At 41.7% G+C, this 288,358-nt stretch overlaps 1 protein-coding gene across 1 annotated transcript; it reads left to right on the top strand.

Annotated features, from left to right (window-relative positions):
• Positions 1–65,218: 65,218 nt before the first annotated feature.
• DOK6 (docking protein 6) lies at positions 65,219–281,563 on the top strand. Its single transcript, XM_090285070.1, has 8 exons — positions 65,219–65,414; positions 130,853–130,960; positions 147,914–148,028; positions 189,634–189,753; positions 200,416–200,605; positions 228,823–228,961; positions 239,646–239,763; positions 281,064–281,563. Exons 1-8 carry the CDS (start codon positions 65,349–65,351, stop codon positions 281,201–281,203), a joined length of 996 nt encoding a protein of 331 aa, XP_090141196.1. The 5' UTR covers positions 65,219–65,348; the 3' UTR covers positions 281,204–281,563.
• The last annotated feature ends 6,795 nt before the right edge of the window (positions 281,564–288,358 follow it).

Raw genomic sequence — 288,358 nt, 5'->3', positions numbered from 1 at the left:
GCTGGGCCAAATGGCGCTGCTTGCCGGTGTGGGAGGGCTCCCCTCAAAAGCAGTGCATGTGTAGGTAAAGGAGACCTTGTTACACGTGAACTTGAGGGGCCTGTGGAACAGCCCACTGCTGGACAGCCAGCTAAACGCAGGAATGTGGATGTTCTCAGCAGGCAGTGGTAAGAACCCAAGGCTTGTGCGGGGGTGTAATTATGTGGGAAAAAACAGGGCGCAGGACTTTTATCAGCATCAGCATGCCCCTGTGGTCCTTACAAGGGGAAGGATGTAAGAAGACAGTGAGAGAAGAGGGCAAATGAGAAAAGGCTGATATCAAAGGAGCAGCAGAGAAGACTGTATGTCACACACACACAGAGTCATAACAACAGCAGCAAACAGAAGAGTAAGATCCAGCAAGGAGGCCTGGGAGGGCCCCTCAGCATAAGGGACCGGCAGCTCAGCTTGGAGATGGTGGAGTCTGGAGAGTGACAGGGATGAACCCCAGAGAAAGGACACCTCAGAACACTAGGGGGGGGGGGCACAGTAGAAGCAATCGGAGACCATGCAGTAGGCACCCCCTGTGCTGAGGACAGGGCTCCAGAACTCCCTTCAAGCTCCCTCTCTCGCCACCACTTCTGAAAACCCAGCTTCATCCCAGCACTGGTTCCGCGTCAGCAGGAATTAGAAATCAATCTGCCTCTTCAGACGATGAACTGAGCCACTTCTGACTTACACCTCAGCATCTCCCTCCTTCAGCTTCTGAAATAACCTCTTGAGGCTGCTTCTCTCTATTCGGACCTTCAAACCTGTTTCTCCCTTTCCACGCTGGAAAAAAGACTGTGTTTTGTTTCCATCCGCATGTCAGTGACTTGAATTCCCTGAGTGGTTTGTTTTCCATATGAAAAAGGAAGAAAGATTTGTCTTTGTTTTTTAGGGGTGGGGTCAGAGTCTGATTACTCATAACTCATTGACAAAATTTTCTCCTAATAATTTTTGAAAGCCTTCCCTACCCTGTATAGTCCAGTCTCTTTCCATTAAGCATAGGACTCATGTGACTTTAACTGAAAATGAAGTCTTGAAATTTCTGTTGTACTGATTTTCTTATAGCTGGCGTGATGGAGGGGCTGTGGCAATTTTGAGAATTAAAACTGGGGGGCACTATAAAGTATGACAACAGTACTGGTGTCGGAACTTGGAAAACATTTCAAGAGAATTCTGTCCAGTTTTAAGAAAAGTACAAACCCAGTACTGAGCAGTAAGAAAATTCCAATTCTAAGTTCTTTATCACGCAAAGAATGGGTAATAAGATCTACTCGAAATCATGTTGGCTGCCTGGCCTTCTGGATGCCCCGAGCCCCGGAGAATGGCCTTCCAGGGAAGAAGGCACAGCAAACCCAGGCTGTGTGTGCTCTCCTTCTTTACCCCCAAGGGAACATTAGATACAATAGTAACACAACTTTCCAACAGTCGTGTTAAGAACAGGAAAGGCAATCTCCATAGGCTATAAATGGAAAGGTCTCCTTTGAGGTAACATAAAAACAAAACTACTAAGAAGTGACCTCCTTTACCTACAGGTGAGGCTAGGAAACCTGGTAAACCAGGCGTCAGCCTACCTTTCTCAATAGGGCTTTTAGAGCATTGGTCCCATAAATCAATTTTTGCTGTCTGGTCATACTGGATTAAGGAAGCATCAGTCCCAAATATGGCATTCCCAATAAAGCCTTGGTTACATACACAATTTTGCCAGTTGCATCTTATTAAGAAAACAAGTGTAGATTCTTATTGAACATATGCAAATGATTATATTTTCATTAAATTAAGAATACTACATAAGAGTTTCTAAGTTCTGGAGTGGGCAAGCAGGGAAATTTTGATATTGTTTACAAATGAGTCACTTTCATTTACAGAAGTACAGACTATAAAATATTATGAGTTATAGATATCAGAAAATATTAGGTTGACCAAAAAGTCTATTTAGTTTTTTTTCTCATGAAATAGAAGACATATTTTTTTGTATTTTTACCAAATTTTATTGATCTGGTTATTTTGAGTGTGTTGGCTGTCCTCCCACATGTTATAATGTTGATCGTTCTCAGTTCATGTCTCGATTTGATCGCTACCAACTTTTACTGGTCTACCCGGCCATGGAGCATCTCCCAGCAAGAAATCCCCAGCATGAAATTTCACAAAGACTTTTGACACATTTGATCAGTCACAGCACCTTCCCCATACATGGCACAAATCTTTTTTGTGTTTCAGTTGTTTTTACCTTTCTAGAAATAATAAAGCACAGTGTGTCGAAAACATTGCTTATTTTCTTCCACCTTCAATATTAAAATGGCTACACAAAAAAACTCACCGATTTTGGTACGTTTTTTAAATGCATGCAGATATGACAGCTGTCACAATGCAATCTAACAAAATTGTTTCAAATGAAGTTAAGGACAACTAAGCACCCCTAGAACCATCGAAGTATTGACCCATCGTATAGAAAAAAACCAAACGAACTTTTTGGCCAACCCAATACAACATTAAAACATCAAACAAAAATTATAATCCTCTCACATTATTTCATCTCGTCTTCTGTAATGAATTCTTACTCCCGTTGTGCATGAGTTAGTAGAGTCTCACAAATGCATCTGCTTCTCAATTTGAGTTCTAGAAACCCTGCTTCCGCACATGGGTGTGGTCCCCAAGGGGTTTAAATGATGCCTCCATAACCCTGTGCCTCACTGGGCCTGACAGTCTTTTTCCACAGGGGGCTCTGTGACAGTCCTGTTTGAAGACGAAGTATTCAGGCCAGTGGCCGATTGCAAAGCTTTCAACAAAGCATCAGAATAAAGCAAAAACTATTTTTGGTAATACATGTATTACAATGGCTGTGGTTACATTTTGCTGCAAATTCTCAAAAGTGAAAGATCGGAGGTGAGTTCTGTGAAAGAATACTGCAATAGGCAGGGCTATTTGATCACTTCTGAAGTGTGCAGATAAAATAAAGTCACCCCAAGAAATGCTTGCCCTCCTATTTCCTAAGAAGAATGAATATTACGCTAATTTATAGAATTGAATATAATTTTTATGGAGGGAAACATTTTAGACATGACATATAATATACCAAGATAACATACCAAGCATATAAGTAGAATTTACCATTGATATAGCAACAGAATCAAGTAGAGATTCTGTAAGTCTGCAGTAGGTCTTAAATATTAAATAGGTCTTAAATATATTAATAAAACTCCTTAAGTAAGGATGTATACCCCAATTAAAACCATGGCCTGGAAAATGCTAGATTCAAATTAAAGAAGGAAAGTTGCAATCATGTTGACATTAAAAAATAAATAAAGTAACTCAATTTATAACTGATGGCCCTGTATCATTATTTAATTTCAAACAAAGCAGTGCCAGGATATTGACAAACAGACACATTGTGACAACAAGGACTTTGACAATTCTTCAGATTTTCCATATTGCCTAAATTTCTGAACTCCTTATATTAGTATCATTTTATCTGCACCAATTTAACCCAAAGGAGGCTTGCATCTCTTTTGATATGACATTCCCTGTGCAAGTCACTAACAGTCTCACATCAAATAAACCAAATTATTTCTAACACTTTTTTAAAAATTAATTGAAAGAACAAGCCCCCTGTGATTTTCCAGGGACCGTTCAGGATAGTTTTAGTAGCCAAGGATATCCTCTGGACGATTAGATTGGGGGGGCAGGTAAAATGTCAAAAATATAAGGATATTTGAACCATTGTTTAAGAGAGGGCCATGATCTCCTGAGGAACAAGCAGGCCCCCTTAGCCAGTCGCAGCAATGATAAAATGCTTCCAACGCCAACGAAGACAGCCTCCCAGCGCCTGGCTGTAAGGGTGAGGGGCTGGGAAGCCACCGCCCCATCCCGGCCAGTGAAGAACAGAACAGACTGGAGATTCAGCCACTCCTGTCCAGCAAGGACACAGCAACCGCCGCCCGGAGACGGGCAGCAGCCCTGGGCAAGCGGGGCACACAAGGACTCACCCGGGCGGAGATCCGCAGGCTCAGGGGCAGAAGCCCCTGCAGGAACGGCTCCAGCACAGGAACCCAGAGCTGTAATCCGCGCTGACGGCCGCGGGCTTGGTGGGGACAACTCCGTGGACTGAGAACTCCAGCGGACCCAAGTCCAGAGGGACTCACCACTCTGTGATACTACCTGCAGGAGCCAGACTAGGTTCTCACAGTAAATACGGGAGAAAAGTCCTGTCCGCTGACCGCAGGGAGAGGGGAGCGGAACCACTTTGAAATACCCCAGCGCACTCTGTTCTTCTTAACAAGGCCTGCCCCCAGGGGAGACTAGTTAACCAGAGCCTAACCTGCTGGTTTATTATCAGGGCTTAACTCACCTGGGGGGAGCTGAACACCCAATTCCAGCTGGCTCTAGCCTTCCCTGTTGGGGGAAGGAGATACTCAACTCCAGCCCACTATACCCACCCTCCCTCGCCCAAGGGGGGGAAAGAACAATTAAGACAGATGGTGTATCTTTGTCCCCCAACGGCAAGACCCAAAGATCTTTTAGATCATGACTTCTTCTAACTCCTACTCTGCCTCAAGATCACTTAGAATAACCTCAAGCAGGTTCCCTCCTCCTGGGTAGGGGGAGTTCTTCTACCACATTATCTATCAAAAGAAAGGTTAAGTCTTAATGAAAACCAGCAGGAGAACTGCCAGAGGGAAAAAATGCTTGAATTCTATGAAAATCACCAAACAAAATAAACTCTGTGATCCAAACACCATACCTTCATAAAACAACAACAACCACCTGGAGAATCCTCCTAAAAAGACGCCTATTTTATTTCTTAAAATTCTGAACCTTAGATCTGAGAACTTGGAAATAGCAAAAATGGAGAGATCTTCCTTTAAAAGAAGGACACGTTGATTAAGATGAAAGGGCAAAGGGATTGTTTGTATTTGAAATAATACATCCTAATCAAAAAGCATTGAGTAGAACCCAACTAAAAGATGTATGACTATAAGCAACTGTGTTTTAATATCTGAAGTGCTCTTTTATTTTACATTTTAAGGATTTATTGCCTCCAAAAACAACTCAGAAGTATTGTGATTCATACAAATATAATAAGCTTATTGAATTTGGAAGAATTTATTCAGAGAGCTCAGGATTCAAGAAGGAATCTTTGGAAAGACTCCAGGAGCCGGCAGAGGCCTACCAGACAGCGGAGCTACAATCAGATTAGGAGACCTCGGGGATGCTTTAGTAAAGGTGATATGTGTCAAAAGTTATGATCAACGTATGGGAGAATCACAAGGATCTTGCAGTAACCTTGAGCTCGCAGAACTATCAGAACAAGGAAGAAGAGTGTCCTGGGGGGAAGGTCTGGAGGGGCACTTCTGGTCTGAGGTGACTTAGAAAAGGTTAGGAGAAATAAAGCCTTCTTCTCGCTCTTCCCTCTGGCTATCTGCTGGGTTTCCACTGGCCAACAGGAAGCAAGAGGATCCCCGTTGATTGAGCTCCTCAAGTCAGTGTCCTGAGTCGAGATGAGGAGAAGGGCAGCGTGGATGTGGAGTGCCAAACTAATACACAGCTGCTTCCAAACGCAGCTCTTAAAAAATGGCAAACAAGACATTCTCTTGGTAAAAATATGAAGAGTGGTGTTTACGATCTTTGCTTAAATCTATGTGTTTCCAGCTAAAGAAGATAGAATGTCTGTGACTCATTTTTATATAGCGAAAATGATAGAAATGGAACTTGTGAAAATAAAATGCTCTTGCTTTTTAAAAGCACAGCCTTACACTCGGAAAGAACTTTAACTAATGGGGTGAGAGCAGCGGGCCGCAAGCCAAGAGGGGGTGCAAGGATTAACTGCTTCAAGGCTAAAAGGTCTTTACGTTTTCACCAGTCAGTCCGAAACTTTCCAAGGGCAAAGGCCAGACTTTAGAAGAGGTATCATCGCCTTCTCTGGCCCCTTCCATTGATTCAAGAATTACTCATGAATCCCTTTGTTGTAAAAACAAAAAAACAAAACAAAACAAAACAAAAAAACTTGCTAATTTGGAAGATGAATGTGAAATTTCATTGAAATTTGAAAAAGTGATTTCAAAAAACATAATGAAATGGAAAAGTTTAATGTTTGATCTTAGCTGTGTTTGAAGAATGTTTTGTTTTTCTTCGTGGCAAGGAGCCTAGTTACTAGTGATTAAAAAATAGAAAACTTAAGGCATAGCATACACTACTTTCCCGCAACGATGTGCATCTCCTCGTTAAATCAAAGCACATAAATCCCTATGTAAACATAGTAAGAATTTAGGGTTGTCCTTTGTGTCAGTCTCCCCAGTTTCAAAATACATACTCTCAAAATAAAATTTTAAAAAAAAAAGAAAAAACATTGACTCTATAAAGACATAAGTTCGTAATGATACACAAAAAAGAAAAGGTAATGTATTCTGATGATAAAGGGCATGGTTGTTGAGTCTTTCACTTAAGCGTCTACCCGTGACAGGTCCCTGTGTGCACCAGAAGTTGTTTCTTACCTTAACAGGCGCACTGCCAGCCTGGTAAGAGCATACGTGGTGAAATATGCCAGCGGCAGGACCTTTGACTTCTAATTTTGTGTTGCGCTCATCACACTGATTTGTATTTTATTTGACAGTTTTTGTTTTGTTTTCCTTAATCTGCCTTCCCTTATTTTGGGTAAAGATCAACTACTCTTTCTTTATCTAAATCTTTTCCCCAACTTGGGTCTACCTTTCAGATGAATCTTTCTTATATTTTATTTGTCCCAAGTCTCTAATTTCATTTTTTTTTTCATTGTACATCAAACATATACACTTCATGCCATCATTTGAGGCCCACCATGCCCGGAGGTGCCTCACTCCACTCCTTACTTAATTGTATACAACACCAAATCTCACCTCAAATGGACTTAATCTATCACTAATGGTATTGCATATGTTTTTATTGCAAATACCTGCGAATATTGTAAATATTTCAATGCTTGCATATTTGGGTCATATGGTCCCTTTCCTCCATCACTTTTTTCCAAGTCTAACATTCAAATTCTTTAAGTTTAGGAGAACTCTCCTGTTGCCATTTCTCTAGGTATTCAATAAATACTTTCTTATTATTCCATCGAATGCTAGACCGTTTCTTTCTGTATATCCCTGTTTTGGTGTGCACTAACCATTAAACAGTTAATAACATACTATTTTAGGGTATTTTGGTATGATTATCCTCTCACCTTCTCAGGAAAAAGGTTTCCATAGCATCTAACACATTATTAATCACATGAAAGATACCTAATCAATACTTGCTAGGTTTTTTAAAATTCATCCATTGTCATTGTTTGTATACATACCAATACAAGTTTTGTTTTTGTCATCTGAATTGGTCAACCCCCACCATACTTTGCTTCTAATCTCCTTGATGCATACATGTAGATTTAATTCCATTCTACATTCTGGAACAATCTATCACTATCATCATCATCAGGAGGCATAGACAGAATCCTAGATCAATAGTTTTCTCATTTGATTGAGCATATTTGGCTTGGACATTCATAAGCTAACTTTTACCAACCACCTGCCAGATGTTGGACACCTGGATTGTTTCCCTCTCTTGTCGGAAATGCTGCTGGCCTGACTTGCCCAGCTGTTTAGAGGTAAGCAGTGCCCCCATCTCACGTGATGCTCCATGTTTCACGAGACGCCTTTCTTTGTCCTGAACAAGCAAACTTAACGAGAAGATGGACTGGACTGTCCTTCTCTTAATCATTTCTGTTCTTCTGGTTGCCCAGCAAAGTACTACTAGACAGTTGATAAATGTCTTGTTTTGACTTGCACTCATTATCAACGTCATAACCTGCTTGAACAGACCTGGATTTTGGTTTGATTTCTTTAAGGAATTTATGAATATCAGTAGCTTTCCATTTGTCTTTCCCCCAGTAAACACCTTGCAGTTGGCTGTTTCAGTATCGGGACGCTCAGGTTTATTAACCGCTTAGTTCATCCCATTGCCCATTGCAGACCCCAGCCTCACTTAGAGCGAGCGAGCACAGGTCTAACACAGAGCCAGAGTTAATCTATGCAATCTTCGCACACTTGCTATGTAGCATTATATTCTTAATTGAGTTAACCTTTGAGCAAAATCCAGTTCACAGGCAAATTTCGATGACACTTTATTATAGCGAGAGAACTTACGTCATCTCTTCATAGAAAACCTCATTAGAAAATAACAGGAAATGTTGTTTCTCAGATATATCTCAACCCTACCTTGATCATGAATTAACTCTGAATTTCAGACGGGTGCTCAAATTTTTAATCTCATACATATATTATGGTTTCTATTTAATGATTATATACCTAAGTATAAAACTTTGGGACAATGTCTGTTTCCCTTTTCATCTCTTCCTCTTCATCCAAATATTTAATTCCAAAAAGATCCTCCTGCTTGAGTTTCTTGGTTCACAATGGTAACAATTACATATCCCACAAATGTATTCAAGAGGCAAAGAGTACGTTTGAGCAATGGCATTGTCTCTATGACTTCATGAGTTCGTTAAGCCTAAAACATGCACAACAGTAGATTTTGGATTCTAAAAATGCTCTTATTTGGGGGAAAATGGTAAATCAATTAACATGCATTTTATCCTTCATTTTATCTTCGGCTTCAAAGATATTTATAAAATGGTTGATGTTCTTTAAAAAAATGTATTTCATGCCATTATGACAGGCTTTGCATTAGAGATGATATGGAGCGAAAGAAAGCAGTACGAGCCAAAACAAATAAAAACAAAGGTTATTAAATGCCACGTGGAAGTGAAGAATATGCAATTTCTGCATTTCTTTTTAGAAGACATGTAACTTACTAAAATTGATTCATTCTTCAATGCTTTTAGCTTCCTACTTGGCATAAAAGACAGTTAAATTAATATTTAAATCATTCATTTAACATTAAACACCCACGGACATTTTGGTTGTTAACTGTCCCCCCATCTATATATATATATATGTATGTGACTCCAAAAAACCTCCGCTGCCTTGCGGCATACCTCTTCAGGGGAAAGGCTAAGGGAGTAAACCCCGACAGAAAATCCAGAGCCGGAGTCCCTAAGGCGGTTTGACGTTGTAGTCAACACCGGCAACTCCTGCGGCGCACCTGAAGCCAAGCTGTATTGACTCCGTCTTTCCCTTGGACCCTTCAGCTGCGAAGAGAGGGGGGGGTCTGCTGCATGGGCAACAGCAGACCCTCCATATCACCCTGCCCAGGCTCTGTAGCTTCAGCGTCATCGCAAGATGTCGATTCAACACGGGAGGAGACAGATAGTGTGTCACTCCCGAGTCGGACTGCACAGCCATTCTCGGCGGTGCAGATAGACTCTTAAGAAGCTACACCATCGTCTCTCGAGACGGACGGCTGCCGACGACGACGTATATATATACACACACACACACACATATATATATATATATATATATGCCATATATACATAAGGCATCATAGGTTGTGGAGGAGACAAAAGCTTAGGTGCACATTTTTGGACTAATTTACTCAGGTTGTAGTTTCTTAAAGGGCATGGACAATGCTTTAGATTTTATGGTGAGACAGGATGATGGTCATGACAAATTCAGATTCAAATTGAAAGTATCACTGATCCAATTTCTTATTCTTCCCTAAAAAGCATAATCCTGAGGCCCATGGTTTATGACGGTTTTATAGAGAGCCGTGGCGTGCACAGAGTTCTGCACCCATTGTAATATACCCCTTTGCCCTGCCCATGATGCAGTCCCTCTTAGGTTATAAATTTAGACACCCCCTGATTGCAGATCTTTTTCACGTGACATTTACACGCCCCTTCCGGCTGGTCTAGATATGGCCCCCTGGGAACCTAGCTTCTTATTCTTATACACACATTTATTGCATCCTTCATATAATGTTTCACTACAGAAAATGTACATACGCTAACCTCTCTGGAATTCTTATCTGGTCTCAAAGACTTCAAAATCATCAAGCCTTGGGTTTGAAATATTCTGGATCCCTGGACTTGGTGTTCTTACACAAAGAGTCCATTTAAACTCATTCCTACCATTCAGGAAGATTACTGTATTCTGTGAAGAAACCAGAGAAACGTTAAAGCAATATCATAACTCACAAAACAGACTTTTCACTGAGTGTGTTAACAGCTTGGGTAATGTTGAATCCATTATTAAAAATTAGTTGTTCGCCATTGTAAACACAATAAACTGTTAGTTCTTTACAAAGCTTCCAAACTATGTTTGCAAACCTTTCACCCACTTCTCAATTCTATCAATGCGTTTTATATTTCAAGTCTTACCAATTACATTTTATTCTGAATGCACCATATACTTTTCATTTTCTCTAACTTGGCTTAAATATTCCTTCATTCTTAAACGCCTGGAATACTTTTTACCTTATCTTCAATTATCCAACACCTACAGCATTCAAATCATATTCTACTTTCTATAAATTCCATATTCCATATCGGGACTAGCTATCTCTTTTTTAACTCCTCTAGGACTTTTGGTAACTCTACTGTTTTTATTTTTAAGTTGAATATAGTCTACTTATTATGGTTGCTTACCTACTATTTTTAAAGTGTCTTGCTGCTAATTATATGCCTCCTCTCCAGTACTCTAGCACTGATATCTTAACATATAAGGGGCTGAATTAACGTTGTATGTAAATAAATGAATGAAAATATGCAATAATCAAATGTAACATTATATTCGCCATTGATGTTTGACTAAGGTGAAACATTCAAGACCAAAAAAGAGAAATATTATAAAGCACCATGAAATTAGACCTCTAGGCAGACACTTGAGAAGACTGACTAAATAGCTGTATTTAGAGTGATGATTTTTTATACTTTTCAATATAAAATTTTCGTACATAGTGAAGATAATCTGTGTGTTTGAACCTTTGATAGTTATTGTTCTTTAATTTTCACTAAATATGCACAGCATTTCCTCAGCTTAAATACAAAATAAACTTTGAGTACGTATTTAGTAATTATTTTTCCTTTATTGTAATTTCACCTATTGTTTTCAAATAGCCATGGACTGGGATCAGAAGAAATGAGAAAACAAAAACATTCAATGTCAGAGTGATTTATTGTAGGACATGTTTCAATGGGAAAAACATAAAAGAATAAGGAGTTGGAAAATACACAATTCTCTGGAAATGAAAAGCAATAATACTTATAATTAAAATCACTTTGTGGGAATAAATCAACTTTGCTGGAAGTCAGGTAATTTATCTGTCAGAGTAACATACAGTTTGTATTAAAAAGTTACCTGGTAACCCAAGGTCAAGTAGTTAGACGCCTCCCATAGAATCCTACAGAAAGCCAAATTCTCTTTTCCAAATGATAATCATTTATCCATACAAAGAAAATATGGCTCTGCTCCAAATCCCCAAGTGATCTTTTTTGCCTTTTACCTATTAGTGTTGTCACAAGCTGAAGTTGCGTCCCCTGTGCATGAGACCCTTCAGGCATGACTGGACCTTTAAAGAGTTCCCTTTATTGGAGTAAACAGCTTTTCTGGTTGTATGATAAATGAGTTGAAGAAGGTCACCCATTTGGAGGTTATATGCTCTCAAAATTTTAACAGTTACACTGTTCCTTCTACCGCTTTCCTAGGGTTTCGAAGTTCTAGGTGCATCCTTTTGCTCTCCACATTTCTGAGGTTGTCCCTGTACGCCCCATGTACGTTAGCGATGCAATGGATCTTCATAAGGCTTAGTTTTCTGCCCCTTCCATGCATAAAGGACTTGTCACTTCGGAGTTGATGTTATAAATTTAAACAGACAAGGACGAGGTCCTAAGAGAGACTAAATCCATTAAGTTGTCGATGGACACCTTTGGAGCACAGGATTAGGAACTTTACATGACCTTGAGGCAGAATCCTAGAGGTGCGTTGCTGTTATTTTGGGTAAAAGTGAAACACTCCTGGTCATTCAAGTGAAAAAGAACAGAAAGAAATGGCTTTCCTACATCCATAGCCCTGTACCAAGGACCAGGAAAACTATGTTCCAGCAACAAGATCACATTCAGAGCAGCTGTGAGTGCGGCTGCTCCCGGCTTGGTGCTGTGTCCTCTGCGGACATCTTTCAAAGATCAAGCCAGGGAAGTGAGTGAAGAACTCAGAGAAATTATCATACTTTCATTGTGCGTGTCTCTAATCATGCTGTTTATTGAGGTGAATTTAAGAAGGAGATTAAATGACTACTGGGGCAGAGTTAAGTTCAGGGTCAGAACATTTTTCAGTTAGTTTAAATTTGTCCTCCCTTAAAAAATATGGAGCCAGAGATTTCTGAAAATAAGAACTTTCAAAGATATTTAAAGGAAAAAGAAAATAAGACCACTACCATCAACCAGTTCTCCAAATGGATCTACTAAAATGTCTTCACTATTTTGTTCAGATGAAATTTATGGTGATAGGTTGTAGTAGAATTGAAAACTGTTTACAGAAGTATCTGTAATATTGAGCAAAGAGTTGCTCCATACAAACACTGGAAGATTGCATTTTCTCAAGTTAATACAGCTTAATATATGTAAAATGAAGCTTAGAAACCAATGGGAAAAGAGATTAATCAAAAATGATGCAGGTATAATTGTTTATCCTTCTGGAAAAACATAATTAAATGAATCTAACTTCACTTGATTGAACAAAATGAATTGCAGGTAAACTAAAAATTTGAAGTAATAAGATAAACATTAAAAAAGAAAAACTTTGCCACTTACTGGTACCTTCTAGACTGCTTTGTGGCATTAACATTTTAAAATACAGTGTATTTTTTTCTATTTAGGTCATATAATTCTTGATCTGTACTACAGCATGGATTAATTGTAGACTTCTTCACCCACGTAGATGAAGTTACCTTTATATTAGTTTAATGTAAATAGAAGTAGTTATAACCGATTAATCTGCCCATTTGAGATGTTCTTTTCCTACGTGCACAGAATCAAAACATTATTTTATTTTATTTACATGAGACCTGTGCTCTTAATAAAGTGTGAAGTGCACAGATAACACCATTGGTAACTATAGGCACGGCATTGTGTAGCAGATCTTACTCATCTTGCATGACTACGACTTTATAGCTGTTGAAAACCTCCCCATTTTACCCCCCAGTCTCTGGCAATCACCATTCTATTTTCCGTTTCTGCGGGTTTAACTATTTCAGACATGTCGTGTAAGTGGAATCGTGCAGCATCTATCCTTTCGTGACTGGCTTATTTCACCTGGCATAACGCCCTCCACGCTCATCCATGCTGTTAGGATGCCCTTTGTTTCAAACACATTGGGAAACCACTCTCTAGCTTTCTCACACCTGGTCAATGCTTTTTCAACAAGACTTATGTAGAAATAATACACACAAAAATTCTAGGGCTACTTTTCCCCAGTAAGAATCTTCAAAATGTTTCTTCGAATAAAGAACCCATCAAACCACTTTTGAACTTCTTGTTACCAGGTCATTTTCTACCTATCTCTCACCCATACCTATCCAGGGGCACCTCTCCTTAACAAACTCTCTCATGGAGAACACAGTTAAATTAATTTTAGAAAAAGGCAAATACAAATCCATCTGTTGATTTTCTTTTATTGATCGTGGCAGTGATATCTTCAAAAGCTTGCAACCTGAAGTTTCTGTGACTGGCCCTTATCAAAATGTCTAGTAAGTCATTTCTCACCTTGTTCTTTGCTATTTCACTGTTGACGGGCAGACCCGATCTCTCCATATCATGACAAATGTTGTGCGTACTCCATAATTCTCCTACAATAGCTCTTAGGTCTTCGAAGCAGTTTGACTAGAATTGGAGTCCTCAGTTTTGTATGTATCTCTTTCCCTGTCCTTCTTCCGGGCCTGGCTGCTGGGCTGGATTCTCCAACCACACTCTGCCATGATGACGTCAGAGAAGTACCTGCGTCAGTTTGGTTTGCTACGCCAAAAACACCCTAGGCTTAGTGTCTTACACAACAGACTTTTATTTCTCCCAGTTCTGGAGGTTGGCAGTCTGAGGTCAGGGTGTCAGCATGGTTGGGTCCTTAGGCAGTGCGATCTCCCTGGTGTACAGACAATAATCTCCTTATGGCTTCACGTGGCAGAGGGCAGAGAAAGCGGGGGAAGCAAGTTCTCTCCTGCCTCTTCTAAGGGCACTGAATCCTCTTCTGAGGGTCCACTCTCAAGATCTACGTACATCGTGAGGGCTCCTCCTCCAAATAGTATCGGATGGGAGGCTCCGGCTTCAACATGTAAACCTAAGGGGGGTGGGAACCGAATGCATCCAGCGCAGAACTCAACTGCCATCTGGAAATCAAGGGTGTTACAGAGAAACCCAGTATTCACGATGTAGAAAGAGTTACAAGTTCAAGGGGAAATGCGGACCCATTCACCTGTTGAGTTTCTCTCGGTCGCCTTCTAATGGCGGGAATCCCTGCTGCCGGTCACCTTTAGTTTTAGGCACACAGTTTCAACCATGGCGCTGATTCAGTTTTTCTGTGGCAGGGTAACCAGACAGCTCAACACCTCACTTTGGCCGTTTGCAGCATCCAGAGCAATTTTGCTTGGGTGCCCAACTTAAATGAAAAACCTGTACCGCAGTCTTTTCATAAGGACACAGGCATTGTGCATGAGACAATAGGAGCCCGGGAGGGAAAGAGCATCTAATTTAAAAAGTATATAAATGGAAACAAAGCAGGCTTTGGCAGGAATCTCCAAAAGGAATATAAATACCAACAGTAAACCTAACTCTATTACAAATTTATAACATAAACATGCTAGAAGTGGAGGGAAAGAACAGATCTGATGTAAGTTATTTTGTTACAGTGTGATTTAACTGGCTATCATAAGGCTAAAAACAAGAGCTGTTTCTTTGTGCTTTCTATTTATAGGAATTTCTCACCTAATTATTGTTCGTTTTAGTTTTATTGTTCCTCAGTGATAAAATACAGTCTATGTGTTTTCAATGTTATACATCTTTTCTGTTATTTCATGGAATTAGTAGGCTAAAATGCCCATTCTCTCACTTTAAATTGTGAACAATCTAACTTTATTTCTCATACTCTTACATAACTTGCACCGTAATCCTCTAATTCAAGGCATAAATGTTGATATCCAGTAATTTTAAAGCATTAACAGATTTTAAAGTGTGTGGTAAAATGCATATGAAAACTGAAATGTCTTTTTATATTTTGATGTTTACTGAAATTATTATGACTGCTATTGCTGAAATAATGATTAAAATAATGCTGCCTAGTGTGTATGATGTTGTGATCATTAAAATAGAAGATTCAAAATTATGCTATTCCAGAAAGAGAAAAAAAGTCCTAGAAAGAAAATAAGCAATGCCAATAGAAAAGGTTATTAACATGACTGACTTCCATGGATTACTTGGCTAATGCGCATCTTCTGGGTCTGCTTCCCAGGCAGGAATTGAACATTGGCTTATGATGTTTCTGAAACTCTAGGAAACAAACATCAAACAAACATTATCCCATTGAAGCCCCTTCCTCTGGGCTTGGGTTGGAAAAAGGACACCCAGTCTAGTAACCACTGTTTTGATGAATCTTTTCTTAATCTCCAACTCTTTTCTCACCCTTTCCATCCTCTTTGGCTGACTGATGATAGAAGCAGGAACTATTTTTGTAAGAATTACAGAGAGATATTGAATCCCCTTTAAAAACATACAATCAATCTCTATATCTAGACTTTGGCCTAAAATAAAAACCACAAATAGCTTAATTGAAAAATGCTATTTAGATAACCTTGTATTTGTTTAAGGAACATAGTAAGGAGGTTCTTTTTCTTCTGGCTGTGTGTTTGTTGAATACTTCTGTACCTTAAAACTAAGGGATTTAAAAGAAAAAAACAACAATAAATACTGATTGGAACTTAAATGGTAACTAATCAGGCAAGAATGGACCCTGTCATCAGAACTCAGTAGGAAAATATGGTAGCTCACAAAGTCAAGCATTGCAAAATTTTTTCTCTTTGTCTATGTGTTCTAAAATGATGGAGCATTTGTTCCTTATGATTCACACTAGTCAACTATGATTAGTAAAACAGTTAGACACAAGAAGCTTAGAAACAACTCTGCCTTCTTCTCTCTTTTCAGTCTCAAGACTATAAATAACTAACTTGCCTTTGGAATCAGTTTTAGCAAATTTACTTCAAATAGCCTAAAAATTGTTTTCATGTATTAGAAGATGTAATTAATACTAAATAGGCACAAATTTTAACTTAACAGTTAAATTTAGAAATAAGACAAAATATGGAATTTGTAGTAAGGTCTAGGCAATAATTACCAAGGAAAATCTTAAGTCACATGAAAACTTTGCTTACGATATAATATATTCCAGCATTTTCCTAGGCAGTGAATCATTGCTGCCAAAAAGCAGTATAGAAATTGGAAATTTGAAAAATGACAAAACATTATAGAAGAGAATCATGAGGTTAAGTGAGCTGACAAATCCAGAGTGAAATCACTTCAATGTAAATGACAGACCCAAATTTGAGAGAATGGGAGCATTAATTCTGAACCAGTACTGTTCATCAGGTAGAGGTTTTATGCCCTGCATTGTAAAACTGCTTGAGTTCATGAATTAATTTCCTATCTCTGCATTATTCCATCATAAAGCATTTAGCAACCCCCACATGCACATGCTTCTCCCTTCAAATATAAAAAGGTAGATTTTTTTTAGTGTGTAATGTGATAGAAGATGACAGGTAACAACGAACATGTTTTATGGGTGAACTGTCATCCTTAAAAGATCCCCATATGCTTTAAAATGTATTCATTAAACCTTAAAATAACAGCAATAATGAAGGACTCTAAGAAGGAATTTTATTTTAAACATCATTTCTGAGAGATAGGATGCTTTGGACTTGGCTTATTTTCCCAGGGGAAGGACGTTTCGAGTTCTGACAACGAAATGCTCAGTAACAGAAACAACAGAGCTTGTCCGGACGGCACCGCATATGCTGCTACTGAGGGGATACGGTTTTAGAAAATGAGATCCCTGGTTCCAAAACACGCCTTCCTAACGTGCTCAGTGATGGCTGAAATTCCTTCCAGCACTGCCGACTCTTTTCATCTCAGAGTTCGTTGGACATCTTAAACCTGCAAGTAAGTAACCTGGTAGGCCTAAATGGGTGATATTTTCCTTGGTCCACATTTCAGCGCTGGAGGAAGTCAGCGAGAACAGGAGAATTCTTGACCCCTGAATGGAGATGGAGTTTTCATGACCCAGGAAGGAATTCAGAAGAAGAGACCCTTGGATGTTTTGCGTATTTGCATTGCAACTGTGCCTTTTATTGCCATGCCCTGGTTGGACGAGGCTTGATAGGAACTTGGCTGAAGCAAGACCATTGATAAGCTCTGTGGGCCATTGGACCATAGAACTTATCAATGGGGACCGTGGATATGGATAATTCAAGCACAGATGTACTTTCTTACTTGCAGAACTTGTGCAAGTCATGTAACTCTAGCGTTATATCATTGTCACCATCCAGCACTTACTTATTCTTTAGATAGTACCGCGAAGGATACTGCAGACTCTCAGGACAAAAAAGGAAACACAATCTTAGAAAAATCTCAGAGATGGGAATGAAAGAAGTGGCATTTAGGAGAAAAACGAAACCTCCATTCTCTCCTTAATCTATTACACCTTCTTTGCCCAACCCAGCCTTACTTTATTCAATTAAACTGATTTGAATATGTAACTACTTTTTGAATAAATGAAAAATCTATATGATGCAGCCTGAAGAAGAGATGGGGATGAATGAGGTAAAACTTGGCTTTCCTTCCAAATAGTTTTCCAGATGAGTTGGGAAAAGAGCCACAACAGGCAGACAGCTAACCACCATATGCATAAAGCTAAGTAATTGTAACACTGCATAGTTGTATAATGCTTTCAATTTAGTGTTCAATTATACAGTCATATTCACGTCTATAACCATAAAAACACAATTTTTATTTTTGTAAATGAGGAAACTGAAAACCTGAGAAGCTGAGAGTGCCTTCCATCCAGGGCATTTGATTAATGTGCCGCAAGAACAGTAGTTAGTTGATCAGTAATTATTTACTGAGCACCAAATGTGGTCAAAAGTATGAAATTGGTAATTTATCATTACAATTAAGAATACTTCCTGGCCTGGCAGGATTCACAACCTTTGGGGGGAAATATGAATGAATAAATAAAAGCACTAGTTGTATGAAGGAAAGCTATATTGGATGTAGGCACAACAGAGCATATGTTTGCCGCACTGCATGGGTCTCTGTGACCATCATCACACACCACTACAAACTGAGTGCCTTAGGGACAAATTTATTATTGGTCAGTTCTGTAGTTCCGAAATCCAACATGGGTCACATTGATGTTGTGGGTCTCACGATGTCAGCAGGACACATCTTTTCTGTAGACTCAAAGTGAGAATCCATTTCCTTTTGTTTTTCAACCTCTTGAGGCTTGTCACACTCCCTGGTTGATAACCTCCCCCCAATCTTCAAAACCGCCAATGTGGCAACTCCCTGACCTGGCTTCCTTAGTGACATCTCCCCCTGACTCTCTTCTGCCTCCCTCTTCCACTTCTAAGGACCTTTGAGATTCTGTTGGGCCCAGTCAGATAACAAAGGATGAAATTATTTGCTACTTCCCACCTAATTCCCTTTTCCCATGTAACTTAACATACCACTAGCTTCTGGAGATTAGGACATGCATGACCATCCATGTGGTACCATTGTTCTGCTTACCGCAGAGCAAAGAAGGAAGTGGAGAAGGTACGTACTTTTATATTTGGGGTTATAATCTAATACCACTTTATGTTATGTTCTAATTGCTTAAATAAATTTTTATTAGAATATAATGCTATTAAGAGTGTTTCAATTATCACTAATAATGCAATACAAAGGCTATAACATCTGTTAAAAATCAAATATTATGTAAAATTATTTTAATTCAATAAATAAGACTAAATATTCTGGGTATGTAAATATTTTCTTAACCATGGTGATAGTATTTATGATTACAAATGTACTATTTTAAATCACAGGGAAATGCATTTCCCAAACAATAACATAGATAGAATATTTATACTGTTTAACTAATAACAAGCCTATTTCCTTCTATGCCCTTTATAAGTTGACAGTTGAATTGACTAAATGGATTTAACTAGAGAAGCATTTTTTATATTTGAACTGAAATACAAGATGCTGAGAACAAATAATAACAGAATAATTGCTTTCAGAACCCAAAATTCCCCACAGGCATATTTTGCAACATTCAAATGGTATAAAATAAAATTACTCTCACTGAGGTAATATCCAGGGTCCACATGCTGGTTCAGGAGAACTTTGAATATATTAAATATATAGATTATTGTGAGCAGAAGTGCATCTCTCTCTTCGCTTGGTCTCATTGGTCAAACGTCTAATGTAACAGTCTGTGCAGCTGTGTGAAAGGGGAGTGAATTCTCAGAGCTCAGTTACTTTCGCCAGGTTCCATCTGTTATGTTGATTTCAGGCGTTTTCCCCACCTTCGGACTCCATAGAAACTCTACAAGTAGGCTAATTGCATGACGGATATTTCATGGTGCTGGCAGACTTCTTCATGTTCACCTTCAAATCCATGAAACCAGGACACTGCCTTACGTGACCTCCAAGTATATGAAATGGGTTTGATTTCTGTGCTCCCTATATTTCTTTCACAACTGCAAGGCCAACATTTTAAAAGGATGATGTTAACTGGTTTTTTTTTTCTGATTTATATCCTCATTTTAGTAATGTGAACATTTTAAGACTGGTTTATTAAAAACGCAAGCAAGCTGAGGGCTGACAAAGCCCACCTTGTACACACCCAGCGGTAGTTTAATGACACAGCACCTCTGTCCTTGCTGCCTGTCCCCTCACAAATGATTGACCAACACTACGCCCATGAAGGTCAACGGGAAGCGATTGACGATCCAACAACGTGCATCCATCGGCCTGAATCCTGCCTCTCGTTACAGCCTGCATGGAGGTCAAATCCAATAGTGGGGAAGACTGAGGAAAGGGAGTTATTTATTTCCATGGACTTGAAGGCTGGCTCAGCATTATGCAATTTTCCATTAAATGAGTTAAAGAGTAAATTGGAGAGGACTCTTAGCCCACTCACTTCCTTTCAAATAAGGCTTCCCACTTGATTTTCTCAAAAGAAGTGGAGAAAATTAAAAGGTCCCCTTCAAAAAAGAATGCTCAGGGTTTCTCAGTGACACGAGCCAATTTTTAACAATTCTTAGGCAAGGAAGAATTTTATTGGTTTTGGACAAAACCACTGTACGACTTCCAAACTAAAGAGTATATACAATGTGATCTTTGAAAAAGGTTATGAAGATAAAAACTCAAAGAACGGAGAGAATTAGAACTTAAGCTTGTTTCTTTGTGCTTTGACCTCATAAGAAGAACGTTACCAATATTTTGAATAGAAACCCTTTTTTGTTTTTCAAGCATCCTTGTATCTTTGTTCTCTAAGTCAGTCTAATTAAACTTTGTTTTTCCTCTTTACTCATTGAGAATCATTATTTTTCTCATTTAAAATGATAAAGTTCTTCAAAATTATGAAGAATCTGTGACAATAATAATTTTATATTCTCAATCTATATGGACAAAGGAACTTAATAATTAGAAGAATTGTGTGCCTAAAAAATTTTCAGTAAAAAACTTGTCAAATTTAAATAGCAGAGTGGCCTATTTTCAAGTAATAAAGTTTTCACTTTTTCTCATTAAAATATTTTCAGTAATGTTTAATATATAATGAGTTCTTTTTTTAAAGTATATTTTATTGATTATGCTCTTACAGTTGTCCCAATTTCTTTTCCCTTAGCTCCCCTCTTCCCAGTAAACCCCTCGCTCCAGCAATCCCACCCCCATGGGTTGTACATATAAGTTCTTTGGCTTCACCCTTTCCTGTATTATTCTTAACTTCCCCCTGTCTACTTTGTACCAACCAACTATGCTTCTTAGTCCCTGCACCATTTCCCCATTTCTCCCCCTTCCCCTCCCAGCTGATAACCCTCCAAATGATCCCCACACCTATGATTCTGCTCCTGTTCTGGTTGCTTGCTTAGTTTGTTTTTGTTTTTATTTTTAGGTTCAGTTGTTGATAGCTGTGAAAATATAATGAATTCTTTACTCATATCTCTTTGGAGGACATATGCTAATTCATTTGTTTATAGATATGAATTGATAGATTATGAGCTCTGCAAAGAAGACATAATTATGACACACACATGTATTCATACAGCACAAAATTTGACAAACATGCTCAGTAAATGCATTTCCAATAAGATGAATCATTTAGATAAAATTATCTAGGAATTTACATTAGCATCGAAGCATTTGGGGCTTCCTGTCACTTAAAACATTTTTAAGAAATCCATTAAAAGGAGTAGTCCTCGTTCAGATTTCAAGAAGAGTGAAAAAAAGAAACTTGAATATCTTACATAGGAACATCCTGATTCAAAATGTAGCAGCAGCATTAAAGCAAATGCAAATTATTTGGCCTCGTGAAATCCTCATTATTTTGAAGAGATATGAAATAAAATATTTGCCTTACTTCAAGGGGCTTTTATGTGCATGAGTTTTCATAGTTATCAGAGATTACTTTGAGTAATGAAATTCAGCTCCTAAAACACATCTAGAGAAAATAATTTTAAGTTAATAAAACTCTTGTTTGGAGTCAGATTTGACAACGAAAGAACCTGAGATTATTTTGGTATTCTTCATCCACGCTCTCACTCCAACAGGGCACAGAAGCTTCGGGAATCCCACACCCACCTGAATAGGTTCTCCTTTCAATATTTAAGCACTTGAAATACACCATATACACTTTATGCTTTAGCTGTGGTAGTCATTTTCTATGTCTTAACCTTTGTTTGGGTGTACTATCCCACTCACAGAACATTGATAGTATTATATAAATGCACATGTAGATTTTTCTCCCAATTTTCACCTTTTTAATACCCAAGCACAGAGATAATCATTCAAGTTAAAAATTCTTACTGTACTCCTCTATGCAGGCACCAAGCCTCTGCTAGATGTCATGAAAACCAAATAATATGCAACAGCAGGACTTCATAACCTTGTTTTTTTGGTGAGGTTCAGATATGTCAAAGCTGGTATGAAATATAAAAAGTGTCCTGATAGATAGGAAGAGACAGTAGAGCCTTTAACTCAAAAGGACTTTCTTAAGGAGAAAGTGCTTGAGCTGAGTGAGATCTTGGGAACAAATCTTAGAGAAATTATGTAACCTGAGCAGCTAGACGAGAAGACAGAGGCATCAACTGGGATAAAAGTCAGGCAGAAAGGCATGCAGCATGTCATAAAGCGGTGGCAGGAAGAAGGGGTCTCACCTGCCTCTGCAGAGATACTGAGTGTTAATTGGGGCCCGTTAGGTAGTTAGACCCTTCGATATTCAGGCTACATCATTTGTAAAGTGGAGGTGTGGATTGATAATTTTTGATAATTGATCATTGAAATGAAAACTGGTAAGAAAAATGTAGACAGAGTTAGTGCAGTGTCTAGCAGTAATAGGCTCTCAAAACATATTGTGCTTGTAACAGTGGCCGTGTGTGTCTGGTGTTGGTAGTAGTTCTGAGAGTGGAATTGAAGGTCATTATGTTGGAGTAAAGGGTCCTTGGGAAGGAGGTTTAATTAGCATTTGGAGGAGCTATTCTCTACCAGATTTGTGCTTTAGGATGATCCTGCTAAATGATAGACTGGAAATATCTACTTATAAATGCACATTTTACAAATTAGGTCATTTCTCCATTTCCCCCATTGAATCATTAATTTGGCTCTAATCCTGAGAAATGAATTGACTTTCTTCTCTGCCAACTATTCCTAAAATGAAAAACCTCTGTAATGTTCCTTAGGCTCAAGAAGAGAAAAGTCTCTTATCTTCCTCATTCCCCAAACATGCTTCGCAAGTTAATACAGCTGAGTTTTCATTTAAGATATTTAAACATCTTATAACAGACATATTTTCAAAATAATGAGGTTTATTTCTTGAGAGGAAAGAGAATAAAATAAATTTTAATATCAGTTTTTATGATCAATTATGTTAGCCTTTTCAAATTGGAAATGAAGTCTCTGAGCTAAAACACTAAGGAAATGAACTAAATTAATAAATATTTGTTCCATATTTAATTGAAAGTTTGAAAGCTGCATTAAAGCCAAAATCATTGGGATACAAACATGAATAATACTTTTATAACACAGAAGGTCATGAATATTATGAATATTTATTTCTCCATATATAGACCAAAGAGAAAAATTAGGATTTTATTGCATTTATAAATTCAGAATGGATTCATGTGGGCCACATGCCAAGCAACATTACTGATTTTATGTGTGTTTATTTCTTAGTAAAACTCTGCTTTTATTTCAGTGAAAATGATAAAATCAGAAATGCAGCTCCATCTGTCTACCATATTCTTGTGAATCATACATGACTGCTACTGCTGTAAGAAGGCAGGTAAGAAAATTGGGGGCAAACTTATTCCAGGTAAGTCACTGTATGTTCAATTTCCTGTCAGAGTGCGTACCCAGGTTGCGGGTTCGATACCTGGTCAAGGCTCATCCCGGAAGTTGACCAGTAAGTGTTCCTCACTCACATCAGTGTTTCTCCCTGTCTCTGTCTCCCTCCTCCTTCCTCTCTCTATAGAGAACAATGAAAAAAAAATGACTTTGGTGAGGATAAAAAAACAAAAAATAGACACAAGATCTGAACAAAGCCCTTAACAAAGAAGACATACGGAGGGCAAATAAGTATATGAAAAGTGGCTCGATGTTACATGTCTTTGAGGAAACGCAAATGGAAACCGCAGTGAGAGAGCACTGAACACCATTAGAAGGTCCAAAACCCTAAGCGGTCACATCACCAAATGGTGGCGCGGATGTGCAATGACAGGCGCACTCATTCATCATCGCTGGCGCGGACGGAGCGTGGTGGAGCCACTGCAGGCCAGTGTAGCGGTTTCTAACAAAACTAAACACCATCTCACAATACATTTCAGTAATTACATTCTTTCGTATTTACTGAAATGAAAGTGAAACTTATATTCATAAGAAACCTGAAAATGAGTATTTATAGTGGCTTTGCCCAGGTCCATCCATACCGTCACAAAGGGTAAGCTTTTCTCCTCTTTTAGAGCTGAGTAGTACTCCAGTGTGTCAATGTCCCCTAGTTGTTTTATCCGCTCGTCTACTGATGGGCACTTGGGCTGCTTCCAGATCTTGGTGACTGTAATTAATGCCACAATGAATGAACATAGAGGTTTTTTCAAATTAGAGCTTTGAGGTACTTTGGATATATTTCTAGCAGGGTTGAAAGGCAGATCCATTTTTAATTTTTAAACTCTCTCCATACTGTTTTTCACAGTGATTACATCAGGCTGCGTTCCCACCAACAGTGCACGTGAGTTCCCCTTTCTCCACGTCCTCGCCAGCACGTGTTGTTTGTTGATTTATTGATGATGGCCATTCTGACAGGAGTGAGATGATAGCTCATTGTGGTTTTAATCTGCATTTATCTGATGATTAATGATGTTGAGCATCTTTTCATATGTCTGTGGGCCATCTGTATGCCCTTTTTTGAGAAATGTCTATTCAAGCCCTTTGCCTATTTTTTACTTTGATTAATTGAGGTTTTTTTTGTGTGTTGAATTTTTAAATGCTTCATAAATTTTGGATATTAACCCCTTATCAGATGTATTGGTGAACATGTTCTCCCATTCCGTGGGTTGTGTTTAATTTTGTCCATGTTTTCCTTTGCTCTGCAAAAACCTTTTAGTTTGATGTGGCCCCATTTGTTTATTTTTTCTTTTGCTTTCCTGCCCGGGGAGATATTCCTGATAAAATATTGCTACGAGCAATGTCCCAGAGTTTGTTGCCCATGTATTCACCTATAATTTTTATGGTGTTGGGTCTCACATTTAAGTGTTTAACCATTTTGAAGCCTATTCTCTAACTTCAAGGAATGGCCAGATGTGGGGGGAAAACAATTTATATATTTTAACTGTAGAGTTGGAAAGAAATGACCTAAAAATTGCTCAGATGTTTAGTTGTATAGCTGTTACATGTCTTCAAGCTGAATGGCGTTGTTATTTCAAAATACTTTTAGTTCTTTGAGTTATTCAATTGATCTTCATAAAAAATCCGAATTATGCTTTCTTGATATAGTGCTCTATAAATGTATTAATATTCTTACTGTAAGTTTGAGATATACATAATGTAACACTCTTCCATATTAACAGAATATATCAACATATTAAAAACTGTGAAAGATTTCTGGTAAAAAAATATTTTACTCTTCTAACTCAAGCCTTTTCCAAATTTACTTACACATGAAAACTATTTTCTCATGGAATATTTACTTTTTGCAGTTTGGAGTTTCATGAACCATGGTTTGGGACAGAGCTATTCTAAAATGCCTAAGACAGACAAGCAAATATAGAAAAAAAAACATATAACTATTTTTACGCAGACTACAGTGAGCATGGTGAGGAAATTTCCTATCCTTTTCAGGAGAAGAGCTTATTCCTTTACAATGGAGGACGGTTTTAAGCGTAGGTATTGTAGCAGCTACCTACCCAGAAAAATGACTGAAAGGCACCACTTCAAAGGTTTAACCTAACAGGCACTCCAGGGAAGCTGTCTTAGGTGTGAGCACCACACTGCAATCCTAGACTGCTGTGTTTCTGTGGGTGACCCTCCTATCCGGTGATACTTTCTGCCTCTAATTAATATGTTACAAATAATAAAAAATAGTTTGTCTGCTGCCGAGGGGCAGAGTGGGAAAGGAGAAGAAAGGGAACTAAGCAGTTGGAGATGCCCAACAAATACTGCCTGGGCCTGGTGACCCAGGTTAACATCAGCGGTGATAAGTCACGTTGATAGGGTAAGCCTGCAATATTATGGGATGGGAATAGCACTTTCTACCCCTGTGGTCTTTCTCCCTAAAACATATAGGCCCTGCCTGATCATCAGACAAAACCAAATTGAGGGATACTATACAAGCTATCTGTGAGCACTCCTTAATATTGCCAAGGCCATTAAAAACAATGAAAATCCAAGAAACTGTCACAGACCAGGGGCAGTTTTAGGAGTCAGGATGCCTAACTGAAATATGCTGTCCTGGATGGAATCCTGGAGAGGAAAGAGGACTTTCAGTACAAACTAAGGAAATCTGAATATAGAATGGAGTGTAGTTAATAGTAATGTATTCATGTTGGTTTCTTAGTTTTGAAAAATGTTTCGTAGGAATAGAATGCTTTAACAGTCAGGGACACTGGTTGAGGGGTCTACAGGGACCCTCTGCAATATCTCTGAAACTTTTCTGGAAATCTAAAGTCCTTCTGAAATTAAAAGCATAATTATTTTTAAAATCACATAGCCCTTTAGATAGAGAGGGCTTTCAATAGAGAAGCAAACTTCCCTGCAGAGACAAGCGAGTTAATAAGAAAGGCATTATTCTTTGACTTCTACAGGGGAAATGTTTCTGAAATCCCTCTTTCACTAACATTTTCCAGCTGGTGTGAAGTTGCTTGGACTTCATAATTTTTTAAAAGTGTGCGAGAGTAACCTTAGCTATTATTTCTTCATTTTCCCACTGCTTTTATCAAAAGGTGTATTCTCAGACTCACATCTGCTCCTGTCACAGAGAACACATCACTTGTTGGCTTCCTCTCTGACAAATGGACACCGTGGGCGTTATGGCCTCATGTTGTCCACGCAGCTGTGAGACCAGAGCTGGGTAAGGATATATGTCAAAGCTAGAAGGTGCCACTTCGTAGGGTAACCTGAATAAGTGGAGAGTGCTCAGGGGGAGTGAACAGCAATCCCCTTATCTGTGACACCATAGCAGAGATTATTCTAAGACTCTACCCAGCGATACCTGTGGCTGATTCTAGTGCTATGGGGGTAAACGTAAAAGGTATGACTGGAAACAGTGCAGCACAGAACATAGATGATTTCTGGAAAATGGATGGCCTTCATTTCTTTAACCCCACTAAAATCCTTGCTTACTTCTATAAATGGCATCTTCATTATCTGAATTTTTTCAAATACAGAAAAAAGAAAATAGGCATACATATTCACAAATTACACATGTAGTAATTCAGTACACAGTATTCAGTGGGACTTATAACATTTTTTTTAAAGTACACTTAAATAGTACCAAAAGGGATGCTACTATATAATCGACCAGCAATCAATAAGACCTGCACTTTGGAACTTCCGCTTATTAGATGTTTGCCATATGTCTGTGACTTTGTTCTCCACCGCTTTCTCTTTTCATCTAAAACTAAATAGTAATACTCTGGCCTGAGTGTATTGTGGTGCCTCTATGCAGGTCAAATATTATATGACTTCTTCATGGGGAAAAATAGGTCCTTGAATATTTACGGGGGCGTCATAAGCACCAAAGCTATATTTGAAGCCATGTAATTGGATGAAATGCTTCAGAAAGACAGGTGCCTGTAGACAAAAATTACAAGGCTTGATCCTTGCCTCATTCCGTCCATCTTTTAAAGTTTGGGAAGAAGAGAAGGCACAAAGGAAACAGATGAAGAGGCAGCACTCAGTGAGGTCAGAGCGGCAGAATGGAAAAAGGGTTCAACCGTGCTAAACGCTGTGGAGAAGACAAGAAATACAAGCGCCAAAAGGGCTGTGGTTTTGACTCTGTGGAGGTTTGATGACTCTTACAAGTAGTTTCTGTGCAAAATGGAAGAGGGTAGTCTGAGAATGTGAGCCGCAGGAATAATGTCACATGTATACAAAACTACATTGAGTTTTGTTATAAAGAAAAAGAGAGAGAAGAGGCAGTATTGGTGGTGGAAGGGGGTCGGGCAATGAGATCTACACAGTTTGATTTTGACTTTCTCCTTTTTTAAAATATGAGTTAGAGTGTGATTACGCAGGATGATGCATTAATTGATAGATAGAGTTGATAATTTAAGACAAAATGGAGGACATCTCAAAAGTGAATCCATCAATTAGGCAAGACATACCCAGATACATGTTTAATCTGGACACCCACTAGTCCACTCAAGATGACATGTAGTATCAGCCACCATGGACAAGAAAAGGAAAGGAAGGATCAGAAATTGGGACAATTGAAATAATAAAGTGGAATTCGATTAATTATCATTGAAGATAAAGGCAACGGTATGCCCTTGGGGGCAGTGATAGAACTGGGTGGAGAAAATATGGTCAAAAGTCGGGGAGTAAAGAAGCCAAGAAGCTGGACTTATGTTATCATTACTGTGTGTTTATATTTATGTACATATGTGTGTGCATGCGTTTTGTCTTTCTTTCCATCATTGTGTTTATAATTTCTAGGAAGACAAGAAGTTTTAGCACAAAGTTTGAAGTATTCTCAAAATCGAGTTGTGGTTATTCATCACATTTGGCAAATGGCCTTTAGAATTTGGTCCCCAGTGATTTCCTCAGTTAATCTTAATGGAGGCCTTCTGCAACAAGGACAGTGACAGGAATTATGAAAGGGGAAGCTTCTAGTGAATACACAAATGCAAAAATCATACTAGTTCATTATGTTGATGTGTGGTGATTAGTCAATTTAGTAATTTGCTGAAGACAGAGAAGATTGTGTTATAATTAAATCACATATAAGGAGTTTATTCCAAAATGAGGCACTAAAGTACAAAATTAGCTAATTGGGTTGCTCCTGTCAGCTGATGGCCGTCGTGGGGCACAAGTGAAGATGCTTAACCTTGACTATAAGCTCAACATCTGCCAAAGTGCCTCGGGCCATGCAGAGACCTGTGTAAAATCATGGGGCTCCTGGTGTGGAAAGGACAGCCCGGGGACAACAAGTCCCCACATAAGACATGACTCATTTCTCTAAACCAGGCCCTTTAATGCCGCACTAATTAACCGAGAGGCCATCATCGATCATGACATAACAAGCATCTAGGGACCAGAGCACCATATCACTGAGAGGTGATCTCTCAGTTCATGCAGAAGCATCAGACTCTTCACATTTCTCCTTTATCTCAAACAAAGGCATTATTGCATTCACATAGAATGATATTTTACAGAATGATAAGTTGTACTCTATTTGAGATTAAGTTTTAACCCACAGTGGTAAATGTCCTGATTCTCTAAAATTAATTTATTTTCAAAACCATAATTAACAGGTCACTAAAATCTCCAGCACTATGATAGCAATAGAGCAGCTCTAAAGTTCCAACTACATGCTCATAAAATGTTGATTACTTCCTGTAATCACGCCATCTGGTAGCCTAGTTAGAATCACATCTTAAAACTTATTGAGGACTGGATGATTTTTGAAGTTTTTATGCAGTACTCTGATAATTTGATACCTTAATAAATGTAGTTTTTTCATCCTTAAAAAATTTAACTATAAATTGCTTATTCATATATAAAAGAATAATTTAGCTGGTTTTCTTGATATCAAGGACTATAAATACTGCATTTACATCGATTAAATCCTTACTAAGTTTAAACTTTAAAGGAAATTATACATCTGAGGTGCAAATAAGAGCATTTGGAATAATACAGTATCATCTCACAAATAATGTAAGTGTAAATGAACTTTAAATGTCTTATTTTTAATTTTCTGAAAGCTTAACAATTTTATAAAATCTCACATATTTTAAATAACAATAGTGAGACCTTTAGAAGAATCTGGGCTTCATCCTCGGTGGATCCACCCTTGCTCAGGTCAGGCTCTTGGTGGAGCTAAGAGGACAAAGAGGTCTAGACGAATAAAACTCTCGCCATCTCTGAAAGGGCAGCTGAGGCGGTGGGAGTGGGGGAAGAAACGAAATGAGTAGCAAGGTGATACTGGCCCCCAGAGACCTATAAGAGATGCCTGACCCACCACAGCTCCTAGCAGAAGCCTGACATTCTGACCTTGCCTGTCCTTCCTGGTCTCTGTCTACTGGGTTGGGGGAGTCCCATCCTGCCTCTCAAGTATTTGTGATCAGCAGGGGCCCCCTCGTCTCACTCCACCCTGCTCTCCCAGGAACCACAGCTTACAGGGAAGACCACCCTCCAGCTCCACTTGTTGTCCCAGCAGGTAAACCTCAGCCCTGAGGAGCAAGCAGAGGGAAATAACGTGCTGTGAGCCCGACACAAGAAAATACAAGCTAAGTGCCTAAATCAGGTCCCTGCAAGATGGAGATGAGGCAGAAAGAAGCAGCAACCACAACAAAATCATGTGTCATTTAGAATTTTTAAAAAGCATACAATTTTATAATTCTATTATGTCTTTTGGAGTACAGGAAGGTACCTGAAAAAATCCCAAACATAAGCTTAGAATATTGAGTGAAGAAAAAATGCCTCAAGCCATAGAAAAATATGTAAAGATAAAATAGAAGAAGAAATAAAACAAACAAAATAACTATCTGGAAATAGATAGGCAAGGCCTGATTACCATTATTACTACATATTACCCAGGAGATTTTAACAAAAATAGTAAAATAAAATAAACTAATACTTATAAACATTAAGTAGAAAATAAATTATTTTTCTAATATGATGTTATACTTAAAAATCCACAAGATAATTAGACAAGTATTTTATGAAAATGGCTAGAAATAAAATAGAACTGAGAAAAAAATGCTACCTCTTACTGAAAACATGAATTATTATAAACTCAGAAATACATTCAGAGTCCTCGATTTATATAAAATTTAAAACTACTAGAAAAACAAGATGTGAACAAATGGAAAACTATCCCATGAATGTGAAAACTTAAAATCATATAATGTAAATTATTCCAAAACTCAATAGCTAAACTCAATACCTCTCTATAGCATGGTTCACTTATCACGGTCTCACCATATCGTGGGATTTTAAAAAATATTATGTTTAATTATTTATCATGGATTTTTTGCTATATCGTGGGATTTTGCGGTACTGTATACATATGTTGTTAAAGTTATGTAGGTTTAACAGTGTAGAACATGTTTAAGAACATGCGTAGTGTTTATAAAAGTATGGGAAAGGTTAAGGGAGTGGGAAGGGTAATAAGGGAGTAGGAACAGTTTATAAGTGTGTGGGAAGGGTTTATAAAGCTTTAAAATACATATAAATACTAAAATAAATGTAAGGGTCCTACTTCACAGACTTTCACCTGTCGCAGGGGGGCTAGAAGGTAATACCCGCGATAAGTAAGGGGATACTGTACACTTTCAGTTAGAACCCGCCCGTGTTTTTCTGGAAAGGTCAAGTGTCTGCTTGTCCCACAGTTTTTGTTGAACGTCCACGCCCTGCGGGGCGAGACCTCTGTGCGAAGGATGCGGAGAAAACAAAACGCACAGCCCCTGCCCTCCCGCTTTTTCTCCTCTGTCAGAGGAGACCTTCGCGTTAAAACTACGAGACGTAATGTTGGGTAGGGACAGTGTTATGGGGTAAAAATAAGAAAAGGTGCTGAAATTTTGGAGAGATGCTATTTTCCGCACAGGGGTCTGCAGACATCTCTCTGAGGAAGTGGCATCCACTGGAAGATGGGAGTGAAGCGCGTTCAGTGATTAAGTCGCAAAAATCCGTGGAGGGACAGGACCATGGAGCCCTCAGTGCCAATGCTTGGGGTTAAAAGAAACTGTGTTTTCAGTGCAGCAGAATGAGCAACGGGGAAAAGTCAGAGACTGAAGTCCAACAGACGGCAGGTGCCAGGCCTTTCACGTCCTCGCATGAAGTGGTGCTTGGCTTTCACTGCACATGCGACGGGGAGCAACTGAACCCAGACAGCGTCTCACCTGACGTCCAGCTCCCGAGTCTGGCAGCCGTGTGGGCAAGGGGAGCAGGCGAGAGAGGCGGGAAGCAGAGGAATGAGATGAGGGGCGTCCTCAGCCATTCGAGCGGATTGTTCTAGAGAATTGTGTTGGAATCAGGGAAGGCTAACGGGCCGGAGGCAATACTCCGAGGGCACAGCCAGCAGGTGTGGTTTATGGAATACACACTAGCTTTAAGCGAATAGGGAAGTCAGGATGATTTTGGTTTCCTCTAATCAATCGAGCAACTGATTCATTGTATGCTGTATTTAGAAATATAAAAACCAGAAAACATCTATAAAGGAAATGATTCAAAAATATTGAGGAAACATTTTTACCAAAGTAGATAGCAGAACTTACTGGGAAAAAATAACAATAAAATAGACATTATACAGGCATGCCAACAGACACCTAGACTAATGCATCATAATACAGATCCTATAAATAACACTCAATATCTATGAAAATGCATTGCATGACAAATGTGATATTGCAAGTGTGAGAAGCACAACACACTTAATAAAATGTGTTGGCACAATCAGATATCCATCTGCTTTTGTATTATTTGGAACCTTCTCTCACATATTATTAAAAATAAATTCCAGATAGTTTAAAGGCTTAACTCTAAAAAGAACAGATTATAAAATTGTAAAAAAAAAATCTTGAAAAACATATGAGCACTCTATGAGTGGAGATTCTATTTATCAAAACTGAAAATATAAATTATATAGGAAGAAATAGCTTTATCTTTCTATACAAACCACACACACAATATCACAAGGAAATGTGAAATACTTTCTAATAAATAGAATTAAAATTTAAAAAGGGTATGGGTTTCTAGAGTAAATGTAACTCCAAGTATTTTTAAATTTATATTTTTCCTTTTTTCCTTTCAAGAACATCCAGAGAGAATATTGAATATAATTTTATGTAAGTTGAAAATGCTTTTAAAAATGTCAAATCATTAGGTAAGTCTCAATTAAAATAAATATAGAATGTCTATTGGTTTTAAAAGACATTTTAGACAAAATAGGAAGCACCACAACAATAATTTTAAAGTAAAAATCCCTACGTGTGTATTGAAAATTAATTATCAATTTAAATTTCTTACTGAAATCTCAAGATAAGTAAGATGAACAATTGAATGATTCAATGAATGACAATTCTATTCAAGGCAAGCCATTATGGTTTTTCATAGCCTAAAATGTGTACCTAATTTTAAAATGGTGGTAACATACTTTTTTCCAGAAGTTATACATTTTAAAGGGTTGACTACATTAGTGGGAAAACATGATAAGTCACGGTGATAAAGACTGTCATTATGGAACACCCTGATCCATCACTTTAAATAGATTCTACATTAATCATCTCCTTAAATCTGAATGCTCAGGTTACCATAATTCATTATGATAATTCAGACTAAAACTAAACACATCAATGACGTATTTGCAGGACAGCACAGATGAGGTGCAGAAACTAACTTTCACCTCAAAATGGTAAACGCAGTTTATCAGAGGTGACCACATTCAGTGCAAAGCACATATTTTCAAAAGGTAGGCCATATCGCTCTTCCTTTGCTAAAACAGATTGACCAATGTCGACCAAATAGGAAGGCTCACTCAAATCCCCATGGCAACGTGGAAGAGCCTAGATCCTATCACATGCCCATATGTATTTTGATTTGATATTCCATAATTAAATCTCACAACTTGCAATATTCTTTATAAAGACTATATATACGATGCGTGCTTTACAACCTGGCAAAATAGGCTAGGACGATGTACCCTCTTACAATTTTCCAGCTGTGTCCTCTAGAGTTCTGTTACCGGTCGCCATAAAGGATGTGCTGAGGGTGAACACGGATAGGGCCTCCTTGCCCTGCTCAGTCACTGCGGTTATATTTTTTTTTAATTATTCTTTTATATACAATGATTTCATGTGAGATAGTATTTGACAAATAGAGTTTGGCTGTAAAATAAATTAAGTAACGTAAATATAAAAAGTGTCCCCATTGTAAAATAAATAGATAAATATAAACACATTCGTGTGTGTGTGTGTGTGTGTGTGTGTGTGTATGTGTGTGTCTGCCTCCAGGCAGAACGCCAAGGCAATAATAATAAAACGATCCTATTTAATTTTCCATTTCTTAGTGATTACAATCCTGAACACCTTGTTCTCCAATCTCTGGGACAAAAAAAAATTGCTTAATCGAGTTCACTCGGGACGAGTTGCCTGTGGTAGGGTGTTCGTGTCTCTGATTACATCATGGGCAGAAGTTGAAGTAAATGTAATTTTTGCCAAGAAATACTGTGGCATATTGAGGGGTAATATTATTTCACAAACTTTACAAAACTTCAATCGAATATTGCTAACTTTGAATAGGTTAGTTATAAATGTATTTTCCATTAAAGAAAAATGTAAAGAGCAAATACATATATTTAATTTTGAGTCAGGAAATATGTTCTGTATCTGGCTCTGTGGTTACCATTCAGTGAGACATTTGTAAAAGCCTTTTGTCTGTGTTTTGTAATATCATTAAAATATGAATAATTTATATATTCTCATGGAAAATAATTGCACTATGCAATGGTTTAAAAGATGTAAATAGCCCTGGCTGGTGTGGCTTGGCTGGTTGGGTGTCTTTCTGCAAACAAAAGGTTGCTGGTTCAATTCCTGGTCATGGCATGTGCCTAAGTTGTGGGTCTGGTCCCAAGATGTGCATGTACAGAAGGTAGCCCACTGATGTTTCTCTCTCTATATTTCTCCCTCCCTCCCCCTCTCTCTAAAGTCAAAAATAAAATAAAATTTAAAAAATAAGGGGCAAAATACAATAGCTTGGGGCGGGGGGTATATAAAGATAATCCACAAAGCCCTAACACATTTTTAAAAAATATTTACTGTGTACTAGGGAATATATGTTTAATAACATGTTTGTTGATATACTACTTAATGGAACACTGGATTATATACCTCATTGTTAAGGACAGAAAAATCTCACTCAGGACTGAGTCCATACTTAAATTTCACTAGATATTTGTTCATATTCTTACGTCTCAGAGTTGCATGATAAAATAAATATAAACATATAGAATATAAACATTTCTTCCTATCTCCCAGGTAACGTGCCGTGTGAAGATGTGCTGCTGTGTTTTATAGAAAATCACATGGTTTTTCCCCGTAGCCTCTGAATACCAAATGCCCCTCCCCCCTGGACTGCTAAGGACAACTGATGTGCATCACAAAACAGGAGAGGCACGAAAACCTGCTCTCCTGTTAGCCAGAGAAGGAGATTTCTAAAGTTCAAGTACAGTTTAAAATAGGTACATGTATACCTATTGAAGACTTTGGTGAACTCTAATTCTAATCTGTGAGGTTCGCTATAAATTCAGCCACAAAAGGACAAAACAAAACAAAACAAAACAAAAACCTCTTTATTTACAGGTTGGCAAACGGTGCTGTTCACGAAAAAATGTGACTCCTAAATTTTATGAGCATGACTTAGAAGGAAGAAGAAGTAGTGCTCCGTTTTAAAAGAACCTTTGTGAAATCGGGCCAGTAACAAAACAGGAATAATGGAGACTGAGGATTTCATGCAAGAATGGGCAGATGACCGTCGGCTGCTTACTTCACTTTATGGCACTTGTCACGTGTCTATTTCTTTAAGGTTCAAATGGCTTCTTTTCTTTTCCAAGAAGATCTCTCCTTCACATCGCTGTCTAATTTAGAGCACGGTCGGGCTAGATGGTTCTACACTTGATGAAACGCCGACTCAGCATAAGAAGAAAGACTATGAACTCGGAGCACTCGTCACTCGTGCGGGAATCATCTGGACCCTTTGACTATATAAGACTTACATGAGGTGGGCGTGATGACGGAGGAGGAGTGGGTTTAGGTTTACAAGGGACTTTCCCCTACCAGTGGGTGAGCCAATTTATTTTGTGCCTACTGCAGTTTACTGGCCTGCTGTGTTAATGTTCAGATAAAGCACATTTTAATGGCTGAGTCTAGATATGATAAATATGTGGGACATCCAGGTTCATTTATCATCTTGACAGCAAGAAGAGTCTTGTGGCCAGCTGGAACTGGACAAAAGTATTCCAGGTTACTGGAATGGGCTTGAAATGTGTCTGCTATGTTTGTGGGGTTCATACTCTCCACTAGTTCCTCTCTTACTGCAACATTTTTGAAGAACTGATAGCTACCAGTGTAGAGATCCTCCATGTTCAATGGCCAGGGTGCTATGGGTGAGGGGAGGTCTTGGAACTTCTTTGATCTCTTGCATATGATTTACTATAGCTCTGAATTTCATTAGTTTTCTTTAATCAAATCAGTAATGAAGAAAAAACCGAGCAGTTTAATTATGAACTGCCAACTTGAATTCTAATGGAGTTTGAACTAATTAAGATTTTTAAAAGACCCATTAGGACATGAGTGTAAAGACCATGTAGATGTATGTGACAGACAACCCAGGGCGCAGCTTTCAAACTCTTTCCTACCTGATGGTTCTGACTCCGTTCTCTACACGTGGGCTCTGATCATAGCACTGCCTACCCAGCTCAAAAGGCAACGTCTTGCATGGAGTCCTAGGAAGGCTAAAACATCAAGTCCTCTCATAATCTGGCTCCTACCTAAATATTCAGGGTGTTTTTTTTTTTTTTCTGGATAAGATTTATTTATTTCTTTAATTGTTGACACTATTATAGGTGTCCCCCATTTATCTTGCTTTTGCCCGCCCACCCAGCCCCCATCCCCTCCAGCCTTCACCACATTATTGTCTGCGTCCATGGGCTATGCATACAGTTATATTCTTTACTCTCTTTAACATATTTGGGGGGGGGGCTCAAAGATATCTGTTTTCTGATATCTACCCATACCTTGATTTATTTTATTTTCTGTTTCCCATTTTTGACATTGGTCTAGATTAGGTTTCTGCATCATAGACTGCTTCCTCAACCATTCTAAAGATGTTCAAACATCTTCTCTCTGAAGCCTTCCTTGTTTACTCACCATCAGACTTCATTAATTTTTCCAATTTTCCATAGTCCTTTGCTAATGTCATAAAACATATTCATAAAACATTAGGCCTTGCACCATAAGAAAATCAAAACACTTACTGAGAACAGAACCAATGGAGTATACACCTAGCATTGTAAACAGAATAAGGTAAATAAAGCAATGTTGAAATTTTTGCTATTTTTTTAGTTAGTAATCTCCAAGGTAAGTACACTGGAAATTACTTTTTTCATTTCATACCCTGTGGTTACATACAACATTCCCTACTGTTGTTGTATGATTTGGCTTTTCCTGTGTTTGATTAAATTAAGCCATCTGAAATTTGTTTTTAATTGAGAAATGTTGTTACATATTCAACAAACTGTTAAGAAGTTGGCTTTAAAAGTCCTTGAAGGTAATTTTCTATACTTCCTAGTTGGTGCCTCGTTCTCTCTAAAATCATTTTAAAGGTAAATCTAGACACCAAAAATAATAAGAGGGTATAATTTTTAAATGTAAATTTTATATAAATATCATGAGAAATAATCATTGATTCCCTCTCTAAAAACATAAAAAGCCATACCTTTTAGATTACAAAAATGTGTTTTCTGACTATGGCTTCTAATTTATAAATTGAGTACCTTCTCATTCAAATATGTCCTTATAGCTATGCTATGTAAATACGAATTTCCTTACAAATATTATATAAATTTTTCCTTCAGAAGATTCTGGGAAGGAAGGAATAACCCACTTAATTTTTTTTTCTTTTATGCTTCTAGTACTGAGAAAGCATGCCAACAAACTTTTAGTAATTCTTAATTTTAAGCAAAATTAGCAAAGCAAAATACAACAGTAAAATACAGGAAAAAATGCATCTCACATAGTAGGTAGGCAGAAAAGTGTGTAAATCAAGGACGACTTTGTAATTAAAAGGCAGAGCCCCTGACTAACAAAGATGTATAAAACAGGAGAGGTGAACAACCGATTGATAAGCCACAATTCCAACAAAGGATTTATGGGTGAAGGGTGGTATTTACTAAAACAACAATGAAGGAGAAAAGGTAGCTCATTCTGCTTAGAGGGCCACAGAAAGATCACATTAGTGGAAGAAAGCTTATTTCATGCATGTAAGTTACATCCTAGTCCATGCCCACATCTCATATTGATCTGAGGTATGGAAATGGCTTTCCTCTAAACGACCACAGTCAGGAAATAAATAAGAGGAATTATGCTCTCTTGTCAGTTGCAGAGTAAGACAATGTTGATTAAAATCATGATACTTATTTAAAACCATTGCAGATAACCATGAAACAAACAGAACTCAGCGCTGACACCAGTTTCGGTGAGACGTTTTGATTCTATTTGTCAAACACACGTCCCTTGCTGTGCCAATGAATTCCCTTTCACTAAATTCCTCTGACCACACCGCCAGAGCTTCTTAAATGACAGCACTGCCAACACCCCCACAATCAGCTAGTTCTTCCGTGACTCAGTTTAGGTGCCGTTTGAGTTTCCCTTCCTACATTATCACTTTTCAGTTCTTTGCTGCACTCCTATCTTTGTTAGCCAATTCCTTCTTTTGGTTATCTATTGTTATGGAATAGCAGATAGGCTTCTCACTGGGGACACAAATACACGCTTTTTAAAAATTTCTTGCTGTCTATGAGGTCTGTACGGAAAGTATGCAGTCATATGTTGTGAAAAGAGACATTTATTGAAGAAGATACAAGATACCAGAAACATTGTACATAGGACAGTGACACCTCAGTCCCCTTCAGAGCAGGCACCTTGGGACCTCACACAGTTCTCCTAGCATCTCTTTCACTGTTCAAAACACTCTGCAAAATCCTTTGTTGGAATCACCAGCTGCCCTGTTGTATTTTTGTGAATCTTATCAATGGTATAAAATCTCTTCCCTTTCAAAGGTGATCTTAGTTTTGGGAAGAGCCAGAAGTCACAGGACATCAAATCTGGGCTGTAGGGGGGCTGAGTAACTTGGGTGATTTGATGTTTTGCCAAAAAACTGCCTGAAATCTGATGCATGAGCAGGTATATTGTAATGATGAAGCTGCCAATCACCAGTTGCCCATAGCTGCGGGCTTCTGAATTATCTGAGTAGTTTCCAGAGACAAATGTTCAAGCTCAATGCAAAATTTGATGCAGATTTGTTGCTCTACTCACTCGGTCATTTTGAATGTGACAGCCACACAGCACACATGCTCAGTCAACAGCATCTACTGCCCCCCACTGACTAGTACAGTGAAGTCCTCATTGTTCATGCATGCATATTCCAGTCCACTCTCCTCAGTTTCCAGGTTACATCGATGGTGCATATACTGTTCTTGTTATATTAATAATGGCTGGGCTTTTTCCAGACAGACCTCATATGTATGGGGTTCTGAGAATACAATTTTGCCTGGTATTGCTGTTATAAGCACTAATGATTGTTTTCTTTTCCAGATTTGATGGAGATGGAGAGAGCAAATTGACAACATTCAGTGTTTTCTGAACTCTTTTAAACCCATAAAAGTGGACCATTTGAGAGGTTGGTTGCATCCCTAATCGTTCAGGGCCTAAAGGAACCACACCCATTAGAATAAGATACAACCTAAGCTGTTTTAAGGTTCATAAGAAACATGCTTCCAGGCCATCATCAAGAACATCTCTGAATAAGATGGAATTGAGTACAAAATTGAAGAGGATGATTTTTTCCCCTCACATTTAACATAAAGATTTTGGATTTTAGATTTTAACTTATAAGCATAAAATAATTGATTTTTGACTTTAGTCTTTAGATTTTAACTTTAAAAGGTTTACATATTTGATCTTGAGTGCCTTTCTGGGAATGTTATAACTGCATAGGATTGAAATCAGGAGCATACTTCAGGTGACATTATAATTTTAATTTATAATTAAAATTTATACATTGAGCCTGGGAATGTTTAAGAGCCTGGGACCAGGGATGCTTCAAAAATAAGATAGGTAGCTTGCTTTCTGATAACTCCTACATATAGACTTACCCCAAATCCTGTGTGGCCTCTTCCACTGAGGAAATGTTGCCCTTTAGGGTCCCCTCCAGACTCCAGCCTTGTTGGGTCCACAGAGAAACACAAATTCTCAGAGGTATCCTGAGTGCAAAATATGAGGAAATCCTAAGGAACAAACCAAAACTGTTAAAAGATGTGTCATTTAAGAAAAATAATTAAACTCAGGGGGGTTTAAATGGAGCCCATATATGCACAAAAGTTCACAAAATAATTTGAGAAAAAATTATTTCCCAATTAAAAATTTTGGTTGATGAGTTTAAGTGTGGCTATTTCTTTTTATACAGTAGGTACTTGGTACATAAATGCAAACATTATTTAAAGTACAGAGCAAAAATGTTGATGAGATTCATAAACACACAATTATGAGTATATACACATCTATACATACATACATGTGTATATAAATGTACATATGCATATATGTTCAAAAGAACAAAGAAACACACTGGAAAAAGTAATGTAATCTAGTATGCTTGTTCTGGTCAAAAGTAAAGTGTTTTCTCTCCTCATAATTATTTCCAGCTTTGAGGTGTTTCTTGCCCTAGGTCTCTGAAAGCTGGCCAGCGTCACAGCTGCTGGGGTAGGCAGTTTGCTTGGGAGGTGACCTCAGGAAACGCGGGAGGGAGAGGAGGGCACATGACATGGTGAATAGGGCGGGGGGGAGCCAACACGGGGTGTGCTAATGAGGCAGCTCCTCTCAAGAAGCTTTGTGGGCAATTGGGGATCAGTGCCGGGAACTCTCTGAAGAGCCATGTAGGATATGCCTTGGGATCGTTACTCTCAGGGCCAAGAAAACTGGGGCATGAGGTTGTACCCAAGGGGACAACTCCCCTGAGGTTCAGAGAGTCCCTGTATGTGGGTTGATCGAACAGAAATAAGTTGTGATTGAGGTGGGAACTTGTGAGTTCACCAAAGTTGTCAGCCACACCTGTGGGGTGACATCAACATTATCTGGGGGATATGGATGGTAACATGGGAGGTGCTTCAACTCAGATTTGAGATAAATCTTACTGTCTTTTCCATGGAAGGGAAATAAATCATAGAAAACAGAAGTCTGGGATTTGGGTGTGAGGTGATGATGAAGATGACAATGATGAAGACAGTCACGGTGATGAGACAGTTCTGAGGCACTGCTGTTGCGTCAGGTGCTCTTCTAAGCACTTCACACGTACACTCGTGGGATGCTCCCAACAGCCCCATGGGATAGGACATGTATCATCCCCACTTCACAGGTGAGGGAACTGGGGGACAAAGGAGGGAAAATATATGTAAATTGCACAAGGTCAAAGGGCAAAAAATTGGGTGAATGTGATCAGGGACACGGGGTCTGCTGCCACAGTCCCGGCTGTCACCACATTGCTCGGGTCTCACCAGGACTTGCTTCAGTCTGATCAATCAGAATTGTGACGCTCTCTTTGTGGCTCCAGATGGCTCATTTATCCACAGTCAGCTCTGGCAAAGTTGTTGAAATTAAATATACAGATGTCTTTAAACTCTGAAATTTCACTCTTTGTATCTTGTCCCATGAAAATAATAGCTAAGACAGAAATATAAAGAACTAAAGACGGTTGTGTCAGATTTGTTCATACTGGTTTCTCACAAGAAACCAAGTAAGTGCCCATCACTCATGGAATGTTTGGGAGTCAGGATACATTCAGGAGGATATGAAAGCATGAAAATATTTAAAGCTGATCTAGCCAAGAAGAGAGATCTCTTGAAAATACCAAGAGAGGTGAAATGCAAGAATTTTTAATAGTACCATTCTTTATGAAAAGTAAACAGGTAAACTTATTAGTGAACTGGTGTTAAATACATGCATACATGTGTGTATACATATATGTTAAGGTATGCATATATGTGTACATGTATGAGTATACTATTTTTTCTCCTGTGCCCTGCATCACTTACTTTTTGTCCTCATTGTACTTGAACAGGGTTTTATTCCTCCAAAAAGAGTTCGATATTATATTTTTCCCCAAGGTTCTGTTTTGTACGGCATCCAAGCTAAAACAGGAAGAGGAGATAGAAAGGCCTTACTGAAATAAGAAAGTAAATCTATGTAAAATGGACTTAGATGAAAATGCTTTAGTTGAATAAAGCTTACCTAATAGAAAAATATATGCAAACCATAACTGTTAACCATGAGAATAATTTTCTGAAATAGAAAATGAAAAGGAGCCTTGCTCATACTACCATCATTCAATACTGTGTGAAAAGGGCAGGAAAAACAGAAGGGTTATAACTTCTGGCGAAGGAGAGACAAACTAGCTCAGTGTTCGTTCTTTACAGACTATTGTGGTGCTTCTATTCAAGGCACATGGCTGGCTGGCAGGTCCTTTTCCCTTCGAAGTTCGGCACAGACATGGCCCTTGCTTCGTCTGGTTCCCTGGAAGCTGACCTGAAGACAGGTATGAAGTCTGAGCAGCTTATTTGGAGAGGCCGAGGAGCGGGAAAGCCAGGGGCTGAGAGGGGAAGGAGAAACCGAGGGGCTAATTGCCCAGCATGGTGTCACCACCAGCAACGGGGGCTCATCCCACTGCAGAGCCTGGGGACCCAGCAGAGAGAGCACATGCATCTCAGCGATGCTAACAGACATGGGAGACAATGTGCTTATTTACTGCTAGTTGCTGTCATTTCTAACCCCAGATGACTGATGTCCTTGGAAGAAGGAGAGAGAGGCAGACGGGAGAGAACATACTGAGGTTTTTGAGGTGGAGACCGGAATGAGGCATGTACAGACTCAGGGCCCCCTAGGATTGCCTCCCAGGAAACATCCCAACCTAGAAGAGGCAAAGAAAAGGATTCCCTTCTGCGGGCCTCCGCGAGAGCAGGGCCCTGAAGACACACCTGGGTTTTGGGCTTCTGGTCCCCCTAACTTTGAGAGCAGGTTTGCCCAATGACTGCTGTTAGACAGGCAGTGTGGGTGAGAAAGAAGTCATTGTTCTAACCCCGTGTGACCAACGTGGAACCTGATCAACTTGAAGCATGTACCACTACCTAAAGAATATATCTAAATGATATAGTCTTACTGAAGGGTGGGAGGTGGCGGCAGCTGGTGACATGCAGGTGCGGGAGGTGAGAACACTAACAGTGTGTGACCCAGCAGGTGCCACCCGTAATGCTAAATGCTACAGGGCTCCGTGAATTTTGGGCCTGGATTTAAGTGTGCGTCTGAAAATTTTTAGCTAATCATAAAACTTGATCACCTTCTTTTAACTAAGAACCTATTGATCACATGCATTATGCTTAAAAAGCAAGTCAGTAATATGTGAACACATTTACTTTGTATTCCGCCATTGGCTTAGAAAGATTTGTCTTCCTGATGCAGAGAATCCTCATTTTTGAATGTCATTGTGCTTCCTCTGAGTAACTCATTCACCAAATGTTCAATCCCCTTTATTCAATTAAAGGCCCATAAACATTTTCTGAGCACCCATTATGTGCCAGGGTCATCAAATAATAGGAAATTGTCATAATCCTAATGCCCATTTTGGGGTGTTTAAGAGTCTGTTAGGGGACACTGATGTTAAACAACACAAATAAATGTATAAGAATTATTGCAAATGTGACAGGAGTGTTATTTTCAAAGCATAGTAATTGGCCAATTCAGCCTTAGGTAGCATTGTGTCAGGAGGGGGAAGCATCGGGGTTTCAGCTGGAAATTGTCCAAGCTGTTACAGCTAAGGACATACATGATAGATTATCCCTGTTGGGGTTTTCCTTTTCAAAATTACGCCGTGCTGGAGTCCCCTACGATGTTCAGATGAAATATGAGATGATGGGGATGTTTTTACATAGGAATGGAGGCTGCATTGAGACAAGCTTGTAGCAGGGTTACACATTAACAATGTCGCCAACTGTTCCTCAACATTCAACACGTGTTTCCTGTTCTTATTAGAGAAACAGAGTGTTAGAGGAAAATGGAGGAAAATATCAACATCTGAGAGCAAATGATACAGAATCGAACATTCTGTGACTACCCAAATAGGCATCTAATGGTGAGGGGAAATCACTTATTCATATATGCATAGCCAAGAAATTTACCAGCATGCACTACCTCTGGGAAGAAAGTGACGGGGGTACATTCCATTAACATGCAAGTAAACCCAAGAAGGGAAGCTATGGGACATATTAAAATTTGGAAAACCATATCAGTAACCTAAATGATTGCTGAAAGACAGCTTTTTAACTTAATGCAAATAAAATAAAAGTTTTAAATAAGAAACAAGAAGAGTATCTTACAATGAAACTGAGAATCACAACTCTGCAAATATTTGAGGGGTCAGTGGGAGAACAAAAGGTATCATCAGCTTTGTTTAAAAATACAAAAGAATAAAAATAACAAGTAACTCTATATTGTTTAAGGTGACATAAGACCGCTATCTCTCTATCAATCTGTTCATCACTGTATGGTTAATATGTCTAGGAAAAATTAGTGCTTAATAGAAAAAACATTTTTTCCCCTAATCTCTGTAAAACATTTTAAACAATTGACCACCTATTAGATATGAGAAAAAGCACAAAAACGTCTAAAGGATTGAAATCATACATAACTATTGTCTGACTATAAAATAAAATATTTAAAAAATTTTAATAGTACACTCTACCCTCCAGCTGTTAAATGTGGGAATTAAAATAAAACTTAAATATTTTGAGTTACATGTTAAAAATTCAAATTAAACTTTATTGCGCACAAATCTAAATGAAAGCATTCGATATCACAACTATGGAGCTTAAAACTACAGAGGCTAATTAAACACTGAAATACGTAATCCACCTTACCTGTGGTTTCCCTTCCCACAGTTCTGGTTATCCACAGTCAACCGCAGTCCAAAATGTTAAATAGAAAATTCCAAAAACAAACAACCCGTAAGTTTTAGACAGTGTACCCTTCTGAGCAGCAGGATGAAATCTCTCTGTTCCCCACGGGACGTGGCTCCTCCATTTGCCCAGCGTCTCTGCGCCGTAGAAGCTCCTCCCTTGGGTCATGTAGGAGCCATTTTGTCATCAGGGGTCATCACACTCGTGTCCAATTAGCCCTCGTTCTACCGAATAACGGCCCCAAAGGCAGTGATGCTGGCAACTCGGATACACTAAAAAGAAGCCATAAAGTGCTTCCTTTAAGTGAAGAGGTGAAAGTCCTTGACTTAATAAGGAAAGAAGAAAAATGTACGCTGACGTTGCTGAGGTCTCCAGTAAGTAGGAAATGTCTACCCGTGACATTATGAAGAAGGAACAGAAATCCGTGCTGGTTTTGATCCTCCTTCTGACCCATTCTCAGCAGGTCCATAGTAGCCTAACGCTCAGTCCCAACACCCATGTCCCCCTTCTCCCTCCACCTCGTCACGTCTGCACTGCATGACCCACAGCGTCACAGGAAGGACAAGTATAGCTCCATCATAGAGCAGGAGATTTACCACATTCGCATGACTTCTATCACAGCATATTGTCATAGCCGTTCCATTTTATCAGTTATTTCTGTCCATCTCTTACTGTGCCTAATGCATAAATTAAACTTCACCAAAGATCTGTACGCATAAGTGTTACCAAAGATATGTATGTTGTAGAGGGACCAAATTCATAGCAAAGCCAAAAGAAGGAGGATGTGTGGGGACAATGTTCATGGAGTTACCTGGGCCAGAATGACAAGTAGTCAATTTCTTTTATTCAGAACCTGTGCCCTATAAACTTGCAGTTATTTGGAAGGAATCACTCTGCAAACTATTGTTTTTGTTACTATGCAACTGTTGAATCTGAAGGAAAGCTGCAACAATATTTCCAATTACAAAGAAACCTGTCATCCTTCATCCTGAAATTCTGAAAGACAGCCATGAGCAGAGTGGTGATCTCCTAACAGCACTGAAAACTCACGTGTGGAGTCCATAGGTAGGCCTGCAAGCAGAGACAAGGCTGGCTTTTGAAAAGTCTAGAGAGAGTTGAACTTTACCAGGCTAAGCATCACCAGACGCCTTAGAAAATCGTCAGAGCAAATATTGTCAGAAGCCCCCAGGAGCCTCCAAACAGGGCAGACAGAGAACTCTACCGAAGAAGTCAGTCGGAGTCACAGTTCTAAACACTGACCTGGACCGAACTTTCTAAACACTGTGTGGAACCCACAACAAAGAAGCTCTTTCGTAACCCTGCGCTTTGGAATTGCTATGTAGGCTTCTACCCTCTCATTTTAATCTCACTATACAGTTTGTCATTATATAAATTGTTAAATTTGAGGCTGTATAACCCTCAGCCAGAACCATTGGCTGAACTCCCGAAGGGAACTCAGTCACACATATTCAAAGTTAGGAATAAAGGAGCAAGTTTACTGATAATATAGTTAATATTTGCGCTAACTATCTACCTGTACACAATCTATCCTTTCTCTATTTCATCTAAACTCTAATCCTGGCTTCATTTAGTGATACATGACTTAACACATAAAGAATTTTAAACATATTTTACGTGCTTCTTTGGAGTCCTTTCCATGCCTTTTCTTCTCTTTCGCTTCTCTTTTCCTTCTAGTCTCAAGATCGGAGTAGCAATGGCACTAATTACCCATGATGCAGCTCCTGTGTGCTGAGGCCTGACAGATGCCCCCACCCCCCACTAGCTCACACTCACTGCGATGAGCTGGGAAACTCTGAGGAAATGGTGGAGGAAACTCATGTTTCCAGTGGGTACCGATCAGTCACAGCAACATGACCTCATCTCCAGACCTTTGCCCTGACAAGGTCGCCCTCCTGCGATGCATCCTACAACCAATACCCAATTGATTGGAATCGTTGGCAACAACGCCCTCCGGAAAGCAACTTCCCAGAGTCTTTCACAAACTGGTGAATGTTGAGATTGTTTGCAGAATTTCTTTTGGTTGGTTAGTTGATTTTTACTACAACAAAGAACTCTGGCATTAAACATCCGGGTACATAGTCTTTACTATCGATTCCATTAGTTCTACATTTTTATAAATAAAGGTAGAAATAACCGTAGGTCACGCTGATTTTGTCATTTTAATTTTTGTATATGAAGCAAGCTTACTTCTCCAACACGTTCTCAAAGTGTTGGTTAATCATGTTGTGTCTAGCTGTGGAGGAGAGGACACAGGGCAGTGTGATCGGAGGAAGATGGACACGAATCATACAGGAGATTCTGTAGCCCGAAAGAGGAAATTTGGAATTATACAAAGTTCAAAAATAAAATGTTGAAGGGCTTTAAGCAGAAGAGTCACGTGATTTTTTAAAAATTATTTTAAAAACTCTCTGATTTGATTTGTGAGGAACAGTTTTTGGAAGGCAGGTTAGAAGCAGGGAGAAATATAACATAAGACTTTTCAATTCAGAGTTCCTAATATTACAGAGTTCTTTTAATTTTTTATTAGAAGCAATTACACTACAACTTCTCTTAAACGTGCGTAGAATATATCCTATATGCTTATTTTTAATGAGTGGATTCCAAAATACATGTTTGTAAAATCTAAGAATGTTAAGTTAAGAGAAACAAGTCAGATGCATTCAGCAACACTTCCTTGGAAAAGTTTGCTCTGGTAACACAGTGTTGAATAGAGCCTCCTATTATGCTCTTCCACAATATGCATCCTATTTTTACTTTTTATTATAACACATCTCTGATGTTTTAATTACATATACATGTATGTTTTTATCAGTTTAGAATCCATATTTCTATCAGACCCTGCCTCCACACCCGTCTTTCCCAATGCATCCTCAGGAAGCTTCACAGTGCATGTGCAGGAGAAACAATAGGCAAAGGTAAATATTTGTTAAATTAACAAATCAATATTCATGTCTTAAAGACCAAAGGGAACACCGATTTATTTTTACTTACATAGCTCATACAGGAAGACATTAGTAGATACTTTTAGGATATAAATAAAAGAAATTGCAGAATCTATCATTTTAGGAATATATTTTATGTAAATTAATGTATCATTCTTCTATTTCATACTGTTGAATATCAGCCTTGGGAAATTACTAATGCAGATGTATTTTAAACTGACAACATATTCATGACACATTGTCATTGCTTGTTATTTGAATATAGTTTGTCTATCAAAAACATAATTTATTTTCTAAATGAATTCTCCCTCCTGTCAGCATTCTTCTGAACAGCTTGTCCAAACGGTCATATGAAGATAGGAAAGTATTACTGCATTTGAGAAATAATTAGAAATTAAAATGCATGGGACATGGCACCTAATGATTGAATATGGTGGGGAGGGAAGGGTTCAAGTGAATTTCTAATAAGTGAGTTAAAGAGAAAATTTGGGAATAAAAACTTTGCTTACTAAGTCTGCAGCTAACGGGTTGGATAGTTTAAAAATGGATAAGCCTTGGCCATTTCCTGATGCTCTTTGCAAGATATGAGATACTGAAAAAAAATGAAAGGGAGTAGAATTTTCCTAAAGAAAGCTCTCTCTTCTACGGACTGCCATTTATAATTACACAGAGTCCAGTAATTCACAGCTTTACAGGATTCTAAAAGCCAACTAACTGCGTGTGTGTAAGCTAGGAAACAAAAGATAAAGTTTTCTAAAAGCCAGCCCAATTGTACCAATCTAATTAAGAGTGTCTCCTTTCCCCCCAAGTTTATTCTTTCACATGGCTTCAAGGTAATTGCCATTCGATTGAGGGGGACAGAGATGTGCAAACCCAGCCTCAGTAAATAAAAGAGGAGGTTCATCAGACTTCAGAGCCATGTGTACAATTAACTTCCTGGGGAGTATATTGCAAGCAAATAGACATGAAGCCTGCCAAAGCTTGAGGAAGTATTAGCACAGACATTCCAACCTTTACAATGACTGTAATTGTTTAATCCTTAGAGCTACCCTCTGTCCCATGCCTCTGTCAGGGCTCATGAAGCATCTCTCCATCCTGGACTTCAGATGAGATCACTGAGGATCACAGATAAGGAAGAAGCTCCCAGAGTCTGAGAAACGTGCCGCACAAGCCAAAAGGAGGAGAGGAAGCCAGAGAGAAAGCCAGAGAGACTCACCAAGGGCAGTGCTTGGTAATGCCCACGGGCCATGGATTCTCATTCTTTCATTTCTAACAGCTGATCTCTCACTCTAGGGCCCCTCAAGTCCTAGAGTCATTGGTTCCCATGACTTAGTCCTAATGCCTTGGTCTTTACATCACTACAGATGTCCCCTATGAGAACAGAGTTGTTATAATCCTTCCCTTTCTTTTCATTACTTATTTGTTCAGTGAATTTACAGTTATAGTTTCTTTGCATGTACTTTCCATTCAAAATACATCCAGATTTTCTTCATGTTGGCACATAATTTCCTCCTTTATTCTTTAGAGAACACTCAATATAGCTTATCCTAAAAATACATTATTTGCTTAATAATATATGTCCTTTCTGTTGCTTTCTGCACAAAGGAGTTTTCATGGGCTCACGGGGATATGGAAAAAGTTAATTCATTTTTCTTCTTGTATCTTGATCCCAGGACTTTTAGTCAACATACATGCCCACTGTTTGAAAATGCTCTTGTTATGCATTTATAATATACAAAGATGAGCACAATTAATGCTTATGGGAGTAATGTTTGTCATCCAAGATGGTCAGGCACATAATTTGAAGAAATTTCCTACATCCAAATATTTTCCCATGACCTGTATCTTGGCTTTGCCACACTGCCTTTGCGGAAGTGGGCGCTGATGAAAGAGGCTTTTGATAGATTGGGAAAACACAAATTTGGGGACAATGAACATATGATTTGAAATGGCACATCGTTCGAATACTGTTGTGAGTATAAACACTTACTTGACAATTCTTCCCTAATCTGAGACCATCTGCCTTTCTTTCAGACGTCTTCTGACTCTCATGTTAATAGACCCCACCAGCTGTACGACCCCATCCCCTCACACACGTTCCAAAGTTCGTTGTCTTAAGGCAACTCTTTCGTTTCCTGAGGAGAGAGAATTACATGAGAAAGCATACTGTGGAAACAATGTTTTATAAAAAGCAGGGTGGCATTTAAAATTTATTTTCCACTGTGACTCTAATCAAAGGACAAATCCTAACCATCATAAACCAAAAGAAGAATTGCCCTGCTCCTTTTTATCATAATTTCATTTGGAAGAACAGCAAGGCTAAATCCATTCACAATTTACTGCTCTCTTAAAGAAAGCAGTAATAGGCTTTCAGGAGCAACCTTCAAAGCACACTTAATTATTTAGCGACATTAAAGCACTCTGTTTTTCCCACTACAATTTAATGCCTCGAGCATAAGAATTATCCACATACAAATGTTTAAATGTGGAATGCCTCTATAATAGTCATTGAATAAAGGTTCAATTAAATAAATATGTATGGAATCCTTATTATGTAGAACATTCCAGGTGTTAATTAAAATTCAAAGAATGCATTTATAAATATTAAAATTTTAAAGACAATGAAAAATATAATAGGAGGAAGGTATGTCAACTTCCCTCTAGTGTCACCACCACCAATCTGTTTACTTCTTATTGTCCTAGCTCATTACTATTCTACTTTGACATCTTAGATTCTCCAATTTTTTATCTGAGAATCTGGCGATACCAGGTTTCTAACCTCTGCTCTGATCACACACCCTTGACCCCATGAACTGGTACCTGTGGCCCAATGTCACATGCTCTTCTCTGAGGTTTCCATAAATATGCCAGTGCTCATGCGGTTTCTTTCTTTCTTTCTTTCTTTCTTTCTTTCTTTCTTTCTTTCTTTTATCTGATTTCAAATATCCATGCCATGCACTTCTATTGGTTTTATAATTAAAAATTAAAAGTTTGGAAGCAATTACGTGTTACTGGGAATTATGCAGAGGGCAATAAAGTTCATGATTTATCACAAAACATAAAAGGTTTAGGTGAGCACACAGTGGGCTGTAATATGTCCCCGGCCCCTGCAGAAGTTGTACGGAAGGACAGTCACAGGGCATCAGGGGTCCAGTGAGCTGGCTCTCTCAGTGGCTCCTCCCAGCACTGGCAGAGCGAAAAGATGGCTTTCCTTGTCTCAATTCCTTGAGGAAGTGATGTGAGTCCATCCCTTGCTCTATGGAGATGGACTGAGCCACAGGCAAAACGAAGGAAAAGAAGAGCAGGAATACAAACACTGAGACAGGGAGGATGAACTTGAGCCACAGCAGAGGCTGTGCTTAGACAGCGGGGCCCCCAGCCAAGGGGACAAGCTGAGATACTGAGGAGCAGCAGGCACACCCACAACATCACAGCTCGCCATGGACGGGAAGGGCCCGTGCGCCCTCAGCCGAGAGCTCAGAGTCGGTCCTTCCCTGGGGCTGCGGCAGGACCTGGCCCAGTGTCAGTGATGTGACACCATGACATGAATGAAGACCGAATGTGAGCGCCAGGGCAGGGGGAACAGAGCCCAGACAGGCATGTGTGAGCCATCATGCATATTACTACATACGGGTAATGAATGTTCCTTGCGGTGAGCTTTCTCCAAAAGACCAGAGGCGAGGGCATGGTGGTTCCCCAAACCCCTGCGATTGACAAAACTCGTTTTTAATCTAAACCTGCCTGATGCAGCTTTCAAAGAGACCCAAGGTCTTTAGAAATCATGGAATAACCATGTCTGTGGTATTTTGCTTTTATTCAGGTCAGGTTTTAATTGGGAAAGGATTATAACGTCCTGCTGTTGTTTCTGAAGTAGATGTTGGCCACTTCTTCCTGCTCACCATTCATTTCTCTTTCCTACCGGCAAGCTAAGTTTCTGCGGCTCTTTCGGAAACTCTCTCCTACTGTATACAAATGCAAGTGCTTCCCTTCCTCTCCAGAGAGAGTGGTCGATCTCAGAAAAGGTTTTAAAAGGCAGCGGAAGCAAGTACATTTCGGGATGACGAAGACGGAGTTTGTAGGGACAGGTTCAGGAATAACAGGGAGAAGGAGGAGGGTCAACGAGGGGGGCAGGTGGAGAACAAAGCTCCGGGAAGCAGACGGGACCTTTGCTTAGAGGGACCACGGCCAGGTAAGATGAAAGAAGACATCGAAGGATGGAAGGGATTCAAGAAAGCCATGTGAAATGTCTCTGATTTTAGTCAGGTGTTTCATGAACCCATGGGCTGTAAGCGATTTTAGAAGCATCTCAAACAACCCCCTGGTAAGTGTCTACAGTGTTTCTTTAACATTCTGGAGAGTCAGTCTCGCCACTTGCAGTGGCAGGAAAACCCTGTCTTGGGAGATATTGTAGGCTGTTTCTGAGTGGCTCAAACTGTAAACGGCTGGTACATGGAGAAATAAAAATCTCTCCTTGACCTTTCCCTCTGCCCCTCCCGGTATTATCCTCTAAGGCCAGAAAAACTCCAGGTACTTTCAAACATCCGCTCTAAATACTTACTGAGGATAATTATAATTCTCACTTAAGTAGAGAAATTCATCCAAACGCATCCTTTAAAGCACAGCCTTCCACACCACAATCTGTTCCTGGAAATGCATCCTCTGTTTACACCATTATCTAGTCCTTCTTTCCTGTCTGTCTGTCCGTCTGGCCCCACTCCCTGCCCCCCTCTCCCTCCTTCCCTTTTCTCTTCCCCACCTTCCTTTACCCACCACCTCTCCTTCCCATTCCCATCTCGTTTTCTCTAACTTTCCCTTCCTGTTTCTCTGCCCCTCCTTTCCCCTCTCCTGTCACCCTTTCCCCCTTTCTTCTCTCTCCCTCTGTGTCTACCTCTCACTCTTCCCAATTCCTCATTTCCCTGTTTCCTCACCTCTCTCTCCAGTCACGTGCCCTCTGCTGCGCCTCTGTTTTTACCTGTGCACCTCTGCATAGTCAGACACCTTCCTGTACGTGGCCATCGACAGCCGGCACGTGTTCTGCCAGATGCACTCCCTTTGAACAGAGCACATCTCGCAGGTCCTCGGCGGGGTCTCAGGACCCAGTGAGACCTATGTGACTGCGCTTCTCTACTTAGATTTGAACCTCAAGCTCATGCTATCTCTGACCCACGTATTGTGCCATCCAAAGTCGTGAACATGATTTCTGATTCATTTTACAATAATTTCTCCCAGGATCTGCTGAGACTTCCTTCTATTGATTTTCTTTATCCCTTGACAGACCAGATTTTCTGCATTCCACCAGCATTACAGATACATCAGACACTGTTCTCTCCCTCCTTTTAAGTTTCAATTCCTTGTCATGAAATCAATAAAACCCAAGAAAAGATGTCTTTTTTAAAGTCTTCACAAGAGTCCTCCGGCCCTAGGGCAGAGCCCACATATTCTCCCCTGAACTATTCCATCTCCCTGAGTCCAATTTTTCATCTGTGACATAGTGACAGAACCTACTTCATGGCTCCAGCAAGAACTGTCTAGCACATACTCCAAAGATATTGGAAGACATGTTTTGAATGCTTTGCTTCCTTCTGTTTAGAGTGACATTTAGACACTTCACAATCTACAACATTACACATCTGCTAAAAGTGCAGTCCGTGAAGGCAGAAATTCCTGTCTGTCTGGTTCCCCCATCTTTCCTCAAGTTTCGAGAATAGCCTGTTCTATTATAAGGGCTCCATAAGAATTTGTTGAGTGAATAAATGATGGAATTATCTCAAAAAACTAAAAATGGAACTGCCTTTTGAACCAGCCATTCCACTGCTAGGATTATACCTGAAGAACCCTGAAACCCCAATTCAAAAGAACCTATGCACCCCTATGCTCATAGCAGCGCTATTTACAATAGCTAAGTGCTGGAAGCAGCCTAAGTGCCCATCTGTAGATGAGTGGATCAAAAAACTGTGGTACATTTACACAATGGAGTACTACGCAGCAGAAAGGAAGAAGGAACTCCTGCCATTTGCAACAACATGGATGGAACTAGAGAGAATTATGCTTAGTGAAATAAGTCAGGCAAAGAAAGCAAAATACCATATGATATCACCTAATACAGGAAACTAATGAGCAACACAAACAAATGAGCAAAATTGAACAAGGAACAGGGTAACAGTTATCAGGGGGGAGGGGAGGGAGGAAAGGGGATTAAGTAGGGGAAGGGTCTAGTCAAAGAACGTGTATAAATGACCCAGGGACATGGACAATGGGGGGCCGGGACTGATTGTGGGAGAAGGGATGGGCTGGGTGGGGGAAGCCACGGGACGGGATGAGACAACTGTAATAGAAAAACAATTAAAAGTAACTATTTTATTAGGAAAAATAAATAAATAAATGGGTCACTGAAGGAAAATGAACAGGGGGCATGGGGCCGCCCAGCAGGACGAAAGCAGCACATGGGAAGGTTAGTATGGACACTATGCAGAGTGAGATACAATGAAGTGGTTCATCACATCGGCCAGATGCCTGTCCCATGATAGCTGGGCTGCAATTAAAGTTAAAAGTGCCTTCCCGAAGGGCAACGGTCCCTACAATCAGGAGTCTTCAGCTCTGCCTGATTTAGAATTTTAGGGACTCATAATTTCCTGTTTGTTTTCTGAATTTTATACAGTAAGTATGGCTTACTTTTATTATGAAAAAAAATGATAAAAAGTAAAAACAATTTACAAACATTCTTCTGTGTAAAAAAAAAAAAGAGCCCTCCCATTATTAAGGCTTTTTAGTAAATGTATAGATACTGCATTTTACCAAATAGATTTTTTCATCATCTAATGAAATGTCTATGTACATAATCTTTGACTGATTGGGAAGGATTTCTTAAGAGTCTATTCTTAAATTTCTTAGATTGAAAAAGTGTTTGTTGTCTCATTTTATAATTACATTTTAATTTAATTGATACCATTTTATTTAGGAATATTATATTTGTATTTTATCAGTTGGTATTCTTCCTTGCAAGCAACAAAGAACACCTCAGATCGGCTCAGCTGTGGGGTACTTGCTGGTGGGACCTGGGGTGCACAGCAGGGTCAGGAGGCGGGAATCAGCCTCGTCAGAGAGGAGCTGAGGGAATTCCGGTGGTGAGCTAGCAAGTCACAGCCAAAGGCCGCAAAATGAGCAGTCTCACCCTGGCCAGGGTGCCCTCCTCTTTGGATACTCCCTCCAGATACGAAGTCCCCAGAGAGAATGTTTTATTAACCCAGAATCAGCATGTGGGCATCCCTTGAATCATCTAGGAGACTGGAAAATGGGTCTGGGAACCTTGACATTTCACTGACAGGTCCATCAGAAGTATCCTCTGGGAATATCAATTTTATTAAAACAATTGTCAGTGAGGAATTTCCCCAAAGGGATTCTAGAGCTATAGGGACAGGGTTGGAGACAAGATATTCATTTTCACCATGAGCTTCCCTTTAATTATTTTTCTTACTATTTTTCCCAGATTATCATAAATATTAGGTTAACTATACAAAATTCATTTGAACATTTTTTGTATTTATTTTTTCTAACATATGTGAAAAATCTGTTTACATTGTAAGAACTGACCAACAAACTTACCAATACACGGTCTTAGATATTTGTTGGTTTCATCAACAAGTTACAAGGAAGTATTTCCATGGTAACCTCTCCAATTTCATCTATGGTGGTTGGTTTATTCCTTCATTTTGTATAAAAGACTAAAAAGAAAAGAAAAACATGGCTGGAATTATGTCTGTCTTTTTCTAAATTTTATTTTTCTATTCAATTTATTTAAAAGTTTAAAAACTCATTACAAGAAGTTCTCCCATTCCCCCACCTCCAGAAACTATGAATGTATATTCATATTTTCTACATCTGTGAGCTTGATTTGTTTTGTTTTTAGATTCTACATACGAGAGAGGCCATACAGTATTTTGGTATTTGTCTTTCTCTGACTTATTCCACTTAGGAGGTCCATCATGTCGTTGCAAATGGCAAGACTGCCCCCTTTACCTGGCTGAATAGTATTCCATCGTAGATACATGGACCACATCATTTTTATCCACTTAACCGTCAGGGGACACTTGGGTTGTTTCCACACCTTGGCTGCTGGGAATAATGCTGCAAAGACAGGGAGGTGCACATATCCTTTCGAGTTAGTATTTCTTTTCTTTGAATGAGTGCTCAGAAGCAGTGTTGCTGGCTCACATGCTAGTTCCGTTTTTAATTTTTCAGGCAACTCCATGCTGATTTTCATAGTGACTGCACCAATTTACATTCTCACCCAAGAGTGCACAAGGGTTTCTTTTCGTCCACATCCTCCCCAATGCTTGTTTCTTACCTTTTAGATGGTAGCCATTTTCCCAGGTGTTAGGGGATATCTTGGTGTGGTCATGCTTGTCTTGTTCAGAACCGAAGCAGTGGTTCTCAGATAGCCAGGGTATAATTGCTGTCTTCATTAATAACTCGAATGAATGAGTATTCTTTAAGGGAAAATTTTTATTCATTATTAAATTGTTCAACTTTCTATACGTTCCTATTTTCTTATTTAAAAATTATATGCACTTTGCTCATTTTTAGTCATAATTTTTTAAATTTATCTTATTTTGATGATTAAATAAGCATTTTTAGAAAATAACTCCTGGACTTATCAACTTTACTATTTCCTTATATTTTCTTCCAGGTACTTCAATTTGGTATAATAATCTTTCTATTTTCCTTAACTTAAAATGTATTTTAGTGAAATAATTTATTCTTTTATTTCTATTTTTGAGAAAGAAAATTACAACATTAAAAATTACAAGATCCGAAGCCAGACAGTTACCATGCATGGGCCCTATACCTTCACACTGTAGGTTCTCTGACAGAGTGGTGTTAACACCTTGCAGGACTTCCGTAGGATTAAATGAGTTAATATAAAGTGATTAGAAGAGTTTTAGACACACAAAGAACATTATAAGTTACATGCTGTATTATTTTTATATTTTTAACAGAAATATAACTTACAACCATGGATTTATATCTCATACATCTATATGGTCTGTAATATTTTTATCTAGTGTCCTTTCATTATATATTTTAAAGAATCTGTTGAAATTTAATGACCGTTTTAACAAGAACATCAAATTAGTATAGCTGTCAAAAAATAGATTTATTTAGTATACTTTTGTCACTGGCTATTATGAAATGTTATTTATTTTTGGCTGGCTGTTTGTTGGTTTATTAAAATTTGATAGTTTCATGTTACATAATGTTATTATATATTTTTTAATTAACTGGGACATTACCTAAAATATAATCATGTTTAAATTATGTCTCATGGCATATATTAAGGATTTATAAGATAGAATATGGCATATATTTAGTGAAACAGTTCAAATTTTTACTTGTAAAGCCATCACTTTTGGCATTAATTCTTTTCATCATTTAAAACGATTCCCCTTTTTGCCATTCCTTGTCTTTTATTTTATCTCCTATCTTTTTTGTCCAGGCTATTTTTAACCTACTGGCATTTTCAGAGACCTGATATGATTAAGACCTAAAACTAATTTTAAGGAGATCTAATATTTAAATAGCACTGACATGAACTCATGAAGCAGAAAACTTTGAATTTGTTCTTCCCCTAATTATCTGCCATAGATCTGATATTATGACACAAATGCAGAATATCTTAAAAAGATATTTCCATGGACGTTTTCCAATTATCCTGTTTTCCTTTCTGTTGCCTACATTAAATGGCATATGATGGCCCTGATAGTTATTCGTGTTCCGATAAAAACCCGCTCCAGTCAGTATTTAAAATTCAGGGTCCAGGAGCGAGATCAGCTCTGACACTTGGTCTGATTCTTCCAATTCTGTGAATTAACTATGGTCATGAAGGGACTGAGGAAAGGAGGCGCTGATGACTCATTGGGTTTGGGAAACCTTGGTAAGGACTTGTCTCTCTGAGTCACAGCTGACCCAGAGCCTCGTCTGGTCCCCATGGTCGGGTCTATGAAATCTCCTGCAACTCGTTAAAGCCAGGCAGACTGTCATTCAGACTCCCTGAGTGTTGGGATATACTCAGGGGGGAGACATACATACCCCACCATTTTATTTTTCTATTCACTCTTTGAATGCTCTTTAGTACCCACTTATCACTGATTTGTTTCCTTCTTGATGAGATTGGCTTTTATTCTTTTCTGATGGAGGTTCTAAGCATGCAGCTTTTTCTTACATTATCTCCTTAATTTATGCAGCTCTTTTTATACAATAGATCTCTTTATTTTTAATCAATATTCTCTTTATTTTAAAAACATGTTGTCAGTGTCCTCTACTAGTTGCTTTTACATACTTTAATTTATGATTTTTATTTAGTTAGTTAGCAAGCTATGCCCAGGAACCCACACTGGATATGGTGAATATTTTCCTCAGCAAGAACAAGATGTCTGTGATGTTTGTGTAAGTCTGCTATTAGAGAGTTAAACACAGTCTTAGCTGAAGTAAATGTCCTTTTTTTATTCTCTAAATATTTCTCTATGATTTATAATAATTAAAGTTATAGAAAATGCAATTTACATTTATAATGTCATTTAAGGTTATATTGCTTTCATTCAACTGTCCTTTGATTATCATACCAATTACAGTGTTTGGAACATTTTCTTTGTATTGGACACTCACTTCAGTTTTACCAAATAAACTTGATATCAGAAAGTACAAATGATTGTCCAATCTTTCTCAGTTCACAGAGCTTATAGACTTCAGAAATACGACCTTAAATGATAGCATGTGACATCAAATCCCATAGTCATTATTCACTTTCAAGTTGCTTCTCTATTACACATTGTCATTCCAAGCATGAAGTAGCTGCACAATACAATATCAAATGTTTTATTTATTATATTAATGTTGTTAATACTATGTGTACAGTATTAAAATACTTGAGTACAATATCTGTGAATCAACCTGAAAAACCATTTTGACTGCAATTAGGCATACACTTTGTTTATTAATAGAAATATATCTTGCAATTAGTAATAGACCTTAGACCTTGTCTATTTAATTTTATATAGAGGCACATGTGTGTGTGTGTGTGTGTGTGTGTGTGTGTGAGTGTATAGTCTGCCCAGAAAATATGCAGCCTAACCATATATTATGAAAAATATAGACATTTATTGAAGGAGACACAAGATACAAGAAACATTGTACATAGGACAATGGAGGTCTCAGTCCCCTTCAAAGTAGGCACCTTGGGACCTCACACAGTTCTCCCAGCATCTCTTCCACTATTCTAAACACTCTGCAAAATCCTTTGCTGGAATTGTCATCAGCTGCCCCGTTGTATTTTCCTGAATCTCATCGATGATGTGAAATGTCTTCCCTTTCAAAGGTGATCTTAGTTTTGGGAAGAGCCAGAAGTTGCAGGGCGCCAATTCTGGGCTGTAGGGGCTGAGTCACCTGGGTCACCGGCCTTTGTTGAGGCAGCCTGTACATGTTCAGCATTCTCAGGTGTTCCGCTCCTTGCAGGCCTTGCAGGACGTGGATCACTTTCAGCAGATTCTCAACCATTGTTGAAGCACTTGTGCCACCTTTTTATTTGGGCTGCACTCATTGTTTTCTCCCCAAAAGGCTCCTGAGTCATCTGAATAGTTCCCGCTGCGGAATGTCTAAGCTTAACACAAAATTGGATGCCGATTCGTTGCTCTACTCCCTCGGTTACTTTTAATGCAATGGCCACGTGTACACATGCTCATTGAGCAGCATCTACCACCCCCACTGACTAGTACAGTGAAGTCGCCATTGTTCACACATGCCCATTCCAGTTCACTCTCCTTGGCTGCCAGGTTATATCGATGTTGTGCAAACCATTCCCATTATATTAACAGACCATGTGTGTGTGTAAAATGGTCTGTCCAGAAAAGGATAAACCCAAAACTAATAAAAATGGTTTTCTAAAAAGAGAAGCAGAAAACAGAGAGGAAGGAACAGAAAATGAAGCTATATCTCTCAATGTGCTTTGTTTGGTAGTTTTGACTTTGGAAACTTGTAAATTTTTTACATAATAAAAACCTCAAAAGAAAAGAAGCAACCCTTAAATATCGAATCTGTCAATATTAATTTGGATTGGAAATTTCCAGAGAAACTGATATTTTTTTCTCTTTAAAGTATATTTCAAAAATAAGAGTATTTCATTTCCCTGCAACTGAAAAGCTTTGAACCAGTAACTCAACAAAATAAAACTAAACTAAAAACAAAGATACCCTTCGTAATCAGATCATGAGAACTAAATTTCAATTCCCATTAAAACAAACAAAGGTCCCTAGGAGAAATAATGGATTCCATGTCTGGAGTTAGAAATGTACAAGATGAGCCTGGACTATCTTGTGGTTGATCACAACAAAGCTATTAAGGTCCATGGGTACCTGATAAAAACAACAAATAAAAAATATCAAGTAAGTACCTCCTTCTGGTCAGTGATGAGGCAATTCAAACACCAAAAATTATGACTATGATGTATCAAAATACAAAACTCCATTCTGATGGCATGCCAAAGGGAGCAGGGTCTCCTTTTGTGTTTGCTAGAACCCATTTAATATTTATGAAAAAAAAAAAAACAGTTGATAAAGTTTATGAATCATACAAGTTCCCTACCTTTCTTCTAAAAAATCTATTTCAAGAAAATCATGTGGTTTACAAAATAAAGTTTTGTTTGGGTAAAAAAAAAAAAAAATAGCTTGTAAGTTCAGAAATCAACTCAAATTAGAAAATCACAACTTTGCACTCTTAATGAAATAATGTGTCTAAACAATGACCACTAGTAGCTGCAAAAGCGTTAGGTGCAAGTTTGGTGGAGAATTTTATATTTGAATCCTCTCATCATAGGACAATTAGATATTTTGTCCCTTTTGATGTGATTCCGTTGGATACACACAGCACCTTTTACAAATTACTCTTTAAGTTTTAAAATTTTTTCATTACACTTGACATTTAATATTATTATATTAGTTTCACATGTACAAGATAGTGGTTAAACACTTACGTGACTTACCAAGTGATTTCCCTGATAAGCCTAGTACCCGCCCGAGACCCCACGTGATTGTTACAATATTATTGGCTATATTCCCAAAGCTGCCTTTACAACATTGTCATGACTATTTTGTAGCTGTCAATCTGTATTTCTTACCTCCTTCACCTTTTTCATCCGGCCCCCTCCCCTCTGGCTAGCATGAGTTTGTTCTCTGTATTTATGTCCACTTCTACTTTGTTCATTTATTTTGTTTTTTAGATTCCACATATAAGTGAAATCATATGGGATTTGTCTTTGTCTCACTCATTTCACTTAGCGTAAAATCCTCTAGGTCTATTTATGTAGTTGCAGATGATAAGATTTCCTTCTTTTTTATGGTGAAGTGATCTTCGATTATGTGTACATACATTTATATACCACTTTTTCTTTATCCAGTCAGCTGTTGATGGACACTTAGGTTGCTTCAATATCTCGGCTATTGTAAATGATGCTGCAATGAACATAGGGGTGCAAATATCTTTTTGAATTAATGTTTCAGGTTTCTTCACATATATATACAAAAGTGGGGTTGCTGGGTCATATAGTAGTTCTATCTTTTTATTCTTTGAGGAAACTCTATATTGTTTTCCACAGCGGTGGCACCAAAATGCATGCCCACCAACAGTGCACGAGGGGTCCCTCACCTCCCTCCACATCCCTGCCAGCACTTCCTGATTTATCACTGATGGCCGTTCTGACCAGTGTGACATGATATCTCATTGTGGTTTTAATTTGCATGTCTCTGATGATTACTGACATTGTGCATCTTGTCACATGTCTGTTGGTCATCTGTATGTCCTCTTTGGAGAAATGTGTATTCGGGTTCTCTACCCATTTATAAATCAGATTATTTGTTTTTCTGGTGTTAAATTGCATGGGTTCATTATGTACTTTGGATATCAACCTCTTGTCGGGTGTATCATTGGCAGCTACCATCCCCATTTAGTAGGTTGTCTCTTCGTGTTGTTGGTGGCTTTCTTAGCTGGGCAAAAATGATTTAGTTTGATGTAGTTCCATTTCTTCTTTTCTTTCTTTCTTTTGTTTCCCTTGCCAGAGAAGACACATACTATACATACATTACTAAAAGCAATGTCCAAGTTTACTGCCATGTTTTCTTCAAAGGTTATTGTGGTTTTGGATCTGATATTTAAGTCTATAATTCATTTTGAGTTTATTCTTGTATAAAGTGTAAGAAAGTGGTCTGGTTTCATTTTTTTTTTTTTTTGTATTTATTTTCCCAACACCCTTTATTGAAGAGACTGTTTTTACCCTATTGTATATGCTTGCCTCCTTTGTCAAATATTAATTGGCTGTACAGGCATGAGTTTATTTCTGGGTTCTCTATTGTGTTCCAATGATCTGTGTGTGTTTTTATGCCAATGCCATGTTGTTTTGATTTATGTAGCTTTTTAGTATAGTTTGATATCAGGTAGCATGATATCTCCAACTTTATTCTTCTTTCTCAAGATTGCTTTGGCTGTTTGGATGTTATTTTTTATGTGGTTCCATGTAAATTTTAGGATTGTTTGTTCTATTTTCATGAAAAACGCCATTCGTATTTCCATAGAGAATGTATTGAATGTAAACATTGTTTTGGGTAGTATAGATATTTTAACAATGTTATTACCTCTTGTCCATGAGCATGGTATATGCTTCCATTTATTTGTATTTTCTTCAATTTCAATGCTTTATGACTTTCTGAGTATTGTGCCTCCTTGGTTAAATATATTTCTAGGTATATTGTCTTGATGCAATTGTAAATGGGATTGTTCTCATAATTTTTCTGATAGTGTGTTATTTTGTATAAAAATGCAACCGATTTCTGAATATTATTTTGTATCCTGCTGCTTTGCTGAATTCATTTATCATTTTCAATAGTTGTTGGTGAACTCTTCAGGGTTCTCTATATAGAGCATCATGTCATCTGCAAATAATGACAGTTTTATTTCTTCCTTTCCAACCTGGATACCTTTTATTTCTTTTTCTTGCCTGATTGCTGTTGCTAGGGCTTCCAAATCTATGTTGAATAAAAGTGGCGAAAGTGGACATTCTTGTCTTATTCACGACCTTAAGGAAAGTGCTTTTAGCTTTTCATCATGGAATATGATGTTAGCTGTGGTTTTGTCTTATATGGTCTTTATTCTGTTGAGCTATGTTTCCGTTGCTCCCACTTTTCTGAGAGTTTTTATCATAAATGGGTGCTCGATTTCGTCAAGTGCTTTTTAAAATGAATTAGTCTTGGTAAGTACTTAACTTTCTAAGTCACATTTCTAGTTAGCAAACAGTTGGAGGCTTAGATGACTATGTCAATGGTATAATGAGGATACCATCAACCAAATCCAGACCTGGGTAAATTGACCTGACGAATACCTAGTGTTCTAAAGTGGCAAACAAACAAACAGTGTAAGAGGGAGAGGGTACTTGTTATATAACACACACACACACACACACACACACACACACACACACACACACAAACTGCTCCATCAGAAACGTCAGCATATTATATAACTGTTGGAGAATATATAAATCATATCAGGATGTTAAGAGACCTATGTAAGCACATGTGCGTAGGCATGATCATTATGTATTATTAACAACCAGACTTGCAAACCATCCCTCACCCTTAGTAAGTGCTAAGATTACTGCTGAAACGGCATAAATCTCTCACTTCAAATATGTTACAACTGACCTGTGGATGCATTATTATATAAATAATGGCGCACGTACAACGATTGTAGACTCAAAACCAATCTTGAAATGATGGTTTTGTCATTGAAGGTCTCTGAGCGGTTTCCTCATCTATTAAGTGGCAAGTGCTTTTTGCTTAACACATGGGGTTGCAGAAAGGGACTGAATGGCATCAGGCATGTAAAGTACATATCCGCATGTCTCCAAGTCTTTGTATGAAGAAAAGAAATACTAGCCATGTGGCATCTGTAATAGTAACAAATGAGTGGAAGAGCCAACACACCCGGCTCTTGGAAGAGGGAATCACCTTCAGTGAAATGGAGTTTATGCAACTTTTCTAGGAAGGTCAGAACTTGAGCTCCTGCCGGTGACAAACTGAGGGATCCTGCCACCTGACTAGGTTTCTGCCCCAGCATCCGGTGCTCCGCGTGCTTCATCACCCAAACGACCGTTTGCTACATAGACGAATGATTAGGGATAGTATGCATGGCAGGCAAGGTAGAGTCCCTATTGAGTAATATGCGCTCTAGATGGAGACTCTGGATGGAGGAAAAAAACCTCTGCTCCTTTGTTATTCCAGCTCTCATATTGTTTTCTTTTCCGCCTCAATTAGCCAATGTCCTTTTTCTCTTAATATTATTATCTTCCCCATAGGGCCAAGACATTTTAACTGAAAACATGAAAAAGATGCTGCTCCCTATAATGAGCAGATATAAATACAATCTTTTGAAGTTTTATTAACAGATTCTATAAAGGAGTCAGTCATAACATTTTTTAATCTTTATACATATTTTCTTAATTAAAAACATCCTATGCTATTAAGGATTACCGTTAGTATTTAGTAATAATTGTTATATTTTCACATTCCTGTAGCTAAAAATATATACATTGCCCCCAGCCAGGATTCAATACTTTCTATTTTCCCCTTGAATCTTATAAAAATGATACAATTTTAAGTGACAATTTCTTTATTATAGAGAATAGCTTATTTTAAAATGTCATGCGCTCCTACATTAAGGGGAGAAAGTTCTTCATTGTTCTGTTTTTACAAGTTGATCAGTACAATACATCGTTTGAACCCACAGCTACTGCCCCCATTTCCCCCTAGAAAACGAAAAGCCACGAGGCACTTTCGGTCCCAGTTAACCAACACGCGTGCAGAAATCCGTCCCCTCTGGCCCCGGCTGCCCGGCCCGGGTGCCCCGCGTCTCCAGCGGCGGCGGGATTAGACACATGCGCACCACCGGTCTCTTTGTGTGCACCGGGAAGGGCCTGGCGCGGCGCCACGCTCCCTAACGGGGCAAAGACCTGCAGGCGAGCCTGTGCCCGGGGACAGAAATGCACTGTAAACACGGCCCTTGCCATACACAGTTGTCTCGCTCCCGGTTGCCTCTGTCCTTTGAAGCACCCCCGCTGCCCGCCCTTTCCCGGGGTCCAGTTAGGAGTGGAGATCAAGAGCCCGAGAATGAGGAGCTTGTCCTCAGGAATCTGGCACCCGGCGCGCGGTGGGCCGGGGAGCCGGGTGGGAGCAGCGGGCGCTGGAAGCGGGGGGGCGGTGATGGAGCGCGTCTGGCTAGCGTCTCCCAGCGCAGCCACCCCGCCGGCCCAGGGGGGGGCAGGGGGGAGGGAGCCGAGGCGGCAAATCGGCCCGCCCCCCGCCCCTTCCCTCCCCCCGCGCCAGGGATCCTAGATGGTGCGCTGCGGCCGGCGCTGCGCCGCCGAGTGAGGGGCCAGCCCGAGGGGGCTGCAGGGGCGGCGGGGGCGAAGGCGGGGACCCGCACGCCGCGGGCAGGCGCTGCTTGCGGCGCCAGGCCGTGTCCCTGTCCGCCGCGCCCTGCCGTCCGCATCCCGTCCCCGCCGCCGGCGGGAGCTCGGGGGCGCTAGGCGGAGGCGCGCGGCTGGCTGCGGCTGGCTGGATGCGGGACCGGCGAGGACCCGGCGGCGGACGGCGGCTCTGGACTCTCGGACGCCAAACGCGCTGGCATGGCCTCCAACTTTAACGACATCGTCAAGCAGGGCTACGTGAAGATCCGCAGCAGGAAGCTGGGGGTGAGTGGCTCGCTGGGCTTTCTCCTTCCCTGCGCCCGCCTGGCTCGGGCCGGCCGAGCGGGGGGCTGGGAGAGGCGGCTGGCGCGGGGACGGGGGCAGCGCCCGGCGACAGCCTGCTTGTTGCTGGGCGTCCCGGCCCGCGCCTGCCTCCGGGGCTCGGCACGCTGGGCTGAGGGCGCCGGGGAGCGCCTCGGTCCCCATCTCCCTGTGCGCCAGGCTGCTTTGCTCCCAGACTGAGAAGTCAAGTAGTCGACAGGGACTGTCAGGTCCGAGATGAATGTGCCTGGAGGGCGGTTTACACACAGTGCGACCCACCGTGCTCTGTTCTCAGAGCAGTGCAGGGGGTGGGCAGACCTGCCGGGCTGTGTGTTTAGAATCACCATTTTCTCGTCCCCGCTTCCCAAGCCCATTTCGAAATGTTCTTGATGCCCACGCAGCACCGCGTGTCTCTGCCGCTGACGGCCAGCGACTTCAAGGCGCCCTGAGCGGGTTACCCGCCGGCTGGCTCCTTGGCCAAGTGTGCGCCCGGACAGGTGTACCAGCGCCCGGGTGCAGGCAGGTATGTGCTCGCGGCCGCTGGCACGGGAGCGTTCGCGACAGCAAAGTTCGCGGAGATCCTTCCATAGTTTTTTTTCTTGAAAGATGCTCTCTGCCTGACATGGGACAGAAGCAGTGTAGACCCCGGGGGTTCAGAACTTCTGCAGTGACCAGACGAGGATGTAAGAAGGACTCGTGGACGGTCGTGGAGGACCTGGGGGTATGGACAGGAGCGGGCAGGAGAGGAGGGGCAGCAACTGAGCCGAGAGCTGCGCACACGTGGGGGACGTGGGAAAAGGTGGGAGCGACCGGCACGAGGTCCCGGGGCAGCGCAGCGTGGGGGTGGGCGCCGGAGCCAGCCTTGCGCAGGCTGGGCTGGGGCGGGAAGGTAAACGCCAGCTGGGGGCGGTAAGGCCCCCCCCCCTCCCCTTTTTCTGGATTCCTGGGATATCTGTCCACATCACTGTTCTCAAACTTCCTGCTCCGAAAGCTCCGGAATCCTGGGGCAAAGTAGCCTTGGACGAGAACATTCCGGACGTTGTTCCCATCTGAACAGAGGAATACTACCATCCATCCGGAAAGGGGGAAAGGAGGGAGAACCTCGTTAATGTTATCAGTAAGGACAAAAGAAGAGATAAATGTGTTTTCAGAAATTTGAACTAAGGTAGGGTGAAGTCCCTTCGAGAGGAAGGATCGCCAGGCGCCCAGAAGGAGTCGCTTTGCGGGGAGTTGGACGCGCGTGTTGGAGGCAGGGGAGAAGCCGACTTGCCTCTTTATGCGGCCTCTTCTGGGTTTCACGTTCGTGATGCAGACTGTCCCTCAAGGACACAAGGAAGCCATTCTGGAACTTGAGCAGGTCTGGGCGAGAGGGGAGTGCGCAGCCCCTGCCCCCAGCCTGGCGCTGGACGATGGGGTGCAAACCCCAGCGGGGTTTCGGTAGCTGCTCTTGGGGAGAAGCGTGCGCCTCGTTCTTTTCCCGGGAGAGAAGCGAGAAGCCACGTGAGAAGCCGCGGTTGTCCGGGAAGGAGGCTAACGGATGGCTCCTCGGTGCCCGGGAAGCTGCGCTCAGACCTGTCCCCGCTGGGCCGTCAGCCCAGGAAGGACGTGCAGCGCTCGACCTGGAGGCGAGGACCATTTCAGGAACTCGGCCTCTGAAGCTCTTTCTTCTCCCGCGCGGTGCTTGTTCATAGTGCTTGCTCGTCCTTCTGCTGGGACTCTCGGGTGTGTCTGACACCTCAAATGCTGTGAGCCCCTGGGTGATGGAGATGTGCGTGTGCTCACGAGCGCGGAGCCGCGGTCCACCTGAAAATGCCACCGAGGACTGCCACCGCACAGAGCACTCGCCACCCTGCGCGCTTGGCTCTGGCGTCCCCTGGATTCCTCCCCCACGCGAGCTTTCCAGGATTGCATACACTAAAAGCGAATGGAATGGGCAACCTCATTGAAAGATAGGATCCACGGGAAGAACAGTGAACGCTTCTTGGGTAACCATGGCATTATCAGCCTTTGCAATGCCCGGTTAGAATTCCAGAATTCCATCTCCCCTAAAGATGTGCGTGCGGACGTGTGGTGTCTCCATTTTCAAAGGTGCCCTTTCCCGGACACGCTGCTGAGAGTTATGTCTGCGTAAGACACAGCCTTACTGGAAAACAGTGAAAGCATTTTTATCCACCGAGGAACTATTTTGTGTCCCATTTGTACTAGAGAAATGTGAACTTCGCAGAGGTCGGTGTTGAAACAGTTTTTGTTGTTTTAACCTTCAAATATTAAACTATATTAACGTTGACACTTTTGGAGAATATTATTTGTTTAAAAAGTCTTTAGAGATGCTTCTATTCAGAATATTCTAGTATTCACAAGGGTGAATTCAAATGACAAAACTTCACACATGGTTCTGTGAAGCTTGATAAGTGATTCCCATGAGATCATGCAACTCTAAGCAAATAGTTGCCTTAAAAATGAACATGTATAGCCATACCCAAAATCATAGGAGTAGGAATTATGTAAACATTTCATTTTCGTGGTTAATAATACATATTACTAATCTTATGGACTCAGAACAGTGGACTTGTCCAAATAAACTATTTTTAACTCAAAAGATATATGATGATTTTTCTATGGTTCATGTCCAAAACTAAATTTCAAAATTAAAATAATTCTCATTAAATATGCACAGATATTTGATTTTTTTTTTTATGGCCATAACATGCTTTCAAAGACCTAATTTCATAATATTCTAATGGGGTTGAAAAAGGCCCAACTGCGAGGCCAGTTGTATCAGATTGTCATGACGTGAAAGAAAACATGTATTGAAATGAGGTGTTCTGATGTGCGGTCCAGGCCCCTCCAGGCTGAAGGGATAGAAGCAGCCATGTGTCTTCTTAGATGCTCTAGTGTTAACGGCTGAGGACAGTGCCTTACCTGACTACCTGGGTGAAGTAGTAAGTGTGGAAACGTTTTCTGAATGTTTGGCTTTGAACTCTGTCTTAACTAGTTATTCAACTTTTCTTCATTAAAAAAAAAAAAATGTTGAGGAAAAAAATAGAATCATGTTCCTGAATTTTAGTCTTGTCCTTTAAAAATATTTATTAAAGCATTAAGTTTTAAAGGTATAAAATCATTAGAAGTATTGTATAATGATATAACTCTTATAATCATTTTTTTCAATTCTGTGTTAATTTTTCCGTAGAGTGTATCAGTCTTTCCAAGAATACAGGGTAGGTCAAAAGTAGGTTTACAGTTGCAAGTATACAAAACACAGAGTTTCGTCTTGCATAATTGTTTATTAATTATTGTGTTAATTTTCACATGAAAAACTGTAAACCTACTTTTACCCCCACCCCACCCCCATGCAACAAGCCGGGTTCGTGATAGACCCCACCCCTTTACCTACTGACACTGGGTTTCTAAACAACAGACACTGACTTGACTTGCCACAATGAAGGAACATCATTATTTCGGAGTATTTTGTATTTAATGTCCCTTCTTTGGGATGGCACTTCTCTTTGCTTTGGCAAACTGCTTTGTCCGGTTTTATATCTGATACAGTCGCAGGAGGAAGGTGCAGTCAGATTTTAACCTGGAGTTTTAGTTATTAGACTGGCAAAATGGCTTGTCTGGGTGGATGGGCGTGAAGCCACAAGAACCAGAGAGGAGGTTGCAAGGGTGTCATGCAATGGAGCACCTGCATGGAGGTGCCGGGCCACCATATTTCCTCTCCGGGCCTGTGGGGCCTCCTTGTCTGTGTCACACTAGCTCTTCTCTGTCAGTGTTTTACATGTCACTTTAATTTGTGTCAGATACCAGCAGCATAGGTAATAGGACCTAGAAAACCCTGCACTTCTGGACCTTCCATTGGATGTATCTTGCCAATTTCCAGCCTTAAATAAACTTCATGTGCTTCTGCTACTGCTGGCCCATGTGCTCAGGGGCAAGGACCCCTACACTGTGTCTCCCCTTCTCACCAAGTCATTCACTGACTCCCGTCCTCCTCCCGCTGCCCCAGTCCCCACCATTACCACAGTCCTCCCAATGCGATGTTTCTTAACATCCTGTCCTCTGTCCCTTCCAATCCGTATTTAGACCGAGCCCAACAGTTCTGTTCCCACGTGCAAAAAGACTTCTCTAAAGTAGCTATTTTAAATGTTCTTCTCACTTCCAGTCTCCAGATCTGCGTGTCCAATTTCTAAGAAACATTTCCTGCTTGGTACCTGTTGGGCACCCCAACCAATGAACGAGTCCAAATAGAAATACTCTTCTTCTTCCCAAACTAGCCGCCTGTCACATAAAAACATGTAAGGAGATGCTGCTATCAGCATTGCTACTCATTTAAAAATGATTCAGTATCAGCTCTCAGAGACAATATGGGATCTTCCCTTTCTCTGAGTCACTACACACACCCAAATGGCACATCTTATTGGTGCCACCTGGGAGTGTCATCTGTGCTCTCTTTCCAATTGACATTCTTTTTCTGTAACTTTAAGTCCAGACGTTGATGGGACTTCCCAATGGTTGTTTTTACTGCCTGCCTGCTGGATTACCTTTGTAGTCCTGCCAGAGTAATTTTCCTAAATTTCAGTTTGAAACATATAATTCCCCCTCTTAAGTTTTCCCATGGTTTCTCATTACCTAGAGTAATAATTAAACTTAAACTTGTAATTCAGAGCTATCCACAATACCTACCATTGTTTCATTTAAGGATTTTAAAATTATGTAATATTCCAAGCATGCTGGAAATTACAGACTCATATTACAAACTACCCATATTTTACCCATATGATCACAGTATCTTTTTTTGCCTTAAGTTTTTGAGATAGAAAAATGCTGAGTCGAAGGCCCATTTGAATCTCTTGCCATTCAACACACTCCCCGGTTGTAGTCAGTGTTTCTCTGCTCCCACGTAGATCCCGTTTGTTCACGTCCACGGTTTTATTGCCTTCTGCTGCATGAATAAGCTACGCTCCCTCTCTTGGGGGACATTTATAAGGCTTTTCTGTTTGTGCTTCAGCAGATATGCGTACATAATTCTCTTCAATCCCATGCATTCAAGGTCCTCCAGGGTACGTGATGTTGGTAAAGCAGAGTTGTTGGTTTTTAAAGCATGTACCTTTTTACTTTACTAGAAGTTTTCAGATTGCTCACAAGTAATTGTAATAATTTATAAGCCCAGAAGCAATGAAACGAGAGAACTTCTTTAATCATATACTCAACAGTAATTGATACTTCCATATTTCTTTAAATTATGAAATATTTCAGATATACAGAGAACATAAACCTTTTATAAACATAATGTTTTGCTACATTTTCTTCAGACTTAAAAAAGAAATGTTATAAAATGGATACACTTGAGGTCCTTACATGTCCCAACACAGTAACTTCAGAAGTAAACTTAAAAAAAAAAAAAAAAAGTAAACTTATGTTTGTAACTCTGTGCACGTAGTTTTTCTATACTTTGTACATTTTTATATCTCTTTAATATATGCTGTTGCTTCATATAGTTTCAACTTGATATAATCAGAATCATACAGTATGACTTCCTGAAACATACTTGATTATGTTTTTGAGATCTAATCATTGTGATATATAGTTCATTCGTTTGATTTCTGTATGCCTTTTCTTTGTAGAAGTATTTCCGAATGCCAGTGGGCAAGGGTTTCTTCAGGTTATACGCATAGAGATGGATTTGCTCGGCATAGGTTGGTACATACCCACTCCTGTGCTTCCCAGAGTTGTCCCCAGATGCTCCCTCACTGGGTCCCCTTCACTCTGCTTCCTCGCCAGCACCTGGTGGGGTGAGGCGGTTCCCTCCCTTGGGTGAATGAGGGTTTTAAAGTTGTACTTCCCTGCAGTTTGAACATGTTCTCATGGGTTCATTGATGCATCAGTTTTCCTGGTTTGTGGGTTATCTCTTCCATTTCACTGCCCGTCTTTCTGCCTGATGTCAAGATACACGCTCGCGCTCTCTATTTGGAGCACTGTTCTTTTGTAGTTATAAACTATACAACCTACACCTGTGTTAGGGCTGGTCTTTATAATTTTCTCATGGTCTCCTGTGTCTTACTGATATTTTAAATTTTAGTGAAATCACTTTATGTATTTTCTTTGTGGCCTATACTTTTTGTGTCTTAATTAAAAAGTCATTCCTCACTGTAACATAAAATTGCTATTTTCTATGTTATCCTGTCGTTTTCATGGAAATCTGTGTGCATTTAGAGTTTTAATCAACCTGGAATTAATCCTTATTTTTAGATTTAAGTTTGGAATCTCTTCATCTCCATATGGACAGGCAGTTTCCCACCTCCATTTATTCAACATGCGTATCCATGGGCCTGTTAGGCAAGTCCTACTTTTTATGTTTTCAAAGTTGTACTTTCAATATTATGTTTATTTATTCTTATGTACTTAACGTTTTTGTTGTTGTTTGAATTGTTTTTTTTGTCTTTGTTTTAAATATTATCTAATTGGTTGCTGCTGGTTTACACAAAAGCTTTTGCTTATTGCATATCTGGTATCTAACAGTGACTCATTAATTAGGTGTTGAATATATTGAGGTCTCGTGCCTTTTGCCAGGGGAGGCAGAGAGGCAAATGGAAGGGAACGCCACAGTTGGAAACCAAGAAGACTTCGGAACCATGGAGGCATTCGAGTTAGTGCTGATGAAGTGGCGGAGCTCATTGGGCAGGTATGGGAGAGGTATTGGCCAAGGGGACAGAGTAACCTGGGCAGGGCGAAGGGGTCATGGGTTACATGGATTAAAAATAACAACTGCATTTAAGCACTGTTTCTTTAAAGCGACAGCCATTAGATTATAGGACTCTATTAATATAAGTATAAATTATAATAACCAAAGAAAAAGAAACAAAAAAGGGAACTTGTGGCTATAGTATAATTAAACACTGAAATATTCTATAATAAAGTTTAAATTTAGTGAAATGTGTCTCAAAAAGTTATTAAACTAAACCAGCTCATCGCTGACATTTTAAAGTGGTTAAAAGACCCCAAACCTATTGATAAACTGAGTGAAGAGTGAAAATTACTTTAAGCTGATTGTTTAATAGGTGTGCATATTTCTGTATTTCAACAAGGGTTCAATATGTAAAATTAATCTTACAGTTCAGGTAATTAAATAGTGACTACAGGCAGCAGTAATAATACATTTGTTGGTGTTGATACATAGAAATTAGAGTTCAGAGTTTATATCTTTAAACTCCCCCTCAAAAAGAAGAAAAAAAAATTACTAATGGAAGAAAATAAAATTTTATTTAAAGCATATATTAATACAATTTTTAAATGTTCATTAGAAAACGCTTATTTGTGCAGCGCTTGAAATACATAAAATGAATTAAGTTAAAGAGTAGCTCCCTAATTAAAGATCAAGTGAGCATGCATTGTCCTTTCTGGCCAAATAAGTGTTATTAAGTCAAGGCTTTAAGGCGGGGGACATGTCTGCTTGACCTCAGAACTCAGTTATTTGCTTGCTTTAATGGTTTTGATTATTGCAAAGTCATGAAAGTGGCAGCTTGTGGAAACAGTGGTGGGGGTAAAATTATAGACACTGTCTTCTACTCACTCAGTTTTCTATAAAGAGCTTGATTGTATGTGTTCTAGTGGGTGTGAATCTCCTTTGTCTATGTTAATAGAATCTGCACTTATCTTAAAAATGGAGTAGAACACACTCAAGTTTTCTAGGGGGTCTGGTAACTCTGTGTTTATTAATGCTCACTGAACACTGCTTCTGGTAGTCATACACTCTTAAAAAGCAGGCTTCAGTTTTACTCCCTGAATTCTTTTGAGATTCAGTGAATTTTTTTTTCAATTATGATTTAATTGAATGGCAAAAAATAATAGTTTTGACATCTGAGAAGTTTTCAGATACTTTGCAAGAACCCCCAGCATGCTGCAATAGAACTGACGGGAGAGCTGGAGGTGACCTTTAAGTGAACAATGTTTTATTTGTCTATTGCATCCAATTTTATAAGTTAATTAGAAGGTAATAAAAATATTTTAAAACCCAAACAGCAGCCAAATATTGTCCCGGATAAAGCTAAAGCGCACATCCCTCCAGGTCTCACGCTGCACTTGAGGATGTAGGTCTGTCGCATTTGCTGGCAAAGGGCGCCGCCCTGCTGGTCTCCGGTAAGCAGGACCCAGAAAGGCTCAGTGCGCACGGGGGCGCGCAGCCTTTGCGCTGGGTCTCAGCAGAAAAGACACAGGGACATCTTTCCTGTTTAAAGACCCGAGTGTAACCAGCTTGGAAGGACAGGTGGAGTGTTCCGTCTCAGGAATTATTTAAATATAGTCACTTCTGTGACTCGGAAGGAACCAGCGATAGCACAGACATGGAATGAGCTGCAGGAATTGCCCATTGGGGGATTGTGCCACATGTTTTCCTGTGTATTGTTTGACCTCAGATGTTCTGTCCTGTGAAGTGTTGCCGGAGCATGGCGAATGGCGAAAGAGCGCTGGTGCACTAACTGTGTCGCCGCAAATATAAGAAGATTTTTTATTTGCACGTGGTAGTGCCACTGGGGTGAATCCATTTCCCATTTCTTTGTGCCTTTTAACTGTTTCTTACTGACTTTTGTACTTCTTTTCGGAGCTTGAGCATCTGAGGGTACCTCCGATTCGATGGGGGAGTTTTGGAGGATCTTGGACTTCTGATGGAAAAGTAGGCACAAGGTTCATAGCTGGGGAGAGCTCGTTTGGGACATGTTTCCAGTTTTTCATTCGTTCCACAGAGATCCTCTTGCAGGGACTTTTTCTGCGGAGAATTTTGGGTTGTCAGTTGTTTCACTTTTCAACACAAATCGCTTTTTCTTCTTGGACTTCCCTTCTTAGTAAACAATGTGTTTTGTTTCCCTTGACTTTGGAAGACATGGAACATGAAACAAGGAAAGATGGGCTTTATTTGCAGCTGCTTTCTTGGAAGAGAAAAACAAGTCTGCGTTGTCCAAACGAAGCTTCAGTACGCGTTCCAAGTGGTGCGGGAGTTCAGTAGCTCTTGAAGTACTTCAGACCCCACTGCTAGGTGCCCAGCAGGCTAGTTTAAAAACCGGTGAGTGCTTTAAGTGTTTCAAATTACAATAGAGGAAAGAAACACACTAAAATTAAACTTTTCAAAATCATTCTATATACCTTCTTTTTCCTGGTAACTTTTGTGTGTTTTTCAAATTCATATTAAATCACTCCTAATAGTCAACAAAGAAAAATCACCCTTCTATCAATACCCAGTGATATTAAAGTAACATTTCATGGCAGATACTATTATAATACTGTGTTACTGTCAAAAATATCCAAAAGCATGGCAAACATTCTGCTATACCAGGGCTTACTTTTTGAAATTCTATAATTACCATATTTTTCGCACTATAAGACACACCTGACCATAAGACACACCCAGGTTTAGAGGAGGAAAACAAGAAAAAAAAATATTCTGAACCCAATGGTGCACTAAAATATTTAAGAAAATAGAACAGAATACTATTTCAACCATGGAAAGTGAACAGCAGTCAACAGCGGTATTAAGAACCATCATCACTGTCGTTAACAAACGAGGAGAGACTTTAAGGTTCAAGGACTCTTCTAGTTTTCTGGGAACCCCAAGAACTCATCATCGCTAGTGTCAGAGTTTATGGGGGCCTTTAATAACAGGCATTGAGGGAGTTAAGCGGTATCACTAGTTGTAACAGTCACTGAGAGGATCACTATCCTCGTTACAGGTGCTGGCGGACGACCCCCAGTGCCTGTTACGGCTAGTGATCTCCCTTAGTCCCCTCAGGGCCTGTGTTACTACTAAAACAGTGACCCCACCATAACCCCCTTTATACACTACAAATGTCAGCATTCATGGCTGCTCACCCAGTTACCGACGGCCTCCTCACACAGAAGTTTGGGGTGCACTGGGAACAGTATGGAGGTAGGCGAGACAGCTGTAGCATCTAACGGAGCCAGGAGCCAGCCGAGAACATGTTACTTCAGCTCCACCCATCTGCCTCTCATGATTGGCAGAGCTTAAGACGCAGTGATTGGTGATTGGAGGCGGTTCTACTGACACAGGCCCCACCCAGCGTCAAAGGCAATGGGCAATTGGCACTGAGCCTCATGCCCGTTATTAGCCTCAGCTGGTTCAACAGGTCAGCGGTTGTAGCTGGGAGCGTCAGGTGACTCTCTGCACTCTCCCAGGTCCTGGGTGATGGGCAGAGGCAGACGGCAGCTGACCAGATGCCCTGAGATTCAGCAGGAAAGTGGGACATTTAAGTGTCCCCAGGGGTTTCGCGTGGGCCCACCGCTTCCTCTTCTAACAGCTGTCGCCACCGCTGACAGGTCAGTACTACACATCACGGTCTGAGATGCAATATTGGCTCCATAAGACGCACAGACATTTCCCACACACGCACTTTTGGGGTGGGGGAATGTGCGTCTTTTGGAGCAAAAGAATATGGTACGTTGTTCCTTTTCAGTCCATTGTATCACGTTGTGATAGGTATTTGGAAACATTGGTAGATAAGAGAAAATGCATTTAATACCTCACCTCTGTATATAACATCTATTGATGTAAAATTTAATCTGAACGGTTTTGAACTATATTTCTTACAAAGAAAGAATGTCCAAACCATACCAAACTTACCCTCAATGACTCATTCAGGCATGGGCGGCCTAGATAACTTAAATGTACAAGTTATTTCTGAATCAGAGAATTCTATTATTTGGCCCACCAGAAAATGCATGTAGCAGTAAACGGGGATACAAATCTGTTATTCCTTCTTATAATGGAACTATCAATGGCCAGGGGATACAGACGGGCATTGTTCATCGAACAGCTGGTGCAGGTGAAAAGCACTCCAGGTGTTCCGTGATATGAAGAGACGGCCCAGGTAGGAGTGAGATGCCGGAATGCATAATGCAGCCCCAAGGGTTTTGAGAGCCTTAAGAAAGACACAAAAAAGTATTTTCGACCCTGAGAGAAGAGGACAAATTGTTCTAGCTGGAAGGAGGGCAGAGTTCAGAAAAATACTTCGGAAAGGAGATAACGTTTAAGCTGGGGATTAAAATATGGTTACCCTGGGATTTGCACAGATGAGGTAGGAAAACAGAATAAAGGTGGCGGAGGATTTGGATAATCCTAAATTGTGTACAAACTCTGCATAATTAATCAGACTTTCTTTTACCTTGTATCTTATTATTATATTTTTAATTTCACCATTAATGTTATTTTGGACTTGTTTTATTCTCTTTCCTTAAAATAGAGTAAATTTTCTCTTCTTACGAATGTTTACAAGTTACCTGTTATGTGCTGCTTTTAATTTTTAGCTATCTTTGAGGATTCTTAATATGCTTGGCGGGTTATTTCTCAGCAATAGAAATTTAATTTCTGCTTGATACTTTACATGTTGATTATTGTCTTGAAAATACTTCTATTTTCTCCTCATAGCAAATATCTTAGTCTTCAATTATATATAAAGGATATATGTTTTCTTAGTGTTTCTCTCTCCCACTAAGCTCCCTGAGGTTATAGGCCACCTCCGTGGTCCTCACCGCATCCTGATAACACAAGGTGACCTGTGGGAGGTGCTCCATCAATATTTGTTGAATTAATACACGCATCAGTGGAGTGTAAAAGTTACTTCACACTGATTTTATCTAAAAATAATGATGATGACTCAAATTTTGTCACTTGGTATAAAGCAGACACATATAGAGTAGTCTACCTCACAATAAATGTATTAGTAGATTCAGGGTCTGAATTTAGAAATTAGAAGCTGTAGAGTTCTGAAAATGATTTTTGCATATTGATTTTTTTTTGCATATTGATAGTCTAAAATTTATTTATAGAAATATTTTAGTGTCTGAACATGAACATGGATTACCTGTGAATGTATAGCTCCTCTCTCAGCGAGCAAGCGCAGGCAGAGCCTTTAGGCGACGTAATGAGGATCCCATGGCTTCCTGGTTAAGGGCGGGGATTCCACAGCAAGACAGTCTTGGGTTAACACCTGGCTTCGCTCCGGCGCTTACCGGCAATGGTGGAAATTGATCTTCTCTTTGTTCTCCGCTTTTCTCCTTTGCAAAACGGTGTTGGGGTGAAGACTAAATGCGTGAAATCATTGAGAAGAATGATGCAAGTAAAGTACTATAAAAGAAGGTGTAATTATGATATTACTATTGGTACCAGCGGTCCCCACTCTTGGCCACAGCTGCTTAAGACAGAAGTTACCCCTTCTAAGCTGGAGAGAGCTGAATCCATATCCACTTTTGGGATCTCTCTGCCTAAAAAAGGTCATAGTTGGAGTACGATGTGTGTTACATTCATTTCCAAATTCTGTTCGCTGACTTGATGGCGCTGTAGATCAAGTCTAAACTCAATGTGACTTCAAGACCATTCAGGATCTGGCCCTGCCTGTCCCACATTTTCCTGTGCCCTATACGTACTCTCTAGACACGCAGAATTGCCTGCTGCTGACCCTGTCCTGTGTCGGGGAGTGGCTTGTGTCGCGCCCTACACAGAGACCTGCAGTATTCTTCCACTACATTTGCCAATTCAAATTCTCAGACATCACCTCCCCTGGAGATGGTGACCCAAGTCCTGGGTAGAGCTTTATAGTAAATTTTAAAATTGGGAACTGAATACCCCATTTTAGCTATTTAGGGCTATTTACAGTTCTATATTGAATTTTGACTTATATAAATGTCTGCAGAATGCCAATGGGATTTTGATAGGAATTGCATTGACGACATAAATCACTTGCTGGGATCGATGAACATGGGATGTCTTTCCATTTATTTAGGTCTTAAATTAATTTTGGAATATTTTGTAGTTTTACTTTACAAGTCTTCCACTTTGATTAAATGTATTACTAAGTATTATGTTTTTGATATTATAAATGGTATTGTTTTCTTAATTTCATTTCATAAAATTAATTGCCAGTATATAGAAATCCATCTGATTTTTTTATGTTGATCTTATATACTGTCACTTTGCTGAATTTGTTTATTAGCCCTAACAGGTATTGTATGTGTGAGTGTGTGTATCTTTTCAAATTTTTAGATCAAGCCTTCTGCAAATATACATACTTTTGCTTTGCTTACTTTAATTTGGATGCCTTTGATTTTTTTGTTGTCAAGGAGTTCTGACTAGACCTAGTTCAATGTGGACCACCAGTAGCCAAAGTGTTCATCCTTGTCCTGTTTCTGATCTTAGAGTAAAAGTTGTTAGACTTTCACCGTTGAGTGTAATGTTAGCTCTGGATTTCTCACAGATGCCCTTCATTAGGTTGAGAAATGTCCTTCCATTTCTAGTTCATGGAGTGTTTTTATTAGGACAAGGTTTTGGATTTTGTCCAATGTTCTTCTGCATCAATTGAGATGATCATGTGATATTCTGGTGTATTACTTTGATTGCTTTTCCGAATTTGAACCACACTTGCATCCCTGAGATAAATCCCACTTAGTCATGGTATATAATTTTTTAATATGCTATTGGATTCAGTTTGCTAACATTTTGTTGAAGGCTTTTGCATCTACTTTCATAAGGAGCATTGGTCCGTCGCTTCCTTATGATTTCTTTTGTTGGCACTGGTATCAAGGTAATTCCTTCCTGGTCAAATGAGGAAGGTGTGCTTCTTCCTCCTTTGCTATTGTTTGGAAGAGTTGGAAAGGGATTGGTGTTAATTCTTGTTTGAAAATATTGTGAAGTTCACCAGTGAAGCTGATTCTGGGCTTTTTTAAAGGGGTGGAGGTTGATTACTGATTCGATCTCTTAAACAATTGTAAATTTATTTGTATTTTCTATTCCTTCTTTCATTAGTTTTGGTAGTTTGTGTTTCTAGGAGTTGGTCTATTTCATGTAGGTCTTCTAAGTTTTTTAGCATAGCATTTTTCATCATCTCTCTTTTAATCCTTCTTATTTCTATAAATTCTATAGTAACAGCGTCCCATTCCCATTTCTGATTTTAATAATCTGAGTCTTCTCCCTTTTTGCCTTGGATAATATAGCTGAAGGTTGTCAGTTTTTTCATCTTGCTTTCAAAGGACCTACTTTAGGTTTTGTTGATTCTCTTGTTGTTTTTCTATTGTCTGTTTCATTTATCTCTGCTCTAGTCTCTATAATTTTCTTATTTTTCCTGCATGCTTCAGTACTTAGCCAGCCCATTCGCAGCTCCACCTTAGCCTCTGCTTCCCAGCCAGAAGGTGTAAGAGAAGTGAGTGCTTAGCTGACCCTCAGCTTTTGGAAGGGCAGGTTTACAGCCCTGAGCGTGTATCTGGTCTTCTCGATTGCTCTTATTTTTCCACATATCTCTTCTCTTGACCTCTTCTTCCCTGGACTTTTGGTCTATTGCTTGTCCTGTTATCCCTCACCCAGGCTTTGGTGGCCAGTTCTTTTGCCTTCGAGTGCTTTTGGAATATGCTACCCTAGCCCTGAGATTGCCCCGATTCAGATGAATTCTCCCTACGCTGGTCACTCGGGGAGCTTCAGACAGGTCAACAACACAACCACTCTCTCTCAGGATAATGCCCACGTTTCCCCTCCGGCCCAGCAGCCTGCACCGGGAGTCTGGTCTGCTCTTGTCCTGGCCATCGCGGGTCTGGGGAGTGGGAGACTGCCCCCGCTTCTCCCAGGGCGATGCAGCAGCATCCTTCTTCAGAAAGCTTTCCTTGGTGGCTCAAAGGTTTGGGCTCCACTCGCTCTGCAGAAGTTAACTCTGATCGTTTTCCCAGCGTTTTAGCTGCTTTTGCGCCAATATGGAGCCCGGAGTCCCCCACAATACCATTTTGGTAATGTCACTCCATATTGGTCCCCAGTAGTTGATGACACGGTCCTTGATTCTTAATCTGAGCTTATTTAATGTATTTTCGAGTACTGGATAATGAGGACATGTGTTATCTCTTTTTTTTTAAAGAATAGCTTTTCTTTCTTTTTTTTTTTTCTTGTTTATTTTATTCTTAGAGAGAAAGAAAAGGAGAAAGAAAGGAAGAGAAACATCACTGTGTGGTTGCCTCTCACTTGCGCCCCCAACTGGGGATCTGACATGCAACCTAGTCATGTGCCCTGACTGGAAGATCGAACCAGCGACACTTGGCTCGCAGGCCAACGCTCAATCCACTGAGCCACAGCAGCCAGGGCTGACATGTGTTATCTTTTAAATCAAGTATTAGAGACAATGTAAAGTGACCCAATATTCTCAGCAAATATTTATTCAGGGGCTATTATATTGATAACCACATTTTTAAAAAGTAAAATATTGCATAATACAAACTATATATTAAGCTGATGAAATAATTTATTATCCAGTCCTGGACCCCTTGAAAGAAAAAAGAGCTAAGCAGTTAAGAATTCAAGATTATGGTATATCTGGACTGTATTAACTACCCAGCATGTATGATCATTCGAATTCAATCTTACTTTCCCGTGACTAATGAACTTGACTTGTGGGCTAGTCCCTTGTGGTTTGCAGTTGTTAGTTTTTGATATCCTCTTGTAGGTGTGTAAAGGGATTGGTGTTGAAGAGTCGGGTACAAGATAAGTCTGCTTTTGATGTAATACATTTATGAATGGTATGTTCCATTCATTTAGGAATAATTAAATTACGGACATATGACATTAAGAATCTTTGCATCACTGCTGTAAAGATGTAAGTTAATGCACAATATGAGGAATTAAGTGCTTTTTACTTTTAGTCTTGAATCCATTTTTATTTAATTTTTTGTGTATGGTGTAAGATAAGCGTTCCTTCTTTTACACATGACTATCCAGACATCCTGTGTCATGGAGTGTTTAAATGCCCACGCCACCCCAAGCAATCAAGAGATTCAGTGTAATCTTTATTGAAATCCCCACAACAGTTTTTATAGAAATGAAAAACAAAAACCAATTCTGCAATTCATATAGAATCACAAAAGACCACAGGTACACATCATACACATCAGCGGAAGAAGAACAAAGCTGGATCCATAACACTTCCTGATTTCAAAACATAGTTTAAAGCTACAGTAAGCAAGACAGTCTTGTACTGGTAAAAGCCATCATGTTAACCAGTGGGACAGAATAGGCCAGCCAGAAACATATCCACATGGATGAGGTCAATTCATCTTCAACGAGGGTATCAGGAACACACAATAACCAAAAAATAGCCTTTTCCACAAATGATGCTGTGGAAACTAGCAGGTAAGCTTCCCTCAATAATCACAGGAGTCCAGCAATTCTAGAAGTCCATTCTTGCTGAGTAAAAAGTCACCTGGCCTACTTGGCTCTTTAGGAGAGCAGGAAAGCTCTGCCGTACTGAGGGTCTTTAAATTAATTTCATGTGTGTATTTGTTTCAATATATAAAGTGAGCAGGGCTTGAACTATTTTAGTAGAAATATGCCTCCATATGTTATATATTGCTATAGTTCGTATATTCATATAGCATTTGCATGTGTAAGAATAATTCATACTATAAAATATCTCAGTGAGTTTTTTTTCCATGTGCTTTCTCCTGTTTGGTATACGGGGCATGTTTGTTACAGCCGTGTAGAGTCACAATGCTATGTTGGGAGCCATTCGATAAATATGGAAGTTATTTTTTACATAGAGATATGACGTTAGATCCACAGAGACTCAGGACTTTAACTGACAACATATGAGGAGCATAGAATATTTTAGGGGTAGATGCCACAGAATAAAATGTAAAATATTGGCAGTCCCTCTCTTTCAGCAAAATTACCTGCAGCTGTATTGGCAAAGAACTTGTCATTTATATTCAAAAACCTAAATTATGGGCAATTTAAACTCATTTATCTTTTTTAAATTCAATGCAAATAATGACAACATTAATCTTTTCTTCCTCCAAGAGAATGAACAATTGTTTGAAATGGCAATTTTCTTAGATATTTCCACGACTATAATGTATCCAGATTAAAAACCAGAATTTCACAGAGAGATTAAGGACTCTAAATTTGTTTTAAGTAGCGGAAACACAGGTTTCAAATAATTTTCTCCGTGCAAAAATAATTATCATTCTAGCATTATAGTCAAGAGCCATATCTACCGCATTGGAATGTGTATATTTAAATTATGCAGAAACTTTTTTTTTCAGGAATACATTTCAAAATGAAATTCTTTTAGAATATTTTATTTTATTATAATCCAAACTCAGTAAAGTGAACTTCAGTAACAACTAAATTTCGCTTTTGATAGATCCTAGGGCTCATCAGGTTTTCTGAAAACTGGTGTTTTTTCTCCGTTTAACCCTGCTGCCTGCGTGTCCTCTTGTCCTCCTTGTTGGGCCTCGTATTTTATCATCCGATGACGCCGAACACCAGTAATAATTAAGAGTTGACCTTTACGGATGCCGTCACGGGGTCAATGTTCTCAGCATTTTACTTTTTAATAATTTTAACACCTACCTCTTGGAATATTTGAAGAAAGTCAGGCACCTAGCGAGGGACTAGCAAAGTCTGAAACAAGATTAAAGGCCAGTCAGCCTTGTCTCCAGAGGCGGAACATCCTACTTACGGCTTTCGGTGGAGACCTTCTGCATCTAGATTTAATGCTCCATGACTAAGCTCTGCCACTCGAGTTAGAAGCCTCCTGCCGTGGAACTCAAGGACCACTGTTTCATGATTCGCATCCAGGAAAAAATCTCCTCAGGAACTGCGAGAGCAACTTCGTCATTACATCTGGTGCTTGACTTCAATATATGTAACTGATACTTTTTTATTAGAGACTCTTATACCATTTTGATGTATCTATGGATAAAAGTTATTAAATAAAGAAGGTACTTTCCTATTCAGATGTTATTTGTGTTTAAAAATGACGTTTTCTTATTTCTTTAATATAATGTATGCATCCTTTAAAAAAATTAATTGATAATAATTAACTTCTCTCATTATTTATTTTGATATTTAATCATCCCCCAGGTGGCCGGTGAAGTCCCGGCTGGTTCTGTGTGTCCTCTACACACATGTATCAACTTTTAAGCGCATCCTTACTTTCTGGCACAATACACAGGGTTGTTGGGGAGAGGAGAAAACTCTTCTTTACCAAAGAATGAGCAATAAAAATGCAAAAGGAGCAATAGAAATAGAAAAAAATATTCTCTTACAACACTAAAGTAATCACTGGATCACTCTGACATCAACAGTCATTGAGTAGAAACAGCAAGGAGAAGATTCACAATTAAATGATAAAACTTATGACCAAGAATGGGCCTGATGAGACTGCGGGACCTTGATATGGTGCAAAACAAGGAAATGTACATGTGAATATTAATATAACATATCAACAATATAATATTTAGTAATATATACTATGTTGATATAGTAGTATATTACATATAAACAATAATTAGATACCAATAATAATTTTGATGCAAGTAAAACTATGAATTTATGCTTTATATAAAGCTACTGGATGGGCTTGACCAATGTATTTGTACTTAAATATATTAATGTTCTATATATACATTATGTCTCGTGAAACAGTAGTTGAATATGAAGTCATTCATACCCTTTCATGGGCAGGAAAAAAATTGTATCAAACTCACAGACAGTGAAGACACTGTGTACCAGGCTCCTTGGTCTGAGGAGTTTATGTTAACTGACACTTTCGTGAATTCATCACATTCCAATTAAGCTACTGAATCTACTGTCTTTTAACTTGTACAGAGCTGGTAAAAGAGTGGCATCTATCCCAAACAACGTGTTTTTCTTCTCTCCGTGTTTCATAACCATCGTTTTCAAAGTCCACTTCTGTCTTTCTGGAAGTTTCCTCCTAAGTTGGACCATGTTCACTTTGGGTCTCCCAAAGCAGCGGCATATCCTGCTTCTTCTTAGTTCTTTCCACTTGTTTTGTTTGTGTTTAGAACTATGCATTTATTTGTTGGTACTCCCCACTAGCCATAAGGTTTATGAAAGCAAGCGTCCTCTGTGGTTTTCACTGTATGTTCTCAAGATCTAGCACAGGTCTCGGCAGATAGAGATGATTCACTAGCCATTTATAAAAATAAAATGTTATTCTTACGTAGAGGTGTGTGTGTGCATGTGTGTCCCCTCAAACCTCCCCTTGGGCTGCAATGGTTAAGAGTATTTACAAAATGTATCCGCCAACATCAGCTTCCCCTGAATATTTTGATTACATTATTGCTTCTTTCCATTTCTGTATTAAAAATTCTAAATGTCATGGGTATTTAAAGGTATATTTATTTGGCACATTATTATAAATGAGAGAAAGACCCTGTCCGATTTGTGCTAGGATTTTGGTCTTTATTTTTATTAAAAGCTTTGGTGAATTGTTCTGGCTTAAAAAATGTTTTTGTAGAGCGTTCGTGTTGGGTATTAACTGATTAATCCTTCTGCTAGAAGATTACAAAACCCTCAACTCTGTACAGAAATCCAGATTAATAGCATTTTAAACATTGGAGGGGGGCTTCTCTTGAGCAATTATTTTAATTCTATGACCAACTAACTGGAGCCATTAAGGATGTTCTGCCTTAGCCATTCTCTGATCCAGGAGGCATGGCCGGCGGGTCCACCTGTTTTTCATCCCTTTGACCCATGACATCTTTTCATCCTGTTACAGGGACATTAGTCTGTGGCTGAGCATCGGCCATTCATGTCGCCGCACACACCCACTCAGCTTTCCTTCTGAGATTTCTCTAGAACTGAGCATCGGGACATGACAGCAGCATTTAGGGGACTTCTGCTTATCGTCTGGCCTCTCCCCGTAGGAACACATTCAGTTACTGAAACACTAAACTTCTGACATCAAACTAACAAACATCCCACTAGCCTCCTCCTCAGTGAGACATTGGATGACGGAGTCCACCGAGCACTTCCTAGTCCCATGCGCGGCGCGGGATAAGCTTTCTCCTGCCTTGCGTGTGTGCGTTCATCTTGGTCATGCTCTTTCTCCTACGTAGGTAGCATTTATGCTGCTGTGTCTGCGCTATCAGTACGGTGCTTAGCGTCCTACTGACATCAGATAAAGCTTCAGCTGTCAGTCATTGTAATCACTGCTGCTTTTGTTGGAAAATAACCTTTCCTACTGTCTTCTGTCAGTATTCTGTTCCTTAAATCCCTCCCTCCTGTGCTCATGGCATTCTGAACTCTGGACCGAAAAGCCTAAAGATCTGAGCCATCTAAAGGGTTGGCAATTTTTAAAGTGCACAGTGAGTCCTGCGCTTCAAGTGGAATTGTAAATTACAGCACGTGATTCCTGAACCCATGGTTGCTGTTTTTGCAAACATGTTGGCTTAATGATAGGCTTATATCTGAGGAGAAATCATCTAATCGATGTGAATTCCAGTAATTTGTCACAGGTTCTGATGTGGGAGTGACATTTTCCAAAAAACCGTATTTGTTGAAAGCTTGTCTCAGGAGATTGTCCATAAGACGTGCCTTGCAGTGGAGGGAGTATGTTTATTTTTGCTGCTTAAATTTATCACCATCCACTTTCATATTCTTTAAGGAGAAGCCTATTCCTTGAATTGTCTACATCTTTACCTTCAGATATGCTGACAGTTTGATAACATTTGATTTTTTTTAATGTGACTTTATATTAGATTCTAAGAATCGGAAACTAATTTGTATTGAGATTTTTATTTTATCATCTCCGGTACAAGACACAGGTTTTTGGTGAAGAATTTTGCTATGAAAAATTAATGAAACAGAATGACCTAAAAGATAATGCACGTACATAATCTATAAAATTCTGCAGCTGGAACACTGTAGATATATTTGTCAACAGCATTTTTGCCATTTGGGTTTATCGTGAGCAGAGGTAGTCTGAATTAATTAACAATGTAAACTATGAAATGCCTTTAAAAGTGTGTAATATCATTACATAAAGTTAATCAGGGCCTGAAGAATCTGCTTTGAAGAACAACAAAAACAAAAACTAACTCTATTTTTAAATTTTAGTTCACACTTTTTAAAGTAAATGCTCTTCAAATGTACTTCAAATTAACTTCTACTTCAAATAATTTAATTTTCTATAGCATCGTTATATAACTTAATTGGCTACTAAATGCTTTTGTTCACAAGAGAAGGTAAAGTTTACTTTGTTCAATATGGTTCCATGTTAGAGAAGGTAAAGTTTACTTTGTTCAATATGGTTCCATGTTATTGAAGTTTATAATTTGTTGAACCTGAATATGGGGGGAAAGATTGTAAACACATGCACACACACACAGAAGAAACTAATTCACTGATTTTATTGTATGGGTTCTTTGCTTTCTATTCTGCATTGGAGGACCTTTAAATTTATAATAGTAGTTTTAGTTGAAAGCAGATGTTGATGAATTATGTTTCTTCATTTAAGACAGAAAAACATTGAATTTACTTCTATATTTTTGTGATGCAATGGTAAAAGAATGAGCGAACTTTCTAATAAGATTGCTCTAGTGTTTCTTAAATTGAAATGTGGATTTCTGTCCCCTTCCTTTCCTTCCCTTCCCTTCCCTTTCTCTCCCTTCCCTTCCTTTTCTCCCCTGAAATAGGAAGGAGAAAAGACCAGGAAGGCACTCACTGCCTCGGATAGGTAATGACATCAGAGAGACCATGACTAGTTGTGACCTTACTATTTGGAGTGGGGATGGAGGGTCAGGAAAGGACTCACCCATCCTGTCTGCAAGATACAGGCCAAATTTTAGCCCATTCTCTTACTGAATAATGTCATAAAGTGGGGGACAGCGCTAGTCAATGTTTGAAAGACTGACGACCATATGCCATCCTCTGTTACAGCTGCCGGAAGAGCACCGTGACAGTCAGCATGATTCCAGGTGACTGATAATTCACACATGAGATCAAACGACCATTTTTAAATGACAAGTATGAATGGTTTTTTTTTAAAAACCAATATTTAACACAAATAAAAATTTGGCAATGAACCAAGTAATACTTTGTTCTGAATCAGGCAGTGATGTGATCCTGTTCTATACATTAAAACAAGTGTTTTCAAACACCATTTCATAGTTTTTCAAGGAAATGTACTTTTCTCTCTTAGTCTATAAGCAGTATTCCATGCAGTGGGCAATGATTTAATCTCCAAGTTATGCTATTACTTTTTCAAATGAAATGATAAGTCCTCATACTTTTTACTGTGTGTCTCATTATTATTCATAATCTATTCTCCTTAGGTGATGATCATGACTCATGTGTCATTCCTTGGCTTGTATTGTAGACACAGTTGCCATTATATGTCAGCGGTAATTTGATATATTTCATTATAACAGAATTACTTTCCCTGTACACAGTAAAGGAGGGTCTGCATTTCAGGAAGCAAATTATGAATACTTAACAAATAGAAACATGGCATTGAGTAGATTCTTTCATTAAATTCTGGTCTACTCGGAACTTCAGACTCAGTTCAACTCAAGACATGAACACCATACCCAGTAAATGTCATTGCCTGGTTTTCCCCAGGACCCCTGAGAAGCCATGGTCTAGACCCCTGAAGGGTGTATGGCCGACTGCATGGGGTTTCTGCTGCACTGTGTGTGTTTACAGTGGCTGTACATTATGTATAATATTCCGCATATGCTATATATGTATATATTATCTTGTATATGTAATGTGTGTGTGTGTGTGTGGTGTGTGTGTGTGTTTCCTGTACACTATGTTGTTCTGACATCTGACATACCTTCCTGGCTGGGAGAGACCAGCCAGTCCTACACAGTCCACAGTGCCCAGCCTTGGAGTCTCTGGCCCGCTGCTCCCCCAACTCCTGTCTCTTGACCACCCTGGGTCTCCCCCGAGTGGCTCTGTGGGCACCAGTCTCCTGCCTCCAGGACCTGTAGGTACAACACACTTTGTTCTCCTGAGTTTCTCCTCTGTGGCCGCTGCCTGATGGACCATGTGATATAAGAACACAAAACGTCTGTGCGTTTCTATCCATTTCTCTGTCCTCCCTTTTCTGAGATCTGAGAAGCAGAGATGAGGCTGGGAAGAGGAGCCGAAGACATCAAATGTCTCATGTTCAGTTTTACTGAGGTCTGGGGCCAGGTAGGTTTCAGACGCAGATGACAGCATGATATCGGTCAGACGTTTGCGTGGTTTTATTGCTGCATACAAGACGGATGAGGGAACTTTCTAGAGTCACTCATTTATGAATGACGAGCTAGAGAGAAAGTGGAGTACGGAAACAAGCTTGACTACAATGAGAGAAACTCAACTCTGGATAAGCCTGGAGAGCGGTTTTTTGAAACAAAAGCAAAGGAAAAACCATGATGTACTCCAGAGTGAGCTACGGCAGGATTTTATAACTGCTCGGATACCTGGAACCAAGGTGTGGGAAGAGCTGCGTTTGAAAGTGGTATCTTTTACAGCCGCTGAGTCCGAGGGCGGACTCAGGAAGCATGGCTTTGGGTAGAAAGTCAGTGAGTTTGCTGTTGTTCACACTGATGGAACTGAGACGGAGAAGCAGGTGGGAACAGCAGCGGTTCTGCCGACGGAGCCCGTGAGTCAGGACAAGAAATGCAGATTTCTGAACCTCCAGTGTCTGCTGAGAACCAGCCACTGCCTTAAGCAAGAAGATTTTACTTTATTTGATTTCTTACTAATTTACTTATCCATCTTCAATTTTGTACAAGTTTAAGAAAGCACGGTATCATTATTCTTAATTTAAATAATAACACAGTACTTTAAATTCAGATAATTTAAATGTGTGTAACTGCTTTGTAGAATGGGCAAGATAATTAAGGAATTGAGAGAGATGGCAATCTAATCTAATTTTTAAAAATACGTATAATTTGGGAACCATTCCAGAAAGTTAACATGGGAAAGATGTCAGTAAAGGAGTAGGAAAGAAAGTATAAGAAACTTTTCACTCATTTAATTAATAGTTGTTCATTTCGACTTAGGTGCAGAGGCTAGACCATGGGAATTCTGTTCTCATGGAAATTTGCTTTTAAAAGATGGACGCAGCGAATTAATACTGAAAAAATAAACAAAGAAATAAATGAGGGTAAGAGCTCTCAAAGGAGCTTTTAGAAGTGTGGTAACCTAAGGGACATGGGAAGGGCATTCCGGACTTAGGGTGCAGACTTGGCATGTCTGCGAAGCAATTTGCAGACACTGGCGGGACACGCACCATGTGAGGCAGGGAGTGCTGTTTGGATTTTTATCTCTGAAAGCCAGGGCGCACGTTGCAGCAGACATTTGTCCTTATCTGATTCCTATTTTTTAAGGCTCACGCTGGCTGCCGTGTTAAAAGTGGATGGGGGATGGCGCAGACAGCAGAGAAAGGTATCTGGGAGCCCATTAAAGATGCTGTGGCGATATTGGTTTATCTGGAATAAGATGCTAATCAGTAAATTCCGAATGGACGAGCACACGGTCTTCTGTTTCTGGTATCTCGGAGATTAGTTCTTGGTGGTGCAGGAAATGTAGAGGAACTGTCTGAGCGCCTGATGGGATGGGCCTGGGCTCTGGCTGATGAATTCTGTCTTTCCCCGTTTCTTCCTGGCAAGATTCATGCCACCTGGTCTCTTATCCCCATGTGTCCTCCGTTCTGTCCCAATACCGACCTTACGGTGTTGAGTATGGAATCATACGGACAGAGAAACTGTTATTATTGTTGTTATTATCATGCCAGTTCTATTTACTTATTGAGCAAGGGAGTGAGATCAGTGTCTCTGCACATAGTATCTCATATACATTTATCCGGACGACTCTGTGAATTAGGTCCCGTAAACACCCCCATTTCACCCATGTGGACACTGAGGCCCAGGACTGGCATTGCTTTATTGTTGGTTCTCTCTCTCCTGCCCAGGTTTCTGGGAGTGCTCAGCCCAGAACTCCCCTGGGAGGAGAAGACTCTTCAGTTACTTCCGGAACCTTTTAGTCCTCATCTGCATTTCCATTTCCGCATCAAGAGAAAAAAATGGGAGAAAAAACACGCATGTCTGATCCCATTAGTTCTTCAGAGAGACTTTTTTTTTTTTCTTTTCCATTTGTCCTGCATCAAATAGCCTGGCCTAGAGGCAGACAAATTATGCAATTAAAATTATCCGGTTCCAGAACTCCTTTGTAAGAAACAAAGAATGTCAATCATAGGTTATTCAAATCATGTTGTGGCTGCCCGGCTCCTACCCGTGTCAAAGAAGCTCATACTATGAAACCTCTTCAAAGTCAGCGGCTCCCGCTGGCCCCATTCACAGCAGTGATACTTGGAATCAGAGGGAAAAGCACATTTTATGTTTACTTTATACAGTAAAACTTAGCAGGTGCAGACTTAGGTGGGAAAAAATTATTATCCTTTTTTTTTACTTTACTTGTTTGTTTTGGGGGGGAGGGGACATCCACTCTGTAACAATTCCCCCCTCTCAGACTTAAGACCCCTTATAATCTTATAAAGGACAAGGGGCAAAGGTCTCGAGCTCCTCTAGCTGCTTCAAGGCTGGACATGGTCATCGTCTGACCTACCCTTGGGTCCAGACATCCCTAATAAGAGGGGAGGGTGGCCTTCCCACATAGGGCAGGATCTTGCAGACTCCAGGTCGGTTGGCTGTTGCTGGGCAACGGCACACCTGGTGTAACAGGCTGGCATCCTTGTTGCATTCTGGGAGCAACAGATTTGGTAACAGGGTTAAAAGGCATCATCCAATATTCTTTATTTTAAATAACTAATATAATCTTACTTCCCAAGTTTGAGAGAAAGTTCAAATGCTCGCTTAATTACAACTAGGCTTGTCAGGTAGAACACAGCACATGCAGTTAAAATCGAATTTCAGATAAACAATGAAGGTTTTTAGCATAAGTTTCATGTAATATTTGTATTTTTATTGGCTAAATCTGGCAACCCTAATTATCACCTTATCATAAAAGTAGTCTTAGTTAAAAGGCCAAATAACAAAAAGGTATTAAAATGCCTCAAATTAGTTTACGTAATCCCAATAATGAAGTGACGTTCCCTGATATGTCCCAAGTTGGTAGAATGAGTCCTGTCATAGTCACGGCCTGGGGGTCTCTATTGACACAGACGTACCTAAGTTCTTATCACCATGGAAGACCCCCCGACATCTCCTTTGTACCTGACCTCTGTGTTGCTACCGTGAGTCTCCCCTCTGGGGTCAGTGGGAACCCTCCCCACAGTGACAGGTCCTCCCATGTCCGTACTAGGCCTCCTGCGGGCTTTGGGGTCCCTTCCGTGCCACAAGCTTGCTGAGGGAGACCCAGGATGAACGACGTGTTGGAACTCTCAGAGTTCCTTTGGCCTCCCAGCTTGCTGTGGGCTCCTCCGGAGCAGCAGTGATTTCGAGAAATAAAGATGCAAACAGGATAGGCACCCATCTTTCCTGCTTTTAGCTTCCCAGTCACTCTTGCTGGGGGGCGGGGGATTAGGGGAGAAGGCCTAGTCTGGAAGGGTGGCCTGGTTTTTCTCTCTGCCTCTGAGTCCCCCTCCCCACGCGGAGGTGGTGGTCACCTTCGAGTTCAGCCTCCCTGTCCTCCAACGTGGCTTCATGCTTTGCTCTTGCGTGTAAAACGGGCTTGTAAACATTAGGAAGGTTTTTTCTTTCTCCATATATTCAGGCTTTGAAGACTCAGGAAAGCTTTGGGAAAGCTGGCTTTCAAACTCAGTGACCCCTTCATTTCAGGCAGTGTTACCCCTCCTGTGAAAGGGGTGCAAACCATGGGGAAGAGCTTCATCACAGTAGGGTTTTCAGGAATTGAACGAAGACTGCAAAATAATTTTTGAATCTCTCATGATGCAGCTTTCATCATGTGGGGTGGGGCAGATGTCCCCCCTTCTCTCTCTCTCATTTCCACTCTCTGTCTTTCTGTTTTCAAAACCACGGAACTGTATGTACATGATTATAAAACCAGCATGACCCCCCCCTAAATACTGGAGAATGGGAAGTCATTTGGAAGGCTGAACCACTGTGACGCTGAGTTTGCGGTATCATGCAAACTCTAGGTTGCTTTATTCTAATATAAATATGAAACATTCATTTTATTCAAACTCATTCAGCAAATAAGTGCTCATATCTTTAAAATAAAGATATAAACACAAGTAATTTGAAGTTCACTCTTGGTGTGGTTTCTGTAAGGCTTAATATATTCCCAGCTATTCATTAGAAAGTTCATCAGAACTGAAACAGAGGGTTAGCGAGCTGCCTGCCCTTTCTTTGGCAAGAAAGTCTTTGGTCATAGCTCGGCTAAAATAGTTTCAAAGGTTTCCTGATGCAGGGTTTGACACTATTGTATTCAGAGCTAGGGTAATTTTTATCAAAAACAAAATAAGTGCAGTCTCATAATTCTTGTCAGTAGCAGCACTAAAATTATTTCATAAATACTATAACCAATGATATTAATCATCTATAAGTAAAATCTTGAACCAAATTGAAAGGTGTGGCACAATGTAATGTTTTCTTAAACAATTAAACAACAATGCATCTGTTCCCGATATTTTTCTAAAAATGTTTATCTTGGGTAAAATTTAAATATATAAGTACCCAAAGGAAACCAGAAATAGAGGGATGTTTCACTTTTGAATTTCAGGTAGGCATATTTGTATTGGCTTTAGCACAGTAAGGAAAAGTCTAATAAATCATTACTGAAGAAATAATGTAATTTAATAAATAGCAATTTTATGCCTCAGTGTTTTAATCTACTTTAGCACAACAGGACAATAGTATGACATATTAAACCATTTTAGGAACTATGGTTACGTAGAAGATAATAATGAAATCTTATTTCCCCTGGCAAGTTGGGAAAACAGAAGTGTTGCTCTTACCTAGAGTTAGTAGGTTACAAGGGGTAAAGGGACACTCGTCATGAACACCAGAGCCTGTGTAGGGGCACCGTATTGATTACAAATACCTACCTGACATGTTGTAAGAAATAAAATACTTAAATACAAGACAGAGATTAGAACAGGGGAGACTGATCCCAGAATTGGCAAGTCTGTTTTAATAAGAGAAAATTGATAGAAGACTGAATGCTTCATTATTTCTTTTTATTTATTTCTTTTTAAGATGTAAATTATAATCTTTAAAAAAAATTTTAAATTGTTGTTCTGTTACCATTGTCCCATTTTTCCCCTGTTGAATATTGCCTTTGCTTTTCTACGGGAGCCCTCGTGAACATGTCTGAGGCTCAGCTTGACCTGGAATTGTGTTACAGAAGGAAGGAAGGAAGGAAGGAAGGAAGGAAGGAAGGAAGGAAGCTTGATTCTTATTGGCAGCATACTGAGCTATATATCTGCTTGAAAACTGTCTTCCTTTAGACATATCAGCGATTCTAGCAAATATGTAGCAGGTTTGGAAGGGTTCTGGGATTATACTAAACAGTACAATCTCTCCCTCCACTTACATTTTGCTGGAGATATATTTTATATAATATGATCACCATCATAAATTTTTAGAGATTTCTCTGTGAGGTTTTTGGAGTGAAAACAGTCCATGAATACAAGTTAATGCATGTAAGTTAAAGCATTCTCTTCTGGGTAATTTATTCATTCAGCACATTTTTATAAAAAAGGAAATATTCTCTGTCACTTATGGTTACAGTGAGAAGGGAATTATCTTTTATTTCCATGAAGAGAGAGAGGTATTTAACACTATTAAGTAGAGCTATGAAAATAATTTCAGGAAATCCTTCTAATTCATAAACTATTTTGAGTGAAGGATGGCGCTAACATGATTAGACACTTCTTTTGCATCTGTTCAGTCTCTTGTGAGTATGTGGTAGTGACCTGATTTTAATTGAATTATCAAAACCACTAATAAATTTGGACATAAATCAGGAGGGAGCAGGTCAATTCCAAGAGTTATTAATAAATTGGCACACTCAAAACTATTTAATTCTTCAGCATCTAAACTAATGAGATGTTACAGGCTATTTGTTGGCATATTAATATAGCTGGATACAGTGCTATTAATCAAATATGGAACAGTTGAAATAGTAAAATAGATATATTTTATAGTAGTGATAACTTACCTCAAAGTAGTTTTAACTAATTTAAAAACAAATTATAAAGTTCAATTTTAAGTAATAGCTTATGAACTTTATTATCATTTTAGATATGCTTATTGATGTGCTGCTTATAAAATTAAAGGTAATAAATAATACACATGGGAAACTTTTTTCTCCAGATCTGATCTAGCTTTTGAGCTGGTGAAATGAGTGTCAAAATTATGAATATTAATAGACTACCACACCAACAAAGCCTAACACATTTTTCATGTGTTAGTTATACGTCCTTGACTAAATTATGGAAATGAAGTAGCTCATCTAAAATATTCCTGTAGCCTCTTCTACAATTGATACAATTCTCTGAGTTTATATCATCAAACTAATGCTAGTAATATATCTAATCTGTTTGAGTTAATCGAGATATATGAATCAGTTTTATTTGCAAACGTATGACCTGAGTCCACACATCAGGGTGAATATGATCTTTAACTTAAAAACTTTGAAGTCTGGGCTGTGAACATCAAGCTAAGGGAAGATCTCAATGAACGACTTCATAGGGAAACACGGGCTGGTCTTATGGTTTTTAACATCTCCCTAAACAGGGCAGTGTAGTTTGGCTTGGACAGCACCCTTGTGTGGCGGTGTGCCGTTTGAACGCATGTGGTTGTGAGAAGAAGTGTCTTACATGTGAAGCCCAGGTGGGGAAGGAGATATGACATTGATGAGGCTGAGGTCATGGTCCAGTGTGGGGATTTTTGGATGGCACCGGATCGCAGACTAAGGGACCATAGTAATCCAGGTCCGCGGTGTAGATGAGGAAGGGTTCCTCATTTTCAGGCTGTGGGGTTGGGTAGAGGCTGCCCCTCCCCAGGGAACTGCATATGGGAAGGACCCATAGGACCCTCTGAAGAGCTCACACATGGGCCAGAGATAGTTGGGTGGCCAGTCAAGCTCAGCCAGAGAAGTAACATTTCTTTACCTCCACAGTGGAGGGAGGGGAAGAGATACTCAGCCTTCTTCCCAGCACCCCGCCTCCTGTTCAGCCCAGGAGGGCGAGGCTCTGCTAGGCAGCTGTGGGAGGATGGAGCCGACCCCAGAGCTCACAACCACCCGCAGGTGGAGGGAGACCCATTCTGTTTCTAAAGTGGAATCTCAGAAGACCACCGTCTTGGAAGGATCGCAGGCTGCTTGGGTGGAACGGGCCTCTGTCCTTCCCTAGAGGTTTTACAGACTGTCGAGCTGGCCCTTTCCTGCTGGTCTCTCCTTCTGACCTTTGCCTCTGTTGACTTCTCTTGTCCTCTGAACCTTTGAACATGCAAGGCCTTGCAGCTCCTTTGTCCTGAGTATTCCATCCTCAAAAACGCTCCCTGCCAGGCTGTGATAACAAGTACTTCGGAGAAGAGTTGCCTAATGGATACGGGGCCTCAGCTGGACTGTGGGCTTAAACCATACATGACCTCACAAACTTAGCAAAGAAAGACCTTAGGCAGACGCGCATCTTCATGTTCCTTTCGTACTTGTTGCGGAACCTCTACTTAAGAAGTTACTTGGCCCCGGCTGGTGTGGCTCAGTGGATTGATCACTGGCCTGCAAACCAAAGGGTCCTGGTTCGATTCCCAGTCAGGGCACAGGCCTGGGTTGTGGCCAGGTTCCCAGTTGGGGGCACGCGTGAGGCAACCACACAGTGACGTTTCTCTCCCTCTCTTCCTCCCTCCCCCTCTCTCTAAAAATAAATAAATAAAATCTTTTTTTAAAAAGTTAGTTGCTTTCTTCTAATGATTGAAATAATTTTTTTTGTTCAACAACCTGCCTGCCAAATTGGGTTCATTCATTTGATTATTTAAATATTTTTAATTTTTCAAATAAGTACGTTTAACTTCCTGAGAATTAATCCTGAAGTTTTCTCTATCTGCAACGTCAGAAACCAGGACATTGATGGCTTTCTGACCTTCCCTGACATCCCATGACCTTCATGTATATTGAATCATCTTTTGCTTAATTTATAAACCCTGAGGCCTGAGCCCTGAAGGTAAATTAAAGGTCAAATCCAAGAATGGCTGAAATATTATTCTTTCTTCAGATGAAATAGTTTTATTTATTTTTATTGTTGACACTGTTACAGATGTTCCCATTTCCCCCCTCTCGTTTGCCCACCTCCACTCAGCCCCCACCCCCTTTCTCTGGCCATCACCCCTCTGTTGTGTATGTTTGTGAGTCATGCATGTGTGTTCTTTAGCTCATCCCTTCCCCTTGTTTCATCAGCCCCCAGCCCCACCCCTCTGACAGCTGTCAGTCTGTCCTCTGGATCCAGGCCTCTACTTCTATTTTCTTCATCAGTTTATTCTGTTCATTAGATTCCACCTGTAAGCGAGATCATATGGTGTTTGTCTTTTTTGACTGAATTATTTTACTCAGTATAATAGTTTCCAGTTTCATCCATGCTATTGGAAAGGGTGAGACTCCTTCTCTTTTACAGCGTGAAGTATTATTTGCATAAAACACTTTGATGAACTGATTCTATGTAATATGTGTATTTTTTTAAAAAATCAATCTCTATAATGTAAGCAATTGAAATATTTTTTAGAAGGATTCCAAGTGAGTATGTCAGCTCCATAAGTATGCATGGAGATACTCAGTTGATTTATTTTTAGTGATGGGAACAAAGCCTAAATTTAGAAGCTATCTATCTTTTACAGTACAGACCTAAAATACTTCTAGACATTTTCTGGTTTTGTACTCTGCATTTGCTTAATGAATAAAACAATTAACGTAGAAAAATCAAGATGGATTTTAAGCGTTGTACGTCATCAGATAATAAATTTTTAAATAGTTTTGTTTCTTACTGACCCATGAAAAACTTAAACATATAAGAAGTGTCTTTTTTAAATACATTTTAAACAGTTTCTAGAATTACTTGAGGAAAATGGACTCTACCGTAGTCATATGAGGACAGAGTCATGTGTACAGTTAATTCTCATTATTCGTGATGGCTGTATTCTGTCTAGTCATCAAGGAGATGGAATCAGCTACCATGAAGCCGTATCTCCTAGGAGAAACACAGCTGGTCTGGTCCTCCTCTTCACAACATTTTCTCTAACTGATCAATCCATCGACTTGTTTTAAGGATGATTCTGTCTAAAAACACATAATTTAATACATATTTTTGACTGGTTAACATGGAACTCACGGAAACAGACCTCTAACTCGTGCCTGTGTGGCGCTTACCTGGATCATGTATTTTCTCCCTAATGCACATCACAGCCTTCCTGTGCTTGGAAACACGGGCCAGTAACCTCAGCCTGAGGCTTGGGGCCCTTTTTTAAAAAAACAGTGAAACCACCAACAAAAAGCACACACATGTAAACAATATGCCTAATAGTATACCTGAAAGAAGACACTGTTTGCAGTAAGAGAGCTAAGACAGAAAGGCGAGCATCACCCAGCTGGGCCTCAGCGGGGACCATGTGTGACCCGCGGGGACATTTCAGACTCCCAGCCCAGAGACGCCAGGGCTCGAAGTGAGACCACGGGCCTGAAGGCCTGGCTGCAGTTTCATTTTAGATCTGTGGACTCTAATGCTATTTGTAAATGGGGTTCTATGTTAGATGTGTTTATTTTTTAAGAAACTTATTTTTAATGTACTTTCTAAAATAGTTTCTTGATGGGTAGGAGGTTTAAAAACAAGGAAAGAAGAGATCCTCTTCCCTAGACGGTTGGAGGGGATTGGCTTCGGGGTGGTCATTTAACTGTCCCTCGGGGCCAGAACGCAGAGCCAAGGGCACGGCAGGTGCCCTGTATGAGGGTCCTCATCGTCCAGCCTCAGCGATCCCCCCTCCTAGGCTGCGCTGAGAAGGGAGGACTGAGGCGTGTGGGCTTCAGTCTGTGCTCAGAGCCTTTAGGGGGGCGGAGGGGGGCAGGGCAGGGCCGGCTGACGGCTCAGTGCCCGCTTCCTCCTTGTGAGGAAGACAGAACTGGCAGTGTCTTGAAAATGAAGACCTTTGTCTGGTCTGGTTTCAGCCCAGACAAAATATTCTCTCATTCTACTAAAACTTCTAAACCCAAACATTCTGCGTACCTTGGATGATATCCATTATATTTTTCCCTTCCTCTACCTCTTCTATCACATAAGAAAAATAATTCCAATAATATAACTTTTTAAAATATTCCCAAGAATGGTCTCAGATTTGCTTCTCTACCTGTAGAGTGAAATAATTACAAAAATTACTATATACATACATTTATAATAATAATACATCTATTAAAAAGATTATTATAAATGCATGTATATATGTACATGTAATGTGTCTCTAGTTACATGTATAGTCATATATTTATTACATATGCATGTATTTATAGTAAATAATCTATAATATACTGACAATATATAATTTATGTATAATTAATTTCATATTTATCCACAAGCCCAAGTTTATCTCATAAGCACTATTACCTGTTTCCTTACAAGAAGCATTTAATGACCACATTCTGTGTTTGGGAATTGTTCAATACTTATTTGTTGAATGACCTTGTTCATCAATGTTTCTTCAAAGCTGCTTTTCAAATTGAAGAAATCAGTTCCTATCAAGGGCCGTGGTCAGGAGAAATCTAATAAGTATTGGGAAATAAAGAATCTGTGCAGCACTTGGGGGAGGAGAGAAAAATGACTCAATGAATGATTAGACCAAACGCATCTGAGAAATTCTACTAGATAGATAACTGATTATCAGTTTGTATATCTCATTGTCAGAAATTAGTTAAAGATTAGGAGAGAACATCACTCCTCTCTCTGGAGAGGGGAAGCAAACGTGTAACAAAAGCGTCTTGGTCAGGGGCCCTGCTTCATGTGTTCACCTGGGAGTCACCATCGGACTCAGGTTGCCTCCTCGGTGGCCACAGAGATCAGGGGACTGCAAGGTGAGTCCTTTCACTAACTGAGCTGAAGGAGACGTGAATTGTTGTCACTGATTAGTCAGGATGCGGCCGCTCCCAGTGCCAAGGGCTAGGAAATATGAAGAGCGGCTGGAACACTAATGAGCTGTCTGTCTGGTGTCAAAAGAGTGGTGATGGGGACGAGGCGCTGTTCGCAACCTGAAAACGTTTCGTGACCAGGACTTAGGTCAGTGAGTGCTGTGTACCGTACTTGCAGGCGGTGGGCAAGGGTGGGTGACGTTTTGTTTAAAGCCATTATTCACTCCATAAATTACATTGATTCTCCTCTGGTGATGCTACCCAGCCTGGGACAGTGGTTTTCTAACAGTGTGCTTGGAGCCTGCACATCCCCAGAGGGTTTCCGGAGAGATCTCTGCAGGAAGGGAAGAGATCGGAAAGCCGATCGCTGAAAGCGTAAATTATGATGGTTTATTAATTTCATGGTAATATATTAACACAGCGCATACAGAAGATATAAAATTATATATAATTCTAAAGTGCGTATATGCACATTTATGTATATAGTTATGTCCATAATTATATGTAACTTTAAAAATGTAGAAATGCCTTACAGTAACACAGATCAAAAGAGCTGAGGAATGAAATGTTATTAAAACATCTATAATAGATTTTGAACAAGCCCTTAAAGAGAATTACCCTTTGGGAAAATGCCACCTCACTCATACTAAATGCATACTTTTTACTTTCACTTAAACGATGTTATGTAAATATTTGACAGTGAAGTCTAAATCATTGGTGGAAATTACTGTTGTGTCGTTTGCCTCTTTGACATTTATTTCCCCCGTGAAACACATTTGTTCCCATTGTTTAATATTTAATATCCACTGCAGATTAAAAGTCTAAAGATAGATGACCGTCGATTGATACAAATTAAAACTGCCTGTGGCCTTTTAGGAAAATGCTTTTATATTGAAGATCTATTAGAATTTTGTTATTTTTTTCCCCTGTGCATTTAATATGTTGAATCACAAAATGTTTAGAAATAAACTCCACCAAGAAGCTAGAATTAATAATTTTGGCCATCAGAAAAAGAATCCGATTTTTTAAAACATTTTTCTTGGTTTTTTTCTTCTGCACATTGACTAATAAGCAATTGCCAATAACTTTTCTTACCCTAATGAACTCCTTTAAGCCTAGGACAGTGTTTTTGGCAAGTATAAAACAGGCTTCTAGCCGCCAGGCCATGTGCCTTAGAAAATTTACCCACGTGGAACTGATAATAAGTTCCATGCATGGACACATCACGCCTCTAAATATTGAGACAGCTTCAACTTGCATAAAACATTAGAAATAAAACAGAAATATTCTTGTTTGTTTTGCTCGTCAGGACAAGTTAGTGTCCTGAAACAATGACATTATTTTATTCAAATTTTTCCAAGATTGGAAAGGGCTTGCTGGTGGGGGAGGGGGCTCGTCCCTGATCTGTGTGGTATCAGCAGGAGGGACTGAGGCTGGAACTTCTCTGCTCATGATGTTAGTGTCTTAACGCATGGGTCTGGGTCCTCGTGAGCCCCGCGTCCCCCTCTCCTCACGTGGGCTCAGCCTCCGGGGCCTCTCCCTGCAGCCCAGGCTCCTCCCCACGTGGCTGTCCTGGGACAGTCACACCTTCATATGCCAGTTGGCTTTCCAGACGGCAGCCTAAGTTCTCAGTCCAGTTAAGTGCTGTGACAGGGACTGGGGCAGCTTCATTCCACCACATACTCTTGGTCAGAGCAGTGCCCCGTCTGTAGGGACATCAGCCCCTCCCCTTAATGCGGGAAAAGGAAGGTTACATGACAGAAGGACACATGGGATGGGAGATGTTATTGTGCCAGGCTTTGTAATAAAAAACTGCCACAATTCTTTATTTATTTATTTATTTGTTTGTTTATTTTATTTTTAGAGAGCGGGGAAAGGAGAAAGAGAGGGAGAGAAACGTCACTGTGTGGTTGCCTCTCACTCGCGCCCCCAACTGGGGACCTGACATGCAACCTAGTCATGTGCCCTGACTGGGAATCGAACCAGCGACACTTGGCTCGCAGGCCGACGCTCAATCCTCTGAGCCACAGCAGCCAGGGCAAAACTGCCACAATTCTAAACCTCAAAAACTAAATACTTGAGAAACTGAAATTCTCCAGAATGACATGTTGACTAATACTCTACTGAGAAGCAAAGATGTGATTAACTGTGAATACCGTTTAATGAAGCTTGAATAAATACCATATACATTTTATGGTGTAACATGCCCCTGAAGAAATGTGCACTTGCTATTAGAAATACAGAAATTCCAGAAATAGGTTTTAAATTATGATTAGCAAACACAGGGTAGAACATTCAAACATACATCTCAGTCTAAAAAGAGGTGATACTCATGTCTGATGGACCCTAGAATGAAATTACACATTGCTGGGAAATTGTGAGCTATTTGGATGTATCTGAAGCCAGGGAATTTAGGTTTTGGCTTGGAGGCATGTAAACACAAACAATGAAAATTAATGGAGCTGGAAAATGGAGTCGGCACATTTCATGTTAATCCTTTAGTTTATCATTAGCGGGCTGTTCTTTGTTGTTGGGGTTACAGCATCTTCGGCCACACCCTCCACATGCACTCACAGTAGAACAGTAAAATACAATATGTTTCCATGTCAAAAAATAGGCTGATTACCATCCTAAGTGATAGGCACCAGTCTGTAGGGGGTAAGTTTCAGATAGAGGACTGTCATTTCATCTAAGTAGCTAGATGAGTAGGCCCACCCCAAAAAAGTCTCTCTTTTTTTAATATATGAGGTCAACATCTATTAAGTTGGAATCTCTAAGTATTAATTGGAACTATCCACACTTCCCCATTCTATCTGACAAACCATGAGCCTGGTAGTGATAGCAAATCGTCTAAAACAAATAACACCAACTCTTTCCTCATGAACATAATTTTTCATGGAATTAACATAAAGAGGGGATAGAAAGTATATAAGTAGTTTTATATTGGAATGTGTGACTCGTATTTATCTGACTCTGGTCTCTGGCTACTGCGTATTTTAATGTTTGCTATTTGATTTCTATACCTTAAGCAGTAGACTTAATTAGACACACTAGTAAGCATTTTGTATACAATGAATATGGAAACTAGAAAGAATATAATGAATAATATTCAAATTTTAAAGTATTTATATAGTTGAAAGTGCATATTCTTTAAGAGTTCATTCAAGAAAAAATATATATTTTATTTCTTAAATAAAAATGAAATCATTTTTACATGTTTAATATATGAAATATCACTTTGTGATGGGTTAGAGCAATCATAAGCCATCGAGACACAAGGATCATCAGGAGAAATTTTCAAGATTATTTATAAGTCTTGTGATCTAGGACCTTTGTGATTCCACGAAAGAGCTATTTAAGTGTTTTCTTCCAGTTTTCCACCAGTTTTATTACAATAATAAGTTGGAGGCTTTGGCCCTGGCTGCTGTGGCTCAGTGGATTGAGCGTCGGCCTGCGAACCAAATGTTGCTGGTTCGATTCCCAGTCAGGGCACATGACTCGGTTGCACGTCAGGTCCCCAGTTGGGGGCGCGAGTGAGAGGCAACCACACAGTGATAAAAAAAAAAAAAAAAAAAAAAAAAAAGAAAAGTTGGAGACTTTGCGCACAGGACATTACGTAGTAGAGACCACAATCAAATGGTTTCGTATTTTCACACAGAAATGCTTGGTTAAGGCGTATTTTAATTGTCCTTCCCTCCAGCAGCACAGTCCAGATTGTTTCCTTCATCACGTAAACTCGTATTTAAATAAAATATGAGTGCTTGTACTTAAATAAGACAGTCCCCACGGAATTTTATTCTGGGCGAGTCAAACAAATCGCAGCTATGCCAGGGCTGAGGTTCTCGGGGCGCGCTGTGTGTCTCTGCGGTGGCAGATGGGTGGGAAGGGCTCCCATTATCTCCTGTCTTCAGAATGGAAATCGCCCAGCACCCCAGCGGCGGCGGCGGCAGCAGATTTTTTGCTGGTAATGCTCGACTTGATCGAACTGCTCTGTCTGGATGGTAATTTTATTAAATCAGTGTTGCAGCTACAAGTCTAATGGAAGAATCATGATTCAGTGTGAATTTTATCCCGCGATTCCCCTCCGCGGAGATTAATACTCTAATTTGTGTTTCATGAGCTTATTATTATTTTAGACTCATTTTGGCTAAAATTTGATAATTCCTTGAAACAAATGAATCCCAGAATTCTTATTAAGCACAGAAAGCAATAAAATGTGAATTTATTCCAGTGAATCGGAGCTGCTGGGTATTGTCTGTTTAATTCTTTATTACTTGTATATTTCTTTTTGGCACTATTAGAATCATACAATGTTGCTTTTAGGTAATAGCAATCATTAAATAATGAAAACATCTTCAATCACTTGACAAGATACCTTACCTCTCACTGTTCGTACCATCAGTTCTGCTTGTGTGAATACAGACTACTGTTTTTATGCTAACTTCTTTGCTAATAGCTTTTAAAATGTTCGTGCCAAGTATTTTTTAATGAAGGAAATGAGTTGGAGTTTTGCGGTTTGGTTCATTACATTTGAATACCAAACACTGAGCCAATTATTTTTAAAAATTTCTAGGGTTTTCTAAATGGAAATTGCCAAGGTGAATGTCACTCATTTGTATTCTGTCTAAAGCAATCTACATAACTGTAAATTGGCCACAATACAGTGCATTAGCATGTTTGAAATTATGTTTAATTCAACATATAACAAGTGTTATGATTCTAAATTGGTATAAAAGAGACAGGAAATCAGATTCAATTAAATCAATTTGGTCAGTCATTTGAGGAAATCATATTTAAAAACTAATTCTAACTCGAGGATTTTTTAGTAATTAAAAAATTATTTTAATTTTTTTTTTTTTGCTTTTTCCTTTCCTTTTCCTCCTCTTCTCTTTATTTTGTGTCTGAACAAAATTACCAATGTTACTAAATCATAGGTGAAGTTAAGTGGGAGAGATCAGGAAGAATACAAGTAATTCTGGTGACATTATCTTATTTACAAAAAAAAGTAAAAGTAAAACAAAACTTGTTAGCAGAGGAAATGGATTTTGAAGAGAGATGATTTGAGCAAACAGATGGCTCCATAGTGTTACTGTTTTTATATTGAAAATTACTTCCTTTGTATCATCCACATCTGTTATTAAAGCATTATCTGTTTACAGTTATATAACTTCGTGACCTTGACCCGTCTTTCTCCCGTATCATCTGCTGCTTGTATCTTGGCATATTGCTCTCACACATGATGATAGAGTTTTTTAATTGAAATGCATTGTATTAAGTCAGGATCAAGGTACAGATCTATAATATTGTAATCCTGTGACTGTTTCTTCGCAATTCTCTTTCTCTCAATCTTAATTTCACTTAAGAGTTAAGCTCTAAGAAACTACTTGCCTGGGAATTAAGGGTAAATCTTGAAGGACTCAGGTACTACAAGGAGCAAGAGATCTTCGAAGTCCAGAAAACCTTGCTTCCACTTTCTGCGTCCCATGCAGACCCTCACTAAGGGATATGGGGCCTTACACACAGCGACACATTGTCGTTTTCTTAACTTACTGTTATGTCACAGCACAGTACTCAAAAGCAGTTGGTCGGTAAGGCACTTGGTAATATTGACATATCAAAGGATTTTCATTTATTGATCCATTAATGGTTACCACACTTAATATTACAATTAGCAACATATCCTACAAAATATTAAACAGCCTGCCTTGCTAATTGTACAGTGTAAGTATCTTGATACACCATTGAATCTACAGCTATTTCACTAAAGCTCTTCCAGAATGAAGTTCATTTAACTTTCACTTCAAGGAAGCATCCGGTAGACTAAAATTTCTGTACCTGTAATAACACACGCCAGAATTTTGGATAAAACTGGGCAGCTATGGCTTCTATGTAGAATGGGATATCAGTTAGGTTATGATTGGACAGGTGTTTGAGTTCATCCTGATCATCACAGTAATGGTCCCGATAGTGGATAGTAGTCGGTTTTCCTGTCCTCACACTTCTGCCCCCCAGCCTACCTCATTCACTCCCCGTCAGACACACACGCGCACACACACACACACACAAATACACACAGAGTCTCTCTATTTAAAACACATGTTCTCTGTTATGTCCAGTAATCACAACGCCAGGATCCGTTCTAGCTCTGCTAAGAAGCTGGGCAAAGAACAAGAAATGTGTTGTAACTCAGTCCATCATCCTTCTCATAATAAAAAAAGCATCCAAAACTTCAAAAGAAAAAAAGCACTTCCTCTTTATGGAACTCACATTCTGTATTTACCGACAGGTCTGCATCGTCTCAGTACTCAACCAGCCTTACCCCCATAGCCAGAGAATGAACATGACCCTCAAGCCTTGCCACGCAGGGAATTCTTGTTCTTGCGTAGTGTTTTATTCTTGTTCTTGCGTAGCGTTTTATTCTTGTTCTTGTGTAGCGTTTTATTCTTGTTCTTGCGTAGCGCTTTATTCAAGTGTGGGCATTTAGTCCTCCCAAGCCTGTCAGAGTCTCCCCCTCTGGCGTCGCTCCTTAAACCATCAAGTAAGACTTCATTTGGATAGCTGGGAGCAAGAGAATACTATAAGATAATGAGGATGAAGCTATGACTTTCCTGTAGTATTGACAAGGACTATCATCTTCGATAAGTTACCAAGCTCTCTGTCGCTTAGCCTCCATCTAGGAAACTGAGAATTTGGTCTAAGTCAATGGTTCCTGTGACTGGTGTCCCTTAAAAATGGCTATGTCTTTCAACAAAACAAACCTGGTATATGCATCCCAACCATCCACATTCCTTTAGCTCTATGCCATATTTAAGGCGTCTTTTATCCTATATATTATATTCTCATGTGAATATGTATCACTCGAGGTAAATGTTAGGTAAAGTTCAACCTTATTTTCATTACACATCACAAATAACTGACCTTATTAAATATATAAGGTAAGGTATATTACGGTTGAATTTAACTCTGAAATCTATTTTTTCATTTATATAATTATAATTAAAATACAACAATAAAAGCTGCTCCCTAAATTTTATGCCTATTTTAGTCTAAATAGTTTATATTTGTACAATACATAAACTCATTTCTGTTCATTTATTTATACTGAAAACATGGCAGAAAATATCTATGGTCTTGTCTAAAAAAAGAGGAATAGCTCTTAAGATTTTATGATCTTAAATTTATCCCACATCTTTCCTCTCAAACAATTAAGCTAGATTTTTGTTGTTGCTGCTGTTATTGGTGCGGGAGGTTGTTGTTGTTGTTGTTTTTTTTGAATCTGTTTTTATTTCAAAATCAGGTCACAGCCCTTACTGGCAGGAAAGAAGACAAAGTCCCCAGGTGATTAGGCAGTGTGCTGCCTGGCCCCCACCATCTGTGAACTAGAGTTCCCATTTTCTTGGAAGACGCAGGGCATCAGTGTGAGTGTTTGGGGTCAGTAGGCAATGCCATTCAACCCAGCACTGGGCTTTGTCTTCTGTCTATAACCTCAGATGAACTAGGAGCTCTGCTCAGCTCACAGGACGATGTGCTAGGAAATTGTTAAAGCGATCAATGGTGACTCTTGAATGACTTCCGATGGGCTTTTCGTAGGTGAGATGCTCTTGTTCAGCTTGGGGTGATGTGACTGCCCCCACTTTTTCCCGAGTGCTGACCCATTTACACCGTAATATTAACACACGTGAGATGAGGCAAGTATTAGGATTGTTACATCAACAGTAATCTTATCCGGCATGGTTAATTGTGTACAATTTCATATGTTCATCATTTCCCAGGTTTCCTTTTCTTTAGACCAGAAATGCAAGGGGGGGGGGGTGTAAATATGTGTAACTAAAGAGAAATTGTCACGTTTGTGGTCAGATGACCTTTCTAATGCATATGAAAGGAATGAGAAACTTTTTGCTTTCTGAATTTAAGGTGAACTTGATAATAAATTCAGTAGCCTGTCCCTGTCCGCTTCAATGTGTTCTGATCGTCACTAGATAACCTCCTTTCTTGTCACCGCTCGGTCAATTATTTGTCTTGTTTCTCTTTGTTTTTAAGCCACCTAAGGATGTCATTACCACAAAGCCAGTGACATGCTGAATAAATGAGGGATCCAGGCATGAGCTACAAAAGATGAAAGCTATTTTTAATATTTTCTATTTCTGCTACAGCTCAGATGAAACAAAAATAGAATAGACTTGACAAAACATAAACATGTGTCTAAAAAGAGACAAAGGGAGAAAAATCAGAGAAGTCAGTGGAGAAATGACTTGGACATAAGAAATATGTGGACACAAATCTTTCCACTCCCGCTTAGGCTGATTTTCTGTCAACATTTTTCAGGGGAGAAACACTTTCGTGAGAGACTCCTTCTATAGAATAAGAGTCTCCCTCATCAGCCCCGCCTTCCCTTCCATCTGTCTCTTTCTCAAACTCTGGTCAAGTATTTGGGAAAGTCTTACAACTGAAGGAATATTTCATTATTGTAGAACTTGTCAGAATTCTCAAGGATATTAACACGAATTATAAAGTTCTCAAACAGATGTATGCTCTTCTAAACTCTAGACCACAGATTAATTTTCACCGGAACTCACTCTAGCATGTACTGTTTTGGTTTCATTATATAGAAAAAGCTGATCGATTAGTTGTTACTTTTCGGTAGCTTTGTCATTTCCAACATGATTTCAGGTTCCATCCCGGAGTGCACAAGAGACTTGCCAATGCCCAGATGGAGAGCAGGGACTATGCCTTGTACATCTCTGTGTGCCCGTAGGTTCTACAAAGTGCACACCATCGAAGAAAGTTGGGTGTTCCAGACATTGCACAAGCTCTGTGGACTCAGATGTTACCTTTTCTGACTTGGAGCTAAGGCCTGGTCTAGTGACAATGGTGGAAACACAAACAAGGAACTATTATACAAAGAATTATTGATATAATACATACACATAAAACCCTAAGTAATAATACACTGAAAGTTCTGGGTCCTGCGTGGAAGACATGGGGTGAATGATAGAAGCAGTACACAGAGTGCCACCATAGTGGTCTAGAGTTATTTTATGAAATATGGATAAGGAATGAAATAAATTGAAACATTTGATTGGAATTTTATATCAACATATTACCATGGAACACATGTTCCATGAGTGGTTGCCAAACAATTATTTTTTTAGAAAATAAAACAACAAGCAGATAATACACACTTCACTTGAAAAATAATGTATCATTTTATTTATTATTCAAGGAAACAAATCTAAGCTTAAACTCTAAAATTGGTTTCGTGTAATACATGTCATAGAAATGATCTATTGGCTTATTCAAGTTTTCTCTTTTGATTTCAAAGCAAATGCTTTATTGAAACCTATATAACTTTTTTAAACAATGTCACCCTCAATAAATTCAATAACAAATAAATTTTAAAATGCTTTATTTGATGGTTAAAAATATGTTCACTTTAATGGTTTTTTTCAGACACTATAAATATTGATCTGCCACCATTGAAATTGTTTTGCCACCGTGTAATTTTTTCCCACCTCACTGGTTTTGTATGTCTTGTTTATGTGTTTTTGCAATGGAGTCGGCACCAGTAATGTTTGTGCTGCTGGAGACCCCAAGAAACTCTGTTTCTTACAGTAATGGTTAGTCATCTGACCTACAGAAAATGGGTGAACATAATTTGCAAATGCATTAGGTGAACATGATCTAAGAGCTAAATATTGACTTGAGATTTTGATCTAAAGTTATTCCCGATTCATAAATTTACAGTCCTAAATGTGTCTATGAGTTCCACCTCGGGTTTTTAGTCATTGGGACAGGGAAGAGATGATGTCCCAAAATGCCCAGGTGCAGAAGTCTTATTCAATTACAAGAGATTTTATCCACACCTGTCAACCTTAAGAGGTGGTTTTCATATCGTGGAATATATGAGATGCTTTGTGTTTCCTTTGTGTTTAAGAAACACTTTAATTTTGTGATTTTGTTACTAGTTTAGTCAAACTGGACAGTTCTGCATAAGAATCAAAATTTGTAAATTATTGAAAATGAACACTTGAAGAGTTTATTAGATTACACAATTTAAACATAAAAAATTATATGAGCAATACTCTTAATGTTTTTGGTGTCATTACTGCTTAGCAGAAAGTGCATTTTACTAAACATTGCCCTGATTTCATGGGACATTTTCTGTAATTTAAGGCTTTGTTAATAGCACCTGTACTGAGCCTGTCGTGAGACTAGGGTGTCCGTCTCCCTGTGCCCACATTCCTTTAGTGCCGTGGAAATTACAGTGACTTCCACTGGAGCGTGGACACGACGTGAAGTATCTCCTAGTTATTTAAATAGATCCTAAGTATTGCTTAGTGTGGACAATTATAACCACAAATGTACTAACAAAATCTTCTAGGTCAGGGCTATTCAGACTATTCAGAGACCATAGTGGGAGTGAGGAGAGATCAATGAGCAATTATGCTATTGTTCGATTTCAGCTGAGTTCCATATCTCCTTTTCATCTTCCCTGCATTTGCTTTAGTTCAGACACACAACTACACTCGGCTCTATATTTCCCTGCTCTGGGCTACTTGCCATGATGGGGAAATTCAGCAATTCTTTTCTCCTGCAAAAGGCCCAACAGTAAATATCTTAGGTTTTATGGGCCATACGGTCTCTGTCACAACTACTCAGCCCTGCCACCGCAGTACAAAAGCCAGTAGAGAATGAAAAGGCATGGGTGGGTTCCGGCGAAACCTTACTTACGGACACAAATTTGAAGTTCATATAATTTTCACTTGGTTATTTTTTCAACTAGTTAAAAACGAAAAAGGCATTTTTGGATTTTGAGCCATGCATTAATATGACCCACGTCCTTGTTGTCTTATATGAGCCATAGGTACATACACAATAAAATCTGAGAGGCACTGGTCAACAGAATTTAAAATTTATCTGTTATGTCATATTTATGGAAATTAATCATTTTATGATGAAGTTACACATACTCCTCCTTCCTTACTAAATTTTTATGTCAGATTTCTTGAGATGTAATTCACATACCACACAATTCACCCATTTAATGCATACAAGTCAATGGTTTTTAGTATGTTCACAGAATTGTACATGCATCACCTCCATCCATTTGAGAACATTTTCATCACCATAAAAAGAATCTCATAATTATTAATAGCCACCCACCATTTTCTTCCAGTCCCTCCACCCAAACCTAGACAACTGCTGATTCATGATTTATATTGAGTTGGGTGTTCTGAACATTTCACATACATAGAATCATATAATATGTAGCTTTTTGTGATTGATTTCTTTCACTTAGCATAATGTTATCAAGGTTTTATCAATATTGTACAATATATCTGTACTTCATTCCTTTATGTGCTGAATACGTTGTTGAATTATTCATTCATCAGGTGTTGGGCATTTGGGTTATTTCTATTTTTTTGTCTATAGTGAATAATGCTACTATCAACATTGATGTATAAGTTTTTATGTGGATACATTTTTTATTTCTTGGATAAATCCCTAAGGTAAGATCGCTGAGTCATATACTCATTTGCCAAATTTATTTGCATAGTGATTTCTAAGTTCGTTCCGTTGCAGCCATAGGACGTACTTTGTCTGATGTCAATGTACTTGTTGAGCTTTGTTTCATGACTCAGCAGAGGATCTGTCCTGGAAAATGTTCCATATGCACTTGAGAGCAAGAAAGTATATGTTTGTGTACCGATTCATGTCTATACCCGTGTAAATAAAGATTTCTGTATGTAAACACGTCTTCATAGTTCATCCGCTGCCCCATGGATCTTTCACGCCCCCTTGTCCCTCTGGAACCTTACACGTCCCCAGGGAGAAACCCGGCCCCCCCTGCCACCAGCTGTTGTGCCCTTGTTAATCCCAGTGCCCGAGGGCAGTGGTGGCAGAATCGTTGACTGCACTCCGGCCGGAGACAGCTTGAGCGGTTAGAGTCAGTGCCTACGCGCAGATGCTTCTGCCGTGAGTCTTACATTCTCCACTCATTCCCCCAGTGACCTAATCCAGCACCTGCTCCTCACCCACCTCCGTGAGGTGGCCTCATGAATGTGACTCGGCCCTCTGACCTAGTCAGCTTTCTGCGTGCCATCCTGGAGATCCAAACCTTCCACGGACAGTCTGCCGAGTTGTTTGAAAAGGGGGCCTGCTTGGAAAAGGCAGATAAGTGCTGAGCTCTTATTAATGTGACTTCGTACTTCTTAAAACCAGCGATTCTGTTTACCTGCCGAAAGAACAGTCACCGTGAATGAACTTGAAACTTGGCTTTAAGCATCATCATAAGAAGCCATCTTCCAGTACGTGTGCGTCGTCATACAAATGCATCAACTAAGACTGAGACACAGGCAGCCCATTATTACTGTCACACAAACTAAGGACAGAGTCGGTGACAGAGTGTTCTCTTCACCCTTCTTCTCTGTGCTCTCTCCGATACAATTATTATCATAAGCATAACTCTAATGTTTACTAATCATATAACTCCCAGAATTTTAAATTTTCTAGGCTACCTAGAAACAATACCAGATAGAAAATAACTTTGAAGTAAACAAATACATCACTCCTCCATAGTCTTTAATAGCATATTAGCCTCCTGAGTCAAGGGAATTAGAGCAGGAAGACCTTTGGTTTCTGCGTTGGGCATTTAGCCAGGAGATTCCCTGAAGTATAGCCCAACTCTCACTGCTGGTAAGAGTCCTTCCCCAAGGAAAGCTCTAACTTTGCCAGCCCTGCAATGGGAAGGAACTCTAAATAGACCTCCGTGCCATCATCTATTTGTTTAGACTTCCTACGTAAAAGTCCAGTTTAATAAAACTGGGTGCCCACCTTCTGAGTGTTCGCACTTTTCTAGAGTTCGCCCTGGGCCTCACTAATGAACCTTTGGCAGGACCATGACGTCTGTAACATTGCTCAGCATCTCTCTTGGTGGGAACCTACTCAAACAGCATCTCAGGAGAGCCACTGGCAGTGCTGACATTACCTTATTCTTGTCATTCTCTAACCAGAAAAGGAGAAAACGCAAGCGACCCTTCGTTGCCCTGAAAGGTCCAGCGAACATCTGCATGTTTGGGCTGTTGACTCCTGCGGTCAAATCTTACAGCGCGTACGGCGTGTTTGGTCTAGTGCCCTCATCGTCCCTCTCTGCCTCTGCATGCACACGTGTGTGTGCACCCTCGCCGTCTGCAATAAAAGGGAACCACACCATAAATTCGATTATTTACTGCATCACAGTGAACGCACCAGGCATTACTGAATGCGCCATCAATTCCATTCTCGTCTTGGTTTGGTAACTGGAATTCCTCTTAGACTTCTTTCTCCTTCACCTCCCTATGCAAATAACCAATCATTCTTTCCTGGCATTATGGCTTTTTCTATTGGGCACTCCTTTTAAATCCCTCCACTCAGCAGCATTGTTTTATACCCTCATCTCAGACGCTGGAGCCCTTTCTGGATGGACTGCAAACTCTGTTCTCCAGAGAAGGCTCCCCTGTCTGCAGTCCCTGCGGTCTTCACTGACTTCTGTAACTAACATTTGTTTAAGGCATTGGCATGCCCACTTGGGGAGGCATAACTATTTGCTGAGTCTCGGCCCCTGACACGGAAAGCAATCATTGCAAGATACCCTAATGAGTGCTCCCCAACAGAATAAGTACACCCTCTGCCCCAAACGCCCCTGGTATTTTCTTTCTTTAAATCTTTGCTTGTCATTCTTACTAAACAGGAAAGATCTTTTTTCCTACTTGTTTTATCAGAATTCAGCATACCAATCCTTTCAGGTTTAGTATGAATGTTCCTCTATTCCATGCAATCTTTAGTTCTAATCCGAACAGGAATGCAACTCTTATTCTTAAACTTCAGGATTACTTAGTTTGGATGTTCCTCTGTTTCACAATTCCACACATCTCTAAAATGTTGTTAAAGTAATACACGAGGCCCTTAAGATGCCTTATCTCATTTCCAGTCCAGTACTGCAGCTGTGGCATTAGGAGCCTTACTCCATGTCTCTGGTACTTCCTAGTTGAATAGTTCTGGGCTAGCCCATTACCCATTACTCTAAATCCATCAAATTAGAATTGTTATGGGCTCATAATGTCGTTTTGAAGATAAAATGAGATTATGCATAGGATCATATAACGGACACTCGAAATTTTTATTGTTATTAATGTGATTACCATTTTATGGACCACTGAACTGACGCACCGATGGGCAGGAAACAGAACGAGATCACACTGCTCATAAACAGCAGAGCTCGGCTCTCTGGTCTCGGAGCCCTCCGCCTCTGACACCACGAGATGTTGTCTAGGGCACGTTTCTCTTCTCCTCATGACTGAAGCTCACCTTGTGTACTGCCAAGTACTGGAGGGACAGTAGCTGTAGCTTAAGGACAGAAACAGTTGCGTGCTCCGCATGCTTCGTGTGTGTAAGCTTGCACCTCGAACCCTGGCACCTCGTAGTCTACCTGAATCTGTAGCTGAGCTTAGACTTTAAGTGTCTCACCCAAGGTTAGAAAACCAAGAAGGATGAGAAGCATCAAAGGAAAACCGGACAGAGTCAGATAGCCAAGGAGCGCTCCATTCAAGGTCATTGCAATGAGGAACAGAGATTGAACCGAACTCCTCTGCAAGACAGGAGGGTCTCTCAGCACTGGGGCAGCTGGAAGGAAGATGCTAAGGCATTAGAGAAGGGATTTGTCCAGGTGACCAAGCTGTCTGCGTTAAGAAGTTTAGTCTCTCACCTCCCATAGAGCCTGGGAGATGGGAGACGCTCTCCTTGTCCAGGATCACATTTCAAGGAGATTGCTCCCAGGTCCTTCCTTTAGAAAGACTTTCCTGTTTGTAAAACTGTCAAGAGGCTGGGAGAGAAAAACTAAAGCAGAGAAAGAATTTGCAATAGAAAGTTTTCTAAAGTCAAGGGCTGTTAGGGGCCCAGAATCAGGAAGAAAACTGTCTGGAGTTGAATCGAGCTGGGAACAATGTCATGGCCACGTTCACAGCAAGTCACCCTCTTCCAGAGCGTCAGAATCACCCTGAGAACTTGGTAAACGGTATACACCTGGGACCACCCCTCAGGGATTCGGATTCACAATTTACTCCCAAGTGATGCTGAAACCTCTGGGCTGGGCACCACCCACCCTCTGAGAATAACTGTCCTCGAAGGGGCGTGTCATGATGTGATGGCAGGCCCACTAGTCACTGTCATTGGGAGGGATCTCAGAGAGCGTTTATCAGACACGCTGGCAGAGCTCTGAGCATCACATGTAGTCTGCACAGAAATACTGTGATGATTCTGCATGAGATGATGTATCTTAACCAATGTTAGGGCATTTTCTCATTTTATAAAAAGGTGACAATCGAAGTCTTCCCTGCCAATTCTGGTCAAAATGTGTTTCACCATTGCTCTGATGGAATAGGTTAGGTAAGAGTTTTCTTAACAAATTAGGTAATATTTTTCTTTAAATGCATATTCACTCTCAATAGTTTAAAGATATTTATGGAAATAAAATGCCAGTAACAATCAAATGTCAGTGGTGGTTAAATATACATAAATGGGTGTGTTATTTTCTCAGCCAACAGCCTTATGAAAACAATCAATTTCCAAGTCTGTTCTTTTAGGACCAAACAAATACACAGTCATTTTGAAAGGTGGTGACTTTTGTGATACTCTAAAAGAAATAAGGAGAAATAACAGTACAAATATGTTCTTTAAAAGAAGATATCACATGTTTATGTTAACTCATGTTTATTTTATCCTCCTTCAGAAAAAAGTGATTATTTACTGAAACAAAACACTCAATCCTCTACATCATGTGGAAAATGATTCAAATTTATTTTAAGTTGTATACTGTATTTTTAAATGAACGTAGATATACTATTGCTCATTGCTAACATCATCCCAACGTTAACTCACAATTAGTTCTGAAAGATTTCCTCTTTTCAAACATTTCAATTGTGTTCTCATTATCCTCCTGAAAATTATTTTTACTGTGGCTTGTCATGTCTTCTATAATGCAGAATAAGGCATGTCTAACATTATGCCAACAGATTTCTCTGTTTAGTTAAACTGAATAAAAATAAGGTTATAGGCATTTTAACACACAAAAAAAGTGTAAAAATGGAATCAATTCATATTATGCAAATATAATCACTAACCCAACAACTGTAGGAAAAAGAAACTTTAGTAATTGTTTTATTTAAATAGCTAATATGAGAAACACCTTATTAGAATCATTATGTAATTGTTTCGCTTCTTTAACAGAAGTATTGAATAATGGGGGAAATACCAGATCAGGATTATCAGAAGTGAACTCCAGTCTGAAATACTTAATTAAGACGTGCCAATGATTTTAGGGAAATTATGTAGTCTCCACTTTCTAATCTATGAAATTAAAACGAGGATCATTTAAATGAAGATGATCTCATTAGATATATGATGTTTACAGACAAATATCTGATATATTCTTTCATCCTAATAAATAAGAACCAGACTAAATTGTTTTTAATTTTGATGTCAGTAATCTACAAGTCTATTCAAAATGAATTCGCGTATATATTTCCCAAAGCCTGAGAATATGAGTGGGCAAATGGGATATTCCCTGGTCAGTCCACAACGTGGGAAGATCACGCCCTAAATTATCATCTGCCTCAATTAATTGCTGCGGGTACCAGCTAGTTACTTGGGATATAAAATTGCCCGTACTCAAATAAAAGATGCAATCCCCACAAGGGATTAAGAGCCATTTATGGTTCTGTCTCTGTAACATCTGTTAGCTTTGACCCCTGCTCTTCTCAGTGTTGCCTACCTAACTTCATTCTTCTCTCTTGTTTTCCTAACTGCAGTCTTTATTGTTTGTATATGCTTCAGCCCAGGCTCAAGTTCAAGCTCACAGGGCTTTGTGGCCGTGCCATGGCTTTGTGCTCTCAATTTTGAATCGAACGCCTGGAATATTAGCTCAACCGATCAACTAAACACCGGTGCGTTAAAGCTCTCCCACTAGAACAGTAAATTCTCACAGGGCCATGGCACGTTCTGATTCTTGTTACAGAAGGAGGAAACTTCATATACTTATAAGTAACATTATTTTGTTTTCTCAAACTCGGGAGACAGCAAGAATTAGAACAATGAAATGTACTAATGTGAAACTATGAATTTTAATTCTCTCCCTTAAAATCTTTATTTATTATGTGGTATTTTAACAGTGCAAACATGTAAAGGATAATAAAATCAATACTTATATTTTCCCCAACAATCCTAAGAAAGAATTAACTACACAGTTAAATGGCCTTTGTGTATCCCTTTACATGTGTTGATTTATGACTGTTTTTCACTAAAAAATAACAAGGATTTCTAAATAATATACATATCATTCTCTCTTACGTTTTTCAGATATCATCTGCAGGAATGATATATTTTGATAAATAACATTTTGCACTTCTGTGTGTTTACTATTTATCAATCTCTACTTTTATGTCCTGTGTACTTTATGTAGTCAAAGAAATCCTTCTCCAGCCTAATGGAATAAAGTTATTATCCTACCTTTACTTCATAATTTTTGTGCTTCTTGTTACATTTACAATATTTATCTTCAGGGACTGATTGTACATATGGTGAGAAGTTGAAATAATACTTTTTCTTTGTTTTGTTTTTTTTCTTATGTCAGTAACCAGTGTTTCCCAATGCCTTTTATTGAGTAGTCCATGACTCTAAATTCCAACTGTAATATGTCATTATTCCATATATCTGTAGACTAGTTTATGAGTTCCATAATATTAACACATGTCCCTTTCTCTATCCCTGCCTCAACAACACACAGTATGAATCTTATATCTCCATTAGAAGTCTTCATTTCAGGAAGGGAAAAAACATTACCTCGTTATTCTGAAGCATCTGCATGGTCTTAGATTTGCAAAGTTGGACAAAGGAGCATGTATGGGCTTTGCTTGAAATTCCATTTATAGATTAATGTAAGGAGAATCGTGGTAAATTCATCTCTTCAAGACTTTAATATCTTTCAACGGAGTTAGATATTTTCTCCATAATAGTCTTAATGACTTTTCTTAGATTTCTTCCTGTTTTATATCCTCAGGGCCATTGTAACACTAATCTTTTCATCTTACATTTTCTACATCTTGTTGCTGATGAACTAGAAAGTTGTTGATTACTGTGCATTGACTTTATCATTGGCTGACTTGATGAAATCTCTATAATGATTCATCATTTATTAATATAGTCAATATAACTTTTATGAATAGTCGTTTTCGTTTCTTTTACATCTGTCTAAGTTTTACACAGTTTTTATTTTTTCTTGACTAGTGAACTTGCTAAGAATTTTCGATAACATATATATGATAGAGGGCTTTTGCATTATGTTCCTGATTTTAAGGGTATTCCTTCTCTTTTATTATTAAATGAAGTGTTTCTACTTAAGCTATATTAAAAAATAAAAAGCTAGAGTTCCTCACATTTCCAAGCAAAAAGGTGAATAACAAAATAGGGTCATACTGATAAGGCTCAAATCTCCTTATGAAACTTTTTATTTCAGAAACTAATATATCAATACCTACAAAGTTCTCAGCAATAGGAAACCTTGTCTAAAAAAATCTCCGACTTGGCCAAATTATGATTCCAATCAATGTAACAGGCACATGTTACAAAACATGAAAGATCTTAAAAAATGTAACACCTAGAAAGAATTCTTGAAAAATGATAATAAAGTAGAAAACCCTGCCAAAAAAAAAATTGAGACGACAGAGGGAAAGGAGCAGTGCCAGGCTCAGTACCTACATAATTAGCACAAGCTCTCACAGAGTGGAGCGTTTACGAATACATTTGACCCAGCGAAGAGTCAGTGAGTGTAAAGAAGACATGTGGCCACATTCAAGGATGGAAGGACTCAAGGATTACCATGACAAACCTTTCTTAGAACAAATAACTTGGCAATAAAATCAGGGCCATTGAAACGTGTGGGCTTAATTACCTCTGAAACAGAGACTCTATGGTCAAAGGGTTCGGTAATTGTTGAATTCATTGATTTTTAGATAATTTAGCCAGTCATGAGTGAAAGGCAAAGCAAATATTTTAGAATTTGATATGTAAAGTTATGACTAATAAAATACAAACTGCTCAATATATACATAGTTAAAATGAAAAAGTAAATTGAATGCTTTTATTTTATCAAATACGTTTTTATTAATTATATCTCTTTTATAAATTAACTCTTCACTATCCATCCATTTATCTATGTATATAAACAAAGAATTTATATAAAATATAAAATATTAGCTATTTTAACTATTACAGTTATTTCTATTTAGTGAAAGCCTTTCTGTCTTCTCTATAATTTTATGGTGTTTAAAATTTTTATAATTAATATAGATGTCATCATTTTATTTTAAAAAATCACATCTTAATTTTTATTTATTCTTAAATTTGAACAATAAAAAGGTACAGCCTGTGAATCGTGTGTAGTAATAATATATTCGCAATGTATCACATATTTGTTGTTTTAAAAGTATTCTCAATAGTGATTTAGTTCAATGCATTGATTTTATAGGAGAGAATAAGAAAGTCCCCGTGGTTCAGAGAGCTGTCCAGTGTCACTCAGCAGGTTAGTGACTGGATGAACAAGGGATAAATGTAATAAATCTTAAATTAATGAATCAAAGTTATCATGCATACTAAAGCATATACACGTTGACATACAAGAAAGAAACATTTAAATCCTATCCAAGTAATGATCAATAAAATGGTTTATAAGGATGCTTCCCTTTGATCTTATAAAAGACTCCTGGATGCGGGACTTCTGCTTTCTGCCGGTGATACCGCCTGGCTAACTAAAGCTCAGTTTAATCTCGTTTACTTTATTCTGCCTTTTTCCTCCCCAGGCTGGGCTAAGGGTCCCACTTTGCCTCGGTCCCCCCGAAATGATTGCTGTCGTGGCGTTTTCTTTAATGATTTGAAATTATCTTTGCATGCTGGTCTGCCCCCACTAAACTAGATGTGCCTTCGAGTCAGGACTCATTAATTACCATGTTCCCCGGTACCTAGCACAGTGCCAAATATTATCGTCCTCTGTGCCTATTCGTTGACCTGATGGAATTACATTGAGAAATCTATGCACTCAACTAATTCCTGAGCACTGACTATGACTAAGGCATATTGATAAGAGCTGGATCATTCCTTTCTGTCCAGAAAAGTTTGAATTTTACACAGCTATGCAAAATTCTACTTCTGTTCTGATTTTATGTGTTTGAACAAAGAATAATTCATGACCTTTATCTGACAGACACATTTGAAAGATGTCATCAATATCACCTGGCCAAGATCCTGGCAAAATGTCTTTGCAGAGTTAACGCTCTCTGCTTCTATATGACTTTTGTCACCATGTGTCTTAAAAGTATATCAAGAGTAGAGCCCAGCATGTCCCAGATGTACCAGAGATATAGCTTCTAGTAAAAATAAGCTCCTTAGAAAGCTTTTTGTCTTGTTATTTTTTCTGGAAGAATGATTGAAGGGTTTTAAAAAAGGACTTGGATTTAACCAGAGATTTTAAAATAAAACTGTCATGTTCAATTTGATGTCTCACAGTTGTGACATCTGAAAAATACTGTAAACTTACAGGGTTATCATTATTTTATTGAAATACTAGGTAAGTAGGCTCTTTTCCCATGTATCATCTTGGTCCAAAAAATGTGTTTTTCAAATAGAAATGTTATTTTGATATATGAGAGCCTACCTGGAAGATAAATAGCAGAAGCGTGAGGAGAAAGCTAAGTCTTACAGCAAGTCCTACAGCTTTTTGATTACAAGAGGGACCACCGTGGACCTAGAGTGTCATCTTTATTATTATTGCTCTCAAGCAAACTACACATGGCCTGTTTTTACCTTCCAATATGAACAGTTAAAGTAAGTGCCTTAGGTGATTCATTTATCTTTTATTATGCCATTCTTTATATGACTACCTACTCGCTTAATCACTGGGATACTTCACTGTCTGGTTACTCCTGTTACCTTTCTGATTGTCCTCCTCAGAACCCCTTCTCTTCATGCTCCTTTAAATGTCAACCTCCCCCATGCAAATGCTGTCTTGGTCCTCTAGGCCAGGAGACTTTCTCTGAGCTCGGTTGCTTCATCTATGAAATGGATCTGATAGGAGTAGCTACCCCACAGCATTGGTGTGAGGATCGAAGAGCGGGCGTTTGCCATATCAAACTTGTGACATGAGTGTCAGCTGTTTTTAGGAGTAAAGCTAAGGAAGGGATGTCCCTGCATCCGGCTTTTCTTCATCCAACCACGTACTCTGTACTCCACGGTCAATGTTAGTCGTTCTAAAAGCCAATGTGTCCATGGAGTGTTCGGATGGCTGTTCATACCCATTGTCTTTTAAAAGCAAAAATGTCTTTGTGAAACATTAAACACTGCTTGATCATATTTTAATATTCCTTACCAGACAGGGACAGGTAAAGAATGTTACTAACCTGTTACTTAGAAATTGCGAGACTTCTCTCCCAGCCTCATCTTAATAGACCCTGCCCCTGAATCCTACAGTGGAAACCAATTTTAAAGTTCTTCTTTACAGTTCTAGTGTCTCTTTATGGAGATATAAGAAGATAATGGCTGTACGGTTTTAGTTTTTTCTTTCTTATACAGAAGGGCATGTGTAAGTTTTTTTTCACACATAACCATATCCTGGAGCTATTTTGACATCAGAATGTAAAAAGCTTTCTTATTTCATTGTGTAGGTGTGTCATACTTTATTTAATGAGTTTCTTATCAACAGGCATTAGTGTTATTTTCAGTATTTTGCTATCATCAACAATCCTGCAGTATGTAACTCAGGCACATAACATTTTTATGAATGCAGATGTATATATGGTGTAAGTTTTTAAATGTGAGAATGATGGGTTGAAGTCATATGTATGCAAATTTGATACATTTTAAAAAAATGTTCATTATCCTTCCTGCATTGATTTGTTGAGATGCCGCCTTTATCATCATATACCCTCTGCAGAATTTCTGTTCTGTTCTATTGGTCTGATGATCTGCTCATTCAGGTGCCATTACCACATTGTTTTAACTATTAGAGCATTATAATATATTTTAATACCTGTTAGGTGTCCCCTGCCTTTGCTCTATTTCCCCAAATTTTTGGATCTTGAAGATAAGTTTGAATTGTATTCTTTCCTATTATAAACGTGACATTTTTCATGTTGTCAGTATTCATTTATGGTGTGATTTAAATGATAACTGAAGCCTCTCAAATCGAAGCTTACTATAATTTTCTCTCGTGCTCTTCAATAATTCCTAAGTAGACATATTTCTTGCATGTGATAGAGGAATTGATGCCCTTCATATTGACTACATATGTGACCTGGAGGTGACAGTGTGTGAGACCTGTGCATAACGTACATTATCCATGAAGATTGAAACCGTTGTTGCATTTTTGTGCGTGTTTGTGGCCTATACGCCATAAGGAAGTGGAGGAGACCAGAGGCATTATCATGAGCAGGCAAATTTCATCTGCCCCAAGCCTTTCTCCTTGCAACTAACTACTACATTGACAGCAAAGTATTAGTCCAGTTGACCAGATGGCTGGACTTCCTGGAAGCACGAAGTTAAGTGTTGGATGTGCAGCGTGGTGACTATAGTTACTGATACTGTATTGTATACTTGACATTTTCTAAGAGGTAGATGTTTGTGGTCTCACAACGACAAAGAACAATATTATGACTCCATGGAGTGGCAGATATATTAATTAGCTGGATTGTGGTGATCATTTTACAGTTTCACATACACTATTAGCCCCTATTCGCCCTGTGGCTTTCTGTGTTTTCAGTTAGCTGTGGTCGGTCAATCAAGGTCTAAAATATTAAGTGGAAAATTCCAGATATAAACGATTCATAGATTATAAGTAGTGTGCCGTTTTCAGTAGGATGATGAAATCTCACGCTGTCCCCGTTGGGACGTGGCTCCTCCATTTGCCCAGCGTCTCTGCGCCGTAGAAGCTCCTCCCTTGGGTCATGTAGGCACCATTTTGTCATCAGGGGTCATCACACTCGTGTCCAATTAGCCCTCGTTCTACCGAATAACGGCCCCAAAGGCAGTGATGCTGGTGACTCAGAAACACCAAAGAGAACATAAAGTGCTTCCTTTAAGTGAAGAGGTGAAAGTTCTTGACTTAATAAGGAAAGAAGAAAATTGTACACTGAGGTTGCTGAGGTCTCCAGTAAGTAGGAAATGTCTACCTGTGACATTGTGAAGAAGGAACAGAAATTCGTGCTGGTTTTGATCCTCTTTTCACCGTAGTCTCAGCAGGTCCATAGTATTCTGACACTAGGTCCCAAAGCCCATGTCCCCCTCCTCCCCCCACCTCATCACATCTGCACTGCATGACCCACAGCGTCCCAGAAATGGTGAGTGCAGGACCATTAGTGAGCAGAATACAGACCACATTCACGTGACTTCTATCACAGCATATTGTCATAAGCGCTCTTTTTTTATCAGTTATTTCTGTTCATCTCTCACGGTGCCTAACGCATAAATCAAATTTCATCAAAAGTCTATGCGTATAGACATGAACATAGTATATATAGGGTTCAGTGCTATCTGTGTTTTCAGGCATCCTGAACATATTCCCCAAGAGTAAGGGGTGGACCATTGTATGTCAAAACATCCAATTGTACCCCTTAAATGTACATAATTTTTATTTGTCAGTTATGCCTCGATAAAGCTATTATTTAAAAATTAAACTGTTGGCAAGGAGATATGGGTCCCACGTGGGCTTAGTTTTAACAAAAGGAAGCGGGAGACAGGTGGAAAGGCCAGGTTAGGGCTGGATGTGGAAGGCTTCGTATCCTAGGCTTAGGCCTCTTAAGCAGGCACAACCGGCAAAAGGCGCCGTGGTATTAAGAAAATGTTAGGATGAGTATTTTAATCACAGGGTACGGAATTGTGTAGAGTACAGAGAAAGCAGAGATAAGAAGCCAAATTAGCAAACTGTAACGATAATGTACCGTGGTGCTAAACTTTAAGCTACTTAGCTTCTCTGCCTCCCTGTCCCATTCTGAGAGTGGCGATAATGACGCTGCCTACCTCACCGAGTCTGGGTGTGGTTTCAACTATGCTAATCTTGGTGTACATTCCTTAGACCACTGGGGAACATCCTAAGAACAAAAGATGCTCGTGACGGTTGAAAGTCAAGATTGCTGCTGGGGTCTGAGGGAAGCGCTGCCCCAAATGTCAACCCAGAGAAAAAATCAGGTTACACTCTAAAGTTAAAATACTATGAAACAAATATGGAGCACCCCTTTCTCTATTGCTCTAAAAAGGAAGTCAGTAATTTCTAAGAGATAACCAAATTAAATTAGAGAAGATAGCAATAAAAATGTCAAGTAGGTTCAAAAAACCACTGTGTACTTTTTGCAAAGAAATTAACTTTCTCTCTGAGCAAAAACTCCTGCTCGAGATGCTTTGTTACAAGGGAGCTTCATACGTGTGAAACAGTGAAGCTGTTTTTTGGCCCCAGGATTTTTGAAGTCCTGAGCCTCTGGGTCCTCTTCATGCTGCGAGGAGGGAACTTCCGGTCGGTGAGTGAGCGTGGATTAGCACCTCGTGGGTTAGTGCCCGAGGCATAAAGGTGCCTGTGCTCGCCGATGCCGGTTAGTATCAATCTTGACATTTCCTTTTAGTCTTGATCTTTTAAAGAAATCACTTATGACTGTGCAAGTTTTGCGTCCTTGAAAAAGTGCAAAGCTTGTATAAAGGGGCGTGTTTAAAATTGTTTGTCTGGAGGCAAGAATGTATTTATAACTAAAGAGTTCTTCGTCGGGTTAATTACCAATGACCCCAGCGTTGGCCTTAGGTTCCCAGGTTTTAGAAAAAGGAAAGTAAGTTTCAAAGCCTTTCTCTTTCCACTCCTTTCGGCCATCTACTTGGTCTCTCCCGTCACTTGGGTTTTCAGGCGTGATATGTGCCAATTGTACTGAAAATCTCAGTGTATCAGAATGAATGGGTAATTCTCCTTCACTGGTTGGTTCCAATTCTGGAGAACAAGGACCATCTTATAGGTCTTTAGGACACATTTCCTTGTGATGTAGGGGAACCGAGAACATACGGGAAGGGTCAGGTTGGAGGGAAGGAAGAGGACTTGAGGGGAGAGGGGCAAATGATGACTTTCACAGACTTCGGGGTTAGTTCACAGACATTCTCCAGGGCAAGCTTCCGGACTTGAAATTCCTTTTATAAGCAATGGGCGATGGGGAGGCATTGGAGGGTTATTGGTGTCCTTTGTTCATTTGTGGTTCAGTAGAATGAGATGCCTGACCGGATCTGAGCCTTGGGATGTTAAATGCAGCAGTGATTCCATTGGAGTAAAACAAACATGGAGGCCAGAGATCTGCTGGGAGGTGCTGAAGCAGCGTATCTTAAAATGAGGTTCCGTCATATCCTCGTAGTGGAAAGGAAAGGGGAGAGACGTGATGCGTGGGTAATTAAATATTTTTGCCACCTAAATGGGTATTGTTTTTGGAGTGGGATGAAAAGGTTTCAAAGACTGTTGAGTGAAAAAAAGGGACACAATCTAAGAAATTCTATTAATCCATCACAGATTAGGAAAAAAAGAGTAAAATAAGTACATTAAAAAAGAGAATAAAACAGAAGTGAGATGGTGAAAAGTTCAAGTATATTGGTAACCACATAAATGCAAATACATTAAGCATTTCCTTTGATAAACAAGTCATAATTATACAGCCAAAAAGGATATAATTGACAAATTTGACTACACTAAAATTAAATCTTCTGCATGAAAAATTAAGTTATAAAGAAGTGAAAAGTTAAGCCCTGACCAGTGTGGCTCAGTTGGCTGGGTGTTGTCCCATGAAGTGAAAAGGTCGCTGGTTCAATTCCCAGTCAATGCACAGGCCTGGGTTGCAGGTGTGGTTCACAGGGGACATGCAAGTGGCAACCAATCGATGTTTCTCTCTTACGTCAGTGTTTCTCTTCCTCTCTTTCTCCTTCTCATCCTCTCTCTTTAAAAATAAAGAAATAAAATATTTTAAAATAAAAAGTGAAAATCAAGCTACAATATAGGGGAAGGCATTTCCAACACATCTACCTGATAATGGATTTAAAATTAAAATTTAAAATTCCTAAAAATCAACAAGCAAAAAGCACTTAAAAAATACTGTGACATATATCAACATGGATAAGTCTCAATCATATAATTGGACGTGAAAACTAGGTTTTATAATGTTTTATATGTGACATTTTATACTATTAACGCAAAATTTAACTATAAACACTGTAATAAATATAGTGGACATATTATAAAATCCTTGGTTTAAAAGGATGCACACATTAACATCAATATGCGTTATGCAGCACCTATACAGAAGGAAGTTTATTTATTAGTAACTACTGACCCTACAAGCTCTGGAATTTCCTTCAGATCACTACGAAACTTCACTTACAAGCAGCATTTTAGTAATTCTTTAGCAACTTTTTATGGCCAATTGAAATAAAACCAGTAACTTCAATTATAAACAAGTTTACTCACAGAAAATCCACATCATTTCCAACCACACTATAAGTCCCCCAGAAAACCAGCATTGGAGTGTGGATTGTTAGAGCATTGAATAGTTCTATTTTGGGTTTAAAGACTCAATTCAATACAATTCAAAAGGTATGCAGAAATAGGAAGGGAAACATGTTTGCTGATCTGATAATTTAAACATATTGAAGCTTTTACAGTTTTAAAGAGGCAGCAAAAAGCACCAAGTGTTGAGTAACGGAAAAGTCAACATTGGATGAGTATGCAAATTTACATCAAGAAACTAAAGTGAGATAATGTTTCACAAGAAGTATATATTTAAATTAAGAATTTAAATTATTCTAAAAGGTAGACTGGTAAACACCCATTTTACAGGAAGGCTGCAAATTAAAATATTCTCAAGATCAGCTTTGGTAATGCAAGTGTTTAAATGTCATATCAAACTCAATATACCTTAAATTAAACTCATTTCTTAGGCTCTGTGATCATGGTAGTGACATCATCCTCTTAGCTATGTAGATGTAAAAACTGAGCTATACCTTTAAGTCATCTCTCATCTTCATTCCTATTGAGTTGATTGTGAAGTGCTAACTTTTTCTTATAATTCTTTTCATCATGGGTTCATCTTCTGACTGTCCACTGTCTTCAACACTGTTTGAGTTGTAATCTTCTCTGGCATGAATGTACTGATTACCTAATGATAGTTCATATTTTCATGGTCATTGTTGACACCACTGCTGGTCTAATATTCTTTAAATATTATTTCCATAATATCACACCCTTAATAAAACGAATCATGGATTCCCGTTTTCTGCCACATCAACTGAAAAGTGTCTGCTTTTCAAAGTTCTCTACTATTTTTATTATTATTCGGCATGTCTTTCCTAGAGGTGCCTTTCCCCTCGAGTGGAGCCCTTCTCACTCTGTTACAGTGGCATTTCCTTTGGGGCTACAGATTTGGGGAGTTGAGGTACAAGAAGCAAAAGTCAATGGCGACAGCAGGGTTTGAAGCTGTGCGCCCAAACATGTGGTTACCAAACGAAGGGACTGAATCCAGGGAGAGAAGTAAACTGAAGAGGAAATATTCTGAGCTTTGATTTAGATATTGGACTCACTTACTGGGCAGAATGTCAGTTGGAGGGTTGCCGTCCTGAAATTTCAGGGAACGGGTCTTGGCATGACGGAACCCTGTACAAACCGGGTCCATAAAATAAAAACAAACCAGTTGTATGTGGAAATACGCTTTGCACTGATTATCGGGTTCCACCTCCACGGCTACCTGGTGAAAATAAAGCACCGTGAACTGCAAACAACGTATGTTGGTGCAGAGCCGAAGAACGTTCGGATTTGAGAGAAGGTAACACCCAGAAGGCAAGGCTCTTTTCTGGACGTCTGCAGAAGAGAGGAAGGACGCTCTGTTTCCTCTCAGGCCACGGAGGGGCTCCCTGAGAGCAGGAGGTGATGCAGCCACACTTGTAAGTACCCTCCCAGGGCTGTGATCATTTCTAAAAGTTGCCAGCTCTGGGGGGTCCTGCTCAGGGGGTCTCCCCGGCAGCTCGTTTTCATTCCCTTGACAATAACGGCAATTTCCCATGCTCACGGAAATCCTGCCACTGCTGTGAAGCCTTGCGTTTCTGGCTGTGACTCCAAGCCCGACGCGTGTCCTCTCCTTGTGTGCACGGTCGACAGGTGCCACAGAGAGAACCGAGCAGGCTCAGATGGAAAACGAAAACCGCTCGGCCTCCTCCGAAGTCGCCACAGGTGCCAATTTTGGAATCGTCGTTTCTCCTTTATGCATTTCAAAGCTGTTTTTCTGGATAAAGAGGAAGCAAGATAATAGAATCAGCGAACACTAACACAGTCATCTTGGTCTTTCCAACTACGCAAAATGAGCAAAGTTGAGATAGACGTATTGCTCTGGAAGCATTTTTCGGTGTTAATGGGGAACAGTGTTCATATTTGGCATCACTCAGCGCTGAATGAGGCGAACCTCTTGAGTGACACAGTCGGCGAGAACTTTCTCATGAACGTGAACTTCGAATTACACTCCAAGGAGAAAGGACAGAAGCTGTTTTTTAAATGTTTTGCTCCTTTCACTTATATTTCAATAGGGGGGGGTGTTCATATAGCAATAGAGGCATGTATATTAAAGACTTGGTTTTTTTTTTTAGTGTGTCTTTCAATAAATAGTACACAAGCAATTTGTGAGGGGACAAGGACCCAGGACTTTTGCAACTGAAACTACTCAGAGAATAAGCCTGCAATAACTATGCCTGGATGGGGGTTGCTTATTTTGTTCATTTATGTGCTGTCTTCAGATGCCGGTATATGTCAGTAACTGAATTCTATACCCCGAGGTACCATTTATGTAGGATCTTGTGTTCAGAAGAGAACACATATATAAACCACCCCCAGGTACTCTGCTTTCTTCTAAGTTCTTTGAAATCTCTAGAGATGAAGGTATTGTGACTCTTTTTAGAGCAGGGGACCCCTATCATCAGAAGTTCTGCCGAGTCCTTAACTAAAATCCTATTTGAAGTGCGGGGTTTCTTAGGTCAATTTCTTGTGATAGAATAGGCCTATTAAATCTGACGTTTGGTTAGGTTAAAGCTTGTGAACAGGTCCTAGCTAAATAACGTAATTATGGCCATGAACTCAAGCCAAGAAATCTGCCCTTCACTTCACAGTGAGTCTCAAATGGATAAAGGATGTCCTCTGTGTAAAATCACCTTGAAAGGAGAGAGCATGAAGGGAAAGGGATCGCTCTGAAGGAAAACGGAAGGGAAATCTCTAAGAGGGTCCTTACTTACGGCAAGCTGGCTGGCTGGCTAATGCAGTGGGAAACCCAGGCTTGGGCAGCTGGGGTTCCTGGGGATTTCTGGAGTCGTGGCAACAACATGGAATTTTCTAGAAGGAAAATCTGAAGGGTACCCAGGAGCCTATTTGGTGCGACCACTGGCATGTTTGGGAGGTAACTCTGAATGCGAAGGTGAAATCGGTGATTTCCCCAGGAAGGAGGGACACAGCATCGCGACAGTGATGGGGCAGGAGGGAGTGTCATCTGCCTGCGGAAGGGAGTCTGAGCAATAATTCTCCTGCTAACCAGCAAGTGGCCCCACACCCTTAGATGCCCTTGAAGAGCGGTATCTGCAGAGCGCACCCTCTCCTCCCACTGCTGCTAACGAAGGACATGTCTTCACTTTGTCTCACGGGGGGGAATAAAAATGAGGTACCAAATTTTATTTATGTGGTTCTCTTTCATGTTCTCCAGGAATTGGTGTATTTCGTTTGTAAGCAGAACAAAGCCTATTCCTTCACTGTGTTTCCCTCCGAGGACTGGTTTCCTGGTCTCCAGCAGGCGTGTGTGCTGCCCCTCTCTGAGATTTGTCCAGCCCACTCGGATGAGGCATCAGGGGCAGGGCCGCACGCCAGCGGGGTCCCCCCTGTTTGCAGAAGAGCGAGAGCGGGGACCGCCTTTGCTTTTGCTGCCTGTCGGCTCCTGGCAGGAAGGTCGCGCCCAGAGCGCTGACTCGCGCGGAATCTGACTTCTCACTGCCACACTATGACGCTGCCACCTTTTCAGCACCAGGGCCTTTTCACAAGATTATTTCACTCCTATCACAGAGCACAACGTTTTTTAAACCAGTTCCAAAACAAAATCATCTGTATACATCCAGCTCGGCGATGGTCGTTTTATGTACCGGCCTTCGGTCTCAGATGTCTCTGCTGACTCCTGTAACTGTGTTCCACGTGCATGATATCCTCACACTGCCATGGCTCCCGCTACCTTCACCACCGGCCCTGCCAGTAAAAGGAAGCCTGCAATGTGGCTTGGCTTGGATTGCCATAACCGGGGGCTTGAACGACAGCTGTTTGTTTTCTCAGTTTTGGAAGTTAGAAGTCCAAGATGAAGGGCCAGCAGGGCTCAGTTCTGAGCGAGTCCCCTGGCTTGCAGGCAGCTGCCTTCTCGGGGGGGCCCTCACGTGCCCTCTTGGTGTGAGAGCGCAGAGAGAGAGCAAGCAGGCTCTCTGGTCGTCTCTTCTTATAAGGTCACCGACCCTGTCCTGAGCATCCTGCACTCACGACCTCACCTCCCATGGCCGCATGAGCTCTCCCCCAGGCCCATCTCCAAATACCGTCACCGTGGGGGGATGAAATTCCACGTAGGGTTTTGGGGGGCACATAACAGTGTTCGAACCCCGAGAGTTTCAGACAAGAGTGTGCAGACGACACATCAAACGCGCGCTGGCTGGTGTCTGCAGGCTGTCATTAAATCCTCGGCAGCCACTCTGGGGGCTGCACGGGCCTTAATTTGTAGGTGAGCAGATAAAATAGCTTCTGCAAGGCAAGGCTTTAATCGATAACAAAACCTGCACTGTAAGTAAAATGGTTCTGATTTTAAAAACTATATTCCTAGGCCCTTAACACCCTAAGTCCTAATATAACCATGTGTGATTTATGTTAAAGACTGAGTGAAATCATTTTTTTCTATGCAAAAATTGCCATACATTATATTGTGGGGAGACAGTAATTTGCGCAAGAGAGAAAATGTGAAGCATTTTTTTTAAATGTTGTCAGCTGTGTATTAAGATGTATAAATAGTTATTTTGATCAACAATGTCCAAACCATTGTAAAATTAGCAGGAATTCATTTGGATTCAATGGCCTATTTCAACAGTTGAGTCTATTGGTATTATTATATACCTCATATAACATAATTCTCGAAATTATCAGAATTACTTGAAACTTCTGAAGTATATTGCTACACAGAGTGGTTTTTATAATATATGCAAATATCCGTAATGGTCATGGATGTGCTGAGCAAAGGCTGTTGCTAAGAGCACCTTACCTGTTTTGTATCATGCTGCCCTGTTGGTTTTTTAAGTGCATTAAAAAAAAATTATTCCCAGTGGCTTAATTCAGTAAATAAATTCCAATGCTACTAAAGTCATGTGAAATGATAGTTACTAGGATTCTTTTATTTCCTTTCAGATTTTCAGACGATGCTGGTTGGTTTTCAAGAAGGCTTCCAGCAAAGGACCCAGAAGGCTAGAAAAGTTTCCCGATGAAAAGGCAGCGTATTTCAGAAACTTCCATAAGGTAGGTCTCAGACTTCGGAATCCCTGGGGAGTAACTGGACTCTTGGCAACAGCTTGTGGCGACATTTCTTCTGATAAATGAAATCTGCAAGGGAAAGATACATGGCCGGGTTACAATGTCTCTGTTCCAATAAAATGCAAAAGTTATTTTTCTCCTTTATTTTAATGATCTGCTGTAAATGCCAGCGGTACCTCTGCAAAATGAAAGGCTCATTTTTTTATGGCTGCTTTGCAGAGTGAGGTGACGCAGAACTCAACCCGATCATTTTCCAAGGTGCTGAGGAAGCATTTTCTCTCTGTTCAGATTAATTGTGCATTTGTTACTTTGATTTAAACTGTCGACTATATTTAGGAGACGCACCTTTTAAGGCTGGAGTCGGTAGTGCTGATCACCCTATTAATGGACGTGCATTTGCTGTTTCCAGCCTTAACAAGACAGTGGTCGTTAAAGATGCTGATGGCAGAAATTCTAGGCATGAAATACAAATTTCTTAAGAATTAAAAGTCTGTAAGAAAGAACCCTGAAATGATGCTTAATATGCTGCTCAGAGTCATCTTTGGCAATAGCACGAAAACACAGTTAAGTATTGGATAGTACTGTGAAGGAGTCATGATCAGAACTCAGAATTTGAAACAGATTTGTCTTACCCCTCCCTCATTCCCTCTCTATCTGACCACTTCCTAAGTCTTTTTAATGCTCCTTCACTAGACCTGAAAAAATACACCCAAATCTATCTCCTCTCCACTGTCTTTACCTTTATCCCTTTAGGACTCTTGTCTACTTTTTCTCCTCTGACAGATTAAGACTGCAATGCTGCCTACCAAAAAGAGTTATTATAAGAAATAAAGGTACTGCAGACATACTGAGATTAAATATAATTAGATATCATTAACAAATGAAAAGTTGTAGCTAGGCATATAACTCTTTACTTGGCATATGGTGAGGGGTAGTGAAGACATGAGGGTCACTTGAATGAAGTTTTGAGTGTTGAAACTGGAGGTCAAAGGACAAGTTTTGGAGATGGTTTGTAGAAACTGACAGGTCGTACTTGGGGATTCGATGTTGGCTGTGAGTTTCAGAGAGGACTCACAGGTGACCCCCGAGTGTGCGCTTTGGTGACGGAGATGCTGATGGTGTGATTTATGAAGGCAGGGAAGGCTTGGAGAGAAGACATTGAGTGCAAATACCAAGCTTTCACCTCGTATATGTTAAATTTGAAATATCTATCACACATTCCAACTAAAATGTCAAGTAGTTAATTAGACAAACAAATGTGGGCTGGAATGGAGGAAATGTCGCTGACCGTCATTCATTTCACTGTCATTGGCGTCTTGATAATACTTGTTTTATTCTGGATAAAACATCCTTGAGAGAGAATGAAGAAAAGGGAGGTAATTAACACTCCCGAAATTTAGAGGATTAGCCGAGGGGGAGGAACCAGAATAGAAATCTGAGAAAAGCAGGCAATAAGATGAGAAAGATTACATCAGCGTCAGTTCCCAGAAAGCAAGAGAGAGAGCTGTGTTTAAAGAATCGGAGCGAGGGGTCATCAGTGCCCAGCGTGAGAGCCTGAGGCTTGACAGAGAAGGGGCCATTGGCTGTACAGCACGGAATCCTTTACATTTCACTTGAAGGGACTTTCACACGAATGAGAAGTGAGGAAGGGACAGCTGCTCAAACCATTTATTTCAAGACGTTTTCCTGTAAAATTGAGCCAAGGTAGGCAGCAGACATGAATTTAAACCCTGACACACACTGTAACACACCTGCAGGCCAAGGGGATGATCTAGGAGACCGAACATGTGGTGATTCGAAGGCTCCTGTGTGTAATTATAGGGGCTGGCCTTTCACGGAACTGGAGATCATCCTAACGAAAAGGAAGGAGCAGAATGAGTGCCGAGCTAAGTCGGCTGAATACATGTCAGCATGATGACTCACACCCAGGCACGCACGGGGCGCACGAGTGAGCTCTCTCTCCAGCCTGTGAAAGTTACGCAGCAGAAGATCAAGGGGAGGCAGTGAGAATAGGAATCATTAATCTTTTAATAAATAGCGAAACAGATGCCATCGACTGTAACCTGAAGCTCCCTAAAGCGCTTGAATAACTAGATACTGTATGCACGACAGTTAAAATTTACTTTTCTCATGTGATAATTAAAGGTTTTTATTATTACAACGTAGCCTTCATAGCATTTAGGAGGCTAATCCCATTTCCTCGTCATTTGAATTTTCTCTCAGGAATTTATTTTTTTTCTTCAATGATTGTGAACCAGAATGAGGGAGTCACACAGTGATGATCCACCTTGAGGGTTGTTTCCAAGAAAAGCATGTGCGTGGTCACCTCTCTTATTTTGATTTTATTTTAGCAAGTTTTGCCCAGTCCTTCTAACTGGCCGTCTTACTCGCTTGGGTAAACAACGAGAAGCTTTCACCCTGTGTATCTTCAGCTTTAAATGTCTGTTAGGCACTCAAACCAGACTATTTGTGTCAACGCCCCCCCTTTCCTTCTCCTACCCTCTTAACTGGCTCCGTGACACTGACTTCTGCTTCTTTCTGTCTTAGAACGTACAGCCAGTGTTACTCAAACGACCTCTTACCCTCTTCTATTATTCTACCATGCCACGCTATCACTCAGTTGTGATTGGCCTAGTCATCAAAGTTATATGACCAATAAGCACCCCTGACTTTGCTCAAATGAAGTAAACACTTGCAGCATAAATACTCGCTTTCATTGGGCGAGGCAAATAACATACACCTGCATCCTGCTTCTGTTCACTGGGGAACTACTACAAAACCCAATTCAATATAATAAATGAAACACCGTTGTAATAAAATATATTTTGGTGAGGCTCCTCTGTCCAGTGACAAGACAGAAGGTGAAGGGGACTTGGGCTCTTCTCATTTGTACAAGAGGGACAAGAATGGCCCTGCTCCCCAGGTGTGTCCTAAGTATAAATAAGATACTACAGTCAATAAATGCTGAGAGTCATTATTCCTGTTTTAAGATTTTACAATGAAATGCAATTAGGTTTGCAAATAGCTCTCCATAACGAAACAGGATGACATGCAATGTGCAGCCATAAAAGCACAGGGGAACAGTTAATTCTGCCTCCACAAATTAGGGACTTTCCAAGGGAGGTGAGGGTTACCAGGCTTTGCCAAAACAAACTAATGAGAGGAATGCATTATTAAAAGAGGGAGAAAGAGTGGGATCGCACACACTGAAAGGCTCCGTGGCGTGGCGAGTTGGGGAGAATTTGAGTATAGTATTGGCAGGCGCTGACTGTAGGGGCGTTGGCAGGCAGGCAGTGGGGAGATGAGCCCCAAAGAAGTGGGAGGGGCGGAGGGAGAAAGAATGCCTTACTCCTGTGTCAGTTAAGCAACAGAGAAGTCGCAAGGAGTTTTAAATGGTTTTTCCTATCTTCAAATACACATTTAAGAATAATTTGTATGACATCAGATCAAATGAATAGGGTCACGGAGAAACTGTACACAGAGAAATGCGTTAATTAATATTATAGTATTTCCACTTCCCCAAAATAAACAACAGAGTCCTGAAGGGATAAAGGTAAAGCCAGCGGAGAGGAGACAGAGTTGGGGGTATTTTTCCAGGCACGATGAAGTAGCATTAAAAAGACTTAGGAACTGTTTGGATACAGAGGGACCGAGGGAGGGGTAAGACATAGCTTTTCAAGACTGATGTCACATGAACGGTCATGCTGTTCATGGAGACAGAGACCATGGGAGGAGGAGCACTGTGCTGTGGTGAAAGAAAGGAGTCGTCCTATTGTTTGTAAATTATGAGGTATGAGTAATGTGTTCGGGTAGATATTCCATTAAACAGTTAAAAGTACAGCTATATTGTAGTGAAACTGTCCAGGAGAGCTATTGAACAGAATTAATGTGAAGGCGAGGTCTTATCAACACCTCCCTGTGAAAGCCTTAATGGTGTAAAATAAAACCGTGTTCTGTAAAAGACAGGCACTATAGTACCGGCCTTACGTTGGTGTCCAGAATACTCCACAAGTATTTCAATTCTAGATTTATTTGTAAATCAAAAAATTGGCTATTAAATGAAAAGAAAAGCAGCTAATTCAAGAAATAAAAAAATCACAGAAAGTGCGATTTAAATGAAGAGCTGTTAGAATAAATGTTAAAATACTGAAGAGAAATTTATAAAAATTATAGTAGTCATGAAAAATATTTAAAGATACTCCTAAATAAAAATGAAATGATCCTAAAGAGATCATTGTTCCTTTTACCAAAAAGTAAATTATAAAAAGTATTGACATTTCCAGAGGGTTTGAAGAAAAGAGCTCTGGAGGTTGTGTGTCTTGCTTTTCCCTGGATGTGTCCCCCCCCCCATGGGAGGTGGATGGAGTGAGTGACACAGGAAATGTCACCCCAGAGATCAGATGGCATGAAATTTATTCAAGACCTGGACAACCAGCCACCAAGTCAAAACAAGAGCAATTGAAAATGTTCTTGATATACTTCTCCTCAAAAACTCAAAAGCTGAACCATTATTTCTCATGGCTTCTTCCATTCAGAGAATTATGAACTCTCTTTTTCAAAAGTGAACAGTGGTGAAGCTGTAAATTGCTCCTCATTCCCTCTGAAAGTCAGGTAAATAAAGGGAGATCTCTTTGTGGAGAAGGCTGGCATAGTTTAAATCTTTGTTTTCTCTTGGGCAATTAATGGTCAGTCCAAATATTGGAGCTCCAGTATTGGGGGAGGGGGCATAAGTCCTTCAAGAAGGCTTGAAGAAATAGACAAGTATGAAGTTCCCAACCTGTTCTATTTGTTAATGTTGAAATACTTAAAAATTATGATTAGTCAGTTATTTTAATATGCCCTAAGAAATGCTATAATGCCCAATAGCAATAAACGAAAATAATCCATCAAATGAGGGAAGTGTTTTCAGCCTAAATGAAGGACTTCTGAACAAGAAGCTAATGGCACAATTATTTCTTTGCCGACTTTAACTGTGTGCTATGTTCTGTCTGGAACATACGTATTGTAAAACTTAGGAGTATTAATGGTCTCATTTAGACATTTGATATGTTTACTGTGAAACAGAGCTTGCTGCATAAATCAATTCTTATATAAAACTGTTGTAAAATGGTACACACTTTTTTTTTACTTCTTGATAGAAAGAAATTTGAAATTCAAATCACTAGCTGCTGAAGGAAGTTATTAAAAATGTATTAAGTTGGAAAGTTTAGCTGTATATAGTTGTCATAACAGATATCCAAAACGAATTTACCCATAATGAAAACTGAGCTACAGCAATTTACATAGAATCAGCCAATAACTTTTTCTTAATTTTCTGAGCAGGTGAAAAATAGATAGTTTATGGAAATTTTAATAAAATATATGAGCGCTATATATAAGGAGACAAAGAGAAATAAAGTCCCTGAGAAAAATGAATGAAGGCAAAACGGGGGCATCCCAGTGCTGAGAATTATGTGAGGCTGGAAGAACGATGCCTACATTGGGACGAATCTTATTTCTAAGTTCCCTGTAACCTGACACCAAAAATATCATTTTATTCCATCTTCTTTTCCCCTATTTGGGGTTGTCAGTATTTATCTTAATGTAAAGCAAATGTCTGAGAAATTTGGGGAAAAGATTAAAACATGCTTATGAAAAAGAGCCACCTACAAATGTAGCATATCTTCCACAACAGAAGCGAAATCATCCTAAGGACGGACTGACATGTGTGTACACTGTGTCATGTTGAAGATTTTCATTTTTATTCCAATGGCTGTGTGCTTAGCCACTTGGAGTGATGTGAAGGGCATTCCAAGGCTTGGTGTCTCTTCAAATACCTGCCGGGTGTTCCCGGAGTGATAATCATTTATTCGGTGAAGGGATCTTATTCATTCATTCATTCATTCATCCATCCATCAATCCATCCATCCGTCCAACCATCTGTGATTTCTTGTCTTGAAGAGGTCTCAGTTTCTTGAATGAAGCTTCTATTAACACACGCATTGTTTCCTGGGACAATCACGCGTCAATCCACTATTGATTGTGTTACTCACGTTATCTGATCACATGCTAGTCACCCAGGGAAGACCAAAGGAAATGGAATGTGAGAAGTTGGTCTTCTGTGGGATGAAAAGGAGGAGGGAAATGCCCGAGTCATGTACACGTCTGTGTAGGGTCTCTGGTGGAGGTGAGCGTGCTGTGAATGGGAGACTCCAAAGCCAGAGATTAACAGGAGCTAAAACTCTCATGGGGAGGGGATCGCAAAGCTCTGATATCAAAATCAGAGGAAACTCCCAGACTTAAATTTGATCTTTGTAATATTTGAATCAAGGTCAGTTAAAATGTTACAACATCTAAGATACCTCAGTACTAATAATTCTGCACTGCTTAAGGTTGCTACAGAAAATAGATTACGCAGCAAGCAGGATTTTGTTTATAACCTGTTGTTCCACAACAGATATCTATTCACTGAGAAATAAGGAATCAGACTCAGAAAATATCTGTAAGGTTGGTCTGGGATTGACTTGGAGGATACAAAAGTATGACTTATGTTGGCAAAATTATTGCTTATTCTATTTTTTAAAACTCCCCATTTGTGTGTGTGTGTGTCAATCATCCATAATGGTGCCACATCAGAGTAAACATGATGTGACTTAAACAACACCCTTCTCTCGTTTTCCTGTCTGTAAATTGCAAATAATATCTTAGCTCACAGAGTAAGATGGTAATCTGATGTTAGATAATATGTAAAATGTAAAACAACCATGGCTGCAAGTCATTTCTGCTGCCTCTTTCGCATCTTTGAGACGAGGAAAATAATTCATACAGACTTGAGAAAACTATTGAGAGCAATTTGCATAATAAAATAACTTGGAATGTCAAACAAGTCATTTTACATGGCAAATCAGATAGTAATTTGGGAAAGAATATTTAACTGCACAATTCTGTTATGACATTATTTTCATTATTTCTGAAGCATTTTTACATTTATTTAACAGATTGATACCCAATGCTCTTAATTATTATTGCAGAATATCACAACGCATTTTTGGTTTTTAAAAATCTCTTTTTTTACCCATTAACAAAGTCTGGCTGATTGTATAATCTCTAACAGATGGGATAAGAGAAACATTTATTGTATAATTGTTTTTCTGACATTAATGGAAAGTTACATATTTCAAGTATGGAATGCTTATTTATTTGCAACATACAACTTGATAATTATTTCAGTGAGAATTCATTCATGAATTAATACTTTGTGCTTCACTTTAAATATCTATTTAGCAATTTTTTTAAATAGCAATGTTTTATTTAGTTCAAATTTATGTAATTTAAAATTTGAATGCTTTTTTATATCTAACACTTCTTTAAAAAACAAAGTTGAAGTTTTAATTAATTGTTAGCAGGCCTAGGGACAAATCAATAGGAGCCACTTAAACTGAATAGATTGTTAATTTAAGGAACCATCCATTTTGAGATTCAATGAAATTACTTCTTTTGATGATAACTTGCATTGTTCTACTAAGAATTATTTCACCCCTGATTTGACTTTCTGAAACAATGGTTGACACCTGCTATACAATATTAAGGGAAGTAAGGTGGATATTTTTTTCTTTCTTTCATTCATTTAGAAACAAAAAGAGAAGGATGAAAGAGATTTAAAGTGTTTGCTTAAAAATGCAACAATTTTTGTCAAGTTCTCTTTTTTCTATATCTTTGAATCAAGTTAATCCTACTTACATATCCAGTGTCCTATAAAATTAAATTTTAACCTGATTTTCAGTCGCCTAGATTTCCCGTTAATCCTTTTATGCTTTCCTAACATATTTGTCTTGGTACGGAGAAAATTGTCTTCCCAAGTTTGGGGCTGCCTTATTCTCCTGGTCTTAGAAGTGAGCCAAAAGTCAACTTTCCTCCCTTTTATTCCACTTCCATCTTGTGAGTAAACTAATGTGGTCAGACCCATCATTGTCCCCAAAGCTTGGATCTTTTATGCAGTTTGGTCACTAGCCATAGTTGGAGTACTGTTACCATTTTCTGTTGTTGCATAACAAAGAACCACAAACTCAGAGGCTCAAAAAAAAAAAGAAAACACACACACACACAAAAAAAACCCTCATTTTTGAGGCTGCAGTTCTGTAAGTCAGATGATCCGGCCAGTCTGTTCTCTGCTGAGGGTTTCCCAAGCGCAGGGTCAAGGCGTCCGTCGTACTGAGTTCCTGTCTGGGGCTCTGGAGAAAACAGTGCTCCAAGCTCCATCTGTGGCTGGCTCATTCTGTCCCCTGGTGTCCCTGCTGGCTGTCAACAAAGGCCGCTGTCCGTCCTTGGCACATTTGGTTCTGTCCCTCTCTGGGACAGCGATAGCACACCAAATCCTTCTCAAGTTCGTGTCTCCGACTTTGCCTTCTGTAACCCGCTGGAGAAAACGCTCCGCTTTTAACAAGCTCCTGTGACCAGGGCAGGTGCCCCTAGAGATTGTCTGTGTTGTGATCTAACTCCAGTGGTGTGCTATTTATGGGTTTTCTATCTCTCACTTGGGGGGGAAATTTTAGGCTGGCAGAAATGAGAGAGCCTCTTTTCCATCATTATAGTAATCAAAGCAGTATGAACTTGGCATAGAAACAGACACATCTACCAGTGGAACAGAGGCGAGAGCCAGAAATAGACCCAAGTGAACATGGTCAACTGGTCTTCATCTAGAGTTTTAGAAACACGATGGGGAAAAGATAGTCTCTAAATAAACGTCGTTAGAAAAACTGGATGTGCACATGCAAAAACAAAAAAACAAAAAAACATGAAATTGAACCATTCTTTTACAACACATGCAGAAAACAACACCAAGTGAATTAAAGATGTACCCATAAGCCAGAAACCATAAAACTCCTGGAGAAAAAAATAAAACAGAAAAAGCTCACTGGTCTAGGCAATGATCACTTTGGGTAGGACGCCGGAAGTTCAGGCAACAAGAACAGAACTGAGTGGGACTGAAGTCATTGTATTCTTCATCATTATGCATGTGCCCAAATAAGTATTTACAAGGAAATAAATCCATATACTAATTGTATTACATTCTGCTTCAGAATGACATTGACAAATCAATGAAAAATATTAATCTTATTAAATCTAAATCCTTATATACACCTTTTTAATATGCTACTTGAAAAACGTGGGAAGAACACATAAACCCCTTCTGCCACGTCCTGATAGGCATTGGTAGCTCCCAGGGGAACCCCTGTGTGAGGGGTGAAGTCACAAGCAAAATAGCTGATCTTTTTTCCAAAGAACACCTGTTTTAATAAGAGGGTGTTTGACAACCTACGGTCGTTCAGACTTAAGGATCTGTCAGACATTGTCTCAAAAAATGAGCTAAATGAAGAAAAACTGACAGTGTTTATTAACAATGTTAAACCTAAGTTTTCAAGAGAAAATTAAAATATGGGAACCTTGTGTCTGCATTCTTGAGCTTGACAACTTCTCAAAGCTTACAGATTTTTCTGTGGAAATCAAGGGTGATATTAATGTATATTTTATACAGATAATGAAGTGTGTCAACACTTGTAAGCGAATCATAACTCAGTGAACCAGTATTATCCCAACAAGTAGTCAAAGTTGAAAATAGACCTGTGGGTTTTAATGCAACAGAGTGTAAAAAGTGTATCGAGTGACGTCAGACTCCCATGGCGACGGCCTTTAGGAAAACATTTGTCAATTCTGGAGATAGAATCAAAGAATACCCACAGTTAACTGGAAATGCGCTTAAATTATTCTTACCCTTTACAACTGCATGTCTGTATGGGGTTTATTTTCTGTGCAAAACTCTGTATTATAACATTGAATTCAGAAGAAGATAGTATGGAGCTGTCTTCTATTAAGTAAGATGTAAGAATTTTGTAAAACATGTAAGAATATTTGCCACTCTTCACCTATTGGGGGAGTTTTTATTTTAAAATGTTTTTCGTGTTATCATAAAATGACTTGATTAAATTTTAAACACATAACTAAATATTGAATAATTTATGCTCTAATATTGCTTATGACCATAAAGATCTATGACCCACATCGACAAAGTGGAGCAGGAGAATAAGACTTGGGAGTTGTCTGTATGCACATTTCTTACTTATGCTTTCGAGCCCAGGGCCACGTCTGCAAACCGGTTCCAGAGCCACAGGCGTACGTCATTTTGCTTCACTCTGTTTGCTGTGCACATCATGTGTTTTTTACAAACTGATGGTTTGCGGCAACAAACCGCATTCAGTAAGTCATGGGCACCATTTTTTCAACAACATTTGTTCACTTCATGTCTCTATGTCACATTTTTCTAATTCTCAAGATATTGTAAAGTTTTTCATTATCATCCTATTTGTTATGGTGATCTGTGATCCGTGACCTTCTATTGTAATTATTTGGTGGTGCCACAAACCATGTCCACGTACGTGGTGACTTCATCCATAAATATTTTGTGTGTCCTGACTGCTCCAGTGACTGGCCAGTCCCCCGTCTCTCTCCCTCTTCTCGGGCTTCCCTACTCCCTGAGACACAAGAATATTGAAATTAAGCCAATTAATAACTCTGCAATGGCTTTTAAGTGTTCAAGTGCACAGAAGAGTCACATGTCTCTAATTTAATCAAAAGCTAAAAATGATTATGCTTGGCGAGAAAGGCACGTTGAAGGCCAAGACAGTCCTCTCAGCCTCTTGAGCTAAACCTCTTGAGTCAAATAGTTAGTCAACTCATGGATGCAAAGGAAACGTTCTTGAAGGAAATTAGAAGTGCTACTCTAGTGAACACATGAATTATAAGAGTGCAAAACAGCTTTATAACTGATATGGAGAAAATATCAGTGGTCTGGCTATAAGCTCAAAGCAGCTGTAACATTCCTTGAAGCCAAAAGCTTATTCATAGCAAGTCCCTAACTCCCTTCAATTCTAAAAAGGCAGAGAGAGAGAGAGAAGGGAGAGGGTAGAGAGAAAGAGAGGGAGACAGAAAGAGAGAGAGAGAGAGAGAGAGGAGGAGGAAGCTGCAGAAGAAAACCTTGAATCTAGTACAGGTTGGTTCACAAAGTTTAAGGAGAGAAGCTGTCTCCATAGCATAGCCTTGTAAGGTGAAGCAGAAAGTCCTGAGCAAAGAGTGGCGGCAAGTCATCCAGAAGATCTAGCTATGATAGATAATTAATGGAAAAGGCCACACTAGACAACAGATTTTCGATGTGGACAAAGAAACCTTACAATGGAAGAAGATGCCATCTAGGACTTTCATGACTAGAGATGAGAAGTCAAGGCCTGGCAGCTTCAGAGGACAGGCTGACTCTCTTGTTAGGGGCTAATGCAGCTGCTGAGTTTAAGCTGAAGCCAATGCTCATTTACCATCCTGAAAATCCTAGGGCCATTAAGAATTATGCTAACTCTACTCTGTGCTCTATAAATTGAATAACTAAGTCTGGATAACAACACATCTATTAACAACATGGTTTACTGAATCATTTAAGTCTGCTGTTGAGACCTACTACTCAGGTGAAAAAAGGGTTCCTTTCAAAATATCGCTGCTCGTTGACAATGCACCTGGTCACCTAAGAGCTCTGAAGGAGACGTACAGGGAGATTGATGTTTTTATGCCTGCTGACCCAACAGCCATTCTGCAACCCATGGATCAAGGAGTCATTTTGACTTTCAAGTTTTATTACATAAGAACTACATGTTGTTAAGCCTTAACTACCATAGATAATGATTTCTCTGATGGATCTGGGTGAAGTAAATTGAAAACCTTCTGGAAAGGATTCACCATTCTAGATGCCATGAAGAGACATTCGTGAAAGAGGTCAAACTATCAACATTAACAGGGTTTGGAAGACGTAGATCCCCACCCTCGTGGATGACGATGAGGGGATTCAAGACTTGGATGGAGGAAGTAATAGCAGATGTGATGGGAAGAGCAAGAGAATGCGCATTGGAAATGGAGAATAAAGGTGTGACTGAATTGCTGCAATTTCATGATAAAACTGATTGATGAGGAATTGCTTCTAATGAAGAAAGAACATGGTCTCTTGAGATGGCATCTACTCCTGGTGAAGATGCTGTGAAGACTGAAACGACCACAAAGGATTTAGACTGTTACCTAAGTTTAGCTAATAAAGCAGAAGGAGGTTTTGAGAAGATTAACTCTGATTTTGAAAGAAGTTCAATTGTGGGTAAATAAAAAGTCGATCAAAGCAGCAAACACCCTTTTCCTTATTTTAAGAAACTGCCACAGCATCCTCAGTCTTTAGCAACTCTGACCCTGAGCACAGAAGCCATCAACATCAAGGCAAAAAGATCCTGACTCATGGAAGGCTCAGGTGATAGCAATTGTTGACCATCAAGTATTTTGATTGAAGTATGTGTATTGTTTTCTAAGACAATATATTGCACACCCTAGACTACAGCATAAACATAAATTCTATGTGCACTGGGAAACCAGAAAATTTGTGTGACTCGCTTTATGGAGATAGTCACTTTATGGTGGGGATCTGGTGTGGAACCCACACTGTCTTCGAGGTGTGCTTGGACGGGTCTCCTCCTCTGTGCTTTTCTAGCTCCGATTGTAAGTCCGTTACAGGGTTCATCACTGTTGTTGGTATATCACAGAAGCCTACGGAAAAAAGGTTATATGTTCCATCTTTGAACGATTTGACTTTAACACCATGAATTCCTTAGGGACTGCTCCTTGAAAAAATTTAAATTGCACCACTTAGCAAAGTCATCATCTAGGGATGTTTATATATTGGTTTTAATTGTATCATTCGTTAGACCCCCAGTATTTTAAATTGTCAACTATTGTATTTCTTGACTTAGAACTAAACAACCTGAATCATTTTAAAGTAACTTTTTCTTCACTTACATTTTATTAATTTTATGCTTATTTAAAATAATTATTTTAATGCTTTTATTAAATTTTAATTAATACTTACAATTCAAGGTAACCATGTGAAAAATTAATATTTCAGGAGTATGTCTTGAATTATTAACACAATAATTGATTGATCTATTATTGAAATGCTATAAGATTTAACAATCTTCATAAATATTGATAATGATTTTTATGTCACATTGACTGAACTTAGACCTTAACATTTTTATTTTAAAACAGATAAAAATATCGCTTTAAAAGTTGCCTTTACCTATGAAAATGCAGTTTCCTCCTAGATGGTAAATCCATGTAGTGCTGAGGGTTAAACGTGAGGATAGCAGATTGAAATATGTTAGAGCTTGACCTCCATTGTTATGATTCAAAATGTTTTTGAAAACATATATTGAATTGGAGGAGAACAGTTCCAGAGATAGACAGACTCCTTAGAAAGTTCCTGGTCTGATTTTAACACATTTTATAATCTGTCGGAACACTTGAATCTCCTGACCAGGACTAGTGAGTGAGAGGAGGAATTTTATACCCTCCCGAGTAGTTTGCCTTCCTGACATCTCTTGAATGGCTCAGGCCCCCCGAGGGGCATGGCATCACACTAATGAGCCACACAAAAGAGCCTTGTGCCGGGCTGGAAACCAGAGCATCGGAGTCTGCTCGGAGAGCTTGTCTGCGTTGCTAACTGTGCACTGGACACAAGAGCAGACCCGTGCGTGGACCACATCATCCGGCAGCGCGCCCGAGGCCGGGGGTCAGGAAGGGCCTCGCGCTGCCTGCGTCTGCCTAGGCTGGCTGCTCGTTCGCTTCCTGATTCTGCCATGAGAAGACAAAGGGATGGAATCGTAATATCTGTTCTAATAGTTTTTAATATTTGTCAGTAACGATACTTGAAAAGGCCCCTGAGCAGCATAAATGTTTTTATCTTCTTTCGTACAACTAGATTACATATAATGTATCTTTTGGGCAGCTTATTGCTTTTATGCTCACCTGACGTAAGTTACATGAACTCTAAGCAACACGAGATCTTCATTGTTTTTAGACTAATATGGTAAGATCTTCTGTTTAGTTAAAATTAATAACTCTTGAAAATAATGTCTTTTTCAAATATAATTTCAATTTACTGTGTTAGAATAAAATTTGGCTTAAATTTTACTTGAGTCAATTATTAAATCATCTAAAAATTCAAGAGTTTCATTTCATTTGAGAACATCTTTAATGTACTTTAAATATAATGTGTGAATCATTGTTTCAAAAAGCTTTCTTATCTTTCTCTCCAAGGTACTAACCCTTAGATATTAGGGTCTAAATTTTCTTTCCTGGAAGAGAAAGTATTTTCAAATAAATAGATGACAGGTAGATAGAAAATATATGTAGTATATACCTGTGACTACATGTGATATTCGCATAAATATCCATGTGTATTCATTTGCATATATATACATTTATATAAAATCACTTGTCTTGCCCATCTGAATTTTCAACACTAATCTAATGAGATAATTTCAAGTAGAGAGAAAAACAAATATGAGCAAAGGAAATATTAAAGTTAACTTTCCAGCAGTGTGAGGGAACTAAATTCATTGTGAGAGAAAATAAAAGGGCTCCTCCAGAAAGCCTGCACCCCAGGCCTGAGTAATGGGCTTACCACTTTATGAAGCTAGAAATCTAGATCACTACAGATTTTAGAAGGAAACGTGACAAACAATATCGAGCTCTTTAAAAATTAACCACATAGTGATATTTCACAGATATTATTATATAGGATAAAGGGTACTGTTTTTAGTCATATATTGATTACTTTAATTCTCTCTGTGCTACCATGTTCTAATCAACATTGAAAGTATGATCTTCAATTTGGGAGACCAAATTTTTTACAAGATTTTATTTATTTATTTTTAGAGAGAGTGGAAGGGAGGGAGAAAGAGAGGAAGAGAAAAGAAACATTGATGTGAGAGAGAAACATGGATTGGTTGCCTCTCGTACGCCTCCCACCAGGGACAGAATCCACAACTCAGGCATGTGCCCTGACTGGGAATCGAATAGGTGACCTTTAGCTTTGTGGGATGACTCCCAACCAGCTGAGCCATACCAGTCAGAGCTGGAGAACCAAAATTTTTTAAAAATATGAAATATGTCTGTCATTTTGTGTCCGTTTTGAACACTAGTTAGTGATCGGTGGTGCTTCCAGAGTGGCATTGTGAGTCATGAATGGAATTAAGTTGTTTTGCTTCAACAAAATCCTCCGTTGGCAGTTAAAACATGTGTGATAAACTGAAATCACTGAACAGCGACCAAGCGGGTCAAACTGGTACCCTTGTCAGAGACAAAGGATATACTCTGCCCACTCTAGCTACTCTCTCCCACCTAAGGTTGGGGATGACTAAGGAATCTTGTTAGCTCACAGTCCAGAGGCTCAGGCTCACTGAACACTGACACTTAATCATAAGAGTATAGAATCTCCCCCCACACATGTCCACCTCACCACCACATTACAAAAGGCCTATTTACAGCATTTTTACCCACTACATCATATCTGGCAATCAATAAAAAAATTACAAGACATACCAAAAGATTAAAAAAATGTAATTTGGAGAGATAGAACAAGCCTCAGAACAAGACGTGGCAGGGATGTTGGAATTATCAGGCCAGGAACTTAAAGCAACTATGATTAATTAGCTAAGGCCTCTAACACATAAAGTAGACAGCGTATAAGAGCAGATGGGTATTGTAAGAAAAGAGGTGGAAATTTCAAGAAAGAACCAAATAGAAGAAAAAAAAAAAAAAAAGATCAAAAACACTCTATCAAAGATGAGGAATGACTTTAGTGGATTTTTAAGTACCCTGGATGTGGTTGAAGAAAGAATCTTTGAGCTTCAGGAGATCCAACAGAAATCACTGAAACTCAAAAGCAGAGAGAACAGAGATAGAAACAAACAATGTATCCAAGGATGATGAGACAACGCTAAGCAGTGAGATGCGTGCGTAATGGGAGTACCAGAAAGAAAAGAGAAAAAGCAACGGAAGAAATAGTTGAAACAATAATGACTTATGGTTTCTTCCAAATTAATGTCAGACATAAAATTACAGATTCAGGAAGCCCGGTGAACACTAAGCAGAATAAATGACAAAATATATATATATGCCTAGGCATATCATTTTATAACTATAGAAAAGCAAAGATAAAGAAATAATCTTGAAAGAAGCCAGGGAGGGGAATACCTTACCTATAAAGGAACAAGAGGTAGAGTTACACCCATTGCCCCTCAGAAATCACGCCAACAAGAAGACAGTTGAGGGAACTATTTAATGTGATGAGAGAAAAGAACCTCCAACCTAGGATTCTGTACCCTGCAAAATTATCCTCCAACAGCAAAGCAAGTCTAAGACTTTATCAGATAAGTAAAATTGAGATGATTTCTTGCCAGTAGACCTGACTAGCAAGAAGTGTTACTTTTAACGTGTTTAGATAGAAGTAAAGTAATATAGGTTCAGTGGTCAGAACTATAGAAGCAAAGGAAGAGCATCAGAAAAGGAGCAGGCGAAGGTAACGTGGGGCACCACGTGCATTTTTCCCAGAATCACATCCATTGCTTATATTTAATGACACGGAAATTTTAGAGTCATCTTGTCTGCCCATCAACAGGTGTCAGCTGCATCATGACCCTCGTCCTACCAGCAGCTTGCGTGATGGGTGGGAGAGAGGTGAGGCATTAAATCTGATCAATATTCAGCATACATTTACTGAGAATCTTCTGTGCGCACAAGTGCTGTTGTTTGCAGGAGAAACCATGTTAGTAAAAGGACAAAGTCCTTGCTTTTATGGAGCTAACCCTCTACATGATTGTAGGCTATTTCAAAATTCGGCTGACAATGACCAAAATGAAGGGTCCAATGGAGTGCATTTTGCTTTCTTCTGTATTGGTTTTGGCTGCCGTTCATTAGAAGGGGTACAAACACCCACTGGAAAGTAGGTTAAGAGAGTAATAACGGATCATTTTTGTTCCAGGACAGTGGTAGATGGCATACACTGTGCACTGAGTGAAAAATTATTTTTTTTCTTCCAAGGTAACTGAACTGCACAACATCAAGAATATAACCAGATTGCCTCGAGAAACAAAGAAGCATGCAGTGGCCATCATCTTTCATGATGAAACATCCAAGACATTTGCCTGTGAGTCAGGTAAGCAGTTACAGCCCCACCTACGGCTGGAGGAAACTGAGCTGCGTCGGAGACAGTGGCCCACGTGCATTAAGATACTCTCCTGCACAGGATGGCTTATTGGGATGAGAAAGCGCCATCAAACACTTTAGTAAGAAGCTCAACGTAGTGATTTTTACAGACGTTTTTGCTGCTTGTTTATGATCTGTCGGTGTCTGGATTTTGCTCCCAGGTGGTCGGAGGACTATTAAGGTTTCCATTCAGGCTTGGAGAATTAAGTCAACAGGGCTTGGGAGGTGTCGTTGGGGCCAGGTTATGACTGGCTTTCTGGTTGTCGCTGGGTGCAGATACTGGGCATTTGGTACAGGAATAATGACGCTGTCTGGATGAAGGGTGGCATGCCACAGGCTGTCCAGCCCCTTCGGAACTGAGATTTCAGCAGTCAGGGAATTTCATGGGTTCTCATGCTGCAAGCAAATATATGATTGCATTTGAGTTCCCCAGTTCATAAAGTATTGAGACACAAGGCAGTTTGTCGTTGGACCTTCTTGCAGTTCCTGTGCTATATAATGTATTACTTGACTTATTACAGCTTTTTAAAGATTTTACTTAATGAAATGGCACATTTATTTCATAATGGATGGAAGCAAAAAGCGCTAAGGGTTTGAAAGATGGGAATTTAAAAATAATAGCTAAGTGTTTAGGAGAAGATTTATTGAGTACTTTTTTAAAAAAATATAAACCCTCTGGATTTATAGTTGAAGTGTATAGAAATCAATACTACCAGGTTATATTATTCCAAAACCAATCATGTCACCCGGACTAAATCAGAGTGGTCGCACCTCCTCACCTACGCTTATCTCAGTTATACTAAACAATTAGAATTTATCAAAGTGTTTCTCTCCCCTTGAATGCCTCCTTCCTTTCTCGATTCCTTTCTTCCCCTGTCGTCTGGCTTCATTTCATCATTTAAAATTGACTTGTTGGAGTTGCACAGAAGTCTGTTAGCTGGAAATATAAATCCCTATTCTATGACAGAGCTTGTCTCCATCTTGCCAGGACCGTATTTTAATATATACAAGTAGCTGTGCTTCTGATTCACTCTCTTAAAACTGTCTATAACCACTTCCCTTATTTCTGAGCTCTGAAATAATGGCTCGTAGTAAAACCAGTAACATTCAGAAAATTGGTTTTCACAGAAAAATATAGGATAGTTTTCACTAGTGGTGATACATTTCAAGTTTCAATGTTCACAACTGTTTTACATTTTTGAAATTGTCCTGAGCCATATCGTGGGTACATTGGCAACACTGGACTCTATTGTTTGAGATAAGAAGGATATTGAATTATGTCCCAACATAATTCAGAAATAGAGTCCAGCGTTGTAACCCACAGTGTGAGGTTGAAACTTTTCTACATTTATTTTTATTTTATTTATGTATGTATTATTTATTTATTTGTGCAGCCACGATGCTTTCGTCGTTCATGTAAGATTTTCGAGAAGGGAAGGGCTCTTTGTTAAAAGAGAATGAGCTTAATTTCCAAGACAAAAATTTCTGCAGAATGAGGCCAAAACTAGATCCAAATATAAAGATAGAAGGATGTTTGTTTCAATTATGACTTATGTGAAAGCATTATTCGTTTTTTTTTTTAAACCACATTTTATGTGAAGATATAACATTGTGCTTGAAGCTAGTAATAAATTATGTTTAAGAAACAATGGCATGATTGTTTAAAATTGTCTTCATGACATATGCCAGTGGATAAAAGAAGGGACTTCCAAAGAATTTGAGTCCTTGTGCTTGCAAATTAGAAGACTATAAAGTGGTCAGGGATGTGAAAGTCAAAACAGCAATAAGACTCAAGCCAAGACCAAACAGAGCTCTGACATTTATTTCTAGTGCAAATGCAGATAAAAGTGTAGTCTGGTAGTGGCTAGTGGGAATGTGAATTATTTCAGTTACCTTTTCAAGAACTCTGGCAACTGTTATGAAATACATACGCATCCCCTTGACTCAGGGAACCTCTTCGGAACATACCCTGTAGGGACGTAGGCGCCAGCGCGTGAGAATGTAGGTGCGAGCACGTTCTGTATAAGGACAGCGGAGTTAGAAACCAGTGAACGCCTATAAAGAGTATCATTGAACAAAGTATGGTATATTGCCGTCACTAGGAAGAACTCTAATTAAACCAATTAACTTCACAGAAGACATTTCTATGAAGTTGAGTTCTTCAGGCAGAACAACCAGCAGAGAAGTATATACCGAATAATCACATTTTGTAAAATAAATAATGAGACAGAGGGCGTGTGTTTTAACAAGCATTACCGGGGGAGGGGAAGGTGATAATGAGGTGGGCGGGAAAGGAAAATAGGGGAAAAAGACAGGCAAAACCAGAGAAGTCAGAAAATGAAAGAAGATAATACCCAGTATATCAACTATTCCTTTTACATGACATTACGCATACGTGGATGTGCACATGAGTGGATCCAATTTTTTTTAAGTTAGTCATCAGGAAGATGCTAATTAAAACTACAATGAGATATTAGTATTCACCTCTCAGAATGGCTAAAATTTAAAAAAAAAATAGTAACACCATCAAATACTTGTGGGATTCTGGAGAAGCTGGATCATTCTTACATTGCTGGTGGGAATGTAAAATGGTACAGCCACTCTGGAAAATGGTTGGCAGCTTCTTATAAAATTAAACCTGTAATTATCACAGAATCCAACAATTGCACTTTTGGACATTTATCTCAGAAAAAAAACCAACTGAAAGCATGTTCACACACACACTCACACCTGTACAAAAATGTCCACTATAGCTTTTTCCATAATAGTGCCAAACTGGAAAGAACCCAGATGTCCTGCAACAAACTGGGGTGCACTCATATCGTGCAGAACCCCTCAGCCATAAAAAGAATAAACTATTGACCTACATGGCAACCTGAATGAATCTCAAGTGAATTACACCAAGTGAAACAAAAAAAGCCAACCCCAAAAGATTACATGCCTTGTAGCTCCATCTATGTAACATCTGTGCAGTGGCTAATTTTAGAAATGGAGCAGTTATTCGTTGCTTAGATTAGGAATGGGATTTGGGGCATGGGGTCAGGGACTGTATGGTCATAAAAGTGTCACAAGAACTTCTGTGGACACTGAGCAGTTATCTTGATTGTAATGGTGCATACACAGGTGATAAATTATATAGAACTCACACACACACACACACACAGATAAGTACAAGTAAACAAAACTGGGTACATCTGAATAATATCAATATCCTGCTTGTGATATTATAGGATAACTTTACAAGATATTACCACTGGGGGCAAGTGGGCAAAATGTACACAGATCTCTCTATAATATTTCTTATAACTACATGTGACTCTGCAGTTGTTTCAATAAATAAAAATGAGACCTATTGTCTGTAAGGTCATCTATGTTGTATTTTTAAATTAAAAAACAGGGTAAGGAGACTTGCAGCAAAAAAGGGTACTTGGTGTACTATAATATGGTAAAAAGAAATGAACAACAACAAAAATAGCCCTAAACATGCACCTGTGTAGCTCGTGTATGTTTTCTGAGCACAGAGAAACATGCTTACGTACCCATGTCTGGGTCCCGCTCCTTCTGACGTGGAGACCTCCTAGGAGCTGCTCCCAGCCTCTGTGCTCCCAGCACACACCTCACCCAACCATGTCCTCTCCTCCCTGCCCCTCATCTCACTCAGTGCTTCTGCTCTGTGCTCCCACAGCTGAACTTGAGCTTCCCATAACCTGATCAACATCTCTCTACTCTGTCAGAAGTAAGCTCAATGCAGAAATGACCATATAGTCTTTCTCCGCCTGGAATTCCCAGCACCAGGTGCTAATAAGAATTTGTTGGCTTAATGAATTCATGCATGAGTAAAATGTATACCTAAGTTTTGCTATAGTGATATATGAATCATCCTCTTTTTACAAAGGGATAGTTTCTTTTTCAAAACAAATTTTAGGGACTAATTGGGCAGCGCCATGGGTTAAATTATTTCAATTGCTGAATAACAGATTGCTCTGTGTTTGTGATGTAGGGTGAGGGCAAATGAACAAAGCTGTGTGTGTGCATATGTGAGTATGTTTGTGTATGTGTGTGCACGAATACCCATAATCCACCAGATCTGCTGCAATGCCTCTGATAAAACATAGTTGAATACAGTTGAGAAATTCTGCATTTCACCTGTTCCTTGCAAAGAGAGCCCTGGCTTTGGGGGCAGGTGGATTGAGTATGTTCAATCTCAAGTCAGTGTTTAGTAAATGAAAGAGCATAGGGCTTAGATGCTGGCAACCCAGAGACTGGATAATAGATCCGTCTTACCTTTATTAAGAAAAGGGGAAAGAGGGAAAACAGAGCTCAGGTGTGTCTGGCTTTGTCGGTATATGAAACCCCAAAGCTTATCTCCAAATAATTTAGGGTAAGAAAGTAATCAAAATCTGACCAACCCAATTCATTTTCTAAAAAATTATTTGAGGCATTGAATTTATTCTCTAATATAATGATGTTATCTTTATACTTTCTTCCACTCAAAATTTGTAATGACAAATTTATCAAATTAATAACTCCCCCCCACATAAAAAATGAAGTACATTAGGCTAAAACCCAAATCCTAATATATCCATACATTCATAATTATTTTTTTAAGTTTTGTATAAGTATTGCTTTGTATTTAAGATACCTGGATATAAGTATATAACATTTCAGTTGATTTTCATTATATTTCACATTATATATTTTTATTTCTGAGAGACATTGTTTTCTAATATAACCTTACTTTCCCATAAATATATGTTAGTCAGTAAGATGTATTTTTATTTTATGATATTATTACTGAATGTTATAAGAAAGCATTTTTTCATAGAGGATTCTCTAAGGTTTTCTGCCTCTCGGGCTACACATAATTTTTCCCACCACAAATAAGTCCAAAAAAGATTTAGCCAAAAATCCTTCTTAAATTCAAAATGACAGGTAATAGGCATGCACTTAAGCCTTTTTTTATTAACATTTTTATTATATATGCAATTGCAAACCTTGTGTTTGTTCCCACCTGTGACATAGAACCTGTAGACATTAGAAATAAACTTATTATCCATCTTTATTAAGGATTTAGCCACTGGACAAAAACCCATTCTTGGACATGAGTGACTGGAAGTTGCTGTGATGTCTAATTGTTAGTCACGAATATTATAATAAAGAATCTATATACGTATATATAATATTAGGAAATACTTTGAACCATGTGGATTATTTAATTTTAGAAGGACTCAATTTAGGCTTAAAAACAAAAAAAGGGTCCCTTGTATAAAGGTTCTATACATCAGGTACCCACCCAAGATTATAGAACTTTTGTTGTTTGTGGTAATACAGCTAATTTAATAGGAGTAAGCGAGTAAAACAACTGAGAGGTTGTAATGAGTGTTTATTTGTATAATCAAACATAACTTCAAACTCTTAAAACATAGTTTATGTAACCCAAATAGCAGCTGGTTCACATACCGCACAAAGGAGGAAATCAATTTTGTTGCATTTAAGAAGTCAAATTGTTACCATCAGGATTTAGCTGGAAAAGGGGAGCAAAGGGAACTAGGCGTTGAGTCTAATAACCTGGGAAGCCCGTGTCTGCCTGCTCAGAAGGAAGCGCAGCTTCACACCCAGGGATTACAGCGTTTTCCTGCCAAGAGGATTAGCCCGGCTCCCTTCCCCACGCGGGACCAGGTTGCCAGGTGGGAGCAGGAGAAGGCAGGCAGGTGTGCAATAGAAGCCGAAATGGCACGGGGGGAGGTGCTGGGCCCAAGAGGCCTGTCAATCTAGCCTGGGGAAAGAAGGGATTGGTTAAGAGGTGTGCCCATCTGAAGCCCATGGAAGCTTGGGGAGTTCTCTGGTCATTTTGCAAAGGTGCCTGGTCCATTCCACACGCGCGCTGATACAATCCAAGGCTAACAGAGGAGATCGTTCTTGCTCATGACCTGCGCTTACATGGTGCACTCGCCTGTTCTCTCCGTGTGGCCCTAGCAGCTGCATGGGCCATGGGCATGCAACTCCACACGCAGGAGGAGGGGCCTGCAATGGGCTGGATGGATGCCGGGCTGGACTGGACTTTAACGTGGAGCAGAAACCCTGGGCAGTGGCCTTCATTTGGGCCCTACTGATGACGAGATTGAGCTTTTCCCATGGTGTGACAGATGGAGATGGGACACAGGGAAGTCAGGAGGGGAACCCCCTTCAATGTACAGCCCCAATAACCCACACCTCAGAGCCATAAGAACCCCACTTCCACCGGTAACATAATTAGGTGTGACACAGGAAACTACTCCCTGCTGCTTCTCAGAGATACACGGTCTGCAGATAAACATCATACTTCAGTGTCAAGCAATGTCAGCCAGCGCTTTCATGAGCAGGCCATTTACTTTGGGGATAATGGGGGACATTTCTGTTTACTGACTCTTCAGTACAAAAGAAACACAAGTTGGAACAACTTGTATTTCTAGCTGACTCAGTCACCGTGGAATAGAGTTGCTGGTTTATAGCCATCTGGTTCTTAGCTCTCCTGCTAAGATTTGGAAGACATCATTAAAAAAATACAAAAGAAATGAATCTCGTGGCCTTGTGTGATCTGAAATGTATTGGAATTTTGAAGTTATCCTTTAGAGAGAGTAAATGCTGTATATCAGTAACAGATAATGAGACTTTGAATTTTTGTTTTTTAATTTATTTTTAAACAAGGTTACTTTATTTTTATTTTTTAATTCATTTTATTTTATTTATCTGTTTTTAGAGAGAGGGAAAAGGAGAAAGAGAGGGAGAGAAACATAACTGTGTGGTTGCCTCTCACTCGAGCCCCCAACTGGGGACCTGATGTGCAACCTAGTCATGTGCCCTGACTGGGAATCGAACCAGCGACACTTGGTTCTCAGACTGCCACTCAATCCACTGAGCCACAGCAGCCGGGGAGACTTTGAATTTTTAATACTCTTTGCAGATTTACATTGAATAAAAATACCAAAATTTTAGGTGCAACCTGTCATGAACACATTAAATATTTGGCAAAATTCGGACAAAATTATCAGGTTGACATGATCAACGGATCACAGACAGAACTGATCTGAGAAAAAGCTGAGACTTGATTACCTTGTGGTGTCTGGGTGCTTACATGTCCTGCAGGTAAATGAGGTGGCCTGGGGCGCAGTTCCTGCTCAGGCACCCAGATCATGGCCGAGGCAGGCTGACTCCATTTAGATTAAATGTAGCGAGTGCACCGCCGCTAAGCAAGGTTCTTTCACTTGGAACATTGGAAATGGAAAGGAATTAGTTCACTGGTAGAGGAAAACATATAACCTGATTAACAATTAATCAAAAGTATAGAAGGAGGGACCCCCAAAATACCTAGAATTTACTTATAAAAGATTGTGTATTTATTCTTATATGTTTAAACTACAGTCACCTTCAAAATGCTCTCCATTGAATGCAATACATCCATGGGGGCATTTCTTCTACTGCTCAAAACAGTCTTTGAGCTAGTTGATTTTGCTGCCTTTTTAGTGCTTCTGAAACTTTTTGTTTCACCTCCTCCACATCAGCAAAATGTTTCCCTTTGAGGACTTTTTCATTTGGGGAAACAAAAAAAAGTCTCTTGGGGCAAGATCAGGTGAACAGGGCTGGTGCGGCATGGGGGTCATGCCGGTTTTGGCCAAAAAACTGCTAAACAGCACAGGGTGGTCAGGGGCGCTCATAAATCACCCATCATGAAATGGGCAAACGTGTTGAAAGAGTCTTCAGAAAAATTCACGGAAGCCAAACGCAGCCTCTCACAACAACGCCAGCTGGTACAGATACAGATGGGTTCCTAGAACGCTCACCTAGTGAGGGAGGCCTTTCCTACAAGGGGCCTGCTCTCCAGAAGATAATCCCATTTGGGGGGCATTCCCCTCATATACAGTTAAGTGCAACACATATAATACTGACGTGTCCTGGTTAAACCACTCATCAAAGACTAATGAACTCTAGAAAGTGATGACTTGGCAATACAATCGAGGACACAGGCAGAGGCAACACCCCATCTCCCCGCCAGCGTGCCCCCCTCCTGGCCAGGCTGCCTCTGTGCGGTCCTCTGCCCATCGCATCATGGCGTAAAACATTAGTGAACTCCTGCCTCCTTCCTGTAAGACAACTAAGTAGACTCCCCCCAAGTCAATGAAGCTCCAGAAGAAAGTGCTTTGAGAACTAATTCCTATTTGTGCAAAAGTTTACAAAGGATTTTTCAAGTTTTATGAACAATGAACACACATGAGCATCAGCTGGAAAATGGTTTGATAGGGAGGCGCCGTTCCTTATTCCCGAATATTAAGAAAATGCACTTTTGCTTTGCTTTCAGAATTTACATAAAGAAATTACCTTTGATGTGTCGCTCTAAAATTATACCATCTGCTATTCTGTTATACAGAACTGTTCTAAGAAATCAAACTATGTATAATTGGGTGCCAGACTTTTGAAATCTTTGATGCAGAAATAGGATTTGAATATTTCTATAAGGGAAAAAACTTTTATTTGAAGTGTTGAATGAAGACTTAAAAATTGAGTACTTTTCTTCAACAACTCATCTCAGTAAACTCACAAAAATGCGTTCTTTTATTTACACTTTCTAAAAATGGCTTACACAGTTACTACTCAATAGCACGCCAGGCTTCAAGACTGAATTTATATTTTGCCAACTCGTCCCTTATGTATCTGTGTATTTGTAAAAGATTCACTATGAATAGGATAAGAAGAGGTCATAATGCAAAATCCCCTGGTAGCATGAGACAGTTTTACAATAAAAATAGTTTGTAATGGTTTGAATGGTGCTCCCTGCAAAAGGATATAAGTCCCAACCCTTGTGACTTTATTTGGAATGAAAGTGTTTGAAGATGATATCAAGCCAGGCTGAGGTCATAGCTGATTAGGGTCACTCTCAGCACATCCAGTGACGTGTATCTTTATAAGAGATGGGAGAGGGGGAATCCAGCACAGAGACACAGAGGAGACAGAGAGGAGAGAGCCATGTGAAGACGTAGGCAGAGACTGGAGAGATGCAGCCAAGGTCACCGACACCCAGCAGACCCACTGAAACATAGGCTTCTATCTCCCAGCCTCCAGGACTGGGAGAGGATAAATCCCTCTCGTTGGAAACCACTCCGTTTGTGACTGGGTATTGTGACAGTCCCACTACTAATACAGGGCTCGAACAAGTTAGGTTTTAAAAACATGTGTCGTTTTTGAAAAACTCTGAATGGGTTTCGACAGGAAGGTGATGAGAAAAACAAATCCCATGTGTCAATGCAAACCAGAAATGATGACATTCCTCGTGTTTTTGAAGTAGTTCAGGGATCAGGGGCAGCAGAATGAAAATAGCCGAGACAGGAACTCCAGAGTTCGGACTTTGTTTTGAACACACATGGGGTGAGTTAAAGTTCTTTCGTTTGAAACTACCAATTACTTGTTCTTTCTGACTATCAAAGTGGTGTAGGCTTTCTGGCTCCAGACGTAAGGCTCACTTTATGTCCTGAAAGTACTTAGAAATGAGCACTAAGTAAAGTATAACATTTAAATGCATAGTTCAACCTACAAGAAAGCAAACACATTTTCGAGAGAAGTGAACTGGAGCCCCAGGGAACAGAGCTGAAGGGAAGGAGCTGGAGCCGGAACCTGGCTCATCTCCGTAAAGAGCATGGAACATGGGTGCGTCCTCACGGCGGTGACTGCCCGGCAGGGGACAGTGGCACAGCTTCCACGAGCTGGGGAAAGAGGCCTGGGAGCTGGCAGTAAGAAATGATGAAGGGAGAATCTTCAAATGCCAGCAAAGACAAGCGACTAGGACAGGTGCGCCTCTCGGGGAGGCTTCGGGATACTTCGATGCCAGAGCTGCCTTGCTGGCATCTCCCTGCCATTCCGACACTTTCAGGACCCTGCCCTTTGCCAGCCCAGGGATACACCTGAAAGGACACAGAAAGGGTAGTTCTCCTTCCACCACGCGTGCCTCTCGGGGTTCCCACGTCCAACCTCTGAAATAAGCATTTCCTCGCGATGGTGACCGACATCATAAGCAAACACACACCATGGGGAAAAGTTAGAAAATGGACACATGTGTGTACAAGGACGAGTGCAGCCGTGCTTTTTATAAAATAGAAAAATTAATGAACGAGGTAACTTACAGTAGTTAAAACCAGTGATGTAACTTTGTATTTATTGATGTGAAAAGATGCACAATAAGTCAAAAAATGCTGTCCTCAAAATAGACCATAAAGTGAGCCCAATGTTTTAAACACACAAGGACACACACACACTCACACACACACACACACACAAATATATCGGTGTCACAGAACAGAACTACTGAAAACGCACCTCAATGACATTGCCTTTGTCGGGGAATATCGGTGATGCGGTCTATTTCTTCATACCCCAGAAGTTGTTTAATTAGCGTGCATTGTTTTTTTATTTTATATATCATTAAAACAGCACACATAGATAACAGTCTAAATAATAGTATTACAAACACCCTGGGAACCTACCAACCACTTTGATAAATAAATAAACCAGATGCAGTGAAGTGTGCGCTTTTGTTACAATTTTGTCAGCCCCTAGAATTGTATTATAATGCTTTGCACGTTTTATTTAGTAAACACTTGTGATTTCTATTTATTTCTAGAAGCCATAGGGTTTTTAAACATTTTTGAAATTTATAAAAAATATATTCCATACTCTGTTTCTGACAAGTTAGCATTTTTCCTATTGTCCTATTCGTGAACTTCTTCCACTTTGATAAACATGGTGCTAGTTCATTTTATATCATAACAGGGCTGTACCATGTTGTATTTCTCATAATTAAGTTAGATTCTTAAAATATGTCATTCACTCAAAGGGGGCATCCATTAGTATGTTTTAACTTATTTCCTGCAAAGTTATGACCAAGGACATGCTGTGAGCCAGACTCTGAGTTCAAGTCCTCCCTGCCCTGACCCCTCCTCTGTAAACGGGGCCTATACTAATTTCACCTCATGGGTGAAATTATAAACATGTAATATCAAAAAGACAAAGCCTAGTGCACATTACACATTTGATGACCAATAGTTAATAGACGGTGAGACAAAAGTAGGTTTACACTTGTGAGTATGGAAAACACAGTTTACTCTTATATTATTATTAATTAGTCTTTGTGTTATTTTCCATATGAACAACTGTAAACCCACTTTTCCCCTACCCTGTATTATCACCGTTTTTATGTCAAGAGTCAACTCCAGTTGGACACAGTGAAGCCTTATCCTGAATAGACGTTCAAATCCATTTTTCTGTCACACGTAGGGTTTTCACAACTACACTCACAGATGAGACAGGTCTGTGAATTCTTTGTGCTTTCCTAGACAGCCTTTGGCCTCGGGGTACTGTCATTGTTCATAACAAGAAAAAAATGTGCAGGTGTTTCTGGTTTTAAGCTCTAGAGCAGCTCAATAAAACAAATGAAGTGCTAGTTTCAGGTTGCTTCTAGAACGATTATCTCCTGGCACACTTTTGAGGGGTTCCTTGTTTGCAAATGGTGGCTTTCTAACTCTTCCTACACATTCTGGTCCTTTGTTTTTTCCTGGGGCCTCGTCCATTTCATCCTGAGTTTCAGAGTCCTCTGTGTCTGACCAGGAGAGACCACAGCCTCTGGCATCGACTGCTGGGGTTCAGATGCTGGCTCCTCACTTTTTCATGATATGTTTGGGAGAAAGCGACTTTCCCTCTGTAAACCTTGGCCTTGCCATCTTTAAAAAGGCAATTAGAGAAAGTACAGCAATCCCTCTCTATGTCACGGTTCACTTATCGCGGCCTCACTGTATCGTGGGATTTTTTAAAATATTATATTTAATTATTTATCGCGGATTTTTCACTATATCGCAGGATTTTGCGGTACTGTATACATATGTTGTTAAAGTTATGTAGGTTTAAGAGTGTAGAATATGTTTAAGAACATAAGTAGTGTTTATAAAAGTGTGGGAAAGGTTAATAAGGGAATGGGATAGGTAATAAGGACTGGGAACAGTTTATAAGTGTGTGGGAAGGGTTTATAAAGCCTTAAAATATAAATAAATACTAAAATAAAAGTAAGGTTCCTACTTCGTGGGTTTTCACCTGTCCTTGGGGGGAGTCTAGAACGTAATACCCACAATCAGTGAGAGAATGTACTAAAACTATTCATCACTTGGCAGGGTGATGGGAGCTTATTCCTTTCATCTGTCTACACTTTCTCGTTACTAATATTATGTATTTGTCTGTCTGCTTTCTTTTTTTTGAGTATTTAGAGTGTGTAGAAATGTACGTGTTTTTCTGCCTTGTCTTAGGAAGATGTTGACACATGACTATGAGGAAGTAACGGAGCGAGTCCAGGATGGCATGGCGTGCCTGAGAGTGACCAGAACGGTGGACAGTAGTTTAAACTGGACGAGAACAGGAGTGGGGACATCAAGGGCTGATTGAGTCTGACCCTGGGGAGGAATCAGCAGTGGGTCGGTGGTCTTGGCAGGGTTCAAAGAGTGTTGGCTACTCAGTGGAGTAACTGGAAAGATCAGAGGTGGTGCCGGTCTGAGATTAGAAAGTGTCAAAGTAGTTTTAACGAGAGATGTGAGCTTCGGTTATTTGGAAGGCTTTTGGAAGAGAAATAGTTAGTTCCTCTACAACAAAAGATGATGCCTTGCACTGTGGATTCCTACAGATCATGTGTGTGGAAAGAGAGAAAATGGCCTTAAGTATATTAAAATAATATACCTGAAGGTTCATCCTAATATAGTTCTTGTGCTGGCTTAGGGGAAGAGGCCATATTACAAAGAAATACAGTAGCCTGTCTGTACTTAAGTTCAGTAGCAGATTAGGCACCCCTTGCCCTTTTCAGGTGTTTATTTTCAGCGGATTTAGAGGCCAGAAACACGGAGCACTGACTGCGCCCGACACCATCCTGAGAAAGACCAGCCACATCGACAGCTCTGTTTCATTTTCAGAAGCAGTCCTTCCGTTTGGGTTTTCCAGGCATGCCCCTTCTTATTAGCTTATGAACCCCCTTGCCTTATTCTCTATGGCTTGCTTCAGCCCTTGAAGGAGAGAACAGGGACGAGAGAATTATATTGAAGTCCACAGTTTGATAAACTCTGTCTCCTGTGAATTCGAGCTTTGCGTGATAGAAGCCCATCACAGTGACATCGGCAGGATGGAATTGTTTTGATCACCGTAATTTCCTAGGCAGAACATGTCACAAAGCTGCCTCTCCATGTCTGCAGACAAAGGCATGTCCGTTAGCCATGAAATGCGCAGGAGGGTTTTGCGTTTAGGTGCCCCAGTGCCATTTGCTTTAAGCTGCATTTTCCTGTCTCTAAATGTACTACTTCTAACAACATGGCTGCGGTTCACTAAATTGAACTGAATTTGTTTTTAAATAGTGAGGCAGTTGTCAGCAACAAATTAGATTTAATGCCAGTCACCACGGCCTCCTTAGATAAAGAGCTTGCAGGCATTGAATGGGAATTGCAGAACGACAAAGAAAATTGAGATTTAGAGATGGGAGACACTGGGAGGCACACAAAAATATTATTATGGGCTAAGGGATACAAATGTCAAAACTTAAAAAATATTATGGACCTTGAGATTGGGCCCACTTGGGAATTTGAGGACTATGAGACTTTATAGGAGTGTGCCAGGCTGAGAGGAGAAACGGTAAGTATTCCTGTCAGTCCCTACCTCTCCTGAATCACATTAAAGCAAAATCAACACATTTGAGTTGGAATTGCCATTTCCCTGTTTCCATGATACTTTGTTTAAACATTATAATAATTATTGTGAATACACCGTGTGTCATATTCAGGGAGGTTTTCTAGCATACGGAAAAGGTGATAAAATCTACCTGACACGTAACTAGGAAAGTAAAATCCAGCGTAGGTGTAAATAATCTATTGAACATCTGTGTTGTCTAGATCATACTGGCTCATAATGAACAAATTTGCAAGAAAAGGTATTTGTCTTATAAGAAAGTAAAGGTATATCAGGCAGTGGAAATATGGATAAGTACAGTTCAGCCATTGTCAGCTCTGGGACCCTAGGCAAAGTCACGAAATCCCTCTAAGGATGGTTACTGCTATTTACCAAATACTACTGTGTCTCCTTTCCCTGGCTGGTTTGGCTCAGTGGATTGAGCGTCGGCCTGCGAGCTAAGTGTCGCTGGTTCGATCTTCCACTCAGGGCACATCAGAGAAGGAAAACTCTGACTCCAAAAAACCTCCGCTGCCTTGCGGCATACCTCTTCAGGGGAAAGGCTAAGGGAGTAAACCCCAACAGAAAATCCGGAGCCGGAGTCCCTAAGGCGGTTTGACGTTGTAGTCAACACCGGCAACTCCTGCGGCGCACCTGAAGCCAAGCTGTATTGACTCGTCTTTCCCTTGGACCCTTCAGCTGTGAAGAGAGGGGGGGTCTGCTGCATGGGCAACAGCAGACCCTCCATATCACCCTGCCCAGGCTCTGTAGCTTCAGCTTCACTGGAGAGGACACTCCAGCGTCATCGCAAGATGTCGATTCAACACGGGAGGAGACAGATACCGTGTCACTCCCGAGTCGGACTGCACAGCCATTCTCGGCGGTGCAGATAGACTCTTAAGAAGCTACACCATCGTCTCTCGAGACGGACGGCTGCCGACTGTGTCTCCTGCATGGTGCTCTGTATCCTGAACTCATTTAAATCTCCTAATAATTCTCACACAGCTTTTAGAAGGTGATTGTTCCCATTTTAGAGGTGAGGAAATTAAGACAAAAGCACAGAGAGGTTGTAACACCCGTCATTCATAAGGACTAGAGCCTGGATGTGGATTCAGAACCTCTACCAGTGGCTGCTTTACATGTGCACATACATGAGCCTTTGTGTTTTCATCTGCAGAAGGGGATGATTCCTAGTGCTGCTAACAGCTGTCCATGACAGATACAAAGCTCCAGGCATGCAGCAAACCCGCAGTGAGTGGGAACTACCACCCCCTTTTGGCTCGCATCAATTCTGTCTTTCATCAGTTCTGGATGCAGAATAAGGGTTTCTACCATGGCAATACTTTGGGAGTTCTAATGTTTAATAAATCTGAAAACAGCTCACACATGAATTTGTTTTATTTACTGGCCCCTGAAACCCTTTGACCCTTTCCTGAACCTCTGCTCAGTTAAAGAGTTTGAAGGGATTCCATTATCACCATCACCGTCATCACCGTCATCCCATCCCCAACCATTTTCCCTCCTGGTGCCAAAACGTTCAGTAAGTCATTGTCATTTTTACTTCTATCTCCGATCTGTGGAGAAAGGCAACTGCTCAATATATTTTTAAGTTATAGCAGACTTTTGCAGCCACTTCTATGACAAATGCCAGCAGCAGAGAAATAAGACCTTTCAAAATGTATTCGTTCGTAATGTGGAATCAGACGGAAATGCAGGTCTTTTTCTGGAATCAGAGGGAATGTCCGAGGAATCATAGCCCCTCTGCAAAAAGTTGTTAGGCGTCACTTGTCACCAGTCTGAGATTTCTCCCTTTCATCAGTGGGCCGTCCATGAGATCCCTAAGCCACATGCAATTATCCCAACAAAAGCTTAGCCAGGGATGAATTTCCTGAGAGATTTACTTTTTGATTCTTTTTTATTTATCTTGTTTTTCAGTTACAGCTGACATTCAATGTTACTGTGTATTAGTTTCAGGTGTACAGCATCCTGGTTAGACAGTCATATACCTGACAAAGCGTTTCCCCTGATATTTCCAGTGCTCAGCTGGCACCACACATAGTTATTACCATGTTATCGACTGTATTTCCTATGCTGTAGCTTATATCCCCATGACTCTCTTGTAACTAGCAATCTGTACGTATTCATCCCTCCCCCTTTTCACCCACCCCCAACTCTGGAAACCCTCAGCCTGTTCTCTCTGTATCTAAGAGTCTGTTTCCATTTTGTTTGACCCTTTATTCTTTTCATTAGATTCCACATACAAGTGACATCATATGGCATTTGTCTTTCTCTGACTGACTTATGTCACAGGGCATAATATCCTCTAGGCCCATATGATTCTTTTTAAGGACCGTATTTTCAATTTAATTAACCGATTCCTACGTTTGTTTTTTCCCCTTAACAATGCCATTTTTATTTGCCATTAACTTGGGAATGGATCTTGGCTTCTGAATCACTTTATCATGCAGACTAGAAGCAGTCCCTTCCCAGCTGGCATGTATAAAATAGTGTTTTCGTGCATCCTTTTCCTTTCTGCCAACCTTGTTAAATGTGGTCTTTCCTCTCCCCATCTGTTTTTCTGAACATTTCTGAAGATCAGTTTTATTTTAAAGCTCCTATACATCCCACTTGACTGGTCTCTGGATACGTTTTGTTTTTTAAGTGCTGCTTTCAAAGTAATTATTAAGATACACTGAAAGCTGATATACATTCTAGAACAACTTGACAACTCTAGGAAAGATCCATTTCTTCTAGAATTTTCCATTTCCTTATCACATAGGTAAATGCCCAAAATGGCATTTAAAAGCGTATAAAACGACACAGTAGGCGACCTAAGAACGCAATAAACTCTTTATTACTGTGAAGACCAAATCAGAATTCACTCTAAGGTCACACGTTGGAGTTCTTTTATGACATTTTCATGAGTCAAAATCCTAAGAGGCACATGTTTTATGGCCAGCGGGTAAGTTTGTTTTATAATTTGTCAGTGAAATAAAACCTATGGCTTGATCAAGTTCCCAGCTGGTGTATCTCGGAAAGGTGATTCACCTTAAGTTGTCTTGATTGATATTTCTGCTTTTAAGAATAAAGTTTATTGTAGCTCCTACAGTTAATGAGGGCTCATCTTTACCCAGGCAGCCTTGCAGTCAGGCTCATTATGTCTGTTACTGGTCATAAATATTTGTCTTTGATCCATTGGTATAAGGTCAAATGGGCAGGCTCACCTGTGTAAGTTCAAATCCGGAAGCTGGGAAGCAGTGTTCCCGGCTTCGGAAGTACTTGCTAAAGCAGGAATCTCAACTGCTTCTGCAGAGACGCAAATCACTTAACCATTTCCTCTGGCGGCAGCAGTGGGATTGCCATTGATGGTATGTGTTTTCGGACCAAGCCCCGGACTCAGGATTCACATAAAATATTGAAACTCTATTAAAAGCGTTCATAGACTCAGGCTCAGTGATTTTGAAATCTGTTCAATTTTTGTTTCAAAACTTTAGTTTATAAATACGATCTCTCTGAAAGTAAAGTCACTAAGGGGCAGTTGGCAAGTCCGTGTTTTCATGGGTGGACCTAAGTGACCTCTGAGACATGGGGTGGGGAGATGCAGCTTCATTTCCACACTCCCGGACAAAGTGAAGGTCACCCTTATATTGAAATTCACTTCCAAGATGTGTCTAACGTCAGATAATTCCTGATTCTACTGCTCACTCCTAAGCAGGAAGATATATTAATGTCTCCCCTATCATTTTAAGCACCCCCATCATCCACCCATTTACTTTTGTTGATGATTACCAGAAAAAGAGAGTATGTTCACCATCCCGCATTTCATTTTTTAATTAATTAATTCTAAAACATGTATTAAGTGTCAGCCATGGAAAGGCTGGGTTTGCGGCATTAAGGACACGGCTGTGAACAAGCAGAGAAAGAGCCCGTACTCGAGGAAGGAGGCTGAAAATGCGCACAGCATGTGTGTAACACGTTTCCCCACCCAGTGAGAGGCACCGCCCACAAAGCGGCAGGAGCGAGAGAAGTGGCTCTCACCCCCCGCAAAGGCAGACGCACTCTTAGCATCATAACTGGGCAAGGCGCCAGGGGCGTTGGGCCGTCCCCTTCCCCGGAGCCCAGGAGACAGGGCACTGTCTTCCCTCAGGAGGGTGCTTCAGTAGGACAGTTCCCAGGACTCACATCTCAGCGGGGCAGAGTAAATGCCCTAATGGGGGCACTGAATGAAGAAGGGGAAGGGATTGGCCAAAGAACACACGCGTGACCCACAGACACAGCCAACAGTGAGGGGCTGGCCAGAGGGAAGGGGGCGTGGGGGTGGGTGGGTGGAGGTGAGCCAAGGGGGTGGGAAATGGGGACACCTGTAATAGTGTCAACAGGAAAATGAAGAAAAATGATAAAGTAAAACAATGAAGAAGCCAGGAAAGAGAGAGGAGGGGCCTCTCTAGCTGGGCCAGCTGGACTCTTGTGATGCGGTGGAGAGTGGAGGTCAGAGGCCCAGAGTCGGGCAGAGGGACACGGCGAGACTCTTGTTCGCCTTGTAGACCCGGGCAAAGGTGGAGGCTGGGGGCGTGCAGCCCTGCGGCATCGTGGTCCGATTCACTTCTCTACAGTTGAGAAAAGCAGGGCCCAGGAGCAAAAAGGGAAAGAAGAAGGGGCAGGACACGCTGAAGTAAAACGGGGGAGGGATGGGGGCGGCGATGGCAGGTAAGGGGGGCACCTCAGATGACAACATGCCCAGGCCACAAGGTGTGCAGTCCTTGCTGGAGCCCCAGAGGAGCACACAAACGCACTGAGAACTCTCTGTGGACCCACTGAACCAAGTACTCAGGGCACATACGCATAGTCCGTTGGAGGGAGTTTGTCGCGTTTTGCACCTAATTAAGCTTCCTGGACTTCTCAGTGGTCTGCAAGGACGGATTCATGGGTGTCCAGTCAGCCAAGTAGGAGGAAGAAGAGATTTAACCAAAGTCACAACCCTGGTGACAATGGAGTTTACACTTGGGACGGCACCCTTCCGTATAATTAGCCACAACATTCACGTGTGTGTAAAATACAGAGCGGTCACTTCCTAAAACTCCATAAAATAGAAGAATCCAGGATGTGAATTGTGCCCTTTCAATGAACTTGTACATAATGTCTCCCCAAAATGGGTTCCCTAACATGGTTCCTACAGAAGCAGCTTTAACTTTGACCGTCAAGGAGTAACATGGTGATTGACTGCATCTAACTTGAAGAAACTTGTTTTACGTTGGTGTTTCCCCAAATTGTCTTCTGTAGGCCATTAATTTTTTGTAAGCTTAATAGAACTTAAATGAGAAGAGGATGGTAAGTGATCAGATGTTTGAGGAATTCTGAATTTAGCAGAGATGGACCATTTTATTTATTACACAAATACTCAACACAATTAATATGTTATGGTAAGTCATGCCTCTCTAAGAGGGGTATTTCCCAAACATATATTTGACTATGGACTTCCCCCATTTTTTTAAACTCTGACGATATATCTGGAGTTCTGTAGAGACATAGAAACAATTATTATGTTTATTGGTTGGAGAATGGTTAGACATTGGTCTAAGTATGAGAGTAATTCACACCTACCTGGAGAACAGTTTCTTGGATGGCTTGGAGCAGGACTTAAGGGCACCGAAGAGCTAACTGAGGTCAGCTGGGGCAGCCATGGGCCATACGCAAGCACAGACATCGAGGTTAAGCAAGGGCTCATCCACAGACCAGAGGGCACCTCGCCCCTGCCTGGAGGGACGATCCCGTAGTGGTAAAAACCCCTCTGGTTTCTTCACAAAGACTGAAATATTTTCAATCAGAGAGAATGTTGGGGCACTGCCAGTGTGAGCGTCACGGCTCCTGCCAAATTAACCCGACAGCTGCTCTGAGAACACCCAGGCAGCTCCATGTCTTTGCAGTCGCTTCATTTTTATGGTCGTTACAGCCCGGCTCCCTGGAGCGGTGCAAGCGACCGTGTGGTCGTCCGGGGCACAACGAGGGGCAGTATGTCGGTAACGAGCTCAGCGTACAAGAGCTCAGAGGGAAGTTTGCTGAACTTTAGAGTAAGATATTAAATATGGTTGTTGCATATGTTTTTGATCATCCCGATGCCCGTGTGTTAAACTTGCTGCTGACATTTTTCACATCCCACGGACGGTACTTAATTAATAAAAGGGCAGAGTGGCAGGCCATTTTCCTACATCCTTCTCACTTCCTGCATCTGTTGCTCTTGTTGAGAGGGGAATTTGCGGTATAAATTTGTTTTAATGAGAATTTCCTTAGAAGTGGAATAAAAAATCTTCTTCAGGACTTGATATTAGGGAAGGAGTCAATATTCTTCTTTTACGTTGCCAGCCACAAGAGCCCCCTTGTCCTATGTGAGCTCCCACTTGGGATGGCCCGGTGGTGACAGCATTATTTGCATCACGTGGGGGACAGGATTACACATTGCTGTGACACTAGACACAGCGTAACAACACGGCAGTGAGAAGAGAACGCGGTGCATTGAAAAGGAGGCCGTGGGTGTCCTGTCCCTGTGGAGTTAGGGGTTGGCACCCGTCACTGCCATCTTGAAGGCGTAATCCAGGGCGCTGGGCCTCCAGTCTCTGAATCTCCACTCACAGCCTCCTCAGCCCCAGTATTCAGTCTACCTTCAGCTCTTTGGCAACATCCAGGGGAACCGTAACATACAGTTGGTACTGCATTTGATAGTTACATTGAACGACTTCTTAATTCCTAATGAAAAAACCGTTAGGAGCTGCCCGTGTGCTTGGCACACCATGCGCCCAGCCAATGTTCAGGAAAGACCAAACCCTGGTCGTTCTGAAGGAGATGCTTTGGAAACCAACGGGAAACGGGACCCCGGGGTCCTTCACTGCATTGCTCTCTTGACTATGCCATGAGTCTGGAATGGGGGGGGAAGATGGCCCACCTTGTCAAACTGTAATTCCTTTGGCCTTTTAAGAATCATTTAGTACCATTTATGTTTAAATGTATTTGACTTTAAAACTTTCTACACGAGGGAAGAAAAGCTGTATATTTCTTCACATTCTGTTATTTATTATTCATGAAATCAGAACCCAAATAGGCTGTCAGAATCTAGCCAGAGGGCGGAATTTAGACTAAGAGGCTTGCTGTTACCATAAAGGGCTATAAAAAAATGAAATCATAATAATGGGGGGTAGATCTATAGTTCTTCCCAGGGAAACGTCCCCCCGTTTCACAAAGCGTGAATCATTGTATTCATTTCTGTTTTCCAAGATGCAGGCACTGTTCTGGATTTCTTTGTTCTCTGTTGAGTGGTGAAATTACATCCTGACTGCGTGGATTGCATTGTACATTACAAATCTTTACTGAGTTCCAGTGAAATGCTTCTGTGAAATGCTTTAGGTGTTATTCGGAAAACTATAAATGTATTGGCCTTTTCTTACAATCGTTCCTTAAGGCTGTAAAAAGTAAACACCTCCAAGTAATAGTCGATGTTTAGAAATATAAGTAAGTGAGGGGCAGCACCCCAACCTGGAAGAGGTAGCTCGAGTAGTTTCCTACAGGACAATCGGGGGAGTGCGGTCACTGTTGTTCTAATAAAGTATCTCCGGCCCAGTCTGCTTCAGGAAAAAACAAAACAAAAATGGGGCTCTCGTCTTTTCATTTAAGCGCATTTCAAGCATCGCTCCTGAATCAAGCACCCACTAAGGAAATACACACAAAACAAAGGCTATCTGAGAAGACACGCTCGCTGATTGTCTCTTTGGATGAGGAAGTTCGATCCGCAGGGGTTTGGGGAGGATGTAATTGTTCACGGATAAACCTAGCGTCTTGTGGGGGAGGCTGCTGGGTTCCCTAGGGAGAAAGGCCAGCCGACAAAACCCTGACACTAATTTGTAAGTAGAATTTGAACCTTGACAGATAACGTATGACTGGCTGAGCCCAGGAGACCTCCCATGAGTGACAGGGTAATCGACTGCCCCCAGCTCGAAATGCCAGCTCTCATCGCCTTCAGTCACTGCTCTGTGTCAGTGTGGCCGCCTGGGTCATGGGAGCCCTGCATTGTCCTGCGCACAGGCTGATGCGCTGGTCACGCTGCCTATCAAGCGCCACCCAGAGCCACCAGGCTCCCTAAGCATTGCCGAGGGAAGGGCTCACCCCCAGTTCACTTACCAGAATGCATTCCTGATTATTCAGAGGCAGATGTTTGATCCTCAGGGGGGAAGGAAATGGCTTCTCCTTACAGCCGTCTGAATCCTACGTGTATTATCACTAAAACAGATCGGGTTTATTTGTCTTAGGAGAGGGTATTGTCCCTGCTAATAGATTGTAGAGCCTTGGACACTGGGAGACTGAGTATCATCTGTCATGTAATCAACACTTGAGCGTCTTGGTGTGTGGGGGCGGGAAACACTTGTGTATTCTCTAGTCTTTTCCTATACAGTGTAGAGAGGGACTGCTGTGTGTACCTCCGTCCTTGCGCCCTGACTTCCCATGTGAGACCTAGAAAAGTGATTAAAATTTCTAACTGCCCTCCATTCACATTTTTTTTATTTAAAACATTACCTAAATAATCTTCTCCTTCTAGGATTAGGATATTCCACTGGTTTTGTTGAAATACTTTGTATCAGATGCTGTATATGGGAGGATGCCTGGGGCCCTGGCCTCTCATAGGTGTGACTGTCAAATATCAAAGGCACCTGGTGGCCTCTGACAATTGAAGTGATTTACCAGCAGCTGCCATCCTCCTACCTGGTAGCCTGGTATTCGAACGTTAGATCTCCCTGGACCTGTTTCTCGATATTTAAACATCTGCAATTTCAGTATTTTATTTAAAAACAACTTTTGTTGGTAAATTTATAACTATATAGAGAGTCTCCAAATTCCTACACAATAAATATAAAAAGAAGCACCATTCGGTGCAAAACGAAATAGATGTTAGAATCCAGCTGATTCAAAAAGCAGCAGCTATCTAACCGTGTGCGTCTTCTAGCGCTACTTCTAAGACGTGGCTGGAGAAACCGTTCTGGTCGGGCACCAATCTCTGTGGCCACCACCAAGTCCCCGGCTGGGAGGCTCTGAGAACATCACAGCTGGCAATGGCCTTGGCCCTGTCTGTCCTCCATTCAACAACGGTTGGTAAGCCTGTAGCTCCGCGGCAGCGATCTCCATATGGGGTCCGTGTATGGACTTCCGAGAACCCACGAATCCCCTGACCCTGCTCCAGGTTCATATTTCTGTGGCTGTAGGCAGCTCCTGCTGACCTCACCCAGGGGCAGATGCACAGGGCACACGGTGTGGCTGTCACTCTGCCCCATGCATTTCCTGTTGACACCAACGCTTCAGGGACTGTGGGATCCTGATTGGCCCTCAGATGGGCAACTAGGAAGATAGGGGGGCTACAGTACCCTGATGTAAACCTTTCCCCTGTGGGAGGGGGAGCCAGGGATTAAACCTGGTGTCTTCTTTGAATCCCCTGGTGACTTGGCTAGAGACACAGATTGGGTGGCATTTCAGAAGACAGCTCTGCCACACTGAGGACTGACTTGCACGTACATGTGGCCAGCTTCACGGAGCCTCTTTATATTGGGTACCCTGTTTCCCTTCATCCCTCACTCTGCCTTCAGTAACGGTGCTTTCCAATGACGTAGGACGACACACGCCCTGCCTCTGCGAACGACTCATGCTGCCCCGGAAGCAGGACTGGCTGAGACAGCGGGCCCCCAGGACAGGTCTGCGAGTTGGGCGACTCCCCTTCTGACAGCCGTGGGAACCAGATTCCTGGTTACAGACCCTGAGCGGTTACGCTTCCTACACAGCAGCATCGTGGTTGCCAAAGCTTCCACCTGCCGTTAACCGGGACGAGGTGCAAGGGGAGGGGGAGGCATTGGGCTCACCGTGGCACCATGCCTGGACTTCCTACCTGACAGAGGACATGTCACATTGAGCACCACCAGCCACTAAAAAAGATGCTCTGTGGGGTGGGGGGTGCTTCTTTGGATTTGGGAAACAACGTATATCAGGTTCCAGAATATTTTTCCAAGCCATTGCTTGGCTTCCTTGGAAGCTTGCCAGTTTTCAGTGGCATCCAGAACAAGGAGGGACTCTTCAGTGTGTCCCTATACCCGTGTGATCAACGGATCAGTGGATCTGATGGCATTGCTGGGGTCGTGGCCACAGTGCTGACCGGGGTCTTGGCGAGCCCGGCTGGGAATTCTGCAGTTCAGAGACCTAGTGGCCTGGACCAAGTCCGTGCCCTTGATGGAGAGCCGCTCTCCAGCTTAAAATTGTCCCTAGCATGATCCTGGGAACAGTACTGGCCCCCAGAGCACTGAGTACCTGCGGGACAGGAGGCCCCTTTTGGGAACTGGGCATTTGTAAACCTGCCAGATCTTAAGGTCAGGTGGACACAGGAGCAACGACCTTCACAATGAAAGGATTCAGGGTCAAACCCTAACGAGTACAGACAACACAGATCTCAAGAGCAGGTGGCACAGACCCCACGTCACATACCTCTCTTGTCTCGGCGTCTTTCTCTTGTCCCCCACCTGTGGCCTCACAGAAAATTCCTTACGATAGCCAGTCACGGCCCTGCTGGCCACAGGCAGACTTTGGCCACGGAGCGACTTCACTCACTGCGCTCCTGAAGAACAAGGTGCAGAAAAATCTCCCAAGGGGCCAGAGATGTTTGCCTCAGGCTCTGCTTTCTGGGGTGACAACAGGCTAAGACACTTCCTCGCCACCTGCAAACATTTGCATCCTGTCGCTCTGCCTTCGACCGACTGCCACGTCTTAAAGTGACTTACCCGCTCTTCCCAACTGTCGGTATTTTTCTGAACCTGGGATGGGGCTGCCAGAGGTACAACAGCTTAGAAATCACCTTTTGTGTTCCAGTGCAGCAGAACGCAGGCATGTATGCAAATGAAGCCCGCTTCCACTGGAAAGTAAAAACACCGTCTGGGAAGTGAGGGTTTAAGTGGGTGAAGTGACTTAACTTTGGTGCAGTAGTTATGGTCCCCGGATGGTTGTGTGTGTGTGTGCATGCGAGCACACATACCTTAAAAACTACATTTAGGTCTGAATGGCAGGGCTCCCCCTCTTCACCCCTAAACCCCGCACCCACTGTCTGGCACCTGGAGTCATTACCTTGAACCTTCAGGAGAGAGCACCCCAGATATGGCCCCCACTGGGTCTGCTCTGATTTGTCTGATCGCAAACCGCTCTTGCCATTCACTTTTATTCTGCTGGGAATCCCCCTGACAGCTCACTGCTCAACAGTATTTAAAGAGTGTGTTCTGCAGGAAGGAGGTCACAGGAGATGTTCAGGGAAATGAATTTTCATGCTTATATGAATTTGGGAAATACAATGTAATATGTCTCCCCTTTTGAAAACTTATCAGGTTCATTTACATACAAGGCTTTAAAAGGGGAGTAAAAAAGCAATAAAACGACACTTTTATCGTTATTCATTTCAACAGTTACCAAACTTATGGGCCCCCATAACTCCATTTTACCTCTGTTTTAACGGCTCCCCCCCATTTGTTTCACTGCCTTCTCCTCAGTCAGCGAGAAGAAACACAGAAGCAGGTGATCAGAATAACTTTGAAGTATCCGCGTCGTAAGTGTGTGTTCACGGAGCTTTAGAGTACAAGGGGACCTGGGAGACTATCTAATACCTAGTCTAGTGGCTCATAAACATCTCACCTGAAAAACCACTCTACCTGGCTTCTCCCTCTGGACACACGTCTTGTAAGAAGCCGTCCAGCTGTCCCTTCATAAACAATAGTGATTCCTCCATACTCACCTGCCAGAGCCTTGATTAATGTGAGTTACATATTTACTTTGGTGGATTAATAATACTATCAGTAAACTATCAAAGGACCTTGGTGTTTTAGTTGACAGAACGTTAAGCTTTTAGGGGAAGTGATATCTCCATGATGTCCTAAGGATGGATGATCTATATCTTGCCTGTGCTCAGTCATTTACAGGTAACTTGCCTCGGTTTCAGGAAGGTTAACTCACTGCCTCAGCCGACGCCCTTGCTGTTTGGTAGAACAGAGACCATCCGTCAGAGCTCCTAATGCCCGGATTGGTTCTCTTCCTATTGCTTGTGGTGTTCCTCTAGAGCCAGGGTTGGCAAGCTTTCTATAAAAATCCAGACAGTAAATATTGTAGCCTTCGCAGGTCACGCAGTTTCTGTTGAAACTACTCATCTTTGTTCTTGTGGTGTAAAGGCAGTCGGACCATACATACGTGAATGAGTATGGCAGTGCTTCAATAAAACTTTATTTACAAAAGCAGACGGCAAGCTGGATTTGGCCGGTGAGCTGTGGTTTGTCGACTCTTACTATGGAACACTTTATTAGACCCTTGCCCGGTTATAGGAGTCACCTGACTTTTGCGGTTGACTATAGTTTCCACTGTGTCTTTTCTAATTCTGTGTTCTTTTTAAACAGATCAAGTGTTTACTTTTTCCCCAAGGGACAAGTTTGGCAAACATGGATCTAGGGGACAGTTAGTCTCTGCATTGTAATATAAGAAAACCACAAATGTTTATTTCCAATTTGAACTGATTAGTAATAACTCTTCCAACTTGTATTAGGTCAAAGGTGAGTCAAAAGAACCTTAATATTTGGCTTCAGTTTTTTAGCACATTGACTTGATTCAGATCATCGATTTGAGGTTTAGTTTTTGTTCTTTGTCCATATATGGACTCTTGTGGTATTTATTACTGGTTTTTATGTGGCTCGTCAGAGTAGCTCAAAGAAGAATCTAGAAGTATCCTTTAAAGGGCCTGAGGCTCATTAAAGAAATATAAAATACGTACACACAGGTATACATAATATATCATTTATATATTATGATATGTAGGTATGATACATATCATAATATATAAAGAAAGATGATGGCTAGTTAGAAATGGGGTTTTAAAAGCAACTGAAAGGGAATCAGCATCCATGTGATACTGAGCAACTGACAAGGTACATTAGTCCCATTTGATGTTTACAGTCACGGGAGGGAGGGCTTTCCTCCTCGTTTTGTAGCTGAGGAAACTGAGGTCCAGGTGACACTGCGGCTCAATGGAACTGGGGCATCAAAGCGAGACTTTAAATTCCAGATTCTGTGCCCTTTCTCCTGCCGCGGAGGCGGTGGGAGTAAAACGGGGAAAACAGAAGCTATGAGAAAACACGAACCAAGAAAACTCTTCAGTCCCGGTATCCTTGCCTCCAATACCCCGGGACGGGACCCCTTAAGGGCCGCTGTGCCCCTATCCTGGGAAATCAGGAAACACATTTTCGCCAAAATGTCTCTAAATGCCTTCCAAGGCTATGGTTTCCTTGGAGCACACTCTCTGCAGCAGGGAGAAGCCTTCCTGCAGCTTGAGAAACCAAGGTCAAGAGCTCACGCTTGGTGGAGTTGGGGGAGGGGTTTGGGAGGGAGGACGAGTGGCCTGTCAGGAAGGAGGGGATTCCTGTGAACTCAGCAGAACTGGCTCCTCACCTGCCTCCTCTGGGAAGTTCCTCCCAGCTGTCCTCTCCCTGGCTTCCGGACAGCCTGACCTGCTCTCCTGTGAGTCGTAGGACTCACTCGTCCTTGTCACACCTCTCCTGTTCCGCCTTCTTCTCAGATGCCGTGGGATGCTAATGAGACGCCTTACTGATTGTTTTATTCCCTACCAGTTGGGGAATAACCAAAGCACAGAATCTAATGTACCAACGTGACTGAATTAATGCAAGAAAAAAAAAAAAAAGGAAAAAGGAGATGGGATGGGAGGAGAAGAGACGGGAAAGAAAAAATGGTGAATGCCAGCCAACAGGGACACAAGAGACCTATTAGCATTATTAATTGGCCAAGGAATAATTGAGTATCTTGCCCATTATATTCCTATTTCCTTCCCGTTCGTAAGCTACATCGGAGTAGAATTATCTTCCCCAAAGTCTCCTGTTCTCTTCTGATGTTTTCAAGTGGATGACGGCCCTGTTAATTGATGATGAGAGCCTGTGGCCCGTTTCCCAGGCAACCATAAACACCTTGAGCAAAAGGTCTTTTTCTTAGTGACCATTTTCACTGGTTTCTCAGATCCCGGCCCATCTGCTCCACGGGTTGCGTCTGTCAATGCCAGAGTCACCTGCCGCGCAGGCCTGATAGACGAAGGCCCCCGATGGCTCCCGATGGCTCCAGCGCGCCCGATAAAACCCGACCGCTCTGGCAGCTCTCGGGCCCTGCGCGCGGCGGGCTGGACCCGCCCGGTGCCACCCTCCGATCGCCAGCCGACCGACAAATTGCTGTTCCCCAGCAGGCCCCAGATACGACCCCAGTCTGGGGGTCTGCTCCTTCCCTCGTCAAGGCTCTGTTTTTCAAAGTGGGTTCCCACACGCTGTCTCGAAGAGCATCTCCCTGTCCTTAGGGCCCCGCACCGGTTCGCGTTTTCCTTTCAAGCAGTTTTCATCTCTTTCTTATCTCACGAGAGGCATCGTTTTAGGGGAAGAGCATTGCGAAGACGGAAAGCTGCGGGCTCTTCCCCACCGTCAGCTCGATGCCGTTGGACCAGGGGCCCCGCCACGCAGGTTCTGTTTCCAAATCCACGCGTTTCGGAGAGCGCGTCTCGGTCCATCTTGGCGCGGCCAGCAGCAACGGCACAGCTGCCCCGCCTGTAGCAGGGGCTGAAACACCTGCTCACTGAGGGACAGAGGGGCTGACATCAAACTGTAGGAGCAGAGAGGCAGGGACCACGGGCGTGAGCGGAGGAAGGGGCCGCGGGGTCGTGGGAGAGCTGCTGGCTTTGCAGAGTCATGTCATTTGACCTTGATTACACAAAATGGCAGAGTCTCTTCCTTTGACATTATGGCTGACAGACACTGAAGTATTTTTTCATTCCAAAAAAACTATAAAGAAATATAACCCCCTTGGCAATCAGACATCTCTTTCAGAATGCTTTTCATTATTCTTCCTTGAACAGTGGACTTACCTATTTCTAACAACGCCAGCATCCCAGTAACAAATTATTATAATTGTTATGTGCTCTACATCCTTTAAAACAGGAATGTTTTTCTACTTATTTTCATAAAAATATGAACTCAGCCTCAATGACAATAAATAGGTAATGCTAATGCTTTTCCACAACCCGTTTCTAATTAATCGTTGACCAGACTGATTACAAATATTTAATGGAAAAATGGAAAATTTTAACTGCATTTATTTTTATATTTGAACAATAGCAATAATACCTTAATGCAAGCTGTCTAACAATCTGAGCTGATTAATGTTACTGAGTTTGGAGAAATCCCCAGACTTTTTCATTTAAAATTAGGTCTGGAACAAGGCCAAAGCATTTACATTTTCAAAGAACCAGATGCTGAAACTGTGACAATAACATGAGCTGTTATTATTATTGTTACTTGTTTTGTTTTCCATACCTAACATAATCGTTGACTTCGGAGCTAGAATCCAGTTGCCCTTGGTGCTTATCATGGCTTGGGAAATGCTCCAGTGAGAACGCTGCCCCAAAATGACTATTTTAAAATGCAGTCTCTTCACTTGAATTTTCAACCTGCTCCTCAAAGGTAACATTATGTGTCTGAATCCTCAAATAAGCAGCAGAGAAGAAAACAGGAGAAGAATTCTGCAGAATCATTATCCGAGGAGTGAAGCTACCTTCTGTTCTCCTGCCTCCCCCACCCTCACTAAGACTGTTGAGAGCAAAGATGTCAGCATATTTTTTATTTCTTTAGGGACCTTGAATGACCCCTAACTTTTTTATGTTGAAAAGTTACAAACTTCAGAAAAGTTGAAGGAATAGAAATATGAAGACGCACTTACACTTGAACTCAACAATTAATATTTTGGGATGTTTCTTTCTTTTTCCCTGTCTCTCTTTAACTCTGTAATTTTTAATTAATTTTTTGAAAATGTGTTGCACACATCATATCTACCCTATATATTTCCACATCTGTCTCCTAATTAAAGAACACTCTTTTCCATAAATATAATGCATTACCGCCTCTAAGATACTTAATGCTGATAAAATAATAGTCAATATTCCATTTTTCCGTCCCCGAAACTAACTTATGTTTTCTATTTTTTTGCTCCAGTTTTCATCTCAAGAAATTCATTGCTTTGCTGTCACATTTAATCTCCTTTAATTTAGTTTTTTGTTTGTTTCTTGTTGTTTTTTTTGTTTGTTTGTTTCTTTGTTTCTATTTTTTGGTCTTCCAAGATCCTGCTGTTTTGGAAGAGTGTAGGAACTTGCCTTTTACAATACCTCCCACCGTGGATTTGTCATATTTTTTCCTCAGATTAAACACTGTCAAGAAGGTGTTACATGTTCCTCACAGCCTGACATCAGAAGGCACACAATGTCAGTATGTCCCTTGAAGGGTGTTGTTGAATTTAGTCACGTGCATAGGGTAGATTTTGCTAGATTTCCCTATTGTAAAAGTAACTGTTCTTATGTATAATTAACAATATTTTTCTCACAAACATTAACTCAGCAGATTAAGAATCTATTGATGATCATTGCCTGAAACAAATATCACACTGATAACTGCAAAAGAGGGAATCTAATACGACTTCGCTTTTTGGTGACCTTAGTGTAGGAAATAGAAGAGCCTTCCTCATCATTGTGCATTTTTCTTTGATTATTTTCTGATTTAAGTATCAGTCTGTACTCCTGCATTCTTCTTATACACATTGTGTTATAAACCATTACTCTTATTATTTTGTATTTGAAGATTTTATTGAAATAATTATACATTCAACAGTGCTTTAAAGTTTTCATTTAGAAATCACTACAGCCTTAGGGCACGTTGCAGATACGCCGCAGGGAGCCCGTGCGTCTCCCTCCCCCAGTGCCCCCCAAGGATCACAGTTTCTGTAAGCACGTCAGCTGGCCCAGGAACTGCATACGGGCCCTGTGCGCATGCGTGTGTGTGTGTGTGTGTGTGTGTGTGTGTGTGTGTGTGTGCATGCACGCGGACTTCGATGTCACTTTATCACTCGTATAGGCCTGTGCAGTCTGCACCGGGATGTCTCACTCACCAGCACGCCTGACCGCTGGTGTGACAAGGAATCGATCCTTTTCCAAGTTTCCCCGGGACACAATAGACCCTGTTGGTATGTAGGTTATGGTTTTCTCAATTCCGAGCAAGTTTTAGTTTTCCGAGATACGGATTAGTCCCATTCCGTTGTTTTTTCTTCTTCAAGTCTCCACTCCTGCATGTTTTAATTACTTTCCCCTATTTGTAGAACTATATATCTTTTTCCGCCTCTATTTCGGGATGTGACAGTCTATATTAGATGTTCACTTTCATCCCATCTGCCATCGCCTTTTTCAGCTGCTTAATGCAGATACAGGTATTGTGTTAGCGTTCCCTTCTGTTTTCTGGTTATTTTCTAAGAAAATAACTTCCACCAGCTAATACGTTTGTCTCCTTTTTGCAACGTCTTCCTTTCCAAAGACCCGCAGGTGAAGCCGGGGTGAGGGGGGCGTGGCTCACCACGATTCTTCTTGGGGGGGAGCGCTGACGGCCGGGGGTCTGCTCACTCCAACCCCTGCGCTTCCTGAGGAGCCTTGTTGAGCATTGTTTGCTTACTTCTTTTTCTGCACCCCGAAACCTCTAAGGGATGCTCCCCTCTGCCTGGGGACAGGTTCTCACGGGACTGGCCCCTGAAGCCCTTCTCTTTTGATTCCCTAAGACAGGATTCTGCACCTCAAGTTGCAACCCCTCTGGTTACCTGAATCTCCCTCGAAGTGGGGCCCCCGCTCTCCGTGGCTGTCCTGGCTGAGGGAGTGATGGCGCAGGCTGGGTGGGGACCAGGCAGCCATCCTCACCCGCAGGGAGGGAGCAGAGGTCCCCACGCCGCCGGGTCAGGCAGCACATCTCCTCCTGCAGGTGACGCCTCATCACAGGCAAATACAAAGAGGCAGAGCCTGAGGTGAGCACGCAGGTGAGGGTCCCCAGGCTGCGCAAGATGCCTCAGACTCTAGCGAGATGCTGTGTGGGACCGGGGCCCTTGCTTCCTCAGCATGCTGCTCCCCACTCTGCCCAGCCGCCCCGCGCTCCCTGCACGCCCGTGAGCTGTGGGCGGAATGCGTGGCAACACGGGGCGACAGCATCCGAGTCCTCACTGACACAGAGGTTTGTGCCTCCCACTGGTTTTAAGACTGTCCTCAAAACTGTGGTCCCAGAGAGCAACTCCGTGCCACCAGGGGAGAGCAGGCGGCCGTAGGAAGGGGGACACGGGAAGCTGGCTGAGGGGGACAGAGAAAGCCCCTTCTGTGAAGCAGGGGGGACATGTCAGATAGGACCCTGCCAGCGAAGGCTGCCATGTGAACCTCCCAGCGGGGATCGGAATTTATGTTTATTTATTTGTTCATATTCTGCTTTATTTTAGAATCGGTTTACAGGGACCAGGAGGCTCCCAAAAACCCGCTTAGGGGTGGAGTCATTAGGAAGCTTGGCGCCTCTTTTTTCTCCTTTTCTGTTGTTAAAAGGCACTTGCAAAATTTACCTTTAACCTTCATGCCACACACCCAGAAAGGGCAAGTCCCGTCCTAGCCACGTTTCATTAGCCTCCCAGTTCCCTAGAGCTGTTCATTGTCATAGTTAAGAGGACTGTTAAAAAGAAATAAATTCAAATGGTATTGTGCTGAATTCAGAATAGTTGTAAGTTAGGTGCAAACCAAGACCACAACGTATTTGTTTCTGACCAAACAGAGCACAAAAAAACAAACAAAAAAGGTCTATTTATTTTTTCTTTTCCATTGAAGCGTGGAAAGGATGTATTCACTATCCATGATTGAGAGTTATGTAAACGACCTTTTACCAGGGAATTTAAGATTTAAAAAATTTTTTATTAATATCTCTAGAATAAGGACTGGAGTTAGAAGCTGGGAGGGAATGGCATTGTGCGCCCTGAGCAGCCCCCGTTGACTGCTGGGTAGAACCCCCATGCCTGCGCGTCAGCGGTTCAGGGCCCTCGCACCGTCTTTGGCTGAAAGCCAGGGCACGGTCTGCTCGTGCCCAGATAGAGCTTATAGAAAATAATCACAATGGCCCCCTGTTGCCGTCGTCAGTAAAATAACTCTTCATGCGGTTACAAAGGGTAGGAAAATATTTTTTATTGACTGATTCCGATGCAGAATGTCAAATCCCTGCCAATTACTGATGTGTATTATCAAAAGAAATCTATAAATGAAGAGCGAGAACATGAGCTGACTCTCACACACAAAAGGAGAGAGAGAAATGTGGTGTGTCCTCCAAGCACATAACCCCACTGGGTATGAAATTATCAGAGCATGACATTCAGATGGCATGTCCTTGAGCCCCAGTCACTTCCTGGACAGAAGGTCCCCTGAACTTCTCTTTACCGTTACACAGCTTCTCATTTGAGGAGTCCGCGGCCATGTCCCTCTCCAAGGAAAGACACATGCAAACACAAGGCTCGTCTAATTATAGAAAAGAAAGATTGTAAATATATTCATTTAAGAAGTAGTTACGGCAGGCTTCTCTCAGAGCTTTGCGTTCTGCAATGCAAAATTTCTTTCTAAGAGAAATACTTCAGGACTACATTACCTTCCTTGTCAGAGGTCTCAAAAAGGATACCTTTTATTGTATGGACCAAATGTTTACAAATCCATGGTAATAATGAGAAAAGGGGTCTGTTAGTTTGGGACACGACCTTCCATTGCCAGAGGCTCCCCACTTCCTATCAGCCACAGCAGATATTCTCAGAGATTCCTTTATGCTCCTGTGAGAACAAGTTTCGGCATAACTGCTTTTTTAAAATAGTTGAGTCATGACAAATTCTATGATTATATAATTAGAAAAATGCAAAAAAAAATCAATTGAAAATGTATTTGAATTAATGAGTTCAGTAAAGTGGCTTGATAAAAGATCAATATACAGAAATTAATGACTTACAAAAACGCAATAGATATCTAGATAATGGACACAAATGACTTTATTTCCATGACAAAGATTCCCACAGAATTCCCAGGAGTGGACAGGTTGAGAAATGAGCAAGACCTACATGAACACATAAATCATTACAGCGTACACAAGATGTCAGATCTTGCTATATTCATCTGTTTATGGAACGGAATCCCAATAATTAGACTTTTTTTTTTTTTTAAAGTAAACTTGGCCCCTAATTCTACAATAGATCTGTCATGGAATGTTCCTTAGGAGAGTTCCCAGCATGAGACCTGGACACCAGGTTACCAGTTTATAAGTAGCACAGATCCCCACGGCTGAGACCCAGGTAGAAAGAAGAGGGCGTGACCAGATCGCTGAGGAGAGCTTCAGGCAGTCTTGTGGGACTGGGAAGAAAAAAGTCGAGTTTAGAGAGCCACCAAGGCAACCAGGACATGAGGAAACAAGACCCTGGAGAGAAGAAAGCACAGAGAACTGAGCCTGCCATCTGATTCTGCGTTGGTTCACGAGGTACTTACTGTTGTGTAGTGACCCCTGAAGAGCCGAGAAGCCGAGCTGGAAGTGGTAGCTAAAGACACTCCATACCCTCACGATACTGGGAGCCCAGTTTGAATTTCAGTGTTCACCAAGAAAAATGAACCCTGTGAAACATCCCGGATTCTGGTGGGATCCAGAAGTGCTATACCCCAGAGATAAGGAAAAACTAAATATAACCCAGAACTGTCAAAGACAGAAACCCAGGTATGAAACATCTGAGCCCCAGACTGGATAATGTTGCTAAGTCTCTAGCTACCAGCAAAAAGCTGAACTGAATGCTTCCTAGAAAAAGCTAGTATCACTGAGATCCTCATGTCCCCATAGTTCTGTCTTGAGACTCGGTTAATCAGGAGGTACATTTCTCTCGGACGCTTCTATAGCTCTTGCTCCTAATACAGTTTACTGCTTCCCTCACTTCGGTTCTTAAAAAGAGGGCTCTTTCCTTGAAAATGTGGTTCCCCTGCTCTAACTATGTTCTCCAAATTCTTGGTTCTTTACTTTTTGCTTATTTAGCTCTTTTATCTTAATGTTCTTTGTTGTGGGATGGAGATCAACTTTGAACAGTAGAAAATACTGGAATACAGTTTCACATTGATTCATTTGAGCCAAATTAAATATTACATGAGCATTCAGCATTATATCGTCTCTGGGACTTTTCATAGTCAGTTTGGAAGTCTGTACTTTAGGAAAAAAATCGACTGGGATCCATAAATAAGCAAAATGGTAATGCTTTGAAGATGAATGTCCCGTGCCACACCAATGCAACACTGTCCTCTAGCCAACTCTGGGACGATCTAACAGTCATACTGAACTTTATTTGCTGCAAAACTGATCTTCAGGCCAAATTAAAATAGTCACTTTCATAGAAGCATTTACTTATTAGGGACAAATGAATTTAAGCAATAGGATGGATTTAGTTTTCAAGGTGACATTTTTCATCTTAGTTCCAAACCCTATGACGAAAAGCAAAGGGAGCTTTTTGGAATCATTTCTAAGCCATTCAGAAATGATTTCATGCTATCTCCTTGGAACAGTGTTGATGCTCAGGTGTCTTAAAAAATACTCCAGTTATTAATAAAATGAGGAGGTGAAGAACACCTTCTACCTGCAGATTTACTAGACAATGTGTTACCTTTAGGGACATAATTAACAGCTGGAATGGATCCAGCCAAATTCCTGGTTCCGGGGAAATCCCTAGACCATAATGTAGTCTAAAACAATTTTGCAGTTATCTCATCCTGTGAGTTGTATTTTAAGATTCTCCAAGAGAAATTAGAATCACACATCACTTAAGCACAGGACGTCCCTGCGACCTGAATTCCACCTAGAATATGAAAACCAATCCCAAGGTGAGATAGAAACCATCGGCCTTTGTGTAATCTTCAGGTGGATTTTGAAAGCACACACACATTGTGGAGCACTGCCGATCTGGGGAAAAATCTAAGAAATTCTGGAGATGTATAGTTCTCAGAAGAACTGGGGAATTTTGCTCTCCTTTTTATTCCCAGGGACAGTGATGTATTTTATAGCAACGACAAAACATACCTTATGACTGGACGGTACTTCCCTAACAATCGTGTCTTGTAAACTCCTTTTATTCTCATATATAATCTCTTGAAATCTCTTAGTCATTTTTTAAACTTTTTTATCCTCACCCAAGGACATTTTTTCACTGCTTTTAGAGAGAGAGGAAAAGACAGAAGAAGGGAGAGAGAGAGAGGAAAACGTTGATGTGGGAGAGAACATCAGTCGGTTGCCTCCCATAGGTGCCACACTGGGGATTGAACCCACGATGTAGGTAAATGCCCTGACAAGGAATCGAACCCACAACCTTTCCGTTACAGAACAACACTCCAACCAAGTCAGGGCCCTCTTAGTAATTTTAAAAAGTTATTGTATCATATTTGCATGCTTTGTGTTAGGGAAACTTTTTAAAGCAAGAATAGTTTGGTTTTTGATCAGAAGGGTGTGAAGGGGTACAGAACTGAAGAGTAAAGGGTCTGTCTTTGGGGGGCTTGGGCTTCTCTCTCCAGTTGCTGCCTTACCGACTCCTGGTCAAATAGCTCCTTCTCACTCCTTAGCCAAGCTGAGGTCGCCCGTTTGCTTTCTGGCCTTAAAATCCAAGCCCATCAAACATACGCTTGGATCGCAGATCCAACACAGAGTTCTCTCCCTCCCCCACCCCCACCCTTACCCCCACCGCTCCCCCACCCCCACCCCAGGGCAGGCTTCCACACAAATGGGGCATAATCTTTGATCTCTGTGCCCCGCCCGCACGTGCTGGCTTCTCTGCTGTGCTGAGTCCTGAGAGAACAGATAAAGGACACACCCTCTGGGTAGCAGGCATTGCTGTCCTCTCTCGGGTACTCATGGTCGCCGTGGGGCCGGTTCTTCTGGGTGAGACACCCCCTCACTGCACAGACCCTGGTGGGAGTCGGGTGGACTTCAGATGCGTGTCTCACGCTCCGCTCTGCTGACCCCTGCCAGCGCTCCTCACTACGGTCTGTCCGGAACTGTCTTCCTTTGAATACATTTTACTGATGCTGCTATTACAGTTGTCCCAATTTTACCCGCTTTCCCCCTCCACCCAGTACCCCCCTCCCCTCCAGCACTCCTCCCCCTTGGTTCGTGTCCATGGGTCGTGCATATAAGTTTCTTGGCTTCTCTATTTCCTATACTATTCTTAACATCCGCTGTCTATTCTGTACCTACCGATTATGCTTCTTAGTCCCTGCACCTTTTCCCCCATTTCTCCCCTTTCGCCCTCGCAATTGATAACCCTCCAAATGATCTCCATATCGATGACTTGACTTCATCAGAAAAGGTTCGCTGTTTCCTGCTAAACAGAGACACGGTCTTTCTTTCTTTGTGAAGCAAGTGTTTAGGCTAGAACTGGTTTCTTTTCTCCCTGCAAAAAAAAAAAAAAAAAAAAAGTGAGAATAAGAAAAACTCATAAAATATCAACAAAGGCCAGTGAAGTAACAAGTAACTGCCAGCTTTCAAGAATGAAAAGCATCCTCAAAATGGTGCTTTATATTTTCATAACTATAGATTTCAAATAAAAATAAGTGACACCTCTGTATTCTTTAAGGAACAGCACACATGGGGAGATATTTTCTTCACTTTCCAGCAAAACGTGCCTTTAATAAGACTTCAATAAATATAAAACAACACTTATCTCCCAGTAATAGCAAATTTGCACAGAAGAATTTGATGTACTTAAGAGTAGCCGGGTTGCTGGTGTCAAAAGATGATTTTACCTACATCTTCCCAAGATTATTAACAAAAGCGAAACGCAGTGAGCACTAAATACCATTACTGCCGGCGCACAGAACTAGCCTTGCTTGTACCTTACAACAAATTAACACAGGACTGGTTCGGTGCAGTTTTTAACTCTGCTGGATGATTCCGACCGAGAGCTTATTTTCTGTGTATGTGAGGAAGACTCGTTCACTGTTTTTCATATACCTCTTTGGGGTCATTGCACTTTCATTTTATTATCATAAGACCTACATTTAATGAAAGTCATCACATTTGAATTTAGTCCTTAGCCAATGGGCATTTCTTTTGGGTCTGCTCTGTAACAACCACTTCTGATTCAAAGGGCTGCAGCTGTCCTCTGCCCAGAACTGGGGGAAGATGGGGAGGAGCTGTTCACTCCTGAGTCTGTTTAGTTTTGCTCTATTTCTGATCGTTATTTTCCCTGCAATCGATAAAACCATCTGTCTCCTAATTCACTGATTTCATTTACTCTTCTGCATTAGTCTTGTTATTTCCAGGTGTCTTCCCATTTTTCCGTTGGAGGTTATTGAATTTCTTCATTCAGCTAATCCTACACACGATGAAAACATTATCTGGGTGTCTGTCCTAGAGAAAAAGCCATTTAGCTAAATTAAGAATTTGATCAGAGCTGCAAGCTATTCAGAAAAAAATCTGAACGAAAAGAAGTGTTTCCATCCTGAAGAGAAACACGTAGCAAATGTTGTTGCACAATGTATGTCTTTATTTCTCCATAAAGCAGTGTGATTTTTATACACAATGTGTAGACTAAGAGAGAAGTTTGAAAGACAAAGCAAAACACAAAAGGCACCTGGTCTGTGGAAACATCAGTAGTTAAAATGCAAAGGGGTCAGCTTATTGCGTTTGTACTTAACCTCAGTTTTGTAAGAAAATAGCGTGGAGCCGCGAGAGCTAGGAGGTAATTCAGAGGAAATCACTAGTTAAACAATGATGGGACCAAATTAATTAACGGGCAATAAAAAATTAAAGGGCTTTGCTCCACAGAGTTTGCCTGTGAGAGAGCCAATAAAAGGCACAGCTCTAATGAGTTGAAGCGAGAATCAGAAACAGATTAAAAACCAAAATCCTTTCTAATATTCAACCAAAGTCAGCCTTTCCGCAGCCAACTGTTAGATCCAGCATGCAGATTACAAAGGTTAATGGCTTTGAGATGAAGGCTTCGGGCTGATCGAATTGAACTGAATATGACAAATGACGCACCAGGAAGGACAGAGGGCTGACTGCATCTCGGGTTTCACTAGGGACCGCGGGCCATCCGCAGCTCTTCACGGGATGTCGCTCCTACTGCCCTGCCCAGGCTTCCCATCTCGGCCCCTGGACGCCCTCCTCAGACCAACCTGATCCCTCCAACACGCTCACACACATATGCACACACTCACAAACACCCCCACAATACACACACTCATCCTCACAAACACTGTCACATGCTCTCACAAATGCCATCACACTCACATCCACTGATACCCACTGATACACCACACACACACTGATACACCGCACACACACACTAATCACACACACACACTAATCACACACACACACTGTTACAACGCGCACACACAATAATCACACACACACACTAATCACACACACACACTGATACACCGCACACACACTAATCATACACACACTGTTACACCACACACACACACACTGTTACACCACACACACACACTAATCACACACACACACTGATACACCACACACACACACTAATCACACACACACACTAATCACACACACACTGATACACACACACGAACACCCTCACCCCCTTCCTGCTTGCCCCGCAGGTCCCTGACCAGATCCGTTCTGTGCTGCTGACCCTCGGCCATCAGCCCCCACTTCCTACCTGGCAGAGTACCCCCTAGCACCACATCCCAAGCCTACCAGCCCACTCACCTAGACACAGAGATTATGAGAACAGAAACTGTTCTCCCACATACCTCCACCCAGCACATCGCAAGGCTTAGAGACAAGCCGATGAGATAAATGTTAATTGAATGTTCTTTTACTGATGATTTTAAATTGAATGAAAACTCAATGGGGAATCCTGAGAAACAGTCAAAGCATTAAAATGTGAAAAGAAAAAATAGAGTCATGTCCCTTCGCAGACACGTCAAGGCTTCTACAGATACAGCAAACTGGCTTACGATTCCGATTTGTTGTTAGAAAAGCTGTTAAAACTTTCCAAAGTTGCCTAAATCAAACTCATAGCTCATGAAAATTGTTTTCACTCTGTGCTATGGTCTCTCCTGTAATGTTTTCTGACATTCCTTGTGATCCTCAACAAGTGCCCACTGACTGAATCAGGACCCTTGTGGGGGGCAGGGATTGCTTTCTGGGTTTCTGAGAACATGGCCAAGCAGCCCTACCCAGCCTCTGACCCCCGCCCCACGGCCGAGCGAGGGACCAAGCTCACACAAGAATCTCCTTGTCCTTGCCGTAGGTGGATGGTGTGCCGCCCGCCACTGAGAGGCTGGCCCCTGAAGTACGCAAACCCGACCTTTAATAAAGCAAATGCCCTCCACGATCAGAACAGGGGAACTCCTGTCCTCATTAGCCCTCCGGTGGGAGGCTGCGTGCTCTTTTCCTTGGTTTTCTGACAGTATCTGAGGGTCTTGATGAAACTAAGAATGACAAATTTGCCTTGACATCTCATTGGTCAAACTTATTTTTGATGCTAAGGCAGCGTGACGAGCCCGGGAAGAAGAAAACATTCCCCAAGCTCGATGTGTGACCATGCCGCAGAGCGGTTGGTATTTACATCCACGGAGTCAAGAAGACCTGTCACCGATGACTTTTTATGGCGAGGGTAAAATACCAAGGCAAAGGTTGGCATGTCATGCACGGAGAGCAAGAACAGATCTGAAGGAAATCATATTAAACTGTGCTGGTGTAGATTTCTGCTTCGTGGAAAAGTCAGAAATTCCTCTGGGCAGGTGTCAGTGGAGAGGCCTTAACTAGTTTCGTGAAGGGGTTTTGGGGAGCTTGGCTCAAAATTTTTAACCTCATACTCTTTTCCAGATCTCTGCCTTTTCCAAATAGCTAGAAAACCTGGGTTCCAGTTTGGTCTTGGCACTGACCGGTGATGATAATGTCCTGTGGGGCCCAGGCAGGAGCCCAGCTGTCGGCCACCTCCGCTACACGAGGCTTGTGTTACAATCAGACTTATTTATGTTTGCGGAGGTGTTAGAGAATGCAAGACCCTCTAGACATCAGACATTCTGATATCTCAAGCAAAGAAAAATCTTGAATATATAGAAAAGTTTAGAAGTGGCCCTGCTGGGTAGCTTCGTTAGTTGGAGCATTGTCCTGGTACACCAAGGTTGTGGGTTCAATCCTCCAGCAGGACACATGTGAGAAGCAGCCAGTGAATGCATAAATCAGTGGAAAAACAAAACAATGTTTCTCTCCCACCCCCCCTCTCAAGATAAACAAATAATTTAAAAGTACTTAAAACATACAGAAGTTGAAAAGTCATGAGTAAATACAGCGATTATCTAATCAGTCTTAGATAATTGGCATTTACCGAAGAGGAATAATACTTTTAATAACCTTTTAAAGTGAGGAGCCCCCACTTCTGATGTTTGCAGAAAGGAAGAGAAACCCAAACTGTCAGATCCTTCTGTTGATCTGTGACCCACTGACATTCATACCGACTTCCAGCCAGACCTGCAGCCACATTTGGAAACCATTCACTTGATTAATCTAGTCTGACATTTTCAACTATTTATTATTTATTTTCATCTTATACTTAATAAATTTTTCAAAGGAATTTCCCTTCAAAAATCAAGTCAATCTAAAATATACCAGATAATGACCAATATTCTATTTGTTATTATTTGTACATCAGTTGAAGTCATTTTAAATCACCTTAAAATATAATGTCAGGTAATGGGAGAAATCATTGTGGGATCTTTTTTTATTTTTTGCTTCTTGAATATAGCCTTGTGGTTTTCTTGGGGTAGACGTTTACCTGCTCCTCCTGACCTGGGGAAATGGTCCAGGGAGCCCCCTCCCCCGCCCTCCCCGTGCAGCGCTGCCCGAGGCTGATGTTGTGTTCCTTTGCAGAGCTGGAGGCTGAGGAGTGGTGCAAGCATCTCTGCATGGAGTGTCTGGGGACCAGGCTGAATGACATCAGCCTTGGGGAACCTGACCTTCTGGCGGCAGGCGTGCAGCGAGAGCAGAATGGTAAGTGGCAGCTGCCTTCCGTCACTGTAAAGTCCATGCAGTCGTAGAACTGGGCGCCTGAAAAGGAGCCCCAAAATGTTTCAGACCAGTCATTTTTCAAGGAAAGGAAACTGATCAATCTGTGCTGTTTAAGAGACTTGCTCAAGATTGCAGAGCAAATAGTCTCCTGACTTCTTCCCTTGTGACATTGCTGTTTATCTAAATAAATAATCAGTTAACTCACCATATACAAGGTTTTAAATGTACAACATTCTTACATCTTCTTTGAGAGTGATTGTGTGTTCAAGTCCATATTAATAAATCTGGCTTATCATGTCATTTATCAGTTGATTTTAGGGATTTTGGCTAATACAACCTGTTAGCTTAGAACGCCATAACAAAATATCATAGACTGGGTAGCTTGAACAACAAAAATTAACTTCTCACAGTTATGGAGGTTCAAGTCCAGGATTCAGGTGTCCGCAGGGTTGGTGTCTAGTAAGGACCCTTTCTTGGCTTATGATAACCACCTTCTTGCTGTGATCCAATGAGAGAGAGAGACAGACAGACAGACAGACAGAGAGCGCTCTCATGTTTTTTCTTATAAGAGCATTAATTCCATTATGAGGGCCCCACCTTTATGACCCCATCTAAATTTATTTCCAAAGACTCCATCTTCAAGTACTATCACCTTGGAAGGTTAGAGCATCAATATATGACTTCAGGTTGGGGCAGAGTGGCGGGACACAATTCAGCCCATAGCAAGTATAATTAGGAAAATACAGTGGATGAAATCTCAATGTGTAACAAAACTGGGGTTCATGTGACACCCAGAATTTACTTCCTGAGTTTCCTTCCTACACTGTTCTGTAATTTACTGTGCATTTCTGACATATCTTAAGAATTTATGCTGCAGGTTCTTGACTAGCTGTTGTAAATAATGAAATCAGAGCAATGTAATGAGCTCCTTTCTCTCCATTAAAAAAAAAAAAATTGCCATCCCCAACAGATGATCTATTGGCATGAAGATAGAAAGGTTTTAATGTTGCTTATTTTGGGTGGCCATTGTTTGAAAAGGTTGACAGATATTGGCAGAGCTTGACCCTGATTATTAAAAAGGTGTTTCTGGAAGGAAGGGCAGTTTATACGATAGAGCAGGTAGACAGATGTGCCCTGTGGTAGCACTGACTTATAACGTTCTCATGGCCATCACTGTCTCGTAGTCCATTAAAGAGCGTTGCTTTCTGTCTGTTGCTAAGCTGAAAGGCGGGTTTTCCCCACGCACGGATCATTAACATAGACAGGCACTAAACTTGGCCGAGTTGATCGTCTTCAGAAGGTCCCAGAGGCGGTTCTGCGGCTCTTTTCCTGGTTTCCCTTCCCTATCGCCATTCCTCTTCCTCTCGCTCTTGGATCTCAGCCCTCTGTGCAGACAGTCCGTAAACATGCTGTTCCATAGGCTGCTTCCTTTAAGAAAAAGAGCAAAGAACCGTCACTGGTAATAGCTGTCAAGCACAAGGGAAAAGAAATGCGAAGGAAGCCCCTCCCTCAGGTCTCTGGGAGAAAGCATTGTCGTGTGGCCCTTCAGGGTGAATGGGATGCTTGTATTTTGATGTGGGGGTTGTATATGGTTTCCATGCAGATGGCTATTGAGATCCTTTGAGGTATTATCATTTTTTCTTCATTTATTTTATTCTGTTCTTCAATTACAGTTGTCCCAGTTGGTAATAATGTCAAAGTCATGTGCCTACTGTAACAAAGGGACACGTTTGATACAGGTTTTGTGGTGTAGCACAAACACAGGGCCACACGCCACAGCTACAGCAAAGGCTCAAGCCCAGGAAGCCTGCGGCCGAGTCACCTTCAGGCCGCGACAGGGATGCAGGCTACTCCCCAGAGACAAGCCACTCTCTTCTAGGTTCTGCTTCCTAATTTCAGTGTGAAAATGAGCCAGTACTTACTCACGGGGCTACTGCGATGGTGACGTGCGATCATATAAAGTAAAGACTAAAACCCTGGCTGCTGTGGCTCACGGGACTGAGCTCCAGCCTGCGAACCAAAGGGTCGCCGGTTTGATTCCCAGTCAGGGCACACGCCTGGGTTGCAGGCCAGGTCCCCAGTTGGGAGTACGTGAGAGGCACCCACACATGGATGTTTCTCTCCCTCTCCTTCTCCCTTCCCCTCTCTCTAAAAATAAATAAATAAATATGTCTCTAACAAAAGAAAAAGGAAAAAAATAAAGACTAATTCTCATGCTTAGTGCAATTTAAAAAATCGCAAGTGTTTTCCAACATGAGTGAAAACAAAGAAATCAAAACAATAGTTTGTGTATACTTGAGAGAAGACCTGAAATTATAAAGCTGTCCTTTTATGGCTGCCAGTCACCATTCCAGAATCTTCAAGCGTAAGACCTCTTAAAATTCTTAACTACTTAATAGATGCTTGAAAGCACTAATATGTACACACTGGAACAAATCCTTTATGAAATATTTATCATTACAGTTTTTTAAAGGCATTTTAGTATTAAAATATCTAATTCACTCCTCATCAGAAATATTATTTTGCTATTTTATTAATGATGCGCTTGGGTTTCATTTAAAATTTCCGCGAATCAATGAGGCCCACGTGTACGCAGAACTGATGTGACGGGCTGCACGAGGAGGCCCTCGGTGATCCAGTGTATCCTGTCACCAAGGACGGTCTCCCTGCTCAGCCGTGACCACTGCATTTTTTGACATTGGAATTGTTATTTTTCCTCTACTATGTTTCTGACTCTTCAGATAGCTTGACCTTATTTACTCTGAGACTAGAAAAGAATGAACATCCGTGCAAATACTTTTTAAAGGTGTAATGTGTGTTGCTGAGATACAACTAGTCATTGATTAAATTATTTGCTGTAATCTTTTTTTTTCCAATGCCAGTTACTTTTATATTGACGCAGACTCTCACATCGTACAGGGAAAAGCCGGCACACACACGCACACACACACACACAGAGACGTCTTCTCAGTCTTCAGATAACACTGCTACAAGAAAGTGTATATTAAGTACGCATTTTAAGCTTGAAATTCTTATACCCTCCAGAATCTTCAAACCTTTTAGTAGTATTTCAGATAGCCTACAATGACCTTAGAAAATATTAATGTATGGTGTTACAATCATAATTATTTATAAAGGGTTCACAAGACATAGTAACAATTCTCAAAAACAATTATTACATATGAAATATTAATAGGGAAAGTAGTGTCATAACCAGGAAGTAACTCACTTGTAGGAAATTCTTGCAGTCATAGTTAGAAGTGGACTCAGAGCCTATGTCCAGTTTGCAACCGATGTAAGAGACCACCATCTGGCAGAAATGGAAAAGGAACCTCAGACTGCCATCCGGTTAGTGCAGAGTCAGATCTGAGGGTTTGGTTCTGCCGAGGCCGTAGTTTTCCTGCTTGTAACTGGACTACAGTTGGCAGGAAGTCTTGCTTTTAGCCTAAGAATGGTGATAGCCTTTCTTCAGAACCACAGCAGTGCTCCACCGCTGTTTCTCAGAGATGTACCTGGGTCACCATAGCAACCATGCTCCTTGCAGTGTACTCAGACAGCCGTGCGTTTATTCAGCCATTCACTCGGCTAGCAAACACTTCCCAGGCTGTGTTATGCAATAACTAGGTTGAGGAAATGTAGAACTCTACAGAATATAGTCATTACTTTCAAGAAGCTCAGAAGAGTGAGGGAGACAAATCTGTAAACGAAATATATCACTGTTCTTTCAAATGATGTCAGCAGCGCAGACCTGGGAGCGTGTCTTTGTACTCTCTGCGTGGGCCGGGGTTCCGCCGATTTAGGCGTGAGCTGCCGAGCTTGGCTTCAGGCTACAGATGGCGTTCGTGCGTGCCATGCGTGTCATCCTCCTTACACGGATAACTACCCAGAGCATATTTTTTAAAAGCAGGACAGCGAGAGGGTAAGCCCAGACTCGCAGCACAGTTTTAAGTATCTGCGTGCGTCATGTCCACGGACATTTCATTGGGCCAGGCCAATCCTGGGGCCAAGCCTAACGTCAAGGGCACGGAGGTGCACGCCGCCCGTGAGGCCACGCCACGGGGTCGCACCTGCGATCTGCTGTGGGGAGGAAGAGAAGACTAGAGAACAGGAACCCAGTCTACGTTTGAGGTCTAATACAATGCAGACTGAGACCAAAACCAAAGCACTCCGGTATCCCTATGATCCATTCTAATTAGAGCGACCTACCTTTTTTTTTTTAATTATTTTTTATTCCCCCCAAGTAAACTTTTTCAGTCAGGCAGGTCAGAAATTCTGAATGCTCATCAATAGCTAAGTCAAATATCAGCAAGACCTGATGCAACCGAAAAGTGTCCAGTTGATCATAAAACAGTGACAACAGCAGCAGTCAACAGACCTCTCTCTGTTTTAAGGATCTTTTCCCTAGTTTTTTCAAAATGATTGGGGTAAACCAGAGTCACTCTTATATATGTGCTTTATAAACAGTAACAAAAGGATTTTCCAGGTTTTTTCTTTTTTTTTTTTTTTTTTTTGCATTATCATTTATAGGCTAACAGTGAGCAAAACCAACTTTTTCTTGGGAAAAGGACCAATGCATAGCTCTGTTTGGGCTTCCAGCACGTCCCAAGGAAGTTCCAAGAAAGGCTAGTCCAAGTCAAGTGTGCTCTCTGAAGCAAAGGAATCAGTGGGGGAACTGAATTCTCTATAACACTGCTGGGAGTTAAATTGTGTTCCCTCAAAAAGATATAGCAAAGTCCTAGCCTGCAGTACCTCAGAACGTGACCTGGTTGGGAACAGGGTCTTTAGAGAAATAACCAAGTTTCGCTGAAGTCATTAGAATGAGCCCTAATCCAAAAGGATCATTTTTTAAGGAAGTGAAATGATCTTTACAAAGAGGGGACACTTGGACACAAAAGATGATTTGAAGACACACGGAGAGCGCACGGCCACATGACCAGAGGGAGGTGTCTCTAAGACAGGCGCCTGGGGACCACAGTCGCTGGAAAGACCTGAAAGTTTCTCCCTCTGGGGCCTTCCAGAGAGCCCGGCCCCACCCGCATCTCAGTTTCAGACTTCTGGTGTCTTGAACCATGTCGTCGGCAGCCGTCCGTCTCGAGAGACGATGGTGTAGCTTCTTAAGAGTCTATCTGCACCGCCGAGAATGGCTGTGTAGTCCGACTCGGGAGTGACATGGTATCTGTCTCCTCCCGTGTTGAATCGACATCTTGTGATGATGCTGAAGCTACAGAGCCTGGGCAGGGTAATATGGAGGGTCTGCTGTTGCCCATGCAGCAGACCCCCCCTCTCTTCGCAGCTGAAGGGTCCAAGGGAAAGACGGAGTCGATACAGCTTGGGTTCAGGTGCGCCGCAGGAGTTGCCGGTGTTGACTACAACGTCAAACCGCCTTAGGGACTCCGGCTCCGGATTTTCTGTCGGGGTTTACTCCCTTAGCCTTTCCCCTGAAGAGGTATGCCGCAAGGCAGCGGAGGTTTTTTGGAGTCAGAGTTTTCCTTCTCTGATGTACCCTGACTGGAAGATCGAACCAGCGACACTTAGCTCGCAGGCCGACGCTCAATCCACTGAGCTAAACCAGCCAGGGCATCTTGAACCATGAGATACTAAATATCTGTTGTTTGAAGCCACCCAGTTTTTAAAAGACAACATGCATTTATGAAAACAGCTCTCAAAACCCGAGGAATAGAAGAGGACTTTCTCAAGACTGGTGAAGAACAACAATGAAAAATATTATCCCAAAAATACTCCCGAAGGTGAGATTCTGATGCTGCCCACATAAGATCAGAAATAAGCAAAGACACCCTCTCTCGCTGCTTCTATTCAATATCCTTCTGTTCTACGTAAGGTCCTAATCTGTGTAATTTGATAAGAAAAATATTATAAAAACCAGTAAAAAGTAATAAGCGACAATTGTGTACCTGGAAATGCCTAAGGAATTTATAAGAAAGCAACTACAATGAGGTAAATTCAGGGATGTTACAGAATAAGAAGTTAATATGCAAAAATTTGTGGCTATGTGCGTTATATATTATCATCTATATATTTACACACATTAGCAATAAACACGTACACTTGCAACAGGACATATAAAAACATCGTGTATAACATCATAAAAAAATCATAAACATCGTGTATAACATCATCCAAAACTCATATACTCAGAGATAAAACTGGCCAAGTATATAACCAGAGCTCTATCCTGAAAGCTACATATCACTGAAAGAAATTAAAAGAGGTCTAAAAATAAATGAAGCCATAAACCAGACTCCTGATTGCAATATTCAATATTGGTAAGAAACAGCTACTCCAGTATCAAGCAGCTGTCTGAAGAGCTTATCGTCCTTCTGTCTTATGTCTATTTCCACGCGCTGGTTGGTGGTTTGGCTTTGTCTCAGAAACCCCGCCTCGGACCCTCTGCTCCCTGCTGCAGCAATGTGCCCCCCTTCCCTCCCCTGCCACGCCCAGCCTCCTCGTTGTACTTCCTCCGTTTAAAATCTCAGGAGCTGAGAAAAGAAGGTTTGGGTCCTTATCGGGACCCCTGACCCAGTCAGTCCCCCCAACAGTCCCGTGGCCTAGGGTTTCACTGTTCCTTTTCCCTGATCATTTCTCCTGAGTCCACCAGCCTTCTCGCCAGACCCTGTCCAATGCATTTGACTGAGCCTTGTTTACGCGTCCTCTTTAGACCGTCCTCGTGGTTGTGACTCTAAGCCTGTGTCCCAGCCTTTGGAAACAGTCTGTTCCTCTGGGTCTCTTAATGCAGCCCTGGTGTAAAAATGTTCTTGTAAATGGAACTGCAGATGCGGTCGTAGGAAGCATCTTTGTGGGACATGAGTTTAATAAATATGCTACCTGGTTATTGTTCGGGCCATTTAAAATAAAATTATCTTTTCTCATATATCAGCCATTATATGAACCTAAGTTTTACCAAAAGACCATTTTTGTGGACAATATGTTTGGATTTTTTTTTTACTCTATAATTCTATAGTTTATATGGGGGAATGGGTTTTAATCTCATGTATTTTTTACATAACCCTTCAAAAATTTATTTATTCACACATTCAATAGTCTTCGCAACACTTTACATTAGTAGAATTGTTGTTCATGTTTCCAAATATTATCTTTATTTAGGGGGCTATTTCCTTTCTAATTTGTTGTAGACACGTGGCTGTGTGTTGTTTCATGCACCTTAATAGTGTTTTTGTTGTGGCGGTTATCTTAAAAGAAAGGAGTTGGAATGTGCATCCTTCAGTGAGCAGTAAACTCTCACACACCTCCCTCCTTTGTATTCCTCTTTCTCTGCTCTCGTCCCGTTGGCATATCTTGCCAAGCGGTCATGAGTCAACTGAGATGAGATTAATTTGAGAAGAAATAAGAGAACAGTTTTGCATGAGAGGTGCTGGTTTGTTCTGCCAGCACAGAGCATCGCTTTCCAGAGTGCCCCTCCCGGGCTCTCTCATTCTGCTACTGCTTGGCAATATCCTAAGATGAGTTTCACAAGCCGACAGTTCTCCCAGTGTGGTCCCCGTTGCAGCAGCATCTACATCCCCTGGGACTGAGGGGAAAGGTAAATTACTCGACCCCCGCCTAGACCTCACCTATCAAAGGCAGGGGTGGCGAGGGTGCCCAGCCCTCTGTGTTCCAACAAGTCCTCTCAGTAATTCTGATGCCCGGCGAAACCTGAAAAGCGGTTCTCTGGGTAGGAAAAACCAAACGTAGGTTCATAAATAAGAAAGTGACATGATTAGAGAGATGTCTAAAACAGCTGCCTGATAAAATTATTTCACACAAATAAATGAAAGGCATCTTATGTCTTTAAAATAGAAGTCATTTTAGTGGACCCAGTTTTGACTGTGCCATATGGAAATGGTCTTTCCAATGGGAGCCATAGCGAATTTGAGAAAAACAGCGTGACTTACGTGACTACGGGCCTAAATCAGTTACTCAGAGCGAGTGTGGAAACCTTCCTTCCATTATAATACTATACGGGGAGGTATAATTTACCAGATAATTGATGCGCTGTTCTTGTCTTTATGTTCCCACTTTTCTGCGGGATGGCATTAGCCTAGTTTTTAATTGAATCTCAAATCCTTGGAAATTAGCCATTAGGGGAAGATGGATTGAATATTTAAAAATGGAATATAAAATTTTCTAGGATAATTTTTTCATAAGATGCAAGAAGTAGCCTTAAAAGGAAGATTGGAGCAGTCTAAACCATACCAGGAAAGGGTTAACTTGAGTTGCTAGGTAACACAGTGTGGGAAGACTTTGAAGGCAGACCAGGGGAAGGGCTGCCACAGGTACGTTTCACCTGCCTCCTGTTGCCTGAAGCTGGCTTTGGAAGAACTCCTTTGGGGCAACTTAGTCAATCACTTTGCATTTGCTTGTAAATATCCAGAGCCCTATATTATGCATGTCTCGTTATGTTCACTTATGTATTATTTCCCAGCTTCTTCCTGTGTCCACCTTGATGCTTATACTCTTTCCTCTTCATTATTGCTAGGTTTTATCTGCTTACCTTAGAGCGGACAGATATTTCCGTGAACATGTGTTTCTTCTGCAGGCCTCTGAGGGTTACACGTCATGTTTCTAGCGTCATCCACCCCAAGGACGTTCAGTGTCCAGATTATATTTTTACATCTGCTTTCCTTTCGATGATCAACCTGTGGTTATGAATATCAAGGACCCATGTGGTCTTAAGCAATAGTAAACTTAGTGAACAATGTTCGTTTATTTCAATATTTTGGAAGAAGTGTTTTATTTCTTGGCATTTTGACAATGATTCTTTGGTTGCTATCTTCAGACTCTGGAATTGATGGACAGGAAAGGATTTAGAGGAATGTTTTATTTTCTACATTTATAACAATATTTTCTTTATACACAACAGATGGCACTGACATTTCATTAGTTCCAAATGTAAAAGCTGAACTTCACCCGAAGGGTCTTGACCAAAGAAAAGAAGACTTCTCTTCAGGCATTATCTATATTTCTGAGTCACTCTGTTTGGTCCAAGTTTCATTTATATTCTCATATGAGCTCATGCCCCTTGGACTGACTCCTGGTAACCCCATTGGTGTGGGAATTGTGGTGGCAATGTGAGTGATGTATGTGGTTAATGCTAAATGTTGATGCCTTGCTTGGACATAAGAATTTTAGAATTTATGGACTGTATAATATATGTATGCCTTTTCTCACAGATAATTAATAGGACAAGGTTCTTTCTTCATGTTTCAGCTATAGAATTGATCTCATTTCGTCTTTTCTTTAGGAAATGAAATAGGAAATTATATACATATTAGTTGAACAGATCAATAATCTAAGTAAAAAAATTGAATCATTAGATTATTTTAGTCAAAAATATCAAGACACTTGATTATAAAGATTGTTCATATGGTTCCTAAATTTCAAGCTGTCATGGCTAACATAAATTTATCCCATTTGGAATCTGACTTATTTTTTTTTTTGCATCACCAGATCTCTATTCCACAAAATACCTGCCCCAGAAAAGATACTTTCTGCTACCCAGACAGTGCCAGCTCAATACAAGCAAAGAGTCAGCATTTACAATCGGGACATTCTGGGGGGCGACCCATGTTCCTAGCACGACAGTCCTTTCCCACCCACAGCCACACACCATGCCTTTCAGCACAAGTCATTCCGCACTGTTGCCTTTAGTGCCCTGCTCACAATTAAAGCCAGACCCTCAGAGATTTATCTGCCAGGAGTTCTTAAAACTGTTTTACTCATGTTTATAACCCATAACTCTTGCAACCCATATTTAGTATGGTGATATTTATTTCATTCATACGGTTAACCAATATTTATCGGTCACTTACTTTGGACCAAGACTATGGTGCTAGGAATCAGGGATATCCCATAGGGCACTTTGTAGGTCACTCCAAGGTCTTTACTTCCTGGAACTTACAAATGAAGCTCCTTTTTTGAAATAAAGTGCATCTAATGCATTTAAACGGGGGTCAGAGGCGGCAGAGTCTTGTGGTGGCCTTTAAGCTGCACAAAAAGTTACGAAGCTCGGTTTGGAAGGATTGCCTGGAAATCAGATTTCCAACTGGAATGGATTCAGGAATGAAAGCGGTTATAGGTTTTTATGTTTGCTTACTGAAACAACACGTGAAGTTCTACAGAAGGCAGGAGCGGACACCTGCCACTGTCATGTGTCGAGAGTCATGGGGATGCAGCCGCTTTGAGAGTTAGTCTGAGTGTGCATCGGACGCTTCACGCCACAGAGGTGAGAAGGAGTCAATTCTTGCTTCAGTGAGAGACTGCTCCAGGAAAGGTGTCTGTGGTACCCACGTCAGACACATCAAGAAGCAGACGGTATCCGCCGTTGGGGCTAAAACCCACTTAGCCTTCTTCTGGACTCCCGCGTACAAGTAACCGTTTAGTCCCCACCATAGAGAATGCAGGCGACAGAGATTTGTCGAATGAGTGAGTGAGTTAATTCATGACTTAAGAGTATTTAAATTAACTCCTTCTCTCGCCCACCGTAGGAAAAGAAAGCAGTGTTTCTCAGCGCGTTGCACTGACATCCCCAGGGCGGTGGAGCCGCTCTCCGAAGGCTGTAGGTAGGCAGACCAGGTACTCCAGTGCCACCGTCCTCACGCCTCCTCTCCATTCTTGGCTTCTTTGCAGAGCGGTTCAACGTGTATCTGATGCCCACACCGAACCTGGATATTTATGGCGAATGCACAATGCAGATCACTCACGAGAATATCTATCTCTGGGATATCCACAATGCCAAGGTCAAGCTGGTGATGTGGCCTCTCAGCTCACTGAGGAGATACGGGCGGGACTCAACATGGTTCACCTTTGAGTCAGGAAGGTGAGTTCTGAGTGCTGCAGCCCAGGGTGGGAGGTGTGTGGCAGGCAGACTCCGGAAGGAAACGTTCCTTCCACCAGTGCCCACGATGCTGTTGTTTTTAGAAAGGGTACAATTCCTCCACTACATAAAGATTCTTGTTTATAATCAAAAGATACTGTGTTATTTCTGTGGTTAGGTTAATGACCCCATTCAAAATAATTTCAGGCTCTCAGGCTGTCAGCAAACTAGTTTCACAATTATTTGAATCATGCAATATAGTCTGCAATACTACTGCAATATTATATTTTCAGTACACGAAGGTTCCCATAAAATTCACTATGATGTTCTTGCTGATATTATTTTGTGCGTGCTTTATAAGCAAACAACTTTGAAAGAGGTTTTATATAAAATGCTTTAAACGTTACTTTTTAGGTTTGAAATAACTTAATGAACATTCATTTATACAGGTGTTTATGTTAATGCCATCAGTTAAGTATAAATATTAATTCAGAGTAACTGAACACATGTCAGTGAATCCATAATTTATGGAATGGGTAACTCAGATTTTAACTTCGGTATGTCAAGGCAAATACGTTGGTTTCTTGGTCATGGCATGTGGTTGGAACCCATAAATGTCTGAAATGAAATGCTTGCTCCACAGCAATTGTTCACAGACACAGTTTAGACATGGGCTTCAACCAACGAACTCAATGTCTTCCTGTCATGGCCCCTGTGTAAGGTCATTAGCATGCAGCCAGGGCAAGACCTAGGTTTGGGGATCCGGTAGGAGGGATGTGTAATGTGTCAGTATTCCCACGAGAGACACGATTTATCACATTCTGATAATGAATGTGTGGTATTACAAGGCAATCACAGTGAGCTTTTATTGCGGTTGATACAGCAATTTTAATTTCATAAGGTTCTTCTTGCAAAGCTCTTAAGTACTTATTCAAAGTCAGATTCTAATAATATCCACCTAGGGTAGGCCAGATGTCTTTTAACATCTTTAGGGAAAATCAGAAAAAAACGTGAGCAGGAGCAGTTATGAGTCTGGAGCCTTCTTGCACTAAGGTCGTATTAAAGTCTCCACCACGTGGATCTCTCAGAACCCTCCAGTCCCGGGTTTGTTCAGTGGCCGTGCGCTCACCCTCCTGTCTCTCTCTGTCTGCCTACAGGTTGACAGTGGAATAGTAACTGCCTTCTAGAGAAGGACTAGAAAATAAAAATTCTCATAAGAAAGTGAATATTTTTAGAAATGCACACTATTTTAAAAATTATCTAGCTCTGAAAATTATATAGTTTCGAACGTAAAGGTTCACTGACACTGAAAATTTATGATACATTGTTTTTGCTGACCTTAAAAGTTCGTGTATGTCTATATAAAAGGACAGAGTTTATTTTTCATCATTTAGCAGTACCGCCTCCCGGGTCCCCTTGCCTGGATCTTTCTCCCGGGTCCCCCTATTTTCCTCTTTAACTACCTTGTCTGTTTCCTTATTTCAGGAGCTATCTCAGGATTTTAAACAACAAGGAGTTATTTTTCTAGAGTGGTTATGCAGAACTTTCGCTCCATTTATATTCATTTACATTAGTTTTTACCTTGTTCCTTAAAAATTTTTTTTCGGAGGAAAGCTGGCTCTCCACAGGTTTTAAAATTGACATTCTCACCCAAAATACCATGTACTTGATGTGCAATTCTGCTTATCTGACATCCACTATTGCTTTATTTTTTTCCTGATCTTGACAATTTTTAATACTTTTAAGATACATGAAAAAATATAAGTATATCCGTAGGGATAAGATCCATACTCCTCAAGGTTATTCTGCTTGGTTTTTATTTTTGCTTGGGTTTCGTACTGTTGTTATTGCTTGTTTGTTTAGAAGGTAATTTTTTGTTTGTTTGCCAGAAAACACTTCTTAAAGATCACATACCTTAATGTCTAGAAATTATGTTGACACCCACACACCTATGTGCCCTGGGAATCGAGAAACACTGGATTTAGATCACAGCTCTGTCACTTACTAATAATTTAGCTTGAGCCATTGAACCCCACTGGCCTTCAGTTCCCTTCTTTGCATCAGGAGAATCCTAACCTCTGCTTCCTCAATGTGTGTGGAGAGGGCGAGTGAGACAGTGGATATGAAGAAGCATATACCCTGGACCGCCACATCGTGGGCACTGAAGACTCACAATTGCCTACTCTGCACCAGAATTTATATAATTTGTCTTTTTCTCGTTTGAGTGAAGCTTCTGCTTAGAGAGGAAGAACTCCCTTCATAAAGAACTCTGCTGAGATTCTAGCCTTAGCCAAAAACACGAGAAATGTGACGAGAGAAGAACGAAGCAAAAAGCTTGGGGGAAGCTTGCGATCCGTTGCTGGATCTGTCATTATAAATGCAACATCTGGAACCAGAAGTTGGTGTCTCCTGTCCTGAGGCAGGAGGTTGAGGACAGGAGAGGATGGAGCACTAACAGGGAAAAACTGAGGAACTGTCTTCATCCTAACGGGCACTTGGAGCAAGATTTATGAATTATTAGGTGTCTATTTCATTGAAGAATCAGCAGATGTGCAAGAACGCTCTAATTCAGCATGTGTAATTCTTTGGAATGAGTTTACACTCTAATATTATTGCCGGTGGAGAAATCAGAGTGTATAACAAGGAAAATCAAACTGCTTTACCATTCAGCTACTAAGGGGAAAATCTGGCGTAATCTCAACAAAAAGCTTCTAAAACTTAAAAGTGAATTTAGCACAATTTCAACATATCAGATCAATATACAAAATCAATTTTTTCCTACATATAATCTATGAGTAATTGGAAGGGAACATTTTTAAATACCTCTTATAATGGCATCAAAATATGAAATATGGATAGGTTGATTTAACAAAAAATGTGATAGAGCTGTACATTGAAAACTATAGAATATGACCAATATAAATGGAGATTTGTGCCGTCTTCATGAACTTGAAGACTCTGTATTGTTAAAACGAAAACCCTCTGCAATTCAATTTATAGACTCAATGTATTCACAATAAAAATCCCAACTGACTGTTCTGAAGTGAAGGAGAAGTTGAATCTAAAATATGTATAAAATTGCAAAAGCCCTAGAATAGCTAAAGCAATTTGGGAAAGAACCTATCTGCTGGCTTCCCACTACCTGATTTTAAGATATGCTATAAAGCTGAAATCATCCAGACAGTACGGTATTGACATAAGGGCAGACCTAACAATCAATGAGAAAGAATGAAGAGCTCAGAAATAGACCCCTGCACACAGAGCCAATTTAATTTTAAAACTATGCTGAGGATATTCAGTATGGAGAAGGGCCAGCAGTGCTGAAATGGCTGGATACCCACAAGGGAGGAAAATGAACTTCAGCTCTTATCTCCCTGCCCCCCAAATTCATGTGTTCAAGCTCTAACCCCTAAGGTGATGGTATTTCGTGTTAGGGCCTTTGGAGGATAATTCAGTTTAAATGAGGTCATAAGTGGAGGATCATCATGATGGGATTAATGACCTTGTAAGAAAAGACACCAGAAAGCTCTTCTCTTTCTCCCCTGCCACGTGAGGACACAGGGAGAAGGTGGCCATCTATTAGACAAGCCAGGAAGAGAGTCTGCACCAAAAATTGACTAACCTGTCAAAAAAGACGTGGCACTGTTTACTAAATATTGGTACTATTGTGCAAATTATACCCTGATGCTTTGAAAGTAAAAAAAAAAAAAAAAAAAAAAAATTGTGGGTAAAGAAAGAAGGCGAGGCTTTTCTAGTCCTATATTATATTCTTTCATACTATTGGGATGTTTGGCAAGGATCATTTGTTACTTTCCTAATAAGACGCTTCCTCGGGGAGAAGAGAGCGGCGTGCGTGTGCTGTGGACTGGGGCTCTTGAAGCCGTGGGATACAGCCAGGCCTCTATCCCTATAGGTACAGTAAGTCAGAAATCTGTTTTTATAACCTGGGCAGGTTTTGAGCTTTACATTTTTTTCTTTGTAAATCTCCATTTTTGGTAGTATTGAGATGTTTTTAATACCTTATGTTGTCTGATTAAAAACTTAATACAAACTTCTGAGAGAGAAGTGGTAAAGAAAAGCTTAAAATCACTCAGCATCTCCATCTTGGCATAACTCCTTTTAATATTTTGGTGTAATCTTTCCAATATATTTTAAAATCAATATAACTAAAGATATCCTATCATTTGACTGAATATTATCATGAGAAGTAATCTCTGAGTCCTTTAAAACCAAGTTTCTAATAGCCGTGTGGTATCTGAACAGATGGCTGCATCATCATTAATTGAACATTAAGATGTTTCCCGATTTAACTATTAATAAAAAAAAAAAAAAGCCACACCAACCATCTGTGAAGAGATGTGCAACTCTCTGATCATTTCCTCAGGACAGCCTTTTGGATGAAGAATTCCCGGGTCGAAGGGTGGGGACGTTTTCAAGGTTCTTCAAAACATAGTAAATTGCTTTCAAGGAAACGGATACTAAGTCACACAGCCCCCCGCGTGCAAAGGGTGCCCTTCTTGACCCCATACCCACGACCGTTAAAATGATGATTTGAGATGTTTCCATCTTGATAGAGGACTTTGATATTTTCTTAATTTTTCCTCTTGTTTGTTTCTTTCTCTTCACGATTGGAGGCTTGTTCATGTGTAGACTGCTCACTTGTATTTTTTCCTTCACTGAATTTTGGGTGTTCTTTGCCCATTAATAATTGGGACAGTGACCTTTTTTTTTTTTTTTTTTGCATCCATTTTATGAGTTCCAGACTCCCTTATTCTGGTTAAAGGGAGCCAAGGGCAGAGGGCTTCATCCATGCCTGCTCCGTAGACATAAAAGCTCTGCGCACCAGTGTACCAATTGGTAGCAATTTTTAGCCACTTATTTATATGTATTGCATGCACTAGAAAGTAATAGAATTGGATATATCAAAAGAGTTTAGTTCACCGATGGGCTTTATTCAATTGTACTGTTAAATTCTGCTGCTACACTAAACTACAAAAATGAACGGTAGATCTAGGTGTAGATCGTACTTTCCGGAGAAACACAGCCCACACATCCTCATAGCTGCAGTTACACCCCATAAGCCTCAGCGAGTCCAAGCCGAGCGTGAGGACCAAGGAGAATAAGGACCAGGAGCCTCGCAGTGGGGGTCTCCCTCCAAGGTGCGTGTCGCTGGGGGAACGAATTCACAGCCCCACCCCAGCTTAGAGCAGGCGTTCTTTTACTAGAATGGGGGCACATTTGCCTCTTAAGAATATAAAACAATCAATTTGCCATGCAAGCTTATTTTCTAAGAGAATCAAAACAGATACACATACCTGCAGAGGAAGTCATAAGGTTCGTGATTATGTGCCATTTTATCCTGTGAGAAACAAAATGGCTTTTTAACTGCTGATGGGGCATTTTCAGTTCATGTCATCTTTTAAATATCGTAAGCAAAAATCGAGATGTGCTCAAATGCCTGCGTAAAAGAATTCAAGTGCACCCAAAATCCTTTCCATAAAATGGCTGTTCAACACATAACTTCCCTATTCAGCATGAAGCTTAATATAACAAAATCGGTGCTTAAAATACATGTCTTACGAACTTTGGTGACATTGTCTCTTCTTAGGAGGCTGGACAAAAATCCGGTTACAGATTTTGCACAGGTGGAAATGTCAAACCGTGCTGAACCATTGCGATACAGTTTCTGCAGGATGACGGTTAATGGAAGGAGCCCTTTGTGCTATAATTAAGGACTCTGTGATGTCATAGGTCAGCTTATCTTATCCCTGAGCCTTTTGTTCACAAATGCAGAGAGAACGTCTTTCTCCCCTGATGCATGACCGTTGCGTGAAAATGCAATGTAACGGAGAAAGTTCTTACATGGGATATCAAAGCATAATCCAAAAAATAAAAAATGGTCAGCTGGACCGGATAAAAATTTAAAAGTTGTCGCTGCCAAAGACATTTTTAAGGGAATGAAGAGACAAGACACATCTAGAGAAATTATTTGGAAGTCACATATTTGACTAAGCACTTGTATCCCAAATATATAAAGAAGTTCAAAACTCAACAATTAAAAAAAAAAATACAACCCAGTTTTAAAAATAGGTCAAAGATTTGAGCAGACACTATCAAAAAAAGATATATGATTGACAAATAATCACACTAAAAGATGTCAACCTCATTAGTCATTAGGGAAATGTAAATTAAAGCCACAATGTGATACAACGATATACCTGTTATAATGGCTAAAATTAAAAAAAAAAAAAATTCTGACAATACCAAGTCCTGACAAGGACATACAGCAAATGAAGCTCTCATATAATTTTGGTGGGATAGCCATTTTGGAATGCAATTTTAGCATTTTTTAAAATAAACTTAAACATGCACTTAACCTATAACCCAGCAATCCTGCTCCTAGGTATTTTGTCAATAAAAATAAAAATCTATGTTCATAATAAAAAACTGTACATGAATGTTTATAGGAATTCTGTCATCATAAACAAAAACTAGACAGACCAAATGTCCTTCACTGGGCGGAGAAGCAGGCCATAAGTAGAGTTGAGATGCGGGAGGGAGACGCAGAATCCAGCAGCCTGGGCTTCTGAACCCAGCTGCCTGGCTTCCATGAGAAATAAACCTTGGTTATGTTAAGCCATTGAGAGTTGGAATTCGTGTTATTATTACTTTTTACATTATAGACATAACCTATTAATACATATGGCCCTCTGTGACATCAATGCCCACGCACTCAATTCGGGTTTTCCTATTATTGTACCGTCCCTCCACTATATTTAATCCTCGGTTGACCTGTAGCTCCCCATCCCCTCTGGGCTCGCGAAGGATGGGGATAAGGCGTTAGCTGCCTCTCTTTCTCTAGTTCTTCTCAGAGAGCTGGCAAATGACTGAAAGCGTCCTGGAGAATAAATGAAGTTTTTGATGTCACAAAAATTCAACTCATAATGTGCAGCTGAGTTTGCGCTGCATGTAATAGTGAATAAGAAAGGCCTCCTCCTTTAACGGTTTGCATTGGGGATATTGGGGGTGCTTAAAAATAATACATCTCCATAAATATTTTCTATAATTCCAAAGAAATAATGCTAAGACAAAGCCTTTTAGGAACTTAGTACCTTTATTTTTTCTGTGTCTAATTTGGTAAATGTCTTGCTACTATAATACTGGGACTAATATTTTTCCCCTAGGATAAAACATTAATTAAACGACTTAGGGAACTGTTCATATCAAGAAATGCAGGCTCTGATCTTAGTTTTTGCTCCATTAACTTTAAAGTTCAATACATTTTTATTGAACCCACACATACTTTACTGTGAATTGCTTTTCATTAATTGGTCTATAGGGATCCCAGTGACAGTTTGGCCTTCCTTTTAGGTTTTTTAGATTCTCCTTCAGAAAGTTTCTAAACTTCAGTAATAGTCATTAGATCAAGGACTGATGGCAGAATCAGAGATGACCAGCAGTGGAGAGAGATGTGAAGTTCTGGCTTCTTTGCTGTTGTTGTTGTCATAAACATAATTTAGATAACCCATTCCTTAGGGAAAAGCACTAAAATAAAAAACCTTTGTAGTTGAGCAAATTTGGCACGATGACATTATACATGTCTCACATTAAGGTCATGTGATGAAATGGTTTTAGGCCAGAATATGAAATCGCAGGCACACCATTCGGGTTAATATTCCCTGTGAGAGAGATTTTACGCCTCTGAGCATCAGTTTCCTCTTCTGGAAACTGGAGATCAATTTTGCTTGGCCCACGGGGTTGTTTTAGACCCAAACGAGAGGATACACATGTAAGGAAATGACCACAGGGTCTGGCACGCAGGGAGCACGCAGCATACGAGTGACCGCGACCTCGCCTCAGACCCGCTGTGGTCCTTTGTTGTCATTGAAGGCAGTGGCTGAACTTAAAAGGACACCAGAGTGCAATGACCCGTCAGGCCACCCACGTGGTAATAAACAAGGTAGCGTAGACAGGCTGACAGCTTCTCACGCTGAGGGTACCCGTGCCCCCGCCTCTCACACCCTCCTCTGCGTGGCTGGACCGTCGATCAAGGGCGCAGTTAACCACAGCTTGAGGAAGGGGAACCCCAGTGGCGACATTTGCCTTTGCGGATGCCGTGGGCTCTTCCAGCCCCGCGGTCTGTGAGGTCCAGGGCTCTCTGGGGCTCCATTTGGAAGACTCACGCTCCGTTGCTCTGTAAAGGGATTGTGTTGGGAAACAAGTCAGTCAGGGTTTGCATTGGTCGTGTAGGCATCGGACGCGCCCCCACGGTCTTCCATGGGCTTCCTATGGCCGCTCTGGGCCCGCGCGCCTCGGGCGCAGCGCCTCTGAGGCTCCCGTGTTTGCCTTCATTGCATTGCTGCGGAGGCCGCTGCCAGGGACTGGCTCATTCAGCGGAGAGCTAGACCGCAACCCCATTCTGCTGGGTTTAACTAATTTATCTGAAATACAAAATCGAATCCAAAGGAAAAGCAATGCTTCGCAATATCATTTCAGCCGCCGATTGCCAGCTCAAAGCTAATGCCTCCCTCCTGGGGCGGCCAGCGTGTAACACAGACCCCCGGTGAAGGTGGGCTTCCAGGAGGAAGCGTCCTCGCCTACCTGCCATCCTGTGACGCCCGCTTCATCCATACTGCTCTGTAACGCTCCCCCTTAAGGAGTCAGTTGGGAAAATGTAGCCGATAATGGCACCAGACGAGGAGAGCGAGGGGGCCCTTGGATGTGCAGCTCACTTCCGTGGTGATTCTAGGGGACAGGCTGGACCTGTATCGCAGCGAGGCTCTGATGCAGTGTTTCTCTTTCCACTACGGAAACGGCGAGCACTTCTACCCGAAACAGCGGGGCTTCTCGTCTGTTTTGTGTCTTTATTTGTGCAGGTTCTGCGGCGCCTCCACGCTGGGCACTCTGGTTGGTTGGTGGCTTGGCTGGTTTTCAGTATAGTCGACCTTAGAATGTCCCGATGCTGTTTCATTTAAACAACATTCTCGGATTATGCCTCCAGTAACAGACTCTGTGCAACATGGACAAAAATGTCTTCCTCCAGTCACTTACGACCCCCGCCCTTGGATGGTGTCTTAAATTCTGCTTCTTTTACTTAAAATAACCCGTGAATTATTTCTGATTTCCATATGGATACCAAGTGAGCGACACTAACCACTCACCCCCGGCTCCTCGGGGACATTGATGTGATTTTCTATCCCTTATAATTTTGGCTTTTTCCAGGATGTCATTTAAATGCATGTCTGGCTACTTTCACTTAGCATAATGCATTATAGTCTCCCATGATGTCTCATACAGAGGAGTTTGTTTCTTTTTATTGTGCTATGAATACACTACAAATTCTTTGCCCACTCACCCGTTGAGAACTGTAAGCATATTTTAATTTCTTGCTTCACATAAACTCATGAGTTCTGGTTTTAAGGGAAGTTCTCTATCACTTTTTCAGAACCCTGGAGAGATGGACTCAGTTTATCCCCTAAGTTTCTGGATCCAATGTAGATTTATTTCTGAGTATTAATTCCTACACAATGTAATATCTCATCACCAAAAGCTTTTGTAATACAAAGAGTAATATATAAAAGTATTCATTAACTCATTGTCTCCTTTAAAAATATATTTCTCTGTGAGTAAAAACATAAGCTTTGAGAAATAAAAAAATACTTTATGAAAGCAATAGAAAAGATGGGAAATATGTTTCATATTACACCTAGTAAGTATTGATAAATTTTTTAACAAGTTACTTAGAGTACCTAAGTAAGTTTTAATAGGTTTGATTTATTATTCAGGTTTGGGGAGGTCAACAGATCAAGATATTATGGCCATTGCAAAGAGAGTTTGCTAAGCACAGCTCCCAAGGGAAGGCGGCTGCCATGGCTGGGGGTGGGGGTGGGGGAAGTACCAGGTTGGCCAGGGGAGACAGGGAACTGGGCGCAAGGGTCTTCACTGTGGAACTGGGAGGCAGGGTAAGCAGGTTTAGGACTGGCCGGTTTGAATAATTTCAGCAGGCATGGGGGCACAGAGGCTGCCCCAGTGGTTGGTTACCTGTCCCTGGAGTGGCCAGGGAAGGTGGATAGGGACCCAGCGAAGCAGGGAATCACAGGTGGGGCCTCTGGATTGGTCAGTTTGTCCTTGAATAGCAGACGTGCAGGTGAGTTAGCATCTTGGGGTGGGAAGGGTAGGCAGCACCTCTAGATTTAGCAACGTCCTAGATGGCAAAGCATCAGAACACAGAAAGTAAAAGACATAATTGGTACAGGAACGTTTTCTAAGTATAGTCTTCTACAAAAACGTAACACTTTCAATGCTCTTTAAAATCAGCAGGAAGTCGCCTGGTCTAGCCTCTGTGGCAGAAGGCCACGTCACTACGTCACCGCAGCTGGCCAGCTGGCGGGAGTCAGGCAGAGGGACCTGGGTGTCCACGTTGCATCCTGGCATCACTGAGGAGTGGACTTGCCTCTCTGCGCTTTTGAAGTGGTTGGGTGGATGGAAGGAAGGAGTGGGGGGAAGTGCACACACAGCAGCTGCCTGAGAGCGGAGGGGAAGCGGCCATTCCCTCGCAGCAGGACGTGCGGAGCTGTTCCATCCCCTACGGGGAAAGCAGAAGCTCCTGGTGGGTGACAACAGAACACAGTCTATCAGGACAGGAGCTATGAGGCAGGCTTTGGCAGGAGCAAGGCCGTCAAACTGTTAGAGAAAATGTTTCTGCTGGGATGAGGTCTTCACTATTGAGTTTTCAAAAGGAAGAACTGCTCAGTGCCACGCTCACCAGAAAGCAAGTGTTCACCTCCAGTTGTGCCAATAATTGTACGTCGTCCACGGAAGAGAACGTGCTGGGTGTTTCCACAGGAGTCGTGCCTTCTGCCACTGAGACGCCCCCGCAAACATTTACTGTGAGCGCTTCCACCTCCAGCCTGCGGGTCCTCCGTTGCTGCCCATGTTGTGAGGTGACCATGGGACCAAAAACAGCAATGACGCGGGGAGCCCTGCACAGGGGAGCGAGGATGACCATCCATGTGAACATACTGGACTCTGACAAGGAAAACTGGAGTCTACTCAAGAGCTGAACAGCTAAGACCTCAGGAATTCCACACGGCGATTCCAAATATTCTGGACTCTCATTGTTCTATAGTCTTAGAAGAGGAAAGCCTATAATTAAATTGTTGAACGCACCATGTGATTGACACCTGAAGTCCCACACCCCACGTGGCTGACAAGTAGTTTATGTTCGCATGAAGTCTCACCAACAGAATATGCCTTAAAGATGAAGCACGGGCCATGATGAAGGAAACACAACATTTGTGCGGATGGCGTTTTTATATGTTTTATAACCTGATCCACATAATTAAGCAGAATAGTAGCTCCTGGCTTCCTAGGATATTACAGTGTATGAAGGATCTTTTGAATGATCTTCCTGTCTCTCTGCCTCTCTGTCCCTCACTCCATATATGTGTGTATATGTACGTATAAAATTATTTGCTGTTACATGCTGTTGCGTCTGCTCTGACTCCCGGCGACTCTCTGCGTGAGTGATGTCCCCCAGAGGCCTGTCCTGTAGAGTCAGTCCATCTCATACGTGGTCTCCCTCTTTGTTTTACTGCTTTTGATTTTTCCCAGCTGTGTTGTCTTTTCCAAAGACTCCTGTTTGCTCATGATGTGCAGGAAGGAAGACAGCTTCAGTCTGTCGTTTTCGCCTCCAGCGATGCTTTAGGCTTAATTTGCCCCGAGACCCCCGCATTCATCCTTCTGGGGGCCAAGGGTCTCCACAGAGCCCACCTCCAGCCCGCATTCCAGTGAACTGCTCTTTCTGCCAGCAGCCTTCCTCGCTGTCCAGCTTTCACATCCATGCGTAGCAACTGCCCATAGGAGGATGTGGACGACCTTAGCCTTGGTCTCTCATGACACACCCGTGCTCGTGGTGATCTTTCATATGTATGCTCTTTATTTGTTTTTCCTTGACCCACACCCTTTTGCAGGTAACTCCTTCAATGTCAACCCAGTATCATGGCCAAGGCCCTCCCCAGCAGTCCCCAGCACTTTTTTAATGAATCATACTACCTCTATTACAATACTTAGCATCTTAGCTTATCCTTACAGTTATTTACTTAATTGTTGTTCTCCTACTGACTAAGCCTGGAATGTGGCTACTATAACTTACTGGTCTCTGCGTCTTCAGTGTTTGTATCTATAAATTAATTCCAGAATAAATGGACTTTCAAAGTTCTATGATTTTTTTAGTTACAAACAAATAAATCTTAACTTACACAACATTTATTTCTGAAAAGGTATGTGACTATTTTTATTTTAGGCTAAAGATAAAGGTTTGATGCTAGAATTCACTAAGATGTCTTTGAATACCATAGAGACAAAAACTTTTACTAAACTTACGATAGATAAATTTTCAAAACTATACTCACAAATAAACAAGTTATTTTCAGACATTACAATGTAACTTGGAGCTAATAACTCAACAGAAGTTATGAAAGCCAGAAAAAAATGGAGCAAAGCCTGTAAAATGCTAAAAGAAAATAACTGTCCGCTTAAAATTCTAATCTTAGTGGAAATATTTTTCCAGAATAAATACAAAATAAAAATATTTTATACAAACCAAATTGCACAGCAAGCCTTCCCCGGAGGAAGTTCAGATAACTTTATGCAAAAGGAAACTGTCCCCAGTTAGAATCAGAAACACAGTACAGAAAAAAGGTGAAATGAAAGAAGTTGTAAAACTTAAGCAGCTGATTATCACGGTTACATGGAAGTGAAGATAGAAAAGCCCGTGTAGTTTAGCCAATTCGTCCTCAACACGCGGAGAAAACCCGCTCCACCAGGGTAGTGTCAGCACAAGAATAGATCTGGGTCATTAGAAGAAGCGTACAAACTCTTCCACGGATATTTGTTTTGCAGCAAAGTGTGTACTGGAGAACCTTGGGAAGGAATCAGTGCTTTTAGTGAACAGTGTGTTACAGAAAACTGGACAACCCAAGGGAATAAAACATAACGTGGCCCAACCCCCAAGTTTGTTATTTTTACACATTAAAATTGGCTCAATCTTATTTCAGAATACTGAAAGGCAGAGCACATTGAGATGCATGATAATTCTAGTGTGTATCTGTTAAAACATTTTGCTATTTTGCTATTAGGTTAACTTTCAACTTATTTTCTTCCCCTCCCGATTTCTTAGCTGAAAGAAAACTTACTGGGTAATAAGAGTCTGACAAGTGGTTAAGTCGGGAACAGTTCAATGTTTATACTTCCCTTCTGACCTTATGTCAATGCAAATGTTGAATGTCTTTGCTTAGACAATGAAGAAAGGAAATAGAAAATAGGCAATCTGAAAGCAAAGTTCTGCTCCTTTAACCCTAAGTACCAAGGCTGGTTTCCTGAACACAGACGAGCCTCCAGCAGGTGACAGTCTCCCGTCTGTCACCAGTTACGTGGACGTAATACTTAGCTCATTCATTCGTTCCTTCATATAGTCATAAAATGTCACAGTTGTTGGGTTCTGGCTTTTGAATTACAGTTAGCAAGGCAATTTTAATATCATGTTTCCTTCCAAGACTATTTCTTAAAATCAAAACCAAAGCCTCAAAAGATTTCTTGTAAGGAATTTTATTACGAGTGACGATTTTAATCAAATGAACAAACTTTACAATTTTAAGAGGTGGAAAAAGTAAATTCCTGTACGAAGAACTAAACACAGCCAGGAAGGAAGGCTTTTCCTTTCATTCTTAAAAATGTCCTTACATCCTGCCTCATAAATGTACTTGTAGATTCAACCTTGACTTTCTTATAATTTCTGTCCTTAATGTTGCCTGTGTTCACTAGCATAAAGATTGCACATAAATTCCAAGGCTTGCCTTCATCAGGTCATAAATAAGAACAGCCTATTCTCACATACTTAGGATATGATACAAATGTCTAGATTAAAATATTCCCTCCTGTGTTCTTGTCAGAGGATTGCTTCGGTAAGTGACAGAGAATATTACCTAAGTCCTTCTCAGAGAGGTCTTTTCTGCAGCAAGCAGGTCCGTTTCTGGCACGGGCAGGCACACAAAAAATACTTGCTTAATTATGTCAGGGTGTTTGCAGCCTGAGTCAGATAGTTACTTGGAGAGTGAGATTTTTATTTTTCTGGCTATGTCCTCTTCTAACGGAAGGGCCTTGATGAAGGGCTCACCAGAGGTTCCCAGGTAGCTAGCTCGAGATCAGGCCAGATTTAAAATAAACATTAACACGAAATTTTCAATAAGAATATGTGCAGGACTCTATAAATTATAAAACTAGGAAAATAACGCGTGGGTTATCTAAAAGAACAGAGTGGGTGTAACCTCCTTTCCCCATCACTCTGGGCGGCCGGATGCAGCGCACGCGCACTTGTATCTTCGACTGCAACAAGCGTTTTCATCTCTCCGTCTTGACACTAGTCATCCATCAAAAAATGCTAATTACGTTAGTTCTTCCCGAAGCTGGTTCCCTTGGAAGAAATTTTCAAAATGCAGTGGAAGCATTATTATGAATTTACTTAAAGTATGCATTTCATACATTTATTGATGAGAACAAGAGAGAAAATAAATAACCACCGAATAATTATTTTCTTGCCGCTACAAAAGACAACCTAAAGATAAATAAGTAATATAAACACCTATGTTTTTAACTAGAATGAAGTTAAAGAATCATTATAAGTTTTTTCTCTTCGTTGACGACTGTGGATATACTGAATAAAACCTGATTAGCCTGTCTTTAAACAAAGAGGCTCAAATTAGAAGGGAATTTTTAGACTGCAAAGGATTGGTTCAAGAATCCATATGGATTTGGAATATTATGGTAAATAAGGGGACATCAGGAGCTCTCTCTCAAAAAAGAGAAAAAGATATGGTGTTGTTTCATACCTCCTTTTAATGGAGACCTTAACTTAATTCTGCATTATACAATGAATTATATGTTGGGGTCTATGTGTCATAGATCCTCAGTATGTTCTTCAGTGAAGAAAATGATGCCTTTCACTATTCCCATTTACACCTTAGAACTTTTCATTCACATTTATAAAAGAGGGTCGTATCCAAGTAGGTTATTTATTATGTTTATCTTCTAATGAGTGCCTCCACACTGCCTAGCAGCTCCTCCCTGGCATAGAGGACTGCGGCGATGGGCTACCCTGATGTCCAAGCCTGGACTCGTTTTACCTGTGACCAAGCTTGAGAGACAGCTGCCATGTTTCCACCCCAAATGTCCATCCCCTGGACCCTCCCTCTCAGAGATTTAATATGGACTGGACCAGCATGATGTTTCACATACACCAAACATCCAGCTCCAGAATTTTTTAGCCTAGTCATTACCACAATTTTCTGGAGAATCCCTTATGGAGGACACACTGTGAGCTCATTCTCCCTGAGCTGTCAGGGCTCAGGAGAGAAGAAATGGCGGAGGAACATTTGTTGTCATATTCTGGGTTTTTTTTTTTTTTTAGCCAAATACAAGATTATATGGCAGCAGCTTCCCTCTAGATATATTCTTTGACTGAGTTTGAAAAGCCTTCTAAGTCAAGGCCCTGATGTGTTTGAATTCTGTGCTATCTCCCTAAAGACTATAATCCACAAAACTTACTTCTTTTCTGCCTTCTAATTCCTCTTCTTTTGTTCTTATTATGTAATGTTTTTAATTTCTAATTGTAACTAATATACAGCACCCATATCCATGTATTGACATGCATGGCCAACATACCTATGGAAACACACATGTTAAAATTTTCCCTCACTTCACCTCTAATGCTCAAGCATTGTGCACCAGGCAGAATTGCTCTGTCTGCTCCGGACACTCCAGAAAGCACGTCTTTCCGAGACCTTCAGGGAGCCCCTTTATTCTGCTATCAGAGTACACTGACACTAACAATGTGTGAAACAGATAATTTATATAACGTAATATTTAAAATAATTATGTTCTTTGCATCTGCAAAGCATGGTTCCGTCAGCTGTCTGTTGCTGTTGAAACAAGTCGCCCAAAATTTAAGGACTTAGACAACAGCCATTTAACGTTCATCTCAGGTGGCCAGGTCTGCTCAGCCGGGCCAGGCTCCCCTGATGTCGGCCGGAGACTGACGTGTGACCAGGCGTCTGCGCCCAGTGCAGTGGCTGGCCCAGTCACTGGCTGAACATGAGTGGGACATGGGTCTTGTCAGCCCACGGACTGCCTGGGTTTGTTCATGCCGTGGCAGGGAACCCGAGCACACAAGCACTTTGCAAATTGTTGCTAGAGTCTCATTTCTTATTTCCCACTGGCCAAAGCAACCTCAAGGCGGGCCCAGAGTCAAAGGGTGGAGAAGGATGCCCCCTTGGCTGGGAGGAGCCGCAAAGGCGCGTTGCAAAGGCATGAGTGCCGGGCGGGACGTCGCTGGCGGCCGTTTCTGCCTTCCATCGTCCCACCGCGGGACTGTGAATAGAGGGCGAGCTGTGAAGTGGGTGCATGGCAGGTTCCAGGTGTTACTGTCATTGTTATGTTACTAGCATGTTCATGCGCATGACAGCCCCCTCCCAGGACCTGCCAGCCAGATCGTTTTCCTTCTTTACCAACGAGGAAACCGAGATGCCGAGAGATCAGATACCTTGTAACCACTTAAGTTTAGCCCAGCAGTGACGAAATGACCTACTCAAGAGCAGAATTCAGTGTAGGAACTATTTGAAGATGCGCTGGCATGATTAGGTCAGGAACGTGGGCTAATGAAGCACCCCAAGACCAGCAAGGGAGGAACAAGGAAACCAGAGCTTAGAGGGAACTTGGATCTTTGGAAGGAGAGGGGCTGCCGATACCAGAGTGCTGAGAAGGAAGGACAGGGTGGGACAGATGCCTGCACCGCTCCCTCCCACTGCCCGGTCGGCTGTCCACGCCCACGCCCTCTGTCCAGACCGGAAGGCAAGCACGCCCGGACCTGCAGAAGTCAGCCTCCCAGGCCCAGAGCCAGGCCAGCGGACAGAGGAGGACAGAGAGTCACCAGGTACAAACAGAGAGCAGCCGATGCATTCAAGGTCACATCAGTCGTCATTAGCACATCTGGCAAAGAAACCCCTCTCTGTAGAGCCTGAATCCAGAATTCCTTTTTCCAGCTTGAAGATTTAAATGGTAAATTATTAGGTTATTTTCTTAGCATGTGTTTACATTAGCAGCAAAACACATCGTAGCTCTAAAGTTAAATTCATTTGTATTTATGTTAATTTAAAATATAATAACCAACATTCAGCACCAAAGTCTAAAATGAAGACACAGTATTCTGAAGAAATATATGTCATTGCTCTATTTACTGGCAAAACTGGTTCCGCATGAACCCCACAATCACATGGAAACCCTAAAGATAGAAGAAATTTTCTGACTCTCTGTGCCAAGGTAAATTACTATGTTTTAAATGGAACCCCAGAGAAAAATATAGAATGTCACTCAAATCAAAATCAGAAACTAAGCCTTTCCTTGTATTCTAATCCCGATCCTCTATAAATATTCTTGCATATAGCGTTTCTGTTCAAGGCAGGCAGAGAGCTGACAATAGCGATCATAATGGGTTATTTCTCCTGCAATTCTAACTACATTACCTCCATGCTCCACTGCACTAAATATAATGAAGGTCGGGACAGGGGAACATAGCCCAGCCCACGCATAGAAATGAACTTCAAGTAAGGCAACAGGACTGGAGGCAGACAGTCCAGACCTCCCGCGGCAGGAGGAACAGGTTGGAAACCACCTTTACAAGAGCTGGTGAAATCGTAACAAATGTCATCTTGGCTGGTGGGAGCAGAAGCAGCTGCCCCCCGCCCGCCCCCCACGGAATGCTGACACGTGACCCGGGGGCGCTGTGTTTCACAGGCAGGTTCTCAGACGGAGACAGTCGTTCGTGGGACAGAGCACATGCCAGGGGATGACTGCGCCCACCACCGGAGGCCTTGCGGGTCACCGTTGGACAACAGGAACGGCCACCTCCCACCATAAACAACACCCTGTCACCGGAGGCTGTCAGAGAGGCCAGTGATTCAAAAGCACGGCCAGGAGACGTTGCTAAGGAGGGCGTTCTAGCTCGCCAGGCACAGCAGTCGTGTTCTGGGGAAACCGTCTCTCGTCATCGCACTCCTGATACCGTCTCATGGTGTTGGTAGTTCTCAAAACGCTTTTGCATTGAGCCTGGTGGCTGTCCTATCGGGTGTGTACAGCAAGGAGGTGTGTAGGTGAGCCACTGAGACTCGGAGGTCAGGTGACTTTTCCAAGGCATCCCAGCTGGGCCCGAGCACTTGGGTGCCCCTCGGCGCGTCTTCCAAGGATGCTGCGCATCTCCCCAGGACGCCGCGTGCCTTTCCTGGGCATCGTCCTGTCCTCCTGCCTCTCCAGCCACAGCATGCGCACTGCAGGACCGCGTCGTCTGCGAACCCCATCTCAAGACTTCGCCGCTTCCGTTGACGTGGATCGTTATTGAGGAGAGATTTGCTCTGCGATCCTCTCTCGCTTTCCATCTCGCTAATCCCTCCTCCCCCTCAATCTCTAGGAAACCCTAACAGAAATAGCAAGAGAAATGACCGCTGGGGATTGAAATGAGGATTCATTCCCTGGATGGAAAAGTAGGATGAATTATATAAACATAAGGTAATGTTACAGCTCAAGCATTTAGAACCTTATACCGCAGAGCAATTCGAGACCTTACACAATTGAGATTCTCTGGCAGCCTTCTGTGCAATGAGAAGAATGGCATCATGTAGATATGATCAAGCAGCACATGATTGCTTATTCCTGGGAAAATAACATTTAAAATGAGCGCCTCATGCAGCCTGAACAAGGAGCGTGCTGAACAGAGTATTTCTCACGGCCATGGCTTGGATCCGTGAGAGGTGTTTACAATTTGCAGCCAAGGGCTTTGCCCATTAAGAAAAATAAAATAAAATGTATACTGCTTGAATCCCCATTCGATCTCAAGGGCAAACGAGTAAATTTCTCTCAACTGCTTTCCTTTGGCATTTTTATTTCATTCTTTAGAACAGTGGTGCTGGGCTGAGAACAGTGGCGAAGACGCCAGTCAAGTCCCGCCTTGATGCTCCCAGGGTGGCGTTTCATCCTGAGACAGGACTGCGGTGGGAGGGGTGGGGGGCCGCCGGCTCGCCCGCCCCTCCCCACCCCCACCTGGCAACTCCAGGGGCGAGTCTGGGAGCCCAGATGGGTCCAGTAGTTAACGTCGTGCGGGGGTGCCTTAATCACCTTTCCGCCTCTCTCCTGCACACCTGGCACCTATCACGATGTTCCTACCCCGGTGCCTCGTAGCTGATGTCACTGAGGAGACAGAGCTCAGGACTGTCACCCACCTGCAGCCCACGCTGTCATGGAAATGCCGTGCGTGCACTCAGCCCAGGGCTGTGGGCAGGGGGAGCAGGAGGGATAACAGCTAGAATATTCTCTGATGATGAAACGCTGAGAATAATTTTTTCATTTTACTTTTATTTTAAAAACCATTTTATTTTATTTATTTTATTGTATTGTATTTTCCTCCATTACCATCTATCCCCTCTTCTACCTCCACCCCCCCCCGAAATTACCACTTGCTTGTTCTGATCTTTATTCCCTCCTTTTTGGCTCCCGGAACCTTTTCTGTCCTCAGGATGTAGCCAGTTTGTTCACGGAAAGATGCTCTTGGCGGAATCATCATGTTCTCATCATGCTCTCAACTCCATCCGTGTTGATTTTTATGACCATTTGACTCGCTGATCATTCCCACACATCTTTTTGTTTCTTTTAACTTTCTCTTTAGTTTGCTGCTGCCCCCTCTCACCATCATGTTCCTCCGGTCTCGTGCCCAGCGTTGGTCTCACCCAGGCAATCGGTCTCAATTTACTGACTCATATTCTCCTAACTCCAGCTGTGAACAGCCACAGCCCGAAAAATCCTGTGCTCAGAGGTGCCCATCCCAGTGACACTTTCTTCAGTGGGACTCTTACGAAGTGGTGAAATCCGGGCCATTGAGGTTGTCCTAGTGCCTGTCATCCTCCATGGGCAATGTCTAAGATTGCATCTTCGGTTTGGGCTCTCTCTGTGGTTTTTGACAGTGGCAAGAAGCTCTTTAGTAATCGTCGTCGTCGGCAGCCGTCCGTCTCGAGAGACGATGGTGTAGCTTCTTAAGAGTCTATCTGCACCGCCGAGAATGGTTGTGCAGTCCGACTCGGGAGTGACACGGTATCTGTCTCCTCCCGTGTTGAATCGACATCTTGCGATGACGCTGGAGTGTCCTCTCCAGTGAAGCTGAAGCTACAGAGCCTGGGCAGGGTGATATGGAGGGTCTGCTGTTGCCCATGCAGCAGACCCCCCCTCTCTTCGCAGCTGAAGGGTCCAAGGGAAAGACGGAGTCGATACAGCTTGGCTTCAGGTGCGCCGCAGGAGTTGCCGGTGTTGACTACAACGTCAAACCGCCTTAGGGACTCCGGCTCCGGATTTTCTGTCGGGGTTTACTCCCTTAGCCTTTCCCCTGAAGAGGTATGCCGCAAGGCAGCGGAGGTTTTTTGGAGTCAGAGTTTTCCTTCTCTGATGTGCCCTGACTGGAAGATTGAACCAGCGACACTTAGCTCCCTGGCTGGTTTGGCTCAGTGGATTGAAGGTCACATTATAAGTATAATTTCATAAGAAACTGTGATGGGCTTTGTTAAGAAAGGGAAAAAAAAACAGAGATTTGGTAAAATAGAGGGTTGTAATTGATGGTGCTTTCAATGCAGAACCGCATGGATTCTCAGCCTCCTTGTAAACTTCCTTCTCAAAGCCGCATGGTGTTTCCCTCTCAAAACAGCATGGAGAACCTTCTCAAAACCACATGGAGAACTCAGCTTCTTTAATCCGCATGAAGAACCTAGCTTCTTTAATCCGCATGAAGAACCTAGCTTCTCTAATCCACATGGAGAACCTAGCCTCTGAGAACCGTATGGAGAGAGCCCCCTTCACCAAGCTGCATGAATAAAAATAAAGTACATTCCGTCCACTCCATACCCTCAAGTGACTGCGGAGGCCAGGAATGATAGGATAGACGAACTGGAAAGAGAGTTGGGCAGAAAGAGTTTTGTTGGTTGGTTGGTTGGTTAATATAATTTATAGTTGTCTTCTGTGACAGAGAAATTCTGGAAGAAACTGACTCAGCTGTACTGAAAGTAGAACTCCCGAAAGAAATATAGATTCAATTCTAAAATGCCTCGAAAACCATCATGTCATTAAAGGCGGTATTTTAAGGGGGAGTTGGAAAGGGGGGGTTAGCAGTACAAGCCTTAGCAAGCAGAGTATCTCAGTGCCCCACCCTCCCCAATGTCTATGCCCTTTCACCTCTCAACATTCTCCCGTCCCCAGCTCTGCTGTGACTGCCACAGGTTCTCGGGTGGAACTCCCCCTTCTCTCTGAAATAGCGGCATCCCCCTTGGTGAACTGAGCAGTGTAATCTCTCAACGTCCATCCTAATTTCTCTATTCATCCCGGCCTACCTCTGCTTTCGGGCGGTAAGAGCCTAACTGGGAAGAAGTTGCGTCAACAGAAGGGTGAGCAGGTACTAGGAGCGCTGTAACACAGGTTTGTGCCAGATCAGGCGGGGGAACGGGGCTGACTGGTTAATTTTAGACTAGCACACGTCAGTATGAACCTTGGTGAGCACTAAAATTTTATACCGAAGAAGGTCAGAGACGTCGCAGGGTAGTATAAAATGACGGATACTTTTATTTATGATGGGGAAATATTGATTCCATTTCTTAGCTTCTACTTTAGGATGGTCCAAATGACATGTCCGTCGTGTTATTACTTTATATTGTTTTAAGAACTACAAATTAAAGTGTTACATAAAGTTTTAAAATTAAGGTTTAAAATGCTCTCCCCTGAGATGATGGCCTTTGATATTATAAAAAATCTAGGTAACTGAATTCGAAATCCTTTAATTTCTAAAATATAAGTAGATTTATTTTTTTCATCATGATACTGTTTCAAAACAAATGAAAAAGCTGCAGCTTAAACATATGCCCACATCTTCTGGGATACAAATCAGTAGTTGCCCTCAGTGTCCTAGGCTGATTGGTGTTGTACCGTTTTGGGGGGTGGTCTGATTTGATAATGGCAATAAAAGTCTGAAAGTTATCCTCTGAGTCATCGGTCAGCTAAGGACATCTGGAGGAAATTTTTACACAGTAAGGATAACAGTCCAATAGATCTTAATCTCCACAATGTATTGTGTTCCTACATATTTCATAGAACCATCTACTTATTTAATTAATTTTGAAGATTTTATTTTTATTTGTCTTTAGAGAGAGGAAAAGGGACGGAGAAAGAGAGGGAGAGAAACATTGATTGGTTGCCGCTCACACACCCCAAGCTGGGGACCTGGCCTGCAACCCAGACATGCGCCCTGACTGGGAATTGAACTGGTGACTTTTCAGTTTGCAGGCCTACGCTCTATCCACTGATCCACACCAGCCAGGGAACATTTAATTAATTTTAAATGAAAAGATATAAAATAAGAGCATGTGCAATTCATAAATTGATGTTCATTTACATATTTTTTTTTAGTGTTTTTTTTAAATATCGCTCAGAAACCAGTACAGTGCCTGACATGTGGTAGGCTTCCAAAGGTTAGTGAGTGACTGTATATAACTTAAGAAAAGGCAAGCCTTAAGTAAGGTAAAATCGAGTAGTCTTAGGTTTCTTTTCTATTGTGACTATAATTTAAACACTTTCTTCTACAGTTACTGAGACACTGAGAGTACATTTTAAATAATAAAAGTACCTTAATTAACTATATCTAATGCAAAAAGAGAATGAAAATGTAATTTTTAAGCCCTGATTACATGCTCTTTCGCTCTGAGGGAATATAATAATCTTATTTTTAGGTTTCCCTCAAAATGGTGAAGAGAAGCAGAACTCTTCTAATTCAGTGACTAAATATTAATAACTTGCATGTTAACTGTAAAAATTATCCAACCGTCACTTGGCAGTCAAATTCACTTTAAAAGAGACATATAATTTCTAAGCGATAGAATGTAAGCCTTCACTTGACTTGCTTGTCCTTAGCTTTGCCCAGGAAAAGAGATTTGAGAAGACACTGGCGGCCCATCCCCAGCTCTCAGACCGTTGGCGCTAGGGGAGCGGGTGGTTGACCATTGCGTCTGGTCCTGATGTCAGCCACGGCCGCGCTGGCTTCTGGGTGTGGAGCTGAAACACAGCTGTGGCCTGGGCGCTGCCTCTAGTTTGACCAAAACTCTCTCTGGGGTCAGCAGACCCAAGGCTTTGTTCCTAAGATCATCTGATGCTGATCAGAACCTCACTGTCCTGAGGGTTTCATGATTCAGGGCGTGGACATGAAGGGAGGGGGGGGGGAGCCAGGGTGCTGGGGGCGGCGGGTTTGAATCAAGAGGAAAGAAAGGAGAAAAGCTCATATTAACGAAAAGAGGTTTCAGGGCAGCTCCACGCTCTGCTGGCAGTTGGGACCGTGGACCAACGTCTGACTCACCAGAGCTCTTAGGGCAAAACTGCAGCCTTTCGTAGCTGCTTTAAAAATAGTAAACTGCCAGCGTGGTTAAGTGACGATAAAGATTAAGCTGTTAACAGAATAAAAGTGTTAATTGGTTTTAACCGCTCTGCAGAAAATCTGGGCTTTTAAGAATTTCATTACTTTCTATAATTAAACATTAAATTTTAAATACGGAAGAGAAATACCAGTGGGGTTCAGGAAAGTGCCCCTGTTCCACTCCATCGCTGAGAGTTTAAAATGCCCGTGTGTGTGGAGGATGAATATTTAGTCGTTAAATATACACACAAAATCGCGAAAACGGTCGGCGAGAACGAAGTCACCCCGCCGCGAAGATGGACGAACCCGCCGAAGGCCTGCCCGGCCCTCTGCAGCGAGAGTTTAGCTGAAGACTCGCAGGGGATGATTTTAAAGGATCCGCTTGTACTTTTTAAAAGTAAAGTGATTCTTTAACTTTTGCCTTGGTAACCGTCCCGTGTTTGTCACGGGGAAGACAGACCCGGGAGCCGGCCCTTCCCCACGGGCCGCGCTGGAGACGCACAGCCCGGAGCGGGGCAGTGGCTGGCGGGCGCGGCGCGCAGGAGGCCGGGGCCGGTCCACGCACGGAGCAGTGGCCCCAGAGCGCCCTGCCGGGCGGGGCTGCCCTTGAACACGCACCCACCGTCGGCACGGCGAGCACCCGGCTTGCAGCTCGTTTCCCGGGACCAGACGGCACGTTCACGGGACGGCCCGTGTCCCTTCTCCATGGGAACAGAGCGCACGCAGACAGGGCTCCCGTTCCAGGTGACGCCGGGACTGAGTGGCAGAACGGAATGAAGGAAGAGAAGACATCCTTTTAGATCCCGAGAGCAGTGGGATTTGAAAAAGGAGAGCCATTGGGGGGAAAAATTAGGATGTTTTAGGTTCTTGTATCAAAACTGTGCTGACAACCGACCCCACGCTGGCTGGCGCACGCGGAGGGCCCCCCAAGACCACCCTTAGGCTCAGTGGTTCTCAAGAAGGACTCAGAAAACGGGGTTCTCCACGCAGTTGTGGTTCTTACCGCGAAAGGGACGGGTTTAAACAGCGCAAGGAGGCGGCACAGGGATGCCCGCCAGGGAAGCCCGGGTCCAGCTTCTGTGCACCCTCCGCGCCCCCACCGGCGCCGGTGCAGTCCCGCGGGGACACACAGCTCTCCCAGCGGTGACGCGTGACCACGCACGGTCCACCAAGCCTGGTGTCCGAGGTTCTGCTGAAGGTCAGTCCTCCAGCCACGCGGCGTCCTCGCCATGGGTGTCAGCCTCCCACAGCGGAAAGCAGGCCTTCGCTGCGCCGGTCGCATGGGGGTTCACGGCCTCAGGCCCCTGAAAACACTCTCATCCGCTGCGTGTTCCAGAGGCTCAGAGGTGCCACCGCAGAAGCCAGCCAAGGAGCCGTCCTTTGAGCCTCACTGACCTTCCCCGCTACTCGGAGGCAATGAACCTGGTATGTTTCTCCTCCTTTTCTTCCCTGCACTCAAGACCAGGCCTGGCTTACAGTCCATGATACACGCGTGCTCAGGGGGTGGGATAGGACGTGGCGTGATGGTGGGGACCTGTGCCCTCGATCTTTTGAACCCTTTGCCGTATGATGTCCTTTATATCACGATGTCAAAAAAAAAAAGAAGAAGAAACGCCAGAAGTAAGCTTATCGGTCCCCCCTACTTCTTAGACTTTTTGAGGAGACCCTCGTCCTTGAAGCTGAGAGGGACTTCAGAGCTGATCTTCTTTAACGCTTGGTTTTAGAGAGGAAAACGTATTCCTTTTGTACAAGCGCCTTGTGAGCTATAAAGGCAGATAATGTTTCTGTCACTGTCTATAAATTTCAATAGAGTTCCAGCTCGGATCAGAACAAACATCATCCGTATATTTACCAATTCCTCTACATAAACGTAACGGAGGAGGGGACATGTCCGTGATGTGCACCCTGTGCAGATATTCGGATGTAACTAGCACCCCCGTATTGGCTGTTCCCAAGGTAAGGAAAGGATTCTTTTAGGTCTTTTATTCTTTTTGTCATAATTAACTTTTTTCTAATCATCGGGTTCATGTCATGGCCTTAAGCTGCAGTGTCTTTTTTTTTTTTTTTTTTTTTACAGAGAGGAGAAGAGAGGGAGAGAAACATCAGTGTGTGGTTGCCTCTTGCGTGCCCCCAATCGGGGAGACCTGGCCCCCAACCCGGGCCTGTGCGCTGACTGGGAATCAAACCAGCGACCCTTTGGTCCACAGGCTGGCGCTGAATCCACGGAGCCACACCAGCCAGGGCAAACTGCAGTGTCTAATTTGTCCTCATCTGGGTCCTAAGCGTCATCGTTCAGACCCCTTTCATGAAGTAGTGACCGGTGGCAAGGGCTGTCGAGGTCGGTGCTTCTCAGACTTGAATGTGCCCAGCAGTCACCTGGGGATGTTGTCAGATGCAGGATCTGTTTCAGTCTCTGGACAGGTGGACAGGTTTGCAGGGCGGACTGGTGTGTAGGCTGGATGTTGAATCCCAAGGAGGTAGCCATCAAAATTACATAATCTGACCCTTTATGATCTTCTCTAGTACTTTCCGGCTACCACTAAGCTATTCAGACATAAAAGAAAGAATATATCTGTTTCTTACCAAAGAACATGTTTCAGACAGTAAACAGGAAACCTAAACTGTTTATGCCAACACTGCAGACGGAAGTCATAAAGAGGAGCCAGGTTTACCAACGAGTTTTTAATTTTTTCAATTACAGTTTACATTTCGTATTATTTTGTCTTCGTTTCTGAAGAGTGTTGCCTTCAGTCTGGCTTTGGGTACCTACCCTGAAGGAAGAGCATGCCACCTAAAACGTCTTTGCTCTGTAATGCCAGCATGTCTTACTTCCTTGTTCTTGGTCAGAGGATGAAGTTGACAGTCGTTTTTATTTCAGAGGCTGAAAAAAACCCTTCTGTGAGCTCTCAGGCGCCCTCCCTGGGCAGAGCTGAGTCCCTGGAAGTGGGCCTTAGACCTCTGCACCTCAGTGCCTGAGTCTCAGACGACAGCGTGGTTCTTCATCCTCTCATTTCCGAAGGCTCAGAGGCAGCATTTCTCAGATGACAGGGAGCAAAACCTAACCCCAAACCAAATGTGCTCGCTGCTGCTCACTGGTGCTCCTGCTCCTGCTGTCGGGTCACTTTGCAGTTCCGCACCTCAATGAAGAAAGCTCATTGGTTTCACTTTGTGGAGACTTCATTTCCCCCCACGCTTTCCATTTCACGCTGGGCGGGTTTTATTAAGATCTCTTCTGCCTGCTAAGTGCTGGCTCTGTGAGGCCCCGAAGGATGACAGTCAAAGTCTCTGGAATGTCTGGAGCCTCTTGAGACATTTCTTTTCTACCGAAAACTCCTTGTAGAATCGTAGGCAAGAAGCCGAAATCGTTTTGGCGCTGGAAGACACAGTTTGGCCGCAGGAACATTTTGTGCAAGCCTTTGGACGTTATAACCGAAAAACCAGCAAAACAGCAATTCAGTTAATGTCCAGCATCTGAGCGGTAACATCTTATTGGTAACGAGTTTTTCTAAAGGCCTCCAATTATTTTTCAAATCTGGCCTAAAATAGTAATTTAAAATATTTTTCATTGTAGAATTCTTTGTTAATAAAACTTACCCATAGTCCCATTGCCTAACATATTGTCACTGGTTTTACTCTAATAAAAATAATCGAAGTAATTTGTGTTCTGATTTTCCTCTTAAATTTATGTAATAAGAATTTTTAATGTATTATATGCTCTTAGAAATAACACAGAAATTGTGGCATAATAGTCATCGGATAAAAATATAATTAACAGAGGGAGCAAAGGGGGAAAAATTGCGATACTGTAACAACATAATCAATAAAATATACTTTAAAAATATTATAATTAAGCCAACCGTTCCTCTATAATGGATACTGAGATTAGCTCCATCCTTTATCCATGATGAAAATAGTAATAGCTAACATTTCTGAACATTTAATATGTGCTAAGCAACACTATAAATATTTTGTATGCCAAGTCTTTTAACTGTCATATAGATCTTAAGAGATGAGGACTATTGTTTTTCTTAAGAAAAGGGTGTGAAAAGGAGGAGGTACAGGTAAGTTATTCAACTTGCCCAAGGTCACACTGCTGGTAAGTGGCAGAGTCAAAATTCAAATCAAATAAAAGAGAATCTCTTTCATGCTATGTTGCCCCCTAGGCTATACCAAGATTTACATAAAGATTACTCAGTTTAAGTAAAAGCTTCAGCCTATGTATGCAAATCCATAAACTATAGTTTTATAGTCTCCTTATTGGTTGCTGCTGCACTGAGTGTATAATTGCATATTTTTCTTAAGTTCTTCCAATTTCAAGAGCTATCAAGTCGTAGGAGGTAGTGCTGTGATATCATAAATGTGAGAATCCTGTAAAAGGAACTGTTTTTATTCTTTGTGCATTGCAATAACCCTCGGACACTTTAACCTGCTCTTTCACACTGTTGTGGACGCTTCATCTAAAACTCCAAATATGCGTGGATTCTCGCCCTTAGATCTGCTTTCATGTGCCATTTAAAGATGCGTTGGTTGGTTGGTTGGTTGGTTTGGGTCCAGGAGGAATCTGCTTTACTAGCTCCTATAAGTCAGGAGGGGGCCATGGGGCTAGGGCGTCTTTCATGTGGAGCACTGTTACCCAGTTGAACCCATGAAGACCCAACTCTTCCCATCTCTGTTCTCGCAGAATGTGTGACACAGGAGAAGGACTGTTCACTTTTCAAACAAGGGAAGGAGAGATGATCTATCAGAAGGTCCACTCGGCGACACTGGCCATCGCTGAGCAACACGAGAGATTAATGCTAGAAATGGAGCAGAAGGCCCGGGTAAGGCTCCTCCTTGGTAACCGAACAGCTTGGGAATGAATGTCCCTGCGGTCTGACGCACATCGTGTATATGTGGGTCCGTCCATGTCTCCACCCCAGTGTCCACCCCACCCCGGCCCCAGGAGCTCGCCCCAGTTACTGAACCTCTTCTTCCTAACTCCCTATTCAGCTGCTGAGAAAAGCAGCTGTTTGTGGTTACGAACAGGGAGCCCTGCCCTGTGTGTATCTACCTATGTATGACCTGTTGCCATGGTTACCCCAAAGGGGTGGCGTGCACAGAGGATGAAATAAGCAATGTCCTGTGCACAGCTCCCCATGCTGCTAGACTCTCAGAGATTCCAGTGTAGGCCCAGGAAAACGAAGTGACTGCCAGAAAGGATGCCCCTTTCCTTTTTGTCTGCATCTCTGCCCTGGCGTTTCTGAAACTCCTGTGTCTTTCCGTGTGTGTTTCAGAGCCAGTAACGAAATGTTTGCAGAAGGAGCTTCTGTTATTTACTGAGAGAATGATTTGTCCGCCTATTTTCCAGTCCTGGAACCGTACCACCTACGATTTTGGGGTTCCGCTAAGAAATGATTTCGTAAAAGATCTGAAATAATAAATTATACCTTTGGCTGGAAAGAAATTCTAAGCTTTATTACTGACTTGGAAAAGCCAACAATGGGATGATTATTAGCTACAACCTGAAGAGGTGACTGTGGTTTATCTCTTCGGGACCTGTGGAGACGCATGAGATTTTACCTGTAAGAGGACAGGTGGAGCTTTAGAAAACAGGACGCTCCTCATCAGAAAAACAATGATTCTATTCCAGTGTAAGACTGTAGACTTCTATATCCAGTATTATAGGAGTTTGGATTTTTAAATTTCTCTATCATGTAACTTTTTAGATATAAAAAACAAAGAAGTAGTTTAACAAATGAGCTCATGTTATTCTTAACGCGTTTTTAATTTTCTCAATACTGCATACATAATTTTATCTCCCTCGGATATGGTTTGAAGAGCTGCCCTAACCCCTTAGGGTGACAAGTGCAGTCCGGGCTTCTACAGGACATTTGGCCTTCCACAGGGGATAATGAGTAGCCTGAACATTAGTAGGACTAGGAATATGACTCTGAGATTAATTAAAGATGTATTAATAGGAGGTTGGGATGGCCCAGTCTCCTAGATTTGAGTTAAATTTAAACCATTGTAACCATGATCTAATAAATATGACTTTTTCCTAGTGGCTTAAATAAAGTTAAAAATACATCTGCCAAATTTTAAATTATTCCAGAATCTTGCACTTTCCTTATCAACCCACATGTGCAATTTACAACCAAATTATTGACGACCCAAATTAAGAATTTTGATGTCACTTTCTATGAGTTAACAGTTGTAGTTCTTCTTTATGTATATTTGTTTCAAACAGGCAGAGTGCTCGTGAGACATTTAAATTATACTTTCATGCAGGAAATTCCAAGCGCTTTTTCATACCACTGTAATCATCCACCGTAGAGGAGAGCTTCAGTTTCTGTCCCAGGTCCCCAATTCCACCACTTGCTCCTGTGTGATTTTAATATGTATATGATTTGCAGTGTTTGTGAAGAGACTACATTGTTATTCCTAAAGATAGCTAAATAACATCTTTCAACCCCTTTCACATACATCTAGCAATCTTGTGCCAAAAAATTTGGAAAACAGAACTCAGGCAGCATGTGCTGTTGATGCTAATGTGTATTTTCACGTCCTCTGCCGCTGAGGGCACGTCCAGGGAGTGGAGCCACGCAGGGACCCATGTGCTATTGAGGGGTCAGAGATGGTCGGTTGGGCCACTGTCTAAGGTCTCAGGCCATCTAATGCTGGAGGGGACACGGGAATATGGGTGCTCGGAGATGGCCAGGGATGTGAGGCAGGTATTAACACGGCAGCCTCGGTACAGCTCAGCAAAAATCCAGCTCTTTCTAGAAATCGCAGATTCAGAGACTACACCAACTTGGACCTACGTGTAAATGGAAAATTTTGGATTAATTTTAAAAATGGCTGCACAGCTATGCTTTTCTCTGAAGGTTAATGCTAATAACGTTACTCCACATCTGGTCCATCCTTCAGAGAAAGTTCAGTTAATGATGCTTCTCAGAGGGCAAGTTATACAACCCAAAACCTGCCCCAATCCCTCAAGTTCTAGGGCCATAAGCAAGGATTTCCAGGTCTCCAAGACACAGGTTTTTCTTTTTCTTTTAAGAAAATGCCTTTACATGCACAAATCCCTTCTCAAAAAGAAGTTACAACAAGAACGAAATAGTATTTAAATACCCTTTTCATATTCATGAGGCAATAACTCTTCATTTGCTTATTTAAATAAAATAAAGTTCTGTGCTATAAACTAGCCAAAAGTGTGTCGTGGGAGTTGGAAAAGTACCACAGAAACCTACCTCGGATATAAAAGTGCGGCATTTCATGTATTAGGTATCCCATACAAAATAAGATGACACTGTTCATTGGCCTTGGGAGAGTAATATTGATCAGATAGAAAATGGTATGTATTTTAATGTGATTAAAAAGGTCTTAGAATATTAAATTCCCAGTGAGCTATATAAGCAATGAGTGCCCCAAATACGTGTTCAGGCAACTGAGTGAAACATTTGCTCACATCCTTTTAAAGGTAATTTAAGAGTGTTCCTGGCTTTATAGATACACGAGAAATAATGTCTCAACAATCATTTATTAATTATAAGAGAAATAATATAATCTTTTCATATCATATGTCTGTAAAACCTTGTTTTTCCCTTGTTCATTACCTTCCTTCTGGGGGAACGCGAATAAACATATTTTGATTCGTCACCATAATCTAAGTTAGGCAGTATTTCTTTTCTTGCTTGAAGGATGTAATATCTAGAAAAGCAGTATATTTGCCCAGCAGAATAGCAGATAAAAAGAATCACTGAGTTGATAGATTTTTTAAGGTGTATAGTTTGGTGTCCTTCACTAAAAAAGATACTGAACGAGTTCATTAGTATTAACTGATCAATTAGGAAGTTTCTAATAGAGGTTAGCTATTTATTTAGCATTCACAGGTTGCCTAGTGCCTACTCCGTGCTCAGGACTCTGCACGGCACTGCAGGGAATACGACGGAAGAGCAAGAAAGTGCCTTCCTTCTCAGGTGGCCCAGAATTTCATGGGATCAAACAGTGAATGCTGTCCAGGGTAAGATGATCTCCTGTCCTTTTACTCTGCAAAACATGAAAAGTGTTTCAGACCTAACTGAATCAGAAGGGTAAGATGTCACCATCGCAAGATTTTGATCATTGACACTAAAAACACCAGCTGGGCTTGTTCCTATGGTCATGACTGGCTTCTCGGATAATCACCTTATTGGAGGGCCTCAGTCTGACCTTCAACAGAGAAAGATTTCTGCAATCCGAAAAGATAGCCTTCCCCTCTTGCTTCTCACATCTATGTCCAGTGGGTGAATGGGAAAAAGGGATAGTGATTGTAAGTAGTCTCAACTTTATTTACTTACTAATCCCAAACCAGTCCCATTTTTTTATGTAGACATTTTTTATTAAATCATTTGTATTGTTATTCTATCAGTTGCCCCGATTTTTCCTCCTTTGCCCTCCGCCGCCCATCCCACCCACGGCTCCCACAGTCAGTCCCCACCCTGTTGCCAGTGTCCGTGGGTCATTCCCACACGTTCTTTGTCGAGTCCCTTCCCCTTCTTTCCACCGTTATCCCCCTCCCCCGCCCCTCTGGTCACTGTCAGTCTGTTCCATGTTTCCATGGCTGTGGTTCTATTTTGTCTGTTAGTTTACTTTGTTCACTAGATTCCTCTTATAGGGGAGATCATATGGTGTTTGTCTTTCACCAGCTGTGGTGCATTTACACAGTGGAGTGCTACGCAGCAGGAAGGAAGAAGGAACTCCTGCCTTTTGCAACAGCATGGACGGAACTAAGAGTATTGTGCCCAGTGAAATAAGCCGAACCAGTCTCATTCTAAAGAAAGTTTTGTTTTGGGGGGAGTGCATTGCAGAATTAAGTCATGGTGATAAATTTTTTTTTTTTTTGTAGTCACAACGATCCCAGTTTTTTTTTTTAATTTGTATTATTTTACTGTTACAGTTGTTCCCATCTTCTCCCCTTCTCCTCCCTCATCCAATTTCACCCTTTCCTCCCCTCCCCCAGTCAATCCCCACCTAGTCCTTGTCCATAAATTGCACATAAATGTTCTTTGGTTAATCCCATCACCATTTTCCATGCAGCCCCCTCCCCCGATTTCTGGCAGCTGTCAGTCTGTTCGGTTCCATGTGTGTAGGCAACTTTACTATATTGTTTGTTAGTTTATCCTTTTCATCAGATCCCACCTATGAGTGAGATCATGTGGAATGTGTCTTTCACCGACTGGCTTAATTCACTTAGCGTAACGTTCTCCAGGTCCGTCCGTGCTATTGCAAAATGCATTAGAGAATTAAGTCACGGCGATCAATTTTGAACTCTATCTGAGAGCGTACAAAGATTCAAATATTTGAGGATATTAGTGAAGCTAGGTATCGAAACAAACAGCACCTCTAAAGTCTGGTTCCATTTCACAGAGATCATTCCTGTTCTTTTGAATAACAATCACTTGAAAACAAATCACCTTATTTCCATTTGTAATGCAAAATGAAAAGAAATGTATGACAAAGAGGCAGCATTGTCTTCCTCTGCCACCCACTGCATTGACAAGGAGACGGGTCTGATGCCATGGTCACCTCAGTGAAGGCCACGTGGGAGGCCACCGCAGAGAGGAAGCAGAGCTATCTGCGTGTAAAACGCGCTAGACCCACAACTCAAGGTTGAGTAACTTTGCTCTTCCAGATTTAGACTTGGTCATACAGCTTACCCAGTATCAGCTACTACCAGCCCATGACATAATTTTTGTCTAAATAGTTCCATGAACGGGGAAATGCCATTCTATTGTATGAATTCCATAACACACAATTTTTTTTCACGTTTGAACACCTCTCAAGTGTAATGTGAGCTAGAGTCTAACTAGCAGCACTATTCTTTCATGGCGCTGCATAAAATAACGTTGTCGTCCCATGGATGGCATCTTAGAGTGTAGAGTACATAATACTTGCTACAAGACGTGTTCTGAAGAGGCTAACATGTTGTTCCCAACTGGAGCTCAATAATACTTTTCAGTTCCTTTCAAGGATGAACATGAACACCGTGTGCTCATTTGTAATTTTTGAAGGAATGAGAAGGCCTTCCAGAATGGCCTCGATCCTTGGCACTTTGACTTCCTTTCAGCGAAAGCATTCTTCATACCCCCATTTTCCAGGAACCCCTATCAGTTATGAGAAAAATAACGAGTTTTTTTCCACACTGAAAATGTGCAGAATCTGGGAGCACAACAGTCTGGTGAGAGTGCACAGAAAAATCTTACCACGTTTTGCAATCACTTCTCTATCGTCTATAGACATTTAGGAAATTCTAGGAGAAGTTTAAATATGTGCTTTGTGATTGCAAGTGGCTGTGTAACATCTAAAATGGAGAAATCTCTACTAATTAATTCATTCTTTGAAGTTCTACTTATTGCTTGATATTATCAATTATTAATCATAAGACAAGAGTTTTCATCATTATTGACAATGACCAGTTTCCTGCTGGGAAATGCCATTCACATAACTGTGAAATGTCACTCTACTGATTGCTAGTCACTGATTGCAATAAATCAACACAAGCTCAATTAGAACAAATTATTAGAGTTGATAATTAAAGCGGGCCCGTGGTCCTAATGAATCAGTTCACTTACTATTGCTCCAGTTTCAGAACACCAAGGAAAATGCCTCTAAACACAAAGAAAAACACACATTTCTGCATAAACGCACAAGTGTGAGGGGAATGGCGAGAAGGCTGCATGTAAGGTCTCTAATAGGCAGGGCTGTGACGCAGTACAACAGGAAGGACTTTATTTATATCGTGTTCTGTTCCCTTAAAATTTGGTCCATGTGTGGTTTAAAGGATACAATAATAACATTCATTTTTTTCCAGCCTAATGAAAATAATACCCCTTCTAACAGCTTCCGTTAAATGGCTGTATGAGCTACATTTTATTTGTTAGGCCGGTGCAATCTAAGCAAGACGTCTTCTAATTTCTTTATATTTATCTTGAATAAAATGAAAGATTAAATGTGAGATGTCCCCTATTGGAAATTAAGTCTGTGAGAAACCGATGGCCTATAAACCTTCCGACTTCAGAGGACGGTCTGCAAGAATCCAGACGGCGCTGAGCTCGGCCGGCATAAGACCTCCAGGGGATTCACTTCACCGTTTTCAAGTGCCGTGAGCTCTTTTCCCAGAATGAAGAAAACTCAATGTCCTCCACTCGCCGGCAGCATTTCCATGCTAAGCAGCAGCACAGTTTTTCCTGCCCTGACATCCGTGAGCTTGTTTCCTAAGCAAGTGTACAACATTCTGGTGGTGTTTCTAATGGGCAGCGTGTCCGTTCCTGCCCGGTCCTTGTGGTCTCAGACCTCAGGGAGCAGGTTGACACGTCCGCCCAGTATGGCATTTCTTAACTCCATCACACAAAGGGGGCTGGGACTGTTCTTTCCCAGCTTGTATTATGCATGTGCGCATATATGTGGGGGCGCACACGAACACACACACACACACACACACACACCCTGCTCCCAGCACTGCTCGCTTGTCTCCCATCTGTGGCCCACCTGCCCATACTCCCCGTATTCGTATTTCTTGGGTTTTGTACTCCTGCAAAGGTGATAGACTCAGGTCCAGGTGCATGCCTCTGCCTTCATTGCCATTTCCTGGGTGACCCGTCGAGGACAGATTTCCGTGTCTGGACCACACGCGTACGTAGACACCTGCGGTCTCAGCCACCTCCCCGGGCAGTGGCAGCAATGATAACACGGCCATGGTTCCTGAGCACCCGGATACGATCGACGTTGGACTTTTCACTCCAACAGCATCATCTTATAAAAGATGTAGAATGCTTCAGGTGTATTATGCTAATTCCAGTTGAGAGATAAGGGAAAACGAAGTCTGAGCACAGGTGTAATGGCCCTGCCCGAGGCCAGCGGGCCGGGCAGCTGCGGAGCCGGCGATCGGCAGCAGGTGTGCGCCCAGCCCAGCTCCGGGGCTAACGCGTCTCTGACTCCGCGTGCGGGGGACCTGCCGCTCTGAGCGGGGGCAAGGGGCGCTCTCCTTCCTGCCTTGGTCCGGGGCAGGAGACCCAACAGGTGTAATTCTCGTCTCACCTGCTTCCCTTACAGGGGGCTGTGGTAAAGAGGGGGTGCCACCGTGGTCTTCGAAGCCTCAGAGGCCTCCTCCCCCACAGGCTGTGTCACCATGGGCGAAACAGGTGTCTCCCTGAGCCTCGCGGTCCTTGTCTTCGTTGACAGTTTATGTGGGTGTGAGGCGACGTGACGTGTGAGACCAGTTTGCACACTGCCAGACACAGAGGGTGACTCATACGTGCTAATTTATAAATGTTCACTTTTTTCCTCTCCCGATTGTACAGATTTGCGTCTCCAGTGCTCACTGGAGTTTCAATTTTCAAGGCAATAATTAGGAAGACACAGAGAAAAAGAAGAATTAATTTGTTAACATTTTTATGCAGACGAATTTTATGTGGGTAAACACAAATTAGCGTTAATGTTTATCACAGGGGGAGGCGGAATCTCAAAACAACACAGGGAAATTGCAAAAGGCAATAAGGTCGCCTGGATAATTTTTTTTCAGTAAAAGCAGAAAGAGGCGCTGATAGGCAGTCCCTTCACAAAAATCACACAGTCGTTAGGCCCTCCCTGCTTCTTCTGGGAAGCGGAGGCCCTCTCAAAGGACAAGACTGTATTGTCACGTATTATAATATGCTGGGAGGAAAGGGGGAAAAAGAAAAGACCAAGGCTATAACTTAAGAAAAACAGAAGGTGGAAATTAATTAGGATAAAAGCAAAATATAATGTATAAGAAAAACTGCGCCCTGATTGGTGTGGCTCAGTTGGGTGATGTTCTGCAAAGGAAAATGTCACCAGTTTGAATCTCATTTAGAGCCGTTGCCTGGGTTGTAGGTTCAGTCCCCAGTCAGGGCGCGGCAGGAGCCAACTGATTGATGTTTCTCTCTCACCTGAATGTTTCTCTCCATCTCTTTCTCCCTCCCTGTGTCTGTCTCTAAAGATAAAAAATAAAAATAAAGTACATGTGGTTTAAAAGAAAAGAAAAACTGAAAAAATGTAAATTATTTAAATAAATGTAAAATCCCAAATCTTGGAGGTCAGGGGATAGGTATAAAAAGAGAAAGGGACCCTGGCTGCTGTGGCTCAGTGGACTGAGTGGCAGCCTGAGAACCAAGTGTTACTGGTTCGATTCCCAGTCAGGGCACGTGACTCGGTTGCACATCAGGTCCCCAGTTGGGGGCACGAGTGAGAGGCAACCACACAGCGATGTTTCTCTCCCTCTCTTTCTCCTTTCCCCTCTCTCTACAAATAAATAAATAAACAAATAAATTTTTTAAAGATACAATGGAGATTCTTTCTTTAAAAAAAAAAAAGAAAAGTGAAAGGGACTCTAAGCCATACAATAGTGTGATAGCTTTGCCTGGTGACAGAGAGTGACTAGACTTCGTAACCGTCCTGTTTCCCAGAATGAAAAAAAAGAAGAAGAAGCACTTTTATCAAACTTGGGGAAGATTAATCTACCACTGATGATCTACTGTATGCTAAGTAGTAAACAAATTACAATAAAGTAGAAAAAATATTTAAGAGTAGACAGAGCGTGATTAATATGAGTCATTTTAAGGATTAATTGGTGTTATTAATGGGCACTGCTGACACTAATTAAGGTTTAGGACCTCCCATGAGGAATAGGCTTTAGAGGAGAAAGCCCCTTTGTCTCAGTGACGATTTCTTAGAAGGGGCCCTTGGCTCCATCCCTTTTGGAAGGAGGGTGATGGCATGCACTTGAAGATCATTTGGGTGTTAACGTGCACAGCTGGCCTGGGGTCAGACTGGAAATGTGCGGGGTGACAAGCATTGCAGAGATTCTTCTCAGCACCATCCTGGGATGACCCAGAAAGCAAGCTTCTCCCTCACACGCTCTCCCTACCAACCACAGCAGGTGGGCACAGTGAGTACACCTATTTTCACGATAAGGAGGAAAGCTTTGACATATAGCAAGTTCTGGAACTACAAAAGTTGATTGCAATGTTTCACTCCAGAGCCATCTTTTATAAAATACCTTCAACAGGCCCAGACTTTTAAACACATTGAGTAGGGTGCTTCTGTGGCAAGACATAGCAGTCCTGGAGATGCCTCACTGCTAAAAAAAAAAAAAAAGCAAAATCAAGGGCCTGGTCAGGTAGCTCAGTTGGTTAGAGCATCATCCCGAGAGGCCAAGGTTGCCGGATCAATCCCCCGTGAGGCCACATACAGGAAACAACCAATGACTGCATAAATAAGTGGAACAATAAATCAGTGTCTTTATTTCTCTCTCTTTCTCCCTCCCTTCCTTCCCCTTTTCTCTCTCTCTCTCAAATCAAAAAGAAGTAAAATTAAAATCAAATAGGTACTTTCAAGTCCTGTGCCTTCAGATTCTATTACAATGGAAATGCCTCTTAGTGTGACGAGCTATTCAAGGTCCTATTCTATCCTCTCGGGTCCTTGGCTCACAGCATCGTCTGTGAAGTGGGGAGGTCCTGACGCAGAAATAGGGAGGAATTGGGGCGGAAGTCTCCGATGGGAAAGTGCATGCACAGCCAGCAAACGGGCCCCTCAGGCTCTATGCACTTGACCGAGCTGAGCTTCACGTCTCCCAGTCTTGCCAAAAGTCAGGTATTAAATAAGGGGAAATCTGAGCCTTTATTTAATTACAGGATTGCCCATTGTCTGTGAGAAAGTGAACATTTGCTCAGATTGCATCAGAAAAATGTGTACGAAGACCAAAGAGAGCCACGTTTAGGTGTTTGTTTTTCACCTGGTGTGAATCAATAAAAATAAACTTTCTTCTTGAAAATGCATTGTGAAATATTGTGCTCTTTGCACTAATCATATAACTGAGTAGCCAGTGTGAGGTGTAGATTTCTTCAGCTCACCTTAATTTTATGTTTCTAATAAGAAAAGATGCCACAGTTTTATCACAGAGCTGCTCAGGGAAAACACGTTTTTAATGCACAAGATCGCAGCACAAGGCCAAAGTCAGTGATCCAGTCAAAGAAGAGCCATCGAGAGAGGGTGGGAGTTGTCGGGCAAAGGTGAAAGATGGGGGAAAGGGGAAAAAGAAATGAGATCCTGGGTTGGCAGCCATTGGGGTATCTGCTTCACCTCCATTTTTTTGAGCTATTTTAAAATTCAATTAATCATAGAAATGCAAATAAGTTCTCCTGGTGGAATACAATTGCTGATTTCTGCGCCAGTTTACCAGCATTCCCGATGGGCGGTATGTCCTTTGACACCAACTTGGAATCAGCCACACCGTCCTTTTGTTCACATCTTAATGAACAGGTGGGAATACATTGCTTACAGGTGTTCACTTCCTGTTTTTTTCAGTCATGATTTTACCTTTTTTAAAAAAGTTATCCTTCCACAGCGGACCACGCAGGGATTCCAGAGGGTGATATGTCACCCACATTTCCCCCCCAACTTGGAAAAGAGCAGACTTCGGTTTCACATCTGAAAGAGAGCCTCAGACCTGGTTTCTGTTCCTTTCAGCTTCAGACCAGCCTGACGGAGCCGATGACGTTGTCCAAGTCCATCTCCCTGCCCCGCAGTGCCTACTGGCACCACATCACCCGCCAGAGCAGCGTGGGCGAGATCTACAGTCTGCAAGGCAAGTAGCTGAGTGGCGGCGCTGCCGTCTTCGCCGGGCCTGCTTGTCCTCCATTCCCAGTCATCGGCTGGGCTGTCGCTGGCCGCCCCGGGAGCGCTGAGATTGACCCTGGCTTTTCGAATGCCGTCGTTTCAGACGCATGATAAAAGTTAGCTCTGAGAGCACCCAGGGCTGAGGACCAGGTAGGGCGCGGGAGCGTGACGGAAGCATGAGGCCACGCGTATTATCAGAAGCTAAAGGTAGCTCTGGCAGGGTCTGTTTCATGCTGTTTCACAAAGGATGTCTTTCTTAGCATCTTCTTCCCGAGAACAGGGTGGAGTATAAGTTCGGGAGGCAGACTCCGGGCTCTGTAATAAAATGCTACATACACCTCCTCACGGCGGTTTTAAGGTTTAGCCAAAGTGTTAATGGAGAAACCATTTGGTTGGGGGTTGGGGGATGGGGAGCGTGAGACCGAAAGAGACAATACAGCACTTGGCTTCTGTGGTTTTCCTAATGATAAATGGTTAACTAGCATGGGGACGGCTCTCCAGGTTAATCAAGTTGGTAAGTAACACATTTCATCAACAAGAGCAGAAACCCCAGCATTGGCCATTCTTTCCCCACTCCTTCCCTTTCTCCTAAAATGAATCCTCTTATCCAAAGGTGGATTAAGGTGGGTTGAGGCCCTGGGCACAGAAGAAAATATTGGGCCCCTTAAAAAAGAGAGAGAGACAGGGAAAATAAAAATACACGTTAACCATATTTTACACAGCATAGTAATAAAACCAGACTTGGTGTCATTAGAAAAAAGTGTGAAGTTGGGGTTTTGTGGGGCCCTTCAGAAGTCGGGGCCCAGGGCACGGGCCCGGGGTGCCCGCGGTTAAATCCTCCTCTGCCCTTCTCCTTCAGAGAAATCCTCAGTTGCGGGCAGCGGACGAACAGCTGACCAAGACTCAGGGGAGCAGGAGCAAAGGAAAATAGGTTAATGCAACGCAGCCGACCGACACTTGCTGAGCACAGGGGGCTCGAACATAGTAGGGCCCAGGAAACACCTGGTGAAAGAATGACTATTATGGCCCTCAACGTACAATAGTTAGGCATTCAGGGTATTTGTTCCTCTTATACTTTAGCTTTTGCTCATATTAACGATACAAAGAGTTTTGACCCAAAAAATTCTAGTACAAGCAACCTGAAATAGTGTATTTTCACAGCAAAATTTTCTTGCTGTGGTTCCAAACCTAGACTAAATGAATTTAACCTATGAGAATGAATGATTAAAGATACATTCTGGGGAGTGACATTAGCATCATGGTAGAGCGATAAGATCCCTTTGAATCTCCCCTTAAAGTTACAAGTTGGACATCTATAATTCCAACAAGGGGTCCTCTGCTCAGCATACAAACTCACCTGAGCGGTCCCCGCATCTGAAGGTGGGCATCCCGGACAGTGTAGGGGGGCGGGATGGGGAAGGACAGAGAGTGGACAGCGTTCTCACACACGGTTGGGTGCCCGCTGGTCCCCAGCTAATGTGGTGGTGGTGGAGGAGTTGGGGTGCACCCCCCCACACCGTGGCTCAGCAGAAGGTAAGAAGGGCAGAAGCAGCATCAGCACACCCCCACCCCCGCCCCTACCCCCACCATGGGGATGGTGCCCTGAGACAGGTGACTTGGATACAGTGAGGACCCACCACCCCGGTCATCCAGTCACCATTTCCGCTGTCCCAATGATGCCCCCACCGTGACCCAGCAGGCGCATGTAGCAAAGGTCAGAGAAAACAGAAACTTGCACTGTATCACCACGTACTGGAAACCAAAATGACCAATCTGCAGAATTGTTAAGGTCAGCATGGCATCTAAACAACAAAACAGTTTGCTCCCTCAAATGTGCAGGCAGAGGGACAGTCCATCAAGTACCATGAATAACCAACACAGAAAGAAAATGACAAGTCTCCAGAAACCAACCTCCAAGTCATGGAAGGCTGACTTAAATGGCGGAGAATTCAAGGCCACAGTCATGAAGAAACTCAGTGAGGTACAAGAACACTCAGAAAGGCAGTTCAATGAGCTCGGGTGTAAAATTCGGCACTTTGCCGAAGAGACTGAAACTTTAAGGAGAACTCAACACACGGGATGAGGAATCATCAGAAAGCATGAGAAGTAGAGCAGACCAGATGGAAGAGAACACTAGCAAGCTCGAAGACAGAAATCTTGAAATGATTCAGTGAAAGAAGAGCACTAAACGTTTCTTTTTAATGAAAAACTCTACGAGAACTACCTGACTCCATTAAAGATACATTCTGCAAGAAAAAGCAGAACAGTTTTAGTCACTTGTTAAAGGTAATTGTATTCAATATTTAAGTGAATGCTCTTATGCCAGTTTGACTACCTGTTTCACAGGTAGTTTTTATCTTTTTGTATTATTTACTTGTATAAGAAAATTTTTAATAGCGTTTAAGATTCAGAGGAGTAAATTGGAAGAGATAGTTGGCTTTATTCAATGATTCATGATTCAGGCAGCATCTCCTCTAGCAAACAGAGGGGACCTCTAAAGAGTTTCAGGAAAGAAAGAGTTGTTAAAGGCCAGTGAGGATGGGATGAGGAAGCCATAAACAAAGGGAAAGGTCATTTCAGGCAAGGGCAACTTCCTTTGGGGAACAACTTGCTATGGGGACTAACCTCACTTAGTGCTGACCAGGAAACTCCAGACTAACAGGTTAAGAAATCACATTCCTGGGAGAGGTGGAACTACAGGTAGACTAGGTAGGAAATCTTGTTTTTATGTGGGGAGCTTAGTTCCAGTGACTCCATTTAAGGCCTGTTGGATTTTCCCAGCAAGAAAAGGAAGGAAGATTGTTTTGACAATTTCATGAATCAGGAAGAGGATACCTGTCTCTCAGGCTTTTGCCTCCCTCCACAAGTGCCAAAGCCACACCCTAAGGGTCCTGAGTCATGATTTGTATAATTGATGAATCTTGCTTGTTTAGGAATAATCAGAAAGCATGCTTTTAAAGTAAGGTTGCTTTTATTTAAATATAAACATATATAGTTAATATTGACGTTCAGTAGAAAACACTAAAACTATGGAATATTTGAATGAGAAAATAAACAAGTTTCTAAGCAAAAAAAGTGAGATAACACTAAAGTTGGAAACAGGTTGGAACCAATGTAACGATAACTTTGGTTGTTGACAAGAGTTTGGTCTATAATCCCAGAAATACAAGACTGTTGTGTTCATGGCAGTACATGGGGAACTTTCCTCTAAAAGGAGAGCTCAGATTTAGGCCAACACCCACCTTCAGAAATGCCATATGCAACCAGCAAGAAGCACCAGAATGCACTGGAATGTCCTAAAACACTGCCAGAGATTCCTTGGAGGACAAGTTGACTTACACAACAGAAGACAGTCATTAACTAACTAGAAAACTCTATGATTTATCTCACTATTATTAATTTCAAGCAATGTTAAGGGCTTGAAATATCTTATCAGTTATGATGAAATATTTACTTACATGGTCTTAATATCATATTTTTTAATGTTTGTTGTTTTATGTAACAAAAATACATTAATTACTGTAGGTCAGATAAACATAGAATATATTCCATGTAAATTACATTTCACTATACTTTATGTCTATTTTTATATTGTATACTTATTAGAACAATACATTTTATAGTTTTATATACCCCTCACTTTGTGGTTATATCATATAAGTAGAGAGAGATACATAAATATTCAGGTAGGTAGATAGATGGATAGATAATATATAGATAGATAGATACAGATGTAAACTTGTTAGTGATACTTTGAGAGTGGAGATTCAGTTTATTCTCTTATTCTATTGAGGCAATTAATTTAAGCAGAAGACAAGAGCCTTTGACCATTTAAAAAAAATTTTTTTATTGATTTGAGAGAGAGAGGAAGGGAGGGAGAGAGAGATCTGTCATTCCACTTATTTATGCATCACTGGTTACTTCTTGTAGGTGCCCTGACTGAAGATTCAGCCCGCAACCTTGGCGTATCGGGACGATGCTCTTACCAACTGAGCTACCCGGCCAGGGCCCAACCATAGTTTTTTACCAGGTTGTAATTTATTCTGACTATGCCCTGATGGAATCAGGACAGAATACAACTACTGAAGCAAAAAAGAAATAAAAATAGAAACATGGAACCTCAGCACCACCTTCATGCACACCTACATTTTTTTCACCAAGCTACATTTCATAGTGGGGTGATTTCGTGTCTCATTTCCTCAGTGTGCCCCTTACAGTGGCTTCCCCGCCCCTTTACAAAGAGGGGAACATGGCAGGGCAGCTGCCATCACTGATCTTCCAAAGTCAAAGAAGAAGTTTCCTGAAGGTGGGGGTCACATTACCAAGCAAGCGGCAGGGAGCATTGCGGAACAAAATCGTATCTTTAGAATTTTTTCGTCATATTTTTTTCCATTCTAACGGTGAAGAGGAGATCAATATGAGTTAAGTTCACCAAGCCTTCATGCAGTAGATAAAGGGGGAAACATTTTATGTATTTAAGGGTTAGGGGATGGAGGTTCATTATTAAGCAACACATGCACGAGAATCGGGAAAAAATTCATGGCGTGTCAACGGATCCATTCTGCATCGGCTCTCTCTCATTCTGATTGCCTGTCACTCCCCAAACTGCACTTTTCTCACTTTTATTGTCTCAATTTCTGTCATCTGTCGTGGAACTACTGAGGGGAGGGGCTGAGTTCTCCACCCCGCTCCCAGGGCAGTGCGCTGAAGGTGCACATAGTGACGGTTTCCCTCATTTCCTCTAGCTCTCTGCGGTCACAGGGCAGGGACAAAGAATAATTAGCTTTTACAAGCTCATGTCAGCTGAGTACCAGGCAGCGGCCATTGAAAGTCCCTTCCCCTAAATGGCTTCTGATGGGTATGTCCCCTCTTCGTGCACAAGGGGTCAGTAAGGACTTGTCCTTCTCTCGATTTTTGTCAGATAATAAAACATGATCTATCAGGGAAGGTAACTTCCCATTGATATTTCTCCAACGTCTGCATTTATGAAAAATGTTTGTGGCATAACACATTCTAGAGACGTGATAAGCTCTAGATTGAGGGGAAGCCACACTCTTACAGGGAAGGAAACATGATTTTCAACTCCTGACTCAAAAGTGAATGCTTAAGACACACATTTGTTTTAATGTTGATGAAATGGTGATTTTAGTTCTCAGGCCTTCGGCAGAAAACGTGTTGAAAGCATAAGGAACCCTCAAAAAAGCTAGAAGAGAGGAAGGCAGGGAGGGAAGGAGGGAGGGAGGAAACGGAAAAAGAAAAACATGTAAGGAGATCAGAATTTTTCTTACTTTAAGGCTCCCGCCTGGACCTGTAATCACCATTTTGCATATTTACCCACAGACTCTACAGCAGAGTCTTTAAATCGGGATTTGCGAAGATGAAAGTACCCTTAAGGTACCAGGCTCACACTGGTACTCACGAGGCTTGGTTGGATTCAGAAATGAAGTCGAAATGCATTATAGAGGATCCATTGGGGGTGTTGCAGACTTCGCAACCAGTGCTGCAGAAGGAATCCCGTCCGGTCCCCCGCTGCTCCGTGCCCACACCCCGGCCTCTGCGGCTCTGCAGACACTTGCTGCAGCCGGGCTCTGGTTGGGAAGCACGTGAGTCGCCGTGAGAGACTGAACATCTGTCGCTCTCACCTGGCAGCTGGGCTTCTGTCTCTCCACCTGCTGCTGCTTCCCTGGGGGGAGATCTTCTGCCAGGTCCCGTGATGCAGGGAGCCAAGAATGGGGGCTGAAAGGGTCCCCCGCGAGCCTGGGGCTGTGTACTCTCCTTACCAAACATCCCCTGGTACCTGTAATGAATAATTTTTACACAAAATTGCATGCAGTATATGATGACCTGTTTTCATTTAAATTTCTTTTTTTTAAATTTTCTAAGTGAAATTTATTGGGGTGACATTGGTTAATGACATTTCTGTGATACATGATCCCAAGGTCAAAGCTTCCATCCCCACACATTTGACCCCTTTGCCCCTATGACCTCCTACGCCCTTCCCTCTGGTAACCACAACACTGCCTGCGTCTGTGAGTTTTCATTTGCTTTTATTCTTTGTTTATTTGTTGCTTTTAGGTTTAAATCCCACATATGAGTGAAGTCATATGGTTCTTAACTTTTTCGGTCTGACTTATTTTGCTTAGCACGATATTCTCAAGATCCATTCCAAATGGATCAAAGACTTAAAAATAAAACCTGTACCAGGAAATTACATAGAAGAAAACATGGGCACTAAACTTAGACACCTGGGTCTTAGAGGAGATGTCATGCATGTGACCCTGAAGACAAGGGAAGGAAAGGCAGATATAAGTGAATGGGAGTGTGTCCAGCTGTGGCGATGCATTTGTGGGCAACCTGAACAGAGGACTTCACCCCGTGAGCCCAGGATGACTACATCACCCTTTGTAAAGGTGGTGACTGCAGAGCTCTGCTTTCATTAACACTGATTGATATTCAGATGCCAGCATGTCCCGCCCCTTGCCTCTAAGATCTGTAATTAAGCTTCAGACCAGTGTCAGCGCAGCGGCAGGACCTGATTACACAGAAGGTGTTTTATGTTCACCGAAAGGCATCCACGGCTCCACGTTCTCAGAGAGCTGGGAAGCGAACAGGCAATTAGCATCAGAGATAACCTTCAGAACACAGTAAGTGGGGTTCTGACACAGATCCGGGAGGGAAATCAAAGGATTTGCTCCGATTTGCCCAGCGAGGGCTCTCCGCCTGTCTTTACTGCCCAGTCAGGTTCAAGACGCACAGAGCTTCCATTGAGATCCGCTGCTTACATTTTTATTCTCTGTTTTCCAAGGTGCATAGTTAATAGAAGCTCCTGCAGCAAATAAAAAAAGAGTGGCGGCCGCAGTAAAAGGTACCTGTGTCCGTCCGAGCTGCCATCGTCCCTCCATTCAGTCTGTCCATTTGTCAGGCCAGGTCAGCCGTGACCTCTGACGGCGGCCGCGTCCCCCACACATCTCCAATGAGGCCCCGCCTGCTGGGGGCAGTGTGGCAACTGGCCTTGACACCATGCACCGTTCTCTAGAATCAACACTTTCTGTTAGAACTTCTTGCAGATCTTTGCCTTGAGAAGGGTAAGTCCAAGGCAGAAAAGGGCTCCCCGGGTGTTCGCTTTTAAAGATAAATGAATTCATCGCTTCCCCAAACAGACACCATAAAAATGCTTGCAATATTCTGTGTGGAATGGTTCTCGTGCTCTGCGGTCATGTTCAGCAACCTCTTCTGTGCTCCCAGGTGTTTCTGTATAACTTTAATGTGTCGGTGTCTTTGTTTATAAATGTGCTTCTTCCAGTAGGTTAGGAGGTAGCAGCTTGGAATGACTCTTATCCCCCCGCTCAGAGCCACCATTGTGAAGGGGCACTATCCACGGAGGTTAACTCCTTGAGTCTCGGAGCCAAACCAACCCGAGTTCGCACGTGAATTTTACCATCCCCGACTTGTATCACTTCACACAATTTACTTAACCTTTCTAAGCCTCAGTTTTCCATCTCTAAGATGAAGGTAATAAATAGTACCTAGCAGGGTGCTTCCAGGAGATCAGCCACACAAGGTATAAACATTCAATACTTATGAACCACTGTCGATATATTAAAGCCAACATCGCCTGCACTCATCAGCTTCTTTCTCTGATAAAGGGAAGGATGATACCCTACTCCACTCTATTCTAGTATGTCCTTTAAACTATTCTCGTAGAGGTTCTGTCACACATGAGGAATTTGGCTTTGTTCCAAGGGCTTAATACAAATCTAGCGTTAAGCAATGGTTTCTAGCTTCAAAGTTCTAGAAAGCTTATAGCTAACTCTCAACCTAACCCTGAGTTTTCAATGCAAGAAAAAAAGGTCAGGTAAAGTGTCAGGCTTAAGTCTTCAGTTATTTTTTTCCTCCCACCAGTGAGTATAAACATAAACCCATAAACCCGTTCCTCTGAGCCTTACACCTTCTACAGCTCAGCCCGGGGACCCTGAGCAAGGGGGAACGAGACCCCGTTTCTTAGGCCACAAGTTGGAAAACTCTTGAAAGGACTTGATTCGGCTCAGTGCAGAGAAGGTGCCCCCGCCCACCTGAGATCGTGTCCGGCCGATTAGCTCACTTAGCCCGGCAGCTGAGAAGCCTTTCGGAGACCGTTCTTTCTCCGCTGGGCAGCAGCCCCTCTCCTGATGGAGACCAGCCTCGCTTCAGCAAGCTTTACTAAATTCCTTCTCTACGGGATACGTTCTGCAGGCCGGGCCAGAGTGAGAGGCGGGATGTAGATTGTTAACTTCTCTGGACTGAACACAACAAAAAATCCAAAGACGAGGCACAGTCAAAGCGTGAAAATAACAGTCATTCAGTCGGGTTCACCGGACACATGACAGAAGTTACTAAAAGATCAAAGACTCAGAGTGTCCTGGTGTTAGAATCTCCCAATAGTCTTATTAAAATAAACTGCTCCACACAGTTCTTTATACTTGATTTTTTTCATTCAAGTTTCCCCCACCTATCTTTTATAAAGAGGTAGCATATTAAGTTTAATAGAAATCAAACTTTTATGGACTCGCCTTCACATTTGAAGAAAACAAAAAGTATATATGATATATAATTATTTCAGAATTACATATATTCTGATTAATATTTTGTTTAGTAATATAAATTTAAACGCTTTGATGGACACAGTCTCACTTGACATACAACATAGAAGCTTCAACATCTTCTGCTACATGTGAAAGTATTTATTATACAGTTGAATCCATGGTTGGGCAAATTATAAAATAGAGCTGAGATTTTAAGTGAAAACCATGGGGTTGTATTTCAGATTTCTGACAGTGTCCAGGATGGGAAAAATTTTATTTTTCAGTGGACCCGAAGGGATGGAAATGTATGAGCTACCTGCTGGAGAGCACGTGGGGTGGCCCTGGCCTTCTTAGCTGAGCCCCGAGAGGTTTCCATCAGCTTCCTTGTTCACTGAGTGACTGTGGTCATTGGTTGGCGATACTTTGACGCACACAATACCTGCAAACACTCCCAGCTACTAAGAGAAGATACTTGGAAAGTAGGCTTCAACTTCCAGCTGATCATCTGCTCATCCTCTTCAGAACATTCAGAAAAGGATGTCAGAAGTTTGTTTTCCTTGACTTAAATAATTTGTACTCTTAAATGAGAGAATTTGTCTTCAGTGCTATAAAAGTAGGAGTTTTTTTCTTAAAGGAATAATGAAGCACATAGAGCTTTTAGTTGGGAAGCTTGACAGTTCGATGTTTCCCCCTGTGACGGTTCCTAGATTCCGTGAAGAAAACGTACCCTGGGTATGTAAGCCATCGCGCACCACCTGTTCATAGGGTGCTTTTAGGTGCAAAATTTCAAATGGCTTGAAACAACCCAGCTCTGGTTTTTATCTTCAGTGTTAATCACAGATGTGTATTGTGTGGTCAGAAATAGATGTTAGCGATGTTGTGATTTATCACCGACACATGAGCATGCAGGCAGGGTAAAAATAAAGTAGGCAAAATTTATGAAAAAACTTCATTACCACTGTAACTAAGTACCGTATTTTTCACACTATAAGACGCACCTGACCATAAGACACACCTAGGTTTAAAGGAGGAAAACAAGAACAAAAATATTCTGAACCCAATGGTGTACTAAAATATTTAAGAAAATAGAACAGAATACTATTTCAACCATGGAAAGCGAACAGCAGTCAACAGCGGTATTAAGAACCATCATCACTGTCGTTAACAAATGAGGAGAGAATTTAAGGTTCAAGGACTCTTCTAGTTTTCTGGGAACCCCGAGAACTCATCATCGCTAGTGTCAGAATTTATGGGGGCCTTTAATAACAGGCATTGAGGGAGTTAAGAGGTATCACTAGTTGTAACAGTCACTGAGAGGATCACTATCCTAGTTACAGGTGCTGGCGGACGACCCCCAGTGCCTGTTACGGCTAGTGATCTCCCTTAATCCCCTCAGGGCCTGTGTTACTACTAGAATAGTGACCCCACCATAACCCCCTTTATACACTACGAACTTCAGCATTCATGGCTGCTCACCCAGTCACTGCTGGCCTCCTCACACAGAAGTTTGGGGTGCACTGGAAACAGCGTGGAGGTAGGCGAGACAGCTGTAGCATCTAACGGAGCCAGGAGCCAGCTGAGAACATGTTACTTCAGCTCCACCCATCTGCCTCTCATGATTGGCAGGGCTTAAGACGCAGTGATTGGTGATTGGAGGCGGTTCTGACACAGGCCCCACCCAGCGTCAAAGGCAATGGGCAATTGGCACTGAGCCTCATGCCCGTTATTAGCCTCAGCTGGTTCAACAGGTCAGCGGTTGTAGCTGGGAGCGTCAGGTGACTCTGCACTCTCCCAGGTCCCGGGTGATGGGCAGAGGCAGACGGCAGCTGACCAGATGCCCTGAGATTCAGCAGGAAAGTGGGACATTTAAGTGTCCCCAGGGGTTTCGCGTGGGCCCACCGCTTCCTCTTATAATGACTGTCACCACCGCTGACAGGTCAGTACTACACATCATGGTCTGGGATGCAATATTTGCTCCATAAGACGCACAGACATTTCCCCCACCTCTTGGGAGAAAAAAAGTGCATCTTATGGAGCAAAAAATACGGTAGATATTTTTATGTTATACAAATAAATGTCTCAGGTGCAGATGGAGAAGATAGGCTAAAAAGTACATTTCACACAGTATCACATGGGATTACATAATTAATGGTCATTTTAATTAAATTTTGCAGATCAGTGGGTTTGAAATCATTATGTCACTTAATATATACAAATAAAATAGGTTGAAGGTGTATTTATAAAATTGTGAAGTTTCCTCTATCAAAAGGAAACCTTGTCAAAGTAAAAGACCTTCTCATCTAGATCATAACCTTCACATGGTATTTACCTTTGAAAGAAAACTGTTGTATTATCAACAACTAAAATTACCTATTTTATAACAAAAGAGAGAGATTTCATTTTTTTTTAAAAGTTATTTCTGGATTTGGGCAGTCCATTATTCACGTTTGTAATATGGAATTAGCTTAGGCCCAGTAAGAAGTCAGAAAGAATAATATAGCAGTTCTTTTCTGGCCACAGTCGATAAAGCATTTAATTACTATGAAAAAAGTGGAAATATTAATTATAGAGAGACTAGAGAAAGAGGACATTTTGAAGAAGTGAGCTCCTCTTTTTCTGGCATGGCTAGAGACTTTTAAACATCTAGAGACACGTGGAAATCTCATGTGTTCTAAGGTCCCCTGACACGTCACGCACCTCCCCAAAGAAGCCGTCTTAGGAGTGAGCTGTACAAGGATGAGAGTGAGCTGTACTTCATTAAATCCTTCCTAGTTGTAAAGACATAACAAAATAGATGGGAAGTGATTTCAAATACAAGCTTGCTATTTATTTCCACTGTTTTTCCCTGAGGCTGACCCATCCTATGTCCCTGTCCTGTGGGTTCCCAGGTTCCGGTCACACTGGCCACCCATGTGCCATGCAGCCCATGAACATTGGAAGAAATGGACAGGACCCCCAATTCCGTCCACATGGGTGGGCTTCGCTAATTGGTGTATCTTATTTGCATGACTTCTCATTGATTTAAGTCACAAATTACCTGAAATACTTTGTGGAATGACGCTGGGCAGATAGTGGTTCATACAAATGTTAGTAAAAATTATTAGAACACTCCTCTTGCTTTCTTAGTTAGAAGGGCAATGTTTGCTCAGAGTTAAACTCTCCAAGTAAGTCATACACGCAACAAGTCTAATCAAATTAAAACATCTCCAAGATGCCAACAAGATTGGAATTGTTAGTAGTCTTCCAAGATCCATGATTTCCCTTACAAATGGGAATAGAAAATAATAGTAAAGGGAATTTTCTCTGAGTACTTTAACTTGTTAAAATGTTTTTATATGTGTCATGATTGTTAAAATCATCCCGGAATGCAGAAGTTTAAGTGCAGGTATGACATATTTTAGTCAACTCATATTTCAAGTGTTTTCACTAAAAACTAAAGTGGCTTTAACTTTATGAATTCTTTCTTCTTTAAACGTGGAGAATGAAACCCTCTGAGAGTGAACCACAGTTTATGGCCATTAGAGACCATATAATCTGACATGAATGCAGAGGAATAATTGGCAAAACTACATTACTTGTATTTTCCTTCTTAAAATTAATTTGCATTATGATGTAATTGACATACAGAAAAGCTGGATACAACTTGATGAAAAAGAAAAGTATACACCTGTGCAGCCATCATGCCTTCGATTTAATCATCACTTCTGGAAGTGTTCTTCCTCCCCCTTCTTTATGATAAGAATATTTACATAAGATTTCCCACTTAACAAGTTTAAAATATGCAATTCAATATGAGCGATATGCATCATGCTGCACAGTAGATCTGCAGGACTCACTCATCTTGAGTCGGTGAAACTCTACCCTTCATCAACACCCCCTTAGTTCTCCCTCCCCCGGCCCTTAGTTACCGTTCTACTCCGCGTCACTATGGGTGACTATTTTGAATTCCTTGCATTCATTTGATCCTGTAGTCTTTGTTCTTTTGTGCATGGCTTATTTTACTTTTAACATAACATCTTCCAAGATTGTCGTATGTATATAGGACATATTCCTTACCTATGAACATTTAAGTGTTTCCATGTCTTTGTTATGATAAATAATTCTGCAGTGAACGTCGGAGTGCAGGTATATCTTCAAGATACTGATTTCAATTCTTTTGAACAGCTACCTAGAATTGGAATTGCTGGATCACATGGTAGTTCTGTTTTTAATTTTTTGAGGACAAACTCTCTTCCATGGTGGTTGTACTGATTTACATTCCGACGAACGGCACGGGGGGTTCCTTTTCTCTACACTCTCGCCAACACTTGTCATCTTTCGTTTTTCTGATGATAATCCTAACAGGTGAGATGATATTTGTGTTTTGATTTGTATTTCTCTGATGATTATGATACTGAGCATCTTTTCAAATACCTTTGTCTATCTGAATATCTTCTTCAGTCTTTTTCTCATTTTTTGAGTCAGGTTATTTGGATTCTTTGCTATAGAGTTGTGATAGTTCCTTATATTTTTTTTAATATTAATCTCTTATCAGAGACATGTGATTTGCATATATTTTCTCCCGCTGTGGAGTTTGCCTTTGCACTTCGTTGTTTATTTGCTGTGCTGTGCGAGAACATTCTAGTTTGCTGGAGTCCCGTGTGTCTGTTTTTGTTTTTGGTGCCTGCATCTTGGGTGTCATATCCATGACCACTGGGAAATAGTTTTTTTCCTGTTTTCCTCTAGGAGTTTTATGAGTTCAGGTCTTACCTTTAAGTTTTTAATTCATGTCAAGTTGATTTTTGTATGTGATGTAAGAGGAGGGTCCAATTTCCCCCCCCTTTTTTTTTTTGCATGAGGATGTCTTCATAATTAATAATTAATCCCTTTCTTCTCTGCGCTCTATCGTGTGCATTCGAGACTAAATACATTCAAGCTCAATGCTAAACTTCCTTCTGAGGGTATCCATGCCCTTGTCCTGGTTTATTAATTAACGAATGCTCAGCACCCATAAGAGTATTTCTGAGGAAAGGGCTCCGTCACCGGCCACCTCTAAGATGTTTTGAAATCCTCCAATGACTCAACCCTCCTAAAGCCACTAAAGGAACACGACTGCACCTTGGAGCCCTCAAGTCTCAAAAAAAATCCATATTTTGTCTGGAACTTTTCCTTTTCCACTTCAAAGTGCTAACGAGCTTTAAGAATAAGTGGGATCATCTCGTCTCTTCTGGATTGAGCCGGGGGCCTTGACGGCCTCTTCACAAAGCAGGCGAAGCACCCAGCCCAGGAGCAGAACCACTCACTACCAGCGTGGGTGCCAGTATCAGCAGGAGTCTAGAAATCTGAGCCTTTCCTCACTCACCCAAATCACTGAAGAGTTCAGAAAAACAGAGCACTGACTCATGTCCTACAGAGCGGAGTCGTCATTTATAGGCATACGTGGGTTCCTTGTAATGCAGAGACTTCAGCGGGCTCAGATTCACGCCCGTGGGGTCTTTGTGTGGAGGACGAGAGGGACACGTGGCAGCTTCCACTGTGACGGAACAAACAAAACTCAAGGAGCGGGTGGAGATTCCATCATTAAAGCAACATCCAGCACATGATCCGTCTACACTTGGCACCTCAGCAGCGAGTGAAACTATCTGAAGGGTCCTAACTGATCGTTTGGAACATGAGCAAAAGCATTTGGCATCAAATAATAGGCAGCAGCGCGATCAGGATGTATCCATTGTGGCGACGAGACCTCTACACACACGCGTGTCACTGACAGAATCACTGCCAGGTGAGGAAGGCGGACCACCTGGCAGGAGGGCTAACTCATTTACCCTCTAATATGTCCCAGTTGGTAAATTAGGGGGCAAAACACTGGTCCCACTTCCCTGTTTCTGATTCTAGCAAGGCTGTCTCATGAAATCACGGAAATGTTTGCCTACGGATAACTGGCCTGGAGGAACCATGTGGCTCATTGTCATGCAAGGGCATCACTTCAACTCATTTTAACAAGGGTAACGTTCCCAGTCAGCATTTTCTTACAACGGGGAAGGAGTGATCGTTATCGCAGTTCCAGTTCTTGAAAGCTAAATAATGTTTTGTTATTTTTTTAGAAAGGAACTGTCAAATAAGAACCAAGACCATATATTTGGTTTATAAATATCATAGAAGTCAAAGTGTATAGGAATTGTGGAAACAAAAGTACTACAATTTTCACTCCTCTGATTCTGAATTCTTCCTTTCAGTGGAGTGATGGGTACTTATCCACAGACTTAATGTAAATCATTAACTATTTGTCAAATACACAGCAATTAATTGTGGTCTTTTCAGAGGTATCCAGCCATGTAATATGGAAAAATAGAGACATTTATTGAAGAAGATACAAGATACAAGAAACACTGTACACAGGACAAGGATGCCTCAGTCCCTTTCACAGCAGTCACCTTGGGACCTCACACAGTTCTCCCAATTGTCATCAGCTGCCCCATTGTATGTTCCTGAATCTCATCAATGGTCGGAAATCTCTCCCCTTTCAAAGGTGACTTTAGTTTTGGGAAAAGCCAGAAGTTGCAGGATGTCAAATCTGGGCTGTAGGGGGGTTGAGTCACCTGGGTGATTTGATGTTTCACCAAAAACTCTGCACAAGACAAAATGCATGAGTGGGAGCATTATGATGAAGCTGCCAATCACCAGTTGCCCATAACTGTGACCTTCTGAGTCATCAGAACAGTTTCTGTGGTGGGATGTTCAAGCTTAATGCGAAATTTGATGCATATCTGTTGCTCTACTCACTTGTTTTGAATGCTACGGCCACACAGCACACATGCTCACTCAGGCATCTACCGCCCCCACTGACTAGTACAGTGAAGTCGCCATTGTTCACACATGCGCATTTCAGTCCACTCTCCTTGCTGCCAGGTTACATCAGTGCCTTGCAAACCAGTCTCATTATGTTAACAATGGCTGGACTTTTTCCAGACAGACCTTTGTATGCTTCTGCACACAAATTTATATGTGCAATCTAGTTTTACAAGTAAACTATGTATTTTATAGAACCTATCTTTTAATCTTTTGTTGTTGTTCCACTTTGCTCTTTCCATCCTAAAAATGCTTACATTACATTGGTACTACTCTGTAAATAGAATCAAAAACAAAGAAAAAAATCAATTATCTCTATTTCTCATAATAATCTGACACAAAATGGAAGATTTCCAATTTTAATTTATACGTGTTTTCATATTTATTTTATTTTTTAAAATTTTTATTGAGATTTAGCATTGTGTAAGTCTGAAGTGTGCATGTGGATTTGATACACTTGTGTACAGAGAAATGTTTGCCACATAGCATTAGCTAACCTCTCTCACTTCACATGATTATCCTTTTTTGTGCGTATGTGACAAGAACATTTAAGATCTACTCTCCTAGAAACTTCCAAGTATATAATACAGTATCCTTAGCTGTATTCACCATGTTGTACCATGGGGATCGAATGACCCCTGAAATCTATTTTTTGTAACTGAACATTTACCTGTACACCTGTTTTGTACTGTGGCAGTGGGGTTGGTAAGCAACTGAACACACAGTTTCTCAGAGTTGCCAAAAATAACAGTGTAAGACAACTTTTTGCAAACACACTTTGCTATAATTCTTTTGACAAAATTCTTATCAATTTAGTACTCACATTCAACCACATTAAACACATTAAGCCCAGTGTTTCCAAATCTAACTATGGCTAACCACTAAGATTTCAACTGGGACTCTTTGAATCTCATGTGCAGAATTAATTCTGAAATACTTTTTCTTCTCAACTTGAATAACCCGGCAGGTATGCTGCCGTGACAGTCCACACACAGCTGCAGTATGAATCTGAGATACTCACCGTTTCTCAGATACAGAAACGCTTCTGATCTCTGACTTTATCTGCATAGTATTAAAGAGACACCACTGCCGTCCTTTGTTACTAAGGTGGAGTAACAAGACCAGGGTCCTCAGAGGTGAACAGAACACGAGTTAAACCCCAAGCCCTCTATAACCTGTGATTAAAGATGTTCTCAGAGGCAACGGTGTTTCCTAATCTCACTAAAGAAGCACCAGGCATTTCTGCAAATTGCAAATGCACTGTGTCTTTGAGAACCACACTCTAAAATCTAAAGAGTATTCATAATTCATTGTACTGCAAAACCAAAGCACACTCCATGTCAGGATGTTTTTGATTCCTTTAAAAAACAAGGTGGAAGAGATCCGAGTCTTGGCTGTCTGTGGTTAGCAACATGGCCATAATGCAGTATTGTGTCGTTTTTCTGAGGCACGGCCTGGTAGGCAGAAGCATCTCACCCACCAAGAATAACAGCAGTCAGTCCTTGAGCCTTCTAATTACAGCACGTTCCACATTCAACCAGGGTTTGTTGTCCTTGGTCATTTTGGTAAATAATCCCTCAGGAAATAATTTAAAAATCATGCAGAGTTTAGAAAAACAAAGAAGAATAGTCCTCGTTGAAAATGAGTATGGTCCATTAAAACAAACACGAGACGTATTTGTCTCCTGGTCAGCTGGACCCTGCCCAAGTTTTCCTATCAGAGGCGTCCCGTCTTCACATTTAGAACTATTGTAAATAGTTCTGTCAAATAGCCAACTACACTTCAGCCTGGTTTCTGCAAAAAGTATCTTCTCCTCGTGCTCTGAGTTAAGCGGTGTCTCTCTAGCTTAGGTACATGTTAGCGTCATGAGGCAAAGGGGGAGGGAATCATGTGGAAAATGAACGCCGGTTTTCAAATCCACCAAAAGGTGGTCTTTCTCGTCATTACGATATTTCCAACGAGCCAATGTCATGTCTTCAAATGAAGTGGTATTTTGGCTTCGGATTATTGGCAGTGACAGGAGAGCCAACACATCGTAACTTACAGACTGAGACTGACGCGCTGGGATTTCAGAACAGATACGCCAAACCACGTGAGCCCCATTTCACTCCTCACCCCCCCATTCATCCCACCTGTTCACAGACAGAACGTAAAGTGCGCTGTCGTGGATGTCGGGAACCCTGGGGTGCCATCTCGGGGCTGCCATTAACCTCCTGCTCACCCTGGGACAAGTTCATTGCCTGCTCTGGACTGTCGATGTCTCCTGTGAAGTTCATAGCAGAGGACCGCCAAGGTCATTTAAGCTTAAAAACGCTTGACCCTTCCATTTACCTCCTTCAGCACGTTTCATAATGGTCGTGGAACGTCTTCAGTCTCTTAAAGAAGGTGACAATGCAGGATGTTTCTATAGAGCTGCGTATCTATTTCTCTGGAACTACGAAGCAGTGTGCAAACATTTTGAGACGTTTAAGAGCGATACGTTGAAAGAGCAGAACACGGTCATTAGGGAAAACAGACAGAAAGATGAAAACCTTCGAACAACGTTGCCTGCTGTGAGAATGGGGGTCCCATTCTCTGATGCTTGCGTCGACTTAACAGATGTTACCAAGCGCCGACTGTGTGCCAGGCAAAGGGCCAGGCCCCTGCATCAGGAAGCCCAGGCAGTGCCCAAACCGACTCACCTGCCCGCAGCACATTCAGGAATGTAACTGCCTGGCAGACGGGATAAATAGACTGTCTCATGACACTCAATATCAAGGGCTTTCATGTGACGCTCCAGCTGCTCTTTACCACCTCGTAAAAAGTGGGAAAGGAGAAGCAAGTCTGTGGAGCTGCCCGGGCTTATTGTTCCTCTGAGTAATCAAGCTGCAGACCGCGTGGGGACAGTGCTTGCCACCGAAGTGTGGAGCGCCGTCATCCCGTGACCGAGGGCCTGGGGTGCTTTCCAGAAGAATGAGCTTTCTGCCTGAGCGTTTCTTTCAGAGAGAAGAGATGAAATGAAATGTCACAGCAATTATCTGCGCAGTGGAGGGTGTGGGGAAGGCTGGCTGTGGCCAGGGTCCCAATTACTGGATTAGGCAGAGGTGGACTCTGGCGCCTCCCTGTCACTTAGAGGTGAGGCTGGTCACCCTGTGGCGAGACCAGGATTTGAATTCCAGAGAAACGTCCTGGAAACACACACAGGTGAGCGTGGCTTGCTTTGTAGGTGTGTTCGGCGCCCACATTCACGGTTCCTTTCGTCCAAATTCTGCCGTTCACAATGTGAAAAATGGGTGCTGGGAATTTGCCTGTGATGGTATTTGCAGGGCGCCTTCCTTGCCCTCTGTTCCAGTTTATTTCTTTTAATATTTGTGTAAATGTAACCACGTGAGTCTTGCAGAAATGACAGCAATTTCTGGCTCTTGGCTTTCACTTGAATGCAACCTCCGGAGGACGTAAGACTGAGCTCTCTCACTGAGGGAACTTGATCAGTGCAGGGGGGTCTGGCAGATGGGAGCACACAGGTCTTTAAAAGTAGAGTGTGCTGTGCACCACACATGGCTCAAATCCATTTCAAAAGAGGCCAGTCTTGCTCCTAAAATGACATTTATAGAGAGATCAAAGTCACGGCGACTTGTTGAAATTCCCTAATGAATGAATTTAGAAAGTGTCTGTGGCAATTTAGTCACTAAACACTATTCCAGAGAAAGAAGTCACGGTCAGAATTGCGTCCTGTCAATCAAGCCTGTTTGGCCACCCTACTGGCAATTTCTTGTCCTCCTAGCCGGGAACAGGGGAGCTCTCTGGGGTTGCATGACTCCTTCTCAGGTGGTGTCCCGAGCAGAGAGGGCAGCTGGAATTAAAAGCACCGTGAATCTGTGTGAATTTTTTTTTTTTTTTTGAAAAAGATTCTTGAAAACACTCTTGTCTAATGAGCCAACTCAGCTGGGCTCTAGTGATTCCTCTTTCTGGACATTGCACCTGTTGATTCAGTCATTTTATAGAAACACAATGATTATTTGCCATTCTTAGCTTACCTCCTGCTAGCCACCATTGCCCGTATCAACGTCCTGAGTAGTCAGGCTGCCTCGGTCACTTGAGGAGGTCACGGCGTAATAAATTGGAGGTGAGGTTCTGCCCTGAGAGTCAATCACTTCTCAGGCCCCTTCATGACCACACCTTCTATCACAGGGACTCACGCTGCGGGGCTTCCCACCACCCGATGCCGATGCCGACGGCTGGGAAACCCTCAGACCTGATTCTCCGAGCCATTGGGCCTTAATATAAAAGCAAACGAAAGCAATTACAGGAGCTGTCTTTCAAGGGGTGGGCGTCGCTTCCCAGCACACACAATGTTAAGGCCCCAAATTGAAATCCACGGGGAAGAAACGTTGGCACTTCGGCTTATTTTTATGGAGTTGTGTTTACTATGTTATCTTTTCTTTATTTCTGTATGTGCTATAAAAACACAAAAACCGGAGCCATTCAATTTGGCTCCCTTTTTTATTACGTTGAAACAGTAAATGAGATCTGAGGCCACTAACCTATAAATTTTTCTAATTTCAAAGTATTTTAACATTTTTCTGTAGGCACCCTACTTACCAAATGGCTTCTCATTAAATGGGGTTTTAAAATGTACCCTGTATTACAATTAGTTTCTGCTCTTCCCCATTATATTTTCAAATTACTTATAACAGAGAAGCTAGATCATTTCTGCATTTATTTCGCCTCTGTGTAGTTCCTCTTTGCAGAAATCACTTATGTTTCAGAAATGACCCGTTATGTTTCTGGGAAAGATGTTACGTGCTCTTATTAAACATGACTCATCCAAGGTATTTTGTCTGTATACACCCCCACTAGGCTTGCTTTAACTCAGAAAGCTTTGTGGCTTTATTTTGTTAGAATTGATCCTTTGTGGGGGGAAAGGTTTCATATGAGTATTTTCTCTTCTGCAGACTTCTTCTATTTTGGTTCCAGAGCAGTTTCAGAATGCTAAACTTTCATAAACTTCCTTTCTGGAAATGACCTCCATAAAACCCGTGGCCTCTTTTTTTACAGTGGCCCACTGTCACATGTCCAGTACTGACCTGGCCCCGCAAACGCAGGTCTGACAGGTTTGGTCCCTCTGGCCAGTTTAGAAATGTCATTACTCAAGTCTTGATGAAGTCTGTTCTTCCAGAAATGTGTGATTTTTATTTCCTATACTACACTTTTCTCCAAAGACCATGGTAAATTATTTTTGAAACGTGTGTTTGAGTGATGTTGCTGATACAACAAGTTTACCTTTGGGACGTTTCTCCTTGAGCTAAATGTATTTGCATCTTTGGATTGGAAAGCCCCCAGACGTTAGCACTGGAAATACAGATTCTGTTATGCTCTCTCATCACCCCGACACTGCTGTCCCGAAAGGTCACTGAGGCCAGGCGCGTAGAGGTGAAGAGTAGGGTCTACACTTAGGGCCAGGTAACGGCCACTGAACAAGCATTGCAATCCCACATTCTCCTTCTCTGGACTTTGTTATCTTCATCTGTCAGAAGGAGCACAATTACAGTACTTACCACATAAAAATACAAGTGCCAAGTGAGTTAATATTTTTGCTTCTATTTTTTTCTTTTATTGTCCACACTTTTTCAGATGTTCCCGTTTCCCCCTGCCCCACTTTGCCTGCCTCCCCCCAGCCCCACCCCCCCTTCCTTCTGGCCACCTCCACACCGTCGTCCGTGTCCGTGGGTCATGCGTCCATGTTCTTTGGCTAAGCCCGTCCCCTGTCTTTGAGGAGTTCAAGTAGCGCCTGGCCCACAATATGGGCTGCATGACTGTCAGTGCTATTTTTATTTCATGGTGGAAGGTTCTCATGGTGCGCTGACTGATTCATGGGACACTAAATAATAGCTCCATGATGATGACCATCTCATACCCTAATCCCGGGAACTGGAGGCTGGGTTACCTTACGTGGCAAAGGGACTTTGCAGGTGGGTTTATCCAGGTGGGCCCTAAATCTAATCCCTCGGGTACTTAGAGGAGGCATCAGAAGTGGACCAGGCTACAAAAGAGGAGGAAGTGATGTGACTGTGGAAGCAGACAGAGGGGAGGTGACATGACATGGGGTCATGAGCAAAAACGAGGATGGTGTCTGGAGCCGGGCCACCAAGTCTTCCCTAGAGACTGCAGAGGCAGTGCAGCTGGCAGACACTTCTGTCCAGGGACAGTGATTCATACGCTGGCCTCCAGAATTGCAAGAGAATAATCTGTGATTTTTAAGTCACTAAGTTTGTGGTTGTTTGTTCCAGCAGCCCCAGAGAACCAACACGGCCATCCAACTAGGAGTTGCAGGTACCAGAAGTATCACCTCATCTGTGACTTCCTGGCCATTGAATTTTTCCTTACAGGTGGGCTAATCCACAGAGAACACTAAACATTTGGGGCCCCCTCTGTGGTTCTGTAAGTACCTCCTAGTGGGGCATTACTTTAAATTGTCAATAAACTATCAGAGACAAATATTTACTCATCGTTTAAGAAAGGCCACTTATTAGCCATGTCTGTCATTTATCTAAGCAGACATCGGCGGGGTCCCTTTCAGTAGAAAGTTCAGGCCTGGGGGGAGCAGCACACCCACCCACAGAGAGACTGGGGGCCGGGCAGAGGGCCTTCCGTGGGCAGCACCCCGTGGACCGCCACGCAGCCCACTCGGCCTCCTATGCTGCGGCTGTGACGCTCCAGCTTCAACTGGCCCTGGTGCCAGAGGACACCTGGAAGCCACCTCCTGTCCCCCAGGCCTTGGCAAAATTAGGCTGCCTCACGTTTGCTTGATCGATGGGGAAACATTTTAGGAACCGTGATTGGGAACTAGAACCCGTGCCAGGCTGCATCGTAACAAATGCATTGCGTAAAATAGTCTCTCTGCTCAAACACAGTTTCAAAAATGGGTTAGAAGCGGGGCTCGTGGTATGTTTTCAATGACTGGGACAATTCCACTGTCTGTTGTTGTTCAGGGACTTCACTCAGTCGTTAGGGATGTTTTGGGCTGCACGTAAATGAAAAGCCAGCTGACGGAGGCCACACCAACAGGACTGTGTGTCTCTGTTACGTAGAAAGGCTGCGTCGCTGGGCGGCGGCCGCCGGTTTCCCTGCTCAGTGATGTCCCTGGGGCCCAGGGTCGGCCACGGCGTGTTTCCGTCCCACCTCCACGCCCGCACGGCAGGCTCACAAGCTGACCTCTGTAGCCCCAGGCACCGCGCTCACGGGGACACCAGGACGCGGCGAGTGCCGCTTGCCTTCTCAATGCTGCCTTCTCCAACTGCCTTCCCCTGAGCGATAGGCCGCAGTCCTTGGTACCCTGAGCAACGCCATTTCTAACGGCTGCATAACACGCCAGGTCGCGGGCCTGCCGCGTCGTTTCCGGAACCAGTTCCCACGGTCCCACATCACAGTGTTTCCTGCAGTGGTTTGTTTGTCTGTTTTGCTATTAAACACCAATTGTTTCCTCTAACGATGAGAATTTTTCAGCTCTAGTCTCTTAGCAACTTCCTGATGTTTAATACAGCGTTTTTCAACATCACATCCCTGAGACTTATCTATCTTATAACTGGAAACCAAACTTCTTCAGCTTCTTCAGGGAATCGTAAGCCAAGACTTTTTCATGTTCACAAATATGCTGATTGTAGAATCTCAAATGTTAACACAAACTCCCGGCCGGTATTGATGTGAGTCATAAATTCTCTCTAACTTGGACTTCAGTGAGGGGTATCTGTCAAAGGGTGCCTGCAGGCTTGCACAAGAATGAAGGATTGGGGGTCACAGGACAGCCACAGAGATGGGAAGTACAGCCCGGGGAGCAGAGGTAATAATAGTGTAATAACTATGTATGGGGTCTGGGGGCGCCGCAAATATTGGGGGGACCACGCTGTAAAATAGGTGATTGTCTAACCCCGGTGCTGTCCACCTGGAACTAATGCAGCATCATTGGAATGGAAATTGTCATGGAAAATTTTAATTGAATAGATGCAGAAGTTGAGCTGCAGGGAGAACAGAGGGGTGAGATCAATGAGTGAGTGTCTGCGGAGGCGCGGAGGGGAGGCCCTGCGCAGCCGGAGATCCTCGGAATGTCCTTCTGCTGTGACCGCGGAGGCTTTGCTGGGGGGTGGAAACCCGCCCATTCAACAATGACGATGATGATGATGGAGTGCTCCCCAGAAGTCAGCCTACGCAGCAGGGAGACAGGGCCTGCCCTTGTGGTTCATAACCTCACGGAGGCGCACGCGCTGCAGAGACATTGATCTCATCACTGAGGGCACGGCCATCCTAGGCGACGAAGCCCACGCACCCTGCGGGGGTGGTTTTACGGCCCCTGCTCTGTCCTTTTCGGAAGGATGGAGATGGGAGGACCCGGCTATGAAGCACTCTTCGAGGCCAGCGAGAGGTCTGCGTCAGGGAAGTGAGTAAGGAGAGGTAACGATGAAGAAGCAGAGCTGAGGATATGGACGGAATATCGCGTGAAAAATGGAATCGATGGTGTCCTTTCTTAAACGCACATGGCCACGTGCAGAGTCGGCGGGGCCATGACATTGGCCGAGCCTGGAACAGCCTTCAATCAATACTCCATAAACTAGGACACGGTTCAGGGGCCTCTGACACACACGCGGGGAAAGCAGAGCCAAAGAGGCCACGGGATCCCCAAATCAATCCTGATCTCTGTAAAGCAGGTCCGTGATCATGTCTGCGCATTGTCGGGGAACAAGAGCGCACGCTTCCTTGGAGCGGTGGCTGAAGGGCCTGAAGGCTTAATGGAAACTCCCGAGGGGACGAATAGGTGAGTAAATATTAAGCAAAGTCATCTGAACTGCATCTGTCCTTTCTAACAAGTTTTTTTTTTTAAATTATTAAGACAAGGAGTATCATAATAATGTCCCTTCCTTATTAATTCATTGTCCTTTGAAACTAAATTCTGGGTGTGTGTGTCTGTGTATGTATATTAAAAAGAAAAAGATAGCTTGTATGCCTTATTGTTCATTTTTCCTTCGAGAGTTCTTGTGCGCGTTTCAAAGTTTTAACTGAGGTTCGCCGTCTACTCATTTAAAGGTCTTTCGTATCGAGGCCCTTTTTAGTCTTCTAACAGAGTAGAGCCCCAGCCAAAAATAATTACTTGTTCTATTATAATTAGTATAATAAGCGGCATGTTTAATGGTAGCCTTACAATTTAGAAAATTAATTTTTTTATGTTTTTTAGATAGTTTTGCAGCCTATCCACTCTTAACGGAAAGCAGCTGAATAAAAGATTAAAATTACAGGAGCATGGGTATTCCATTTTGGACTTGTTTTGTAGGTTGTTTTAGCCTATTTCAACTTTGAATGCTGTAAAAGGTCAAATTCTTGATGCAATGTACTTTTTAATGTCTGCACTAAATGCCACATTAATCTCAGTGTGATTAATGAGCTCATCCTGTATTTACTAAGCAGGAAATAGGATTATTTCCCTCAGAATCCATGAACCTAACAGAGTAACAGATAAGAGACATAAATTTTGCCTCTGCTGCCTTGACTAGAAATAAGCTATCTAGCTCAAATAAATTCCTTTTTGGCTTACTTTTCTGAGACCCAGAATTACAGTATAAATCCTGTTTATCAATCACAGTAGTCTCATTATCATCAACCTTAAGAATCAATATTTTACAAGGCAGGCTAGGTCGTTGGAGATTCACATGACTGGGCAGGCCATCATATGACATTATTTGTTAAATGACAAGCCTGTTTGGGAATCGGGTTGCATGCAAATCAGCTTTTATGTCTCTACAAATGCCTGTAATGTAAACAACAGCATTCAAGTTCATGATACATTCAAATGGAAAATAAAACCAATACTGAATTCCCATCAAGCTTTACGCAGCCCGAATCAGGAGACGCAGTGGGAATATCATGAGCATACTCCATTTCAGCTGCTCATTATCAAAAGTGCCAAGCTACTTGGTTTTCTGGACAGGGACCACTATGTTTACGCCCAATCACGAATGGTTAAAACTTAAGGGAATTTGAAATTATGTAGCCCAGCAGTTCTTCAATTAGCAGCCTCCTTACCACCAGCAAATGCGTTAGAAATGCAAGTTCTCAGGCCTCCCCAGCCCTACTGAATCAGAAATGTGAGGGGTGGAGCCCAGGAGTCTGTGTTCAGAAAACCCTTTGGGTGATTCTGATGGATGCTGAAATTCCAAGCAATGTCACCTCATTTTTTCCAATTTTGTGAGAGATGAGAAAACACCATTATTGGACAGTGAAATCAAAAGGATCTTCAGATCTCCTGACTTCCCTAAGAGTATCATCAAGATAAATATTTACCCAACATCTTCATTGTGATATACAACGCCTCTGTTATATACAAAGTGTCTGTCTTTATGGCACACTCTTTCTAGAAGAGGAGGCAGAAAAAAAGTATACATGTATTATAGATTATGCGAGGTCTGTCCGGAAAGTATCCAGCCATGTCATGTGAAAAAGAGACGTTTATTGAGGAAGATACAGAATACAAGAAACATTGTACACAGGACAATGATGCCTCAATCCCCTTTGAATAGGCACCTTGGGACTTCACACACGTCTCCCAGTCGCCATCAGCTGCCCTGCTGTATGGTTGTATTTTCCTGAATCTCATTGACAGTCTGAAATCTCTTTCCTTTCAAAGGTGATTTTAGTTTTTGGAAAAGCCAGAAGTTGCAGGGTGTCAAATCTGGGCTGTAGGGGGGCTGAGCTGCCTGAGTGATTTGCTGTTTCACCAAAAATCTCTGCACAAGACGTGATGCATGAGCAGGTGCCTTGTTTTAATGAAGCTGCCAGGCACCGTTGCCCACAGCTGTGGCCTTCTGAATCATCCGAATAGTTTCTGCAGAGGAATGTTCAAGCTGAATGCAATATCTGATGGAGATTCATTGCTCTACTTACTCAGTCATTTTGAATGCGACAGCCACATAGCACACATGTTCACTCTGTGGCATCTACCGCCCCCACTGATGAGTACAGTGAAGTCATCATTGTTCACACAGGCACATTCCAGTCCACTCTCCTTGGCTGCCAGGTTACATCAATGTCACACAACCCATTCTTGTTATATTAACAATGGCTGGAGTTTTTCCAGACAGACGTCATAGAATTCAAAGAGTGACACACTAACAATAAAAATCAAGCAGAGTAAAGAGAAAGTTAGAGAGCGCAGTTTTGGGGTGGTCTGTGGAGGTGAATACGCCCCAGGCCCAGAGAACACAACACAGAAGGGATGGCCAAGGGCAGCTGGTGCTGGGCTAGTGCTGCGGGAGGTAGAGGAGCACTAGGGTGGGACCCCCAGGGAGAAAGGAAGGGGCAGATGATGTGTTAGAGCTTGGTGAGCTTAAGAAAATCAGTTAAAATGTTGGTATTCGAACTGTCCCTGACCACTGACCCGTAGGGTCATAGGCCCTGGGGGGGAAGGGGAACAAAGCCCACCTGTGAGAAGGCCAGCGTGGTAACCCACCTACCCTCCCAGCGAAGGCGACCAGCAGGACTTGGGCCGAGGAGAGCCCTAACCCTGGCGTCTGGCATAACCGCTGGGCATCACTCAGGCCTCCAGTTGTTACCAGGGAAACTGGAGAGAGAATCCTCCTCCGGTCTTCCCTTACAAGGCTGCTGGAAGGGCCCAGTGCAACAGCGTGCATGAAACTACCCCGAAAACAAAATTTGACGTTCGCAGTGTAAGAGAGTCTTCCATTTTACCGTCCTTGGTGTTTGTAGCAGAGTGTCTGGTGCTTCAGACGCAGGGAGTATTCTCGCCAGCGCCTGGGCAGTGAGCAGTGCTGCTTCCCCGGGAGCAAGCTCTTGGATCTCAGCTCCTCTGGCCGAGTTCCACGTGTTTCTTGATTTTAATGTGTCCATCGAGCCCTGGCTGCTGTGGCTCAGTGGATTGAGCATCGGCTTGCGAGCCAAGTGTCGCTGATTCGATTCCCAGTCAGGGCACAGGCCTGGGTTGCACATCAGGTCTCCAGTTGGGGGCACGAGTGAGAGGCAACCACACAATGATGTTTCTCTCCCTCTCTTTCTCCTTTCCCCTCTCCTTAAAAATAAAAACAAACAAACAAATAAATAAATTATTTTTTTAAAAAAAGAATAACTTAAAAATAATATGTGTCCATCTAGCCCATGTTGTTATCTTAGTCTTAAGATAACAGCCATTGATTCCAGCATGTGCTCTCCATGGGTAAAGTGGGGAGGACAGTTTTTAAAAGTCTAGACAAAAACATTTCACTGATGCCCATGTTCAAAGCATGTAAACGGCTGCTGCATCAAACAAGCACCAGCCCCTCCCAACCCTGTCGTTCGGCTGTGAGGACGTGTGAGCCGTCTCTCCCCCGGGAGCTCCCTGCAGCGCAGCCGAGGTCCATTCCTACACCTCCCGTCCCAGAGCCCGGGTGGGGTTTCCGGCTGTGGCCTTAACTACCATCCCTACACTCACCCCCCAAGTCCCAGCATCCGAGTGAACGAAAACTACTGTGCTTTGTTTTTTCTGCTGCAAAGAAAAATACATACAATACTTCATATGTATGCATACATGCAGACTTAATGAGACTTCTAAAGTAGTGATCGTCAGTAGCAAGCCAAAGGCAGAACACCATGCACACTCGTGCGCGTCACTGGGGAAGTCGTCCCCAGTCATACGCACTGCAGCGCGCACCACGCAGGAGCTGAGCAGCTCCTGTGCATGGATTAGCTGCACAGGCCCATAGCTGAGCTCAGAGAATGCAGAGGAAAAGGGACATTCAATCTTAACTCTACTATCTCTTCCCACTCAGAGATGTAACGTTGCGCAAAACTGTACATTTAAACAATATCTTCGACACACCAGAACCTACTGTAATGAAACTAAATATGAAAATAATGTAATTATTGGCCATGCACTTATTACACGGTTGCATTCTTGTCGGCAGAATCAAGTGTCAGCTGCCCGGTGAAAACAGCTCACAGTAGTTAAAATGGTCTAGCACGCCGAGGCGAGGCAGTAATTGAAAGTTATCAATAGAACAGAGGACGCCTGGCTCTCCCAACCCTGCACCGCACTTCCTGTGTGGCCACGTTTCTCTGCTTTCTGTCCCCCACTCTAACAGCCAGGAACAGGATATTCTAAAACATACTGTGACTGCATCTCCTCCTGTCTGTGGGGGGCGGGGCTGGGAGAGCCTAAAGGAACTATCTTAACCAGAGAACTCTGACAGGAGAGGTACTCACCGGTGACTCATCCGCAGAACAGTAACCCGCACGCCTTGCAGGCTGTTTACCCCATAATCTCTTTCTTCTCTGCCTTTAAAGTGCCCGATTGTGGAGCAGCACATGTCCCCTAGAGTCATTTTCAGGGGCAGCAAATCTTTGAGAACAATTTTTCATATTCAGAATTAAAACATGCTTGGCTGTTCTTAACAAAGCCTCTAGCAGGATAAAAGCTTCATTCTAAAAGCTCAGGAATCACTCATTTTCTCTGCTTTGTGTTGGTCCTAAAATAAACGTTTCTTTTTTTTTTCCCCGTGACAATCAAATGAGCTGTCTGATTTTTACCCCCCTGTTTCATCTTTATGTTGACAGTATGCCATTTTTTTTTAATCATCTGAAGAAAAGACTCACCCCATCAAAACAGTAATAGCAAAAAAAAAAAAATCTGCCTTATAAGAAATAAGTTGGGTATTTCTTCTCAGGTAACCGGACTGTCATTACTGGAAATTAATTTTGATTAATCCTTATTTCAGCGCCATGAGTCTGAGTGGTAAAAGGCTGTTTGCCTAATTTTCTATTCTCTAGTGAAAACACTGTCCAGATTCATCCTTGCTAGATCACGGAGGTATTCGGCTCTCTATGAAACTGTCCTGTTCATCGCTATCCTGTAAATGATCTCATTTAGACGTGATGTGTCTTTCAGAGAAGGAAGGATTTCATTGAAACTTAGCAGACGCTCCCAAAATAATGGATACATGTCAAATCCATCAAAAATTAGAAGGCACTGCCCTTAGCATGATAGTCATTAAATAGCGCTATTTATTAACACTGTCAAGAGCTGTTAAGGATTTAAGATTCCACCCTCTGTGCAAGGTAGCAAGGTAGCCTGCCACACAGTTTAGTGGCCTTTTGGTCGGAGACAAAGGGTTTTTTGTGACTCATGTCAATGGCATTAGCCAGGGTGCCAGCACTTACGAGCCCCGAGTCCCACAGGGAGATGCAGAGAGAGTTAGGTGAGGCCTGCCCATGACATGGGTTGTTTTGTGGGAAAGGAACCACAAGGTTAGGGAACCCCAGTATGTTATAATGGGCAAAAATACAGCCTAGCATTTGTCCCAGAAAAAGCCATTATCTTTTTTTAATTTAATTTAATTTTTTTATTTTTAGATGGAGGGGAAAGGAGGGAGAAAGAGAGGGAGAGAAACATCACTGTGGGGTTGTCTCTCATGTGCCCCTAACTGGGACATGGCCCACAACCCAGGCCTGTGCCCTGCCTGGGAATCAAACCTGCGATGCTCTGGTTCGCAGGCCGGCGCTCAATCCACTGAGCCACACCGGCCAGGGCAGAAGCCATTATCTTTATCGTACTGGGCACAAACAAAGCTCCCCTTATGCTCTAGAGAAAGACACCATCTCCATGTCCACGGCTGTTTGCCCTACAAATGTCCTTGAAAGACAACCCAGAAGAGCAAAGGCCGTCAGGGCCTCAGCTCATAAAATGTGCCCAGGCAGAAAGGACTCGTGGAGGACTGTCACCAACAAGCCTTCACCACACAGTCTTTCCTCCTCATTTTCTCACCACCTCAGTTTGGATTTTTAAAACCTTTTAAACTGGTACATTCATGGGGGTCAGCGTATGGTAATGAAGCTAAAAAAAAGCACTTTCTTATTCTCCTATTTATGCCTATAGCTTATGTTAGACAATCACATTTCGCCTTATATTATTTAAGTTTTCATTTTAAAAAAGACCGTCATTTTCCCATTATCCAGGACCAGGCCACATAATTAAATTACTTTGATTCAACGACAGATCATTACCGGCCTTCGGAGATACGGAGGCCCTCTCCGGGGCGCTGCCTTCCTCTCTCTCTCCTGCTCTGTTTGCGCACAGAGTGGGGGCGGCTGCGTGCGTTTTTCATAGTTTCATTCATTATTATTTACTGAGCACTTGTTGTGAGCCTGGCATTTAACAAGGCTCCAAAAATGCAAAAGTCAATACGCTTCCTCTCAAGCTCCCAGAGGAGACCCAGGTGAAGAGATAGGAGATGAGACCGTGGCCCCTGACCCCGCTGGGTGGGTGGGTGAAGGAGTGTGAGGCTTCCTAGATGAATTTTTTTTTTTTTAAAGAAAGGAATCAGCCTAGCAAGAGGGGAAGCACAAATGAATGTGAGGGTGGGCATTCCAAGCCCAGGAGGCCCCCCGGCCTGGTTCAGAGAGCCTGCCTTCCTTGGGACCCCTCTGTGCTTTGGAATGGGGCCCCCGGAGGAGGGCGTGCCAGGTAGGAACGGGAAAGAGGGGAGAGTGGAGGGGTGAGCCCCGTTCCGAACCCCGGGTCCTTAGGGGAAACTCCAATCCGCTTACATGAGGCGGGGCCCCGGCAAACCCAGAATTTATTTATGAAAAATTGTGTATTTATTCTTGCGTCTTTAGATTTCATTCGCCTTCAGAGGACCTTCCGTTTGATGCACCACACCTACCAAGTGTTTCCCTGGCCTCTGAAAAACCCCCCAGCCGGTTCTCAGAAGGAACGACTGTAGGCAAACTTCTACTGGGAATGAGATGAAAAACCAGACCTTCATCAAGGGCGAAGAAACTTTGTGACGCATAGCCTCAAACTTATTTCAGAAATCCTCAGACTAAACACAAGCTTAGCCTTGTCAATACCGCAGAGTAAAACTGCGCGACATTATGTGAAAACCAGATAGTAAATTTTAAACAAGTTTCGTCATGTTCCTCATATTTAGTCTGAGCTTTTTGCAAACTTCCTTCTGTGTAAACTCATGTAACATTCAGTAACTTTTGCTATAATATTTCTGTTGGAACTCAAATCTCTAAGTACATGGTATGTAGGGAAACCTCATTCTCATGAAAAAAAATCTTTTTTTGCATTAGTTGAATTTTTTTTTGCAGTTTTTAAAACATTTTAAAATATATTTCATTGATTATGCTATTACAGTTGCCCCAATTTTCCCCCACCCCCGCCCTCCGCCCAGTGACTCCCTTCCGTCCAGTAATCCCACCCCTCTTAGTTCATGTCCATGGATCAGGCATATAAGTTTGTTGGTTTCTCCACTGTCTATACTATTCTTAATGTCCCCCTGTCTATTTTGTACCTACCAGTTATGCTTCTTGATCCCTGCACCTTTTCCCCCATTCTTCCCCTTCCCCTTCCCAACTGATAATCCTCCAGATGATCTTCATATTTATGATTCTGTTTCTGCTCTGGTTCTTTGCTTAGTTCTTTTTTTTAGATTTAGTTGTTGATGGTTATGAATTTGTTGCCATTTTAATGTTCATAGTTTTGATTTTCTTCTTTTTCTTAAATAATTCCCTTTGACATTTCATGTAATAATGGCTTGGTGATGGTGAATTCCTTTAGCTTCACTTTGTCTGGGAAGCACTTTGTCTGCCCTTCCATTCCAAATGATAGCTTTGCTGGATAGAGTAATCTTGGTTGTAGACCCTTCCTTTTCATCACTTCGAATACTTCTTTCCAATCCCTTTGTGCCTGCAAAGTTTCTTTTCAGAAATCAGCTGATAGTCTTATGGGAATTCCTTTAAAGATAACTCTGCTTTTCTCTTGCTGCTTTTAAGATTCTCTCTTTATCTTTCACCTTTGGCATTTTAATTATGATGGGTCTTGGTGTGGTCCTCTTTGGGTTCAACTTGTTTGGGACTCTGTGCTTCCTGGAGTTGTATGTCTATTTCCTTCACCAAATTAGGGAAGTTTTCTTTCATTTTCTCAAACACATTTTCAATCTCTTGCTCTTCCTCCTCCTTCTGGCACCCCTATGATTCGGATGTTGGTATATTGGAAATGTTCCAGAAGCTCCTTATTCTACCCTCATTTTTCTGAATTCTTTTTTTCTTCTTGTTATTCTGGTTGAATGCTTATTTCTTTCTTATGTTCCAAATCATTGATATGAATCTGGCTTCATCCCCTCCACTGTTGGTTCCCTTAGATTTTTCTTTATTTCACTTAGTATAACCTTCGTTTCTTCCTGGGCCTTTTTATGATGGTGATGATGAATTCTTTTAGCTTTACCTTGTCTGGGAAGCCCTTCATCTGCCCTTCCATTCTAAATGATAGTTTTGCTGTATAGCATAATCTTGGTTGAAGGTCCTTGCTTTTCATCACATTGAATACTTCTTGCCAGTCCCTTCTTGCCTGGAAAGTGTCTTTTGAGAAATCAGCTGATAGTCTTATAGGCACCCCTTTGTAGGCAACTCTCCACTTCTCTCTTGCTGCTTTTAGGATTCGATTCTCTCTTTATCTTTCACCTTTGGTATTTTAATGATGATGTGTCTTGGTGTGGTCCCCTCTGGGTCCAGCTCACCTGGTACTCTCCGTGCTTCCTGGACTTGTATGTCTGTTTCCTTCACAAAATTTGGTAAGTTTTCCTTCATTATTTTTTCACATAAATTTTCAATTTATTACTCTTTCTCTTCTCCTGCTGGCACCCCCATGATTCGGATGTTGGCACATTTAAAGCTGTCCCAGAGATTCCCAAGCCTATCCTTATTTTTTTTCAATTCTTGTTTTCTCATTGTGTACTGGTTGACTGTTTTTTTCTTTCTTATGTTCCACATCATTGATTTGAACTCCAGTTTCCTTCCCTTCACCATTGGTTTTGTGTGGGTTTTCCTTCATTTCACTTAGCACAGCCTTCACTTCTTCTCATATGCATTTGCCATACTCAAGCATATCTGTCAAGCCTCTGAGCATCTTTATCACGAGTGTTTGGAATTCTGCATCTGTTAGGTTGGCTATCTCCTCATCACTTAGTTCTCCCACTGGGACCTCAATCTGTTCCCCCTTTTGGGCCATACTTCTCTGTCTCCTCATTCTGACAGGCTCCTGTGTTTGTTTGCCTCTGTGTCTTAGGTAGAGCTGTCACTCCTGTTACATTGTAAGGGGCAGAGCCTTAGGGCTTCATCAGTATAGGGCACCCCATTTCACCATGTTGTGGCACTGCATGTGGGGGAGGGGTCTGAGAGGGAATGATGCTGCTTGTTCAGCACTTGCCCCTTTTTCAGGCACCTCACTCACTTATGTATGGGACTGGTGCCTCTCTAGCTGCTGCCCTGGCCTTAGATTATTTCATTTTATTGGCTGACACAGATTGCTTATGAATGCCATAATTATTCAAATGGATTCTGCTAACAGTGAAGAATTCTGCCAAGTTTTACAAAGAGTTCACAGTTGTAGAAAATTAATATCCCAGTAGGTAATTAGAATACAAGAGGGAGTAAATGCAAGCAACAGGAATAAATGAATCCTACATTAACCAGAATAATAAATATAAGACTATTTTTATTCTAGAGCATTTCTGATATAAATATTAACAATGTAATTCTGTGTGAATCCAATTAAACCATCTTTAAGGCATATTAACGTATTTTAAACTACATTATATCAGATATTTTTTAGTGTTAGAATGGTATTGCTAATCCTCACAGGCTCTTTATAACTGTAAGCTGGGTACTACATAAAATTTAATAATATGCAGTTTTCCATTCAAGACTTACTAATTTTGGGAAAATATGACTAAAGAACACTTAAATGCCCACTTATAAAATAAGCAAAACAGTTCATAGTTTTGGCAGTGAAAGTACCATTAATAAAAACGATAAAAGTATGAATGTATATTAAAGAAAGAAGAGCAAGAGAGGGAAAGGGAAAGAGAAAGACAAAGCTTTTCACAAATTAAAATTAGAATTGTAGAAATTGTTTATAATTTAATAAGCTTGGAACATATAAATAACAAATACGCTAGAAAAAAAAGAACAGAGATGAGAGGGAGGGAGAGAGAGAGAGATACAGAAAAAATGGTGGAAGGGAAATAATGAACAAAAATTATAACAATTCAGAAATATTTGCAAGAAATGAGACAGCTTCATTCCTTGATTGGAAAACAAAAAACAAAAAGACTTTTTTAAAGTCTTTAAAAAAGTCCTCACATTAAGACATCTCCTCATGCAGCTCATCACAAACACTAGGAACGAAGAGAACTCTCAAAATTCTGATAGGACAGAAGCAGGTGACAAAGGATCGGTGCTAAGCACTGATGCAGAAACTTTGTCTCTCCCTCAGGAGCACCTGCTGTGAACATTAAATGAGCTAAGAAGGGGGGTATAGTACCCTGCTCTTAGTGTTATTACTGTATTATGCTAACCCTGATGTAGCGCGCTGTTACTCTGCGTTACTGTGGGTGAGCTCACTTAGTACAGCGTTCTGTCAGGAGACACTGTTATGATTGTCTGTATCCACCCGAGGAACCCGCGGGACAGAGCAGTTAAATAACTTTCCAGGTGCCAACCAGCTATGAGGGCGTAGCTGGAACTCAGACCCCAGCAGTCTTCCCCCGGTGCCAACGCTACTAACCGTCACAGAGCACGCACGGGTCCTCACGTTAGGACATCGATGAGGATCGTCCCCGTGAATTAAAGAGCTGAAGTAACTGAAGAAATTGATGAAAATGTGAAAGTAACCTGGAAGAGAATATTTTAATAATCTTCTGATGAGGAAAGACTTATTATCAAGAATCAAAACTCAGAAAACACAAAGACTTGACTACAAGACATTGAGTGCTTTATGTAGCGAAAGGAAATTAACTAAATGAGGTGCAATTTTTCATCCTTCAACTTGGAAAGATTTTAATCTAATAATATCCAGATCTAGCCAAAGTTAGGAAAGAACGTACTTTTAAACCCTGTAGGTAGAATGTAAATGAGCCCAATGAAAATTGACAGTTTATATCAGAAACTTAGTGGCATAAAACAACCGTTAAATTCTTAAATTCTTTTTTGACGATCTGAAGGATAAAAAATTACATGTCATGTTTTATTATTTTATGTAATCCTTAATCAAATTACATAATTTCACTAACAAGTGCACATGCCTCTCAGATGAAAGGCCAAAAAATAATAATCTCTACCAAGAGAAGAAGTGTCACTGACACTTTCTTAAATTAATATGTCCTAATCCATTTTTTTTTATAACTTGCCATGACCTGAATCATGTCCTCCCCCAAATTCATAGGTTGGAGCCCTACCACCCCCCCACCCCCACCCCGCTAAAGTATTTGTATTTGGAGACGGGGTCTTCAGGGAGGTAATTCAGGTTCAATGACCTGGATCCCATAGAGCTGGAGACCTCAGGGAAACACAGAGAAGGACTGGCGTGGGGACAAAGTAAGAAGACCCGAGGGGAGCATCCTCACCAAAAATCAGCCTGCCGGCATTGACCTCAGACGTCCAGCCCACAGAACTGGGAAGAACCGACGTCTGCTGTGGAAGCCTGCAGCCTGTCTCCTGGGTTACGGCTGCGGGAGCAGACGAAGCAAACTTTTCCTCGCGTGAATGGTGTTTTGTTCTTTGACAACATACATCAGCATTTTAAAGGCACTTCAAGCAAGCCTTCAGGGACTAGGTTGTGAGAGCTGACATTTCTTCTCCTCTGAAGCTACGTATATATAAATACATATGTAGTTTATGATTGCTCAGGTAAGACCGATGTTGAAAGAGCCCCATGAGGACACGTGGCATTACGCAGGGTAGTGCTTCGGGTCTGGTTTCCGGCAGTCCCAGATCTGCCTCTGCCCTACTCCTCCTGAGCTGGGCCAGTCAGTCAACACCTACAGGCTTGGAGTTTGTTCTTCCACGTGGGAAAGGAGGGTATGCACTCCGCCTTAAAGAACCGATACGAGAAGTTTTAACAGGAATATCTTGAAGGCGCTTAGCAGAGGACAACATGAACATATGCTTAATGAACAGTGGTTATTCCATCATGGCTTTTCCAAATCATGAGCTGAAGTTCCTGATCTTTCTATTTCCCACTGGCTCAAATGTGCTGAAGTCGAGCCTCAACACTCGCAACAAATCCCTTCAAGGGTCATGAAACTCCCAGGACTAGGGGATCCCCGTAGGCAAATCCAAAGCAGCCCCTCGGAGAACGCAGAGACCAAACTTAGTCTGGTTTGAGATGTGATCACGATGAATGGAGTAAAACCAAACACGGCTCCAGGGGAGATGCTGACCACAGCGGCATTTCTCAGCGTAACTAACAGATGGCAGCTTGCTGCTAAGACACTACCACTCCCTGGACACTTGGTCCCCTAGAAACCTCTGGCCCCAGATTCACTGCAGTGAAAGCCCTGAGGGATGTCTGTTTACACCCCAAGTGTTCATCCGTCTGTCCTTTGGTGTCAGGTCTGATCTGCCCTCTGCCCTCTCCTTTTTCCCAGTGGCTAGAAAGCTCTTCTTCGTGAAGACAAAGACGACACGTTCTGTGTCAACCTGGGCTCCGTCGCTGTTCATGCCTTTCCTCCAGCCTGCACCCTTCTTCCTGAAGCAAGTCTTGTATTTATTGTTTTTCTGCTTTTAAAAAATTTTTGTTTTATTATTTAAAATGACAGAACCCTTCCCTCCCTCCCAGGTTCTAACCAGTTTAAATCAAGCAGCTTTCCTGAGACCATTCTGACCCTTGGATAACCACAAGCTCTGTGCTTTGGGACCCTCTGAGCTCCTCCAGAACCCAGTTCCGTTACGTGTTAGTTTCTGCAAAGGGCACAGTGAGCGTTAGTGACTGCGGAAAAGCGGAGGCCTGAGCAGCGGGGGCGCAGCTTAGCTCCGGGAAGGAGGGGGCGTTCGGGGGTGCCGTCCTCCTTCGCTCTTCGCTGTGCGGCCCGTGGCTCTGGTCTTGCTCTCTGACTCAGTCGTTTCTACTGCCTGTGCATTCCTCGGGTTTATTACTGGTTTGAAGCCTTTGTGACCCAGCAGCAAAGGCTCATCTTTAGGGACACTTAGGGTAACTCTGCCCTTCCTTCCCAGCCTGCGATCTGCGTAAGGTTCTGAAACTGGGAGCATTTTTGTCGGAATAATGCAGATGTTTGAAACCTCTCTCTAGTCAATAGATTTCCTTCTTTCCGGAACAGAACTACATTCCTCAGTCTGGGGCTTGTATACACACCGGGGGAAGGGGGGGGATGGTAGGAGGCATCATCTCAGCGTGCACGTCACACTGCCGGGTAAGCACGAGGTGTTCTTCCTCCCAGATGGCCAGTGTGACCTGACTAGATGGGTAGAAAGTATTATTTCCTATTAAAACAAACATAAACACATCACGAAGTAGAAACCAAAATTCAAAAGGACTTTTAAGCCACACTAATAGCTGTTAACAAACCCGTTGCTTTTCAGTTCCAGCGTCTCCCAGGTCCTTAGAGAGCAGTTCACCCTATCTGCCCTCCGGGGAGAGCTGAAGGGCAAGCTTAGGAAGCATTTAAATTGTCTCTGTTTAGCCAGCAGGTCTGTTTCCGCAAGTTCTTCACTTAAGCCCCAAAGTGCGTTTCTGTTTTGTTTTGGTTCATTTTCCTCGCAGTGCCTCAGGGCATAATTCAAACAAACGTGGAGGAAATGTTTAATTATTTCTCTCTTTTGTCCTTGTAATCATCTTGGCCCAAGTCAGACAGCATTCGTTCAGCCTTCGGGTAGAGCTGTGTTATCTTTGTGACCCGTGTTCAGTGACATCATTCGCAAATTGTCTGTAAAGAAATGGTTGAGGTAAGGAAAAATCAATCGTAAGTGAATTTCCAGTTAGACTGCGGACTGTTCACAGAGGAAGTGAAGAAAGCAGTGATCTCGAAGGAGAATCATGTTCAAAAGCTGTCGTTGTTGAGAGGGGCAGCCCCAGAATGAGAAGGACACAGGCCGTTCCTCGTGGGAGAAGGGGAGAAAACGAGCGCCTATGGGGACCCCACCCTCCCAGGGGTCTTCCCAGGCGTTTCATTCAGTCCTCCAAACACCTTGAGGACCGTGTTCTCTGTGTGTGGGCAGGCGAGGCAGAAGCAGGCGGAGGAAGAGAGGGAAGGAGCGCGAGCCCGTGTGTGTCAGAAGTCCCTGGTGGTGACGCTGTTTGCACACCCGGTGGGACCCAGGACACGGACCTGGACAGGCGTGTGTGGCTCTACAGCCAGTGCTCGCAGGCTCCGTGGGCGCCCCGCTCCGATCCCGCACGGTCCGGCTGCGGCACCCTCCCGCTCTCATTCACGGTCGCCGCGGCCATGCCCGAAGCAGCCGGTGACCCCTGTAAAGTCAGGGGCAGCACTTCCCATTACTTTGTCTCCGCTGTGGCATTCTGAGCTGTTTTAGCAGATGGACGGCAAATATTAGTTGCGTTTAACCTTTTACACCCAAGTCAGGGTGAAAAACTGTGTGCACAGGCAAAGTCTCCTCTGATTTTGCAACTTACGCCTTAGCTTTTAGCCCACAAATAATACAAACTAGAGTACGCTTCAGCATTGCTCTCTTTCAGGGAAGTCTCTTAAAAAAATAAAATAAAATAAATGAGATAAAACCAAGGCCAGGAACATAGTCTTAATATGAGAATTTCCACTGGGTTGTGCTCATCAAGGCCAGTATCTCCAACTAAAGGAACTATGAATCCTCATCTAGCAAGTCAGTGATAAGATAAAGAGGAGAAATTGTTAAAATCTTAAGTGGTTTTTTTCTATATCCAATTAGCGTATCACAACCTTGTCATATAAACATCATGTCAGAAGGGCTCCTCTGGAGGGAGGCCTTCACCGAACAGCCCGTAAGGGAGGGACCTGCTGGAGTCTACAGTGACATCCTTTCACTTCCTATGGTGCTAGCACTTAACGTGTGTGGATTCCATGCATACACATGGATGTCATACTCCGAAGAACCGGAGAATGCCATTAATGCCACCCAGAATGTGCAGGTGAGGAAACTGGGAACCCCAGGGACAAAGGAAGCCTCTCAAGGTCGGATCCACCTTGTACATGGCAGAGGACACAGGCATATCTGTGTCCTGGCTCCGGAGTTCCCGGCCCTGAACTCCCCCGGCTTCCCCTCTAATTGCTCCGCCTCTAATTTCTTCTGCCTGTCTTGAGCTTCATTCCCCTGAGAGCATTCTCAGGCTCCTACAGGAAAGAGAAGCCACGCTCAGCTGAGATTTTAAGAGAATTTAATGCACTTGAAAGAGTTGTGTGTCAAGTTAACAAACCTAGAAGGGATCATAAAGGAGGGCCAGCAGCAGGGAGCCACCTTTAGGCCTGAAGGAGCGAAGGGCACCCCTGAGCCCTGGGAGAGGAGGAAGGGAGCAGAAAGGTCTGGAAGCTCAAAGGAGACTGGGCTGCAGAGCAGGCAGAGGGCACAAGGAGGAACTACCCACCTTGCTCTTCTCCCTGATCTTTAATTATTGAGAGAGAGAGAGAGAGAGAGAGAGAGAGAGAGAGAGAGAGAGAGAGAGAGAGAGAGAGAGAGAGAGAGACATTGATTTGTTGTTCCACTAACATATGCATTCACTGGTTGATTCTTGCACGTGCCCTGACCAGAGATCGAACCTGCAACCTTGGTACATGGGGACCACACTCCAACCAAACTGAGCTCCCCTGCCAGGGTCTCATGTTGCGTCTTAACAAGAGAATCAGTCCCACGGTGAATCTAACATGATTTTTACCCAGAAAGCAAGATTTTTCTCTCACAGTATTTTCACATTAAGAGGTTCTAGCAGTTTAATTAGCTTCTGATTACCCAATTCATTTGCATTTTCTCCCTGGATCCCAAGCTTCAGACTCTGCAAGGAAAACACACCTGACAATAAAACGGCTTTAAGTGCGTGACCTTGGGAAGGACAGCGCCGCCCGAGGACCTGGCAAGAGGCGGGCTGCTTCTATGTAACAGATTGTCTCCCCTGGAGGTGTCGCCACTGGGACGGAAGCAGCACAAACTGAGCTCAAGACGTCCCCTCCCGTGGGAGAAACGCGGTCTGAAGGGCAGAGCGCACAGAGCTGCTCCTCTTCGCTCTCACGGAGCGCGTCCATCAGCTAATTGTCATTCTCAACTATGAACAGTTATTAATCACTGGTTAGCGTGGAGGATGGGGAGAGAGCTTGGCTGCACCTTGGGGTGCACACTGTCTCCCCACGGTTGGAACATTCTGACACATTTTTCAGTAATCACTTCTGTTGCTTCTGTTAGACCAATTCCTCGCGGCAAGGGCGCGTCTGAACTACAGAAAGCTTCGATGGGATTTTCTGAAAAATATGTCTTCTGTAAGGTTTCCCTTTCAGGGAGCTATGTCAGTGGCCATGCAGGCTTATCATTTGGGGTAACTGTATCGGAAACTGGGTTCACTTGCTCCCAAACCCGCTAGGGTCAGCCAGGGCCTCCAGCCCGCGCCCCGTGAAAGCTGCCTCCCGATAACTGATGGTCACTGCCCAGGACAAAGTGCACTTGGCCTACTCAGAAAGGTGTGAGGAAAGGGTGCCGTTTGCCTTTGTGTGCCGACCGTGATTACGGAAGGGGAGAAAGCAGCTTCCAGGCTCTCCGTCAAAAACAAATTTTTCTGGAAAAGCTTGTCTGCTTTTGTCTCAAAAGCTGAAGGATGGTAGGAGTCTGAGATCCTTAGAAGAGTTACCTAGCTCCCTGGCACCCACAGCTGTGGGCAGACACATGTGTAGAAACTTCTGAGCCCGGCAGGGAACTTTCTCAGCTTATCAGGAAGAAGGTACCAAGTATCTCCACCTGTACCTACTTACCCGGAGATCCGGACAGAGGGCAGGAGTGCTGCGGCTGGTTGGTTTGTTTTCCCAACAAGGCCTTCGGTTCTGCTGAGTGTGTTTCTTAGCACAGCTGTCCTTCTGTTCTTTCTCCCCAGGTCATGGGTTTGGTTCTTCAAAGATGTCACGTGCGCAGACCTTTCCTAGCTACGCCTCCGAGCAGAGTGAAGAGACTCAACCGTCCTTGTCCCGGTCAAGCAGCTACGGATTCAGCTACAGCTCCAGCCTCATTCAATGACACACAGAGAGCCACCGCGGGCCAGAGCGCCAGTCTGTCCCGGACCTGCTTGGGGGGTCATGGTGCCCTCTGCTTTCTGGGAGACCAACGACAGCAGAAGTTGAAGAGGGTCGGGTCTGGTCCCTCTCCCAGGGAAAGGTTCGAAACTGGAGTTCTGCTTCCTTGATTCCGTGGCTAAGTCCTTTATTTATTGAATTTCTTGGGGTGGGGGGGACATTTATGTTTTACAGAAATAGAATTGGGATCGTATGAACAGTCATTTAAATAAAACTCTTTGGGTCTGACAGTATCAGCAGACTGGGCACTGTGAGGGTGGCCCACACAGGGTTGTACTATGCCTGGTAGGTGTCCTCACGGCTCAGTCCTCCCATCTGATGACAGGGCCAGTCCTTAGGCATGAAGGTGACCCGCCACAAGCTGTGTGGCTCGGAAGGTTTTGACAGGGACAAGTCCAATCAGCCCTACAAATGACATTGTAACTCTCCATATAAATAACCCCAGTGACCGCTAAGGGAACACAGAATTTAGAACACACCAGGAAGCAGGGCCTCGTAGCTCTCCCTGTGTGTGTGCGCGCGCGTGTGTGTAACAAATACCGGTGTGGACACTGCTCCTTCCATCTGCGTCTAACACCTGCCATCATCAGCTGTGTGCGGAGGGGGGCGGGTCACGCCCACTTACATTGTTGAAAACGGTAATTTGGTGCATTCAAGTTAAGATTGTTACATTGAATAGCTATTTTTAAAACCATGCTGTAAAAAAACAAAAAACAAACAAACAAACAAAAAAACAACGCTTCTTATTAGCCAAGGGATTTATAGAAGGCAGTCTGCTCCGGTGAGCAGTGTCAGCGTGTGAGGACGGGATCCTCTGGAAGCAAAGGGACCGGTTTAGAGGTCCTACTTGTCACCTCACCGTGGTCCTTCTGGGTGTCATTCCCTCATGGCTGACAGCGTCTTCTCCCTTCGGCCGTCCTTCTGAGCTGCAGGGAAAGGCTGGGTGTGATCCCCGCTGGCTTCCACTGAATCTCCAGGAAAAAGACTATAAATGAGAAATTGCTGAAGAAAGAGATTAAAAACACCCTTAGAAAGAACGGAGCTATTTTGCAGTCAGGAGAACAACCTGGGCAGGACTGTCGACACTTAAAGTCCCACGCACGCTGTTCTCACGCAGCCGTCAGGGCCGTGCCATTGACTGGGCAGCCAGACTCGGCAGGGCTTCCCTTTCCTTTCACCGGACGTGGGTTGGCTGGGCCTATGAGAAAATGGATTAGACATTATATTTTTCTTCCGTCACTCTAATGGCAAACCTACGAGGTTTAAAGGAAAGTGGCGATGTCTGTGTGAACTGAGGAAGTTTGGCTAATTCAGATGGTTTTGCCCTCCATTTCGGAGTTCAGGCAAGTAAATGCCAAATTGATTCTGCCTGGTTATCCGGCGCCACGGGCCTAAGGTGGTCAGCACACACATACCCCGAGATGGATTGAAACGGCAGTGTGTCGAGCCATGTAAGGCGTAAACCAGATTTCTTCTTCTTAACAGCAAAATATTTGAAGCTACCCGAGTTAGCCTATTCAAAGGGTACTGTTCTGCTGATCTGTGATGAGCCTGTTTTTCACTCCTATCCCCAGCTTGACTGCAGATAGACATTTCATTTCAGAGAATTAATACAGAATTCAGTGGCTCTGGGTCCCTCTCTGATAAATTTGTGCTTACGGCAACTACTTAGACTCTCCGCATCTTTCCGATAAGTATGAAAACCCACCCAGATGCTGATCCTAAGAGTTAATGTGCCTGTGGAAAATAATTATCCTAAGCTTTCAGGGGTAAAACGAAAATTGCTCCAACACTCTGCACAGCTGAGTTTTGCTGACACAGCCGAGGAGCCGGTGGTGACTGGTTCCCTGCGATGACAGAGCCCTCCCTGAGTCCCCAGCTTCCAGGGTTAAGCAGCTCTGCCTGCCTTTAGCCGCGGCATTGACTTTGGAAGTGCCGTTCATGAAACTGAGCAGAGCAGCTCCCAGCTGAGATGATGTGAGCGCAGCTCCTAGTGGCGTCAGGCTCAGAGCAAGACTCTCGCCGGTCACTCAGTTGAGCGGTCACTTAGAGACCACAGGTTTCCACAGGGGACTTACGGGGGAAGGCCCCCAGGGGTCCTGACTCAGGTCTCAGCTTTCTTAATGTGCCGGAAGCACAGGCAGCGAGCCCGGGGGACTTCTGCTCATTAGGTCAGTCTGCTCTGGTTTGTGTTCAGTGGGGGGCCCGGTACCTGCATGGACCTCATTTTCTTGTGACCATTGCCAGTGAGCATACACGAGAGGGCACCAAAGGTCAGGCAAAACCTTGGGCCAGTTCTCGCTGAATGTCATGTCATCAAAATGAGTCTGTGAGACAGAAATTTCCTTCCCATGTCTCTATCCAATCTCATCGCAATGAGAATAATGCTATAAAGTCCCTCATGGGACAGCCGGGGAGACTGATTCTAGCACATTCCTCCAACTACACTTGCAATTCAAAGTCAAAATTACTAAGTGAACAGATAGGAGACGTTAGCTTCACCTAACACACTAGACAGAAGGTAGTGAGCGTTGTGATAAAAATGACAAGCCGGTCAACCTTGTACCAAAACCAAAGATGGAAATTCACTGACCCTGTCTCCTGGACCTGCATGAAGTCATTGTCATTGGAACAACCAGAGTGGCCGCAGGCACGGACGCGGCTCACGCGATGTCGGTTTTTGACTAAAGCTGCCTCTATGCTCCGCGAGTCATTTTCTCCCTCCAGAAATGGTGTTCTGTCCTTATAGCCATGTGACTTTTCCGCTGTGAGGGAGTGACTTGCTATGAACCAAAGACATCCTTCGGATCCTTCTGAAAGTGACTCAGTTAGGGTTCCATCGAGATGGGGACAGGTGATTGAAGAGGGTCCTGGTTTCCACAACAGGCAGGAAGAGAGCAAGGATGACAGGACCCCACAAGTCCTCAGGCCTCTCGGGAGGGCAGGGAAAGCCTGGGGGGCACACACATTTCATAGACGGACGACACTAGCAGATTTGTTTCTTATGTCCCCAGTTTTTTCTTCTGATAATACGAATGGCACTCATGACATTATATTTAAGACGCATAAATGTACAAAATCACTTTAACCCGATAGCTGACTACCCGGATGAAGGCAGAAGGAAACACAACTTCCACTTATTCACTGAGTGACTAGTAGGTGCTCAGAACTCATTTATTTGTGCAGGTTGCAGACATTTCAGCCATCAATAGGTTCTGACCACTGACACAATTTGAACTTAATGAAAGAGGGAACACATACTCACATATATTAGGGACGATGCTGTTTGGTAGCACATGTAAAATAAAGGGAAACATATTTATTAAAAGCAAACCTCACTTCTTTCACCAAGTACTAACTGCTATACTCATCCTAGTATCTTGTACAATGTTTCTCTGTCTTCATTGGGCTATTATGTTTGAAAATCATTTATCACCTATAAAACCGTCAACCAGTTATACTTTCTGTCCAGTATAGAAACAGTGAACTGATAAATAACTTTACACTATTAGCAGTTCCTACAGATCCAATTTATTGCATGTGCTGTCTTTGTAGTAGATATTAAAACACATAAAAATTGATGTCTGCCCCTCATTCTTTGGCCAATATCTCAGAAAACATTGTAACAAAAGCATGAGACCATATTCCCTAGACAATTGGAATTGCTTCCTAAAATCAACTATTAATGATACAGTGAAAACAAGCTAAGCAAATTAGACACGTATTCTTATAAAAATATTGTAGGCCAGTGTTGGTTATTATAACACAGCACAATAAATGGGCAATATACATTCAGTGGGGCTGAGCCTAAAGGCCTTTAAACACTTCATATTAAAACAAATAATATGCTAAAAACTGCTCAAAGTGAAAAGTGTGTGTTTTTCTTCAATTCTATTAACATATTATGTCTGTCAATATATTGCAAGTTCAAATTACTATACTTATAATTACCTGTACTTTACAATCCTCAAACTGCGGCCTTCTCAAGATAGATAAAAATTTGCCTACTAGACATACTCATACATTAATAATTACAATAATAGGTAGTATGCTACACAAGTGAATTTCTAGCCAGTGAAATTCGTGGCGTGCCATTTCCCGCGGCAGGGGTGGAGAAGGACATCAATTTAAATAAGATAGTAAAGACTCTAATGAAATGTCCAGATTTAGTTTCTTAACATTCTAACCTCAATTCCACGTCCCCGACGTGGCCTTCTTTACTAGTCTCACTGGGCGCGAGGTGTGCAAGGCGACGTTCGTTGTATTAGGTTTGAAGTTACCGCGCCAAGGCAGCGCATTACTGACAAGGATGCTTCCTTTCACGGAGTGAGAATTATTTAACACCAAAGAACATGTAGCCAAATCCAGTGGGCCAATGTCTCCTCGGTCACAGGAGGATCATTTTGTAGGGTCCGCCTCATGTGAGTTTCAACGTGAAGGCGTATTATCAGCAAGACCGGGGGGTGGGGGGATGGGGGGCGAACGTGTCAGGAGAGACGGACAGCCCCACGTGTGAGTTCTCTATAAGTGTATTTAGAAGCTTAACACCCCCTTACACCACCCCCCTCGGAACTACCACAAATCCTTACCTTCTTACTGGAGGGTGTGAATCTTTGTTGATCATCTCTATAATGTATTTCACTAGGGGAGGCATTAGGGAGGTTATAGACTCCCGTGGAAGGATCACAAGCTTTGGGGCACGTTCTCTGGACAGATGGAATGCTAGCTAGCTATGGAAGCCGTCGTGGAGAGAAAAGGTCCCACTTGGTGTTCTGCTTAGGAGAAAACTAAACCCCATGGATGTTACAATTTATTTAAAGGCAAAGAAGGAGTCAGAAAGAGGGTCGCCTCACAGGCTCCCAGCCCAGGAATGTTTCCTGGCCCCGTCGCGTCTCCCAGGGACACGTCGCAGGAGTTGAGAAATGTCACATGGCCTGTAAGTGAAGAGGCCCTTGTACATGTGTGTCCCCAAATTTTTCAGATGTTTCTTACTCTTCCTGGACTCATCACCAACGGTATCAGTAGAGGCTTTATGAGGCAATCCGTTACACGTATAGGGCAGGAATGACGCAGGTGTTAACTATTCCACCTACGTGGTCTTCCAGGTCTTTGTTGGAAATTCAGACTTCACTTTTCTAAGGCGATGGTCAAGCTGAAAAAAAATTAATTCAGCATCTCTGTTTGGTATTCTTACTAATTGGTCATATTGTAATTAATTATGGCTTATTTTGGAATTTTTATTACTCGGTAGTGCTTTGGTTTAATTAGTATTGGCATTTGTCACAGCTTTGTTAGCGAACTGATAACACCAGGTCTACAGTAGTTTTCATGTGAACTTCGAAAACCTTCCATTTTTAGCTGAAATTCGGGAAATGACTTTTTTACTTTACATCAAGTTTTTCCCTATATAATTACATAGGCAGTTATCTCAAATAATTGAAGTTTAGGTTAATAAGAAATAAGTTAAAATTACTGAATAATATGAAAACCATATTTTATGTGGGATTTCACATACTTTCCTTCATTTAAAATTTTCATCTTGTAAACATCTGAAGGAAAGGAAAAATACACTTGTAACAGGAATGTGTCAACTTCCTTCTAATGAGTCCCTTTAATGCAGTTTTATTCTGCCCCAGCTCGTACGCCTGCTACTCTAATTCATATTCCATTTTCTGAGCTGTCCACCCTGGCCTGCAGCTGTGTTCCCGTGAGAATTCGGTTGTGTCTTAATTCACCCGACTCATCCACAGCCTCGTAAGACTTGCTCATTTTCAGGAATCCAAAATTAAAAAACCCAAATTCAGAAGAAGAAGATGGAGGTAATAATTTCATTTCTTTTGTAAAGTCACTGCAGGTTTTCTCTCAAAGAAAAAACCACATGGAAGGGTTTTCTATGGTTTCTCAATGTCATTAACTACTTGACAGAGAGGTTGGAAATCAGGGAAGAGTGAAAAAGGAAATGATAGCAGTATCTTGATGTTCAATATAAGTCAGAAAGTAACACGAGGCACATAAAAATGGTAGAGGTATCTTGAGATTCAATATCAATCAGAAATTAACGTAAGTCACTATGAAATCATTTGATTAATGAAGTTCAGGTTTACAGGTCTGTTGCATAATTCAAGAAACAATGCTTATTCTTATAAAAAAAATGTATGTGTCAGTGGGTGGAGTGGAGAAAAAGTCTTCAAGTTTTTGTGAAGACTTGAGATAGAAAATAGAGATTCTTCCCAGTTCTAAAACTGTATTATTTTGGTGATAGCCGGCAATATATAAATCCCAGGGACACCGAATCTACTCGCTGACAGCAAGTGACCCTGAAAGCCAGTACCATCGTGGCTGCAGACAACGGTTACCTCCCCCAGCACCTTCTTTACATAAACACACACACACACACATGCACACACATTTTTGACTTTGACCTATTCTGTATGTTCCCCTGTATTTATCTTTTTCTTGGGTCCACACAGATGTATCCCATCTTGCAAAATCCTTATCCCTATGAATCTTCAAAAGGTATTAAATCATGTGTTATATGTTTGCTTTCTGTAAATTCTTTTAAATCAATTTATATATACTTTGTGAAGTCTTATACTATATATTCCACAGGGATTATCATTTGTCATTGATTAAATAGAGCGTTTCTGATCATTTGGACACTTTGCCCCTGTTAAGAAGTAAAATACCCATCACAAATTTGTTTCTTTTGGAGAATGTACGATTTGATATACTTTATTTTTAATCACAATCTATTCCAGATAATAGTTTGGGGACATCGGTACTTAAATATTAGCTGAGTCACCTTTTGGAATGGAATTCAAAGGAATACTGTCCCTGGAACCAAACTATAAATATCTGGCAGAACAGAAAATAGAATAATGAGGCAATAATAAAATTAGGAAATGAAATTATTTTTGCATCTGTGCAGTTTCTCCCCTTGGTAAAAGTATGTGAGATGCATAATTCAAAATTTACTTTCTGAATTAATAGTTTCTATATCACAATCCTCAATAAATAAACTAATCTATTGTTAATAATGTCTTACTCATAATTACAAGCAATTTACAATTGCAATTGCTACCAAGAGGATCGTTTATAG

The sequence above is a fragment of the Furipterus horrens genome, unplaced genomic scaffold (assembly GCF_987537825.1).
Source record: "Furipterus horrens unplaced genomic scaffold, mFurHor1.1.pri manual_scaffold_8, whole genome shotgun sequence".
Lineage (NCBI taxonomy): Eukaryota > Metazoa > Chordata > Mammalia > Chiroptera > Furipteridae > Furipterus > Furipterus horrens.
This window is presented reverse-complemented; position numbering and strand designations above follow the sequence as displayed.

Excerpts from the sequence above, each read along its gene's own strand:
- DOK6 (XM_090285070.1), top strand. The coding sequence starts at position 65,349 with ATGGCCTCCAACTTTAACGACATCGTCAAGCAGGGCTACGTGAAGATC. Across the intron at positions 130,961-147,913 it reads ATTTCAGAAACTTCCATAAG|GTAACTGAACTGCACAACAT; the intron begins GTAGGTCTCAGA and ends TTTTCTTCCAAG. Across the intron at positions 200,606-228,822 it reads TTCACCTTTGAGTCAGGAAG|AATGTGTGACACAGGAGAAG; the intron begins GTGAGTTCTGAG and ends CTGTTCTCGCAG.